Consider the following 288,358-nt stretch of genomic DNA (forward strand, 5'->3'; position numbering starts at 1 on the left):
GTGACATAAGGTGCTTGACGATGGTGACAGGTGTGCGGGATAATCAGCAGCCTGATGACCTAGAGGCCAGAGAGGGAGTACACGTGACAGGGATGAGTTGGACCGTAGAGTGACGGATAAGCAGACAACAAGTGTTCAGAATATGTGGGATCTCCTTCAAGACTGTTGGAAAATCATTCCAGGTGAAGCTGGCTGAGAGAATGCCAAGAGTGTGCAAAGCTGACAAGGCAAAGGGTGGCTACTTTGAAGAATCAAAAAATATATATATTATAATATATATATAAAATATATTTTGATTTGTTCAACACTTTTTTGGTTACTACATGATCCCATATTTGTTATTTCATAGTTGTGATGCCTTCACTGTTATTCTACAATGTAGAAAATAGTACAAATAAAGAAAAACCCTTGAATGAGTATGTGTGTCCTTCTGACTGGTACTGTATATTCCCTGTGAAAGCAAATAACCGATGTTATGTGGATTTGAGCAAACAACAGCTAACAGAACTTAACCCAGCCAAATCAAACTCTGAAATGACTAACTAGCTCCCTTTTTATTTGATTTAGCTGTTTTGCATTGACATTTATATCCATATTAATGCTGCATGATTTTGCCTGATCAGAAAAATGACAAGCTGACCGTTAACACTGCTAACTCTCTATAGCAAGGGGAGATCGAATTCGTATTTTGCAACATTGTTGCCGAGGTCAGAGTGGCAAACAGCAAGGTTCATAAAAATCTTAGCTGTTGCAAACTAAATGCTAGCTAGATGCAAGAGGAAAGAATGTGTTTAATAAAAGAATACACTCTTAGATTAACAAAGGGGTTATTTATAAACGTATTAATAAGGTAAGCAAAGTTGATTATTTAAATCAAATATATGGAGGCAGTCATATTATAAACTATATGCTGGATAGATAGTGTTATTAGAATATGAGAAACATTTGTAAGCTAGCTAGCTAGACAGGACTACTTTAACCACACATTTCTTTCAGAGTTTCTCTCGCAACCCCATTTTCAATGTAATATGATGAGTGCGGATGTCAGTAGTGATGCGTGGGTAAAAATCACTGGGGAAGCCAAGCCCCACCCCCGCCAAAAAAAAGCCATATTACAACCTGTGTTGTGATGATTGCGTTGTTTGCTCTATAACCTGTTCGTTCATATGCCTTGCGACTGTGATATAGCCTGTCGGCCTAAACGCAGAGACAATAAGATTCACAGTGGCAGAATAAATTCAACCACACCTTTGTTTCATCACAAAACTGGAGAGCAACCTCTGTCTGGTGAAGTCCACAAAGCATATTGCATCTTATAAACAGTTACATGACCTACAGCAACATTTACGGACCATTCAACTACTGATTTAGAACCACAGAGAGTTACCGCAAATCGCAAAGAAAACAGGAGTTGCCTCCACTATTCCAGCGCCATTTCAACATCATCAAATCACCTCTGCTTAGTCTAATACAGTGACAACTAAAAGATACCAAAAACAATTTAGTCCAATCAATGTAAGCTAAATACTATGTGGCTGTTCATGGTTCGGATTTTTGTTTGTGCAAGTAGAAAAACATGTTGACTCACCCTACTAAACTAAACGCCAATGCCGCTATCCTCTCTATCATGTTGACGAAACGTCTATCATTCCGTCATAGTACATGCTTCAATTTTTTGTTGTCCTAGGCTACCTGGCTAAAATGCTTGCTTGCTAGCCAAACTACCAATAATGGATAACTTTAGCTAGTTAACATTAGCCTTCTACAGCTAGCTACCTCTCAAGCTAGGGGCACAACAAAAGGGCCAATTTAAGCAAGCTAGCTAGACAACAGGACAATGAGATGCAACAATTCAATTTGTTTTATGTTTAATGAGGTATGCTCTCAATGGGATTTGATAGGAATGCAAGCTGGCTTCCCATAGCATTTTTTGGAAGGGGAGGGCCAGTTTAGCTCAAAGCTGATTGGCTAATTTTGTAAACTTTGTTTTATCAAGGGAGGCCAAATGCTCACTGGCTTTCAATGCTACGGGCAGCAACAATGTCATACTCGTTTGGACCAGACAGCATCAGATAGATGGCCTACACGTCCAGAGACAGAGGGGCGTTGTTTCGCTCGCTTGGGTGTTTTCTCATGTGAGATACAGTCTGCCTCTTGCGAATTGAAGGGAAATGATGACACAGAGAGACGAAAGATTCATTATTTCGTTTTTTTTATTAGTAGTTTTTTGGGGGAAACCATGAATACACCCCACTGGTGCATGTCAGTCTGTCTGTTAGAATTCATACTACAAGATTGACGGGGCACAGCGGATCTTTTGGTCGGCAGAGTTATGAAATGAAACCAACTCCAGGCGCTACAAACAGCATTTCACGCAGCCAAGGATGAAACGGTTGTGTCCGTGTTGTAGCCTTGGAACTTCCACCGAATGGAACTTTTCAACGGTCTTCGTGCAACACGGTGCATTCAACCCGCAATATGACTTAAACGGTGTACAGGTAGACATTACTCTGGGTTAACATTTTAACCAATAATACGCGGTGATTTATATTGATCGACCTAAACTGGCGTGATGGGTGTTAGTGGACTCTGACATTATGGAAGCGCAACACTTGGAGACTTTTGGAAGCGACAGCGGGAGCCAGTCCTCTTCAGGCTCCGAAACCTTGTCAGAGGGAGAAGGTATAGATATCTGTTTAGAAGAAGTGCACCAATATTACGAGTATTTCAACAACCAACACACTTCAGACTTCGTCACTCTAAACGCAGAAGGGAAGGAAGAAAAGAGTGTGGCAGACGAGGCGGTGGAACCGGGGAATAAAGAACGGGAAGGAGGCGACGATAAAATGGTAATTTACCCATTAAACGTTAGTAATAATGTCTTTGGGTGGAGTGGCTTGAATGGCAGGTGCGTGCGCGCGCCCTCGCAAAGGTGACAACCATCATGCCCTGTTGCGTATGTGTGCGCACTGCTTGTGAGAAATAAGAAATTGTTACTTTATTTCAGCTAAAGTATTATTCAGAGTATAATATTTTATCTGAATAAAAACGTATTAGCTTTTTGTGAGGGCAAGTCTCTAGCCTGTTGCTCGAGTCCTATGTGATAACATAGGCTTCATGTCATTTTTTATTAACACACTTCGAGGCATGCCTATTGAATTGATTGATGTATGTGTTTTTGGCTTGACTCAAACTTTGGAAAGATTTGAACATACAGTTGAAGTCGGAAGTTTACATACACTTAGGTTGGAGTCATTATAATTCGTTTTTCAACCACTCCACAAATTTCTTGTTAACAAACTATAGTTTTGGCAAGTCTGTTAAGACATCTACTTTGTGCATGATGCGTAATTTTTCCAACAATTGTTTAGACAGATTATTTCACTCTCTCAATTCCAGTGGGTCAGAAGTTTACATACACTGACTTGACTGTGCATTTTTAAATGGCTTGGAAAATTCCAGAAAATTATGTCATGGTTTAGAATCTTCTGATAGGCTAATTGACATCATTTGAGTCAATTGGAGGTGTACCTGTGGATGTATTTCAAGGCCTACCTTCATACTCAGTTCCTCTTTTCTTGACATCATGGGGGAAAAAATCAGCCAAGACTTCAGAAAACAAATTGTAGACCTCCACAAGTCTGGTTCATCCTTGGAAGCAATTTCCAAATGCCTGAATGTACCACATTCATCTGTACAAACAATAGTATGCAAGTATAAACACCATGGGACCAGGCAGCCATCATACCGCTCAGGAAGGAGACGCGTTCTGTCTCCTAGAGATGAATGTACTTTGGTGCAAATCAATTCCAGAACAGCAAAGGACCTTGTGAAGATGATGGAGGAAACAGGTACAAAGTATCTATAGCCACAGTAAAACGAGTCCCAGAAGCTCGTACTGTACATAACCTGAAAGGCCGCTCAGCAAGGAAGAAGCCACTGCTCAAAAATCGCAATAATAAAAGCCAGACTACGGTTTGCAACTGCACATGGGGACAAAGATTGTACTTTTTGGAGAAATGTCCTCTGGTCTGAGGAAACAAAAATAGAACTGTTTGACCCGCAAAACACCAGTCTCAATGTCAACAGGGAAGAGACTACTCCGGGATGCTGGCCTTCTAGGCAGAGTTGCAAAGAACAAGCCATCTCGCAGACTGGCAAATAAAATATTATAATGGGCAAAACATAGACACTGGACTGAGGAACTTTGCCTAGAAGTCCAGCATCCCAGAGTCGCCTCGTCACTGACTTTGAGACCGGTGTTTTGCGGGTCGTATTTAGTTGAGAACTTGAGGCGTCTTTCTCAAACTACATTTACATTTAAGTCATTTAGCAGACGCTCTTATCCAGAGCGACTTACAAATTGGTGCATTCACCTTATGACATCCAGTGGAACAGTCACTTTACAATAGTGCATCTAAATCTTAAAGGGGGGGGGTGAGAGGGAATACTTATCCTATCCTAGGTATTCCTTAAAGAGGTGGGGTTTCAGGTGTCTCCGGAAGGTGGTGATTGACTCCGCTGTCCTGTCCTGGCGTCGTGAGGGAGTTTGTTCCACCATTGGGGGGCCAGAGCAGCGAACAGTTTTGACTGGGCTGAGCGGGAGCTGTACTTCCTCAGTGGTAGGACTCTGTTGTGCACAGGGGCCTCCCCCTCCTCTTTCTATTCTGGTTAGAGCCAGTTTGCGCTGTTCTGTGAAGGGAGTTGTATACAGCTTTGTACGAGATCTTCAGTTTCTTGGCAACTTTTCACATGGCATAGCCTTCAATCAGGACAACAGTTTTCAGCTATGCTAACATAATTGCAAGAGGGTTTTCTAATGCTCAATTAGCATTTTAAAATAATAAACTTGGATTAGCGAACACAACGTGCCATTGTAACACAGGAGTGATGTTTACTGAGAATGTTCCTCTGGAAACCTATGTAGATATTTCAAAATGTCAGCTGTTTCCAGCTACAATAGTCATTTACAACATTAACAGTGTCTTCACTGTATTTCTGTTCAATTTGATGTTATTTAATGGAGAAAAAAAGTAAATTTCTTTCAAAAACAAGGACATTTCTAAGTGACCCTGAACTTTTGAACTGTGGTGTATGTATCCAGGCTTTGTTGAGAAGACTACTCTTCTGACGTAAAGTCTGGCACACCCAAATACCTCTCTGCCTTTGTCACCACAACCTCAATTTTCTGTTATAAATGCTACAAATCCAATCTTACTGAAACATAGCATTTGTTGAACTATCCCTCTGTACTGGTACTAATCTACTATTCACACCACTCCTCTCAGGATCCTTCCCCCTTGAGCCATCTTCCTCTTTCTTCACTGCCTCAGCTTGCGACAACTTCTGCACTACTCTAACCCTGGAAACCTTAAACTGCCACTCTCGCACTGGACATTTCTGGTCCCCAGCCCCAATTAACACATACCACTACTTTCCCCAATGCTACACATTCCTTTGTCTCATGCACTTCTGCACACTTCTCACACCTAGGAACCTCCCTCCTACACATTGCTGCCGCATGCCCAAACGCACCGGATACCTTCTATATGCTAACGTCACCTTGTCGGGCAAAGACTCAATATCAAAACTCCAAAGGACAGACGACGACTCTTCTGTTTCACGCCACTCTGTCTGCGCCGCGCCATCAGACGAGCGCCACAAACACCGGGTATCTTCCCCTTCAGTTGGTCAAACTTTCACATTTACCTCAGTAATTACTCCTCAATTGCGCCCTATCCTTGGGAGCAAAACAATTCACCCCTCTTGTCCCGGTTTGTTTAACGCGGAGTGCCTGCTCCCTTTGACCAGCAGAAACGCAAACAATTATCACAAGACCACTTCTGGCTACCTTCACCGATTCCGCAGCACCCAACTCTGTTTTCACCCACCCTTATTCCACAAATGGATCAGCCAAAAGGCAAGGGTCCTTTTTTTTCCATCCTGACCCTCTTTGTTAGCCTCAAGCTCTGAGAAATCCACCAAACCTACCAGCTCTGATACTTCGCCCTCATTCACTTCCATTTCTCCTCCTGTCTTCGATCTGGTAAACAGCTCACTCTGCTTACACTTTCTACCATTCTTCTTTAAAAAATAATCTCCCTTTTTCCCCTGACATTTTTAACTGACTCAAGCTCACTCTTTCCCTCTTCGACACCATTTTAACCGGCCGAAGTCTACTGCATGAAAAATGAAGTGCTGCAAATTTGAATTGAACCCTGTGTTCATCAGTCCAGCTGCATCTTAGCAGTACTGTCTGTCTATACTTACCTCATGAAAGCTGTGAACTGGTGGTCCAGCCAGATATGGCTAGTTATGTATGTTTGCCATGTAAGGACAGGTCCTGGACAGGTCCTGGAGGCTACTATGTTGGAAAGAGCCCTTGTAAATTAAACAGTTATTTTTATTTGGAGACTGATGTTTTGATTCCATGAAATATCGGTGAACTTTGTTGCAGTTGCTCACACACAACTCAGAGTTTTGTCCAGAGTAATAAAACGGATGATCCTGTGCCCCAGATTATTTCAGTGTCCTAAAACGTAGTAATACATTTCCAACATCCTGGTGGGGATGATTGACAAAAAGGATGTGGTTTTACCTTTTTGAGTTGTTCCATGTCATTTCAGCAAGCCATGACACCCCACTGTAGTTAGAAACCGGTAACGCTGGCATTCCTGAAACATTATTTTGTTGAAATTACATTTTTATCTCTGGCATTCCTGTTAATTTTAAAACATTATTTTGATATTGAAATTACATTTTTATCTCTCAGGGAACATTTAAACTCAGCTAATTGATTCCAAGATTCCCTGTCTTAGGTCAGTTAGGATCAAAATGTTAATTTTAATGTGTAAGATTCATATAATATTCAATAAATGTACCCAACATGAGATTTTCCTACTAAGGTGTGAGACCTGAGGTATCCCCCCACCAAAAAAAGACACCCATGGAACCCTCGCACCTTTGCCAATCACACCGAACATCCAGTATACGGTATCAGTTCTCTGTTTTTCTGAGATCGGATTATATTTAAACAATATAATGTTTCAGGAAATGCCAATCGTATCGATGTTCTGAAATCGTTTCTGTAGTATCTGAGATGGTGGGTGTTAATCGTCTTTAATGTGCTTTTTGAGGTGGAACAACCCTTTTGGATTTCAATACCAGACTAGAACAGTTTTGTCAACTTGTGGTCCTTCCACAAGCCCAGGTCCCCGGAGTGTTACTTACTCCACCACTATGCCATGTGAAAATGTCCTCCTTTTGAACACTACAACTAAAACATTTCCCAGGTGTTTATACAGTCATGTTTTTTCATGTCTGTGGGCTCTTCAGGAATTCTGGGTTCCTTCTAGATCAGAACAGCTTGTTTGCTGCTCCTCATGCATGGTTTCCTGCATGATGATTCCCCTTGTGTTAGCGAAATGGGATTATATGTTTATTCTTATTTTTTACACCAATCACGTTGTGGTGGATTCTCCTTTTGTGAGTCTAATGAAAGAGAAGTCTATATTTTGGAGAAATTTAAGGCATATATATATATATATTACACACAGTTGAAGTCAGATGTTTAAATACACCTTAGCCAAATACATTTAAACTCAGTTTTTCACAATTCCTGACTGTTACTCCAAGTAAAGATTCCCTGTCTTAGGTCAGTTAGGATCACCACTTTATTTTAAGAATGTGAAATGTCAGAATAATAGTAGTGAATGATTTTATTTCAGCTTTTGTTTTTTCATCACATTCCCAGTGGGTCAGAAGTTTACTTGCACTCAATTAGTATTTGGTAGCATTGCCTTTAAATTGTTTAACTTGAGTCAAACATTGTGGGTAGCCTTCCACAAGCTTCCCACAATAAGTTGGGTGAATTTTGGCCCTTTCCTCCTTACAGAGCTGGTGTAACTGAGTCAGGTTTGTAGGCCTCCTTGCTTGCACACACTTTTTCAGTTCTGCCCACAAATGTTCTATGGGATTGAGGTCAGGGCTTTGTGATAGCCACTCCAATACCTTGACTTTGTTGTCCTTAAGCCATTTTGCCACAACTTTGGAAGTATGCTTGGGGTCATTGTCCATTTGGAAGACCCATTTGCGACCAAGCTTTAACTTCCTGACTGACGTTAAATCAAATTTTATTTGTCACATACACATGGTTAGCAGATGTTAATGCGAATATAGAGAAATGCTTGTGCTTCTACTTCCAACCATGCAGTAATATCTAACAAGTAATCTAACAGTTTCACAACTACCTTATACACACAAGTTTAAAGGAATGATTTAAAAATATGTACATAAAATTATATGGATGAGCGATGGCCGAAAGGCAAGATGCAGTAGATGGTATAGAGTACAGTATATACATATGAGTTGAGTAATGTAGGGTATGTAAACATTACAAAGTGGCATTGTTTAAAGTGGCTAGTGATACATTTATTACATCCAATTGTTTTATTATTGAAGTGGCTAGAGATGAGTCAGTATGTTGGCAGCAGCCACTCAATGTTAGTGGTGGCTGTTTAACAGTCTGATGGCCTTGAGATAGAAGCTGTTTTTCAGTCTCTCAGTCCCAGCTTTGATGCACCTGTACTGACCTCGCCTTCTGGATGATAGCGGGGTGAACAGGCAGTGGCTCGGGTGGTTGATGGCCTTGATGATCTTTTTGTCCTTCCTGTGACGTCGGATGGTGGCCTGCCCTCCAGGACACGGCCGTTTGCCCCCAGTGATGCGTTGTGCAGACCTCCCTACCCCCTGGAGAGCCTTACGGTTGTGGGCGGAGCAGTTGCCGTACCAGGCGGTGATACAGCCCGACAGGATGCTCTCGATTGTGCATCTATTAAAGTTTGAGGTTTTTGGTGACAAGCTGAATTTCTTCAGCCTTCTGAGGTTGAAGAGGCACTGCTGTGCCTTCTTCACCATGCTGTCTGTGTGGGTGGACCATTTCCGTGTACGCCGAGGAACTTAACACCTTCTCCACTGCTGTCCTGTCGATGTGGGTAGAGGGCTGCTCCCTCTGCTGTTTCCTGAAGTCCAAGATCATCTCCTTTGTTTTGTTGACATTGAGTGTGAGGTTATTTATCTGACACCACACTCCGAGGGCCCTCCCCTCCTCCCAGTTGGCCGTCTCGTCGTTGTTGGTAATAAAACATACCATTGTAGTGTCTTCTGTAAACCTGATGATTTGAGTTGGAGGTGTGTATGGCCACGCAGTCATGGGTGAACAGGGAATACAGGAGAGGGCTGAGAACGCACCCTTGTGGAGCCCCAGTGTTGCAGATCAGTGGGGTGGATATGTTGCTTCTACCCTCACCACCTGGGGGTGGCCCGTCAGGAAGTCCAGGACCCAGTTACACAGCGGGGTCGAGACCCAGGGTCTCGAGCTTAATGACGAGTTTGGAGGGTACTATGGTGTTAAATGCTGAGCTGTAGTCGATGAACAGCATTCTTACATAGGTATTCCTTTTGTCCAGATAGGTTAGGGCAGTGTGATTGCGATTGCGTCGTCTGTGGACCTATTGGGGCGGTAAGCAAATTGGAGTGGGTCTAGGGTGTCAGGTATGGTGAAGGTGATCTGGTCCTTGACTAGTCTCTCAAAGCACTTCATGATGACGAAAGTGAGTGCTACGGGGCGATAGTCGTTTAGCTCAGTTAGTTTTCTTGGGAACAGTAACAATGATGGCCCTCTTGAAGCATGTGGGAACAGCAGCCTGAGATAAGGATTGATTATGTCTGAAAAAACACATCAGCCAGCTGGTCTGTGCATGCTCTGAGGACGCGGCTAGGGATGCCGTCTGGGCCGGCAGCCTTGCGAGGATTAGCATGTTTAAATGTTTTACTCATGTTGGCTGCAGTGAAGGAGAGCCCACAGGTTTTGGTAGCGGGCCATGTCGGTGGCACGGTATTGTCCTCAAAGCAAGCAAAGAAGTTTAGTTTGTCTGGGAGCAAGACATTGTGGTCCCCGACGGGGCTGGTTTTCTGTTTGTGGTCCGTGATTGACTGTAGACCCTGCCCACATACCTGTCATGTCTGAGCAGTTGAATTGCGACTCTACTTTGTCTCTATGCTTAGCTTGTTTGATTGCATTGCGGAGGGAATACCTACACTGTTTGTATTCGGTCATGTTTCCGGTCGCCTTGCCCTGATTAAAAGCAGTGGTTTGTGCTTTCAGTTCTGCACGAATGCTGCCATTAATTTACGGTTTCTGGTTGGGGAAGGTTTTAATTGTCGCTGTGGGTACAACATCACCGATGCACTTGCTAATAAACTCGCTCACCGAATCAGCGTATTCTTCAATGTTATTGTCCGACGCTATGCGGAACATATCCCAGTCCACGTGATTGAAGCAATCTTGAAGCGTGAAATCCGTGTGGTCGAACCAGCATTGAACAGACCTGAGCACGGGCGTTTCCTGTTTTAGTTTCTGTTTATCGGCTGGGAGCAACAAAATGGAGTCGTGGTCAGATTTTCCAAAAGTCTCATGGAACGTAGGCTTACATTGAACACCTCACATTGGCTGCTACTGTAGGCTGAATGATAGAACAGCTATTTCTATGTTAAAAATGTTATTGGATACATTTTATCCATTATTTTTGATGGTAGCACCATTATGATCAAATAGCCACAGTAGCATACTTGGCTAATGCTCACTGGAAATTGCACAGAATTTTTTTTTGCGCTCAGCCGACCAAAAATGTGTTCAGTGATGAACAAAAACTATTTTGAGGGAACATTGTCGTAATGAGATCCTCAGGCCCATTGTCGTGCCATTCATCCGGTGCCGTCACCTCCATGTTTCAGCATGATAATGCACGGCTCCATTCTTGCAAGGATCTGTACACAATTTCTGGAAGCCGAACATGTCCCAGTTCTTCTATGGCCTGAGTACTCACCAGACATGTCACCCGTTGAGCATGTTTGGGATGCTCTGGATCGACATGTACGACAGTGTGTTCCAGTTCTCGCCTATGGGGTGGCAGGTAGCCTAGTGGTTAGAGCATTGGGCCATTAACCTGAAAGGTTGCTAGATCGAATCCTGGAGCTGACGAGGTAATATTCTGGTTCTTCCCCTGAACAAAGCAGTTAATCCACTGTTCCTAGGCAGTCATTGTAAGTTTGTTCTGAATTGAATTGCCTAGTTAAATAATATCCATCAACTTGCACTGTCATTAAAGAGGATTGGGTTCACATGTAACAGGCCACGATCAACAGCCTGGTAAACTCTGCGAAGGAGATGTTGCGCTGCATGAGGCCCCTACTTTTAAAAATATTTTTATTTATTTAAAGGTATCTGTGATTAACAGATACACATCTGTATTCCCAGTCATGTGAAATCCCTTAGGCCCTGGAGACCTATATGTAACTCAGTAAAATCTTTGAAATTGTTGCATGTTGCGTTTTATTTTTTGTTCAGTGCATTATCAGAGAGAGTTGGACCATAGAATGCTCTGAAAAATTCAAATCACATTAGGTAAGACTACGTGATGAAATATAGTACAGTAATAGTGTTATTGCGTCTATGGGTAAGACTCGTTGGAGCAGTCGACTCTGGATTGCAAGTGGTTAGTGGTGTTTCTAAAGTCCTTGTTTTGTGTGGGCTCTAGGTGTGTTTTCACCGTCTACTACAGTATAACACAGCAGTGGAATTTTAATCTGCTGCTGGAGTCTACCTGGATTTCGGTGCTTTTGAAGGATTAATGCCTTGTTATGTAACCACAGCTTGTTATTCACCTTCTATATGGAAAATATCTGCTCTAATTTTTTCACCTTGGCTGGGTAAAGAGAATATCAGCTTTTGAAAAATCTGTTCTCTTTCTCTTCATCATGCAGGGGGTGGCGTTGGATGGAAGAATATGATGTATAAAATCAAGATTTTAATGCCAAGATGACTTGTTTTCACCACATCCTATGGTTTCATTAACAGTCCATAATTGTAAATGATCACAACGGAAGTATTGTTTCATACCAAAGAAAGTTAATGATGCTCCTGGGGCAACATATTGGGAAAACAAAAGTGCTATCTGAAGTTGCTGGTAATAGGCTATAGGAGGAGTCAGCAAACATGTTGAATGCCAATTTATCTCAGTTTCTACCGATCTGCGAGCCAGTTATGGTTTTCATATGCACATTTTCGTGGATCAGTTTAATTTATAATCACGTCTTTGTATCTCAATCCTTGTCAAGTGGTTAATCAAAATTCTATCCACATCTAAATAAAAATACAAACCTAAAAGGTTACTTCTATTGCCATTTCCAACTATGTAAAAATAGCCTACCTTAAGCCAACAAATAAAAACATTGCAGCCTGCAGGTAGAAAATATCCTGATTTTTAAAAATGTATATCCTATCAATCACATTGGCTACGTATGGCCTGTCTGTAATGAACTTGAAACATTGTATCAGCTATTAACTTGGGTCTGGCCTGAAGCACTTTGCAACTTTGTATCAAATATTCTGGGCCCTCAGAGTGTTCCACCCAGTAACCTCGGGACAGACACAGCTGTAGGCTATTTGTGCAAGGGATAACAAGTAATCAGGTAATCCTATTTTGTGACGTTTCCTCTGGATCAGAGCTTGACATTTTCCCTTTCACGCCGAGTGGTTATCAAAAAGGAGAGGGCTGGAAAGATTTTTCAAATGCATTGAGGAATTGTCATTTCAATGGATGTAAAAAACAGTCTTTTGTTTGCTTGCTGTTTTGAGGTGAAAACATTTATTTTGAGAGGCTCAACAGCTCATTGGTGGTGGTGCATTAAGCCAATCAGAAATAAAACACTGGACAAAAGTATGAATGCAACATGTGTGTTGAGTTTACATCCCTATTATTGAGCATTTCTACTTTGCCAAGATAATCTATCCATCTGACACGTGTGGTGCATCAAGAAGCTGATTTAAACAGCATGATCGTTACACAGGTGCTTGTGCTGGGGACAATAAAAGGCCACACTAAAATGTGCAGTTGTCGTCACACAACAATACCACAGATGTCTCAAGTTTTGAGTGAGGATGCAATTGGTATGCTGGCTGCAGGAATGTCCACCAGAGCTGTTGGCAGATCATTTAATGTTCGTTTCTCTACCATAAGCCGCCTCACCTTGTTTTAGAGAATTTGGCAGTACGTCCAACCTGCCTCACTTTCCAAATGCATGCATATACATACATACATACATACATACATACATACATACATACATACATACATACATACATACATACATACATACATACATACATACATACATACATACATACATACATACATACATACATACATACATACATACATACATACATACATACATACATACATACATACATACATACATGCATGCAGTGGGGCAAAAAAGTATTTAGTCAGCCATCAATTGTGCAAGTTCTCCCACTTAAAGATATGAGAGTGGCCTGTAATTTTCATCATAGGTACACTTCAACTATGACAGACAAAATGGGAAAAAGAGATCCAGAAAATCACATTGTAGGATTTTTTTATGAATTTGGGGCATTAAGATAAGTTTAATGCTAGCTAGCAACTTACCTTGGCTTACTGCATTCGCGTAACAGGCAGGCTCCTCGTGGAGTGCAATGTAATCAGGTGGTTAGTGTTGGACTACTTAACTGTAAGATTGAGTCTTCGGAGCTGACAAGTTAAAAATCTGTCGTTCTGCCCCTGAACAATGCAGTTAACCCACCGTTCCTAGGCCGTCATTGAAAATAAGAATGTGTTCTTAACTGACTTGCCTAGTTAAATACAGATTAAATAAAGGTGTAAAAAAAAAGAAAAAAAATAAATAAATCGGTGTCCAAAAATACCGATTTCCGATTGTTATGAAAACTGGAAATCGGCCCTAATTAATCGTCCATTCCGATTAATTGGTCGACCTCTAGTACCCATCACTCCTGTGTTCCAATGGCACGTTGTGTTAGCTAATCAAAGTTTATTATTTTATTTTTTCTAATTGATCATTAGAAAACCCTTTTGCAATTATGTTAGCACAGCTGAAAACTGTCATGGTTAAAGAAGCAATGAAATGGGCCACCTTTAGACTAGTTGAGTATCTGGAGCATCAGCATTTGTGGGTTCAATTACAGGCTCAAAATGGCCAGAAACAAATCCCTTTCTTCTGAAACTCATCAGTCTTGTTCTGAGAAATGAAGGATATTCCTTGTGAGAAATTGCCAAGAAACTGAAGATCTCGTACAACGCTGTGTACTACTCCCTTCACAGAACAGCACAAACTTTCTCTAACCAGAATAGAAAGAGGAGTGGGAGGCCCCTGTGCACAACTGAGCAAGAGGACAAGTACATTAGTGTCTAGTTTGAGAAACAGACTCCTCCCAAGTCCTCAACTGGCAACTTCATTAAATAGTACCCGCAAAACACCAGTCTCAACGTCAACAGTGAAGCGGCGACTCTCGGATGCTGGCCTTCTAGGCAGAGTTCCTCTGTCCAGTGTGTGTTCTTTTGCCCATCTTAATTTTGTCTTTTTATTGGCCAGTCTGCCTTAATGTTTGTTTATATTTGTCTCTCCACTTTGCGTGTTAGTGGATGAATATGTCCTCTAATAGATGGTGCTTCTTTCTTCAGCAACCCACCAATATGCTATATCATCTGAGAGGTAGTCGACTGAATGTGTCATGGTCAAAAGCACGGAAACAGAGACTCCAGATATTTCTATGTGAATCAAAAAAATATAGATTTTTAAGTTTTTTTATTTATGAAATGTAAAAAACAAACCTATTTACCCCATTTTCCTATGTCCTATCCAGTCGTCCCATCGCTGCAACTCCCGGACGGACTCAGAAGAGGCGAAGGTCGAGAGCCGTGCGTACTCCGAAACACTACTGCGCCAAGCTGCACTGCTTCTTGACATGATGCCCACTTAACGCCGTACACCTGGTGACCGTGTCAGTGTGCATTGCGCCTGGTCCGCCACAGTAGTCACTAGAGTGCAATGGGACAAGGACAACCTGGACAGCCAAACCCTCCCCTACCCTAGACGACGCTGGGCCAATTGTGCCCCGCCTCATGGGTCTCCCGGTCACGCCCGGCTGCGAAACAGCCTGGGATCGAACCAGGATCTTAGACCGCTGCACAACCCGGGAGGCAATTTGATTTCAAAATTTAACAAATCATGCAGCTCTATGCACAAGGACTACTTTTTTTACTGATTTACTGATGCAAAGTTGGTTGGACGGGACTAAATATGAACCAAATCATTAGATGTCTGTTTCACAAGTTTGGAAATCAAAGTACAGCACAGTAGTGTACAGCAGAGTTCTGTACATTATAGTGTATTCAACTCTAGTGTGCGCTACTGTGAACTGTACTCTCTTTACTGTACTATCCAAGCTTGTGAACCCAACTGTGGTTTGTGACTACTATGATTCTCTACTCTACTTTCCTTTCTTTAACCACCCTTGCAAACCCTGACTGCGAGCCAGGCCAAATCACCCAAAATGGCGATTTGGCCTGGCTCGCAGTTGGCATTCCAATTCATCCCAAAGGTGTTCAATGGTGTTGAGGTCAGGGCTCTGTGCAGGCCAGTCAAGTTATTTCACACCGATCTTGACAAACCAGTTCTGTATAGACCTCGTTTTGTGCTTGGGAGCATTGTCATGCTGAAACTGGAAAGGGCCTTCCCCAAACTGTTGCCACAAAGTTGGAAACACAGACTAGTCTTCTTGGGTATGACATTACAAGCTTGGCTCACCTGTATTTGGGGACAATCTCCCATTCCTCTCTGCAGGTCCTCTCAAGCCCTGCCTGCGTTGGTGCACTGCTATTTTCTCTAAGGGATGTTTGATCGTGTTCAAGTCCGTGCTCTGGCTGGGCCACTCAAGGACATTGAGACTTTTACCAAAGCCACACCTGCGTTGTCTTGGGTGTGTGCTTAGGGTTGTTGTCCTGTTCGAAGGTTAACCTTCACCCCAGTCTGAGGTCCTGAGCGGTCTGGAGCAGGTTTTCATCGAGGATCTATCTGTACTTCTGTCCGTTCATCTTTCCCTCAATCCTGACTAGTCTCCCAGTCCCTGCTGCTGAAAAACATCCCCACAGCATGATGCTGCCACCCATGCTTCACCGTAGGGATGGTGCCAGGTTTCCTCCAGACGTGACGCTTGACATTCAGGTCAAAGAGCTCATTATTGGTTTCATCAGACCAGATAATCTTGTTTCTCATGGTCTTTAGGTGCCTTTTGGCAAACTCCAAGCGGGCTGTCATGTGCCTTTTACTGAGGAGTGGCTTCCGTCTGGCCATTCTACCATAAAGGCCTGATTGGTGGAGTGCGGTAGAGATGGTTGTCATTCTGGAAGGTTCTCCCATCTCCACAGAGGAGCTCTGTCAGAATTAACATCGGGTTCTTGGTCAGATCCCTGGCCAAGGCTCTTCCTAGAGCGGCCAGGAATCATCTAGTTTGCTAATGAGATTGTGCAGCGATCCTGATTGCGAACTAGAGAAGAGAACTAGAGTCATCATATTGACACTTGTTTTTTTAAGCCCTGGATTTCTAACCCCATGATATTATTGATGGATCGGATTTTAATAGCGAACATTTCGATTTGCATAAATAGATAAGGAGACATTGGACAACCTTGTTTACCTCGTTGTGACATTATTTACTATTTTACAATGGTGTAAGGACCTTAAGTAAAAATACTTGAAAGTACTACTTATGCCGTTTTTTGGAGTATCTGTACTTTAATTTACTATTTATATTTTTCTTTTACTTTTTCTCCACTACATTCCTAAAGAAAATGTACTTTTTACTCCATGCATTTCCCCTGACACCCAAAGTACTCGTTACATTTTGAACGTACTTATCAAGAGACAATCCCTGGTCATTTGCTGCCTCTGATCTGACGGACTCTCTAAACACAAATGCTTAGTTTGTAAATTGTGTGTGAGTATTGGCGTGTGCCCCTGACTATCCGTAAATGTAAACTAAGAAAAAAAACATTTGTTCTGTCTGGTTTAAGTATGAAGATTTTGAAATGATTTATACTTAAGTCTATTTTAGCAATTAGATTTACTTTTGATACTTAAGTAGCTTTAAAACACAATACATTTGAACTTTTACTCAAGTAGTATTTTACTGGTTGACTTTTACTTGAGTAATTTTAAGGTATCTTTAATTTTACTCAAGTATGACAATTGGGTACTTTTTCCGCTACTGCTATTTTACATCTGGGGTTATCATACATAACTTTAACCCATTGTACAAGAGATTCACCAAAGTGAACAGAGTCCAGCATTTATATATACATTCACGTTGTACTTTATCAAAGGCCTTTTCCAAATCTGCTATGAAGACCAGGCCTGGTTTCATATAGTTCTATTGTTTCATGTAATTGTGTTATATCATCTCCAGTGTATCGTCCATGTGAGAAACCTGTAATCAGGATGAACTTTTTATGGCTGCAGGGGCAGTATTGAGTAGGTTGGATGAAAGGTGCCCATATCAAACGGCCTGCTCCTCAGTCATAGTTGCTAATATTTGCATATTATTATTAGTATTGCATAGAAAAAACACTGAAGTTTCTACAACTGTTTGAATTATGTCTGTGACTGTAACAGAACTCCTATAGCAGGCAAAAACCTGAGAAATTTCACTTCCTGTTTTCTTTCTGGGGGTGGCATATTTTCAACCAAAGTCTCATTGAAATTACAGCAAGATAAGGATGAGTTCACTTCATACGCCTTCCACTAGATGTCAGCAGTCAATAGAACTTTGTCTGATGACTCTAATGTGAAGGGGGGTCAATTGACACAGGAAATTGTCATCACAGCCATGAGTGGACCATGCTTTCACCAGGCGCATTAACAGGGGAAGGACTTGCGTTCCACTGCTCATCTGAAGTAATTCTAATTCTCTGGTTGGAACGTTAGTCAAGATATATGTAAACAACATTCTAAAGATTGATTCAGTACATCGTTTGACATGTTTCTACTGACTGTTATGGAACTTTTGGACATTTCGTCACGTTATAGTGGACGCGCTTTGACTTTGGAATTGTTTACCAAACGCGCTAACCAAAGTAGCTAATTGGACATAAATAACGGACATTTTCGAACAAATCAAGCATTTATTGTGGACCTGGGATATCTAGGACTGCATTCTGATGAAGTTCATCAAAGGTAAGGAAACATTTATCATGTATTTTCTGGTTTCTGTTGACTCCAACATGGAGGCTAATTTGGCAACTGTTCTGAGTGCCGTCTCAGATTAGTGCATGAGTTGCTTTTTCCGTAAACTTTTTTTAAAATCTGACAGCGGTTGCATTAAGGAGAGGTATATCTACAATTCCATGTGTATATTATCTACATTTATGATGAGTATTTCTGTTGAAACGATGTGGCTGTGCAAAATCACTTGATGTTTTTGGAACTAGTGTATCTAAATAGCCAATGTAAACTTAGATTTTTTTTATATAAATATGAACTTTATCAAAAAAACATGCATGTATTGTGTAACAAGAAGATTTCTGTGGTTTGAATTTGGCGCCCTCTATTTTCACTGGTAGTTGTCATATCGATCCCGATATCGGGATTGCAACCATAACAGGTTAATAAAATCTGGTTAAACCTTTTTCAGTCTTCTTTAATAAGGGTTAAATAAAAAAATACCAAGAATGATAATATAAATTGTAATATTAACATTACTATGAGTGGTAATAGTAATAATAATTATAGCAATCATAATAAATAATAGTAACCCATAGTTGTAATACAGATTATCATACCATTCATAATAGCTAAAAGGATTTGGTGTAGGAAAAAATTGCTATTTCTAACCCATAGTCCCTATCATCATCACTCAATAGCAGTGACTGCACACACCTCTCCCCTCCTGCGCTTATATACACACACACACATATATATCACACACACGAGTAGGCTTGCTATGTGAATGCATTTGGTAGCATTGCCTTAATTGTTTAACTTGGGTCAAATGTTTCAGGTAGCCTTCCACAAGCTTCCCACAATAAGTTGGGGGAATTTTGGCCCATTCCTCCTGTCAGAGCTGGTGTAACTGAGTCAGGTTTTTAGGCCTCCTTTCTCGCTCAGTTCTGCCCACAACTTTTCTATAGGATTGAGGTCAGGGCTTTGTGATGGCCACTCCAATACCTTGACTTTGTTGTCCTTAAGCCATTTTGCCACAACGTTGGAAGTATGCTTGGGGTCATTGTCCATTTGGAAGACCCATTTGCGACCAAGCTTTGCTTCAATATACAGTGGGGCAAAAAAAGTATTTAGTCAGCCACCAATTGTGCAAGTTCTCCCACTTAAAAAGATGAGAGGCCTGTCATTTTCATCATAGGTTGACATCAACTATGACAGACAAAATGAGAAAAAAAATCCAGAAAATCACATTGTAGGATTTTTAATGAATTTATTTGCAAATCTTGGTGGAAAATAAGTATTTGGTCAATAACAAGAGTTTATCTCAATACTTTGTTATATACCCTTTGTTGGCAATGACAGAGGTCAAATGTTTTCTGTAAGTCTTCACAAGGTTTTCACACACATTCCTCCATGCAGATCTCCTCTAGAGCAGTGATGTTTTGGGGCTGTTGCTGGGCAACACAGACTTTCAACTCCCTTCAAAGATTTTCTATGGGGTTGAGATCTGGAGACTGGCTATGTCACTCCAGGACCTTGAAATGCTTCTTACGAAGCCACTCCTTCGTTGCCCGGGCGGTGTGTTTGGAATCATTGTCATGCTGAAAGACCCAGCCACGTTTCATCTTCAATGACCTTGCTGATGGAAGGAGGTTTTCACTCAAAATCTCACGATACATGGCCCCATTCATTCTTTCCTTTACACGGATCAGTCATCCTGGTCCCTTTGCAGAAAAACAGCCCCAAAGCATGATGTTTCCACCCCCATGCTTCACAGTAGGTATGGTGTTCTTTGGATGCAATTCAGCATTCTTTGTCCTCCAACCACGACTAGTTGAGTTTTTACCAAACACTTCTATTCAGGTTTCATCTGACCATATGACATTCTCCCAATCTTCTTCTGGATCATCCAAATGCTCTCTAGCAAACTTCAGACGGGCCTGGACATATACTGGCTTAAGCAGGGGGACACGTCTGGCACTGCAGGATTTGAGTCCCTGGCGGCATAGTGTGTTACTGATGGTAGGCTTTGTTACTTTGGTCCCAGCTCTCTGCAGGTCATTCACTATGACCACCCCCTGTGTGGTTCTGCGATTTTTGCTCACCGTTCTTGTGATCATTTTGACCCCGCAGGGTGATATCTTGCGTAGAGCCTTCCATTTCCTAATAATTGCTCCCACAGTTGATTTCTTCAAACCAAGCTGCTTACCTATTGCAGATTCAGTCTTCCCAGCCTGGTGCAGGTCTACAATTTTGTTTCTGGTGTCCTTTGACAGCTCTTTGGTCTTGGCCATAGTGGAGTTTGGAGTGTGACTGTTTGAGGTTGTGGACAGGTGTCTTTTATACTGATAACAAGTTCAAACAGGTGCCATTAATACAGGTAACGAGTGGAGGACAGAGGAGCCTCTTAAAGATGAAGTTACAGGTCTGTGAAAGCCAGAAATCTTGCTTGTTTGTAGGTGACCAAATACTTATTTTCCACCATAATTTGCAAATATATTCTTTAAAAATCCTACAATGTGATTTTCTGGATTTTTTTTCCCCCTAATTTTGTCTGTCATAACTGAAGTGTACCTATGATGAAAATTACAGGCCTCATATTTTTAAGTGGGAGAACTTGCACAATTGGTGGCTGACTAAATACTTTTTTTGCCCCACTGTATAAAAAAAAAAAACACTCCCTTTTAACTGTGTTAATTAACCTCCAGATGAGCCATACAACTCTCCTTTCGTGGCCTCCAACTGCTCTTAAATGCAAGTAAAACTAAATGCATGCTCTTCAACCGATCGCTACCTGCCCGCCCGTCCAGTATCACCACTCTGGACGGTTCTGACTTAAAATATGTGGACAACTACAAATACCTAGTTGTCTGGTTAGACTGTAAACTCTCCTTCCAGGCTCCCATTAAGCTTCTCCAATTAAAAAATGTAATCTAGTATCATCTTCCCATTTCGCAACAAAGCATCCTTCACTCATGCTGCCCAACATACCCTCTCAAAAGTGACTATCCTACCGATACTTGACTTTGGCGACGTCATTTACAAAATAGTCTCCCAACACTCTACTCAGACTACATCCAATTTGCTATCACAATGCCATCCGTTTTGTCACCAAAGCCCCATATACTACCCACCACTGCTACCTGTATGCTCTCGTTGGCTGGCCCTCGCTTCATTTTTGTCGCCAATCTCACTGGCTCCAGGTTCTCTTAAGTCTTTGTAAGTTAAAGCCTCACCTTATCTCAGCTCACTGGTCACCAAAGCAGCACCCACCCATAGCACGTGCTCCAGCAGGTATATTTCACTGGTCACCCCCAAAGCCAATTCCTCCTTTGGCCGCCTTTCCTTTCTGTTCTTTGCTGCCAATGACAAGAACGAAGTGAAAAATCACCGAAGCTGGAGACTCATATATTCCTCTCTAACTTTTAAGCTCCAGCTGTCAGCAGCTCACAGATCACTGCACCAGTACATAGCCCATCTGTAAATAGCCCATCCAACTACCTCACCCCCATACAGTTATTTATTATTTTGCTCCTTTGCACCCCAGTATCTCTACTTGCACATTCATCTTCTGCACATCTATCACTCCAGTGTTTAATTACTAAATTGTAATTATTTTTGCCAAAATGGCCTATTTATTGCCTTTACCTCTCTAATCTTACCTCATTGGAAACACACTGTATATAATTGTTTTTCTATTGTGTTATTGACTGTATGTTTGTTTATTCCATGTGTCACTCTGTTGTTTGTGTCACACTGCTTTGCTTTATCTTGGCCAGGTCGCAGTTGTAAATGAGAACTTGTTCTCAACTAGCCTACCTGGTTAAATAAAGATGAAATAGAAATAAATAAAATATTTGTTTGAAGTTTGGTCCGATGTCCAGCGGTTTTACTGTTAAGACTGTTTCTGGTAGGTGTTTTCTAAGACTCCTTTTCCGTCTGTTTGACCGGAAATCAGACTGCTTATTCTACATTTCTTAGAAGGATAATGGTGGAAAAATGTATGTATGCCTTAATTTCTCAACAATATAAACTCTTAGCTTTCCTGTGACACCCAAATTAACTACACATGTTGGTGCTCATGAGTCCTTGGAAATGGAAATGACCTCATTCAATCCACCCACTGTCATATAGGCAGACATTTCCATTCTGGCCATATAGGCTACCTCATCTACAGAGTTGTTAACTGAGCTGGCCTCCTCTTCAAGCAGTTCACCAACTTCTAGTCACACGACTTGATCATTGAAAGGAGCTGTGTCTTTCTGCTCTTTGCTGTGGCAACAGAATACTGTTGGTACTGTCCACTGAGTGTGAACGGGGAAGGAGAATCTTGAGGAACGTTGGGTGATGCGTTTCTCCAACAGCGCACTCAGGCACTGACGGAAAGCAATGGCAGGTCAAGGGTCGTACAGATGCCAATCCTTAAGCATGTGTCAAAATCCCACTTTGCTTTTGGAGTTTTGACTTAAATGCTTCTAGGAATACTGACCATGGATAGCAGAAACATCGATTTGAAAATATATAGATATTTTAAAATGTTTTTTGTTTTTGCTACAGGAAGTCAACAAATGAACAATGTTGACTTCCTGTAGCAGCAGTTGACCACTGTTTTGTATCTTTTAAATATGAAACCCCTTGTAAATAACAAGTTTACTCATCCATTTGATTGTCATCATTACTGTACACTTCCATTACCCGTTGACTTTACAATACTTTGTATAGATGTAACTAACTACCTTCTTGGTGTCACCTTAACACAACTGCTGTATGACATTGTTTTTATGACGCGCAGATGGTTAGCGTTACCCTGACTGCTTTCCTTTCTAGATTTGTAGCCGTTTCCTCTTTTAGGCTGATAAACAGACCCAATGGTAGTTTGAGGGTCATCCTGAGCTTGGAAATATTTCACCCTAGACCATAGGTTAGGGTTACTTTGAACCAACTCCCTGTGGTAAATTGGGTCATTCAGGCTGTCCTCCAACAGATTTGTCTGATATTACTAAGACTGACAGGCAGACTTTTAAGTTGTCAACCTGGAGGGGGACTGTTTACCAGTTTTTTTTTTTTTTTGTGTGTTTTTTTTGTTTTTTTTTCCATGTCCCTAAGCTGCTTACAGAGGTCACTACAGTGCTGAGACTGAGTTATAATCGGTCTTTCCTTCTAAATTACACAGCACCCTGTTACATCACTGTCATTCATCTCTGTTGATTTCCCTTGAACACCTACCCCCACAAATAGGCCCAAATCCTGCTGATACTCTTCTCGGTAGGCTGGGACTGAAAATAACTGGGTTGTGTTTATTATGCACCAAACGGAAGAAATCGGACTGAAACGGAGGGACAACCTGGACTTACCCAATAAGCAACAATCCTTTGCTTTGGTTTTAATGCATTGCTTTTAGTGTGGGCTTTAAAATATTGTTGGACTTGTTTTGTCAGAATTGTACCCAAAGGGAGACGAGTAGTGACATGACGGCAATTCACTGTAACCTCACCGTTTTGAAGCCCCTACCTGAATGTCAGAGTAGTACATGTTTGACAGATGAGATTGGTTGGCTGATCCTTGATTGGGTTTACGACTCTTCTCTTGGGTCTGCTTAGTTTAGTGCAACCTGCAAACCCACACACTCTAGACAATTTATTGGATAATGTGTCATTTGTCTTCATAAAGAAGTAAATGAATTCTTCATAGACATGAGTATATGAGGGGTAATTATTTAAAGGGATTTGCATATGGAACTCCTGGCTATCGCCAGTCCTGTTTTTATTGTTATTGAAAGTAGGAGTTCATCCAGTCAAGTCAGACGATGAATGACCTCCCAAATGAGTCCTGTTTGTTTTTGCCTCAATTTGTTTTTTATTGAACTTAGCTGTACTCTGGAGCGGCACTTCTCGAAAATGTCTGGCCCCAGCCCAATCATGACCTCATTTGATTTGACTATGGCTGTTTTTTAAAGTCCATCTGTGTTAAGTCTTATCTGCCTTTTTATCACGACGAGTCTGGTTAATGATCAATAGTACCTTTTTTTTAATAAGGGATGTTTGAATACTCTCACAGTGGTGGGATGGCACCCAAATATGTGAGTTATACATTTTTTCTTCCACACAACAAATGGTCTAGTACCTCGTGTTTTTTACCACTTTGCTGCAGAAGTTAACAGTAGGAATGAACTTGCAGAAAATTAACAAAGCACTTCATAGGCCCACGTCACAATATATACAAATCGACGGAAACATTTTTTTTACTGGTCTTTTCATTGAATCGCGGGACTTTTTCTAAACTTTTCCACCTAGTCAGACTAAACGCATTGAAAGCAGCGAAGGACCAATGTCAAACAAGCCACAGTAAATACACCATCCGTTCAATTCATAACCCACTATTCCTGCCTGCTGCTGATGAAGTAGTGTTGTTTAGTATGGCATAGTGGTGTTGAGTACTTTCAAAAGTACTCAATGGCATAGTGGCGTTGAGTACTTTCAAAAGGACTCAATGGCATAGTGGCGTTGAGTACTTTCAAAAGGCAGACCCTCTAAAAATATGCATTTTTAATAGATTTCACCTGCCTTCTAATTAAACAAATTGACAAAGTCTGTGTTCTAGAATGCTGAAAAATATGGTTCGGTTCAAGAGGGTGCTGTGTGTGAACTTCTTTTTACTCTGTTATTATAATCGATATGAATGATATTTCAACCTAAATACGCTTGTACGCGACAGTGTTCATGTGTTTGGGGGAAATGACAAGCTTGTGACACGTGTCTGATTACTTCACTTTGAGTTTGATTGCATTCTTTTACATTCTCCATGGTAATCACAAAGTAACAAATAATCACACACTGGTTGGAAATTTGGTAAAGTAACGAGTGTGAAATCAGCCATATAACATTGTCAACAGCCTAAGTGCGCACATTTTGATATCTTACTTTACCTTCCTCTGTTGCTCTCTACTTTCTCCGTTTGGCACCCTGGTCAATAAATGGTGTGTCCCCTAGCAAAGTCAACACTACTGTGAAATGTTAAGTATGGCTTAATCTGCCAGAACAGGTTGGCACAGGTGGAATGATTCTGTCTATCTCTCTGTCTAGGTAGTCTGGCATGATCCTGTCTCTCTGTCTAGGCAGTCTGGCATGATCCTGTCTCTCTCTCTGTCTAGGCAGTCTGGCATGATCATGTAATCAAAACAGTGCTAGAAATACACCTCTGCTGTTTTCAATCAAGATCTCAGCGATCACTGCCTCATTGCCTGCATCCGTAATGGTCTGCGGTCAAACAACCACCCCTCATCACTGTCAAAAGCTCCCTAAAACACTTCAGCGAGCAGGCCTTTCTAATCGACCTGGCCCAGGTATCTTGGAAGGTTATTGAACTCATTCCGTCAGTAGAGGATGCCTGGTTATTCTTTAAAAGTGCCTTCCTCACCATCTTAAATAAGCCCCATTCAAAAAAATGTAGAACCAAGAACAGATATAGTCCTTGGTTCTCTCCAGACCTGACTGCCCTTGACCAGCACAAAACATCCTGTGGCGTTCTGCATTAGCATCGAACAGCCCCCGTGATATGCAACTTTTCAGGGAAGTTCGGAAAGCTAAGGCTAGCTTTTTCAAGCAGAAATTTGCATCCTGTAGCACAAACTCCCAAAGGTTCTGGGACACTGTAAAGTCCATGGAGAATAAGAACACCTCCCAACTGCCCACTACACTGAGGCTAGGAAACACTTTTACCACCGATAAATTCATAATTGAGAATTTCAATAAGCATTTTTCTACTGCTGGCCATGCTTTACACCTGGCTACCCCTACCCCGGTCAACAGCCCTGCTGAAAAATATAGATGTTTCTACTGTATTATTGATTGTATGTTTGTTTATTCCATGTGTAACCCTGTGTTGTATGTGTCGAACTGCTTTGCTTTATCTTGGCAAGTTCGCAGTTGCAAATGAGAACTTGTTCTCAACTAGCCTACCTGGTTAAATAAACGTGAAATATATATTTTTTAAAACAGCGCTGTGAAGCAAGTGTTGCTAAGAGCTGCTGGTAAACGCAGTAACGTTTGAATGAATGCTTACGAGCCTGCTGCCACCTACCACTGCTCAGTCAGACTGCTCTATCAAATTTCAAATCATAGACTTTATTATAGTATGATAAACACAGAAATATGAGCCTTTGGTCATTATGGTCAAACTTTCATTTAGAAAACAATCTTTATTCCTCAAATCAAATCAAATTTTATTTGTCACATACACATGGTTAGCAGATGTTAATGAGAGTGTAGCGAAATGCTTGTGCTTCCAGTTCCGACAATGCAGTAATAACCAACGAGTAATCTAGCTAACAATTCCAAAACGACTACCGTATACACACAAGTGTAAGGGGATAAAGAATATGTACATAAAGATATATGAATGAGTGATGGTACAGAGAGGCATAGGCAGGATACAGTAGATGGTATTGAGTACAGTATATACATATGAGATGAGTATGTAAACAAAGTGGCATAGTTAGTGGCTAGTGATACATGTATTACATAAGGATGCAGTAGATGATATAGAGTACAGTATATACGTATACATATGAGATAAATAATGTAGGGTATGTAAACATTATATTAGGTAGCATTGTTTAAAGTGGCTAGTGATATATTTTACATCAATTCCCATTATTAAAGTGGCTGGAGTTGACTCTGTGTGTTGGCAGCAGCCACTCAGTGGTGGCTGTTTAACAGTCTGATGGCCTTGAGATAGAAGCTGTTTTTCAGTCTCTCGGTCCCAGCTTTGATGCACCTGTACTGACCTCGCCTTCTGGATGATAGCGGGGTGAACAGGCAGTGGCTCGGGTGATTGATGTCCTTGATGATCTTTATGGCCTTCCTGTAACATCGGGTGGTGTAGGTGTCCTGGAGGGCAGGTAGTTTGCCCCCGGTGATGAGTTGTGCAGACCTCACTACCCTCTGGAGAGTCTTACGGTTGTGGGCGGAGCAGTTGCCATACCAGGCGGTGATACAGCCCGACAGGATGCTCTCGATTTGTGCATCTGGAGAAGTTTGAGTGCTTTTGGTGACAAGCCAAATTTCTTAAGCCTCCTGAGGTTGAAGTGGCAGTTTGTCTGTGATGTGTACGCCGAGGAACTTAAAATCGATGTGGATAGGGGGGGTGTTCCCTCTGCTGTTTCCTGAAGTCCACAATCATCTCCTTAGTTTTGTTGACATTGAGTGTGAGGTTATTTTCCTGACACCACACTCCGAGGGCCCTCGCCTCCTCCCTGTAGGCCGTCTCGTCGTTGTTGGTAATCAAGCCTACCACTGTTGCGTTGTCCGCAAACTTGATGATTGAGTTGGAGGCGTGCGTGGCCACGCAGTCGTGAGTGAACAGGGAGTACAGGAGAGGGCTCAGAACGCACCCTTGTGGGGCCCCAGTGTTGAGGATCAGCAGGGTGGAGATGTTACCTACCCTCACCACCTTGGGGCGGCCCGTCAGGAAGTCCAGTACCCAGTTGCACAGTGCGGGATCGAGACCCAGGGTCTCGAGCTTGATGACGAGTTTGGAGGGTACTATGGTGTTAAATGCTGAGCTGTAGTCGATGAACAGCATTCTCACATAGGTATTCCTCTTGTCCAGATGGGTTAGGGCAGATTGCAGTTTCCCTAGTTAATATTGCCTGCTGACATGAATTTCTTTTAACTAAATATGCAGGTTTAAAAATATATACTTCTGTGTATTGATTTTAAGACAGGCATTGATGTTTATGATTAGGTACACATTGGCGCAAGGACAGTCGTTTTTCGCGAATACGCACCGCATCAATTATATGCATCACAGGACACTCTAGATAAACTAGTAATATCATCAACCATGTGTAGTAATAACTAGTGATTATGGTTGATTGTTTTTTATAAGATAAGTATAATGTTAGCTAACAACTTACCTTGACTTCTTATGCGCTTTTGTTAAATCATCCCCCGTTTGGCGAAGTAGGCTATATGATTCGATGATAAATGAACAGGCACCACATTGATTATATGCAACATCGGACAAGCTAGTTAACCTAGTAATATCATCAACCATGTGTAGTTAACTAGTGATTATGTGAAGATTGTTTTTTATAAGATAAGTTTAATGCTAGCTAACAACTTACCTTGGCTCCTTGCTGTACTGGCGTAACAGGTGGTCAACGTGCCTCGCAGTTTCCTCATGGAATGCAATGTAATCGGCCATTATCGGCGTTCAAAAATGCCAATTACCCATTATGAAAACTTGAAATCGGCTCTATTTAATTGGCCATGCCGATTTTTAATCGGTCGACCACTAGAATACTTATATACTGTATATACACACACACACACACACACACACACACACACACACACACACACACACACACACACACACACACACACACACACACACACACACACACACACACACACACACACACACACACACACACACACACACACACACACACACACACACACAGTTGAAGTGGAAGTTTACACACACACAGTTGAAGTGGAAGTTTACACACACACAGTTGAAGTGGAAGTTTACACACACACACACACAGTTGAAGTGGAAGTTTACACACACACACACACAGTTGAAGTGGAAGTTTACACACACACACACACAGTTGAAGTGGAAGTTTACACACACACACACACACACAGTTGAAGTGGAAGTTTACACACACACACACACACAGTTGAAGTGGAAGTTTACACACACACACACACACAGTTGAAGTGGAAGTTTACACACACACACACACACACACACACACACAGTTGAAGTGGAAGTTTACACACACACACACACACAGTTGAAGTGGAAGTTTACATACACCGTAGCCAAATACATTTAACTTAGTTTTTCTGAATTCCTGACATTTAATCCTAGTAAAAAATGTATTGTCTTAAATTCAACATTATATTTTAAGAATGTGACATTTCAGAATAATAGTAGAGAATTATTTTAGCTTTTATTGCTTTCATCACATTCCCAGTGGGTTAGAAGTTTACTTACACTCAATTAGTATTTGGTAGCATTGCCTTTAAATCGTTTAACTTGGGTCAAACGTTTTGGGTAGCCTTCCACAAGCTTCTCACAATAAGTTGGGTGAATTTTGGCCCATTCCTTCTGACAGAGCTGGTGTAACTGAATCAGGATTGTAGGCCTCCTTGCTCGCACACACTTTTTCAGTTCTGCCCGCACATTTTCCATGGGATTGAGGTCAGGGCTTTGTGATGGCCACTCCAATACCTTGACTTTGTTGTCCTTAAGCCATTTTGCCACAACCTTGGAAGTATGCTTGGGGTCATTGTCCATTAGGAAAACCCATTTGCGACCAAGCTTTAACTTCCTGACTGATGTCTTGAGATGTTGCTTCAATATATCCACATAATTTTCCTTCCTCATGATGCCATCTATTTTGTGAAGTGCACCAGTCCCCCTGCAGCAAAGCCGCCCCCAACATGATGCTGCCACCCCATGCTTCACGGTTGGGAAGGTGTTCTTCGGCTTGTAAGCCTCTCCCTTTTTCCTCCAAACATAACGATGGTCATTCTGGCCAAACAGTTCAAAATGTGTTTCATCAGACCAGAGGACATTTCTCCAGAAAGTATGACCTTTGTCCCCATGTGCAGTTGCAAACCGTAGTCTGGCCTTTTTATGGTGGTTTTGGAGCAGAGGCTTCTTCCTTGCTGAGCGGCCTTTCAGGTTATGTCGATATGGGACTAATTTTACTGTGGATGTAGATTATTTTGTACCTCTTTCCTCCAGCATCTTCACAAGGTACTTTGCTGTTGTTTTGGGATTGATTTGCACTTTTTACTTGTACAGATGAGCATGGTACCTTCAGGGGCTTGGGAATTGCTCCCAATGATGAACCAGAGTTGTGGAGGTGTAAATTTTGGCTGATTTCTTTTGAATTTCCCATGATATCAAGCAAAGAGGCACCGAGTTTGAAGGTAGGCCTTGAAATACACCCAGAGGTACATCTCCAATTGACTCAAATGATGTCAATTAGCCTATCAGAAGCTTTTAAAGCCATGACATAATTTTCTGGAATTTTCCAAGCTGTTTAAAGGCACAGTCAATTTAGTGTATGTAAACTTCTGACCCACTGAAATTGTGATACAATAAATAATCTGTCTGTAAACCATTGTTGGAAGAAGTACATGTGTCATGCACATAGGACATCTACTAACAGACTTGCCAAAACCATAGTTCAACCTAACTGTATGTCAACTTCTGACTTCAACCGCATGTAACATCTAGCACTCTGAATCAGGTGATTCAATCCCTGGTCCTATCACACTTAGAGTACTGTCCAGTTATATGTTCATCTGCAGCAAAGAAAGATTTTAAAAAGCTCCAAATGGCTCAAAACAGGGCTGCCAGATTACCTCTTCATTGGTCTATCTGAATGAATATTAGTCAAATGCATGAGAATCTCTCATGGCTTCACGTTGAAAACAAATTACTATCTGGTTTTCTGATTTTCTTTAGGAATTATGTATTTTTAAAAATCCCCCCAAAAATCAGTACTTCAGTCTAATTAGTACATACTAGCAACACTCATAACCACCGGACCAGACAGGCAAATTCAAGTCATCGAAAACAACAAGGACAAATCACCTTAAATCTACAGTTTTATATAGAGCTATAGCTGAATCTAACTTTTTACCAATCCATATTTCTCGGGCAAAAAGTAAATCCACCTTCTAGAAAAAAAATGAAAGAACATCTAATGTGTTAGACCATATGACTGAACAGGAAATAGACCGAACATCTAATGTGTTAGACCATATGACTAGACAGGAAATAGACAGAACATCTAATGTGTTAGACCATATGACTAGACAGGAAATAGACAGAACATCTAATGTGGTAGACCATATGACTGAACAGGAAATAGACCGAACATCTAATGTGGTAGACCATATGACTAGACAGGAAATAGACAGAACATCTAATGTGTTAGACCATATGACTAGACAGGAAATAGACAGAACATCTAATGTGGTAGACCATATGACTGAACAGGAAATAGACCGAACATCTAATGTGGTAGACCATATGACTAGACAGGAAATAGACAGAACATCTAATGTGGTAGACCATATGACTGGACAGGAAATAGACAGAACATCTAATGTGGTAGACCATATGACTGGACAGGAAATAGACAGAACATCTAATGTGATAGACCATATGACCGGACAGGAAATAGACAGAACATCTAATGTGGTAGACCATATGACTGGACAGGAAATAGACAGAACATCTAATGTGGTAGACCATATGACTAGACAGGAAATAGACAGAACATCTAATGTGGTAGACCATATGACTGGACAGGAAATAGACAGAACATCTAATGTGGTAATGTGTCATATGACTGAACAGGAAATAGAAAGCATCAACTGAATGTTAAATGTGTTTCCTTTCAATTTAAATACCTCTCTGTATTGTCTACTTGTTGAATGTTTGTCAAGTCTTGGTTGTTTGTAATGTCATGTTAATTGGTGTTGGACCCCAGGAAGATTAGCTAATGTGGATCCTAATAAAAATTACAAAAATGACCTTATCACAACACAACTGATGGGCTCAAATGCATTAAGAAGGAAAGAAATTCCACAAATGTTTTTTTAACAAGACACACCTGTTAATTGAAATGCATTCTAGGTGACTAACTTATGAAGCTGGTTGAGAGAATGCCAAGAGTGTGCAAAGCTGTCATCAAGGCAAATGGTGGCTACTTTGAAGAACCTCAAATATAAAATATATTTTGATTTGTTTAACACTTTTTGGTTACTACATGATTTCTTATGTTATTTCATGTTTTTGATGTCTTCGCTATTCTACAATGTAGAAAATAGTAAAAATAAAGTAAAACCCTTGAATGATTACTTGTGTCCAAACTTTTGACTGATACTGTATATATATATATATATTTGCTACTGCTCGACAAAAAAAAACTTACGCTATTGGGCGACAATCGACCAGTCGACTAATTGGGGTCAGCCCTTATTGATTGATTCACCGCCGTAATGAATGAGATACCAACATGTTTTGCAATTGCATACGTTTTTGGGGAGGGGGAGGTCGAAGGTGATAGGAATTGTCCATAGAACTCCGAGAGAGGATTGTGTCGAGGCACAGATCTGGGGAAGGATACCAAAACATTTCTGCTGCATTGAAGTTCCCCAAGAACACAGTGGCCTCCATTGTTCATAAATAGGAGTTTGGAACCACCGAGACCCTTCCTAGAGCTGGCTGCCCGGCCAATCTGAGCAATCTGGGGAGAAGGCCGTTGACCAGGGAAGTGATCAAGAACCCGATGGTCACTCTGACAGAGTTCCTCTGTGGAGATGGGAGAACATTCCAGAAGGACAACCATCTCTGCAGCACTCCACCAATCAGGCCTTTTATGGTAGAGTGGCCAGATGGAACCCACTCTTCAGTAAAAGGCACATGACCGCTCGCTTGGAGTTTGCTAAAAGGCACCTAAAGGACTCTGACCATGAGAAACCAGATTCTCCGGTCTGATGAAACTAATATTGAGCTCTTTGACCTGAAAGCCCAGCATCACGTCTGGAAGGAACCTGGCACCATCCCTACGGTGAAGCATGGTGGTGGCAGCGTCATGCTGTGAGGATGTTTTTCAGTGGCAGGGACTGGGAGACTAGTCAGGATCGGGGGAAGATGAACAGACAAAGTACAGATAGATCCTTGACGAAAACCTGCTCCAGAGCGCTCAGGATCTCAGATTGGGATGAAGGTTCACCTTCCAACAGGACAACGACCCTAAGCACACAGCCAAGACAACACAGGAGTGGCTTCGGGACAAGTCTCTGAATGTCCTAGAGTGGCCCAGTCAGATCCCGGACTTTGTAAATGTAATATTCTGTTTAAATTAAATTTAAAAAATACATTTACAAAGTCACTCCTGTTTTGCTTTGTCATTATGGAGTATTGTGTAGATTGAGGGGGACGACGACTATTTTAATTTAAGGGGTCTTAATACTTTCCGAATATACTGAAATTAAATTGGATTATTATCACTGACTCACTGGCACTCAACACTAAATACCTTCTCCAAGCTAGCTAACCACTGTAGCTATTATTGACATCACATCTACTCATCAATAGGTTTTACAAGGATGATGCAACATTTTCCAAAGTGTGCAATGCAACACATATTACAGTGTTTGTGTACACAAGGATTTGAAAATGCAGAGTTTTTTTTTTTTTTTTTACAGTGCAGCAACTGTACTCACATTGTACTCGACCTGGGCGGCTATTTGTAATGTTAGTCATCTCTACCATCGTTGTGTCGTTGGATTGTATGCTTGCATGATAATTCAGCACCTTAACTGTACTGTATGGTCTACTGTTTGCTGCTCGCACAAGTGATCTCTAATCAGGCTTGAGTGATACAGAACCATGTAAAAAATGTTCACCAACGTCCGCCTTCAGCCCCACCACCGTACCCCCGTAGCTTCCAAACTACCAAGTTCCTGTGACAAGTTCTTCAATATGAATTGGCCATAACCCACCAGTGTGGTTCTTGATCCACAATTTGGGAGCCATTGACCTAACTTAACCACCATCTGTCCTCCTCTCCTGCAGTTGGATAACATCCTGTACCCTCCGTCCATGCCCTTCCGGAAGTCCACCAACCTGGAGGTCATCCACGGCGTGGGCCTCGCCCTCAAATTCAAGAGACCACTCTGTGAGGACGGCATGAACCTCCGTAGAGGGAGCCTAGGGAGCGCTCTCACAGGTAATAACCACAGGGCCGGGCCCTGCAGGTGCACATGCAGGGTACACACACGCATATGCAGAAACACAATAATATATATATATATATATATATGCATGCACGCACACTAGCGTTCCATGATATACCAAAACCTCTGTACCTACTGACTTAAGAGGTGGCGCAGCGGTTTAAGGCACTGCATCTCAGTGCTAGAGGCATCACTAAAGACCCTACTTACAATCCCAGGCTGTATCACAACTGGCCGTGATCAGGATTCCCATAGGACGGCGCACAATTGGCCCAGCATCGTCCGGGTTAGGGCAGGGTTTGGCCGGGGTAGGCGGACATTGTAAAATAAGACTTGCCTAGTTAAATAAAGGTTAAATAAATAAAACATGTCTGCCTATCAGTGTAGCTGATGTCCCCTTATAGTTTGAGAGCATCTGGCCTGCTCCACTTACTTATTCCCAGCTCTAGCCTGTCCCGAGGAACCACTGCACTCACTGGGAGTCCGGGCTGCATCGCCACTCATGCTGCACAGAAGTTTAACACACTTGAATAATGCAACATGAAATGTTGAATGTGTTAATTACTGTTCGCAAAACCATGTCCATTACAGGCAAGAACACTTTACAATGAAGATACCGGTAGCTTCCAGCTTCCTAGGCTAACTTTCCTTGCTAGCGTACAGCTGAAGCTAACATCAATTCCCTACCCTAGTACCTTGTTTGTGATTAAATGCAAACCTTAATGCAAAAATGTTGCTGATTTCAAAGCGGTTTGTCACAAAATGTCATTCATTCACTTTGTCTCCCAGCCTCCGGTCTCTCTCAATCATTTGCATATGTGCTTTAGCATCGAACTGACTGTTAGTGAATGACTGTTAGTGAATGACTGTTAGTGAATGACGTCATGGATCTTAGACAGTGCACACTTTTCTAAAAGGAACGATTGCTGCTTCTATGCAAATGTTGTTGATCAGTACGATTAAAATGAGTCCCAAATGGTAGGGAAACAGATTGCTTTTCATCTGGTGTCCCATGAAATAACTCAATGTATGCACACAGTTGTATTGAATATGCATTCGCTTCTATTGTGAATAGGCCTAGGCTACATCTTGATTTACCCAGTTTAATAATGTGGTGAGGGGTGACCTGGAGCTGTGCTCCAACCGGGGCACTAATTAGGGATTTACTCTCCTGGCTGGTGTTTGATGAGTGCTGATGAGGAAGCCATCTCCGGATCATCGTTTTCCTTCCTGTCTCTGTGTGTCATCCTGTTTTACCGTCCGACCCTCCAGGCCTTACAGCAAGGCACCGGATGCCACGGGGAGGAGGCGTGTCGTAGAGCAGCGGGGTCATGTTCAGGAGGACACACTGTAGGACAAAAGGGGAAACCACAATCTTTGTTCTCATTAGACAAGTTCAGGTTGTGCCTCTGAGTTTCAAAAAGATGTGAATCGACTTTTCCCTACTAAACAGGATACAGGTAGAAAAGCAGAGGAGTTTTCTTTTACTGAGGTCCTATTTCTTAGTGACGAGGTAGATAACTGTTACAGAGGAAAAGGCATAGATGGAGGAGGGAAAATATTTCCACCTGAAATAATTGGTGACTGTAAGACACACACACACACACACACAAAGTGATGTTCCCTAGGTTTAATAACAGAGAAATTATCTCCCCCCCCCCCCCGTAACCCTACCTGAAGTGAAGTGCTTTTGTGCTGGGAGGTCACCATACATGGAGTTGGATGAGAATCCTCTTCAACATCACATTTCCGTCAGCCTCTTTGAAATGCATGAGGAAAGGCCCATTCGAAAAGCAGGCCGTTTTGGTAATGCAAGGCTCATGCATGTGTAATGTCCCTGTGCATTATGCATGTGTAATAGCCTCTTTCCATGAGTCAGGCAGGCTCTCATACATGTGAGAAGAAATCGGGAGATTGTGGAGATGGGAGATGTTTTTTTCCAGAGATTGGGAAGGCTAAATGGTTGGTTAATGTGTAGGATGATGTGAAGGATGATGCCTTCACACCACGTCACGCGCACACACAAATGCATGCACGCAGACATAGACATGCAGACATGCAGACATGCAGACATGCAGACATGCAGACATGCAGACAGACAGACAGACAGACAGACAGACAGACAGACAGACAGACAGACAGACAGACAGACAGACAGACAGACAGACAGACAGACAGACAGACAGACAGACAGACAGACAGACAGACAGACAGACAGACAGACAGACAGACAGACAGACAGACAGACAGACAGACAGACAGACAGACAGACAGACAGACAGACAGACAGACAGACAGACAGACAGACAGACAGACAGACAGACAGACAGACAGACAGACAGACAGACAGACAGACAGACAGACAGACAGACAGACAGACAGACAGACAGACAGACAGACAGACAGACAGACAGACAGACAGACAGACAGACAGACAGACAGACAGACAGACAGACAGACAGACAGACAGACAGACAGACAGACAGACAGACAGACAGACAGACAGACAGACCATTTTAAATCTCACCATGGTTTTACTTTGTTGGTCTTGACTTGTGTTGAATAGCTTCTCCGTGATGTGTTGGTGCTTGTTTTTTTACATTTCATTTGAACTCGTCTGTTGCTCTCATTTTCCATCGCCACTTCAGGCGCCCATTTAGTTTAGAGTTGTCCTGACAGTGCTGTTGAGTGCAGCCAATTTCAGCAGTGCCAGCGTGGCTGACAGAACCGAATGTTTGCTTCCTCAGCCACATATTGCAAATCCCACATTAGACAAAGGCGCTTCTGTAAGTTGTTGAATTCTAACTTGTCAAAGCATGTGCATCATGTTTGCCAGGCATATCAAATGTGATCAGACTCCCCGTCTCACCCGTCTCATTTTGCATCCTACGCAATGGGACAATCAGGCTTTATAGCTAGTTAGTTGTCTGAGTTGGTGCGATTTGTCCGTGTTCGTGTTGGGCTAAGTCTTTCTAGTGCTGTAGACTAGAGCAGATCAGTGTGAAAGAAGACTATGTTCTCTATCGCTGTCTGTCTGGGTCTAATGGTCAGAGCTGGCAGAACTCTGCTTACTCAGGCTATACGTTGGGCGACATGGAACTTTGTTGAGCATATTTTGATTAGACTTTCGCAGCCACCCATATAGGCTACATTTCGCAGCCACCCATATAGGCTACATTTCGCAGCCACCCATATAGGCTACATTTCGCAGCCACCCATATAGGCTACATTTCGCAGCCACCCATATAGGCTACATTTCGCAGCCACCCATATAGGCTACATTTCGCAGCCACCCATATAGGCTACATTTGCAGCCACCCAGCTACATTTTGCACCCATATAGGCTACATTTTGCAGCCACCCATATAGGCTACATTTTGCAGCTACATTTCGCAGCCACCCATATAGGCTACATTTCGCAGCCACCCATATAGGCTACATTTTTTGCTACATTTTGCAGCCACCCATATAGGCTACATTTTGCAGCCACCCATTAGGCTACATTTTGCAGCCACCCATATAGGCTACATTACATTTCGCAGCCACCCATATAGGCTACATTTCGCAGCCACCCATATAGGCTACATTTCGCAGCCACCCATATAGGCTACATTTCGCAGCCACCCATATAGGCTACATTTCGCAGCCACCCATATAGGCTACATTTCGCAGCCACCCATATAGGCATTTCGCAGCCACCCAGGCTTTTGCAGCCACCCATATAGGCTACATTTTGCAGCCACCCATATAGGCTACATTTTGCAGCCACCCATATAGGCTACATTTTGCAGCCACCCATATAGGCTACATTTTGCAGCCACCCATATAGGCTACATTTTGCAGCCACCCATATAGGCTACATTTTGCAGCCACCCATATAGGCTACATTTCGCAGCCGTTCATGTACAGTGCCTTCAGAAAGTATTCATACCCCTTGACTTATTCCACATTTTGCTGTTGCAGCCTGACTTCAAAATGTATTTGTATTCTCACCCATCTACACACACACACAACTCCATAATGACAGAGTGAAAACATGTTTTTAGAAATGTTAGCAATTCTCTTTTAAATGAAATATGTGTAAGTATTCATGAAGTATGAAATATGAATGAATATGAATTAAATGAAATATGAAGTGTGTAAGTATTCAAATCTCCGAGTCAATACATGTTAGAATCACCTTTTGGCAGCAATTACAGCTGTGAGTCTTTCTGGGTAAGTCTTCAAGAGCATTGCACACCTGGATTGTACAATATTTGCCCATTATTCTTCAAGATCTGTCAAATTAGTTGATCATTGCTAGACAACCATTTTCAAGTCTTGCCATAGATTTTAAGCAGATTTAAGTCAAAACTGTAACTCTGCCACTCTACAACATTCACCATCGTCTTGGTAAGCAACTCCAAGTGTAGATTTGGCCTTGTGTTTTAGGTTAATGTCCTGCTGAAAGGTGAATTAATCTCCCAGTGTCTAATGGAAAGCAGACTGAACCAGGTTTACCTCTAGGATTTGGCCTGTGCGTTTCTTTTTTCATCCTGAAAAACTCACCAGTCCTTAACGATTACAAGCTTACCCATAACATGAAGCATCCAGCACTATGCTTGAACATATGGAGAGTAGTACTCAGTAACATGTTTGGGAAAGCAGACTGAACCAGGAGTACCTCTAGGATTTGGCCTGTGCGTTTCTTTTTTCATCCTGAAAAACTCACCAGTCCTTAACGATTACAAGCTTACCCATAACATGAAGCATCCAGCACTATGCTTGAACATATGGAGAGTAGTACTCAGTAACATGTTTGGGGCAACTCTAATGAAACACTTTGTGTTCAGGACAAAAAGTGAATTGCTTTGCCACATTTTTTTTGCAGCATTACTTTAGTGTGCCTTGTTTTTGAACAAACAGGCTTCCTTATTTTCAGTGTCAATTCCGTTTTTGAATCCATCTTTTATTCTGTACAGGCTTCTGTTTTAGTCACCATTGACCTCATGGTGAAATCCCTGAGCGGTTTCCTTCCTCTCCGGCAACTCTGTTAGAAAGTACGCCTGTATCTTTGTAGTGACTGGGTGTATTGATACACCATCCAAAGTGTAATTACACTGAACAAAAAAATATAAATGCAACATGCAACAATTTCATTGATTTTACTGAGTTAAAGTTCATAAAAGGAAATCAGTCAATTTAAATGAATTCATTAGGCCCTAATTTATGGATTTCACATGACTGGGAATACAGACATGCATCTGTTGGTCACAGATATTTAAAAAAGAAAGTAGGGGCTTGGATCAGAAAACCAGTCAGTATCTTGTGGCCTCATGCAGTGCAGCACATCTCCATCACATAGAGTTGATCAGGCTGTTGATTGTGACCTGTGGAATGTTGTCCCACTCTTTAATGGCTGTGCAAAGTTGCTGGATATTGGCGGGAACTGAATCACCTCCAGCATCATTTTAAAGAATTTGGCAGTGCGTTCAACCGGCCCCATAACTGCAGACCACGTATGGTGTCGTGTGGGCGAGCTGTTTGCTGATGTCAACGTTGAGTGACCCATGGTGGCGGTGGGGTTATGGTATGGGCAGGCATAAGCTACGGACAACGAACACAATTAGCATTTTATCAATGGCAATTTGAATGTACAGCAATACCGTGATGAGATCATGAGGCCCATTGTCGTGCCATTCATCGTACACGTCTAGTGAGTATGCAGGCCATGGATGAACTGGGACATTTTCAGCTTCCTGGAATTGTGTACAGGTCCTTGCGATATGGTGCTTTGCATTATCATGCTGAAACATGAGGTGATGGCGGTGGATGAATGATACGACAATGGGACTCAGGATCTCATCACGGTGTCTCTGTGCATTCAAATTGCCATTGATAAAAGGCAATTGTGTTCATTGTCTGTATTTTATGCCTGCCCATACCATAACCCAAGTGCCACCATGGGGCACTCTGTTCACAACGTGTTGTGACAAAACTGCACATCTTAGAGTGGCCTTTTATTGTCCCCAGCATAAGGTGCACCTGTGTAAACATCATGTTGATTAGCTTCTTGATAAGCCACACCTGTCAGGTGGATGGATTATCTTGGCAAAAGAGAAATGCTCACTAATAGTTTACATCCCTAATTTGAACTCAACATTTGAGAGAAATACATTTTTTTGTGTGTATGGAACATTTCTGGGATCTTTTATTTCAGCTCATGAAACATGGTACCAACACTTTACATGTTGCGTTTTATATTTTAGTTCAGTGTAATAACTTCACCGTGCTCAAAGGGATATTAAAAAAAAATATATATATATATATATATATATATATATATATATATATATATATATATATATATATATATATATATATATATATATATATATATATATATATACTTTTTTACCCATCTAACAATAGGTGCCCTTCCTTGTGAGGCATTGGAAAACCTCCCTGGTCTTTGGTTGGATCTGTGTTAGAAATGCTCTGCTCTGCTGAGGGACCTTATGATTATCTGTATGTGTGGTGTACAGAGATGAGATAATCACGTTAAACACTATTATTGCAACCAAATGAGTCAATGCAATTTGTGACTTATGCAAAAAAAAAAAAAGAATCTTGAACTTGTTTAACAAAGGGGTTGTGAATACCTATCGACTCAAAACATTTCAGCTTTTCATTTGCAATTAATTTGTACTACTTTAGAAAACATAATTCCACATTATGGGGTATTGTGTGCAGGCCAGGGACAAAAAATCTCAATTTAATCCATTTTAAATTCAGGCTGTAACACAATAAAATGTGGAAAAAGTCAAAGGGTGTGAATGTACATTTACAAATCACAAGGTCTCATCGAACTCCAGTCCCTTGAAGGCAACACATGCGGACGTTCTTATTTCATTGTTTAAAATGGAATATCTGAAACAAACGATACACTTGCAGTGAACTACATCATCCCATTCATCCAACAGACTCCCATTCAACAACTACATCATTCCAGTCATCCAACAGACTCCCATTCAACAACTACATCATTCCAGTCATCCAACAGACTCCCATTCAACAACTACATCATCCCAGTCATCCAACAGACTCTCATTCAGCAACTACATCATCCCATTCATCCAACAGACTCTCATTCAACAACTACATCATCCCAGTCATCCAACAGACTCCCATTCAACAACATTTACATTTACATTTACATTTAAGTCATTTAGCAGACGCTCTTATCCAGAGCGACTTACAAATTGGCAGAGCGACGAACTACATCATCCCAGTCATCCAACAGACTCTCATCCAACAACTACATCATTCCAGTCATCCAACAGACTCCCATTCAACAACTACATCATCCCATTCATCCAACAGACTCCCATTCAACAACTACATCATCCCAGTCATCCAACAGACTCCCATTCAACAACTACATCATCCCAGTCATCCAACAGACTCCCATTCAACAACTACATCATCCCAGTCATCCAACAGACTCCCATTCAACAACTACATCATCCCAGTCATCCAACAGACTCCCATTCAACAACTACATCATCCCAGTCATCCAACAGACTCCCATTCAACAACTACATCATCCCAGTCATCCAACAACTACATCATCCCAGTCATCCAACAACTACATCATCCCAGTCATCCAACAGACTCCCATTCAACAACTACATCATCCCAGTCATCCAACAGACTCCCATTCAACAACTACATCATCCCAGTCATCCAACAACTACATCATCCCAGTCATCCAACCGACTCCCATTCAGCAACTACATCATCCCAGTCATCCAACAACTACATCATCCCAGTCATCCAACCGACTCCCATTCAGCAACTACATCATCCCAGTCATCCAACAACTACATCATCCCAGTCACCCAACCGACTCCCATTCAGCAACTACATCATCCCAGTCATCCAACAACTACATCATCCCAGTCACCCAACCGACTCTCATTCAGCAACTACATGCTGACATTCTTGCCCCCTGGCATTTGATTAATCAGCTGTTATTGGTTTACCAGAGTCCACACACCATAGTACCAAGGTCTCAATCAGTCTCTGATCAAAAGGAAAGATCAAGGACCAAAACCAGCTGACACTGCAGCCCCTCAGGACCAGAGTTCTGCTACGAAACACATTAGGTCAAATCGAGGTGAGAGGAATGTCTCTCTTCCTCCGCTCCTCCTTTTCACTCGTCTCCACCAAGGCAGTTAATTCTCTCATATTGACTGTTGACTTGCCGTGCTTCCTTCAACAGGAAATGGAAATATATACACACACATGAAAGTCTAGAGGGGATAAGAGGGATGATGAGAAGAGGGTGACACACGATTTTCAGGAGAATTAAAAAAATATATATTTTTTTTAATGACTGCTAGGAGCCTCAATGTGACACGATAATCCAGACTGCACGCACACACACAACATTATTTGGGCTCTATAGAGTACCACATTATGAGTTATAATACCCATTGGCAACATTTCTTTAAATTTACATTTCTGTGAACTGTCTTGTGCAAGGTTGCATGACAATTTAAAACTGTTTGCAAAGGTGTCAGCTAGCGATGACCACACGAAACCCAGCGCTTATTTTATGTTTCTAAAATTCCCTATGGGGAAAAATAAATGGTGGAAAAAGTATTGGAACCATTTCCCTGTTTGACCTCTGGGTTTTATGGATAATAAAACCTAGAGGGGCTCTAAACTGCATAGCTGATTTCATAATATTTTAGCACCTGTGGACCTACTGCCATCTAGAGACTGAGAGTCAATTCATGCATAATCCAAAAATGTGGTCGGTGGCGCCGGAGGTACTCCGTACCGCATCGCCGTGCTCCTTTCAAATGTTGTAACAATGCAGAGGACTCCCTACAGCTCAGCACTTTATATAATTGGTTGACGGTGGGTGGGGGCGGGAGGTCCTGTATAAACACAAACTGTGACTTCCTTGACAACTTCCTTCGCAACAGCTCTGCGCTGCTTGGCGACGCGCAGGAAGTATGAATGCTCTGACTGATGCAGAGGCCATATCACCGTAAATGCAGCGCGCACCCAAATGCAGCGCGCACCCAATCCGAATGACCATGACCATTTTACTGGGAGACAACTCTTGGGGAAATATTTGCCCTGAAAAATATGTATTTGTTAAGAGCTTGTTAATCTTAGGATCTTAGGATTCAACGTAGGAAACGTCTCATCAACGTGCCCTGTACTGTAGCGTCTCTGGTCTTATAAGTGTATTAACTTTCACTGCTACCTCTTATGTGTGAGCCCATGCCGTCTTAGGGGCTTCAGCTCTGTTTCTCTTAAGGAGAGGAGGAGGACAGGATTAGTTCATTTCTGTGAAGCACTCAATGTCATTTGTTATGGTATGAATTTGCATTGATATCCATTTACCTGTGCAAATGGTGTGAGTAGGCCACCGGTATCCTCACGTCGTGAATGTATCGCTGGTCTTTTTAACACCCAAAATAAAATCAGTCAATTAATCAGTCAATATTTAAAATAAAGATAAAGCACTATGATGAAAATGACAGGCCTCATTTTAAGTGGGAGAACATGCACAATTGGTGGCTGACTAAATACGTCTTTTGCCCCACTGTATATTACTGTACCTGCTCCTATACGCCTGTCTGTAGTTTCACTACTGTTGTCTGTCTTGTACAGGAAATGATCTGCTCTCTATAATGTAACTACCATTGTGTCTTGTCCTATAGGAAAGTACCTGCTGCCCTATGTGTCCCCCCACCAGGCATGGCAGACCCCCTCGGAGAACTCCAACCTGGTGCGGATGCGCTCCACCACCTTGGGGAAGTCAGCCCCCTCTCTCACCTCTAGTCTGGTGAGAAGTACATCCCTGTTAATGACCTCCCATGATTCCACTACCACATTATTTGTACCCCCCTGCTTTGATGTTGAGACCAGGATATTGTTAATCAGATATTTGATTGGCGTATTAATCAGACATTTCCATTTATTATTGCCATATTTAAAGTTTTTTTTTTTTGCATAGCAAGACACTCCTCATGACAGTACAGTGAATACTCAGCAAAGAAACGTCAATCAGTAAAAATGGTAAACAACATTTGTTTGACCTTTATCTCAAAGTCGTAGTGATTAATATTTCGTCAGAGCCGTAACGTTCAGGTCCTTGATTATAAACAAACAATCTATGATGATTTCAGAAAAATAAGATGATTCTGTGATGGGGATCTGTCTGAGATCTTGATTGGAGCAGATATCGTCTAATCCCTCAGTCTGAAATGCCAGTCACCAGTGACTAGTCTCACTTTGACCTTGAGCATCAAAGAGCCTTTAAGTCCGACATCACCCATCTCTCCTGTATTCTTTCAGATGACAAAAGCGATAGCAAGCCCAGATTTCCTTTTGATGGGGAAATGATATCGTCCCATCTCATTTCAAACGAGTGAAACGTAATCGAAAGTTGAAGCAAAGCCAATTATGTCCATCTATGACATCTCATTCCAGTCCAGAGGTTTTATCTTTTTGTGTTTTATTTACCTGGACAAATGAGAAGGTGTGTACTGTCTCTACCTTGCTTTCCAATCAAGGTGCTTAAACAAGGGAGAAAACCAGACATTTGGAAAACTGTTTTCAGTCATTGTGTTTGTATAAAGTACTTTTTTATTTTTTACAAATCCCAAATCTTGTAATCAGATTTGCTGTCATCTGGACGTGGAGATTCAGAGAAGGCTTGATTGAGCGAATCCTATCTAATCTGTGTGGATGTTTCTGTAAGCGAAACAATTCACCGTGCTGCATTACAGACAGCGGAGGCGATGTGAAACGTGCTGAAAATATTTCTCTACACTGGAGGGAGCCACTGTGCTGTTTTGAGTTTGATCCACATTGTCTTACTGTGGACACATTTAGTATTTGTGAATCAGAATCGACGTGCTTCTTCAATCTACAATGTATTGTGGGGGAAAAAAACTAATATAGTATTCTCAATGTATATGAATTGAAAGAGTATTCATACACTATTTGAGCTTTTCACACTCCTATATTTGTATTTATATTCATGATCATACTCACAGGATACCTCTTTATCTTTAGGAGTGACCTTTCTTCCACTGCTGTTTGTCAACATATGATCAGATAAAGTATTTGACACACTAACGACCTTTGTGTCTGGGGCAAGGTAAGGCATGTGCAATGTCCACTAATCAATGACAAAAATGATGATATTGAGTAAAAGTTCAATAGGACTTTACCCAAAGACATTGAATCCATAAGATCAGAGTGAGGTCTCCATTTCAGATGGGAATGTTTGGCTCTCATAATATAGTTTCCCAATCCTGGTTACTGGTGACCATCATCAGTCCATCGGGTGTGTTGGTTCCCATTGTGTCTTGTCCCCCATACAGTCAGGTCCCCAATGTTGTCTGGTCCCCAGAAAAGACTAAATCCCATATTATCAGGGGCTCCCGAGTGGCGCAGTGGTCTAAGGCACTGCATCTCAGTGCTAGAAGCATCAGTACAGACCCTGGTTCGATTCCAGGCTGTATCGCAACCGGCCGTAATTGGGATTCCCATAGGGCGGCAAACTATTTCCCCAGCGTCATCCGGGTTTGGCCGGGGTAGGCTGTCATTGTAAATAAGAATTTGTTCTTAACTGACTTGCCTAGGTAAATAAAGGTTAAATAAATAAAATAAAATATATAAAGTCTAGTTCCAGAAAGTCTGAATCCTGTGTTGTCTGGTCTTCAGAGAGTCCCCATAAGGCCCTCATCCCCTAAGGTGAGTGTGAAGATGTGGGTGGAGAGCCTCTCTGGATGGTGCCACATCTTATTAGCTTCTCCTCAGACCCTGTAAACAGACCCCATATAGCGAGGGCTGATTGAAATTAGTTATTGCAGAGACCAGGGTCAATAAGGCACAAACAGTCATTACACTGGGCCGAGAGAGGCTCCACATTTTCATCTATTGTCTCTCATGGGTTGCACATTTTCTGTGAGTTTGTGCAGGCATGTGAGAGTATATGTGTGTGTTGTCTGATTTGTGTCTAGCTTGGTATCAGTCCCAAGACGGATGGTAACGGTGATCCTTTTTCGGGCTGATGGAAATGCCTCCATGTCTATCTAGCCTCCCTGAAGAAATTCAGTGCTGCTCGCCACCGCTTACGGACAGCCAGGCGTGGACATACGTTGACTCGCTGACACATGACCACATCCGAATAGCATATTTTGGAGCAGATAGTGTTGTATTTTTAACATTTTCAGGGGAACACCATTTATAGAGTTTTGGTACATATTTGGCCTTGGGAAAACAGTATATTGAGAGAGACAAACATAACGGTTGCTAGGCTCAGAATGGTGTGGTTTGTTGCCAGGGACGTTTTCATTGTTTTTGTTTCTTTGCTTGGTCTTTTGTTTGTCAGGGACCATGCACAACTTGTTGCACCAGAGATGGATTTCTTGGGGGGGGCAGATGATTGAGGATCATTGCTACAGGATTCCAGATCACAAAATTGGAAGAGTAGGAAATGTTATTGACCAGGTTCCTTTTGGGGATATAAAATGTGTGCTCAAGGAGTTAACTGGATCAGTAGAGGTAGATTAGAATGTGCGTTCCCAAATGGAAGGCATCTTGAGTTTTGGGGACTTGAATGACAGCTAGGGTTTCACCCAAACTCAACCATCTGGTACGAAAAGTAACTGATGCAGATTGTTCTGCACCGACTGAACACACTAGGTAATTCCTCTCAATTCATTTGGATGAGTTTATGCCATCGTTCCCTCAAGAATGAACCTGAATCATGTGTGTCCCTGTGACAGCAGGATGTATCCGTTAGCTATCACAATCGCTGACACCATGTGACCCGCGGTTGTCTTGCTAGAGTTGAGATGGCTTTGTTCCATCAAATTAAAATGTCACTGCAGCATCGGACTGTCTGGCCCCAGGGACTATTTTGTTGCACAATTTTTATATGTGAAAACACAACATCCTTCTCATAATCATATTCTGTTCTATTGGCAGATCCTGTTAGGGCAGCCCATCTCTGAGCCATATATGATGTATCTAATGTCTATCTTTATAATGTGCTTTGGCCCATGAATCTCGTGCTGAAATATGAATATTTCAGAGGAGAATATAAATGATCAGAATCATTAGAACACACACAAATACCTCTCGAAAGGGTCATCGGAGTTTGAAGTGCTAAGTTCTCATTTGTGAAGTTCAGCAAGGTGTCTGGCAGCATTTCGGTGTCTGAGACAATGTAATGTGAGCAGATTGAGTGACGTCAAAAGCATAACTTATTCGTGTTTTAGGAGGAGGTCGATTTGGTCTGTTTTGATTCAGTTTGGGAGATAATAATAATAATATATGCCATTTAGCAGACGCTTTTATCCAAAGTGACTTACAGTCATGTGTGCATACATTCTACGTATGGGTGGTCCCGGGAATCGAACCCACTACCCTGGCGTTACAAGCGCCATGCTCTACCAACTGAGCTACACAGAACGTGTGATAATGATGACTTGTGCTGTATAATTAACATACATTTTCCCTACTCAGTATGGTTATTGTACAGCAATGATGTTAGAAGGCAAATCCTCATGCTATCCTCTACGTTTTGTATTCAAACATCTGTTTCCCAGTGGGTTCTGGTTGTTATTCATTACAAGGCAGATCTCCTACCAAGAGCTGGATTTTGCATCAATTCTGTAAAATATTCCAGAGTTTACTGTGTAATATGGCAATTAACGCAATAATTTTTATGCATTCTATCCACAGTGGTTCCTTGTTATTCACTAGTTGAATAATCAGTGGTGCGTGGTATTGGCTTTCAGTAGGTTATATTCCTTCTCGATTGTTGTCTGGGGACGTCAGACTGAAAGTGTGTTTTTAGACAGGCAGTCCAGTTCTGATATTCTTTACATTAATTGGTATTTTGACCAATCCCATCAGCTCTTTTTACATCAGATCTTTTGCAGCGCTGATCTAATTGGTCAAAAGACCAATCAGTGACAAATAATATCGGAATTGGGCTGCCTGTCGAAATGCAGCCTAAGTCATGTTCTTAAAGCCACACTAGAATTTTGGCCCCCTACTCTGTCTGGCCCATCCTCATCACCTTCCATCCCCCCCAGTGCCAGCGCAACGACTTATCTCCCTCTATCAACCATGCCATGCTCCCTGCCTTGCAGGTCGGCTGTTATTGCTTTCTCTCTTTTCTCGTCCTTCACGCTTCTCTGTCATGCCCCCCGGGTGTGCGGGTCCCTTTCCCTTTTCGCATGGCACATCTCTTTTGACTATGAGTAGGTTTGACAGTAAATCAATACGTTTGTCCTGGCCTGATTTGTAAGATTGTCATAATCCTGATGTTGTGGCTTTGTGGACTCCAATTCCCCTTCTTTATTGCGGTCGCTGATGTCCTTTGGAGATAGCGTTTCTCTCGTTTCAGCTGCATTGGGTCTGCAGAGGTGATGTCCGTCCTGAGGTTAGACAGATTGGACGACAGGAGAGTCCAAGGTGTGCTTTGCTTAGTGTTTGTGTACATGCTTTCCATTATACCGGTTCCCACTTCAGACACAAACTGTACTTACTTTTAGCCAGACAGCGAGGAATAATGCCAATGTGAAGGAACACTAGCGTGTTTTTATAGTTCCTTTCTTTCCTACAGTAAAAGCACTATGAACCATGTTCATATTCACACAGAGTGCAGCTACCTGTGTGTTTTTGTTGTTGTTGAATGTCCTCCCCTGTCCTTTTAGTCCTATTCTCAAGATCACCTTCCAAGGTCGTATCAAGCCAATGATCTCACATATCCAGTAATCTTAGATACATTACTGTCATGTGACATGTCACTGTGTGTACACACATGCACAGAGGGCGCGGTGTAAATGAACTGTCAGTCTTGATGAAGTGGCTGCAGTTTGCGATATCAGATTCCTGTCAAACTGCAGGGTATGACGTTTCTCTGTTTAGGGACTGTAATATACTATTAAGCCGCAATGTGACATTGTTTCCCTTTTTGTGAAAGAATATGAAATGAAAAGACTGGTATGACAGTCTGTAGGTGACTTCTGGAGGATTCCCTGGCGGACTCAAACTGACAGTCTGTTTCATATGTTGAATGCATTTATCAAAGATCATAACATAAACCTCCTGGTTTCGACTCCTGACACCAACCAATGTACTTTTAGCCAGAAAGCGTAATACAGAACAAGAAGGTTGTCTATGATTTATTTCAACCTTGAGGTGCTTTGTGTGAATATGTTTGTGTACCACATTGTTAAAATTAGAAGACGCGTGTGTATTAAGCTTACACCTTGGCCTTTCAATACTCTAATGAAGGTCAAAAGGCTGAAATGCAAAATAGATGCCGAAATAAACCTGGTAAACATCTCACAGCCCTCACAAAACGAATAGACGCCAAATCAGTTATAATCGTAAAATATAAAAATACAGATGCGCTTGTTAGAAACAACAAGAAGAATAATGACAATTTTAAAAGCTTCGTTAAAAAATCGCTATAAATCCAAATGAAAACAGCAGCATGAAAACAGGAATTAATACTTTTTATACAAATATTATATACATTTCCTAAAGAAAGGGGCACAAGTTTGGAATGTCTTCTCTCCCTCCTCCTATTTACATTGGCAATTGAACCGCTTGCAGAAAGAATTGTAACTCGTGTCATTATTTGCAGATCTCCTGATATACCTGACCAATATTGATGTTTTGTCTTCTTCAGAAGTCTAAAATCTCAGTAAAAAAGAAAAATAACTCATGACATCAATCCTTTTAAGTGTACTACAAAAAAGATCATACTTATGATGCTGAAGTGACAACATAAAAACGACTATATAAAGATAACTATCCGATTACTCAACAGTATGAAAGCAGAACTAATTAAATGGAACAATATTGCCATAAATCCAACAGCTAGAATTAACCTCTTCAGAATGGCATGGCTGCTAAAGTTGTTATACTTATTCTCTGTAATTCCAAATAACCCACGGAGACATTCTTTAAAAGAGTATACTCGGCCCTAAGACTTTATATGGGCAAATAAAAGTCAGAAACCCAATGGGTTGGACAATACTTTTCTTCGACAATCGTCAAAAAAAAACAAGTATACTTTGAAAACTGGAAATCAACCAATCCTCCTCCGTTAACACAATAGGTCAAATGGTTTATCATCTAAATGATGAAAGTGCATTGGCGATGGACAAAATGGTGCTGTTTGAGGCCATGTGACAGAGAATCAAATCAAATTTTATTTGTCACATGTGCTGAATACAACAGGTGTATCCCTTACAATGAAATGATTACTTACAGGTCCTTAATCAACTATGCAGTTTTAAGAAAATCCCCCCCCAAAAAAAAGAATTAAGAGCAGCAGTAAATAACAGTAGTGGGGCTATATACAGTGGGGAGAACAGGTATTTGATACTGCTGATTTTGCAGGTTTTCCTACTTACAAAGCATGTAGAGGTCTGTAATTTTAATCATAGGTACACTTCAACTGTGAGAGACGGTATCTAAAACAAAAATCCAGAAAATCCCAGTGTATGATTTTTAAGTAATTAATTAGCATTTTATTGCATGACAAAAGTATTTGATCACCTACCAACCAGTAAGAATTCCAGCTCTCACAGACCTGTTAGTTTTTCTTTAAGAAACCTTCCTGTTCTCCACTCATTACCTGTATTAACTGCACCTGTTTGAACTCGTTACCTGTATAAAAGACACCTGTCCACACACTCAATCAAACAGACTCCAACCTCTCCACATGGCCAAGACCAGAGAGCTGTGTAAGGACATCGGGGATACAATTGTAGACCTGCACAAGGCTGGGATGGGCAACAGGACAATAGGCAAGCAGCTTGGTGAGAAGGCAACAACTGTTGGCGCAAGTATTAGAAAATGGAAGAAGTTCAAGATGACGGTCAATCACCCTCGGGCTGGGGCTCTATGCAAGATCTCACCTCGTGGGGCATCATGAGGAAGGTGAGGGATCAGCTCAGAACTACACAGCAGGACCTGGTCAATGACCTGAAGAGAGCTGGGACCACAGTCTCAAAGAAAACCATTCGTAACACACTACGCCGTCATGGATTAAAATCCTGCAGCGCACGCAAGGTCCCCCTGCTCAAGCCAGCGCATGTCCAGGCCTGTTTGAAGTTTGCCAATGACCATCTGGATGATCCAAAGGAGGAATGGGAGAAGGTCATGTGGTCTGATGAGACAAAAATAAGAGAATAGCAGCATAGGTGGGTGAAAATAGTCTGGGTAGCCATTTGATTAGCTGTTCAGGAGTCTTGTGCCTTGGGGGTAGAAGCTGTTCAGAAGCTTCTTGGACCGAGACTTTGAGCTCTGGGACCGATTGCCTTGCAGTAGCAGAGGGAACAGGTGCTGATGCTGGAGATGGGGGTGTGAGCATGTGGGTCTGGGCAGGGTTGATGTTTGTGTGATTGTTGTCGGTTGTATGTTTTGTTTCAAAAAAGAAAAAGGCAAATTCAATCGCAACAAACAAGCAATACTTTCAAAGCACAGTGTGGGAGTTTTATTTCATCTTAGCAATTATTTCTTGAACATCTCAGACGCAACTGCAAAGCAACCTCTACTGTAGATGAATGGAAATAGCATTTCCCTTTCTTGCGTCTTTCATATTCAAATCCAATCTAATTGTATTTGTTGCATGCACCGAATACAACAGGCATATAGACCTTACAGTGAAATGCTTACTTTACAAGCCCTTAACCAACAATGCAGTTTGAAGAAAAATAAGAGATGTATTTACTAAATTAACTAAAGTAAAAAAATAAGAGATAATAAAATATTGAGTCTGGGTAAAAGTACCGAGTCAATGTGTGGGAGTATAGGTTAGTTGAGGTAATTGATGTAATATGTACATGTAGGTAGGGGTAAAGTGACTATGCATGAATAAACTGAGTTATGTGGTTTTTTTTCTCCTTTTGTCTTGATCATGTTGAGGGAGAGGTTGTTGTCCTGGCACCACACTTCCAGGTTTTTGACTTCCTCCTTATAAGCTGTCTCATCGTTGTTGATGATCAGGTCTACCGCTGTTGTAAAGGTGTTGAAGTCATGCTTGGCCAAGCAGTCATGAGTGAACAGGGAGTACAGGAGGGGACTAAGCACACACCCCTGAGGGTTCCTAGTTTTGAGCATCAATGTGGCAGATGTGGTGTTGCCTATCCTTACCACCCGTCAGGAAGTAAAGGATCCAGAGGGTCCCCCAGGTGTTGGAGGGATTGTGAGGGATTGGTTCCATTGTGAGGGATTGGTTCCATTGTGAGGGATTGGTGAGGGATTGGTTCCATTGTGAGGGATTGGTTCTTTAAGGTCATAAAGTCTGCTTTTCTTTCCCACTGAGGAATTGACTCCAAAGGACTGGATGTATACACAGATATAATGTCCGGCTAAGCTTTCACTGTAAATGATCTGTATTAGGGTCTCTTCCTCCCACTCTCGCTATCCTCCTCTCTATCTCCACAAGCCATGGCCCTCCTCCTGCCTTAGCTTAGATCTGCAGGCCTCCTCTCGCTGCGATAAACCCAGGCAAGGCAGAGGGGTAACACAGGCCTTGGGTCCCTCAATCAGTTCTCACTGCTGGCTCTAAGGGCGTACTCCCACCAAAACCCCTCTCCTCTCCCCCCTCCACTTTTCTACACGTTCTCGCCACTCGAGGAAATGGGCTTAGCTGCCCACCTGCCAGGAGGAAATGAGATACAGAAACTCCCAAGGACTTCCTGTTGAAGTAAACCTGTGGCCATGGGCCCCTTTCTCCCAGAGCCAGTGGTAGTGGCATCCTCACACAATGCCCGCCATTCTCACTTCCCCCCCATAGGGCTCTACTCTGGCTGATTTATTATATTGGTCCTCTGAATAGCCGGGGAGTTGGTTGTTGTTTCCGCTTTTGCGTTTTTGTCAATTAAGTCATTTCCAGACAATTGCATTTGCATCCACCTTCTGTGGAGGTTTGAACGGTTTAAGAAAGAAAACAAAAACAGGTCTGATTATTCCAGTGCCGGCTGCCATTTTTAATTCTCTGTTCCTCATCAGCGACAGCACAAATGACTGGCCATCCAGCTTCAGTGAAACACTGCTCTGTTCAACAGACTGTCAGAGAAGGGGAAAGTTTACACGGCAGTCACCTGTCTGACCTTTCACACAATTTGTTTTCTCTCTCTCCTCAGCCATAGGTAGCCAACTAGCCGTCACTCATTCATGCTCAATACCAGAAATCATTTCAGCTTGGTTGGAGACTGGGAGAATGTATGGGGTGCTACTTAATATTCACAGAGTAGAGTCACAGCAAATGGAAATGAGGAAGGGGGGGAGAAGAGAGGTGGAGAAGCAAAAACAAAAAAACCCAGGACTGAAACTGACTGTGAAATTGCCGGATGGAATTGGCATGATGGCAATCGTAAACCAACCTATTGATCTAAATGCTAATAATTCAGAGCGGGGCGACTGGTGTTGCGACGGCGGCGAGGTATAGCATTGGAGAAGAGGCTCGATCGGTTACTTGCTGAGTACCTAGGAGTTTATGTAACTTATGACGGAGACCGCCAGGAAAGAGATGACGGAAATGCATGAAATCACTGGAAATTGACAGTGGATATGCACTTACAGAATGTGCTGCTTACAATTGGTTGTAGAGGAGTTGACTGAAGCAGTGGAGTTGTTCTTGATAGCAGCACGGTAATAATCAGCGCTGTTGTTTTGGAGGAAAGCCCCACAATAGCCAACTGCAGTATTATATCACTATGAGGGATGGAGTCCCAGGGCAGCTGTAGCAGCAGTGCCTCACTACTATTATTGTAAATCTCTTTTTTTAAATTAAAAAATTAAATGCATTTTTTACACTCTTGCTCACCCCACCTTCTTGTCCCCTATCTCTCTTCTACACCCCCCTGCCTTTCTCTCGCTCTCTCCCCCATCACCCGATGTCCCCCTCTCTTTCTCTCAATCTCTCTCTCTCTTTTTTTCCTTCCATCTTTTTCTCTATGACCTTCAGACATATTTTGCCCAGGAGAGAGAAACTGGAGGAATAATGACTCATTTAAAAGCCGTTGAACAGTATAGGCCACTTAGCGTATAGTCCTGGCTGCTCTCTGCCGATGGACAGGCGGTCAGGACAGGATGCCAACTGTATTGTTAAGAATAGAGAGGAGGAGAGCAATTCGGGGCAGGATATCCTCTACTTACGTTTCATGGTGACTTAGGGCGCCACAAAAGCGTGGCTGCTCCGCTCAGGTGGAAATGACTGAGGCACAGCTAGGGCACCCAGTTGCCCCTCAGTCCCAATGCTGAATTAGTCCTGCCTCCCTTTGCTCCCTCTGTCTCTCTTCCCTTCTCTCTCCCCCTCCCTCACGCACTGACTCACTCACATTCACACACACACTTATTCATATTCACTCACACTGCTTCTCTGTCTCTCTCACTCACACACACACACACACACACACTGTCCTGAAGTTACAGAGGGGCGAGAAGAGGAACAAGAGGGAGGTGTCAGCTGACTGCCCCCCTCCAATCAGATAAGTTCTGATGTTGGTGTTTAGCAGCTGCTAAGATCAGAGTTGGCGTGAGGGAAGGAGGGAGCAGGAGAGAGAGAGACCGAGAGAGAGAGACTGCTATAGGCAGCTAGTCAGTCAGTACAGCATGGCTATGCGCCGGTAGGGAGGCATCCCAAGCCGGAGCTCTGTAGCATGGACGAGTCCAGCATTCTGAGGAGACGAGGGCTACAGGTAGGGAAATGGAAATGTGTGTGTGTGTGTGTGTGTGTGTGGAGAGGCGGTGCTGTAGTAGTGTTTGTATGTGGGGCAGTGCTCTGACAGGGAATGTTGCTTTTGTACAGCAGAGCACAGTTAGGAGTTTCCTACATTTTGTGTTAGTGATGCATAATTTCGGGCAGTAGTTTTGAAAGTAGTGCTCAACAACTGAAACCGGTCTCTGAAAATTGTGCACAATTCTGTACTACTTTATCCATTTCACATGATACGTTACGTCCTGAAAATAAAAGATGTGTGTGTGTGTGTTTGTGTGTGTGTGTGTATATATATTGTAATTTGTGCGATGTGTTAGGAATTCCAATCCGTACAATATCTTACGAATTTGTAAGTGCTTAAGATCCCGGAAGGCACTTGGCAGTACGGGGTGTTTGTGTGGGGTGCGTCTCTCTCTCTCTGTGGGAGCTGCTTACCTATTCACAGAGCTGTGTTTGTGGTCTTGTGTTGTCTGAAGATGTTTCTGTTCTTAGGTAAATGTTCTACAGCGGAACATTGATTTGCGTCATGATTGACTACGTCATTGTACCACAGCATATCCACTCTTCCAGTTGATGTATTCTCAAACTTCTGCCTTGATTAGTCCATGTCTCTGCACACATTGCAAGAACAATGGACAGAAACAAATGTGAATTCTTCCGAATCATTTTGATTTCTCTATTGCCTTAGGTTTGATGTCTGCTGCAGGACATTAGTGGTGTAACCTGCCTGGGCTGCTGAGGCTGTATTTTTCTACCTTTTCAACCCATAATGAAAAGAATCATGAACATCAAATATAAATCTTGTATGGCATAAAATATTATTTTAGTTGGTATACATTTGTGTATGTGTTAACTTAAATGCCTGATATGAAATTCACAATTGAATACATGATTGTGGTGAATTTCCTACATGGAAATGCTTTCCTTCTAGATCAATATATATATATTTTTAAATGTGACAATTACTAGAAGAAATACACAATATTTGTATATACATTTTCAGGTATGAGTTTCCATGGTTAAGGCTGGGCAGCACCTCCTACTGGATTGCTCTACTTACTTTGGTCTTCCATCCAGGGTTTTAACGTGCGATCATGAGAATGATTGTTGAGAGATCTCCACAAACTAAATAGATTTAGTGGAGATGAGTTGTTCCTCCTCCCCCTCCTGCTCTCCTCCTCCTCTTCCTAATACATGCAACAGCTTGCTATTACTATGATTCCAAGTACTATGAAATTCGTATGTCCCATGTATGTGAGACCATACAATCTAACTTACATGTCTTGTATGCTTTTTTTATGTAATTACATGCAACATTTCTGTTATGTCTAAATGTTACCCACCCAAGTCCGATATTACAAGAATCTTCTCTGAACCTTGTAAGTGTATTTGCTGCCAAATACTTATTTTCCATATGGGGAGGCTGATTGATCTGAAGAGCTGTCGACCAGCCTCTCATTGACTTCTTTATGATAATGGAACTGTTATCGAAGCTTGTGCTTTGCGGACGGACGCCTTGATAAACTATTGGATGTGTGCAGAGTTGCCCTCGTCCAGTGTGTGTACTTTAGGAATGCGTGATTGCACTTATCCCATAACAGAGAGATTTGAATGCGATACGGTCACCTTAAGCAAGCACACATTTTTAAAAATTCAAACTGTAGATTTACCTTGTGTTGAACACAACAGCAATACTCTGTTATCACAGAGCAATACTTGGTGAATAGCTCAGTGATACCAAATGAGAGTTCCAGGGTAAAAGGGGATCCAAAATGACTCTGAACTGTTGACTAGGATGGTAGAACCAGGTTTATTTTTTTTTATATAAACACCAAATTCCCAGTGAGTAATTTTATGTGCCATTTACTTTTTAATTGGTCTGCACTCCACAGATGAATCAAAGCCGTAAAGTAGCTTTTATGCTCCGACATTAATTTCACTGTAACAATTTTTATTTGTGCTCGTTAGAGATTACATTTTCCCCCAGTGCTTTTGTTTGAATTATTTTAAATGATCAATAAAAGCCGTGGACGAAATGTAGATAACCAAATTATTGTTTGCATGTTTCACAATTTTAAATGCGAAGGTGTTTATTCACTTAGGAAAATCTAACTGCTGACATTTCAATCCAATAGTTTAAAAAAAAGTCTTAATGACTTTATATATTTTAGCCATGAAAAGGTAGTGTAATTGCCACGTGCGTTTTATCAGGTGCTCTCAAAGCTGTAATTATCCTCACAGTAGCGCCGCTTATCTCCCGCTTGCGCTTTGTTGCCGCCATTAACTTTAAAGGACACCTCCGTCCTTGTTCATTGTTTCACACGGGCGACATTGCGCCCAGCGCTCTTAAGAGAACCCCGTTAGACGTCAGCCAAACAGAAAGACCTCTGTGGTGGAGGGAGGAAGCTCCATAGAGCACCAGTGTTATGGTTCAAATGGCAACGGGGAAGTTAGTTTGTCAGGCAAATGAATGAGACCGAGACTGGCTCTCTGACTCCGAGCCTTGGAAGCAGGAAGGAATAGGGGGTGACATCATTTCACTGAGACTAGATGACGTTTACATTTTGGTGAATGAGAAGTGCATGGCCTTGTGCTATATAAATGCTGATTTGTGTATATACAGTAAGTGGGGCTTTAAAGTAGAAAGCGATAAGTAAAATAATGCCTCATCTGTGTATACAGTATTGAATATGCCACAGTTAAATGTTGTCTTTATTTTTTTATTTTTTACATGTGTCAATTGACTGGTATGGCAAAGAGTGTGGAATGAATAATTAAGGTGGCTCCGGAAATGATGGTTTTGATTGTCAACGTCTCAACAGGAATCTCCTCCCAATGGTTCAATGTTTCTTCATCCTTCTGAGGATAAGAAAACGCACACCTGATTGAGTGAACTGCGGGTTGGTGGAACGCACACGTTAGACCACACTCCCTTCTTCAGATGAGAAATAAGTCACCAATGTTTAGCCACCGTCATTGTTACCCCCCTTTTGAGTTATGTAAATGTTTAAGGACTGCACATGGTATGTAAAGTAGTGTAACTTCCTCTCTGCATTTGTCTATTTCTGTCCTTGGACCTGCCCCAACAAACAGACACATCCGCAACATTGTTCACTTGGTGTAAACCCTACTGTCAGTGAGACTTACAAAGTGTGTACTTATTTTTTAAATTTTTAATTTGACCTTTATTTAACTAGGCAAGTCAGTTAAGAGCAAATTCTTATTTTCAATGACGGCCTAGGAACAGTGGGTTAACTGCCTGTTCAGGGGCAGAACGACAGATTTGTACCTTGTCAGCTCGGGGATATGAACTTGCAACCTTTCGGTTACTAGTCCAACGCTCCAACCACTAAGCTACCCTGCCGCCCCGCCCCTTATGCCCTGCTGTCTGTGAGAAGCTACACTTTTAACACTTATTTATGATGGATATCATGATTGTCAAATATTTACACTTGAAGACATGTTTTCTTGTCTACATTATTGATCAGGTGTCTTGGAGTAGCGCGTGTGTGAAGAAATGACCTGTAAGGAGCAGAACACTTGAATGACAAGCACACATTCATCCAGCCTATCAATGCCCTGTATACATAGTAACTCCCTGTTGAGTTTGCTCGTCTAGTGTGAGGCTGTGACATTGAGGCATTGCCACAAGTGTCATAATGCTAAACTCGGTCTGCAACGGCACGTGTTCTTGAGAGAATGTGATCAATTTATTCCATTGAAGTCTGAATAACTGCAGTTTTCAAGGTCAAGGCTATTGTCTCGCACAGAGCGCTGGCGATTAAAAGCTATTGGCATGTAATACTCAAAGTCCTAAGTCTACAATAATTGTTAGCAATTTCAGAGCAATTTTATAGAGCATAGCGAGAGAAAAAAATTGTCAAAGTGCCCTCAATTTCAGAATAGACTCAAATACCCGCGTGCCAAGAAAAGTATTAGGCTAGTTTGAATGTATACAGTAAAAAAAAGGCTTTAAGAATATATATTTCTGGACTTTTTGGTTATGGGAAATTGTGAGGAATGCCACCCTACATTTCAGTCAAAGTTTCCCTCACTAAATCTCCCAGTGAATGTGCTACATACATTGTCCACAGAAGGTGGCCATATTGATATAGTACAGAGGGCTAAGACAAAGGTTTTCCTCTGTCGCTGGTCTCTCTCGCTCTTTGCTCTTAAGCTGCTCTGTGGTAAAAAGTGAATAATAAAAACAGTAGCACCTTGTTGCATATGTAAACCATTTGTTGGCGAGTTCTCGACTGTAATTGAAATAAATAGGCAGTTGAGTTGTTGTGTATTGGCTTTATAATTACATCCATAGGACCAGGCATGGTGTGAGTCTCTAGAGGTTTTCCCTGCATTTGTATCTTTCATTTAGCTCTGTTTTCACATGTATGCTTAATAAGAACGAATGGGGACCGGGCATTTCTGATGAGATGTTCTCTCATGTAATTGCTTTTTAGATTGAAGATCATCATTTATTTGCTTGCTACCCGAATGCATTACGTTGTTTATTAGGATTTCACAGTGAAGCTGTGAAACCTATTTTTATTCTGTGTATTTTTATTATAATTCTTTCTTTGACATGGTCAAATAACTCAATCATAGATTGGTATCTTTTTTGGAAAAACTTCTTCTCTTGAACTATAAGTCCAAATAACACCATTCGGGTGTGTAGGTACATCTTTTAACCAATTCCTTGGCTTTTCTCAAACTATGTTAAGAGATGGCTGGGTTATTGATAATTCAGATTTGACTTGTCAATTTAAATTCTTTGTAAATGCACTCCACGATGGCCTATCAACTTGACACTTTTTGGGGTCATCGAAGTCATTACCACGATGAAGCATGATAAGTTTTGCATTGATATCTTACAAAATAAGAAAACTATCAACAATTCACTTTTTCACTTAACGCTAATGCATAAAATTTGCAACAAAATATTTTCTCATGGACAAAAAGTCCGATTCGCTCCAAATTTGGTATTTGCACTCATCATTGGGGGAAAAAGTCTGTTGTTCAGTGTTTTTTCCCAGGTAAGGGGGCAGTAGCTCTTCGGCTACATCAGATTCACAACTGTCAGTGTCCATGCTAGCTGGGCTAACAACCTGTCAGTGTCCATGCTAGCTGGGCTAACAACCTGTCAGTGTCCATGCTAGCTGGGCTAACAACAAATGTAGAATTACTGATGCTAGCATTGGATGTGCTCGTGGAAGCAGAACCACTTGTCGTCGACAGGGTTTGCAATCCTAACTCAAAATGTCGGATAAAACATATACTGTATAGTATTTGTTCATCAACATCTTTATGCTTTTGTTAATAAAATAATGATAGACTTTTCAAAATGCAGATTTATTTCAACTGCTGTACATCTCAGCTACATTTTAGTTGCACTTCCATGACCATGGGTAAAACCTTGCTGAGATGACAGAGTTATTTGTTGCGTCGTTGTATCGTCAGTTTCTCAAGCCAAAACGTCTTGATGACCTCCACCAGATCATCTTTGCTTGTAGGCTTGGCAGAGGGACGGATGACTGTTTTCAGTTGACAAGTTAGATCGGGTTTAAATCAGGAGACATGCATGTAGAGATGAAAAAAAACTAAACATTTTTTGATATACTGTAGGCCTACTGTAGGCGAGGTGAGTCTCACTAGTGCTGAGTGTTGTGCTGTTGAAAGTGTTGTAGGTCTAGTTACTCTGCTGGCGTCTTGACCCAGTTTATGCCCTCATTCGCAATGCAAACCCGGGCGGCAGTGTGTTTTGGGTTTGGAGAAGAAAATAATCCCCTAACAGCAAACATTCGGTAAAATAATCGTACTCTTCACCCCGCCCCAAACGCCCCCTTATTAACACAGTTACCATTTCAAAAATCATCTGTTTATCTAAAAAAATGTTTTTACATTTGTGACCAAAGGGAACAGACAGAATGGACATAGTTTTCAGCAAGCCAGCTTCTTTCTATGGTGCTACCCATTCCAGGGACTGTAACCACAGGAGGACTTGAAAATGAGCCGAAGGTGAGAGGATCACTAAAAAAATGCATTTTCGTTTTTCTTGAAATAGTACATTTCTAAAAATCTATCCCATGTAGTCTGTTCAAACAAAACAAGGTTTTAAAGTACAGCCAATATGTTAGCCGACATGTTGCGATTTATTCATCTTTTCACCCCTGTTTTTTTCTCCCCAATTTCATGGTATCCAATTGGTAGTTAGTCTTGTCTCATCACTGCACCTACCGTACGGACTCGGGAGAGGCGAAGGTCGAGAGCAGTGCGTCCTCCGAAACCCAACCAAGCTGATCACTGCTTCTTGACACAATGCCAACTTAACCCGGAAGCCAGCCGCACTAATGTCAGAGGAAACACTGTACACCTGGCGACCGTGTCAGCGTCCACTTCGGCCAGCCCGCCACAGGAGTCACTAGTGCGCGATGGGACAAGGACATCCCTGCCGGCCAACATCTCCCCTAACCCAGACGACGCTTGGCCAATTGTGCGCCGCCCCATGGATCTCCCGGTCGCAGCCGGCTGCGACAGAGCCTGGACTCGAACCCAGAGTCTCTAGTGACACAGCTAGCACTGCAATGCAGTGCCTTTGACCACTGCACCACTCAGGAAGCCCAGTTCATTCATTGTTTAATGACTTGCTTCATTAAATAATGAAAAATATTCAAGACTCCCTTTTGTTGGTTTGTTTTATAACCAAAATGCTTGACTGTATTAAAAGACATGGATGACGTTGCGAATAGATAAGTTACGCAGAAACAGCTACAGTGAACAGGACTTTCGTAGGCCAACCGCTCCATGTCATTTCAATAACTTAGCTTCTCAAAGATGCCCTCTGGTTGTCAAACTAGCAGTAACTAGCATTAATGGCAACAATGGCTGACAACAATGGCTAACAACAATGGCTAAAATGTGTTTGCCTTGGGCTTGCCTCGCACTTTACTGTACAGGAGTAGCCGGAATATTCCGACCTGTGTCTTCATTAGTAAGTACATCTGAAGAAGCCTACAGGTCGGAACGCACTGATGCCATCATCAGGGAAACGCGGAGCCGGTGTGGAATATGGCTTGAAAACGTACCTCATTCAAGGGATGCAAGATGTTGCTGTACTCTGAATTATCCCAACTGACAAATCGAGAAAATTGAAATTCAGCTAGTTTTTAAAAATTAAACAGCCTTTTTCGTCCTCTTGCTAGGCATGTAAAACGTTGTGTTGCGTAACAAAGGAACCTGATTGGATCACTATCCTGTTGTTCATTGTGATGTGCCATCCCAAAATGGCTGCTCTGGCTTTTGCTACCTAGCATGAGGACGAAAAATCCGTATTCCGCACCGGCTCCACGTTTCCCTGATGAGGGCATCAGTGCGTTCTGACCCGTTGGGTTCTTCAGATGTACTTACCGCGGAATAAAACCGGGTCGGAATATTCTGCCAATGGACAGGCGACACCTACAGCACAAGCAGCCCCATCTCCACTACATAAAGCTTTCTCTGGGTAGCGCTGAGTTGGTCTGATCATGTGACCTGCCAAGAGCTGAAGCTATGTTTACCCTGACGTCATCTCAGCACAGCTGTTCGAGCCATCTAGCCAACCTAGCTATCTAACAGCTAGACTAGCCATTTTAACAGCAATCGTAATGTTTAATTCACATACTGTGTCTATCAGCCAGCCACCTTATTGTTGTATGTCCATTTTTTTTTTGGCCAGCCACAAACATATGTTCCATAAAAAAATGTCCAGCTGCCTCAGTCTGTGCATCCTGTTAGGGATGGGCATGAGTACTCCAACGGACATCAAAGCTAGATCTTCAATCAGAGATGTGAAAACATTTCCAACACAGTAAAACTATTTGGTGGAATGTGCTTTGTGGCTGCCCGAACGGGCAAGTGACATTTTGTCTTGAAGACAAAGCATCGGACAGTTCTTCTCCCTATATTCCCTTTCCCCTCCAGATCTCATTACCTCAATTGTGTTAACGACCGCTCCCGACACACACCGGTGCTATGTGCACACAAGATCCCGTTAGGGCTACAATAATAAATTGCTATAAAAATTTAACTAAATGTTAGGGATACACAAGCTACATTCCTTGCCAAATGATGACCGTTTTACCAGTAATTCAAAATTGACTGGTTGATTTGAAGTAGGAAAAATGTGTTTTAACAACGAGCTGCAGTTTTGTAGTAATTGCGTCCCATCTATATTCCACTTAATCATATTTTTGAAAGCTGCTAGTGCCATTGAGAATTGGCTATAAGCCCCCTAAACATACAGGTTCAACACCAAAAATACACAAGAACATGCGTTTGATTCAGACAGAGCATATTTTCATCCGAATCATTAAGCATAGGCCTCACCAAACTGATGCCATGGCTGTAATTAATAACCATGCAGTTTTCAATGCGGAATTTTGATTCCATTTGACTGTATATAAAAGACATTTTGGTTTGTAACCCGAAAATGTTTTCTTTCAACTCTCCAAATTGATCCCCGTTTCAAATGATCATGACCTGTTGTAAGGCAGGTCCTCACCCAGACATCACCGGCAACAACGTCGTCTATAGGCACAATTTGCCTTTGGAAAGTTTTCAGACCCCTTGACTTTTTCCACATTTTGTTAGGTTAGTCTTATTCTAGAATGAATAATAAAAAATTAAATGTCCTCATCAATCTACACACAATAGCCCATAATGACAAAGCAACAGTTTTTAGACATTTTTGTTTGTTGAAAAAACACAACTCACATTTACATATCTATTCAGACCCTTTACTCAGTACTTTGTTGAAGCACCTTTGGCAGCGACTACAGCGTTGAGTCTCCTTGGGTTGGATGCTACCAGCTTGGCACTCCTGTGTTTGGGGAGTTTCTCCTATTCTTCTCTGCAGATCCTCTCATGCTCTGTCAGGTTGTATGGGGAGCGTCGCTGTGCAGCTATTTTCAGGTCTCTCCAGAGATGTTTGATTGGGTTCACGTCCTGGCTTTGGCTGGGCAACTCAAGGACATTCAGAGACTTGTCCCAAAGCCCCTCTTGTGTTGTTTTGCCTGTGTGCTTAGGGTTGTTGTTCTGTTGGAAGGGGAACCTTTGCCCCAGTCTGAGTTCTTGAGCACTCTGGAACAGGTTTTCATCAAGGATCACTCTGACTAGTCTCTGAATCCCTGACGCTGAAAAACATCCCCACTGCATGATGCTGCCACCACCACCATGCTTCACCGTAGGGATGGTGCCTGATTTCCTCCAGACGTGACACTTGGCATTCAGGCCAAAGAGTTCAATCTTGGTTTCATCAGACCAGATAATCTTGTTTCTCATGGTCTGAGAGTCTTTAGGTGCCTTTTTGGCAAACTGCAAAAGGGCTGTCATGTGTCTTACTGAGGAGTGGCTTCCGTCTGGCAACTCTACCACAAAGTCCTAATTGGTGGAGTGCTGTAGAGATGGTTGTCCTTCTGGAAGGTTCCTCCATCTTTTTTTTAAAGACATCACAGAGTAAGAGCTCAATACCCCTGCTCAGTTGACTCAAGCACCATGCCTGTTCCTACAACTGTAATTCTAAAGCCAATACACAACTCAACTGCTCAACAACTCAACTAAATCTATTTATTTGGACCCCCACTTTTGCAGAAGCAGCAGCCACTGTGCCTGGGTCCACAAAACATGACAAGTAACAAAACTCCGATAGACAAGGACAGTCACATTTAAAAAATACCATATACAATCAGTACAACAACAAAGACATATGTGAGTGTCTATGTTTGTGTCCCACCGCAGTCCTAGCAAATGGTCACTTTTTATGGACAATGTATGTACTGCATTTGCTATCGGATTTGGTTACAGGGAAACACTGACTGAAATACAGGGTGGCTTTTTTTTTTCTTCAAAACCTCAGTCCACATAGACATATTCCTCATCCTTTCCCATAACCTAAAAGTCCAGAAATGTATTCTTACAGCCTTTCCTACTGTATAAATTCAAACGTACCTGCATACCATGAATAGTTTTAGGTATTTGAGTCTATTTTTAATCTGAGGTCACATTGAGACTTTCGCTTTTTACTATGCTCCGAAATGGCTAACAATTACTGTCGACTTGGGCTTTAAGGAGTATTCCATCCCAATTGCTCTTAGTCGCCTGCGCTCTGCGAGACTATTGCTCTTAGTCGCCTGCGCTCTGTGCGAGACTAATGCTCTTAGTCGCCTGCGCTCTGTGCGAGACAATTGCTCTTAGTCGCCTGCGCTATGTGCGAGATAATTGCTCTTAGTCGCCTGCGCTCTTTGCCAGACAATTGCTCTTAGTCGCCTGCGCTCTGTGCCAGACAATTGCTCTTAGTCGCCTGCGCTCTGTGCCAGACAATTGCTCTTAATCGCCTGTGCTCTGTGCCAGACAATTGCTCTTAGTCGCCTGCGCTCTGTGCCAGACAATTGCTCTTAGTCGCCTGCGCTCTGTGCCAGACAATTGCTCTTAGCCGCCTGCGCTCTGTGCCAGACAATTGCTCTTAGCCGCCTGCGCTCTGTGCCAGACAATTGCTCTTAGCCGCCTGCGCTCTGTGCCAGACAATTGCTCTTAGTCGCCTGCGCTCTGTGCCAGACAATTGCTCTTAGTCGCCTGCGCTCTGTGCGAGACAATTGCTCTTAGTCGCCTGCGCTCTGTGCGAGACAATTGCTCTTAGTCGCCTGCGCTCTGTGCGAGACAATTGCTCTTAGTCGCCTGCGCTCTTTGCCAGACAATTGCTCTTAGCCGCCTGCGCTCTGTGCCAGACAATTGCTCTTAGCCGCCTGCGCTCTGTGCCAGACAATTGCTCTTAGCCGCCTGCGCTCTGTGCCAGACAATTGCTCTTAGTCGCCTGCGCTCTGTGCCAGACAATTGCTCTTTGTCGCCTGCGCTCTGTGCAAGACAATTGCTCTTAGTCGCCTGCGCTCTGTGCGAGACAATTGCTCTTAGTCGCCTGCGCTCTGTGCGAGACAATTGCTCTTAGTCGCCTGCGCTCTGTGCGAGACAATTGCCTTGTGACCAACTTACGGTATGTGGAAATGTCACAGCCTCACACGAGACCAGGTAACTCGATAGGCAGTTATTATGTATAAATGACATTGATAGCATTGATGCCATTGCATGTGCATCCATTCGTCATGGTCGTCTTGCCATTGTATGTGCATCGTCTTGCATGTGCATCCATTCGTCATGGTCGTCTTGCCATTGTATGTGCATCGTCTTGCATGTGCATCCATTCGTCTTGGTCTTCTTGCCAGTGTAAATTACGCACACTCTCATTGTGTACTCCAAGTATCCCAGAGTAGATTGGATTTGGTGGGCTGATATAAGGTACATACCATTTTGAGATTAGAATTAGAGTAGATCAATACAATGTCCCACCCTGTTCTTCATTCACAATTGGTGATAACATATTTATGCATAGTTCGCTTCCCCTCGTTCATCAACTCACCCGTTCTCCCCCATCATACTTTACTTCATGTATTTCATCTGTTGTTATATGTACGAAATAAGTTTCGGTATAGTTTCACTTCCTTTTCGAGGCAATTATCAGGGTGATTATCAACTGGGTACGACTATCAGGAGTAGGAGGGGCAATGGGGGAAAACCATTACAAAAATGGCATGCCCTCCTAAAACTGGTCCTAACTCCAGCTCTGTTTGTGATATTAAGATTCTAACAAAGACGGTGTGTTATATATATTTAAGTAGGAAAAGTCAAGGACAGAGGGGAAATTACTTAAAAAATGGCAGAGTAATCTTTGGACTCATGAGCAGTCCAAATGTCTGCTTTAGTAGTTCTAATGTAAAGACTTCTGCCCAGTCCAAAAACACTAGTAGTGTCCTCAGCCTCACTTAAAGGAAAGCAACTGGACTGTCTCCCCTGAGAGCCTCTGACATCCAGTAACTTCCTCAAGTCATTTCTAAAGGAACCCGTTAGACCCAGGCCTTGTCCATTACTGTCTCTATCATTGTCTTGCTTAAGTTGCTTAGGTTGTCCTTTGAGTGGAGCAGAGGACAAACACTGGTGTTTTTGGACTTTTTCAAGTTCCTCTCCTTAGTTTGAGCACATCGGGTGAAATGTATGTTATTATTAAAGCCACACCTCCATAGGGTGAAAAGTATGTTATTATTAAAGCCACACCTCCATAGGGTGAAAAGTATGTTATTATTAAAGCCACACCTCCATAGGGTGAAAAGTATGTTATTATTAAAGCCACACCTCCATAGGGTGAAAAGGTAGACTGAGATCTATTCCTGTCCTGAGAACTGAAACCTAATCACACTGACAGACCACATCCCCCTTATCAGGTTGAAGTGCTGAGATATCAACAACCAGATTAGTGAAATATCCCAGAGTAATTGTAAGATTTGCCATCAAGATCGTCTCTCTCTCTCTCTCCATAATTAATACCTGTTTATTAGTTCATGGGCTACTCGTGGATTAGCTGGTGATGGATGTCTGATAGTTGATTGAAGCTCCTCACTTCTCAGGCCTTGTGTGGTGTTTTATTGTCTCGGAAGGCCTGAGGGAAATAATGATATACAGTGCATTTGAAAAGTATTCAGACCCCTTGACTTTTTCCACATTTTGTTACATTACAGCTTTGTTCTAAAATGGATTTAGTACAAATGTTTACTCGTCATTCTACACACAATACCCCATAATGACAAAGTGAAAACAGGTTTTTTGAAATGTGCAAATGTATACAAAAATAAACGGATACCTTACATAACCATTCAGACCCTTTGCTATGAGATTCGAAATCCTTTGCATCCTGTTTCACTTGATGTTTCTACAACTTCATTGAAATCCACCTGTGGTAAATTCCATTGATTTGGAAATGATCACACCTGTCTATATAAGGTCCCACAGTTGACAGTGCATGTCAGAGCAAAAACCAAGCCGATGGAGTTGTCTGTAGTACTCCGAGACGGGATTGTGTCGAGGCACAGATCTGGGGAAGGGTACCAAAAAAATGTCTGCAGCATTAAAGGTCCCCAAGAACACAGTGGCCTCCGTCATTCTTAAATAGAAGAAGTTTGGAACCACCAAGACTCTTCCGAGAGCTTGGTAAGGGAGGTGACCAAGAACCCAATGGTCACTCTGACAGAGCTCCAGAGTTCCTCTGTGGAGATGGGAGAACCTTCCAGAAGGACATCATCTCTGCAGCACTCCACCAATCAGGCCTTTATGGTTGAGTGGCTATTCGGAAGCCACTCCCCAGTAAAAGGCACATGACAGGCCACTTAGTTTGCCAAAAGGCACCTAAAGGACTTTCAGACCATGAGAAACAAGATTCTCTGGTCTGAAACCAACATTAAACTCGTCTGGAGGAAACCAGGCACCGCTTATCACCTGGTCAATACCATCCCTCCTGTGAAGCATGGTGGTGGTGGCAGCATCTGTGGGGATGTTTTGCAGGGACAGGGAGACTAGTCCATGTCAAGGGAAAGATGAACGGAGCAAAGTACAGTGAGATTCAACTGGCCAATACCATCCCTCCTGTGAAGCATGGTGGTGGCAGCATCATGCTGTGGGGATGTTTTGCAGGGACAGGGAGACTAGTCCGTGTCGAGGGACAGTACAGTGAGATTTTTGATGAAAACCTGCTCCAGGGCGCTCAAGACCTCTGACTGGGACATAGGTTCACATTTAAACAAGACCATGACCCTAAGTACACAGCCATGACACTGCAGAAGTGGCTCTAATTGTCAAGTCTCTAAATATCCTTGCGTTGCCCCGCCAGAGCCCGGACTTGAATCTCTGGAGAGACTTGAAAATAGCTGTGCAGCGACTCTCCACATCCAACTTGAGTGGATCTGCAGAGAAGAATGGAAGAAACTCCCAAAATACAGGTGTGCCAAGCTTGTAGCGTCATACCCAAGAAGACTCAAGGCTGTAATCGCTGCCAAAGGAGCTTCAACAAAGTACTTTATTATGACACTTTAAACATATTAGAAGTCATAAAAAATATAAATATTCCTTACCTTATATTCCTTACTCATTATTCCTTCATCTAAGTGTGAGAGAGAGAATCTTTAAAATTGGGAGCCCATCTCTCATCTCACTCAGATCAATGAGCAATTTCTGATACTGTATGAAAACATTATTAATATTTTTTTTTAAAGGAATTAAACGTCACATTTTCCTTTTGAACATGATGGCTTTATTCTTGTCTGGAAATATTAGACGCTGGAATCACCAGTGTTTTACTCCCAGTGTTTACTCATCCCAACCAAAGAGAGCCCTGACAGGCTGTCTGGGAGCCCACCCATCAATCAAACGTCAGGTTATGTTCGACATCCACACAGAAAGCCTTTGAATCGTTCTATATTTTTTCAGGTCATGAATTATGTGTGGGTGGATGTAACTGCATTGCTCATTGAGTAATTGTGGGACTGACAGCCGAAGAGTGGGGGAAAAAAAAATAAAAATCCCTTTCTAAAACAGAGAAATGTATCCAAACTCTACAGTACCCCAGGGAACTCATGCAGATCGCTTTGATGTCAGCTTTCTCGTCTGCACCCCCAAAATGTCCCGTTTTCAATCCCCCCCCCCCAAAAAAAAACAAGGCTCTGGATTGTTTTTCCTCCTTTTTTAATTTTATGTGATATTCTTTTAGAGTAGTGATCTTTTAGTGTTGTGCTGTGATTATCTCAGTTTTGATGTGAAATACTTGGCACACTAATACAGTTTGAGAGGCATGCAGGCTGTCATAGCGTAGTTAGTATGTTTGGATTGACAACACGTTACTGCCTCCGTCTCTCAAGAATCTAGTATTTGAGACACATCTCCTTGTGTAATTGGTTTAAATAATGCAAAAACACAGTGCTGGAGAAGAAAGTAAAAGTGCAATATGTTCCATGTAAAAAAGCTAACGTTTAAGTTTCTTGCTCAGAACATGAGAACATATGAAAACTGGTTGTTCCTTTTTACATGAGTCTTCAATATTCCCAGGTAAGAAGTGTCAGGTTGTAGTTATCATTGGACTATTTCTCTCTATACCATTTGTATTACATATACCTTTGACTATTGGATGTTCTTATAGGCACTATAGTATTGCCAGCCTAATCTCGGGAGTTGATTGGCTTGAAGTCATAAACAGTGCTGTGCTTCAAGCATTGCTAAGAGCTGCTGGCAAATACAAGAACGTGTTGTCTTAATGAATGCTTACGAGCCTGCTGCTGCCTACCATCGCTCAGTCGGACTGCTTTATCAAATATCAAATCAGACTTAATTATAATATAATAAACACACGGAAATACGAGCCTTAGGTCATTTAATATGGTCAAATCCAGAAACTATCATTTCGAAAACAAAACGTTTATTCTTTCAGTGAAATACGGAACCGTTCAGTATTTTATCGAAAGGGTGGTAACCCTAAGTGTAAATATTGCTGTTACATTGCACAACCTTCAATGTTATGTCATAATCATGTAAAATTCTGGCAAATTAATTAGTCTTTGTTATGAAGAAATGCAGTCTTCACACAGTTCACAACAAGCCAGGCGGCCCAAACTGCTGCATATACCCTACCCTGACTGCTTGCAGTGAGCACAAGAGAAGGGACACAATTTCCCTAGTTAATATTGCCTGCTAACATTAATTTATTTTAACTAAATATGCACGTTTATAAAATATATACTTGTGTATTCATTTTAAGAAAACCATTGATGTTTATGGTTAGGTACATTGGTGCAACGATTGTGCTTTTTTCGCAAATGAGCTTTTGTTAAATCATCACCCATTTGGCAGCCACAAGGTCTTTTTCATGCTACACTCGTGTAACGCGTGGTCAGCCTGCCATGCAGTCTCCTCGTGGATTGCAATGTAATCGGCCGTAATCGGCGTCCAAAAAGGCTGATTACCGATTGTTATGAAAACTTGAAATCGGCAGGTAGCCTAGTGGTTAGAGCGTTGGGCCAGTAACCGAAAGGTTGCTAGATTGAATCCCCGAGCTGACAAGGTAAACATCTGTTGTTCTGCCCCTGAACAAGGCAGTTAACCCACTGTTCCTAGACCAGTTAACCCACTGTTCCTAGACCAGTTAACCCACTGTTCCTAGACCAGTTAACCCACTGTTCCTAGACCAGTTAACCCACTGTTCCTAGACCAGTTAACCCACTGTTTCTAGACCAGTTAACTCACTGTTCCTAGACCAGTTAACCCACTGTTCCTAGACCAGTTAACCCACTGTTCCTAGGCCGCCATTGTAAATAAGAAGTTGTTCTTAACTGACTTGCCTAGTAAAATAAAATAAATGAATTAATGAATTAATTATTGTAACGTCGTATCTCCACCCCAGTTATACAATCCTACTATCTGTGTTTAATGCTGCGTTCAAAACCAAATGAGAAGGTGGTATTTACCACATACGACTGGGAAAAATCCACTTGAACCCCCCTACAACTTGCAATTACTTGTAGAAAACCTGTCTATTATTCCTGAGCTCTGAATTGTCATAGTCTGACCTCTGATGTCAACTACAAAGGAAATGACCTTGATAACAGTATTTTCGGCAGTTAAATGTAACAGCAAAACATTATTTATAAAAAACAATCTGGTTTTTGAACAGTAATTTTTTGACAAGCATGATAGCTGTACTTTTAGTTTTATGGTTGACACAGCTTGTTGGCCAATTGTCAATGCGTTCAAAGCACATGAGTGCATCCAACTGGTATTTACGACTTCACAACTGGTCATTTCCACCTTCCCACTTTGTTATGAATGCAGCATAAGGAACTGAGGTTTTCCCCTCTTAGTATCCTGCAATTCAGCAGTTTACCGTGGCCAAGCACTTTTGAGCTTGAGAAAACCGAAATCAAAGGGAATTATTAATAAAGCATCACAAGGTCTTTAAAGAGGCACCGCCTGCTTTGATGTCACGTCTCGCATTTGAAGAGGTTCCCGCCAGCGGTCATCCCGTGACATTGGGCCCTGTGGAGTGGAGTAGTCATCTGCGTTACCATCAATTGTCAACCGCATTTCTATTCTCCTATCTACTGTCATATCCAGGCATGACTGGAGGGAGAATGGATTTTTCTATACAGCACTCGGATGTACTTTCATGAGATCGTTCTGTGGCACGGTTCTGACAGTTTTAGGAGGGAGTTCGTTGATAAAAAAGCTTTTGTCTACTCAGTGCCTCCGGTCTCTCTGAAGTCTTCTGTCAATACCAACTAGCCTCATACATCAGATCATCCTCCTATACTCCACCTTTTGGCAACCACTTTTTGCACTAACTGCTAAGGTCTGAGGACTGTCAGTCAAACATGAACTCCTCGGTTTTCCATTTTACTGTGACTAGAATGGCTGTATCATATTTTAGCATCATTAATTTCACTGTGTGGCAGCTGAAAATGGCAATATGAACACAAATGAACATGTATGTCATCGAAACGCTTCTCTTTCTTGAGCTAGAAGCAGTTTTATGTTGAGAATAAAGTTATGAACATGACATTCTGAAGAAGCACCCCTTAACGTGGTACAGTGAAGTCAATGGGGAACTGTCAAGGCCTTTTACGCCTTGACAGGAAGGATAAAATAATTGTTGAAAATATATTTTTCAATTTCATCTTTTCAATAATATTTCAATTATATTCTGATTTATATTCTTCTATTGAATGACATTCTTATTTCATATCTTCAGTTTGTGTTGGAAAGGGTTCAAACTGAAAAAATATCCAATCATGATTTTTTTCTTTGAACTGCAATTTTTAAAGGAACTGGTTGACTTTGTCTTTTAGTTAGAGAGGTATTTTTGATTTGTCTGGTTAGGCCCTCAGAAGTGTGATAGAAGGCATCTGCCATTCTGTATTAGATTGAGTTTTGTAGAGACAGTGGAATCAACCAATCACATTTTGTGAAGAAGATGTTTATGCTAATTTGTTGGCTTCGCCCTTTTCAAGATTAACTTTCAACAAGAAGTTCAGTTTTAAGTTTCAGCACCCTGCTCCAGCTCTTGTGGTTCTGCATCCAGCTCCACCACATCCTGTTCCAGGATCGACCACCATGCCCGCTTCCAGTAGCACCCTACTTCCCTCCGGGTCTCCCCATTCCAGGAGAACACCACTTCCCTCCGGGTCTCCCCATTCCAGGAGAACACCACTTCCCTCCGGGTCTCCCCATTCCAGGAGAACACCACTTCCCTCCGGGTCTCCCCATTCCAGGAGAACACCACTTCCCTCCGGGTCTCCCCATTCCAGGAGAACACCACTTCCCTCCGGGTCTCCCCATTCCAGGAGAACACCTCCGGGTCTCCCCATTCAGGAGAACACCACTTCCCTCCGGGTCTCCCCATTCCAGGAGAACACCACTTCCCTCCGGGTCTCCCCATTCCGGGGAGAACACCACTTCCCTCCGGGTCTCCCCATTCCGGGAGAACACCACTTCCCTCCGGGTCTCCCCATTCCGGGAGAACACCACTTCCCTCCGGGTCTCCCCATTCCGGGAGAACACCACTTCCCTCCGGGTCTCCCCATTCCGGGAGAACACCACTTCCCTCCGGGTCTCCCCATTCCAGGAGAACACCACTTCCCTCCGGGTCTCCCCATTCCAGGAGAACACCACTTCCCTCCGGGTCTCCCCATTCCAGGAGAACACCACTTCCCTCCGGGTCTCCCCATTCCAGGAGAACACCACTTCCCGGGTCCCCCCCGGGTCTCTCCCCATTCCAGGAGAACACCACTTCCCTCCGGGTCTCCCCATTCCAGGAGAACACCACTTCCCTCCGGGTCTCCCCATTCCAGGAGAACACCACTTCCCTCCGGGTCTCCCCATTCCAGGAGAACACCACTTCCCTCCGGGTCTCCCCATTCCAGGAGAACACCACTTCCCTCCCCCGGGTCTCCCCATTCCAGGAGAACACCACTTCCCTCCGGGTCTCCCCAGGAGAACACCACTTCCCTCCGGGTCTCCCCATTCCAGAGACACACCACTTCCCTCCGGGTCTCCCCATTCCAGGAGAACACCACTTCCCTCCGGGTCTCCCCATTCCAGGAGAACACCACTTCCCTCCGGGTCTCCCCTCCCCACTTTCCGGGTCTCCCCATTCCAGGAGAACACCACTCCCTCGGGTCTCCCCATTCCAGGAGAACACCACTTCCCTCCGGGTCTCCCCATCCCTCCGGGTCCCCCATTCCAGGAGAACACCACTTCCCTCCGGGTCCCCCATTCCAGGAGAACACCACTTCCCTCCGGGTCTCCCCATTCCAGGAGAACACCACTTCCCTCCGGGTCTCCCCATTCCAGGAGAACACCACTTCCCTCCGGGTCTCCCCATTCCAGGAGAACACCACTTCCCTCCGGGTCTCCCCATTCCAGGAGAACACCACTTCCCTCCGGGTCTCCCCATTCCCACCACTTCCCTCCGGGTCTCCCCATTCCAGGAGAACACCACTTCCCTCCGGGTCTCCCCATTCCAGGAGAACACCACTTCCCTCCGGGTCTCCCCATTCCAGGAGAACACCACTTCCCTCCCTCCAGGGTCCCTCCGGGTCCCCATTCCAGGAGAACACCACTTCCCTCCGGGTCTCCCCATTCAGGAGAACACCACTTCCCTCCGGGTCTCCCCATTCCAGGAGAACACCACTTCCCTCCGGGTCTCCCCATTCCGGGAGAACACCACTTCCCTCCGGGTCTCCCCATTCCGGGAGAACACCACTTCCCTCCGGGTCTCCCCATTCCAGGAGAACACCACTTCCCTCCGGGTCTCCCCATTCCAGGAGAACACCACTTCCCTCCGGGTCTCCCCATTCCAGGAGAACACCACTTCCCTCCGGGTCTCCCCATTCCAGGAGAACACCACTTCCCTCAGAGTTTAGGCGTGCCATAGCCCAATCCAGCTGCACTTTACCCTGCTTCTGGACCCGATTGCACCCTGTCCTGCACCTGAACCGCTGATTGCCTTATCATATGGCATCCCAAAGCCATCATTGCTCCATTTCGAGAACAGCAAAGAGTGAATTTTCCATCCTCAAAATGGCCCTGGACAACTTGATGAACAGTCACAGACACCTGAATGAGAAAGTATTATGTGCTTCCTGGACACCTGAAACTTCCAAGTGCATTCCAGCTCGCTAAGGCCTACATGCATGACCTCAGACTTTATGCTGCTGCCTTAAAAGCCCTGCAGGATAAGTACAGTCAGCCCCGCCAACTTGTCCATTGTGAGCTAGCCACCATTCTAAACTCCCCTGCATCTTGCCACAGCCTGTGCAACATCTCAACCTCACTACTGAGTCTGAGACACTCAACACTGTTTGTCAAAATGTTGTACAACTTCAATGTGCCTCAGTTACCTGTTGATGTTCCACCTCTGTCCGAACCCTCCAAGAAATATCGGACACATCAGACATTCACCGCCAACAACTTATGCCTTTTACCCCAACAGCCAGTATGTACAGGCCCGTCAGGTGGACCCATCGCAGTCCTTACAATAATTTGCTGTTCCCTTCAAGGCCCCACTACTGTCTTGCCTAATCCCGAGCGCTTCAGAAATGTAGAATTTCTCCAACAATCGTTCCTCCAACAATCAGAAGATCAGTAGCCAACAATCCTGGCAACCGCGAACTGTAAAAATAATGACTTTGTAGGACCTGTGTCCGTTCTTTCCAGTCCTCAGCACCCAGACATCAGCAGGCTTGCCACATGGAAAGTCCTTGTGCTGCTCTCTACACGTGGTGGCTGATTGTCCAGTTCACCCAGCAACGCGGTCCTCATTTTAGACAATGGTGGGAAGGTGACGCATCCCTACCCTGGAGCTGATGAATTAAAATGGAGTGTCATTTCTACTTTAAAGTTATTTTCAGTTGGAGATTACATTAAGTACCGAAGAGACACTTTGATACCACATCTTCAGTTGATGCAAATGAAAAATTGTCCGCACTACAGATGGCTAGGGGTCTGCTAATAGAGGACTAGTGAAGGTCCAGTACACTACTTTTGTGAAAACAATTTCCTTTTCAATGTATTTTATTTTGTATTCAGATTTTTTTATTTTTTTTATTCAGGTTTTTCAGTGGGTGCTACAGCACCCTCAGAACCCCTGCTTCCGACGGCTATGCTTGTGGGGTATGTATGGGTGTCTGAGCTGAATGCGATCTGATTATGCAGACAATCTGGAATTTTCATCATAGTAATATTTATCATAAAAACTAGATGAGAAGCAGTCTCGTCAACCCTCAACAAGGAAAGACCGGCATGCATGTTGTTGATGTTAGTTCTGTTCAGGGCAAGGGTGCTGCTCTGTTTTGAGCCAGTTGCAGCTTTGTTACTGCACTTGACCATATTACTGGACAGTAATCAAGATGGGACAAGACCAGAGCATTAACACAGAGCATCTTTTTATAACAGACATACCCCTCCCAATCTTCACAACTTTGTCAATATGACTTGTCCATGATCATTTACCATCTGTTATACCTAGGAGTTTAGCTTCCTCAACTCACTAAATGGTCTCAACCTTTATACACAACTCCAGGTCTTAGAGGATGTTTAGCTTCCTCAACTTACTAAATGTACCCAAACAATTCTACTTTTAAAAATCCACCTTTCCAGAAACAAGTCTCTCACCGTTGCCGCTTGCTATAGTCAACCCTGCCCCCAGCTGTGCCCTGTACACCATATGTGAACTGAGTGCCCCCCATCTATCTTCAGAGCTCGTGCTGTTAGGTGACCTAAACTGGGACTTGCTTAACACCCCGGCCATCATACAATTTAAGCTTAATGACCTCAATCTCACACAAATTATCAATGAACCCACCAGGTACAACCCCAAACCAGTAAACATTGTCACCCTCATAGATATCATCTTAACCAACTTGCCCTCCAAATACACCTCTGCTGTTTTCAACCAGGATCTCAGGATCACTGCCTCATTGCTTGCATCTGTAATGGGTCCATGGTCAAACGACCACCCCTCATCACTGTTAAACGCTCCCTAAAACACTTCAGCGAGCAGGCCTTTCTAATCGACCTGGCCTGTAAGTAGAGGATGCCTGGTAATTCTTTAAAAGTGCCTTCCTCACCATCTTAAATAAGCATGCCCCTTTCCAAAAATTTAGAACCAGGAACAGATAAGGCCCTTGGTTCTCTCCAGACCTGACTACCCTTGACCAGCACAAAACATCCTGTGGCCTTCAGCATTAGCATTGAATAGCCTCCGTGATATGCAACTTTTCAGGGAAGTTAGGAACAAATATACACAGGCAGTTAGGAAAGCAAATGCTAGCTTTTTCAAGCAGAGATTTGCATCCTGTAGCACAAACTCCCAAAAGTTCTGGGACACTAAAGTCCATGGAGAACAAGAACACCTCCTCCCAGCTGCCCACTGCACTGAGGCTCAGAAACATTGTCACCACTGATAAATCCACTAAATTTGAGAATTTCAATAAGTATTTTTCTACGGTTGGTCATGCTTTCAACCTGGCTACCCCTACCCCAGTCAGCCCTGCACTCCGCACAGCAACTCGCCCAAGCCTCCCCATTTCTCATTCACCCACATCCTGAAAGAGCTGCAAAATAGACAATCTGGACCCTCTCTTTCTAAAATTATCTGCTGAAATTGTTGCAACCCCTATCACTAGCCTGTTCAACCTCTTTCGTATCGTCTGAGATTACCAAAGATTGGAAAGCTGCCGCGGTCATCCTCTTCAAAGGGGGAGACACTCTAGACTCAAACTGCTGCAGACCTATATCTGTATCTATCCTGCCCTGCCTTTCTAAGGTCTTCGAAAGCCAAGTTAACAAACAGATCACAGGCCATTTCGAATTCCACCGTACCTTCTCCGCTATGCAATCTGGTTTCAGAGCTGGTCATGGGTGTACCTCAGCCACGCTCAACGTCCTAAATGATATCATAACCGCCATCGATACGAGACATTACTCTGCAGCCGTATTCATCGACCTGGCCAAGGCTTTCGACTCTGTCAATCACCACATTCTTATCGGCAGACTCGGCAGCCTTGGTTTCTCAAATGATTGCCTCACTTGGTTCACTAAGTACTTCTCTGATAGAGTTCAGTTTGTCAAATTGGAGGGCCTGTTGTCCAGACCTTTGGCAGTCTATGGGGGTGTCACAGGGGTCAATTCTTGGGCTGACTCTTCTGTTTTCATCAAAGATGTCATTCTTGCTGCTGGTGATTCTGATCCACCTCTACACAGACTACACAATTCTGTATACTTCTGGCCCTTTGGACACTGTGCTAACTAACCTCCAGATGAGCTTTAATACCATAACTCTCCTGTGGCCTCCAACTGCTCTTAAATGCAAGTAAAACTAAATGCATGCTCTTAAACCAATCACTGCCCGCACCGGTCCGCCCGTCCAGCACTACTCTGGACAACTACAAATACCTAGGTGTCTGGTTAGACTGTAAACTTCCAGACTCACATTAAGCATCGCCAATCCAAAATTAAATCTAGAATCGGCTTCCTATTTCGCAACAAAGCATCTTTCATTCATGCTGTCAAACATACCCTCGTAAACTGATCATCCTACCAATCCTCGATTTCGGCGATGTCATTTATAAAATAGCCTCCAACACTCTACTCAACAACTTGGATGCAGTCTATCACAGTGCCATCCGTTTTGTGACCAAAGCTACCCACCACTGCGACCTGTATTTTGGCTGGCCATCACTTCATACTCGTGGCCAAACCCACTGGCTCCAGGTCATCTACAAGCCTCTGCTAGGTAAAGCCCCGCCGTATCTCAGCTCACTGGTCACCATAGCAGCACCCACTCGTAGCACGCGCTCCAGCAGGTATATTTCACTGGTCACCCCCAAAGCCAATTCCTCCTTTGACCGCCTTTAACTTCTTGCGTCGAGCCAACCCGGATTCGGGATCATGACTACAGCCTCAAGCCCATTACCATAACGCAACGGTAACTATTCATGAAAATCGCAAATGAAATGAAATCAATATGCTAGCTCTCATGCTTAGCCTTTTGTTAACAACACTGTCATCTCAGATTTTCAAGAATATGCTTTTCTGCCATAGCAAAACTAGCATTGAGCATTTAGCGTTAGCATTTAGCGTTAGCATCACCAGGCAACATTTTCACAAAAACCAGCAAAAACAATCAATAAATCATTTACCTTTGAAGAACTTCAGATGTTTTCAATGAGGAGACTCTTAGTTAGATAGCAAATGTTCAGTTTTCCTGAAAGATTATTTGTGCAGGAGAAATCGGTCTGTTTTCTGCGTCATGTTTGGCTACCAAAAAGAAAATGAAAATTCAGTTATAAAAACGCCAAACTTTTTCCAAAATAACTCCATAATATCGACTGAAACATGGCAAACGTTGTTTAGAATCGATCCTCAAGGTGTTTTTCTACAAGCTCGTTCACAGCATATTCAGTCATATAAGGAGACGTTCGTAAAACACAGCGTCAAAAATCCTGTTCATTTCCTGTTTGAAGTTTCATCTTGGTTTCGCCTGTAAGATCAGTTCTGGGGTACTCACAGATATCTTTGCAGTTTTGAAAGCGTCAGTGTTTTCTTTCCAACGCTGGCAATTATATGCATAGTCGAGCATCTTTTCGTGACAAAATATTGCACTTAAAACGGGCATATTTTTTTTTATCCAATAATGACATAGCGCCCCCATAGGTTGAAGAGGTTAATTCCAGTTCTCTGATGCCAATGACTGGAACGAACTGCGAAAATCTCAAGCTGGAGACTCATATCTCCCTCACTAGCTTTAAGCACCAGCGGTCAGAGCAGCTCACAGATCACTGCACCTGTACATAGCCGATGTGTAAACAGCCCATCCAACAACTACCTCATCCCCATATTGTATTTATTTATTTATTTATCTTGCTCCTTTGCACCCCAGAATCTCTACTTGCACATTCATCTTCTGCACATCAATCCCTCCAGTGTTTAATTGCTATATTGTAATTACTTTGCAACCATGGCCTATTTATTGCCTTAACTCCCTTATCTTACCTCATTTGCATTCACAATATATAGACTTTTTGTTTTCATTTTTTCTCCTGTATTATTGACCGTATGTTTTATTCTATGTGTAACTCTGTTGTTGTATGTGTCGAACTACTTTGCTTTATCTTGGCCAGGTCGCAATTGCAAATGAGAACTTGTTCTCAACTAGCCTACCTGGTTAATTATAATAAATGTAGTAACCAAAAAAGCGCTTTCTAGCAATATAATTGTTGTTTCTGAATCCTTATCTGAGTGGAGAAGTGCAACTGAAGCGCAAAATTTGTCTGTCAAGCATATATTACAATAAGAAGCATTTTGGATCTGCGTTTTATATTTTTTTCCTCTGTGAATAATATAGAATTCTGCGTTAACGTGACCCCTAAGTTTAACTTGATAGTTAACCACGTAAGTGGCTGAATTAGTAAGGTGCAGGGTCATCATATTGCGTTAGCTTCCTGCCATGTTTGAAAATTCAAAGCCATTTTGGTGAGTTATTTGTACAGCTGCAACATTGATTTTCTTGCCTTTTTTCTCTTCTCCGTTCTCGGCCCGTCTTTTCCTCCACCTTCTCTGAGTAGAGCAGACAGGCCCGTTGCCCGAGCGACTCCAGACTCCACACAGACACAGCGTGTACACATGCTGCTTCAGAGCCAGTACTGTTCTTCCTTTAGACCAGCAGGCGTCAACTTATTTTATTTGCACAATGTCACATTAGCTTGTAAATGTCCAAACTCACCAAAAAGGACCATTGGTAGCTACTACCTGTACAGTAGATGTGTAGCTTTATGCACTGGATTGCGTGTCTTTACAATTTGTTTATTTTCGTTGGTGCTCATTACCATATTTAGCTGGCAGCCTCCATGGAAATATGCTGTTACTTGTGCAAATGTTGCTAGCATTCTGGTAATAGTTGCCAATGGGATTTTCTTTTGTCGCCCCCTTGTGTACTAAGCCGGTAATTCCATAATTTGCGGAATGAGAGACGGTATGATGACATGAACATCTGGATACTACCCTTCTTGAAAGTCCAATATCTTAAACTGCTGACATGCAAAATATTTTGGGACTGTTTATTTTATTTTTTATTAAGTTTTATTTATTCAGGGTAGCCCAATTGAGACTGGCGTATCATTCCCAATGGTACCCTGAGTACAAACATTTTGTCACAATAGGTAGAACAATTTGTAGAACAATCAGTTTAAATAACCACAAGGCACAACCTCAACACCACAATATCAACAAATTAACTAAAAGAATCAATCGAAACAAGTGCAAATCTCAATTATTTAATTCGACACCAGAGCCCTAAACTACCATAGCGGCTCCAGGAAATCAAGATGCAAGGAATTTTGTAGGTTATTCCAACGACTAAAACTAAAGAATGATTTACCTAAATTGTTCGAGACCAAGAGTTAACCAATACTGTGAGCAGGTTGGGTAGCTTATTCTTTTGTACTTTAGCAACAAATTTATGTTAGTTGGAAGCTTGTGTAGTGTAGGGCTTTGTAAACGAAAAGGGAGTAATGAATTGGTCTATGGGGCTTTGATGAGGACAGGATGTAGTGGTGAATATTAAAACTGTCTCCAGTGATAAAACGAATGGCGTTGTGGCAGACTGCATCAAAGGTTTAAGAGTAGTGGCTGCTGCAATCTTGTGAATGGTGTGACCATAGTCATGAACTGGCAGGAAAGTTGATTACACAAACTGCGTTCTGCTATCTAGGGTGTGGCCAGATCTATTTCTAAAAAAGAAGCCCACTTTAAATTGTAACTTTTTTAAAGTAACTCATCCATATGTTTGAAAACAATTAAGTCTTTGTCAATCCAAATGCACATATATTTGTAGGCAGGAACCTGATCAATGGGAGAACAATCGATTGGATAAATATATAGGCTCTCTGAAACATTTTTGCGAGAACTACAGACCAACATATATTTAGTCTTGCCCACATTAAGGACGTGTTTTAAACCAACCAGGGCTTTCTGTAATGTTGACAAGGTCAGGTTGCAACTCCAACATAGCCTGGTCAACAGTTGGGGGAAATGGCATACATACACTAAATGGCGTGTATTAAGGTGTCCGCATAAAAGGTATGTTTGACTTGCAGGTGTCCACATCTCATTCCAAAATCATGGGCATTGATATGGAGTTGGTCTCCCCTTTGCTTCTATAACAGCCTCCACTGTTCTGGGAAGGCTTTCCACTAGATGTTGTAAAATTGCTGTGGGGACTTGTTTCCATATAGCCACGAGCATTAGTGAGGTTTGGCATTGATGTTTGGCGATTAGGCCTGGCTCGCAGTCGCCGTTCCAATTCATCCCAAATGTGGTCGATGGAGATGAGGTCAGGTCCCGGACAGTGATGTTCTTCCACACTGATCTCGAAAAACCATTTCTGTATGGACCTCGCTTTGTTCACAAGGGCATTGTCATGCCGAAACTGGAAAGGGCCTTCCCCAAACTGTTGCCACAAAGTTATAAACAGAGAATTGTCTAGAATGTCAATGTATGCTGTAGCGTTAATATTTCCCTTCACTGAAACTAAGCAGCCTACACCGAACCATGAAAAACAGCCCCAGAGAATTATTCCTCCTCCACTAAACTTTACAGTTGGCACTATGCATTAGAGCAGGTAGCGTTCTCCCATCAGACTGCCAGCTGGTGACTCCAGAGAATGTGTTTCCACTGCTCCAGAGGTCCAATGATGGCGAGCTTTACATCACTCCAGCCACCCCTTTTCTTCCCAATTCCGATCTTGTCTCCTCACTGCAACTCCCCAATGGGCTCAGGAGGCCAAATCACGCGTCTTAACACCCGCCCGGGCGGGTTAAGCCGGAAGCCAAACCGCACGGTTGTGACAGACGAAAAGCCGATCCACTGACAACCAGCCCGCTGCCGCCCGACCCGCCATAAGGAATCGCTAGAGCGCGATCAGCCAAATAAAGCACCCCAGTGCCTTAGTCCGCGGCGCCGCTCGGGAGGCCCCTCGCCAAACAGTTCTTGTGCTGACATTGCTTCCAGAGGCAGTTTGCAACTCGGTAGTGAGGTGCAACCAAGGACAGATGATTTTCATGCGCTTCAGCACTTCGGCAGTCCAGTTCTGTGAGCATGTATGGTCTACCACTTCGCGGCTCAACCTTTGTTGCTCCTAGGCGTTTCCGTTTCCACTTACAGTTGACTGGAGCAGCTGAAGCAGGGCAGAAATTTGACAAATTTACTTATTGGAAAGTTGGCATCCAATGACAGTGCCACGTTGAAAGTAATTTGAGCTCTTCAGTACGGGCCATTCTACTGTCAATGTTTGTTTATGCAGATTGCATGGCTGTGTGCTCGATTTCTACACACCTGTCAACAACGGGTGTGGTTGAAATAGCCAAATCAACTCATTTAAAGGGATGTGGTGTTAGTGTCGTCAACACAGAGATTAATATTACAAGTTAACAGACCAATATTATTTACATAAATAGTAAAGGGAACAGGTCTCATTATCGACTTTTTGTAATGTCCAGGAAACTAGATTTAACACAGTCAGATCCCACATTCAGTCCTGTCTGACAGAACATTTTCAAACCACTTGCAAGAAGCCTGATCCAGGCCTATTTCAGTCAACAACAAAAAATCATCGTCAATCTACACACAATACTCCATAATGACAGAGCAAAAACAGGTTTTTATAAATTGTTGTAAATGTATGTATGTAAACCCCCCCAAAAACGTTTACTTTATTTACATAAGTATTCAGAGCCTTGGCTCGAAGACTCGAAACTGAGCTCAGGTGCATCCTGTTTCCATTGATGTTTCTGTAACTTGATTGGAGTCCACCTGTGGTAAATTCAATTGATTTGACATGATTTGGAAAGACCTGTCTATATAAGGTTCAACAGTTGACGGTGCATGTCAGAGCAAAAACCAATCCATGAGGTGGAAGCAATTTTCTCCATAGCACTCCGAGACAGGATTGTGTCGAGGCACAGATCTGGGGAAGGGTCACCAAAACATTTCTGCAGCATTGAATGTCCCCAAGAACACAGTGGCCTCCATCATTCTTAAATGGAAGAAGTTAGGAACCACCAAGACTCTTCCTAGAGCTGGCCGCCCGGCCAAACTGAGCAATTGGGGGAGAAGGGCCTTGGACAGGGAGGTGACCAAGAACCCAATGGTCACACTGACAGAGCGCCAGAGTTCCTCTGTGGAGATGGGAGAACCTTCCAGAAGGACAACTATCTCTGCAGCACTCCACCAATCAGGCCTTTATGGTAGAGTGGCCTGACGGAACCCACTCCTCAGTAAAATGCACACGACAGCCCGCTTGGAGTTTGCCAAAAGGCACCTAAGAAACAAGATTCTCTGGTCTGATGAAACCAAAGTTTAACTCTTTGGCCTGAATGCCATGTGTCACAGGACAAGTCTCTGAATGTCCTTGAGTGGCCTAGACAGAGCCTGGAATTGAACCTGATCTACCATCTCTGGAGAGACCCGAAAATAGCTGTGTGGCGATGCTCCCCATCCAACCAGACCGAGCTTGAGAGGATCTGCAGAGAAGAATGGGAGAAACTCCCCAAATACCCAAGAAGAATTGAGGCTGTAGTCGCTGCCAATGGTGCTTCAACAAAGTGCTGAGAAAAGGGTCTGAATACTATTTCAGTTTATTATTAATACATTTGTAAACATTTCAAATAATTCTATATATTTTTGGGGTTGTTGTGTGTAGATTGATGTGGGGGGGGGACACTAATCTATTTATGAATACGGCTGTAACCTAACAAAATGTGGAAATCACAGAATAATTCTCCGTAATCTAGAATTTTTCAAATACCTGAGTGATTGGATGTAGAATCATTCCGTCTGACCTTAACACAAGGAACATTTATTCCCTGTAATTTCTCCACCAATTCATGCGTAAACCAAAGATTACATAAGTCTTTTAGCCTTAGCTTTTGGTACACTTGTATCAACAGTGGACTAATTCATGTGTAACATTGAGGGTTCACTTTGAATGATGGTCACTGTTGCCGTCTAGCATTTTCCGATAAAGTATGCCTTCTCTATGGAGAATATTGACCGTTTATTTGTACTAATTTATGCTCAACTTTGAGGGTTCACTTTGAATGTCGTCCACTGCAATTGTCTAGTATCAAATAAAGTTTTTATTTCCTATGTCTGACTGCTGTTCAGTGTGGTGGTCTGGGAGTTCAGAGGCATGACAAACTCAGACGAGGAGTGCCGTCTCGGGCGCATTGTCTCCTCTCTCAAACCAGCCACTTTCATCCACCACCACCACTCTCCGTTTGTACTCATGAGTACAATGTCACAGTGGTTCCATGCACTTTGATGTGTCTCCACACCATATGGGGAAGACTAGCTCACTGGGTTGTGTATAGGGTTTCTCACACAGTAGAAGTGTATGTCAGTGGATCAACTTCTTACCCACTGTGAGAGATATAGTCATGACCAATGTTCCCTACATTTTTTGGGGGCACTAAGCAAATTTTAGGTCTGCTGAGCACGAACTTGAACGTTGTGTAAATTCTGTGCAAATTCCAGCATTTGTTTACTGTGAACCACTGATGCAGTACAGTTTTATGTGGCCAAGTAGACTACTGTGGCTATTTGATCATAATGTAGACTTACCAGAGTGGCCTACCATCAAAATAATGGAAAAAATGCATCCCATAACATTTTAACATGGAAATAGCTGTTCTATCATTCAGCCTACAGTAGCAACCAATGTGAGGTGTTCAATGTAAGCCTACATTCTGAGACTTTTGAAAACAACGTGCAGGGCTTGACATTAACCTTTTTTATCCACTCGTCCTTCAGACAAGGAGGTGACTGAAAATGTGTTGTTTGGTACATGAAAACCACTTTACAACATGAAATGCATTATTTTTCCCATACCATTTATTACAAATAATCAGACAAATGATGCTACCCTCTGCCTATTGGCTACTCTCAAAATACATCACTTTTAAACTGTAAAAAAATGTTTTTACTTGACTCTCTTTTCAAGAATGTCTATAAATGTACACATTGTGTGCTCTTGTTGGAAGCAATCCCTCCCCCATTGCTGACTACAAATGATCTATAACTGGGCTAATAACTCACTAACTAGCAAAGGATATGAACCAAATGTGCACACGTGGCTACATGCAGCTCACGCTTTGATCTCAAAACAAGCGCATCTACTCTCCACCACAGCTGTAAACACAATCCGGTTCAAAGTCAATTTTACAGATCCATGTATGGCAATGGTCAATTCGCATATAGGCCTACTGCAGTTCTGATTGGTTATGCCGCATCGTCTGTGTAGCGAACGGGCTGAGTCGTGCACAATAAAATCCTATTCCGATGCTTTCTGCCGACAACAAAATATCTTGAATAGTTCATTTTGTTTCAGTATGTTTCATTGAAAGTGGCTAATATTGCTTTGATTTGATCTCAATTGTCACAGTAAAGGGAAACGTTAATAGTGTTAACTCAACTTTGTAGAATTTGTGGGCAAGCTATTTCTTCTCTGCCGGCAGTCATGACTCATGACACATGTTTTAATCTTTAAAGTAAATCGCCACAGGTTTTACCAGGATTTTTTGTTGCTGTGTGTGCCATTGAACCAGCTAGACCAGACAGTAGGCACCTACAATGATTTGTTATGCTGTCATTGGTTAGAATTCACAGTAGCTTCACATATTCCCTTATGGTACTTAGCATGAACCACAGTCACGTTAGCCTATGAAATGCTGGCTTGGATCCACAGGAGCCATCAAGCTCTAATTGATGGCCACGGGGAGAGGGACTTAGTTAATTAGCTTAGTTAATTTTCTACTGACTAGACCCTTTAAACACCTCCCTCTTTAAACTCTCTGCTGTCTCGTTTCTAAGACAATCGGACCTCACCCTTACTGTACTGTTTTGTGTATTTGTTCAACCATAGTTAATTTGGGCATCTTGACTATGGCAGTTTAGTGCAATGACATACTGGTGAAAGGATTAGGAACAAAACGCGTTACAAATGGAATTGTGTGGGTTTGTAGTCCTGTCATCTCCGTGTGTGGTTGTGGGATTCTTGTTGCTCCACGGAATCTGAATGCAATTTAATGGAAAATTCCAATCGAGTTGACACCACGTAAGTGCATTTGAGATGTGTTCAAACGTGCAAAAGTCCTTTTATGTTCACCTCAGTGCAGTTCCACAGTCCCAGTTCAAATATATTCTGTTCACTTGCTCTGTGTAACTGCAGGCTGTGGTTTGGTCAGTACATACATTCACAGCAGCAGTCCCCAGACAGAAAGTGCATGTATACATCAGAAAATGACAGTACTACCTTATTGTAAATGCTCCCCTCTACTGGTATATTAATACCATTACATTTCTCATGAGTGCAGACTGCAGAGCTACTGTGGATGTGCATTATTGGAAAATCTCTTATTTTATTCACTTTTGATGCATTTTCAACACGTGTTGTACACAATAGAGGCCTGCTTTTTAAAGGTGCATTATTTCATCTGTGTATAATGAACACATTACTTTTATGATATACTGACTTGAATCTGTATTGGGAATAGAGCTACTCTGTCCAATATATGATATCTATGAATTCAACAGCCTGTAATTAAACATATTGAGATCCATTACAGTTGATGGAATAAAAACGAGCAGGAAAACCATCTACGCAAATGCTTGTGACATTTTTCACGTTCATTTACGGGTACAGTAAATACAGAGCTGGTACGGTTCAAGGTGCCTAATCCACTCCCCTGGGCAATCAATGAAAGCATTGTTGATGTTTTCCCCCCACTGCAGGGACTGCTGCAGTACAGCACAACCTCCGGGGGAGCGTACTGTAGCTTGTTTTCCTGAGAAAAGCTTTATGATTGTAATGGTCGAGCAATAGACATGATTCCTCTTCCAGGGCTCAAAACGGTGACCAAAACAGTTTCAGTACAACAAAATATTAGTTGCTAGAGTGCCAGTGTATAATTAAAAACGTTTTTTTTTTTACCTGGTCACGTGTTTTTACATTTTTTTAAATCGACATTTATTCAAACAGCAATGAGCAGGCAGACCAGGTATTCAAAAAGGTTGGTCCGAAGTCTTGGTTGAATCTTTGCTATACGCAATTCAGTCATCATGAGCTGTTTAAACGATTGTTTCTGAAGGCTTTCCCCAAAATTTCCCCTTGCAATTAAATGTTGACTCCAAAGTAGGCCTACCTGGTAGAATGATTTCATGATGATTTGTGTAGCGGGGCATTTGTTTTAGCAAACTCTGTCGTCACATGTATTCTACATTGTACAAAAACATCACTACTAGGAAAACTCCGAAACTGAGATAAAACCTGTAAAACTGAATTTACCAAATATGAAATTGATTTCACCCTACAACTGTAGTGACTGTTCAAAATCGCAAAAAAATAACACCCTTTTTGAGATTGTGCCACGGTTATATTTTTAAATATTTTTAAATATAACCAATAGGAACTAGGGCTGGAAATGTCCAGGTACCTCACGATACTATCACAATACTTAAGTGAAGATACGATATGTATTGTGATTCTTAAGATTCTATATGTAATGCGATTTGATACTGTGATTTTATTGCAATTCGAAGTTCCAAACATATATTGCTCACCATGTCTGCTGCAGAGAGACGAGATGATGCCATGAGAGAACGAGTTTTGAACCGTCATGGGGGGGGAAGTGCTGAAAACAAATTCTCAATTTAAAAAGATGGAGAACAAGCTTTGTTTTGATGCAGGTACAGCAAACAAGCGCAGAAATAGTATTGCGCTTCTGTCAACTATACGATATGATATATTGTCAGAAATAATATCTCGACATGTAATCAATGTTTCCCCCACATCACTATTATAAAGATAGCATTTAAATGGTGTGTGCATCTGCTTTCCCTGGCCAGTTTTTATTTGGGCTAGTTGTCAGAGTCGTGTGTGTATAGGTGGCAGGGAAGTTAGGCGCAGGAGAATCAAACAGTGTAATGGAGTTATTTAATAACAATGAATGAAATATACAACAGGTAATGAATTCGATTGAAACCAGGTGTGTAGGAAGACAAGACGAAACCAATGTAAAATGAAAAAATGGATCAATGATGGCTAGAAGACCGGTGACGTCGACCGCCGAGCACCGCCCGAACAAGGAGATACTTTGACTTCGGCAGAAGTCGTGACACTAGTACCTTTCAGTGTGCCGCTGGCAAATTTACCTGAATGTCAAGGGCATGCTAATTTAAAAGATTGCTATTCATTATTAGCCTGGCTCTGTATGGAATGCAGATACATTATAGGACACAGGTCAGGTCATTGTCACCGCGCAGCTGTGAAGAGTTGGTGCGACCAAATCATGTGTTGCTGCAATCAACTCATGAAGTTGGTCGCACAAGTGGAAAAAGTTAGTCTAGCGCCTTGTCTTTTGAGGCACAATTATTCTGTGATTTACATATGGCCTTTGAGAGTGTGAATTGCGTGCTCTTTGAATTGTTTCATTATTAACTGTGTGACTCGGTGCTTTTGGTCTTGAGGTACTCGAACTGGGTCAGCCAAGAAAGTGAAGTCATGTTTTGGGAGTGGGGGGGGGGGGGGGCGTGCGTGCGATCATGCAAGTGAGTGCGCAAGTCATCTCTTATTTATTTGTTATTTAATTGACAATGACAAATAATGCACATCCATTTAAGTGGCAAGGATACAGCAGCTATGTAGCTAATTAAAACAAAGGTCATCCATTATCCCACGACAGGCTAGTCAGACAGTCAGCACTGTCTGATGAATATCAATATATGACCTGATTTTAACATCCATTTAACTTTTTTAATGTGTTTTCTTCAGGTTTTATATCATGCTGTTTAACAACGATTCTGTGTCACTGTGTAAACATTTGATTTATCAATCTTTTTCTTATTTCTTTTTCTTTTTAGAAGGAGCTGAGTCTTCCAAGAAGAGGAAGTTTGTGAGTAAATCTGTTTCTTATATTAAACATCCACGACCACATATTGTGCCTCCACAGATGCATGATGTGTTTGTGTAGCTCTTGCAGGCTACTTACTGTCGTTGTGTTATACTTAGAGCTAAACAAAGGAGTTGTGTACTTTCAACAGTGGCTGACGGATCAAGGAGTGCATGTCGCCATCTTTTGAGTCCATAGTTCCATTTTTCGTTCTCATGCTATCCTATTTGCTGATTCTCTGAAGAAATTAGAAGATATCAGCCAAGAAGCTGTAAATTCATTTGAAAATAGTCTCAATTAGAAGCAAACCATTTTGTTTTGAATTTAAATAGCTGCCTCAGCTAACGTCATTGGGCACTTGAGAGAATAAAAACACATTTTAAGGGTCAATGTTTCTAACAAACCAGTGAAAAATGGGTATCGGTATTAGTGTCTGTAATATCTATACTACCCTCCATTGCCTAGTGGATTGATACAAATAAAATAAGACACATGCTTCAGAAATCATCTGAGGAAACGGATACTTTACTATAGGATACTATACTATAGGATACTTTACTATAGGATACTATACTATAGGATACTATACTATAGGATACTATACTATAGGATACTATACTATAGGATACTATACTATAGGATACTATACTATAGGATACTATACTATAGGATACTATACTATAGGATTTATAGACACTATACTATAGGATTTATAGACACTAGGTTTATAGACACTATAGGTTTATAGACACTATAGGTTTATAGACACTATAGGTTTATAGACACTATAGGTTTATAGACGCTATAGGTTTATAGACGCTATAGGTTTATAGACGCTATAGGGTTTGTAGACGCTATAGGTTTGTAGACGCTATAGGGTTTGTAGACGCTATAGGGTTTGTAGACGCTATAGGGTTTGTAGACGCTATAGGGTTTGTAGACGCTATAGGTGTATATATACTATACTATAGGATTAAACGACTAGGTTTATAGACACTATGGTTATGCCACTTTGTTTACATACTCATCTCATATGTATATACTGTACTCGATACCATCTACTGTATCTTGCCTATGCTGCTCTATACCATCACTCATTCATATATCCTTATGTACATATTCTTTATCCCCTTACACTGTGTATAAGACAGTAGTTTTGGAATTGTTAGTTAGATTACTTGTTGGTTATTACTGCATTGTCGGAACTAGAAGCACAAGCATTTCGCTACACTCGCATTAACATCTGCTAACCATGTGTATGTGACAAATACAATTAGATTTGATTTGATTTATAGGTGTAACGGTTTTCTTCTGGTGAAAGAGAGGCGGACCAAACTGCAGCGTGGTTAGTTTTGTACATCTTTAATAAAGATGAAAATAGAACAATCTACAAAACAAGAAATGTGAAAAAAACGAAACAGTCCTATCTGGTGCCACAAACACAAAGACAGGAACAATCACCCACAAGAGACCTAAAGAATATGGCTGCCTAAATATGGTTCCCAATCAGAGACAACGATAAACACCTGCCTCTGATTGAGAACCACTCTAGGCAACCATAGACTTACCTAGAGTACTACTCTAACCACAATCCCATAACTACAAAAAAAACAGACAAAACAAACCACATAAATCCCCATGTCACACCCTGGCCTAACCAAAATAATAACGAAAACACAGAATACTAAGGCCAGGGCGTGACGGTACCCCCCCACACAAAGGAGCGGACTCCCGGCCGCTACCTAAATCCATAGGGGAGGGTCTGGGTGGGCGTCTGTCCACGGTGGCGGCTCTGGCGCTGGACGTGGACCCCATTCCAACATAGTCTCTGTCCACCTCCTTCGCGTCCCTTGATTGGCGACCCTCTCCGCCGACCCAGGCCTACTAACCCCAACAAAGGGCCAACCTGGACTGAGGGGTGCCTCACGACTGAGGGGAAGCTCGGGACTGAGGGGAAGCTCGGGACTGAGGGGAAGCTCGGGACTGAGGGGAAGCTCGGGACTGAGGGGAAGCTCGGGACTGAGGGAAGCTCGGGACTGGGACTGAGGGGAAGCTCGGGACTGAGGGGAAGCTCGGGACTGAGGGGAAGCTCGGGACTGAGGGGAAGCTCGGGACTGAGGGGAAGCTCGGGACTGAGGGGAAGCTCGGGACTGAGGGGAAGCTCGGGCAGGTTGATGGATCCGGCGGATCCTGGCTGGCTGGCGGTTCCGGCGGATCCTGGCTGGCTGGCGGTTCCGGCGGATCCTGGCTGGCTGGCGGTTCCGGCGGATCCTGGCTGGCTGGCGGTTCCGGCGGATCCTGGCTGGCTGGCGGTTCCGGCGGATCCTGGCTGGCTGGCTGGCGGTTCCGGCGGATCCTGGCTGGCTGGCTGGCGGTTCCGGCGGATCCTGGCTGGCTGGCTGGCGGTTCCGGCGGATCCTGGCTGGCTGGCTGGCGGCGCTGGCGGCTCATTGCAGACTGGCGGCTCTGGCGGCTCCTTGCAGACTGGCGGCTCCTTGCAGACTGGCGGCCCTGGCGGCGCTGGGCAGACGGTCGGCTCAGGCGGCGCTGGGCAGACGGGCGGCTCAGGCGGCGCTGGGCAGACGGGCGGCTCAGGCGGCGCTGGGCAGACGGGCGGCTCAGGCGGCGCTGGGCAGACGGGCGGCTCAGGCGGCGCTGGGCAGACGGGCGGCTCAGGCGGCGCTGGGCAGACGGGCGGCTCAGGCGGCGCTGGGCAGACGGGCGGCTCAGGCGGCGCTGGGCAGACGGGCGGCTCCGGCGGCGCTGGGCAGACGGGGCTCAGGCGCGCTCAGGCGGCGCTGGGCAGACGGGCGGCTCAGGCGGCGCTGGGCAGACGGGCGGCGCTGGGCCGGGCGGGCGCTGGGCAGACGCTGGGGCGGGCTCAGGCGGCGCTGGGCGACGCTGGACTGAGGGGCTCCGGCGCCGCTGGACTGAGGGGCTCCGGCGCCGCTGGACTGAGGGGCTCCGGCGCCTCTGGACTGAGGGGCTCCGGCGCCTCTGGACTGAGGGGCTCCGGCGCCTCTGGACTGAGGGGCTCCGGCGCCTCTGGACTGAGGGGCGGAAACTCTGGTAGCGCCGGACAGGCGGGAGCACCTGTGTTGATGGGACGGAGAGACAGCCTGATGCGGGGTGCCGGCACTGGTGGTACCGAGCTGGGTACACGCACCTCAGGGCGAATGCCTTGCTTACTACGCCAAATCAACTGCTCTCTTTCTTCACACTCCCCCAATTCTATTAACACCTCCTCGAGTGTCTCCTCATCTCCCATCCGTTCACTCTCCTCCATTCTGTCCAATAACTCCTCGACCCTCTCAGACTCAGCCCTCAGCTTCGCCGATAGCTCCGATAACATCCATTTATAGACACTATAGGTTTATAGACACTATACTATAGGATTTATAGATACTATACTATAGGATTTATAGACACTATAGGTTTATAGATACTATAGGATTTATAGTCACTATAGGTTTATAGATACTATACTATAGGATGTATAGACACTATAGGATTTATAGTCACTATAGATTTATAGATACTATACTATAGGATTTATAGTCACTATAGGTTTATAGATACTATACTATAGGATTTATAGTCACTATAGGTTTATAGATACTATAGGATTTATAGTCACTATAGGTTTATAGATACTATAGGATTTATAGTCACTATAGATTTATAGATACTATACTATAGGATGTATAGACACTATAGATTTATAGATACTATAGGATTTATAGTCACTGTAGATTTATAGATACTATAGGATTTATAGTCACTGTAGGTTTATAGATACTATACTATAGGATGTATAGACACTATAGGTTTATAGATACTATAGGATTTATAGTCACTATAGGTTTATAGATACTATACTATAGGATGTATAGACACTATAGGTTTTTTGATGGTATACTATAGGATTTATAGACACTATTTGTTTATTGATACTATACTATAGGATGTATAGACACTAGGTTTATAGACACTATAGGATGTATAGACACTATAGGTTTATAGATAGTATAGGGTTATGATCACCAGGGTTTATGGTGTCTGTTGTGGGAATGCATGTGCCTTGGATGGCACATGTTTAATGAATTACTTAAAAGACTCACCTTATGCTTGAGTGGCAGGTTGCCAGCTTTAAACACTGCTGTTTACCACCCGGTATATGGAGTAGGATGAACCTGCCCCTTAGAGGCTGACCTTCAGATCAGTTTTGTGTTTCCTCCCTCAAATGTTAAGGTCAGGAGTTATGCAGTATAAACTCATCCTAGATCTGTGCCTGAGTGCAACGTGTACCTGGAAACTGTCCCTGAAAGGGATCCAGATTGGATTAAGTCAGTTGCCACGTCTGTCTGCAGGCTAGGGCAAAGTAACAGCAGGAGCACTAGGATTATAGTTGAATGGCGTCAACTCTATTTGCACCAACAGTACCTTTTAAGGCAGCCACACCGCTCTGATTCAGAGGGAGGACACATTTAAATGCGGAGGACACATTTCAGTTGAAGACGTTCGGTTGTACAACTGACTAAGTATCCCCCTTTCCCTCATCTGTTTATGAATGCAGGGAAATCCTCAATATAAAGTGTGGTGTGAAAACACAAAAGGAATCACCCAGCTATTTGTTTCATGTGAGAATGTCATGGTCCAACATGTTTGGTCCTCTTCAGCTTTGGACATCAATCTCCTGTGTATTTCATGCCTATTCTGATGGGATTTGACTCTGACACCATGCTGCTCTACCTGCCAGTGCAGCAGAAGTGAGCCACAAAGATGGTCACCCACTAATACAGCCTTTCCCAAACTAGGGGTCGTGACCCCATATGGGGTCGCCTGATTTGAAAATGGGGTTGCGAGAGAAACTATGAAAAGAAATATATAAATATAAATATATATATACAAATACAAATTGTGCTTGGTTCATAGAACCGGGTTCCGTCGGTAACCTCCAGTAGCCACTAGATGAGGATGTAAAAAAACAGCGGTGTGTGGCTCGATCTTTTTTGAACGGTTTAAGTTACAAAATATTATGACTCTATCACTCAAAGTTAAGGCTCTCAGGAACACGTGTTTGTCTTCTGTTTCCCTCTACAAGGCCCAAAAGTCTCCTTAGAACTGAGTGGTCAAGACCAGGCACTAAATCAGACAGGGGGGAGAAGAACATCATCAAAAGTAAACATTGGCCGTTGATTACGTACCTTTTTTTACGGGGGGATTTGCACATTTAAAAAGATCTCTAGAGTAAACGGGTTTACGGGCCCAAAAAGTTTAGGAACCCCTACACTAATAGATGGGTGCATGGCTGGGGACCACCTTTGAAGGTGAACTAGATGCACAGCCACAATAAACAAATAAAAAGACTATCGTTAAAATGTGCTTTTTTTAGTCATCGTTTAAGGTTCGGGTTAGGCATAAGGTTAGCAGTGTGGTTAGGGTTAGGCATAAGGTTAGCAGTGTGGTTAGGGTTAGGCATAAGGTTAGCAGTGTGGTTAGGGTTAGGCATAAGGTTAGCAGTGGGGTTAGGGTTAGGGGGTTAGGGTTAGGCATAAGGTTAGCAGTGTGGGGTTAGGCATAAGGTTAGCAGTGTGGTTAGGGTTAGGCATAAGGTTAGCAGTGGGGTTAGGCATAAGGTTAGCAGTGGGGTTAGGCATAAGGTTAGCAGTGGGGTTAGGCATAAGGTTAGCAGTGTGGTTAGGGTTAGGCATAAGGTTAGCAGTGTGGTTAGGGTTAGGCATAAGGTTAGCAGTGTGGTTAGGGTTAGGCATAAGGTTAGCAGTGGGGTTAGGGTTAGGCATAAGGTTAGCAGTGGGGTTAGGGTTAGACATAAGGTTAGCAGTGGGGTTAGGGTTAGCAGTGTGGTTAGGGTTAGGCATAAGGTTAGCAGTGGGGTTAGGGTTAGGCATAAGGTTAGCAGTGGGGTTAGGGTTAGCAGTGTGGTTAGGGTTAGGCATAAGGTTAGCAGTGTGGTTAGGGTTAGGCATAAGGTTAGCAGTGTGGTTAGGGTTAGGCATAAGGTTAGCAGTGGGGTTAGGGTTAGGCATAAGGTTAGCAGTGGGGTTAGGCATAAGGTTAGCAGTGTGGTTAGGCATAAGGTTAGCAGTGTGGTTAGGGTTAGGCATAAGGTTAGCAGTGTGGTTAGGTTAGCAGTGGGGTTAGCAGTGTGGTTAGGGTTTAGGGCAGGTTAAGGTTAGCATAAGGTTAGCAGTGGGGTTAGGGTTAGGCATAAGGTTAGCAGTGGGGTTAGGGTTAGGGTTAGGCATAAGGTTAGCAGTGGGGTTAGGGTTAGCAGTGTGGTTAGGGTTAGGCATAAGGTTAGCAGTGGGGTTAGGGTTAGGCATAAGGTTAGCAGTGGGGTTAGGGTTAGGCATAAGGTTAGCAGTGTGGTTAGGGTTAGGCAGGTTAAGTGTGGTTAGGGTTAGGCATAAGGTTAGCAGTGGGGTTAGGGTTAGGCATAAGGTTAGCAGTGTGGTTAGGGTTAGGCATAAGGTTAGCAGTGTGGTTAGGGTTAGGCATAAGGTTAGCAGTGGGGTTAGGGTTAGGCATAAGGTTAGCAGTGGGGTTAGGGTTAGCAGTGTGGTTAGGGTTAGGCATAAGGTTAGCAGTGTGGTTAGGGTTAGGCATAAGGTTAGCAGTGTGGTTAGGGTTAGGCATAAGGTTAGCAGTGGGGTTAGGGTTAGGCATAAGGTTAGCAGTGTGGTTAGGGTTAGGCATAAGGTTAGCAGTGGGGTTAGGCATAAGGTTAGCAGTGTGGTTAGGGTTAGGCATAAGGTTAGCAGTGTGGTTAGGGTTAGGCATAAGGTTAGCAGTGGGGTTAGGCATAAGGTTAGCAGTGTGGTTAGGGTTAGGCATAAGGTTAGCAGTGGGGTTAGGCATAAGGTTAGCAGTGTGGTTAGGGTTAGGCATAGCAGTGTGGTTAGGGTTAGGGTTAGCAGTGTGGTTAGGGTTAGGCATAAGGTTAGTGGGGTTAGGGTTAGGCATAAGGTTAGCAGTGTTAGGGTTAGGGTTAGGCATAAGGTTAGCAGTGGGGTTAGGGTTAGGCATAAGGTTAGCAGTGGGGGGGTTAGGGGTTAGCAGTGTGGTTAGGGTTAGGCATAAGGTTAGCAGTTAGGCATAAGGTTAGGGGTTAGGGTTAGGCATAAGGTTAGCAGTGGGGTTAGGGTTAGGCAGCAGTGGGGTTAGGGTTAGGCATAAGGTTAGCAGTGGGGTTAGGGTTAGGCATAAGGTTAGCAGTGGGGTTAGGGTTAGCAGTGTGGTTAGGGTTAGGCATAAGGTTAGCAGTGGGGTTAGGGTTAGGCATAAGGTTAGCAGTGGGTTAGGGTTAGGTGGGTTAGGGTTAGGCATAAGGTTAGCAGTGTGGTTAGGGTTAGGCATAATAAGGTTAGGGCAGTGGGGTTGGGGTTAGGGTTAGGCATAAGGTTAGCAGTGTGGTTAGGGTTAGGCATAAGGTTAGCAGTGGGTTAGGGTTAGGCATAAGGTTAGCAGTGTGGTTAGGGTTAGGCATAAGGTTAGCAGTGGGGTTAGGCATAAGGTTAGGCAGTAAGGTTAGCAGGTTGGGGTTAGGGTTAGGCATAAGGTTAGCAGTGGGGTTAGGGTTAGGCATAAGGTTAGCAGTGTGGTTAGGGTTAGGGGTTAGCAGTGGGTTAGGGTTAGGCATAAGGTTAGCAGTGGGGTTAGGGTTAGCAGTGTGGTTAGGGTTAGGCATAAGGTTAGCAGTGGGGTTAGGGTTAGGCATAAGGTTAGCAGTGGGGTTAGGGTTAGGCATAAGGTTAGCAGTGTGGTTAGGGTTAGGCATAAGGTTAGCAGTGGGGTTAGGGTTAGGCATAAGGTTAGCAGTGGGGTTAGGGTTAGGCAGTTGGGGTTAGGGTTAGGCATAAGGTTAGCAGGTTAGGCATAAGTGGGGTTAGGGTTAGGCATAAGGTTAGCAGTGGGGTTGGGGTAAGGTTAGCAGGGTTAGGCATAAGGTTAGCAGTGGGGTTAGGGTTAGGCATAAGGTTAGCAGTGTGGTTAGGGTTAGGCATAAGGTTAGCAGTGGGGTTAGGGTTAGGCATAAGGTTAGCAGTGGGGTTAGGCTCAATATTTTTAAGAAGAGAAATTGAAGGTTTATGAGAAATATGTCATAAACCCTCTGGCATCAATGGTGATGGCATCGTTGGGGTCACATATTGCCCTCTTTTTCCTGAATGTTGTTTTGAAGAATATGTCAGTGTTCATCTATTTATGGAACAGATGACATTTGTTGGGTAATAAAATGTAGGTCCTGAAAAAGATGGTCTTGTTGACATTCCCAAACAAAGCTCTGATTTAAATCTACAGCTTTTACAATGAAAAGGGAATCAGGGCAGTTCAAGACAATTTGTTGTGTGTACACTCAAAATAGATCAGAGGTTTGATTTCCAGTCATCTACGCTAAGTGTTTATTGTCTTCTATTCATAGGGCGACCTTAATAACTTACAGGCTTGTGCGTGGTACAATTAAATAACTAGAAATAGATCACACGCAAGTGTTGGAAATTGAGACAGTCGGCACATCTCAATGATCCTAATGTATATGCTGTGCAATTGGAGCACTAGCCACACTCACAACGCTTACTTGCTGTGGTGGTTTAGATTTCTAGGGTTGAATCCTAACAGGGACATTAATGTAATCACCTTTTCTTTGTGATGTGCTAGGATTTCAAGTTGAGTTTAAGCCCACAGAGAGTAGTGAGCTGTATAATTTGATGGCCACTGGCCGTGGTTTGCTTTTGGGTCTAGAGTTTTGGGAAACACTTCAACTGTGTCATTTGACAACTGGCGACTTCACAATCGCATGGGTGCTTAGGGCCAACTAAAGCCCCCTCTAGCCTCCTCTCCCATTCTTTGTGTTCATAGGCAGCCATTTCCTGTGTTTGTTCTGTACCGCAAATACAGGCCAGCTGCACCTATTTGCAAAAGGTACAATGGAGAGAAAGTAGGGTACAGCAACACAGAGAATCTGACAAGGGAGATCATTTTCACTGTACTCTTTCTGAGTTGGTTGCACATGAGAGATTGTAATTGGAATAATGCCTTATTGATGCATATCTCCGGCATTGTCAAATAATATTTCAATAAGTCTCGTTGGGCAGCGTGTTGGTGATTTATGACATGTCCGATATAACAAGCCCACCATATGTATGATTAATATCTATCTCTCTAGTCGTCGGTTGTGTTGACGGTGTATCTGCGGGGGCCAGAACACAGCCTAGAATGAACACCCAACAAAAAGTGAATAAACTCAGCAGGACAGTCAGATGACGTTTTGACAATAGCAAAGACTAATAATGTTCATTAAAGTTTGACTAAAGAAAAAAAATCTTAGTCAGATTGGGTATTCAAGGTTTCTCGAAAAAAAACAAGGTTTCTTAATAATGTGTTTGGATATGTCCAAGGGTGCTTATATATACACCTTACAGTGGGTGAGACACACTAATGGCACCAATTTAATTGTAAAGAGGTATCCTTGGGCATGGAAGAGATTTGATTCTTACTATAATAGAGCCAGATATTGTTCCTATGATCTAAGGTGGAGGGAACCACAAAGCTAAATGTATTTTGTCATTTTTACCCCCCCCCCCTTCATTGTGACTCCTTTACTTTTCCACGTTCATCGACTGTCATCCACACTGTCGATTACTTTCAAAAGAAGCTAAACTCTGAATGAACCAGATTGAGTGAGTGTTGCCGGTTGCCCTTGTGGAGTCACAATGACTCCTTATAAATGATTAGAGCTCAGAGCTGCTGCTGGTACACTAGATATAGTACTAGTCAGTTTGGACATCTTCTCATTACAGGGTTTTTCTTTATTTTTACTATTTTCAAACATTTTAGAACTATGAAATAACACATATGGAATCATGTAGTAACCAAAAAAGTGTAAAACAAACCCAAATATATTTTATATTTGAGTTTCTTCAAAGCAGCCACCCTTTGCCTTGATGACAGCTTTGCACACTCTTGGCATTCTCTGTTCCAGCTTCATGAGGTAGTCACCTGGAATGCATTTCAATTAACAGGTGTGCCTTGTTAATTTGTGGAATTTCGTTTATCTGGAAATGCATATCAACCAATCAGTTGTGTTGTGACAAGGTAGGGGTGGTATACAGAAGACAGCCCTATTTGGTACAAGACCAAGTCCATATTATGGCAAGAACAGCTCAAATAAGCACAGAGAAACGACAGTCCATTACTTTAAGACATGAAGGTCAGTCAATCTAGAAAAGTTCAACTTTGAAAGTCTCTTCAAGTGCAGTTGCAAAAACTCTCAAGCGCTATGATGAAACTGTCTCTCATGAGGACCGCCACTGGAAAGAAAGACCCAGAGCTACCTCTGCTGCAGAGGATAAGTTCATTAGCGTTAACTGCACCTCAGATTACAGCCCGAATAAATGCTTCTGAGTTCAAGTAACAGACACATCTCAACATCAACTGTTTAGGGGAGACTACGTGAATCAGGTTTTCATGGTCGAATTGCTTCAAAGAAACCACTACTAAATGATGCCAATAAGAAGAAGAGAATTGCTTGGGCCAAGAAACACGAGTAATGGACATTAGACCAGTGGAAATCTGTCCTTTGGTCTGATGAGATTTTTGAGATGCAGAGTAGGTGAACGCATGTGTGGTTCTCGCCGTGAAGCATGGAGGAGGTGGTGTGATGGTGTGGGGGTGCCTTGCTGGTGACACTGTCAGTGATTTATTTTGAATTCAAGACACACTTAACCAGCATAGCTACCACAGCATTCTGCAGCAATACGCCATCCCATCTGGTTTGCGCTTAGTGAGACTATCATTTGTTTTTCAACAGAACAATGATCCAAAACACACCTCCAGGCTGTGTAAGGGCTATTTGGCCAAGAAGGAGAGTGGTGGCATGCTGCATCTGATGACCAAATTGAGATGGTTTGGATTGAGTTGGACTGCAGAGTGAAGGAAAAGCAGCCATCAAGGGATTAGCTTATGTGGGAATTCCTTCAACACTGTTGGAAAAGCATTCCAGGAGAAGCTGGTATAGAGAATGCCAAGAGTGTGCAAACTGTCATCAAGGCAAAGGTGGCAACTTTGAACAATATAAAATATAAAATGTATTTTGATTTGTTTAACACTATTTTTGGATACGACATGAGCCCATATGTGTTATTTCATAGTTTTGATGTCTTCACTATTATTATACAATGTAGAAAATAGTAAAAATAAAGAAAAACACTTGAATGAGTAGGTGTCAACTTTTTACTGGTACTGTACAAACAAATTATGTGGACACCCCTTCAAATTACTGGATTTGTTGCTGATAGGTGTATAAAATTGAGCATACAGCCATGCAATCTCCATAGACAAACACCATCAGTAAAATTACCTTACTGAAGAGCTCGTACTTTCACCGTGGCACCGTCAGAGGAAGCAACGTACAATAACTGTTCGTCGGGAGCTTCGTGGAATGGGTTTCCATGGCCGAGCAGCCGCACACTCACCGTGCACAATGCCAAGCATCGGCTGTAGTGATGAAAAGCTTACCGCGATTGGACTCTGGAGCATTGGAAACGCGTTCTCTGATGAATCACGCTTCACCATCTGGCAGTCTGACTAACGAATCTGGGTTTGGCGGATACCCGGAGAATGCTACCTGCCCGAATGCGTAGTGCAAACTATAACATTTGGAAGAGGAGGAATAAAGGTCTGGGGCTGTTTTTCATGGCTCGGTCTAGGCCCCTTAGTTCCATTGAAGGGAAATCTTAACGCTACAGCATTGACATTCTAGACAATTCTTTGCTTCCAACTTTGTGGCAACAGTTTCATCCTGTTTCAGCATGACAATGCCCTGAGCACAAAGCGAGGTCCATACATAAATGGTTGTAGAGATTGGTGGGGAAGAACTTGACAGGCCTGCACAGAGCCCTGACCTCAACCACCGCTAACACCCCCACTAATGCTATTGTGGCTGAATGGAAGCAAGTCCCCGCAGCAATGTACCAACATCTAGAGTATGGATCCCAGAAGAGTGGGGACCAACTCAATATTAACGTCCATGATTTTGGAATGAGATGTTTGACTTGCAGGTGTCCACTTACTTTTGGTCATATAGTGTATGAGGCCTGCATTGCCTGTGTTCTGCAAAAGTAGAGGTACATAACTAGTTCTTCTTATCACACCCCAGTTAATCTACTGCCTGTTCGCCTGCCTGTGCTACTGGTTGAGCTGATGCTGATGCAATGCTCTCTGTCATCTGCAGTAGTGCTGAGTTCCGAGAACCTGGCTCCCGGTAATAAACCATTGATAGGTTGCAGTAGTGCTGAGTTCCGAGAACCTGGCTCCCGGTAATAAACCATTGATAGGTTGCAGTAGTGCTGAGTTCCGAGAACCTGGCTCCCGGTAATAAACCATTGATAGGTTGCAGTAGTGCTGAGTTCCGAGAACCTGGCTCCCGGTAATAAACCATTGATGGGTTGCAGTAGTGCTGAGTTCCGAGAACCTGGCTCCCGGTAATAAACCATTGATAGGTTGCAGTAGTGCTGAGTTCCGAGAACCTGGCTCCCGGTAATAAACCATTGATAGGTTGCAGTAGTGCGGCATTAGTGCATCTTCTGTCTGGTGCGCTGTGCACTCTGTGATCGGCTGTTTGGAAGTAGTCCTGGAAACGGTTGACTGTACTGTTGGCCGGCGCTTTCTCTCCGACTTTCTCATCGTTCTATAAAAATGTGCTTCCAGAGAAAAGTTTTGGACTACAGACCTCTTGAAGGCACAGCTTGTAGCCAATAATCACAACAGGAAGTGTGTTTTGATGTGACTGATATTCTCTCCCTGGGTGTTTTCGGAATGATCCTCCAGTATATCATCATCATGACAGACTATCAATAATGTAGTTATTGATTCAGTATATGTTACATACAGTACATCATGATTGTTTCACAGTACATATTGTACAACAGTAAGTAGCGTATGATACACGTCAGGGTTTGTGTTATCGGTGAATAAGCACTTGCCCCAGGGGTGTACTAAAACACTGCAGGGGTGAAGGGAGGGAGGGGGATCATTCTGTTTATTACCTCTCTGAGGTATGCACTTTGACTCCCCGAAAATGACTGCTTCTCATCCATTGCTTTATTCTGAATATCTATTGGAAATAAACCGTTTGAAATGACTTACGTCGGGTGCACAGTTTCTAGTATGACATCACTCTGAGTGCATTTAATGTGGTGGTTTTGAATGGAGGAGATATGTAAATGAATGCAGCCCTGCAGTGACATTGTGTGCTGAGAGGGCACCCTGTGGTGTCAGGATCAGTCATGATGACGTGATGGAAAGGATAGACGGCATAGAGGATGAATATATTCCGAGTTTTGCTGTTGCTGTAGTGAATCACCAGTCAGTGGAGGAGGGGACTCCAATGAGCGAGCCCGAGTGTGTGTGTGTGTGTGTGTTTGCCAAGTGGAGGGGGGAGTGTGTGTGTGTGTGTGAGGGGAGGGGGAAAAGGGGGTATTGTCCTGCCTCTGTACCCTCCTTCCCTCTCTCCCACCTCAGGCTGGCGATCTCCTCTGACAGCCTCAAGGTGTGAACGTGGTGGAAGGACCTGAAACAAGCTGCGTGTTGTCGTTGCCCCTTTTCTTTCCCCTCCCCCCTCTTTTTGTCAGAGGAGAGAGTTAGACTAGCCCCATTCCTCTATGGTGGTGGCTGGCTCTGACTCTTTGTCGGCTCAGTGTAGGGAATAAGGGGGGGTGGCTATGTGGCTGAGCGGTGTGAATATAGCATGTGCACCATAGAGCAAGCGAGCACAGTTCAGCCATGAAAGCCCAGCGGGAGAGGCTGAGGATTCCGGGACTGACGTTGGAGTGAGTATTTTCCTTATCTTCTTCTTGGGGTTGGTGACCGCACCACTGCTCCACACTGCAGCAGCAGACGGCGTCGTTGGTCTCTGCCGTTGCACCTCCTGTTTTCCTTTTTCTCTCCAGCTAGTAGCATTGTGGAGCGTTTAGCATCATGCAGCATTGCCACATACAGCAGCAGCAGCACTGTAGCAGTGTACACACGGTAGGATGTGTCACGTAAAATCCTCTGTAGTGATAGTGACGGGGACAGTGTGCGTGTGTGTGTGTTGCTGTGTGTGTCAAGCAGAGGACTGCCACACAACCTCTGTGTGGTTGCGATGAAACCCACTGACACACCCACACACATGGACACACAATACAGTGATGATTAAATGTCAGGTTTTTGTGACGCATGATCAATAAGTTGATGGGCAGTGGAGTGGCCTCGTACCCAAGGCCTTGTTTTTATTGTTGGATAACAGATCCCGCCTGCTACCAGTGACAGGAATCTGCTGGGCCTGAGACCCAAACAGCAACCACTCCGCCATGGCCCTGTTGTGTTCCTGTTGCACGTCACACAGATCTGTTCTTTGTGTAATGACTTGCGAAGGCGGTCGATTGGGTTCTCTCGGGTCACCAAGGCACATGTTTGTTTGCGTCCTCCGAGACTTCTGCTGGCGCGATGTTTAGGTATTGCTAACTCGGCATATACGTAGCCTACGCATCTCATTTAGATCCAGTTCAGTGTCGTCACTGACCGGAAGGTCAATTCTGCAGCTCTATGGAAGGTCTAGTGTTTAATCGTGGACTATTGAGATGCACTGTGCTGTTATTTGCTAATACATTTTGATTGTGTCTACGAAGTGCCATGATAGCAGGAAAAAGTCTGTTTTTTTTCTAGTTGAATTACACAAAGTAAACAGGCAGTGGTTTGGAGGGCTGAAAGACGTCCTTCACATCTTAAGAAGCTTTCTTTCCAGTGAAGTTACTTTAGAGGTTTTTTCTGTTTTCTCATAGCCTTGGGTAATCCTTCAGATTTCAGGTAGGATTTATGTTGCACTGTGCGCCTGTTTCAGGTTTCACTCTCCACCTGTGTGTGTGTGTGTGTGTGTGTGTGTGTGTGTGTGCATAGTATGGATGCTTTTTATGATAATCGCTTAAGCCTAGCAAGCCTCAAGCACCAAACAAAGTCTCTAATCCTCAAAGATGCTAAACCTGTGTTGCGTGAACAGACAAGTGCCTTGGTAACCTATTTCCAAAACACAATTTAGTTTCATTTCAAAGCTGTGCTGCTGCTGCTGCTCTGTGGTTAATGTATGTGAGCTAGCTAGCAGGACAGGGTACGTGACTGCATACATTAGCTCAAATCACTTGACAGGGCTTCTAAGTGAAAGTAGCCATTGTCCGTCCTGTGCAAACGTAGCGTGCTAAAAGAATCGCCATTTACAAAACTTACTTTTTAACTTCCAGCCTCACTCCCCGAAGCTTGAGCCCGACACCCACAAGTCCTTGCAGCCCTCTCAGCCCGTTGCACGCATTTCATTTTTGGAGGTAAGCGTCACGAGCTTCTTTGACCATCATGTTAATTTTGTATTTGTGGGTTGAGGGAAATCCATGCTGGACTGTGAAAAGGTGTGAGTCGATAGTCCTTGCGATCAGTAGTTTGTCATAACAGAGAGGTGTGTTTTTTTTTCTCTCTCTCTGAAATCGGTCTCCTTTGGTGCAGTTTTGATGGAAGAGGATAGAGTGCTTATATAATGGTCTTAGTGTCTCCTTCACCTTACTCCTTTTCTATAGTCTGGTTTTGAGGCTTCTCTTTCAAGTGCAAAGAAGGATTTGTGGCATTTTGTGGGGAATGGTCAGAATCCCCATGCTTGATTGATTTATTAGAAAATGCATTTGAAAGAAAAGGGTCATACAGTGATTTTAGGTCACACTGTTGCATACCTTTTTTTCCATTGCTGTTGTTTGCTCTTGTTTTAGATGTCAACATATATGACCTTCCAACCATCCAAGTAAGTTAAGTCCTTTCGACATTGGAGCCAACTGAAACCTTAGATCAACACACACCCACCCTTTCCCCAAAATGAGGTCCGCTACCGCCCGTGTTGGCCAACAGCAAAATGGATTTAGATGGAACCTGTATCTGGTCAAATGGGCCTTTGCGTCTTGCTACTGTGGCTGAGGCATGTCAAGACTGTATCATCTGGAGGAGTGACGGAGGGGGCGGGGTGGTATGGCTGTCTCCCTGAGTGTTTCCTTCACTTCTCTCTCTCCTCGCTCTCCCTAAATCCTCTCCTCTCTGCGTAGCACACTAATGATGTCGGAGATAGCAGGTCACACTGTCCTCTTCCCTGTCTCTTGATGGTGTCGCATGGCGAGCCGCCGTGAATCAGCCTTTTGTTCCTGGAGTAGGTTCATCTGGTTTCGCATATTCAACTGGGTCATTGAGCTCGAACCCTACTTTTGTTGTATTAGCCATTTTGGCTCATTAATGTTTACATGACCCCTAGTTTTCTTCCCTCCTACAACTTTGGTTGTAATGAGAAGGACATAACAAAAGGATAAAGAGTTCATCCTTTCTGGAAAACATGCTGTTTTTCTTGTGTGATTGATAGGCTACAGATGACTTGAATTAGTCAAGTTCATGAGAGCACGGTAGAGGCAGTATCCATTCTAAATTCTGGAAATGACTCATATTTATATATTTATTCACGTGTGTGCATCAGTTTCATGCCCATGTTTTATTGATAACAGCCTTTGTAGTATAAATTATGTCGTGGTTACTATTTTGTGATGTTTGGAGTGGACTCTATTACTATTACTAGGGGTCTATTACTATTACTTTTACGGACGTTAATATTCTTCATATAGTATGCTATACTTTTTTATAAATCCATTGGCGATGCATGTGTTGACGCCAGATACGTTTTCAACTGTGAATGTACGAACGGCATGAAAGACTGAGTTGTCTATCAATAAGTAGCAGAATGCCCCCCCTCGCATCACCTCTGACCACACATTGTGCTGCTAGCTACTCTCTTACAGCTCCATTGAGAAGAGCAGTAGCTTAACATTGAAGTTATTCACTTCCACAAAGATTGCAACATTTATGCCGTACAGTAGTAGCATACTGTTCATAGTTGAAACTAGGAAATATCTTAATTGAGAATTTTGTAGGAAAGTGGCTAATCTCCAAAAACATCACATCTTTGATGCTACTCTTTCCGCCTATCTGCATTTTGTAAAATGTTGGCATATATTTGTTTATATGAAATGTCACTCTGTAGTTGATGACCTGAACTGTAATGTGTATTTGAATTATGCCTTGTGTCGTCTGCTGGTTACTGTTAGTGTCACACTGTGAGTAACCAATGGGAAGGTCTTCACACTGACTAGTGAACCCCTCAGACAATGAGCATGCTTGTCAGAGCTATTTTAGCGTTAGCTGCTACTGCTAGCTAGTTTTTTTCCAGTTTGATTTTGTACATTTATTCTACAATATTGCCCTGTTAGAATTTGTTTTTTACTAGCTACAACAAGTTTACAACCATTTTGGTTGTCAGGTCATGTCTACCCGTTAAGAAACAAAAGGCAAATCACAGTTGCTATAGTAGCTTGCTAATGCTAACCAGTCAATGAGAAAAGGATATAATTACTCGCTAGGCTAACCAGCAAGGGCAGACTGGGTATCCATCAGCTAATCCAGCTTCAGAATAAAGCCTTTGATGTCAAGTATCTGGTGTCAGTCAGAATTCCCCCATGTGTAATATCAGCCATCAGGACAATGATGTTTCACAGTGATTCCAGAGAACATGGTGAACTTTAATCAGGATTAATGAATTAGGGTAGATTACTCGACTCGGCTAATTGCTGTGCTGCACAGAATGTATAATTTCCCCCCAAATATTTGAAACCCATTACTGTAAGTTATGGGCAAGAGAATTAGCACATCAAACCAGAACACTTCCCTTCCTTTTAGTCTAATGTACTGACACCATGTTTCTATTATGTGCATATTCAAATATATTTAATTGAGTCCAAGTTTTGTAGTAAACTGTAGTTTGAGGTAAACACCAATCAGAATGTAGCCGCTTTCCCATATAGTTCATTTATCATTCAAATATATTTATTCACATTTTAATAACATTGTGTATATTATATTGTCTGTCGGACTGCAGAAACCTCAATGTTTAAAAAAAAATCTATAAACCACCAGCTTTAAAGTGCACCTCTACAGACATCATTTAAATACGCTTCCAATAAAGTTTAACCTCAAATTGATCTTCTGACGAGTCTGCACATCTCCATCTAATAACGGAATCAGTTTACCATTAATGGTGGTTGTGCCTTTTGAAATCACCCTCTTTTATCTGGAGCACAGAAGCAGAGCAGGGCCATAATTAGTGCTGGGCTGGGCCTGTCACATCACTCTACCGGGACACAGAGCTCTGAGGGGGGGGGCTGGGCCTGTCACATCACTCTACCGGGACACAGAGCTCTGAGGGGGGCTGGGCCTGTCACATCACTCTACCGGGACACAGAGCTCTGAGGGGGGCTGGGCCTGTCACATCACTCTACCGGGACACAGAGCTCTGAGGGGGGCTGGGCCTGTCACATCACTCTACCGGGACACAGAGCTCTGAGCTGGGCCTGTCACATCACTCTACCGGGACACAGAGCTCTGAGGGGGGCTGGGCCTGTCACATCACTCTACCGGGACACAGAGCTCTGAGGGGGGGGCTGGGCCTGTCACATCACTCTACCGGGACACAGGGCTCTGGGGGGGGGGCTGGGCCTGTCACATCACTCTACCGGGACACAGAGCTCTGAGGGGGGGGCTGGGCCTGTCACATCACTCTACCGGGACACAGGGCTCTGAGGGGGGGGGGCTGGGCCTGTCACATCACTCTACCGGGACACAGAGCTCTGAGGGGGGGGCTGGGCCTGTCACATCACTCTACCGGGACACAGAGCTCTGAGGGGGGCTGGGCCTGTCACATCACTCTACCGGGACACAGGGCTCTGAGGGGGGGGGCTGGGAGGCCTGCATGACTACCTGACGTCAGAATCACTGCTTCACATTTGAAAAAGGTGTTCTATCACAGGTCCTGACGAGGGACCCTGGGGTTTTACAATATAATAATAATAATATATGCCATTTAGCAGACGCTTTTATCCAAAGCGACTTACAGTCATGTGTGCATATATTCTACGTATGGGTGGCCCCGGGGATCGAACCCACTACCCTGGCGTTACAAGCGCCATGCTCTACCAACTGAGCTACAGATATTTTACAGCGCATGTGACCTTGTTATCAGCAATGCTTATGACTATTGGCTAGAGCTCTCTGAAAGCACATGGTCTGACCAGAGCGCAGAGTTTTTCTTGGTCAGGTAATTTGATTGAACCTGATTGTATGATCAAAAAATATATATTTTTGTGTTCATTACAGGGACTTGCTACAGTATCTATAGATAGGGCCAGGAGTACTTCCTGGCCAGGTCACGTGGTTCTAGGAAAAACTGTCTGGACGTTGGACTTGGGAGTTTGGAGCACTGCATCAGTTGTCAATCAATGCCTGTGTCCTGTGATTGGATCCCATTCTGTGTCCCTGACTGGGTGTCAATGGGTGTCTCTATTTCCCCTCAGGGAGTGTTATGTATCTCCCGAGGCTCTTCAGGTGGAGCATACACAATGTAACATGAACCTGGCTGACATCACTGTCGACTGCCGCCATGCTATCTGCTGTGGAGTGTGTGACTGCATGCCTCTCCTCCTACCCAACTGCCTGCCTAGCCGCCCTTCTCACAAACAAACGTGCAAGCTGATCTCAGCCAACCGCCAAGAGTGTGTGTATGTGTGCGAGTCTGTGTGAGTGCTTGCGCGTGTGTGTTTGCGCGCCCGTGTCTGTGTGTACGCGCATGTGTGTCTCATCTGACCCACTTGTTTACATATAGTCCCCTGTATGTGGCCTGTTATCTTCCTTTAAGATAGTCCAGTGGGCATGAGACAATGGGATCAAAGGGTGGCAGGAGTTAAGATGAGATTGTCTGTCATGAAGTGAGTCAGACTCTGTCTCACTGCCTGCTTTAAGAACAAACTGTAGGAAGGATGAACTATGGAAGGGAGGGGGGGGAGCCTGGCTGCCTTTAATAGAGGACAACCGTGGAAAAGCACAGCGTTTCCATTTCAAACAGGACCTGCTTAAGATCGGCCCATGAGGCATTTTGGAGGGGAGCCAGATTGCGAAAGCTGTGAATGTACCGCAATGTCCGCTGGTGATGCAGCACTGCTCTGACTCACCCCGCGCTTGGGACGCGGAGTGGTAGATGCCGCCTGTTACATGATATGGAGCATGTTGAGCTGGTAGGGAGAGAGAGAGAGCGAGAGAGAGGGGGGTGAGTGACTGTATGGGATCTGGAAACAAACGCACAGAGAAAGGAAGAGCAAAAGTCAGCTTCTATAAGGTGTTATATCCCGGTCGTAGAGGCTTATAAGCTGACCTGAATCAAACCGTGTTCCCTGGAGTACTTTTTTGTTTTTTTGGAACTGCACTTAAAGGACGCTGCAGTGTCCACTCTGCCAGTGTGTGTGTGTATGCCGCAGCTGGCTGCAGATGTGTCCGAGCAGCAGAGTAAGTTTGGAGCCTTGGAGGAGGATGGGGGCTGTTCAAGTGTTGGCGCTTGTCGCCGGGACCGTTGTTGTAGGGGACGGGTCGCCCCCCATGTTCATGACACCCGGCGCTTCTCATCGCCGGGTCTTTTGAGACCCCCAGTCCACGTCTCGCTTCCTGGAAGGGGCTGGCATGACTTTGGCACAATGTCGGACTCCAGTCTGTGGACGGTTCTCTCCAATTTTACCGTGCCACACTTTCTCAGCAGGCTCAGACGATCCAAAAGGTAACCTTGATGACAAACGGTGTGTTTTGTTCAGTGAGTGTAGGTTTGGTTCTTCTATCGGTCATATGTAGGCTACTTGGGACTTTGTAGCCAGAGTTGTGCGAAGAATTCAGAGATGAGTAGAAGAGCAAGCCTTTTCTACTACCTTTTGATTTGGACAGACCAGTGAGTGACCAGTAGCGAATGTGTTGTTGCCTTGTCTGGGTCATCTGAGATGTTTTATGCTGACGTTGACCCGGGACAATAAGTTGGGTGTTACTGCCTACGTATTGTGTGTGATTGAGCCTTGTGGCACTGTAACGCCAGTTGAGTGTTTGATTGCTTTCAAGGCAGTATCTCGTGGGCCATGCACTCTATCAAGGACTATGAGTAACCTGTCTCCTTAAGGTGGAACAGGGGAGTGTTGACTTTTAGGAATATGACGTGAAATGTGATATCTGGTACCTCTCATCTGTTACCTCATCAGAACAGAAGCCACAAACTTTTCCCATGAATACTGTAGGTGTGTCTTAAAGGTTATGGGTGGAGTTTGAGCTTCATACAATGACCTTTCACTGAACATCCTTCTCTCTGTAGCACTGCATCGTTCAGAGGTTTGTAAGTTACATCGCGCTCTTCCTCACATAATACGACTTTCAGGAGGGACTGGACCAAGTGCATGTGAGGAAGAGCGCGATGTAACTTACAAACCTCTGGACGATGCAGTGCTCCACGGGTTGACCTATTTTGTACCAAAGAACGGCTTCATATCAGATGATGTCCTCACTACTCTGCATATTCAGGACATGCTGTACTGCACTCTGTAATCTATTCCATTCATCAGAAAATCACCAGGGGGCTTTTTTCAGTATAAAGACATAGATTTATAGGAGTAACTGAAACAAATTGAGATAAGAGGCTGTTTAGTTTATTAGGATCCCCATTAGCTACCCCCCCCCCCTTAAGATTTAGATGCACTATTGTAAAGTGACTGTTCCACTGGATGTCATAAGGTGAATGCACCAATTTGTAAGTCGCTCTGGATAAGAGCGTCTGCTAAATGACTTAAATGTATGTAAATGTACTGCACATACAGCAGCTACTCTTCCTGGGTTCCACATAATATATATAATATATGCCATTTAGCAGACGCTTTTATCCAAAGCGACTTACAGTCATGTGTGCATACATTCTACGTATGGGTGGTCCCGGGGATCGAACCCACTACCCTGGCGTTACAAGCGCCATGCTCTACCAACTGAGCTACAGAAGGACCACACATAAAACGTAGAAATACATGACAAAATTCAGAACAGTTGTAGACAAGAACAACATAAGGTATTACGTTGAATTCAATATACAAGATAAAATAAGAGGTGTATATACTCAACAAAAATGTAAATGCAATTTAATTTTTAATTTTACTTGAGTTACAATTCATATACGGATATTATTCAATTCAAATGAATTAGTTAGGCCGTAATCTGTGGATTTGACATGACTGGGAATACAGATATGCATCTGTTGGTCACAGATACTTTTAAAATAAGGTAGGGGCGTGTATCAGAAAACCAGTCAGTATCTGGTGTGACCACCATTTTCCACAGGCAGCGCGACACATCTCCTTCGCATAGTGTTGATTGTGGCCATGCGACCAACACTTCACATGTTGTTCAGTGTATATTGGAAAGACACCAAGAGACAACTAAAATTCTATTTACATTCTATTCATACAGTATTATCTGTACATATTTGCATTCTTATATACAGTACAGTTAAATTAGATCTTTAGAGGACAGGTGCTGTGATACAAGATGTCTTTATCTGGGGTTTTTTAAGCCAAACGTGCTTTTTGCCTAAGTAAGCTGGCAGAGCATTCCACGATGACATGGCTCTATACATAACTGAGCGACGAGTTTAATCTGTTTTTGGTTTGGGTACCGTGAAGGTACCCATAGTGGAATGTCGGGTGGGGTATGTATGCCTGTTTGAAGGGAACGCAACTAGATTGTACACGCGGTTAGGCATTTTTTAACAGAAATGTTTCTTAAAAAGAGAAGTAGTACATTTCTCCTCAACCATGAATGTTGTTAATGTTTGTTCTGTGCAGTTAATGGCAAGGTGTGCTGCTTTGTTTTGAGCCAGCTGCAGCAGGTCTTTCGTTGCTGCACCTGAAGTGGATTGGAGCCAAAATGGGCAGGGTCAAAGTTAACTGAACTAGAGGGATTGCTGTGAGTGAATAGGCATGTTAATATCAGTAGTAAGTGATTTGATTATGTGGGGAGCCGAGCTTTCTCGGTTGGGATCTGATGGGAGGGATGCTGTCCCATGTAAGGAGACCACAGAACAGTGCACAGAACTACTGTATGGTCATGTCCTGAACTGGGATGACCTAGAATGGGTTTATTCCCAGTTGTGTGTAATACGAAAAGAAGTGTACCATATAGAAATGATTGTTCTCGAACTCCATGTTATTATGAAAAAAAAAAAAATCTGTTTTTGTTATACTTTTATCTGTGATTGAACCATTGAGACATCTGAAGTGCCGTGCTGGGTATTTGTGTTGTGGCGTTATCCACTCTTTCTAATACAGAAATGTGATTCTTTCTTTTTACTTTTTGGGTTTTGTTTTGTATTGCTAGGTTGTTACTGCACTGTTGGAGCTAGAAACGCAAGCATTTAGCTAGGTGTTACTGCACTGTTGGAGCTAGAAACACAAGCATTTAGCTAGGTGTTACTGCACTGTTGGAGCTAGAAACACAAGCATTTAGCTAGGTGTTACTGCACTGTTGGAGCTAGAAACACAAGCCTTTAGCTAGGTGTTACTGCACTGTTGGAGCTAGAAACAAGCATTTAGCTAGGTGTTACTGCACTGTTGGAGCTAGAAACACAAGCATTTAGCTAGGTGTTACTGCACTGTTGGACCTAGAAACACAAGCATTTAGCTAGGTATTACTGCACTGTTGGAGCTAGAAACACAAGCATTTCCACTAGATATTACTGCACTGTTGGAGCTAGAAACACAAGCATTTAGCTAGGTGTTACTGCACTGTTGGAGCTAGAAACACAAGCATTTCCACTAGATATTACTGCACTGTTGGAGCTAGAAACACAAGCATTTAGCTAGGTATTACTGCACTGTTGGAGCTAGAAACACAAGCATTTAGCTAGGTATTACTGCACTGTTGGAGCTAGAAACACAAGCCTTTCCACTAGATATTACTGCACTGTTGGAGCTAGAAACACAAGCATTTCGCTGCACCTGCCATAACATCTTAAAAATCTGTGTACGCGACCAATAAACTTTGATTTGATGAGCATTTCTAAAGTAGGAACTTTGAGGTGAACAGGACATGCAATATGGGAATATATTTGTTAAGTAATAAATCTTAAATTTCAACAAACATTTCTGTAAAAGCAGTATTCCCAATGACCAAATTGTGGTAACGCACAGGAACTCAAGTTCTTTTGTTCTTCCGATCAGGATGAATACCTCACCATCAAATGCCAACCGCATTACCCCCCAAGATGATAATTTTATTCGATTTATACGGCTCTCAACTACACTAGACTTTGTGCAAACTGGAAACCTCATATATTGAGGCCGCATTTAATGTAGCTTAGAAATGTATTGAAGGAAGTCTGAGGAAAACGCTACCGAAGTCCTATCAACACATCTCCTATGCTACTCGCGCATCGAGCACTCGTGATCATTACTTCTCCCCCTTCCGGGGAGCCTACAAGGTCCTCCTTTGCCCTCAGATCTCCTCCCATTTTGCGCCTCCCCTCCTATAGGCAGAAAGTTAAACAGGAAGTACCTGTGGTAAAGTCTGTTCAACGTTAGTCTGACCAATCGGAATCTATACTTCAAGATTGTTTTGTTCATGCGGAATGGGAAATTTTCCGGGTTGACTCTGAAAATAGAATCGATGTGTACACTAACTCGGTGACTGAGTTCATCAGGAAGTGTATAGAGGATGTTGTTCGATTCCCGGGACCACCCATACATAGAATGTATGCACACATGACTGTAAGTCGCTTTGGATAAAAGCGTCTGCTAAATGGCATATATTATTATTATTATTATTATTCTCACTGTGACTATTAGAACTAATCCAAACCAAATATGGATAGATGGCATATGCCAAACTGAAAGCACTAACCACCACATTTAATCACGGCAAGGTGACTGGGAACATGGATGTGTACAACTGACCAGCTACAGTATTCCCTCTAAGGCAATCAGAAGCAAAATGACAGTACAGGGATAAAGTGCAATTCAATGGCTCAGACACAAGACGTCTCCACAATTCATTATTTCACTGTTAATATTACAGAACCTTTGTTTTTTTAAATTCACAACTTAGTGTGTCCATTTAAATCTGAAAATTTAAAGGGCTTTGACAAAATTGACACCCTCGACTTAATATTTGGTAGCTTCCTTTAGACATCGATGTGCTTCCTGCACCTCTGTACTGGCAGTTTGGCCCACTCCTGGTTTGCTGTGCAAACTGCTTCCATCCTTCTTACAAGTTGTCAATGGGATTTCGATCTGGACTCATTGCTGGCCACTTAAGAATAGTCCAGCGTTTTTTCTTGAACCATTGCTGGTTGTTTTTTGAAGTGTGTTTAGGGGTCATTGTCCTCCTGGAAGACCCATGACCTTCGACAGAGACTCAACTTTATGACACTGGGTCTGACATTGCGCTCCAAAATGGCTTGGTATTTTCCTGATTTCGTAAGGCCATGCACACGTTCAAGTTCCAGTGCCAGAGGCAGCAAAGCAACCCCTAAACATCACTGAACTGCCTCCATGTTTGACTGTAGGGAAGTTATTTTCTTTGAAGGACACATTTTGTTTTTACGTTTAAAAAAAAGATTTTAAAATTCTACACAGTTTTCTGGAGGAAATAGTGTGTTTGAAAAAAGTGCAAGGGACTCCTTATTAAGGGAAAGCCAAACCCTGAGCCGCCAACGTGGGCCACTGCCGTTCACGAGGACTGTGAACTCTCGTTCTCCGTGGCCAACGTGAGTAAGACGATTAAGCGTATTAACCCTTGCAAGGCTGCCGGCCCAGACGGCATCCCAAGCCACATCCACAGAGCATGTGCAGACCAGCTGGCTGGCTGGAATGTTAATGGACATATTCAATCACTCCCAGTCTGTTGCTTCAAGATGTCCACCATTGTTCCTGTACCCAAGAAAGTGAAGGTAACTGAACTAAATGTCTATTCATCAGGAAGTGCTTTGAGATGCTAGTTAAGGATCATATCACCTCCTTGCCCAACACCCTAGACCCACTAAAATTTGCATATCGCCCCAACAGATCCACGGATGACTAAACCGCCATCGCACTGCACACTGCCCTATCCCATCTGGACAAGAGGAATACCAATGTAAGAATGCTGTTCTTCGACTACAGCTCATCCTTCAACAACATAATGCCCTCCAAGCTCATCACTAAGCTTGGGGCCCTGGGTCTGAACCCCGCCCTGTGCAACTGGGCCCTGGACTTCCTGACAGGCGATCCCAGGTGGTGAAAATAGGCAACAACACTTCTGCCATGCTGATCCTCAACACAGGGGCCCCAGAAGGGTGCATGCTCAGCCCCTTCTTGTACTCCCCTTTCACCCATGACTGCATGGCCATGCACGGCTCCAACTCAATCATCAAGTTTGCTGATTGCCATCAACGACGAGACAGCTTACAGGTAGGAGGTAAGAGCCCTGGCAGACTGGTGCCTACCTCTCCCTCAATGTCAACAAAATGAATGAGCTGTTCATGGACTTCAGGAGACACCAGAGAGGGCACACCCCCACCCATATTGACGGGAGCGTAGTGGAAGCTTTTCACCATCTCCGTCACTGATAAGCTGAAATGGTCCATTCACACAGACAGTGTGGTGAAGAAGGCGCAACAGCACCTGTTCAACCTCAGGAGGCTGAAAATATCTTGGCCCCTAAGACCCTCACAAACATCTAAATATGCACCATTGAGGGAGTCCTGTCAGGCTGTATCACCACCTGGTACGGAAATTGCAACGTCCTCAGGGCTCTCCAGAGGGTGGTGCGGTCAGCACAATGCATCACCGGGGCACACTGCCTGTTTCCCAGGACATCTACAGTACCTGGTGTCACAGGATGGCCAAGAAGATCATCAAGTACCTCAGCCACCCGAGGCCTGTTCACCCCGCTAACATCTAGAAGGTGGACAAAGTGCATGTGCGTCAAAGCTGTGACCGAGAGACTGAAAACTGCTTCTATCTCCAGGCCATCGGACTGTTAAATGCCCGGTACTCTTCCCTGCACCTTAGGGACTGTTGCCTTCAGAAAGTATGGACTTTTTGAACATTTTGTTGTGTTACAGCCAGAAACTATTAACTTATTTTTTTTTGTATCACTGGCCTACACACAATACCCCATAATGTGAAAGTGAAATTATGTTTTTAGAAATTGTTACAAATTAATAAAAAAATGTAAGGCTGAAATCCCTTGAGTCAATAAGTATTAAACTCCTTTGTTATGGCCTAAATAAATTCAGGGGTAAATATTTGCTTAACAATTCGCATAATAAGTTGTATGGACTCGCTCTGTGAGTGATAGTAACACAATAATAGTGTTTCAAATTATTTTTGAATGACTAGCTCATCTCTGTACCCAACACAGAATTATCAGTAAGGTGCCTCAGTCGACCAGTGACTTTAGATTCAATCAGAAAGACCAGGGAGGTTTTCCAATGCCTCACAAAGAAGGGCACCTATTGGTGGAGAAAAAAGCATAATAAAGCTAATGTTGAATATCCCTTTGATCATGTTGAAGTTACTATTTATACTTTGGATGGTGTATCAATAGACCCAGTCACTACAAACATACAGGCGTCTTTCCTAACTTAGTTCCAGGAGAGAAAGGAAACCACTCAGGGATTTCACCATGAGGCCAAAGGTGACTATAAATTACAGAGTTTAATGGCTGTGATAAGATAAAACTGAGGATGAATCAACAACATTGTAGTTGCTCCACAATTCTAACCAAATTGAGAGTGAAAAGAAGGAAGCCTGTACAGAACATGCATCTTGTTTACAATAAGGCTCTAAAGTAAATGTAAAAAATACGCCAAAGAAATTATCATTATGTCCTGAATACGAAGTCTTATGTTTGGGGCAAATCCACACAACACATTACTGAGTACCACTATTCATACTTTCAATCATGGTGGTGGCTGCATCAAGTTATGAGTATGATTGTCATCGGCAAGGACTATGGAGTTTTTATTTATTTAGGTTTTTAGGATAAAAAGAAGCTGTATATAACTACTGTAAGCACAGGAAAAATCCTAGAGGACAACCTGGTTGTCTGCTTTCCAACAGACACTGGGAGACACATTCACCTTTCAGCAGGGCAATAACCTTAATCACAAGGCCAAATATACACTGGAATTACCAAAGTGACATTGAATGTTTCTGAGTGGCCTAGTTACAGTTTTGACTTAAATCGGCTTGGAAAATCTATGGCAAAACTTGAAAATGTCTGTTTAGCAATGATCAACAACCAACTTTTAAGTAAGCATTTCACGGTAAGGTTGTATTTGGCACATGTGACAAATTCGATTTTGAACTTAAAAGAGCTTGAAGAATTTTTTAAAGAATGTGCAAATATTGTACAATCCAGGTGTGCAAAGCTCTTTGAGACTTACCCAGAAAGACTCATAGCTGTATTCGCTGCCAAAGGGGATCCTAACATGTATTGCCACAGGGGGTTAAATACTTATGTGATCAAGATATAGTAGTGTTTTCTTTTTTTGCATAAATGTTTTACAAATGTTTTCATTTCTATTCCACTTTGGCATTACTGAATATTTTGTGTTGATTGTTGACAAAAATTCCAATTAAATCCATTCTAATCCCACCTTGAAAAAGTCCAGGGTTGGGAATACTTTCTGAAGGAACGGTACATCATCACTGAACAATGGTCACTTTTTAATAATGTTTACATACTATTTTACCCTCTTCATATGCACACTACAAGAGCAAAAGTAAGTGGACACCAGCTCGTAGAACATCTCATTCCAAAATCATGGGTATTAATATGGAGTTGGTCCCCCTCTTTGCTGCTATAATAGCCTCCACTCTTCTGGGAAGGCTTTCCACTGAATGTTGGAACATTGCTGCGGGAACTTGCTTCCATTCAGTTACAAGCGCATTAGTGAGGTTGGGCACAGATGTTGGGCGATTAGACCTGGTTCGCGTTCCAATTTATCCCAAAGGTGTTTGATGGAGTTGAGGTCAGGGCTCTGTGCAGGCTAGTCAAGTGCAGGCTCGACAAACTATTTCTGTATGGACCTTGCTTTGTGCATATGTGCATTGTCATGCTGAAACAGGAAAGGGCCTTCACCCCCCAAACCGTTGTCACAAAGTTGGAAGCACAGAATCATCTAGAATGTCATTGTATGCTGTAGTGTTTAGTGAGATTTTCACCACTTAAACCGATACTCGGCATTGCACATGGTGATCTAAGGCTTGTGTGCGACTGCTTGGCCATGGAAACCCATTTAATGAAGCTCCCAACGAATTGTTCTTGTGCTGATGTTCCAGAGGCAGTTGGGAATTCGGTAGTGAGTGTTGACCGCGCTTCAGCACTCAGCGGTCCCGTTCTGTGAGCTTGTGTGGCCTACCACTTTGTTGCTCCTAGACGTTTCCACTTCACAATAACAGCATGTATAGTTGACCGGCGCAGCTCTAGGATAGCATACATTTGACTTGTTGGAAAGGTGGCATCCTATGGCGGTGCAACATTCAAAGTCGGAGCTTTTCTGTAAGGCCATTCTACTGCCAATGTTTGTCTATGGAGATCGCATAGCTGTGTGCTCGATTTTTATATACCTGTCGGAAACGAGTGTGGCTGAAATGGCCAAATCCACTATTCTGAGAGGTGTCCACATACTTTTGTGTATATATAGTGTATATACCTTATTCTAGTTAAGGCTGATCCTATATAACTACTGCTATACACACACACCATTTCTATACTGTCTGCCTCACACCATTCTTTTCCTTGCATCCCCAAAAACGTTATGAAATTAATTAAGAAATAACAGAATGAGCAATGTCATAAATATATATGACATTGCTCATTCTGAAATAGGTTGTGAGCTTATATCACGGGAATTAGAGATAATAGAAGAAATAAAAGAATGAGCCATGTCTGATATATGACATGGCTCATTCTGTTATTTCTTAATGAATTTCTAAACATTTTTGGGGATGTGTGTATTGTTAGGTATCTCTGTCGGTTTCCCTCCTTCTTTCAGTGTTGTGCCAGTCTGTTGTATATTGGGCTGATGTCAGCTCACCTGACAAGGAAGCAAAGCTCGAAGAAGTAAAAAAAAAATGAGATGAATCATGACTTCGTGTTGTTGACAAGGGGTCAAGATAAGGCTTTGGATATTCTCGGATTGGAAAGCAAAACAGTGTTCTAAACTAAGGAAATGAATTTTAAAGCCTTGCTGAACTAGAAGCTAGTGAATGCAGGAAATTCATGTAATAGAGTGTACGAACAGCACAACAACTTTCAAGACAAATGCAGAGCGATTTCCACACAATTTGTCTCTCGGCAGTGTTCCTTTGTTGCCTCTCTCAAAGAAGACTAAATGTGTGATTTTTTTTTTATTATTATAGAAAATCATACACTGAAGTTGAGGAACAATAGAAAGTAATTCTACTTTGAAAGTTGATAAACTTGAGAAAATGGTCCTTGATTGTTTTGGTACATGTACTGGAGAGCTCTTCTTTGTCTACACCCACTCAGCATCGTTCACACTCTTAAACCTTAGCCCCAAGCATCGCTTTAAGGATTCACATGTGCTAAACAGAGTGAGTAGTGTAGTACACAACCAAAGATTCAAGACTAAAAGTAGTAGCCTACAGTAAGGTAAAACTTCAGGTAAAAATACACTATCTAGTCCTTGGCCTACAGTGGATCCTCCTTTAGAAGTTGCGAGCTTATGCCACGGGAATTAGAGGTAATGTGGTTTAGTATGGTACCCCGCGTCACCACTTCATTGCTCCAGACCAGTGCAAGGGGGAGTTAGATCACTGATTATGCTTTGGGTCCTACTGTGTCTCTGACAATGAATTGGCGACATAAGCCTAAATAGAAACCGATAATTGTTCATGACCTCTGTATTACTTACTAAAACTGTTACAGTAAGGTTATTATTATTATTTATTTTTTGCTCTTACTGTAGTACTTTAGGCCTCTCCCGACCGGTCACGTTGTACAGTGTCTGAGTGGTGCAACGGTGTTGCTACAGATGCTGGTTCAATACCGTGCCTCCCTCGACTGGGAGACCCATGACTAGGTTTTTGGTTGTTCTCCCTCTAAAAACAGAAATAGATCATTCTAAATAACAAACTGGCTTTATTTACAAATTAGTCACAATGTCTCACCCCATGTTCAATAATGGCCTTTTTCTCACTCATTTTACATTATTTGAAAACAAAAATATTACTAATAATGGCGCTGGCTAGGGAAACATTCCTGCTGTTCTGTTCTTAGTGCCAGTCTGCACGTTCAAACTAAATGCCAATGTTTATTTAGTTATGGATCCATAACGAATTACTATGGGAATAAATATCACTGAATTACAGAAATGTAATTATTGGGGGAGAGTCATGTCATATTTTTCTATATAGTGTATGCGATATGAGTCTCACTAGTGTTGAGTAATGTGCTGCTAAAAGTGGTGTAGGACTTATTTATTTAAAGAGCATATTGTAGTTAGAAGCAATAGTTTTAGGCTTTTGCTTCAAATTCTATTTTAGCACCATTTTGTGCTGCTCTGAGACGGGCATGGGGACTGGTCTTGATAAATCAATGATATTTTAAATTTGACTGAATCTCTGTTTGGGTATTGGTTAGACTATAATTAGAAAATGAGGCTGCAGAAATGTTATGCTCTTAGTGTAACCTTTATTTAACTACACAAGTCAGTGAAGAAGAAATTTGTATTTACAATGACAGCCTACTCTTTAATCCCCATCATGGAGTTGAACCCCGGTCTGGTCTCCCACGTGCCCTGCCCGCAAGACATGGGGATTCTTTAGCTAAATAGCCCAGTACTGTACTGCTGACCGTCACGTTGTACAGTGCCATATTTTCCATTCCATTCTAACGCAAACCCAGAGGGTTTTTCATTTTTCTTGGAATAGAAACACCATAATATTAATCTAATTAATTAAGCAAGTATCAATCAAATGTTTGGACACCTACTCATTCCAGGGTTTTTCTTCATTTTCTACATTGTAGAATAATAGTGAAGACATCACAACTATGAAATAACATATGGAATCAGTTAAGAACAAATTCTTATTTACAAGGACAGCCTACTCCTTCCTTGAACCCCAGTCTCCCGCGTCTCCCGCGTGTCCACATTCTCTAGTACAGCCATTATTGAAGGTACTTGAGGTCACCGAGAAAGTCTAGAAATGGCCTGCTCTCCCTTAGGTAAGGAATTAGGCACTTTCTCATGTTTACTACAATATGTATTTTAGGCTATGTTTACTTGTCAGACTGCACAGTAGCCTAATAAACAAATGCAGGTGGCTTATATCTTCAAAATGCTTTATTATCCAAATGTAAAAGCATATACCGTACATCTTCATCAGCATCTTTATGCTTTCAGTATTAAAATGATAACTTTCAAAATGCAGATGTTGATTTAGTTATGCATCCATAAAAAATCATTATGGGAATAATTATCACTGAATTGCAGAAATATTGGAACAAAGTTGTCTAATGAAGGCAAACAGTTTCTTACTGGAAAATACTCTTTCAAACGCATGGTCACGTTGTACAGCGTCATTAAGGCTATTAGCGGGGCTATATTTTGGCCTTTATTCAGATTACAATTGTTAACTGTTATTTTTAAAACAATCATCTCAAATATCGTCATATATAGTCTTCCCGCTGTGGACGTCTATTTCAGCAACGTTTCACGCTGCTCTGAGACAAGCATGGAGAAACGACAATGTTCAATTATATTCCATGATATTCTTAAAATATATGTTGACTGAATATAAGCAAGTGATGTCTGCTAAATAATCAAGTTAGGTTTCTCCAGAAATAAATAATTTGGTTCACAAAATGTTTCGTGTTAGGCTATAAAAACTGATTTTATCAAACAAAAGATCATTCATTGTGTAACAATGAGCATTGGGATTGCAAACTGACGAAGATCGTCAAAGGTAACCTATTTATTTTAATGCAGTTTGTGATTATGTTATGCCTGTGCTGGTTGAAATTGTTTTTTTTTTATGGGGCTCTATACTCAGATAATCGCATCGTATTCTTTCGCTGTAAATCCTTTTTTAAATCTAACAAAGCAGTTGGATTAGCAAGATTCTAGGCTTTCGATACATGTGAGACACTTGTATTTTCATGAATGTTTAATATGACTATTTATGTAGCGATCACCGTATGTTGTGGAATTTCAGCCCGCTACCGGGTTCCGTGCTCAGAGGTTAATGCAACCGCTGTGCCAGATTTTAAAAAACTTTTCTTTAATAACTTTATCATCAAATGACACTCATAGGACTTCATGTTACACAATACATGTATGTTTTGTTCGATAAAGTTCATATTTATATACAAAAATCTGAGTTTACATTGGCGTGTTATGTTTAGTAGTTTCAAAACATCCAGTGATTTTGCAGAGAGCCACATCAATTTACAAGAAATACTCATAATAAATATTGATAAAAGATACAACTATCATGCGTAGAATTATAGATACACTTCTCCTTAATGCAACCGCTGTGTCAGATTTTTTTAAAAACTTTACGGAAAAAGCACACCATGCAATAATCTGAGTACAGCGCTCAGACAACAAAACAAGCCATACAGATATCCGCCATGTTGGAGTCAACAGAAATCATAAATAGCGTTATAGATATTCACTTACCTTTGATGATCTTCATTAGAATGCACTCCCAGGAATCCCAGTTCCACAATAAATGTTTGATTTGTTCGATAAAGTACATTTATGTCCAAATACCTCCTTTTTGTTCGCGCGTTTAGCCCAGTAATCCAAATGCTCAATGTGCGATCACGTAGTTCAGACAAAGTCAAAAGTTATATTACAGTTCGTAGAAACATGTCAAATGATGTATAGAATCAATCTTTAGGATGTTTTTTTTATCATAAAGCTTCAATAATGTTTCAACTGGAGAATTCCTTTTGTCTTCAGAAATGCAATGGAACTCAAGCTAACTCATGTGAACGCGCGTGGTCAACTCATGCCACTCTGCAAGACCACCAACTCATTCAGCTCCCATTCCCCCCTCCTTCACAGTAGAAGCATCAAACAAGGTTCTAAAGACTGAGTTTATTTTATTTTTACAGGGACAGTGCACATTAATCAACGTTTTAGCCAGCCGGCTAATTTTCAATCGCAGTCCCTGGGCAGGTTATTAAAAACAATTACAATATAGACAATCATTGAGCAGTGAGCACATGCAGCGCAACATAGGACAAGCAAGACATAGCACACAGACAGAGCAACATAGAACAAAAAGTAGCAAGACAAAATTCATAAAAGCAACAGAGTGTTTCCACACCTCACAAGCTACAGACAGCTGACAACATGGAAAGAGGCAACACACAGCTAGGGATTATGTTCACAAATCTGATTGACGTTTAGCCATGTCTTCATGCATTTTGTGAACGTGTGATATGTGGTGCAGTTGTGTGTTTGATGGCAGTGTATTCCAGACATGGGAAGCTCTCACAGAGAAAGTGGATTTACTAAAGGTGCTTTTCCTTAAGGGAACTATACCGTCACCTCTCATGGCAGACCGAGTGGATCTGCTGCCATATGTTTGGGTTTTCTGTTTAACAAAAGTACTGAGTGAAGGGGGAGGAGCCAGGCCATTTATAGGATCTTGAATACAAGACATGCGTCGGTGTTTTGCACAAGATTTTCCCAACTCAGGAGCTCATGCTTTCTGAGGATGTAACAGTGATGATGGCTATTGGGCTTCCTATCAAGCACTTCGCAAGCCTGTTTGTAGACAGACTGAATAGGTTTTAATGTTGTACAGCAAGCTTGGGCCCAACTAGTTGACATCTAGTGGAAGCCTTAGGAAGTGCAATTTGACCCCATAGACACTGTATATTTGATAGGCAAAGAGTAGAAAATCTACAAACCTTAGATTTCCTACTTCCTGGTTGGATTTCTCCTCAGGTTTTTGCCTGCCATATGAGTTCTGTTTTACTCACAGACATCATTCAAACAGTTTTAGAAACGTCAGTGTTTTCTATCCAAATATACTAATAATATGCATATATTAGCAACTGGGCCTGGGTAGCAGGCAGTTTACTCTGGGCACCTTATTCATCCAAGCTACTCAATACTGCCCCCAGCCATAAGAAGTTAAAATGCCTTTCCTTTTGAAGTAGTGACGGCGACATACGCCTTGCTTTCTGAAACGGGTCACATGTTGTCACAGCACCTAAACCTGGCATTACCTTTTTCACACAAAAACCCCCGCTAAGTTCCATTGCGTAAGAGACCGATGGCTGGCTAGCTAGCGAAGTGCCGAATTCACATGGAGAACAACAGCGCCAGTGAATGAGTCTACGACGGACCGGTTTTGCATATCACTGAGACTTGAGCTGTTCCAGGAATCTCATACATCTGCAGCACACAGCTTACAGTCAGCACTGGCATATCACTGAGACTTGAGCTGTTCCAGGAATCTCATACATCTGCAGCACACAGCTTACAGTCAGCACTGGCATATCACTGAGACTTGAGCTGTTCCAGGAATCTCATACATCTGCAGCACACAGCTTACAGTCAGCACTGGCATATCACTGAGTCTTGAGCTGTTCCAGGACTCTCATACATCTGCAGCACACAGCTTACAGTCAGCACTGGCATATCACTGAGACTTGAGCTGTTCCAGGAATCTCATACATCTGCAGCACACAGCTTACAGTCAGCACTGGCATATCACTGAGACTTGAGCTGTTCCAAGAATCTCATACATCTGCAGCATGCAGAACACAGCATACAGTCAGCACTGGCCTACTTTCTCTGTATCATCTTTGCCCAGGGCTCCTTTATCCCCAGTTTGAAGCATCATTAGACAACCACGTTTCTTACTTATCTCTCCCCCTTTCAAATCTGTCATTCTGAGCTGTATACCATGTCAAAGGAAAATAACACTAATGAAGGCTGTCATTCTAAAATGGGTGTTGACTTTCAACATTAGAGAAGCCTTTGTCAATGTCCATTTGTACTCCAAGAGTGGCACAATATCCCTAATATAGCCTAGCCTGTACTGTGTAGGGGCAAAGCATACCACCATCTGACATAATACAATACGGTAGCTAGAATCATGTTGCCGTTGCCTGGCCCTGTCACTGCCTCTCCAGTTAAAGACTGTTGCTTTGTGGGGGTAAACTTTCTCTATGAGAATGGGGACACAGAGTGGGGGACTTTCGGGAGTAGATTGAGCAGATGTTCAATCAATACTTTAGGGGTGTGTGTGTGTGCAGTGTACTTTAGGGGTGTGTGTGTGCAGATGGGCTGTTGTGGGTGTGCCCAATGGGCAGAAGTGTGGCACTCTCTTGGTGTAAATAGACTGGGTTAAACCTGATCCTCGTTGAATGAGCACATGGGAACCGGATATTATTCAGTTGGCTATCCTGATGAATGTTTCATGGCTGGGAGCCACATCCTGGGTCTTATTGATATGGCACCAAATGGAAGAACGTACCCGAAATAGGGAGGACTTACTTGAATTTGTCCAATAAGAAACACTTGTTTTTGTTTTCTGTTGAAAAACGTTTAATAAATACGACCCTGATGACAGCAGTTCTCTGTCCCCACCTGATGACAGCAGTTCTCTGTCCCCACTTGATGACAGCAGTTCTGTCCCCACCTGATGACAGCAGTTCTCTGTCCCCACCTGATGACAGCAGTTCTCTGTCCCCACCTGATGACAGCAGTTCTCTGTCCCCACCTGATGACAGCAGTTCTCTGTCCCCACCTGATGACAGCAGTTCTCTGTCCCCACCTGATGACAGCGGTTCTCTGTCCCCACCTGATGACAGCGGTTCTCTGTCCCCACCTGATGACAGCGGTTCTCTGTCCCCACCTGATGACAGCGGTTCTCTGTCCCCACCTGATGACAGCAGTTCTCTGTCCCCACCTGATGACAGCAGTTCTCTGTCCCCACCAAGAAAGAGCCAAGATAGGCCTTGGGTTTAGTTTTCTTCTGATGGTTCTTTGGTTTTGGTCTAGGCTCTCCTGATTGACATTTCACAATGGCCCGGTCCACATGACTGACCAGGAGTTTCCATAGGTGAAAATCCCTTAATGAGTTAAAAAAATTTTTTTACCTTTATTTAACTAGGCAAGTCAGTTAGGAACAAATTCTTATTTTCAATGACGGCCTAGGAACAGCAGGTTAACTGCCTGTTCAGGGGCAGAACGACAGATTTGTACCTTGTCAGCTCGGGGGTTTGAACTTGCAACCTTCCGGTTACTAGTCCACCGCTCTAACCACTAAGCTACCCCGCCGCCCCAACATAAGGGTAATGCCAACCAATTTCACTGTTTTATCCGTAGACATAATGTGACGTCATATTTTGATCTTCTCTCTCAAACCCTTATTAATGCTCTACCACTTGGTAAGTCTGAACAAGGATAATGTGTTTATTATTATTATCATGGCTTGTAAGACTTGTCATAAGCATGTATGACCCTCTTATAATGTCTAATCTAAACGGTGCTGACTTAATGACAACTGTTTGTCCACCTCAAGTCATATCTTGTGAGGCAGCGCTTTTTTCGTAATTCCTATTCATTCCAGAGTTGAAGACAGCTGTGTAAGACGGAACCCTATCATTATTGTTATTCATCAGCCAGCCTCCATTGCACATGAACACACACTTAAAGATAAATTGGCTTGTTCGTTAGAAAACGTTCTCTCTATCCTCTATGACCATGTCACACTGTTGGCTCTGTGAAAGCAATCCCATTATTTTGCCGTGTCTCTGAAATCCTATTGTCCTTTGGTATAATCAGACAAAAAGCATGTGGTATTATGGGGGCCTGTGTCCAAGCCAAACAAACAGCATACTCCTGTGGATGATGTATTGGAAGTGAGTTTAGTGAGTTCTCTAAGCCCACAAATAAATGTAGGATTCTGCTGATTTATAACGTGGCTATTGATTCACTTAAATGCAAATTCCACCAAAAGCGTCCCTATGATAACATGGAAGGAGATGCAATGGTTCCTTCATGTGCAAGGAGCTAGGATATTCACAAATTCAAACAAACTATAGTTGACTTACTCACATTGGCACCTCTGTAACAGCTTTTGAGATGTATTCTGAACAAAAATATGAACGCAACCGGCCAAAATGTCAAATATTTTACTGAGTTACAGTTCATATAAGGAAATCAGTCAATTGAAATGAATTAATTAGGCATTATTCTATGGATTTCACATGACTGGGCAGGGGCACAGCTATGGGTGGGCCTAGGAGGGCATGGGCCCACCCGCCTGGGAGACTGGCCCACCCGCCTGGGAGACTGGCCCACCCGCCTGGGAGACTGGCCCACCCGCCTGGGAGACTGGCCCACCCGCCTGGGAGACTGGCCCACCCAATGCAGAATGAGTTTTTCCCCACAAAAGGGTTTTATTACAGACATAAATACTCCTCAGTTTCATTAGGTGGTTGGTCTCAGACGAAGATTCCGGATGTGGATGTCCTAGGCTGTCATGATTCAATGAAAATCATTCTTTCATAGGTATTCTTTTTGTCCAGATGGGATAGGGCCGTGTAATGGCGATTGCATCATCTCTGGACCTGTATGGTTGGTGTGCAAACTGAAATGGGTCTAGGGTGTAGGGCCTCCCGGGTGGCGCAGTGGTCTAGGGCACTGCATCGCAGCGCTAGCTCTGCCACGAGTGTCTGGGTTCGTGCCCAGGCTCTGTCGGCCGTGACAGGGAGGTCCATGGGGCGATGCACAATTGGCCTAGCGTTGTCCGGGTTATGGAGGGTTTGGCCAGTAGGGATATCCTTGTCTCATCGCGCACCAGCGACACCTGTGGCGGGCCGGGCGCAGTGCACGCTAACCAAGGTTGCCAGGTGCACGGTGTTTCCTCCGGCAAATTGGTGCGGCTGGCTCCCGGGTTGGATGCGCGCTGTGTTAAGAAGCAGTGCGGCTTGGTTGGGTTGTGTTTCAGAGGAGCATGGCTTTCGACCTTCGTCTGTCCCGAGCCCATACGGGAGTTGTAGCGATGAGACAAGATAGTAATTACTAACAATTCGATACCACGAAATGTGGGAGATAAATGGGTAGAATTTATAAAATGAAAAGCAAAGAAATGGGTCTAGGGTGGCCAGTAAGGTGACTGTGATATGGTCCTTGCTTAGCCTCTCAAAGCAGATCATTTAGTTCAGTTATCTTTGCCTACTTAGGTACAGGAACAATGGTAGCCATATTGAAGCATGTGGAAATATGGCTGAATTTAAACAATGTAGTTATTCCCTCACCTAGTCTATCGGAGTGCAAGATTGAGATTGATTGATTCTACAAAGCCTTCTCAGATCTATGTGAAGTGCCAAGGGTAGATTTGGAATTGAGCCATTATGTTGAAAACCCTACAGCAGAAAAATGACTAGTGTTCAGAGGAGAAGGGGTGAATGCCTGAAGCACACCTAATGCAATCCTCTCACATGGCAGTGACTCCTCACTGAGAGAGCATTAAGATCGGAGCACCCCTTGGTGCAATGTCAACTGTAGCAGCTGCCTCGCCACAGACCTGACAGACAGCCAGGGTGCGTGTGTGTCACACACCTAGTATACTCCTGTATATGCTCGTCTGTGGAATGACACTGTTCTCTAGCCATGATGCGGCACACTACTGCGCCGTACTCTCACTCGCTCTCTATCAAAGCCTCAGCTCCTATCCTAAAACACTGAAATGGACAAGATGTCTAGTTATATTCGCACTGTATGAAATGTGCTTCAATGTCAGCTTAATTCTCTGTGAAACGACATGGCTCTCTGCTGAGCTGGAGGTTGCGCAATGTCATTGAGGTCTGACCTTGCAGTGGATTTGCCCCATGTTTTAAGGAATGGGGGTATTTTCTCATGCTATGTCATCTGGGAAAGCTATATACTGCAGCGCGATGTGGGTATTGATGTCTGTAGTGAAAATACACTGAGTATACAAAACATTAAGAACACCTGCTCTTTCCATGACATCGACTGACCAGATGAATATAATTGTATTTGTCACTTGCACCAAATACAACAGGTGAAACACAGTGACATGCTTACTTACAAGCCCTTAACCAACAATACAATAATTAAAGAGCAGCAGTAAATAACAGTAGCGGGGCTATATACAAGGGGTACCGGTTCAGAGTCCATGTGCAGGGGCACCGGTGTCCAGGTAATTGAGCTGAAAGCTTTGCTTGATCTCTTATTGATGTCACTTGTTAAATCCACTTCAATCAGTGTAGACGAAGGGGAGGAGACGGGGCTAACGAAGGATTTTTAAGCCTTGAGACATGCGTTGTGTATGTGTAATTCTTCAACATCTTGCTAGCTAGCAACGATAGCGAAGCCAGCTGCAGTCACATATTGGTGAATGGAAATGGGGCTTCAGTCAGCTGATGGTTAGAGTTTTTATGGTTATGACGGTTATTTTATTTTCATGCCTTTAACCGTCAGTTACACAGGTATACGGTAATTGTGCCGGCCCTGACTAGCCCTATATTTTGTGTGTTCAATGAATATGCAAATTGACTTTCCCCAATAGAATCATCACTTACCTCTTTCTACATGAAAGTCACTGTTAACTGAATTTGCTCACTACCAGCTGTGCAGTATTTTTAGCTTCCTCCGGGTGTAGAATCAGGTCTGCAGTGTGTAATAATCCACAGACAAGGCCCATCTTCGACTAACCAGAGGCACTAATGAGGACTTTTTTTCATGATGAATCCGTTACTCATGTTGCTGAGACTGCCTGGTCATATAGTGCTCGGGGGGTTATAATGATGTTTAATGGATCCTGCTGGTTGGGGCCTGCTAGGACAGGATTGGCCTATAGGAGATATCTGGTTGGTCACATTGGCTTATAGGAGAGACACGGGCTGAGTTTAGACAGGCAGCCCAATTATGATAATTTTTTTCACTAATTGGTATTTTGATCAGCATTGAAAAATATCTGATGTGACAAGATCTGATGTGATTGGTCAAAATACCAATTAGTGTAAAAATATCAGAATTGGACTGCGTGCGTAAACGCAGCCATGGTGGGTCACATTGGCCTAGAGGAGATTATTTGGTGGTACCTTCTGTGGCAGATTGGCCTATAGGGGAATATCTGGTTGGTCACATTGACCTATAGGAGAGATCTGGGCCTCTAGAATTGGGTTATGTGGACTTGCAAAGCTCGAGGTAGAAGTTCCCCACAGATGTAGGGTCACCTTATTCTGCTCCAGCCCTAGCCTTCCCTTAGGGGGAAAATGGCATCTAGGGCCACTTCATCATACTCCAAGTGCTAACCTATATCAATCTAACAACGAGGGAAAAAGTGTTGAAGAGTTTCCATGTCTTTAATGTTTGTCTTTTATAGTGTGTACTGAAAGTCATTTTTGTGGATGAGAGTGATGTATTGGTGCAGTGAAATGTCAAGTGCATCTTAAGTAGCTACGATTACATCTGGCATGTTTACTTAGACAATAAAACACTCTGACTCACTGGCTGACAATGAGGCTTTGTTGCCTCTTTCTCATCAGTTTAGCTGTCTAACCTCTTACTGTCTGTTTTCATAGCTGCAGGACGAGCAACAGAAAAAGCCTGATAGGAAGTGGTCAGTCTTCGGCGCTTCCGCGACCTCACTCCCCCCTCTCATCGCATACAGGTAAGGGTTGTCTGTGTGTGAATAATTGTTGTACTGTACAAGTACAGGCATCTGTATTGATGGGTGTGTGTGAAGTGTCCGATTGAGTAAAAGACCGAATGAATGTTGTGCTTGCAAAGAGGCTTTGGTTGGCCAGAGTGTTCTACCCCTGAATGAAGGCCATTGTCTGTGGGTAAATGCAGAAGCAGTCTGGAAACGGCACTCTTCAGGAGTGCAATCTGTTTCTGATTCATTAGCCACCCGCAAGATCCTCCTCTGTCTCGCTCTCTCTGTAGACCACAACACACTGTCTGAAATGTTAGCAACCTGTCTTCTACAACAAAAGTGACAAACTAGCTGTTTCTGCAAGAAATCTTTTCCAATTATTTTTTTATTGAAACTGATTTTCAAATGGGATCTGAAAAGAATGTAAGACGATGCGAAATACAGCACATCTCTCTGATGGTACAACTATTTTAGTAAAGTTTTGGTTGTAGCCTGGTGTCCAGACACAAGTGAGTCTAGGCTACTTTGGTCCAAACTGTAAACTGAAGGCAGTCTTAACTGCATTATTTCAGAATCATACTGTGAAAAATAACAAATCAGCACATTATAGTTGGGTTGCACATAAGACAATAGGCAAAAGCAGGCTTGAGTAAACGATAGGCTTTTCGTGGTACAGCCAAAGATAAGTCTCTGATGCCAATGGTTAAAAAGGGTGAGTGCTCTGTGCTATCGGAGCGCTGGCATTTGAACCAGCAGGGATTGTGATTGTAATGGATCAAGAAGTGGCAGGCCTCACGAAGGAAATGCACAGGGAGGAGAGGGTGGATTTAATCTATTCCAGCCTGGGTGTTTGATTTCCTGACAGGCCAAACACTGATAACGGCCCTCTGTTTGCGTAGTCAGACATTCTTGCCTTGCTAGAGAACTCATTCCTTAAGATGAACTATGTGAGACGTAGTGACGGTAATGACACGGCTGAACTATGGGAGAATTTCACTGGCTGGCACAAACGTATTGCAGGTACATGTACATTTGGTAAGAGAGTGTGTGCCTACAGTACCCATTTTACTTTGACATGTTGTTAACTGCTCTTTTCTTCAGTAAAATAAACTCAGCAAAGAAAGAAACGTCCTCTCACTGTTAACTGCGTTTATTTTCAAAACTTAACGTGTAAATATTTGTATGAACATAACAAGATTCAACAACTGAGACATAAACTGAACAGGTTCCACAGACATGTGACTAACATAAATTGAATGTGTCCCTGAACTAAGGGTGGGGGGGGGTTCAAAATCAAAAGTAACAGTCAGTATCTGGTGTGGCCACCAGCTGTATTAAGTACTGCAGTGCATCTTCTCCTCATGGACTGCACCAGATTTGCCAGTTCTTGCTGTGAGATGTTACCCCACTTTTCCACCAAGGCACTTGCAAGTTCCCGGACATTTCTGGGGGGAATGGCCCTAGCCCTCACCCTCCGATCCAACAGGTCCCGGACTAGTGGTTGACCGATTATGATTTTTCAACTCCAATACCGATTATTGGAGGACCAAAAAAGCCAATGCCGATTAATCGGCCAATGAAAAAATAAATTATAATAATAATCATTTAAATATATATATATATATATTTGTAATAATGACAATTACAACAATACTGAATGAACAGTTATTTTAACTTAATATAATAAAAATCAATTTAGCCTCAAATAATGAAACATGTTCAATTTGGTTTAAATAATGCAAAAGCAAAGTGTTGGAGAAGAAAGTAAAAGTGCAATAGTTGCCATGTAAAAAAGCTAACGTTTGAGTTCCTTGCTCAGAACATGAGAACATATGAAAGTTGGTGGTTCCTTTTAAAATGAGGCTTCAATATTCCAAGGTAAGAGGTTTTAGGTTGTAGTTAATATAGTATTTATAGGACTATTTCTCTCTATACCATTTGTATTTCATATACCTTTGACTATTGGATGTTCTTATTGGCACTATAGTATTGCCAGAGTAACAGTATAGCTTCCGTCCCTCTCCTCGCCCCTACCTGGGCTCAAACCAGGAACACATCGACAACAGCCACACTCAAAGCAGCGTTACACATCGCTCCACAAATACTTGCAGACTAATGGGAATAACTACTCCAAGTCTTAGAGCGAGTGATGTTTGAAACTCTATTAGCCAACACCCAGCTAACTAGCTAGCCATTTCACATCGTTACACCAGCCATTAGGCTGATAGGCTTGAAGTCATAAACAGCGCTGTGCTTTTGAAGAGCTGCAGGCAAAATGCCCGAAAGTGCTGTTTGAATGAATGCTTACGGGCCAGACTGCTCTATCAAATCATAGACTTAATTATAACATAATAACACACAGAAATACGAGTTTGGGTTGGTCGAATCTATGGTCGAATCCGGAAACTATCATTTAGAAAACAAAACGTTTTATTTCAGTGAAATACGGAACCGTTCGGTATTTTAACTAACGGGTGGCATCCCTAAGTCTAAATATTCTTGTTACATTGCACAACCTTCAATATGATGTCATAATTACATAAAATTCTGGCAAATTAGTTCGCAATGAGCCAGGCTGCCCAAACTGTTGCATATACCCTGACTCTGCGTGCAATGAACGCAAGAGAAATGACACAATTTCACCTGGTTAATATTGCCTGCTAACCTGGATTTCTTTTAGCTAAATATGCAGGTTTAAAAAATATATGCTTCTGTGTATTGATTTTAAGAAAGGCATTGGTGTTTATGGTTAGGTACAGTTGTCCAACTACTTTTTCGCAAATGTGCTTTTATTAAATCATCCCCCAGCGTTGCATCGATTATATGCAACGCAGGACACGCTAGATAAACGAGTAAAATCATCAACCATGTGTAGTTATAACTAGTGATTATGATTAATTGATTGTTTTTTATAAGATAAGCTTAATGCTAGCTAGCAACTTACCTTGGCTTCTACTGCATTTGCGTAACAGGCAGGCTCCTCATGGAGTGCAATGAGAGGCAGGTGGTTAGAGCGTTGGACTAGTTAACTGTAATGTTGCAAGATTGGATCCCCCGAGCTGACAATGTGAAAATTTGTCGTTCTGCCCCTGAACAAGGCAGTTAACCCACCGTTTCTAGGCCGTCATTGAAAATAGGAATGTGTTCTTAACTGACTTGCCTAGTTAAATAAAGGTATCGGCAAAATCGACGCCCCAAAATACCGATTTCCGATTGTTATGAAAACTTGAAATCGACCCTAATTAATCGGCCATTCCGATTAATTCGGTCGACCTCTATCCCTGACGTGCTCAATGGAATTGAGATCCGGGCTCTTCCCTTTCATTCCTGTCAGGAAATCACAAGCAGTATGGCTGTTGGCATCGTCATGCTGGAAGGTCATGTCCGGATGAGCCTGCAGGAAGGGAGGAAGATGTCTTCCCTGTAACGCACAGGGTTGAGATTGCCTGCAATGACAACAAGCCCAGTCCGATGATGCTGTGACACACCGCCCCAGACCATGACAGACCCTCCACCTCCAAATCGATCCTCAGAGTACAGGCCTCGGTGTAACGCTCATTCCTTCAACCATAAAATATGAATCTGACCATCACCCCTGGTGAGACAAAACCGCAACTCGTCAGTGAAGAGCACTTTTTGCCAGTCCTGTCTGGTCCAGCAACGTTTGGTTTGTGCCCATAGGCAACGTTGTTGCCAGTGATGTCTGCCTTACAACAGGCCTACAAGCCCTCAGTCCAGCCTCTCTCAGCCTATGGCGGACAGTCTGAGCACTGATGGAGGGATTGTATGTTCCTGGTGCCACTCGGGCAGTTGTTGTTGCCATCCTGTACCTGTCCCCAGGTGTGATGTTCGGATGTACTGATCCTGTGCAGGTGTTGTTACTCGTGGTCTACCACTGCGAGGATGATCAGCTATCCATCCTGTCTCCCTGTAGCGCTGTCTTAGGCGTCTGAGTGCGGACATTGCAATTTATTGCCCTGGCTACATCTGCAGTCCTCATGCCTCCTTGCAGCATGCCTAAGGCATGTTCACCCAGATGAGCAGGGACCCTGGGCATCTTTCTTTTGGTGTTTTTCCAGAGTCAGTAGAAAGGCCTATTAAGTGTCCTAGGTTTTCATAACTGTGACCTTAATTGCCTACCATCTGTAAGCTGTCAGTCTCTAAAAGACCATTCCTCAGGTGTATGTTCATTAATTGTTTATGGTTCATTGAACAAGCATGCGAAACCGTGTTTAAACCCTTTACAATGAAGATCTGTGAAGTTATTTGGGTTTTTGCGAATTATCTTTGAAAGACAGGGCCCTGAAAAGGGGACATTTCTTTTTTTTGCTGAGTTTAGCTACTAAGAATTCTGGATCGTTAGTGAACTCTTTTTACGTATGAATCATAAACAGTATTTGGCTTAGATTAAGTCTGCTCCGCGTACTCTATTACGACTGCTACTGTTTAAATAAGCAAATCCCGGTACCTTTTCTCGAAACACATCAAATTCATCTGTATTATCCTGCGTCGACGTGGCTGTTAGAATTCGATTATACAGGATTAATCTCAAATAATGGCCTTGACCTCCATCTGGACTGGGTTACGTGTTCCTTTCCCTCAGGTGTATTCTGTCCCATTCCGGTGATTATTTATTAACACTCATCAGCTGTGATTAATTTACACCACAATTAAACAGGTGCCATTCATCACCATCTCACTAGCCTCGCTCTGTTCCCCAGTACCACCATTGCTACCCCAGTACCGCAAAGCCCGTTCGCTATCGTCAGACTCGTCGCAGGGGTTGGACATCTTTGGCCTGAGTTAATGAGCTGTTTATTAACTGTCCCCCCTTCGGCTACTGAGTTCATTATGTCTAATTAACGTTGAACCGATGGTTGGTTCTTCACCTTATCGGTGAGTGAACACAAAGCCTAATTGTAGGCCCCGCTGTTTGATGTGTCGAGTAGCCTGAGGCAGTAGCCACAAAACTGTAGGGCTGTGGGTAATAAGTGCACGCTGTCCATATGGATGGTGGGTTGGAGAGAGAGAGGGATAGAGGAATAATTTGAAGGGCCGCCCTGCTAGAGGACGCTTCAGGCTCCACTATGGGACATTAAGGTCTGGAATGAAACCCCAAGACCTCGAATATTCGCGTCTGTTGGCTAAGGGCTATAACCATCACCTTATGGATGGCAGAAAATGTGCATTTTCTAGCCAGATGTCTTCACCCAGACTGCCTTTGTTTCTGCCATTTCATTTACATAGCTATTTAGAATACGGTATTAGCCTATAGACAACTCTTACAGTAGATTGTATTGTCCCTGTACATACGTAGCCCACAGGTCTTTATTCCACATTCAATCCATACATTTTTAATAATTAGTTTTAATCAGCATGCTAGTGCTAGGCAGGTAGTGTACCTTTCATGTATTTCTAGAGTACAGTACCTGTCATGCATTTGTGGTGCCTTACAACTAGCACATTTGTAAAGCAAATCAGAAGTCCATTCTTCCCCGAGCTCCTTGAGCTGAAAGTACTGTGCGCCTCTTAGCTTTCAGATGTTTGATATTCAGCTGTTTTGTGTGTGCTGCTTTTACAACACACGAGAACCAGCTGCCATTTAAATAAATTGTCTTTGTCTGTTGAGATATTCCTTAGTCAACAAAGACTTTTTATTTATTTTTTAAAGATGGGTAATTTCACACTTCTTTTTGCTTTTTGACTGACACCTGAGGGGGGTAAAAAATAATAAATTATTCATTGGTTGGGACAATTGCACATAAAACGTTATATTGACATTTTAAAGAATTAAACATTTTTTTTGTGTGTGAGACATTTCTTGTGTGTCTCCCGATGATTCGAAGGCGATGTAGATTGTTAATATTATGTAGTTACTGATTCAAGCAGAGCAGTCCCATTTGAGAGGCTTTCAGTCTTCCTAGATTACGCTCCATCAGATAAGAGACAAGGAAACACAATCAAATCTAAAATGCGGTATAAAGTACAATAAATAGCTAAGAGTAAATTGAATTTATCTATGCTGGTTTATTAGACTTTCTATGGTTTTTCATATCCATGAATCAATGTGACAGTGCTTAGACCAACTCTCAATTTGGTGTGGGTTTGATTCTATGCTCTATTATTTTTAACTTCATTAATTTCAAATGCTTTTATTTCAGGTTTATGAAATGTTTTTCTAATTATTTTTTTTACTTCTAATCTTCCCTAATTATTTTTTTTACTTCTAATCTTCCCTTGTTTGTCTGCTTTTCCTCTGAACAACAGGAACGAGTCCTCTAGACAGTCCCAGAAACTTCTCTCCTAGTGCCTCAGCCCACTTCTCCTTTGCACGAAGGTAATAAGGAAATGCATGTTCTATTAGTACCTCTGCTCAACTATCATGCTTGCAGGAATAAGATGTTTTTTTTTGTTTCGTTTAACAATTTCCTGAAAGTAATTCATACTTCAACTCGGTCATAATTTTGCTTTCTCTTGGTAATTATCTGACAGACATCATAACAAATGTGGGATACAAAGGAAATACGAATCTTGATAGATTTATATATATATATATTTTTTACAATAAAACCAAATTCTGGTGCTATTATAGTCTGATGCAGACAGTTAACGGTTCTTTTGAGAAGCGAAGGCAGGATCTCACTGTCTTCTGACTGGCTCTTTATACAGATCTATAAATCACAGGTTCAAGGGTTCAGTCTTTCACAAATAGCCTGAAAGGTATTTTTGTTCTACCCACAACACATTCTATTTGAATAGAGTTTTCTTTAATGTTATGATTCACAGACCAGGCAGGTAACATCATGTTAGGCCACTGTTTGCTTTTCCCAACAATGCAGAGAGAAATAAAATAGAGGAATAATAGAAAAGTAATAACAAGTAATAATAAATACACAACGAGTAACGATAACTTGGCTATATACACGGGGTACCAGTACCGAGTCCATATGCGCATATACGAGGTAGTTTTGGTATACTGTATACAGTGCCTTCGGAAAAGTATTCAGACCACTTGACTTTTTAAACATTTTGTAACGTTACAGCCTTATTATAAAATTGATAGAAAATAATAATAAAATAAAGTTTTACTCATAAAATCTACACACAATACCCCATTATGACAAACTGAAATAGTTTTTTAGACATTTTTTGCAAATTTATTACAAATAAATAACAGAAATACCTAAATTATTCTGACCCTTTGCCATGAGACGAAAAATTGACATCGGGTGCATCTTGTTTCTATTTATCATCCTTGGGATGTCTCTATAACTTGATTGGAGTCCACCTGAGGTAAATTCAATTGATTGGACATGATTTGGAACGACACACACCTGTCTATATAAGCGTCGAACTGTCGACACTCTGTCGGAGCAAAAACCCATCCCTGAGGTCAAAGGAATTGTCCATAGTAAAGGGTCTGAATACTTATGTAAATGTAATATTTCTGTTTTTTTTTTTTTATACATTTGCAGAAATATCTAAAACTGTTTTTGCTTTGACATTATGGGGTGTTGTGTGTAGATTAATGAAGGGGGGGGTTAGAATATGGCTGTAACATAACGAACTACAAAAATCTCTGAAACTGGAAACACTCATCTCCCTCACTAGCTTTAAGCACCAGCTGTCAGAGCAGCTCACAGATTACTGCACCTGTACATAGCCCACCTATAATTTAGCCCAAACAACTACTATCTTTCCCTACTGTATTTATTTATTTATTTATTTTGTTCCTTTGCACCCCATTATTTTTATTTCTACTTTGCACATTCTTCCACTGAAAATCTACCATTCCAGTGTTTTACTTGCTATATTGTATTTACTTTGCCACCATGTCCTTTTACCTCCCTTCTCACCTCATTTGTTCACATCGTATATAGACTTGTTTCTACTGTGTTATTGACTGTATGTTTGTTTGACTCCATGTGTAACTCTGTGTTCTTTTATGTGTCGAACTGCTTTGCTTTATCTTGGCCAGGTCGCAATTGTAAATGGGAACTTGTTCTCAACTTGCCTACCTGGTTAAATAAAGGTGTTCTCAACTTGCCTACCTGGTTAAATAAAGGTGTTCTCAACTTGCCTACCTGGTTAAATAAAGGTGTTCTCAACTTGCCTACCTGGTTAAATAAAGGTGTTCTCAACTTGCCTGGTTAAATAAAGGTGTTCTCAACTTGCCTGGTTAAATAAAGGTGTTCTCAACTGGCCTACCTGGTGAAATAAAGGTGTTCTCAACTTGCCTACCTGGTGAAATAAAGGTGTTCTCAACTGGCCTACCTGGTGAAATAAAGGTGTTCTCAACTGGCCTACCTGGTGAAATAAAGGTGTTCTCAACTTGCCTACCTGGTTAAATAAAGGTGTTCTCAACTCGCCTGGTTAAATAAAGGTGTTCTCAACTAGCTTCTTGTTTTGAACATCATTCAGCGGTATTGTAATATATTGTTCATAACTACAGTTCTCATTCCTGATTAGTAATGGATGGGTTCAATGTTAATGGTGCCGTCTGCCTCTTTCTTTCTCTGTCTGTCTGTCTGTCTGTGTGTTTGAGTAGGACTGATGGACGACGCTGGTCTTTGGCATCTCTGCCCTCCTCTGGCTATGGCACCAATACACCCAGCTCCACTGTCTCTGTACGTACCATACCTTACCACTCACTTTGCTACAATGACTTAAGAATCAACTCAATGAGTTATTACATGTGTGAGCTAGATTCTTTTTAAAGCAATGCCTAAAAGGCTGTGAAACCTAAACCCCTTCACATACAGTATACCGATGGAAAACCGTTTGCCCCCAAGAAATACAGATACCAAAACACTGGAAATGTAAGAACTCATTTGAATCACGATGTTTCAATGTGAAATGATCATTTGATAGACTGCCTCTAGTCTGTTCTTCAGTGACCGGTGCTGTACTGTAGGCTATTGGAAGTCAAATGAGGGGCGAACAGATACTCCTGCTAGTGTCTCCCAGGTTGACATACCACCAGAAATGTGTTTAGGGCCAGCAGGTTTTTTTTTAGGGAGTAAACATGGCCCTGACACAAAGCCAACAGCTCTGCCCCACACATAAACAAAGACACACGCGGCAACGTGTCCGTGGCCACGCACTCTTGCACACACATACAGAGACACACGCACTCTTGCACACACATACAGAGACACGCACTCTTGCACACACATACAGAGACACACGCACATAACCACCCACACCTCTGATCTGTTTACTGACAAAGTCAAATCACACAGGCAGGAAATGGCCAACTCTGACACCTATGCGTCACACTCACACGCAGGATTGACCACACACACACACAAGCCCAGTAAGCACGTCTCCACACACAAAGTAATGGGTTGTTTGTTTACAGCCAAGTTTTATGAGGACATTCATTTAGAGTCGATAAATACTTGATGTTTTGTCGGAGGCTGGTGAGGATTACTGTTAGAGAATTTACTATGGAGAAGGAGTAAGACTGGCAACTGTGTTTGTCCAGGCTATGTTTACACATCTGGTTGCTACGGGTCTTTGCAGCTCACTTGAAGACGAATCCTTTTTGGATTTTATTTCAGAACAATGTGTTGAGAATAAAAGGGAAAGTTCACAGTAATTTGTTAGCTTTCATGTACCGTCACAGCCATTTCAGCACCCATATGTTTCAATCCATAGTTTTGGAGACACTGTAAAAGGGAATAGGTGCCGTAATGAACGTGCCCAATCAAATGAACACGGCAGTCACAAAAAGCACACACTCTCCTGATAACTGCCATTCTCTCGTGCAACGACGTCAATCAAAGCGTTAGCCTCTCGTTCTTCTTTTTATCTTTTCTCGTTCAATGTATATTCATTTCATTTCCAGTCGTCCTGTTCATCACAGGAGAAGCTGCACCAGCTGCCCTTCCAGCCCACGCCGGACGAGCTGCACTTCCTCTCCAAGCACTTCTGCACGGAGAGCATCGCTGGGGATGACCAACGGAGGGGGACCACGCCCATGCGACCCCGCTCGCGCAGTCTCAGGTACGTACGAAGGCCGGGCAAGGTCACACACCTTTATAGATGCCGGGGATAACGGTCGCTGAATAGTATCCTCCGTTTATATACTTTTATGTGAGAGTTGATTCAAACTATACCAATGTATTTGTGCTGTAAGATACGTGTTGTAATATAATTACTGATCATTCCTTTGTATTTCTATGTATTTGCAGCCCTGGAAGATCCCCTTCCTGTTGTGATCATGAGATTATTATGATGAACCATGTCTACAAGGAACGCTTTCCAAAGGTGAGGAGCCAACTGAGTTAGATCTATAATGTCGTATTGCCTTCTAGCTAGAATCCTTAATTGAAACAATAACAAATTGAACCCCCCCCCCCCGCCTGTTTCGCTAAAAACGCTAAGGGGTGGGGCTGAAGAAATGTAACCTCTCCCAAATTCATAGACAGAGCTATGAATGCAGGTACTGACCTTCCATAATATCTAATGTATAGTTTTATCCATGTTTTGAGGCTATACAGTGTTTGTTTACATTCATTTAACTTGTTTACCTTGTTTTCAATCTTATATTTGGGGTATTTGAGGCATTTATAAGTTATATTATTCAAGAATCGATGGGTATATATATCATTAATTTATAAGTCCAAAAATGGATGTAACATCTAAGGATTCCAGCATTAACAATGGTTATTTGTTATCAAAACAAATGCTAATGTCTTAACAGTTGGACTTTTTCACCTTTGAACCTTGTCACCCTCTCTCAACACATTCTCTCCTTCTAACCCTTTCCACCCCTCTGTCTCTCCAGGCCACGGCCCAGATGGAGGAGAGGATTCAGGAGATCATCAGGACCAGCTCCCCGGAGAGCGTGCTGCCGCTGGCGGACGGTGTGCTGGGGTTCGCCCACCACCAGATCATCGAGCTGGTCCGCGACTGCCTGGAGAAGAGCCGCCTGGGCCACGTCACGTCACGCTACTTTTGTGAGCTCACCGACAAGCTGGAGAGGCTCTTCCAGGAGGTGGGTGACATTTTCGGTACATCTCAATAGTGTAATATTAATGAATGTAATGAAAAAGGGGTTTTCTTTCCTTGTGTCCTCTACTCTACAAAATCTGGAATAATGAAGGAAAGGAGATGAGGAAAGTGTAAAGGGTAGTATAGAGTGTGGTGCCACCTGCCATCACTGGTTAACTTTAGCAGCCATCAACCTTTTACCGTAGTAATAAGTACACTGTAAGTACAATGTCGGTGCACATTAACTGCACAGGACTTTGAAACTATCAAACCGATTCTTTCACCAAAATAATTTGGTTTACAGTGCTCCCTTACCTCTGTTATTCAAAGTCATTTTCGTCGCACAATTTCTAATCTGTAACTACTAATAACTTGTTTATAGATGTTCTGTATTTCTCAATGTCCTCTCCCCTCATGCATGCTTCCTATTATACTCCCTCCCTTTCACTTAATGGTGCTTACAGTCCCGAGCACTGAGCAGCTCACAGGTCCGTGTGAAATGTTGAACGAGTGTGTTCTGTGCTCTGTATCTATAGTCCACGTCCCGGTCGGAGAGCCAGGAGGTGAACTTCATCAAAGAGCTGGTGAAGAAGATCCTCATCGTCATCGCCAGGCCGGCGCGCCTCCTGGAATGCCTGGTATGTCTCGCCTGATTGTCGCTAGTTAGCTACCAAGCACATGGCCATGACTTCAGACATTGCACAAATTAAACGGCAACTAGGGACAGAAGTTTTTCCTGACCATGTGGTGTGACTAGTTAAACCACTGAGTCCTAATACTAAGTACAAGTTCTATCTGGTTGTGACAAGCCATATAGATGCAATCCATCCTCCTCTTGCTCCTGCTAGTCCTCATTGTCACAATAACATCACCATCAACCCAGAGAAAAGCCAACAGCACACAGACGATGCCCATTGGAACTTAAAACTAAGAGTTCCAGAAGTGAAACCCGTGTCCCCGTGTTGTCCTCTCCTCAGGAGTTTGATCCAGAGGAGTTCTACCATCTGTTGGAAGCTGCCGAGGGTCACGCCAAAGAGGGCCAGGGCATCAAGACTGACATCCCCCGCTACATCATCAGCCAGCTGGGTCTCACACGGGACCCCCTGGAAGGTACGTCAAGTTTGACTTTTGACCTTTTAGGGAGTAGGTAGACCGTCCCTAAACCAGGACTCTCCAACCCTGTTCCTGGAGAACTACCATCCTGTAGGTTTTAACTCCAACCCTGTTCCTGGAGAACTACCATCCTGTAGGTTTTAACTCCAACCCTGTTCCTGGAGAACTACCTTCCTGTAGGTTTAAACTCCAACCCTGTTCCTAGAGAACTACCTTCCTGTAGGTTTTAACTCCAACCCTGTTCCTGGAGAACTATCGTCCTGTAGGTTTTAACTCGAGTCGGAGTTAAAAACCGACAGGATGGTAGTTCTCCAGGAACAGGGTTGGAGTTAAAACCTACAGGACGGTAGTTCTCCAGGAACAGGGTTGGAGTTAAAACCTACAGGAAGGTAGTTCTCCAGGAACAGGGTTGGAGTTAAAACCTACAGGATGGTAGTTCTCCAGGAACAGGGTTGGAGTTAAAACCTACAGGACGGTAGTTCTCCAGGAACAGGGTTGGAGTTAAAACCTACAGGACGGTAGTTCTCCAGGAACAGGGTTGGAGTTAAAACCTACAGGATGGTAGTTCTCCAGGAACAGGGTTGGAGAGCCCTGGCCGAAACCAAAGTTAGTGGAGGTGCAGCCGCACATCACACGGTCAGAAATGAAAAGAGTGCTTTCTGATGAAGGCTGCAAGGGCTGTTAACTCATTCCAGTAGTGGGCTGCATTGATAAAGGAAGTAATCAAGATGTACATTCCAATTCTTCACCCTTTTCCGGAAGTGTACCCCCTCGTGGATTTCAAAGGAAATGGAGTGAGAAATATGGTGGCAACTCCCTCCAGCCATGCTTGCACCAATCCAATGATTTTTAAATGCATGAGGGGGATTGAACGAGTGCAATCTTCTGGAGAAAGGTAGAGAATCGTAACGCAGCCATTGTATTGTGGATCATCCAATCACTTGCCATGCTTTGTGTTCTCGAAGTCCCAGCTACGTTGATGACCTGATGAAGGTGTGATAAATATAATTCTATGATAAGAATATGATCCTGACACAGAATCTAGTTAACCCCAACCAGCTTCATCAGAACACTAAAGCCTACATTTTGAGAAAAATAATTTCCCATTTTTATTAACTTGCACGTTCTGTTCCTCGTAAAACTCCCTCTGTAATGTACTGTGATAATGTACTACGATAAATAAACAATAAAACTTGTATGTTGTGGCTATTGGGGTCTAAACGTTTTGGAAGCACTGCTGGAGCTGAACATCTTATCCGTTTTTAGAGAAGAATGACTTGTATTACTGCAGTATAACTACTACAAAAGAACTAGTTCTAGAAGTACTAGCTACCATTTCAGTATCCACAGTGACCAAAATATTGCATCAGCATTACAGTAAATATTTTTTTGCAAAGCTAATATAACCTGTCAGGCTAGTATTAAACACCAATGAAGAAGGTCTAAGACAAAGGTGATGTAGAGTATCATGTGTCCTGTACTAAACAGACTGCCATCCTAATGGCTCTCTCTCTCTCTCTCGCTCTCTCTCTCTCTCTCTCTCTCTCTCTCTCTCTCTCTCAATTTAAATTAAACCCCAACGTTCATTCTGACTAATTAGAAACGAATGGTCTCCCTATAGAGCTGAAACAGTTCTACACACAGACTGGCTCACTAACCTCCGTCCTCATTTGCCAATGTCTCTCCACTCATTTCCCCTGGGCTTATTCCGTGTGTTTTCCTTGTCCAGTAGCCTGGAGTGCTGGAAGCAGCCTTCTAGGCAGGGACAGATGTTAAGTGGCATTGGAAATGGGTTTAGGGTCTCTGTGGGGACGACGGAACGACCCCCCCCCCCCCCCCCCTCCGAGTCGCTACCTCCTGCTGTTCATACATCACTGATGGGATGCACACACACGTGCATGTATATAAACGCTACACATGCAAGACGCGCGCACACACACACGCAACACACGAACATCCACTTGAGTGTTCTGGAGTTGTGGTTTTCTTAATGGATGTCTGACATGTGTTGCTGCCACTTCTGGTTTCCACCTCATTTCCTCTCATTTGGGATTTCTCAGACTCAGCTTATTAGGTGGACAAAGTCAACAGATTGCTCTTTCTTAACTGCCAAAAAAAAAAAAGTGTGTTAATGTGCAGTAATGTCAACTCCCTATAGGCTTTGACTAAATGTTGAGAATAAAATGCTGTTCTTTCTCTCTCTCTCTCTCCTACAGAAATTGCTCAGATGACCAGTTATGACAGTGGGATAGCGGAAACACCAGAGACTGATGACTCTGTGAGTATTCGCTATATTTTATTCAGGTTTTTAATGACCGGTTTGATGTATTTCAGTAGAATAACGTTTCTCTACTCTCGTCCTCCCAGTCCCAGAGTCTGAGCGCGGCCCTACGATCCCGGCGAAAGCCCTGCGAGGTGGACTTTGAGATGACCAAACTCCTCAGCAACGGAGCCTACGGGTGAGAGAGACTTCTCTGGTGTTCGTCAGGACGGTTACATGATGGAATCCAAAACCTGTTTCAGTTGTCATTTAGGATTTGAATTGGATATGTAATTTGGATTTACTCACAGTTCGTACTCATATTTTCAACCTTCAATTCATGGCCCTGTCCCTTTTCTGTTCCTAAACCTCAAATAAGTATATATACCGCAGCACTTACATCATGTGTTCCCTCTCCTACAGAGCTATGAATGTGTGGTTTCAAGCCACCTTTATCACGTTTATGGCTAACCGTGTCCTTCTCTGTCTGACAGAGTAATGTATGGTTGATTTAACTTAGCCTTTGCTATGTGTCCAACATATTGACTCCTCTCTCTCTCTCTCTCTCTCTCTCTGACAGGGCTGTGTATCTGGTGCGCCATAAGGAGACCAAGCAGCGTTTTGCCATGAAGAAGATCAACAAACAGAACCTGATGCTGAGGAACCAGATCCAGCAGGCCTTCGTGGAGAGAGACATCCTGACCTTCGCTGAGAACCCCTTCGTGGTCTCCATGTACTGCTCCTTCCAGACGCGCCGGCACCTGTGCATGGTCATGGAGTATGTGGAAGGTAGCTAGCCTTTTCTTATTTTTAACGGACCCAAATCGGTGGAAGACAGAATGCTGACACCCGGGGGGATAAACTGCTGTAGAAATACTGGTTCATGTTAATGTCCATTCCTATTTTTCTTACCAAATGCACTTTTTAGGTTGGGATTAATCATTCATAATTTTACAACTGCTGAATGGACTTCATTGTAGTATATTTCAATGTCAGAATTAACTCAATAAACCGAGTATCTGTCTCTGTGTGCCATTAGGAGGTGACTGTGCCAACCTGCTGAAGAACATGGGCCCCCTGCCTGTGGACATGGCCAGGATGTACTTTGCTGAAACGGTGCTGGCTCTAGAGTACCTCCACAACTATGGCATCGTCCACAGGGATCTCAAACCAGACAAGTCAGTCTCTAATATCTCTATAGTAAGATCAGATAATGTCACTGAGAAGGTAGATAGATATAGCCTGGTCTCAGATCTGTTAGTGCTGACTGGTGGTTTTTATTTATTTATTAGTCTTTTTTTAATGAATCATTTCTTTCCAACATGTCACACTAGCCAAGCAACCACAAATAAAACACATGTAAACACACATTGTTCTCTCTCCTCCTATTTTTTAAATTTAAATTTAAAGAACAAGAAATAAATAGGTAATTAATATTATGAAATGCTAAAGTTAGTCATAATAAAGTTGCCAGCAATTTTTCATTATGTACATTATTTGTATAAATGTACTGTACATATTATTGATTGGTATATTGGTTTTGTATACATCATTTTGTATCAATACCCATGATTATTATTGACAAATTATAAATCAAATCTTCCCCCATTTTTCATTCACACCAAGACAACTTCAAACTTGGCCCATTTGTTTTGAAATTGCCAGTCGCTTGAGTGATGTTATTGTGCCAATTGAGTGAGATTTTGTAGTTGTACAGTCACATGTACAGGGTTGCAGATGTAACTGCAGGGTCTGGTATGTTTCCTGAGCTCCAACAATGCCGGACGCTATCTTCTGCCATTGGCATCCATGTTATGGTCTTCTCTCACTCTCTCCCTTCCCCAGTCTGCTGGTGACCTCCATGGGCCACATCAAGTTGACAGACTTTGGGCTGTCCAAGGTGGGCCTGATGAACATGACCACTAACCTGTACGAGGGACACATAGAGAAGGACGCCCGGGAGTTCTCTGATAAGCAGGTACATTGTGTGGAGATGAATGACATTCTAAGCCAATCTTTCTTGCTCATTTATTTATTTTGGTAATGAAAACAAGAAAGCAGAGAGAACATGACAACTATGGTATTCAGTCTGAACACTGTTCGAAGTGTTCAGAAGTTGGATACCAACAGCTTTCAGGTTATTATTTTTCCAATGTGACAATGTCCAGCCTCAACCTTTCACCAAAACATACTACTATTATAATGTGCCTACTATACCTGTTGCCTTCTGTCTGTGTCTGCAGGTGTGTGGGACCCCAGAGTACATTGCTCCAGAGGTGATCCTGAGACAGGGCTATGGGAAGCCTGTGGACTGGTGGGCTATGGGCATCATCCTCTATGAGTTTCTGGTCGGCTGCGTACCCTTCTTTGGAGACACACCAGAAGAACTGTTTGGGCAGGTCATCAGCGGTCAGTCTTAACTCTCTTCTCTCCTTGTGATTTGACTAATGGGGCGAATCCTAAGTTCCAATGAAGTCGAATTTGCACTTAACGTTGACAGCAATGCATAACTAAGTAGGACAAACATATGCAGGCCTTAATGGTAATATCTAATTATTCAGTATGGAATTAGATGGTGCCAATCTTTCCAATTCATTTGGGATTAAGGCATGTAATGCACAAAACAGATGGTGTGTGGATTCAGCTTGACATGAGACATACATTTTTTTTTCAAGTTTTTGATAACTTTATGATAGTTTACAGAGAACCCAAGTGTTCCCTCTATCCTATGTTAATGAATGTGCTGCCACGACAGATTTGTTGTGCTCTCCATCATGGCAGGCCAGAGGGACGCAGTGTTAATTAAAGGGCTCTGAACACGCTGAGCTGAATGCCACGCTGCTCAGGCCTGAGGGCCACCATGCATATTCATGCTTCACTCCCAAATTTGATGAAAATGGGAGCAAAATGGCGCCAAAGAGAAATCCGTGGAATGGCGCAGTCTATACTGGTGTATGCTGCTATTTTTCAACTTTTGCGAACAGGCTACACTTGTCGAACACACATGAACACACAGACAGATATTTTAATCACATACAGTACCTTCAGAAATTAGTCATACCCCTTGACTTATTTCACATTTTATTGTGTTACAGTCTGAATTCAAAATTGATTCAATTGCTTGTTTTTTACACACAGTACCCCATAATGACAAAGTGAGATGTTTTTAGACATTTTTGCTAAATTATTGAAAATTAAAAATATTTCATTTAAATAAGTATTCCCACCCTTTTGCTATGACACTCTACATTGAGCTCAGGTGCATCCAATTTCCTCTGATCATCCTTGAGACGCCACTACAACTTGATTAGAGTCCACCTGTGGCCAATTAATTTTTTTTGGACATGGTTTAGAAAGAAACACACCTGTGTAAATAATGTCCCACAGTTGACAGTGCATGTAAAAGCAGAAACTATACTATGAAGTCCAAGGAACTGTCCAAAATAAAATTGTGATGAGGCATATATCCAGTGGTGGGAGAAGTACTCAATTGTCATACTGGAGTAAAAGTAAAGATACCTTAATCGACAATGACTCAAGTAAAAGGGAAAGTCACCCAGTAAAATACTACTAGAGTAAAAGTCCAAAAGTAAGTAAATATACTTAAGTATCAAAAGTAAATGGAATTGCTAAAATGTACTTAAGTATCAAAAGTCAAAATATTTCAAATTCCTTATATTAAGCAAACCAGATGGCACAATTTTATTTTTTCTCTTTTTATTGACTGATATTCAGGGGCGCACACCAACACTCTGACATAATTTACAAACAAAGCATTTGTGTTTAGTTATTCCTCCAGATCAGAGGCAGTAGGGATGACCAGGGATGTTCTCTGTTTAGTGAGTCCTCCAGATCAGAGGCAGTAGGGATGACCAGGGATGTTCTCTGTTTAGTGAGTCCTCCAGATCAGAGGCAGTAGGGATGACCAGGGATGTTCTCTGTTTAGTGAGTCCTCCAGATCAGAGGCAGGAGGGATGACCAGGGATGTTCTCTGTTTAGTGAGTCCTCCAGATCAGAGGCAGGAGGGATGACCAGGGATGTTCTCTGTTTAGTGAGTCCTCCAGATCAGAGGCAGGAGGGATGACCAGGGATGTTCTCTGTTTAGTGAGTCTTCCAGATCAGAGGCAGGAGGGATGACCAGGGATGTTCTCTGTTTAGTGAGTCTGCCAGATCAGAGACAGGAGGGATGACCAGGGATGTTCTCTGTTTAGTGAGTCTGCCAGATCAGAGACAGGAGGGATGACCAGGGATGTTCTCTGTTTAGTGAGTCTGCCAGATCAGAGACAGGAGGGATGACCAGGGATGTTCTCTGTTTAGTGAGTCCTCCAGATCAGAGGCAGTAGGGATGACCAGGGATGTTCTCTGTTTAGTGAGTCCTCCAGATCAGAGGCAGGAGGGATGACCAGGGATGTTCTCACTCACTCTTGAAGTGTGTGAATTCAACCATTTTCCTGTCAAATTGTAACACGTACTTTTCGATGTCAGGGAAAATGTATGGAGTATAAAGTACATTATTTTCTTTAGGAATGTAGTTGGCAAAAATATAAAAAGTAAAGTACAGATACCCCCAAAAAAAACTACTTAAGTACAGTAGTACTTTAAAGTATTTTTACTTAAGTACTTTACACCACTGCATATATCTGGGGAAGGGTATACAACCATTTCTAGAGTGTTGAAAGTTTCCAAGACCACAGTGGTCATTGGGAAATGGAAAAGATATGGAACTACCCAGACTCTACCCCGATCCTGACCAAACGGGCAAGAAGGACCTTGGTCAGGGCGGTGACCAAGAACCCAATGACCAATCTGACAGAGCTACAGAGTTCATTGGCTGAGATGGGAGAACCTGCCAGAAGGACAACAGTCTCTACAGCACTTCACCAATCTGGGCGTTATGGGAGAGTGGCCAGACGGAAGTCACTCCTGAGAAAAAGGGCACATGACACTCCTGGAGTTTGCAAAAAGGAACTTGAGAGACTGAGAGCATAAGGCAAATGATTTTGTGGTCTGATGAGACAAAAATGTAACTCTTTGGCCTGAATGCAAAGCCCTGTCTAGAGAAAACCAGGTACAGCTCATCACCTGTCTAACACCATCCCTAAGATGAAGCATGGTGGTGGCAGCATCATGCTATGAGGATGGGATGTTTTTCAGCGGCAAGGACTGGGAGACTGGTAAAGATAGAGGAAACAATCAATGGGGTCAAATAGAGCAAAATCCTGCTTCAGAGTGCAAACAACCTTCGACTGGGGCAAAGACTTACGTTTCTACAGGACAATGACCCCAACCACACACCCAAAGCAGCGCTGGAATGGCTTCAGAACATACATGTGAGATGGTCTCTGACCATTTGACTCACTCTAGCAGAACTTGTTAGGCTTTTATACGTTAGATAGAGCGTTGGTGACTGCAAATGTGCTGTTGGCAAAAATTTACTGACGTTTTTATGCCAACGATTAGTGACACAGGCCCTATTCAATGGGTGTTGACCGTTCGTAAATTATTCTGCGATTACCAGCTACGTCTATCGACAGTTGTTGCAGTGACATTATGAACATTATATTGAAATAGTTACTTGCATAATGTAATCTTTTGTTTAGACTTGTAGCTAGCTAGCTAGCTAGCAAGCTAAACAATTAACCATAATCCCATTTAATAACGTTACTACCCTGCATGAATCTGCAGGTAGATAACCAACCAGGTTCAATTTGAGCCAGCTAACATTAGGCTATAACTAGCAATGCAAATGGCTCAGAGATTTGAATAATATTACTACACAGATCATACACGTAACATTAGCTAACTAGCCAGCCAGCTAACGTTAGCTAACTAGCTAACAGTAGGCTTTAACTTGAAATGATAACGACTTTTCTGACAAAATGAGAAATATCATATCTGAAAATATAGCTAGCTAGACTATCTTACCCGTTAACGTGGATGGACGCTTGTCCCTCTCTCTCACGGATGCCATGGTTACCATTAGTTTGAAGACATAATCCAGAGTCGGGTGTTTTATACAACAGTTCTCTTTTTGCAATCAAACGGCAGAATTATCTCCATCACCTTAGCGATCATACTCTAATTCCACTGCCTTCAAAACTCTGGTTCTCCAGAAAATGGAGAGCGACATTGTATGCAGTGTTAGCAGATTAGAAAGCCTACACATACTGACCAGCTCATGTTATAGACAGCAGCGAGCTACATGGCAGATCAATTCCAACTCATGTCGCTGCATATCGAACCTACTCATTATCTCAGCCAATCATGGCTGGCGGGATGGTTGTTGTCTTTTTCTGTGGCTAAACCAATTTGATTCATATTTACAGATGGCATACAAGTTTATTATTAAGGCGCATGAAGTTCACATGTTCCAGAAGGCATTTCTGCCTAAAAAACGCATTTTGATAATAAAAATACATTTAAAAATGGCGCGACATACGCCCACTTTCCTGAAACGAGTCACGTGGATAAATCGAAGGGTATGAATACTTTCTGAAGGCATTGTAATTATTTAAAAAATTCAGACCTGGATAATACATATTATTCCAGTACTGGAGAACAGACAATCATGAATTTCATCTCATCCTTGAGGGTGTGAATATCGCCAATTTCCAAATTCAATGGTGTGAATAACAATATGCCCTTTTGTCTGAGGAAACTCTCAATGACATGCATTAATCAGATTGACTGTGGGACTGTTAAATGTGGATAACTGCTAACTCCGTATGTGTTGTCTATGGGATAGTGCTAATGGCTAGCTAACTCGGTGTGTGTTTCTATGGGATATTGCTAAGTACTAACTGAGTGTGTTGTCGTTTCCAAGATGTGATCAACTGGCCGGAAGGAGAAGATGCTCCCCCTGCCGACTCCCAGGAGCTGATCACCCTGCTACTCAGACAGAACCCTCTGGAGAGGATGGGAACAGGTAGTTGTGCCACATACAAATACCTTTTTCACTCTACCAAACCAAGCTGTACTAGGCTTGGCCTGGTTTCACATCCACCAAGCAGATTACGGTTAGAGTCGGCCCCATATTTATGTGAGTCAGGCAAAAGATTGGATTTATTGGGGCTACGTTTAATTTGTTGAAACTCAGCACAGGGTACTGGAAATGAAATGTTTTCTATTATTAGAGGTTGAAGGTGTTCAAAGACATACTAACAGTTATGACCTACCAGGGAGCGTCCTCTCGCCTCAGTTAAAACTGTCCAGGTACAGACAGTGGTTATTGTCATAACTCTCTTGGTGCCTTCTCAGCACAGCCCGTTATTTAAAGATACAAGGCTGGACAAATGGGATCAACCAAATGGGCGGAAGAGTTTATCACAAAACCCCGCTGCTTCACCTTTTCCTTTCCCCAATTACAATAATTCCTCCCGGGCCACCTCGAATGTCGACCCGGGCAAGGTCACGCATCCTCAGCGTCTGCGAATCATAAACATTGTCCCTGACCTGAGATGAAGCCACGGGCTCCCCACCGTGTCTTAAATGGCACCCTATTTGCTATATAGGGCTCTGGTCAAAAGTAGTGCACCGTGAAGGGAATAGGGTGCCATTTGGGACGCCGCGTCTTTGTCTCCTGCACAGCAGGCTATACAGGACTGTATTCATCAGATCCAGAGGTTGGGGTCAAGCTATTCACCGGCGGCACTCCGTCTCTTCCTCAAAGGTCACTGGCAGGAAATTGCGCTGCATAATTGATGGCTGGTGATGTCACTTTTGGGTGCTGGCCAGTAAAAAAAGAGGATGAAATGTTAGCGTCTGCATTTCCTTTTGTGTTGGGGCAGTGGCACCGCTGTTCAATGTCAACTTTTGTCTTGAATGGATCAGAAGTGTTAAGATATGTGTCCATCTCTGTCCATCTCTGTGAGTCTGTTTGTGTATGCAGAGGTGGAAAAAGTACCCCATTTGCCATACTTGAGTAAAAGTAAAGATACCTTAATAGAAAATGACTCAAGTGAGAGTCACTTAGTAAAATACTACAAACCAGATGGCACCATTTTCTTGTTTTTTTGTGTTGTACGGAAACCCAGGGGCTCCAACACTTAGACATCATGTGTGTGTTTAGTGAAACCGCCAGATCAAAGGCAGTAGCGATGCCATGGATCTTCTCTTGATAAGCGTGTGAATTGAACACTTTTCCGGTTCTGCTCAACATTCAAAATATAACAAATACTTGTGGGTGTCAGGGAAAATGGATGGAGTAAAAAGATAATTATTTTCTTTAGGAATGTAGTTGAGTAAAAGTAGAAATTGTCTGAAAAAGACATAGTAAAGTACAGATACAACAAAAAACTACTTAAGTCGTACTTCAAAGTATTTTTATTAAGTACTTTACACCACTGTGTGTGTGTGCGTACAGTGCATTCATAAAGTATTCAGACCCCTTGACTTTTTCCACATTTTGTTACGTTTACAACCTTATTCTAAAATGGATTTAAAACATTCCCCCCCCTCATCAATACGCCATAATGACAAAGCTAAAAACAAAAAAACATAGCACATTTACATAAGTATTCAGACCCTTTACTCAGTACTTTGTTGAAGCACCTTTTGCAGCGATTGCAGCCTCGAGCCTTCTTGTGTGTGACGCTGCAAGCTTGGCACACCTTCTCTGCAGATTCTCTCAAGCTCTGTCAGGTTATATGTGTCTGTTCATAATGTGTCTGTGCATCCTTCCTTAGGCGGTGCGTATGAGGTGAAGCACCACCAGTTCTTCCACACTCTGGACTGGGACAGTCTGCTGAGACAGAAGGCTGAGTTCATCCCTCAGCTGGAGTCAGAGGACGACACCAGCTACTTCGACAGTGAGTCTAGTCTACTTCCTGTTCTTAAAGTACAGTAATCTATACTATAGAATACAGCTACTTCGACAGTGAGTCTAGTCTACTTCCTGTTCTTAAAGTACAGTAATCTATACTATAGAATACAGCTACTTCGACAGTGAGTCTAGTCTACTTCCTGCTCTTAAAAAATACAGTAATCTATACTATGGAATACAGCTACTTCGACAGTGAGTCTAGTCTACTTCCTGCTCTTAAAAAATACAATAATCTATACTATAGAATACAGCTACTTCGACAGTGAGTCTAGTCTACTTCCTGTTCTTAAAGTACAGTAATCTATACTATAGAATACAGCTACTTTGACAGTGAGTCTAGTCTACTTCTTGTTCTTAAAAAATACAGTAATCTATACTATAGAATACAGCTACTTCGAAATGTAAAGTTTTTTTCCCCCCACAGCTCGATCAGATAGGTACCATCACCTGGAGACGGAGGAGGAGGAGGATACGAATGATGAAGACTTCAATGTGGAGCTACGACAGTTCTCCTCCTGCTCTCACAGGTTCTCCAAGGTGTGTTCTCTTTCTTTCTCTCGCTCTCTTGCTGTTTCTCTCACTCTCTCGGTAAGTCACAAAAGCGATCACTCAAGGCGTCACTGCTCGCACACTTCCATATCACTCCGTATGCTGGAAAGCCAATTGTGTATCAACATAAACAGGAAAGGATGGTAGCTCAAACCAACATCTGGAATGCTTTCAGTGTTAACTCAACATGTAAGATTTCATATGGAACAGACTTGGTTTGGTCCATAAGACATGCTATGCATCTTTACCCCAACCCCCTACATCATGCAATGTAAGTCTCAGCTTTGCATAAATGTTCTGCTGCAAATCAGATCTATTTTGGGAGAACGTAGAACACAATGCCAACACGTGCGCGTTGTTATGCTGCATTGCAGTATGCTCTGCCTCTGGAAACAATGTGCCTTCGAAGGCAGGAGGAATAGTTTTTGTTCCGTGATCCACCACGAACCACCAGTTTATAGTGCACAGCCTAGCAGTCTAAGCATTGGCTGCTACCGCTATTTTGGAATCACTGCCTGTTTTCTATTGTATCAAGGTCTGTCCCAACTTTTTCATACTATGAATGGATATATTTATGAGTGATGTCTTTAGGTGTACAGTAGTTGTTTTTCCTCTATGAGGACAGTCTGTAAGGTCTCTGTCTGTGTGTCTGTCTCTCGGTCTGTGTGGTGTGTAGGTGTACAGCAGTTTGGACCTGTCCCGTGGCCAGCTGGAGGAGAAGGGCGAGACGGAGGAGAAGAAGAGTGAGAGCTCTCTGACTGTGAACTCTCTGAGCTGGACACCGGAGTTCACTGAAATGTACGCTTCACAATATCCCTTCTGTTACACTCAAACTCTGATTAATGACCATCTATTGTTCTCACACATCTTTTGGTTCACTATTCATTCAGTTCTCATCACCATTACACTTGCAATGCATAACCCAATTAGTCAGTACAACAATTATAATACAGTAAACTAGTATGTTTTGAATGTTTCTTTTCTGAGGGTGGTTGATATTTACCTATTTCCATTCTCTCCCCTCAGGCACTCCCTGTCCCGATCCTCGGACACAGAGAGCACTAGCATGGGCCTTCGCCCCCCCGGCCTCCTCCCCAAGTTTGCCATCTCGGCAGAGGACGGAGATGAGGAGTCCCTGGTCCTGAGGGACCCCAGCAAGGGGCCCTTCTCCGTCGGAGAGGACGAGGCTGACGCAACCACCCCCGGGAGCACGCACAGCGGGGCTACTCTCTCTGGTATGGAGGCCTGGGCCTAGAGCACTGGTTAGAGCTGGTAGAAGATGTAGGGATAATGCTAGATATGGGCATCGTGTTGGGTGTTTAAGACTGTGGGTTCAACTGGTAGTGATAGTTATGATATGGTTCAAGGTTTTTAATGTGCTCGATTGTAACAAAAACATGTATGGAACATTTTTGGCATAATTGTATCCTGTTCTTCTTTGGTCTGTAGGTAGTTTCTCAGAGCACCTGGACCCGCTTCCTTCCAGGGATGAGGGCATAGACAGCCCTGACTCCTCCTCCAAGACTCCCATGGACCTGGCAGGGCAGCATGGCGGCCTGCAGCCCGATGGACACGGGGATAAGCATGGTGGTGTTGCCAAAGTTTCCAAGTCTGTCTCAGCTAGTGCCCTCTCCCTCATGATCCCTGGAGGTGAGAGGGGACACACACACACACACACACACACACACACACACACACACACACACACACACACACACACACACACACACACACACACACACACACACACACACACACACACACACACACACACACAACCCCTGTGATCTCTAGCATTTCGATTTAGAGGAGGTTAGAGGACAGGATGAGGAGTAAGCGTGAGCACGTAATTAGAATTAGAGCGATGGATTTCGAGAGAGGAGTGTGAAAGAGATGAAAGATGCCGAGATGAAAGATCTGTGTGAAATTGGCACAGCTCCTGCTGGGATGAGGCTCCAGTTTATGGAGTTGGCTGTGTGCGCAGTAGCCCAGAAGAGGAGCCACTAACTCGGTGGTGAGCTGAGAGGCCCTTCCACTGTTGGGAGGAGAGTAAATCCCTAAGGGCTCACTCCCAGCAGGGACACAGTAATTCATGGCTCCCAGGCTTTATAGGAACAGCTGGGTACTGAGGGGATTGCCAGTGGAAAACAGGTCAATAGAAATGACAGTAGCGGTCCTTGTCTGTGTGTCTGTGTTTTTACCTTTAAATGAACCTCCACTGGGTTTTTTGGTTTGAAGAATTTTTAGAATTCAAATTGACGGTGTGCTATTAAAAAAAAACTTTATGGCAACACTTATTTCTCTTTCACACTATCTGGCAGATTCCCAGATTAGTCTCTTGATTGTATCACAATGGCCACATTATTTCCCTTAGTAAAATGCCTTTCGTTAATGTGTGTCTCATATTGGTACAGATATCATTAGAAATGTCTTTCTCATTCTTCTTAAATGCTTTGTGATATTTACAGCCATTTTTAATCATTCAAAATAATGACATTTATTTGTCTGCCTTATTGTTCCAGATATCTTCGGGGAATCCCCTCTGGCCAGCCCCATATCCCCCTACTCCCTCTCCTCGGACCCATCTTCTCGTGACTCCTCCCCCAGCCGAGACTCCTCCCTCTGCGTCATCTGCCCTCGGCAGCCAATCATCATCCACAGCTCGGGGAAGAAGTTTGGTTTCACGCTGCGGGCCATCCCGGTGTACGCCTGCGACCGCGACGTCTACACTGTCTACCACACGGTCTTAGTAAGAACAGCGTTGTTTCACCATGTTGGGACAAACACAGTCAAATAGCTAATGAAGTGCCGGTAATACAGCACATTTCTGATGGTCACTTCCATCCGTGTCATTGGATATTGAATAATACGTTAAGTGGCTGTATTCAATTAAACCTGTACCGTGGGAAACAATGTTTTGTTTTTGTACTGCAATGTGATCTCATTATTGAGTGTGATAGATACAAGTAGCTAACTGTGTTTCTATGTGTTTAGAATGTGGAGGACCCGGGTCCGGCCCTGAAGGCGGGGCTGAAAGCTGGTGACCTCATCACTCATGTGAATGGAGAGCCGGTCCACGGCCTGGTCCACACTGAGGTGGTGGAACTGCTGCTCAAGGTCAGAGAACCATTGGATATAAAGCTTTCATCAGATGTACTGTAACTGCTAGTAGCAATTGTCCACAAAGGGGAGCGACGTAATCGTATAAGCATAAGGTATATTTGAAAGGTATTTCTATGATAGAGCGCACTGTTTATCTACCAGTAATTTCATTTACAGTCGTCCAGCCAACTATTTTGTTTCCAACCCTGTTTCTAACTTAACACTCTCACAATGGAGCTCATTCATTTTGGGCCAGTTTATCTCATGTGTCCGTGTATCTGCTTCCTTTCCAGAGTGGCAGTAAGGTGGCCATCTCCACCACACCGTTTGAGAACACCTCCATCAAAACGGGGCCTGCCAGGAGGAACAGCTGCAGGAGCAAGATGATCCGACGCACCAAGAAGCCCAAGAAGGAGAAGACGCAAGAAAGGCACGAATTTCATGTTTGGCTTTGTTGTTTTCTATATGAGAAACCATTTCATTATTAGATATGAACCAATGAACTAGGTCTCTATACAGTGTGCTCTGTAGAGGTCACTAGTGAGCTTGTACAGGAAGTCTTTTCAGGTTTTGTCATATAACAGTATAACCACGGGGTGTAGCTGTGGCTCCTTGCAACAGTGCTCAAATTCCCCCCTGTCACTACTCGACAACGACAACTCTCATCACCACTGTCGGTCAAGTTTTACATTCCAAAAGATCTCACTGTGGCTTTCATTGTTGATTGAATGAATGGTTTTATTGGTTACTCAAGAACATAAACATTGTTATACCACCGTTTAAGAACAATGATCATCAACACAGCAAAAAATAAATAAACGTCCTCTCACTGTCAACTGCATATAATTTTCCGTAAACTTAACATGTGTAAATATTTGTATGAACATAACAAGATTCAACAACTGAGACATAAACTGATCAAGTTCCACAGACATGTGATTAACATAAATGGAATAATGTGTCCCTGAACAAAGGGGGGGGGGGGTCAAAATCAAAAGTTACAGTCAGTATCTGGTGTGGACAGCAGCTGCATTAAGTATTGCAGTGCATCTCCTCCTCATGGACTGCACCAGATTTGCCGGTTCTTGCTGTGAGATGTTACCCCACTCTTCCACCAAGGCACCTGCAAGTTCCTGGACATTTCTGGGGGGAATGTCCCTCACTCAATGGGATTGAGATCTGGGCTCCCCTTAGTTCAGTGACACATTAGGGACTAAGATTTCTGTTAGTCACATGTCTGTGGATCTTGTTCAGTTTATGTCTCAGTTGTTGAATCTTGTTATGTTCATACAAATATTTACGTTTATGTTAAGTTTGCGGAAAATAAATGCATTTGACAGTGAGAGGACTGTTTTTAAGTTTTTAAAGTTATAACACATTTTTAAGGATAGTTTTGTTAGATTAGACGCTCTCTAGAGTCTAGACCACAAATACATTCTAGTGAGTTTCTGGGCCTCATGCTGGTAGACTGACGTCGTCTTCTCTCCTCTCTCTCCAGGCGGCGGTCTGTGTTCAGGCGTTTTGCCATGCAGCCCTCCCCTCTGCTGCAGACCAGCCGTAGTTTCTCCTCTCTCAACCGCTCCCTGTCCTCCGGGGAGAGTCTCCCAGGGTCTCCTACCCACAGCCTGTCCCCCCGCTCCCCCACCGCAGCCTTCCGACCCACCCCCGACTTCAACCAGTCAGGTGAGATAGACTGTAAATCGCTCACATTCGATGGAATAAATTAAATGTACACAATAAAATACATTTTAGAATTGAGCAGTGTTTATCAGTGAAACAATCAATATTTCTTAAATGAAGGTGTACAATATTTACCACTATAGAAGATTATTAGTTGAATAACATCCTTCCCTCTGTGTTTCCAGGTGGCAACTCCTCTCAGAGTAGCTCCCCGAGCTCCAGTGCTCCAAACTCCCCCGCAGGCTCCGGCCACATTCGTCCCAGCACCCTCCACGGCCTGGGCCCCAAACTGACGGGTCAGAGGCTCCGACAGGGCCGTCGCAAGTCCGCCGGCAGCATTCCCCTCTCTCCGCTGGCCCGCACCCCATCTCCGACCCCCCAGCCCACCTCCCCGCAGCGCTCACCGTCTCCCTTACTCAGCCATGGGACCATGGGGATCTCCAAGACCACCCATGCCTTCCCAGTCAAGATGCACTCTCCTCCCACCATTGTCCGCCACATGGTACGGCCCAAGAGTGCGGAGCCGCCCCGCTCGCCGCTCCTCCAGCGGGTGCAGTCGGAGGAGAAGCTGTCACCCTCCTACACGGGTGACAAGAAGCACCTGTGTTCCAGGAAGCACAGCCTGGAGGTGACCCAGGAAGAGGCCCTGGGAGAGGAGGTGCGTCCTGGGGACATGGACCACCACACCCTGCAGCGTGTGGAGGAGACGCCCAGCGAGCCTCCGGCCATCACCCGGGTCCGGCCGGCTGAGCAGGGCTGCCTCAAGAGGCCCGTTGGCCGCAAGATGGGTCGGCAGGAGTCTATGGAAGAGCTGGACAAGGAGAAACTGAAAGCCAAGGGGGTGATGAAGAAACAGGACTGGTCAGAGAGGCGAGAATCCCTGCAGAAGCAGGACGCTCTACAGGAGTCTGATACATCTGGTGCTGAAGGAGGAAGATGTCAGGGCAGAAGCCAAGGCTCAGATACAGTCTCACTGGAAGGCAAAGCTGCCAGCTTCACCCTAAAAGATGTTCTGTATAAGAAGCTGAACACGCGTGCCGGTGAGGGCACCCCCGAACCACTAGGGGGCAATAGCGCTGACTCGTCTCTGTGCTCTATCCATCCTGACTGGAGCCCCCAGAAGCCTGAGTGGCAGCTGTCACGGCAGAGCAAAGAGGGCGGTAAGCCAGACAGGCTTGATTTCAAGGCCCCCAACATGGAATTTGCCCGAAAGAGGCTGTCGTTCGAGGAGCGAGAAGACGGCGGCATGTGTCGGCTCTCTCCCGGCATTCATGAGAGCCTCCATTTTAGCTCCATACGTTCCAAGAGTCTGCAACTGGACTCAGCGCTGGCTCTAGACCACATCAAAAGTACAATGAGCAGCGTCCACACCAGCCCTGAGGGCCTGAACCCCAAGATGTTCTCTGGGAGGGGGGAGGGAAGCGCCGTGGAGAAACTCCAGCTCATCTCCTCCAATGAAGGCTCCCTCAGGAAGACCTCCTCGGAATACAAGCTGGAGGGGCGTCTGGTCTCCTCCCTCAAACCCCTGGAGGGCACCCTGGACATTGGCCTTCTTTCCGGGCCAAGGGTGTCTAAAACAGACACCTGCCTCTCCAAGTTGGCCGACAGCGATGCCGGCTCAATAGGGATACCCACATGGCTGCAAAGCCCTGTTGAGCGGCAGGTGTTGATTCCCCTGCTCAAACCCTCTGACAAGCAGAAAAGCCCGCCCACCAGTATACTAAGCCCTGCAGCTGTTGTGGCCCTCAGCAGCCCAGTTCCCGCCAAAGAGGCTAGTATTTCCAACACTGGGTTTAAATGCAGTAGCAGTGGTGAGATGCCACACGACAGACCTAGTCACAGTGAACCCCCTATGGCTTCCTCCATGGCAGAGGTCTCCGACTTTGGTGGGAAACAAGAGAGCAGGTCCAGTATGATAGCTCACGATCATAGGACATCCCGCCACAGCGCCCACTTTTCCCACTGCGGGAAGACGCCCTCCATACGGGAGGTCAGCAACGAAGACCAGGAGGAGGAGGTTGAGCCACCTCGAGAGACTTCAGCTCCTGCACAGCAAAACAACATTGACATCTCCAAGACATCCGATACAGTTGTCGCCGCAAAGCCAGGGAATCCCAGGAAGACTGCACCATCTGTCCCTGCCCCAAAAGTGGAGGTTCATACAACTGCCCCTCATGTAGCTGTACCAGTGAAGCAAAGTTCAGATTGTCAGTCAGGGCCCAGTTACCTGCAGAGCAATGAGAAACAAAGACCAGCTGAGAATACAGGTAGCATCACTACATTTGTACAATATATTTTAGAACAGACTCCATACCTGTCAAAACAGCAGATGTTATCCAGCAGTCCCTCGACAGGGACCACAAAGCAATCGTCCATCCCTGCTCCAATACCTAGTCTTGGAGATAAGAACCGAACAAGTGGTCAAGTTTCTCAAAAACAGCATGGCACGGAGAAAACCCAGAATCCGGACACGGTTCAAAGAAACAGGCCTGTTCCAAACACTGCCAATGAACCGGCCAGTGTGTCTACTGTTGAGGAGCTCCACACTGCAAACGCAGGAAGAGATAAAATGACCCAAGTCAGAGAGACAAGTCCTAAAGTGGATGTAGAATGTGTTTTGTCTAACGAAATGTTGTACAATGCAACTGATAAAACAGAAGCAACACAAAAGTGTGATCAAAGAAAATATGCTTGTACCCTTAGCAGTCAGGTAGCAAATAGTAGTGTCGTGAAGCAAAGTAGAGAAGATCCCACCTCACCAAAGATGAAGGGTAGCAATGCAAAGACTGGAGAGCGAGAGCAGCTATCTTTAACAAATCGACCTGCTGAAAAGACTTGGGTCAAAGGATCTCTTGAGGCAGAAATACTCATCACTAAAAAGCAAACTGATGTAAATATCAAAGAGACGAGTCCTGTGCGGACAGTGAAACAGTCCCCACCAAGTCCCGCTTCAACAAAACAAACGATCTTCAATCCCAAAACTAAGCCAAGATCTGACTCACCGCTTCCTTCACAAACTTTTGGGAAGACAGAGGAGGAGAGGGGGAGGTATGAAGCGAAAACACCAGCCACAGCCCCAGTCGTCAAAGTGAGCCTGGAATCAAAACCGCAAGAGTCGTCTCAGAAAACCTCGGTCTCAATGGTCAAAGAAATCCCAGACTCAAAACGGAAAGATCCCGTACTCAAAACCTCAGTCCAAAGCCATGTCAAAGAAAGTTCAGTCTCCAAACTAAAGGAATCTTTGTCCCAAATTCCTGCCCTAACTCCAGTTGTCAGACAAAACTCTGACCCAAAAAAGAAACAGAAAGAACCAGAACCCCACACCTTTGCCCCAACCCCAGCCCAAGTCATCAAAGATAACCTGGACTCAAAACAGAAATCAGCCCCTCCGAAAACCTCGATCTCAACCTCAATCAACTCAAAACACAAGGAAATCACTACTTCAACAGTTGTCAGACAAATCATAGATTCAAAACATAAATCACCCCCTCACAAAACTCTTTCCCCAAACGCAACCACTGTCATGAAAGAGCCAGCCCATATCTTTGCTGCAACCCGACAAGCCCAGAAAGAGCCTCCGACCTGGTCCAGTGCTCCCTCCCAATCCGCCCCTTTACCAGTGGCGCCAGCCCCAGCAGTGAGAAGAGAAGCACAACCACCCAAAGGTGGAACTCTCTCAAGCAGGGCCAACGGCAGCACCGGACAGGAGGCTGTGGTCCAGACCTCTAGGGAGGACCAGGGGAAGCCGAGGGAAGAGGCCCCTAGGTCAGAAGGCCTTAGGTTGGACTCTTATAGGGGCCTGGGTGGCGTGGATGCCACAGGGCCAGCAGCCACCACCCCCAGCAACAGCACCCCCCAGGCCAAACTCAGCACAGCTGAACCCAGGGTCACGAACTCTGACAAGCAGGTAACCTCCAGCCGAAAAGAACAGGCTGACAAGAAGAAAGGGGAATCTGCTCAAGAGGTAGCGTCTGCACAGAAAAACACCAAGAGAGAGACTTCAAGAGTGGCTGCTGTGGTGAAAGAAGCCACAGGTTCAGACAAAGACTTGGCCCGACACAAGCAATTGAAGGATTTGCCACGTGGCCCCGCAAACAGGAAGTAAATGCTGGATTTTAAAAAAATACGACGGCAGCCACCTTTGCTTTTGCGATATGAAATAAAACATTTTTGTTTTTGTTAGTAGTGTCATCATGCCTTTATTTTTTTTGAGAACCGGGGAAGCTGTTACTTCAGTGTTTATATTGCGTGAGAGAGACAGATTTTTGTGTGTTATCCTGAGTGTGTGTGGTGGTGATTGTGAATGCTTGGTCGATACAATAACTGTAATGTTTTTGGACTGAATGTAGACTGATTTGCTGCTCATTTGTGGTTCTCTGCTGTGTGTAACAAAGGTGTCAAATTTGTATCTGGTGATTGATCGGGGGCTTTATTTTTAATTGACAGCAGAGTGCAATGTGCAATCAATATGGCAGGGGCAGGTTGAATTGAATTCGCACTGGGTTTAGAGCACCTGACATTAAAGGTAGCAGACTTACGATGCGTGTAGACTGAACTATGTCCATTTCACTCCCACTCAAAAGAGTTATGTGAGCTGAAAACACAGTAGCCATGGCACATCATCCAGTCAACCGTTTAAGCGTTGTGATATTGACACAGATCATTCACTCACACTCGTTATACCGAAGTCAAATATCACCAAGTTTGTTTAGATACTTTATCTTATGTGGCTTTTTCTTTATTTTGTATTACCAAGAAGTGAAGTTAGCTTTTTTTTTTTTTGGTTTTGGGTTAGCGGTGCACAGAAGAAACACACTATTTTCTGTACTTCTTACCTATAACTATTTAATATGGAATCATCTTACGGTTCTGGAATCATATTTAGTGGATGAGGCCTTAGGGTTATGGGGAATAAAAGAAACGTGCTGTTCTTAGCAGGTTATGTTGTAATTCACATTCCTTTCACATCTCTACATTTCTTAACCTTTGATTTTTATGCAATATCTTGAAAGTAATTATGTCAACACTAACTGTACAAATGGGGATACATGGGCTTAAGTAAATATAAGCGTTTGTTTTATATGTATATATTTTGAAATGTCATGTTTGTATACTCAGTTGATGTCATTTCAGAATCATGTTCTGCTTGATAATTCTGTGGTCTAGAATAAGCTAACATAATGTCTATCTATACCTATCCAAAATACATCCTCTCTAACATGGTCGTTTTAACAGTTCCGATATGTTCTGAATTTTACTTGAATAGAAATAAAGCATAAATGGGCAATTGTGCTTTTCCTCAAAAATGTAGAGTTGAAAATAAACAAATAAAATAACTGAAAGAGGCAAGTGGTTCCCAAGAATGTGTTCAATCTCGATTTTGCCATAATGTATGAAGAATTGTTAATACACTGGAATATTTCACTGAGCCCAATCAATACATTTGAATATTTCACTGAGAAAATATGTATGTTATTATGGCAATGTGTAGAATGCAAGCTCAATGAGTTGATGGAATGAACCAACGATTCTAAGTATGTTTGCCTGTGGAAGAGATTTGTGAAAGTCCGTTTTTAAGGAGTAAATCTGCATCTTATTTGGGTGTTGTTTTCCAGTTCTGTTTATATTTGTGCGATAGATGTTCATGCGATGGGAAATGCATTTTTGGGTATTGGAAATGAAAAAAGGGCTCAAATTCAAGTAAACGTCTCGAAAATATATTGGGAACGTCAGGGTTGCAAGAGATTAGATTTCAGATCATCTTCTGAAGTTGTGTTCCATTGTTCGTAGTGTTTTGTTGTTGTCATTTTCATTCAACTCCTGTTTTTTCTCTTCTTTTTTCCATAAGCAGTCGCCTACATTTATGTGCCAGATGAAAACAATATCCAGTTAAATGTCTAGCTAACAATAGGCTTGAAATGACTGATTTTGTAAGAACAAAATGCACCAGTATGCACCAGTATACAAATCTTATATACATAAGTCATTATATTCTAGACAGCTGATGTTTAGGTGGCTTTGTGTATCAAAAAACAGTGGACTTTTACATTGTAGGCATATCCTGTAGTTTAGCCGCCAGGCCTTTTGATTGCGTACCCTAAATATCCAACACAAAGTAGATTTTCAAAATATGCTATACAATATTTACTCTAATGTAGGCTATGTCATTACAATAGACAATCTATTTTATCTTAGGGAGGCAAACAAAAACTAAACGGGACGCTATATATTTACATAAATGGTAACCTGTACCCACGAATGCACATTGTAGAAAATAACGAATGAGATTGATTGTAAAGATTTTTTTTTTTAAATAAGAATCTGAAGTTTTACTTTTCTCATTTAGTTATTGTAAATGTATTGTCAAACATTTTGGGGGGGGGGAAGAAAAAAAGTCACCTTAATATTAGACACCTTAGCCCTTCCTTCTAGTTGTACAAGTTAGTAGAAAGAACGATTGAGATGAGAATGTTGTTCGCTATCAAACAGGCTCTTCCCACTGGGCAAAAGCGGGTTGAGTCAACCATTTCAACCAAAAAGATTCAATGGGATGACGTTGAATGAACGTGAAAAACTGATTGGATTTAAAGAAAGTCATCAATGTACGGGAATTTCATTTTTTTATTTTTTATTTTTTTGCACCTAACTTTAACCAAAATTTAATGACACGGTGACATTTTTTGTTCATTTGGCGTTGAATTCACATTAGATGACATCTCAACCAAATGTGAAATCAAAACAAGACGTTGTGCCCAGTGGGTGGATACAGATGGAAAATAATCAGAAAACACTTTCTTTTAATGATGGAGTGTCTATTCGTCCCCAAGCCTTTATCTGATTGATGTTTAAATCCTTTAAAAATAGCACATTCGGTGTTTGTTTACAAATACTTCATGGATGTATATTTTGTATATTGTGTTAATGATTTGCCAAGTCGATACGCTACGTCACAGCAAACATGTCCGTGTCGGTAGTGTCTGTGACTTCCTCACCTATACAGCCACCCTGTTGTGTTAGACTGTCTATCTGTGTGGTGGTCAATGTCTCTGTTTCAACATCCGTCGGGTCCCACATTTGTCCTGCTTGTTTTTGGAGTTTCCTTTATGTGTGAAACTAGTATTAGATGAACTTGCTTACTATGGTTTGTCTTTTAGGATTTGTACAATACAGATGTTTGAGTTTTTGTATTTTGCCCAAGGAAATCTATGGATGTCATAGATGTATATTAAAACAGATCTTTATACTTCTAAAGTTGCATAACACTGAAAATAAAAAAGGCATGGTAAAAGTCTGTTTCTCTTCTTTATTGAGATCATGACATGATCACGAAAAATCTGAATATGCATTATTATTTGTGTCATTGTGATATAAAGATTATGAGGAGATCTACTAAAACGGCATGCCCGGCCTTGTATTTATCCTTGGTATGTTCAGTTCTAATGGATATGGTAGAACTACCCTGATTGTTTTAGTCAATGAACTAAACTTAGTTCTGACCCACTTACTTATATAATCCCTTTAAGATGCACAAACTCTCATCTGCAGCTGTTGATATGCAACAGCTTACTTTTGTGTTAAGTTAAGTTGAGGGTTGGGCGATGGTTAGTGGATAGTTAGCTGAACAGTTTGTTGATAGCAAGTTGACCATGATTCTATACCATCTGCAGGGGATTCCAAATAAAGTGTTACCCTTCAAAGCATTTCATATCCTCTATTTCTTTCTTAGTTTTATTTATTTTGCAGTTGTTAAAATTTCCATTGACGTAACATGAAATGTCCAAATTGGAACATGCCAGCAAATGCACATCTGATAACCTTTCCTTTGAACCAACACGTCCTATCTATGTAGATCACTTTATTGGTATTGCTTTGAATCCAACCAATTAATGTTGGAACAGTTACATGCCAAAGGGTTGTCACTCAGGTCAATTTTGTTATTTTCTCTTTTGACAGAGTCTACTTAAACTATTTCTATCTGATTAATGGGCAAATTGAGCAGGACATTATTCAGTGAGTTGAATGGATTCGTATTGGCAACAACTAGTTTATTACAACTAAGATCGGCATACGTCAGGTTGTAGGTAGTGAAATGCGTTCTTCTCAAGAGGTGGGAAAAAAATCCCCATCAAAATCCTAAAGTTAAATTCAGAGATCAGTTTTTTTTTGCTGCGCGTCAATCCACCTCATCCGCCTATGTCACAATTCCGCATCTGCTTTGGAAAGTGGCAGAACTACAGTGTTTGTCAAACCAGCAGAAATCCCCGGGAAAAACTTATTCTCATGAAAACGTCTGAACAGTTTGGCCTACTAGCTAATATGACCACTCTGTCTGAAGGTAACCTTTACATATGAATGGAAGAATGGAGGTAGTTATGTGCCAACAAAAATAAGAGGTTAAATGTGTCAAAAATATTTGAGTTTAGATGGTCAGGGAGGTGACCAAGAACCCGATGGTCACACGGAAGCCCCTCTTCAGTAAAAGGCACATTTACATGGTCAGGGAGGTGACCAAGAACCTGATGGTCACACGGAAGCCCCTCCTCAGTAAAAGGCACATTTACATGGTCAGGGAGGTGACCGAGAACCCGATGGTCACACGGAAGCCCCTCCTCAGTAAAAGGCACATTTACATGGTCAGGGAGGTGACCGAGAACCCGATGGTCACACGGAAGCCCCTCCTCAGTAAAAGGCACATTTACATGGTCAGGGAGGTGACCGAGAACCCGATGGTCACACGGAAGCCCCTCCTCAGTAAAAGGCACATTTACATGGTCAGGGAGGTGACCAAGAACCCGATGGTCACACGGAAGCCCCTCCTCAGTAAAAGGCACATTTACATGGTCAGGGAGGTGACCAAGAACCGGATGGTCACACGGAAGCCCCTCCTCAGTAAAAGGCACATTTACATGGTCAGGGAGGTGACCAAGAACCCGATGGTCACACGGAAGCCCCTGCTCAGTAAAAGGCACATTTACATGGTCAGGGAGGTGACCAAGAACCCGATGGTCACACGGAAGCCCCTCCTCAGTAAAAGGCACATTTACATGGTCAGGGAGGTGACCAAGAACCCGATGGTCACACGGAAGCCCCTGCTCAGTAAAAGGCACATTTACATGGTCAGGGAGGTGACCAAGAACCCGATGGTCACACGGAAGCCCCTGCTCAGTAAAAGGCACATTTACATGGTCAGGGAGGTGACCAAGAACCCGATGGTCACACGGAAGCCCCTGCTCAGTAAAAGGCACATTTACATGGTCAGGGAGGCGACAAAGAACCCGATGGTCACACGGAAGCCCCTCCTCAGTAAAAGGCACATGACAGCATGCTTTGGAGTTTGCCAAAAAGGCACCTAAAGGACTCTCGGACCATGAGAAACAAGATTCTCAAGACAGCTTCTACCCCTGGAGCCATAAGACTCCTGAACAGCTAATCAAATGGCTACCCAGACTATTTGCCCCCTCCCCCCCCAATTTAAATGTTTTCTAAACTGTTTAAAGGCACAGTCAATTTAGTAAACTTCTGACCCACTGGAATTGGTAAGTTGGTGGTTGAAGATTTCCCTCTAGTGGTGTGGGGGCTGTGCTTTGGCAAAGTGGGTGGGGTTATATCCTTCCTGTTTGGCCCTGTCCGGGGGTGTCCTCGGATGGGGCCACAGTGTCTCCTGACCCCTCCTGTCTCAGCCTCCAGTATTTATGCTGCAGTAGTTTATGTGTCGGGGGGCTAGGGTCAGTTTGTTTATCTGGAGTACTTCTCCTGTCCTATTCAGGTGTCCTGTGTGAATCTAAGTGTGCGTTCTCTAATTCTCTCCTTCTCTCTTTCTTTCTCTCTCTCGGAGGACCTGAGCCCTAGGACCATGCCCCAGGACTACCTGACATGATGACTCCTTGCTGTCCCCAGTCCACCTGGCCATGCTGCTGCTCCAGTTTCAACTGGCCTGGGCCCTAGGACCATGTCCCAGGACTACCTGACATGAGGACTCCTTGCTGTCCCCAGTCCACCTGGCCATGCTCCTGCTCCAGTTTCAACTGTTCTGCCTTACTATTATTCAACCATGCTGGTCATTTATGAACATTTGAACATCTTGGCCACGTTCTGTTATAATCTCCACCCGGCACAGCCAGAAGAGGACTGGCCACCCCACATATGCTCTCTCTAATTCTCTCTTTCTTTCTCTCTCTCGGAGGACCTGAGCCCTAGGACCGTGCCCCAGGACTACCTGACATGATGGCTCCTTGCTGTCCCCAGTCCACCTGACTGTGCTGCTGCTCCAGTTTCAACTGTTCTGCCTTATTATTATTTGACCATGCTGGTCATTTATGAACATTTGAACATCTTGGTCATGTTCTGTTATAATCTCTACCCGGCACAGCCAGAAGAGGACTGGCCACCCCACATAGCCCGGTTCCTCTCTAGGTTTCTTCCTAGGTTTTGGCCTTTCTAGGGAGTTTTTCCTAGCCACCGTGCTTTTACACCTGCATTGTTTGCTGTTTGGGGTTTTAGGCTGGGTTTCTGTACAGCACTTTGAGATATCAGCTGATGTACGAAGGGCTATATAAATAAATTTGATTTGATTTGATTTGAATTGTAATCTGTCTGTAAACAATTGTTGGAAAAATTACTTGTAACCGACTTGCCAAAACTATAGTTTGTTAACAAGAAATTTGTGGAGTGGTTGGAAAAACGAGTTTTAATGACTCCAACCTAAGCGTAAGTAAACTTCCGACTTCAACTGTATTGAAGCAACATCTCAAGACATCAGTCAGGAAGTTAGAGCTTGGTCGCAAATGGGTCTTCCAAATGGACAATGACCCCAAGCATACTTCCAAAGTTGTGGCAAAATGGCTTAAGGACAACAAAGTCAAGGTATTGGAGTGGCCATCACAAAGCCCTGACCTCAATCCCAAAGGAAATGTGTGGGCAGAACTGAAAAGGCGTGTGCGAGCAAGGAGGCCTACAAACCTGACTAAGTTACACCAGCTCTGTCAGGAGGAATGGGCAAAAAATCACCCAACTTATTGCGGGATGCTTGTGGAAGGCTGCCCGAAACGTTTGAACCAAGTTAAACAAGGTATATGTCTATGGCTGACACTCTCAGCCATAGACATATAAACACCTAGACTTACAAAATATGCTAGACATACAAAACCCCCCTAGACAATACAAGAACTAAACAAACCACCCTCGTCACACCCTGACCTAACCAAAATAATAAAGAAAACAAAGATAAGTTCAGGGAGTGACAGTACCCCCCCCCCCCCCCCCCAAAATGTGCGGACTCCCGGCCGCAAACCTAAACCTATATGGGAGGGTCTGGGTGGGCATCTATCTTCGGTGGCGGCTCTGGTTCTGGACGCCACCCCCCCTTCTTTACACTGATCCCTCCGCCCTTGTAGCACTGACCCGTGGATCATCGCTGGAGGCTCTGGACTGCTGATCCTCGCAGTAGGCCCCGGGCTGGGGACCCTCACTGCGTGGATCATCGCCGGCGGTTCTGAACTGGGGACCGTCGCTGGCGACCCAGGACTGGGGACCATCGCTGGAGACCCCGGGCTGAGGACCGTCGCTGGAGACCCCGGGCTGGGGACCGTCGCTGGAGACCCCGGACTGGGGACCGTCGCTGGAGGCCCTGGACTGGGGATGGTCGCTGGAGGCCCTGGACTGGGGATCATCGCTGGAGGCTCCGGACTGTGGCCCGTTGTTGGAGGTTCCTGACTGTGGCCCGTCAAACTATACAAAACAACAAAACAAACTGTGAAGCTAATATGGCTAGTGCAGACAGGCAACTAAACATAGAATAAGAACCCACAAACTACCCAAGGAATATGGCTACCTAAATATGGTCCCCAATCAGAGACAACGATAAACAGCTGCCTCTGGTTGAGAACCAATCTAGGCAACCATAGACATATAAACACAGAGACATACAAAAACCCCTAGACATACAAAACCCCTAGACAGCTCGCATCCGCTACAAGACCATGGTGCTTGCCTACGGAGCTGTGAGGGGAACGGCACCTCAGTACCTCTAGGCTCTGATCAGGCCCTACACCCAAACAAGGGCACTGCGTTCATCCACCTCTGGCCTGCTCGCCTCCCTACCACTGAGGAAGTACAGCTCCCGCTCAGCCCAGTCAAAACTGTTCGCTGCCCTGGCCCCCCAATGGTGGAACAAACTCCCTCACGACGCCAGGACAGCGGAGTCAATCACCACCTTCCGGAGACACCTGAAACCCCACCTCTTTAAGGAATACCTAGGATAGGTTAAGTAATCCCTCTCACCCCACCCCCCTAAGTTTTAGATGCACTATTGTTAAGTGACTGTCCCACTGGATGTCATAAGGTGAATGCACCAATTTGTAAGTCGCTCTGGATAAGAGCGTCTGCTAAATGACTTAAATGTAAATGTAAATGTAACAATTCAAAAACTAAACAAACCACCCTCGTCACATCCTGACCTAACCAAAATAACAAAGAAAACAAAGATAACTAAGGTCAGGGCATGACAGAGAGAGGCTGGACTGAGGACTTGTGGGCAGACATCACTGGCAACAACGTTGCCTATGGGCACAAACCCACCGTCGCTGGACCAGACAGGACTGGCAAAAAGAGGAATGTCAGTGTTCTGCCATGGCCAGCGAAGAGCCCGGATCTCAATCGCATTGAGCACGTCTGAGACCTGTTGGATCGGAGGGTGAGGGCTAGGGCCGTTCACCCCAGAAATGTCTGGGAACTTGCAGGTGCCTTGGTGGAGGAGTGGGGTAACATCTCACAGCAAGAACTGGCAAATCTGGTGCAGTCCATGAGGAGGAGATGTACTGCAGTACTAAATGCAGCTGGTGGCCACAACAGATAGTGGCTGTTACTTTTGATTTTGACCACACCCTTAGTTCAGGGACACATTATTCCATTTCTGTTAGTCACATGTCTGTGGAACTTGTTCAGTTTATGTCTCAGACCGATCTCTACAAACTATTTCTGCATGGACCCCACTTTGTGCACGGAGGCTCTGTCATGCTGAAACAGGAAAGGGCCTTCCATAAACTGTTGCCTCAAAGTGTAAGCACAGAATTGTCTAGAATGTGATGGTATGCTGTAGCGTTAAGATTCCCCTTCACTGGAACTAAGGCCGAACCATGAAAAACAGCCCCAGACCATTATTCCCCCTCCAGCAAACTTTACAGTTGGCACTATGCATTGGGGCAGGTAGCGTTTTCCTGGCATCCGCCAAACCCAGATGGTGAAGCATGATTCATCACTCCAGAGAATGTGTTTCCACTGCTCCAGAGTCAAATGGCAGCGAACTTTACACTACTCCAGCCAACACTTCGCATTGTGCATAGTTATCTTAGGCTTGTGCACTGCTGCTTGGCTATGGAAACCAATTTCATGAAGCTCCCGACAAACAGACATTGCAGGCAGTTTGGAACTCAGTAGTGAGTGTTGCAACCGAGGACAGACGATTTTTACGAGCTAAGCGCTTCAGCACTCAGCAGTCCCGTTCTGTGAGCTTGTTTGGCCTACCACTTTATGGATGAGCCGTTGTTGCTCTTAGACGTTTCCACTTCACATTAACAGCACTTACAGTAGACCGGAGCAGCTCTAGAAGGGCAGACATTTTATGAACTGACTTGTTGGAAAGGTGGCATCCTATGACGGTGCCACGTTGAAAGTCACTGAGCTCTTCAGTTAGGCCATTCTACTGATAATGTTTGTCTATGGAGATTGCATGGCAGCGTGCTTGATTTTTTTTTTTTACACATGTCAGCAATGGGTGTGGAGTTGAATAGCTGAATCCACTAATTTGATTGGATGTCCACATACTTTTGTATATATAGTGTAGCTTGTCCAAAAAAGTGGCACAACTTACCCTGGGTATGGGGTAGGTTGAGCGGCAGGACACGGAACGTTAAGCCGACAACACATTTCTGTACTGAATGAAATATTAACTCTACCTTTTATTTCCCAAACACAATTCAATACAATCACAATTGCTTTTTTGTCTATTAATCATTTTTAACATCTTTTAACACTAGCTTAACACCTAAACAACATTTTTAAAACAATTTTAACATAGGCCAGGCCCGGTTGTTACTTCATATCCCAGCGATAATGCCTTACAGTAAGGCTGGGAAGAAAACACTTCAATTTGCTCAACTTGCCATTGGATCAACCATTGTCTCAACGTACCCAAAGGAAAACATTTTGACTATATTAGCCCACACAGCTACAAGGATGCACTTTCACGCTAAGTTCAGGACCTTATATTAAAGCTGTATAGAACAATCTTACATTTATCTACTTCATAGACAATAAATCAATTTGACTTGGTGAAAATATTTTTTGGGGACCTAACTTGCGTTGCAGTTTTTTATTCCTTCACAGACCTCGATGAAGTGATGACCTCTTCCTTAATATTTGGTCAAATTCTACATTTTTTGTATGCTTTCTTGGAAACAAGGGTGGCTCAACTTACGCCACTCTCCCCTACGACTAACTCAACTTGAAACTTGAACAATGCAGACAACAACCTTACAAATTACACAGACATAGGCATATAGCCTTGTAAAGGGAAGCTGTAAGTGCACGACTGTGGTGGGATTACAATTCCAGTGATGTCTCCATTGTCTGGGACAAAAGCCCTGGTTTTTCCTCAAGACTCGGTCTGTCTGTGTATCCTGTCACTCCGAGGGATATGATCTGTGTATGTGCCCAGAGCATTCAGCACGCAGTGCAACTGGAACTCAGCCCGCACCAAGGGATTGGGAAGAACAAATCCTTTGAGTTTGTGTCATCTCTCACTAACAATGGGTGCTCTGTCACACGTGAGGACAAGTGACAGTTGATGAGAGTCGCCCATGTGTTTTAATGGCTCTGCCATTAGGGATGGACACCAGATATACTGTATCTGAAAGATACTGTAAGATAGGGTTCCTAGCTGTTTTAAACTGAGAAAACAGAGAGACCGATAGTACAAGCCTACATTCAGTCATACTGTGTCTATTCATTTCATGCTTGCATACTTACTGTATATATCAGTTTACATATGACATTTCATTCCAAAATGCTATATCTCCATTTTTAGAAGTGTTGGTATGTTAGCTTTTATTTTTTAAATAAACTATGAAAGAGATTGGCGGGTTTATTCACTATCTAATCATGGCATTCAATGACAGACATGTATTTGTTTAAAATCTATCACTTGAAGTTTGCATTTCAGAGAGACAATCGTGTTTTTTGGCAATACGCTTCCATATATATATATATATATATATATATATATATATATATATATATGTATATATATATATATGTATATATATATACACACTTCTCAAAAAAATAAAGGGAACACTTAAACAACACAATGTAACTCCAAGTCAATCACACTTCTGTGAAATCAAACTGTCCACTTAGGAAGCAACACTGATTGACAATAAATGTCACATGCTGTTGTGCAAATGGAATAGACAACAGGTGGAAATTATAGGCAATGAGCAAGACACTCCCAATAAAGGAGTGGTTCTGCAGGTGGTGACCACAGACCACTTCTCAGTTCCTATGCTTCCTGGCTAATGTTTTGGTCACTTTTGAATGCTGGCGGCGCTTTCACTCTAGTGGTAGCATGAGACGGAGTCTACAACCCACACAAGTGGCTCAGGTAGTGCAGCTCATCCAGGATGGCACATCAATGCGAGCTGTGGCAAGAAGGTTTGCTGTGTCTGTCAGCGTAGTGTCCAGAGCATGGAGGCGCTACCAGGAGACAGGCCAGTACATCAGGAGACGTGGAGGAGGCCGTAGGAGGGCAACAATGCAGCAGCAGGACCGCTACCTTCGCCTTTGTGCAAGGAGGTGCACTGCCAGAGCCCTGGAAAATGACCTCCAACAGGCCACAAATGTGCATGTGTCTGCTCAAATGGTCAGAAACAGACTCCATGAGGGTGGTATGAGGGCCCGACGTCCACAGGTGGGGGTTGTGCTTACAGCCCAACACCGTGCCGGACGTTTGGCATTTGCCAGAGAACACCAAGATTGGTAAATTCGCCACTGGCACCCTGTGCTCTTCACAGGTGAAAGCAGGTTCACACTGAGCACATGTGACAGACGTGACAGTCTGAAGACGCCGTGGAGAACGTTCTGCTGCCTGCAACATCCTCCAGCATGACCGGTTTGGCGGTGGGTCAGTCATGGTGAGGGGTGGCATTTCTTTGGGGGGCTGCACAGCCCACCATGTGCTCGCCAGAGGTAGCCTGACTGCCATTAGGTACTCTGATGAGATCATCAGACCCCTTGTGAGACCATATGCTGGTGCGGTTGGCCCTGGGTTCCTCCTAATGCAAGACAATGCTAGACCTCATGTGGCTGGAGTGTGTCAGCAGTTCCTGCAAGAGGAAGGCATTGATGCTATGGACTGGACCGCCCGTTCCCCAGACCTGAATCCAATTGAGCACATCTGGGACATCATGTCTCGCTCCATCCACCAACGGCACGTTGCACCACAGACTGTCCAGGAGTTGGCGGATGCTTTAGTCCAGGTCTGGGAGGAGATCCCTCAGGAGACCATCCGCCACCTCATCAGGAGCATGCCCAGGCATTGTAGGGAGGTCATACAGGCACGTGGAGGCCACACACACTACTGAGCCTAATTTTGACTTGTTTTAAGGACATTACATCAAAGTTGGATCAGCCTGTAGTGTGGTTTTCCACTTTAATTTTGAGTGTGACTCCAAATCCAGACCTCCATGGGTTGATAAATGTGATTTCCATTGATAATTTGTGATTTTGTTGTCAGCACATTCAACTATGTAAAGAAAAAAAAGTGTTTCAAAAGAATGTTTCATTCATTCAGATCTAGGATGTGTTATTTTAGTGTTCCATTTATTGTTTTGAGCAGTGTATATATGTATATATATGTATATATGCCTCCCTCTCAGAGAAATAAGTATTACTGACACTTTTTAACCATCACATGTAACAAACAACTACAACTTTAAAAGAACTGTACAAATGATACATTTGGGACATCTATATATATATATATATATAAAGTATTCAATACAGCAACATGAGATCTGTACGTATAACATTGTCATTTAGAAGATGCAACTTACAGTAAGTACATTTATCTTAAAGATACAGTAGCTAGGTGAAACCATCACATATTGCAGTCAAATATACAAGGATATGAACATTCCTATCGAGCTAAACAATAGATATATAGTTTTTAGCAACAACGAAAACATTTTCTGATGAAAAAAACTCAAAATGTGTAAACTGGTGAATATAGTGATTTGGAAATACACTTTTTATACATACAAGTAATTTAGGTCCGATAGGGGAGAGGAGTTGTGTCATAAGCTTCAACCAGACCACATTGTTCTGGTCAGTTGTAAATTAATATGCAATCACTAACACATGCACCTTGTGCAACTTATTTATCATTTAAATGTCCCTGTAGAAGAAAGCAAGAGAATTTGAATAATTTAGTCCCTCTATACAATGAAATAGGCAGAAATGAGACATTATGATGAAAAAAAGAAAAGGCCAATCTGTATCGTAATCTGTTTTTATGTGATTTACTCAACTGTATGTTTTGTATTCTTTATACGTCTAGTAAAATATGTCTATTTTTATCTGACTTCAGTTAGCCTACCTGTGAGTTGACAGAGCCATAGTTAGTTTGAAACCAAAATGGCTGCCATCCCATCTGCAGACCACAGAGGACAGACTTGCTCTTCCACATAAGTATCTCACTTTGCAATAGGTCAACATATCTACATAATAAATTCATGTTTTGGTCAGGCATAACTACAGCCCTTAGTTTAGCATTGTCTTTAATGTGTCATAAGATTTGATAATAATGTTGGATATTTGATATGAATCATGTGCAGTGTGGATATATGCATCCTTGAACAACTACGATGTAGATTTGCATTTAAATGAATGGGCATCTGTTACGTAACAACTCTAGCCAATTGAGAGAATTGCTGATTACAACATCTTTAGGTGTGATGGACTGAAAAGGGATTAAGAGTGGCTATATGTGAAATTGACTCTTGAGGCATCATGCTCTATAAGTGTCACTATTCCCAAAAGTTTGAGTTTTTGCAAATATATATTAAAAAAACACAAATAGCTTATTTACAGGGTATCCAGACCCTTTGCTATGAGACTCTCAGCTGCATCCTGTTTGCAATGATTATTCTATATGACAAAAAAAGATTACCCGGTCTGATGAAAGCACGATGAAGTATGGTTGTGGCAGCATCATGCTTTGGGGATGTTTTTCAGTAGCAGCGACTGGGAGACTAGTTAGGATCAAGGGAAAGATGAACGGAGCAAAGTAAAGAGCAATTCTTAATGAAAACCTGCTCCAGAGTGCTCAAGACCTCCGACTGGGATGAAGGTTCACCTTCCAACAGGACAACAAACCCTAAACACACAGCCAAGACAATGCAGGAGTGGCTTAGGGACAAGTCTCTGAATGTCCTTGAGTGTCCCAGTCAAGGGGTCTGAATACTTTTCCGAAGGCACCGTATCTCATTTACATAAGTATTCTCACCCGTGAGTCAATACATGTTAGAGTCTTTCTGGATTTGACTGTATTTGCACATTATTTACTTTTTTAATCTACAAACTCTCTCAAGTTGGTGGTTGATCATTGCTAGACAGCCATTTTCAAGTCTTGCCATAGATTTCAAGACGATTTCATTCAAGACTGTAACTAGGCCCCTCAGGAACATAAAATATAATCTTGGTAAGCAACTTCAGTGTACATTTGGCCATTTCGCTGGTCTTTGTGGTTTAACCTGTGTTTGAAATTCACTGCTCGACTGAGGGACCTTTACAGATAATTGTATGTGTGGGGTAACAGAGATGAGGTAGTCTTTCATAGATTATTTTAAACACTATTATTGCACACAGAGTGAGTCCATGCAACTTCTTATGTGACTTATTAAGTACATTTTTACTCCTGAATTTATTTAGGCTTTCCACAACAAAAAGATTGAATGAAAAGATTTCAGCTTTTTTTAGTTCATTTGTAAATATTTCGAAAAACATGATTCCACTTTGACATTATGGTATATTGTGTAACAGTAACACATCTCAATTTAATATATTTTAAATGCAGGCTATAAAACAACAAAATGTGGAAAAAGTCAAGAGGTGTGAATACTTTCTGAAGGCACTGTATGTCCAGCAGCAAGGCTTGATCCACAGCACTTGTCACGACTTCTACCGAAGTTAGCTCCTCTCCCTCCTCTCCCCGATGGTAGCTCCTCTCCCTCCTCTCCCCGAAGGTAGCTCCTCTCCCTCCTCTCCCCGAAGGTAGCTCCTCTCCCTCCTCTCCCCGAAGGTAGCTCCTCTCCCTCCTCTCCCCGAAGGTAGCTCCTCTCCCTCCTCTCCCCGAAGGTAGCTCCTCTCCCTCCTCTCCCCGAAGGTAGCTCCTCTCCCTCCTCTCCCCGAAGGTAGCTCCTCTCCCTCCTCTCCCCGAAGGTAGCTCCTCTCCCTCCTCTCCCCGAAGGTAGCTCCTCTCCCTCCTCTCCCCGAAGGTAGCTCCTCTCCCTCCTCTCCCCGAAGGTAGCTCCTCTCCCTCCTCTCCCCGAAGGTAGCTCGGCGATCTGCTAGCCATCACCGATCCCTTTTTCCTTTTCTGTTTCTTTTCTCTTTGGTTCTTTTTTACACTTGGTGTCATTTGCGTTCATTTCTGTGTGTATAATTGTAACCTGTTGCCTGCCTAAGTTTGTGCGGGATTAGTCTTTTATTGGGATGTGCTCGGTTAGATTATACCATTATTTGTTTTCACGGATTCTGAAGTGTATGAGTGTCGGAACTTTGTTTGTTCCTCTGTGCGCTTGTACGGGTTCTCTGTTGTCAAGGGTACTGTACCTTTTCGATTGTGCCATTCCAGTGTTGGTGGACTGTGTTATTAAAACACGCTTCTCAGACATTCCTGCTCTCCTGCACCTGACTCCTACACCTAGACGCACATTATCACAGCACTAGGCCTTGTTATAATACTGCCATCTCTTTGTGCAGCAGAATTAGGCCCAGTATGGGAACGCATTACGCCCACTCCTGATGACATACAAACACTATAAAATCCTGTGACCTTTGCCTCCATTCATTAACCCTTGCTGCATCATCTGTGCGATTACAGTACAGTCATAATCAGGCAGATGTAGCCTACTGGCACCCGCCCACACTGAGTCATTACCAAGCAACAAAAAAAAAAGAAGCCAGACAGGAACAGAAAATAAATCCTCTTTAGGATAGAACAGAAATGGGATCTGATGAAATAAGGCAGAAAAAACTATATATATTTGGTGTGGGTATTGAGGACAGTCAGCCTGCCAGCCAGCTGGGCCGACCAGCCACGGTACAACAACTGTCACGGCAGTGGGGATGTCGGGCGATGGTGGGGAATTCAAAGGTCTCCCATGGCAGGGTTTAGCACAAAGCACAGACAGCAGGGCTGTTCTGACCTACATCGCTCAATTAAACATCAATGGATGCTGGCCGCTGTACGTGGAATAGCCAGGCCCTAATCTCCCCCAATTGTAAATAATCTTCACAGCCCCTCTGACTAAAACAGTGAAAGATGGGTAAGGAGGTGGGAAGAGGGCCTGGTGTATGAGAATACTAAAGGTTGTTTCTCTTTCTTTTCCTTTTACAGAAAACACAAATATAAAGTGTTGTTTCTTGTTAGCCAACAAGCAAGGCAGCAGCATGACATAAGAGCTGTTCCACAATTTACACAAAAAGCAAGTCTGCTCTACTCCTCCACATCTCATCCTCCCATTTAATCCTTCTATCAATACCACACGTTATACTGTACAGGCAGTTTTAGATTAAACCCCCATCCCTCCCATCCCCGCACTCCGCTCCACAGCTGCCATCTTTCATTACTGTGAATCTGCAAACCATACCATGGCTGGGAGCCTCTCTCTCTCTCACACACACACACACTTCTTATAAGGTGCTATCTCACCCTGTCCATAACCCTGACCCCAACATTACTGCTGTAATTTTACTTCAAAATGAAATCAGTTATGAATAATGCATTGATGGGTTCATAAAACAAGGGGAACAAGTCTGAGCGTGGAGACGGAGGGCGATAGGTTACGGATGGTGTGGGAGTGTCTGGAAGGTGAATCATGGACAGTATCTTGATAAGACGTCTCGTTGATGTCACTCAACCCCGCACGGCTAGCGTGACGGCAGGCGGTGGAGGGAACAGGCGTGATGTACTGAGGCTGGTTTATGTCATCTATTTTACAAAAGAGGTAGATCAATTCTAACCATGTGACCCACAGTGCGACTCGTTATCAGTGAAGTGTAGAAAATGTGCATGCATGCACGCACGCACGCACACACACACACACACACACACACACACACACACACACACACACACACACACACACACACACACACACACACACACACACACACACACACACACACGCACGCACGCACGCACGCACGCACGCACGCGCACACACACATACACACAAACTCTTATTATTAACAATATCCCACAAAGGTCAAATAAATAAAAGGTTCTGAGCACTGTAACCTCTTTATTTACAGTTTTTCCCAATTGTTAACACACATTTGCTGAAACTACATCTCAGGTACTCAAACCTCCAAACACAAAACAGTTAGCCAATTTTACCCAAACCCCACAGACACCTTGCAAAATGAAACACAGTAATCAGAATGTCTCCCTGCTCAAAATGAAACTCTGCATACAAATGAGACACACACACACACATCAAATGAATCCAACTTAGTGACAACCGAGATCACACTGACATATTCAAAACACGTCTATCAGAACCTATTTCAGTGTAAAGACTAAGATTTTGTTGTTATATTGTTTGTGTGTACTCAAACCAGAAAGGAATGCTACATTTTCTGTTTTATATTTCAACATGACTCAATACATGTAAATCAGCACATACAGTAAAAATTCAAACATACAGTAAATATATTTTGCATATGCAAAGGAAGAAACATGTTCCTATTTGAACTACTGTACTGTGTGTTGGATCAATTGTCCGGAATAAATAAAGAAACGGTCAAATCTAAATCGTAAGTCAAGAAACAAATACTCCATTGAGAAAACCAAATAAGTCATGTCTGTTGTTTTGGTCCGGCCACAGATTTTCATCAACATCACACTCAATATTCTCCTTGGCCAGAGAGCGGGGAAATATCTTCTGGCATGACGCATCCACTCCTGACAGGACTCTGCTGGAATGTCACCACAGGCCTCCTCCATTGCCCTGGAGAAGGGCCATACATTCATGGGGTTTGCGATCATACACCTTCCACCGCCATGCTGAAAACAACTCCTCACTGGGGTTGAGAAATGGGGAATATGGTGGGAGATAGAGAATTGTAAGCCTGGGATGGTCATGGAACGAGAGCAGCCCGATGGAAACACACGTTGTCCCAAAGTAGAACATACATTTGTTACTCAGGATCCCCTGGCCCTCTCTGCTCTGGCTGAAAAAGATTGTCATGTGAGATGTTCAGGAAATGAAGGAGATGGGCAGTGTTGTATGGTCCAAGGCTGCTGTATAGTAAAGTTCACTGGAATCATCAATGAGTCTCCGATGTTTCAAGAGTGTAAAACCAGTACATTACTTGCACATATTCAATCCTTCACTCTTTTGGGAATTCCTTTCAAATGGGACTCGGTAGATTTGCTTTCATCCGGAGATGGTGTTTCTTAAGGATGCGGGCTGTGGTTGATAAGCTCACTCAGATGTTATGGAAGATGGCAGGGTTTTTAATAATCTGTTGTTGGATTTCCTGCACTCTTAAGGAATTATATTCAACTACCATTTGCACAATGGCAGCCTGCTGTTTGTCTGTAAATAGATGCTTTCTACCACCAAATGGTGGTCATCTTTCAGTTCTACAAAAACAAAATAGCATACAGTACAGTAATACTTTATACAAGATAAACATGTTAGAAAGTTGTATAGCTCCCAATTTCATACATACAGTAATACATGAAACGGTTTCTTTGTTTCCCATTACATTATGTATTGGAATCTACAGTCTTTACTGTGCTTTATGTTGTACTACTGTCAAGTAGTGAAAGTAGTAGATAAGTCCAGTGTCTGCTGTACATACCTATTCTCATTTTGGAAAGTCCGGATGATGGATGCTGCGGTGAAGCAGCTCAGATTGGGCTACACTCTCTGCCCAGCCTCTCTCAATGTAAAACCACGGTTGACCACATGGTCCACCACAGTCGCCTAAATTTCCTCAGATCTTCTTGTTCTTCCTCCTCCTCTCTCTGCCAAGTTTGCTTCCATTGTTCTCCAAACACAGGAGTCACTTGTTGACTCCATACCAAAGGTCTGATTGCAGAGTGAACATTTACACAGTCAGTGTTTGCAGATGTGGAGAGTGAAATTGATCAACTGGTAATTGAGCTGAGCTTGCTGAACCGTGTTGCTCTTCATTTGCACACAATAGATTTTAGTTGTGCCGAAGGTAGAGAATTGTGTGTTGTGTTTTGCCAAATGATTGTTATAGAATTGCAAATTTAGTGTAAAGCAAAACATGTGCCAGTGGTATTGCAGATTTGGTGTCTGGTTCTGCTAAATGAGTCACAGGTTTGGGTCATTGTGCCTCATGGACCAATTTTAGTGTGTTAAACTGTAATAATATTAAAATATGTGATTTCTTGGGGTCCAGTTGAGTTTGAGACATTTGAGAAACTATAACAAAGTATGTGTTTAACCAAGTACTATTTATATATTATGTTTTCTACATGTCTACATGCAACACTGTAAATAGTATGTGTTTAACCAAGCACTATTTAAATATTATGTTTTCTACATGTCTACATGCAACACTGTAAATAGTATGTGTTTAACCAAGCACTATTTATATATTATGTTTTCTACATGTCTTCATGCAACACTGTAAATAGTATGGTTGCATTTAAATACTGCTCGATGTGTTTAACCAAGCACTATTGAAATATTATATTTTCTACATGTCTACATGCAACACTGTAAATAGTATGTGTTTAACCAAGCACTATTTATATATTATGTTTTCTACATGTCTTCATGCAACACTGTAAATAGTATGTGTTTAACCAAGCACTATTGAAATATTATATTTTCTACATGTCTACATGCAACACTGTAAATAGCCCTTTGTGGATCATAAAGATGTGAACATCACCATGTCAATGTTTACAATCTTAATTAATGATAATAAAACCATCAAAAGGCAGAAGTGGTTAAAGATGCATTAAATAAATACTGCTCGACTGCCTAGGCATTAGATAGAAAGAGACGGTCTGGCCGGTCTGGCCGTTTACATTAAATAAGGAAAAACAGTGTAGTATTATAGGAGTAAGCTTACTCTGTAAAATAAATAGTTTTATAAATAAACGACGATGTTAGAAAATGTTTTAGAGAAGAGTCTCTCAGCGAGACAGGCGTGTCCTACATTGCAGTTTGTGTGTGTTGTAAGTGTGAGATTGTGTGGTATGTGTGTGCGTGTGTGTGTGTGAGCGTGTATGCGTGTGTGTGTGTGTGTGTGTGTGTGTATGTGTGAGCCTGTATGCGTGTGTGTGTGTGCGCGAGCGTGTGTGTGTGTGTGTGTGTGTGTGTGTGTGTGTGTGTGTGTGTGTGTGTGTGTGTGTGTGTGTGTGTGTGTGTGTGTGTGTGTGTGTGTGTGTGTGTGTGTGTGTGTGTGCGTGCGTGTTGAAGAATTTCCTACTGCGACATAACTGCTCAAGATGCTCACACAGCAATGGCAGAGTCCAGAGGTTGGAGTTTACAATACATCCATTAGCTCTACAGTGTTTGTAGTGTTTGCTTAGGAATGTTGTACTGGCAGTCCTTGTGCTCTGTACTTTCCCTTCCCAGTAAAACTGAAAAGAATAATTATGTTGAGGTCCGCCATATTGTTGTCTCAAACGAATTGATTCATGAATCATTTGAAAAGCTTATTTCCAAAACACTATATCCGGCAATTTTTCCACATTTGTGCTTTTTTTCCCCATCAGAAACGATTGCTTATGGGTAACATGTGTATGTCAAATATTGCTGTTCTCAGACTTGTTATTCATAGATTTTCAGATCTGTATGAAAATGAGTTTTTTTGCTAAATGTTTATCTGGAATGGAATGTTAGTATCCTGTATATTTGATTATGACATGTGGTTGTCTAACCTAGCTATCTTAAGATGAATGCACTGACTGTAAGTCACTCTGGATGAGAGCATTTGATACATTTCTAAAATGCCAAAACAATGAAATAACACATATGGAATCATGTAGTAACCAAAAAAGTGTTAAACAACTCAAAATATATTTTATATTTGAGATTCTTCAAAGTAGCCACCCATTGCCTTGATGTCAGCTTTGCACAGTCTACATTGTAATAATAGTGAAGACATCAAATCTATAAAATTACACATATGGAATCACGTAGTAACCCCAAAAAGTGTTAAACAAATCAAAATATATTTTATATTTGAGATTCGTCATAGTAGCCACCCTTCGCACAGCCACGAACTGCCCAGTGACACGAGCATACCAGAAGAGCTAAATTACTTCTATGCTCACTTCGAGGTAAGTAACCCTGAAGCATGCATGAGAGCATCAGCTGTTCCGGACGACTGTATGATCACACCCTCCGTAGCCGATATGAGTAAGACCTTTAAACAGGTCAACATTCACAAGGCCGCGGGGCCAGACGGATTACCAGGGCGTGTATTCCGAGCATGCGCTGACCAACTGGAAAGTGTCTTCACTGACATTTTCAACCTGTCCCTGAGTCTGTAATACCAACATGTTTCAAGTAGACCACCATAGTCCCTGTGCCCACGAACACTGTAACCGCACCCAGGTGGTAAGGGTAACAACACATCTGCCATGCTGATCCTCAACACGTGGGCCCCTCAGGGTTGCATGCTCAGTCCCCTCCTGTAACTCCCTGTTCACTCATGACTGCACGGCCAGGCACGAATCCAGCACACGAATCCGATGACAAAACAGTGGTAGACCTGATCACCGACAACGATGAGACAGCATATAGGGAGGAGGTCAGAGACCTGGCCGTGTGGTGCCAAGATAACAAGCTCTCCCTCAACATGATCAAAACAAAGGAGATGATTGTGGACTACAGGAAAAGGAGGACTGAGCATGCCCCATTCTTATCGATGGGGCTGTGATGGAACAGGTTGAGAGCTTCAAGTATCTTGGTGTCCACATCACCAACAAACTAACATGGTCCATGTTACATCAGTGCCTGCTACACCCACTACTGCTCATCCTGTGTCTCCCTAACCTAACCTCCCTAGCCGCCACCCAGTGCTCTCTCCCTTTTCATCTTTGTGTGTGTGTGTGTGTGTGTGTGTGTGTGTGTGTGTGTGTGTGTGTGTGTGTGTGTGTGTGTGTGTGTGTGTGTGTGTGTGTGTGTGTGTGTGTGTGTGTGTGTGTGTGTGTGTGTGTGTGTGTGTGTGTGTGTGTGTGTGTGTGTGTGTGTGTGTGTGTGTGTGTGTGTGTGTGTGTGTGTGTGTGTGTGTGTGTGTGTGTGTGTGTGTGTGTGTGTGTGTGTGTGTGTGGGCGGAGACATGCTGGAGGCAGAGCAGATCCTCACCACCTGTTCCATAATCAAGACCTCTACAGATATTCAGCCCTGTCACTTCCACACTGCCAGATTGTCATTCTGCATTTTTTCAACCATTAGTTCCTGCTTAGATCCTGTTTTCGTGTAATGCCTGTTTTCCCTTGCCTGATGCTGTTTTCCTCTCCGCTACAGTTCTGCACGCTCTGACTCTGGTCCCTGTCTCCAGTCCCACGTCTCGTCAGTCCTGCTACTCTGTCCTGGACCCCCGCTCCACTGCTTCCTTGGATTCCTCTCCGGACCTGCTTACCCAGTCCCAACTCCCATCGCTCCAGCCTCATCTTCCGCACCTGGCTTCCTGCAACCTGCCCGAGCTTCCCCTGGCCTGCACCCCATCTTCCCCTTGTGTTTCAATAAATACCTTGGTTACCTCATCCGTCTCCTCACCTGAGTCTGCTCTTGGGTTCACCTGCTCCGCTCTGCGTGACAGTCCAAACACATAAGACAGTCATGAAGAGGGCATGACAAAAACCTCTGGAGACTGAAAAGATTTGGCATGGGTTCTCAGATTCTCAACAGGTTCTACAGCTGCACCATCGAGAGCATCCTGACTGGTTGCATCACTGCCTGGTATGGCAACTACTCAGCCTCCAGGACCTCTATACCAGGCGGTATCAGAGGAAGGCCCTGAAAATTGTCAAAGACTCCAGCCACCCTAGTCATAGACTGTTCTCTCTGCTACCGCAAGGCAAGCAGCACCGGAGCGCCAAGTCTTGGTCCAAGAGGCTTCTATAAACAGCTTCTACCCCCAAGCCATAAGACTCCTGAACACCTAATCAAATGGCTTCCCAGACTATTTGCATTGCCCCCCCCCCTTTACATCGCTTCTGCTCTCTGTTGTTATCATCTATGCATAGTCACTTTAAAAACTCTACCTTCATGTACATATTACCTTAACTACCCGGTGCCCCCGCAGATTGACTCTGTACCGTTACCCGTTTGTATATAGTCTCGCTATTGTTATTTTACTGCGGCTCTTTAATTACTTGTTATTTTTATTTCTTATTCTTGTCCGTATTTTTTAAAACTGCATTGTTGGTTATGAGTTCGTAAGTAATTTCACTGTAAGGTGAAACATGTTGTATTCGGCGCATGTGAATTTGAGATGTGATATTTCTTTCTTTTTTTATACATTTGCAGAAATTTCCAAAAACACGTTTTTGCTTTGTGGAGTATTATGGGGGTATTGTGGAGTATTCTGGGGGTATTGTGGAATATTCTGGGGGTATTGTGGAATATTATGGGGGTATTGTGGAGTATTATGTGGGTATTGTGGAGTATTCTGGGGGTAATGTGGAGTATTATGGGGTATTGTGGAGTATTATGGGGGTATTGTGGAGTATTATGTGGGTATTGTGGAGTATTATGGGGTTTTGTGGAGTATTATGGGGGTATTGTGGAGTATTATGGGGTATTGTGGAGTATTATGGGGGTATTGTGGAGTATTCTGGGGGTATTGTGGAGTATTCTGGGGGTATTGTGGAGTATTCTGGGGGTATTTGTGGAGTATTCTGGGGGTATTGTGGAGTATTATGGGGGTATTGTGGAGTATTATGGGGGTATTGTGGAGTATTATGGGGGTATTGTGGAGTATTATGGGGGTATTGTGGAGTATTATGGGGGTATTGTGGAGTATTATGGGGGTATTGTGGAGTATTATGGGGGTATTGTGGAGTATTATGGGGGTATTGTGGAGTATTATGGGGGTATTGTGTGTAGATTGATGAGCGGGGAAAAAAACTATCTATTCAATGTTAGGATAAGGCGTTAATGTAACAAAGTCTATACATGCTGATATAGAGATTATATTGGGATTTCTGAGACTCAAAATCAATTCCTTTGTGTTCCAACCCAATTCCATCCCCGGTCTTTACATAGGCTATAGGACATAAAAGGGTAGGATATTTCTAAGAATTCATTCTTTTGAAACAATTCTTCAAATTATTTTTGGCTTACAGTAGCCTATTTCTACATTGTTCAGATTTTTTTGTTGTCAAACTGGTGAAGACAAGTACTAATGCAATGTCACCAGATGTAGTGTCACGTGTAGTTTCAAAATTACACTACATAACATTGCAACATAACCAGTGACAACATGGTGTCACTTGAATGGTCATGTTAAAAAAAAGTACACCAATGGAAATAGACGTGGTTAGCTTTAATCTCATGGTTTGGCCAAATCATCCGAGAGTGATTCACTTTACCTCATTGACGAGGTCCATGTTGCACCATCATCATCATGTCTCAGGGAAAGAGTGGGGGAGATCAACCATCACATGAATATCTGTGTCATGGACCAACATAAGCCGGGTTATGAGCTCAAACTACTCAACACATGACCCAATAGTCTTTATGATATCATTTTGTTTTGTTACTGGCTTTGCGATTGACTGTTCCATTACTCATTACACTAATAACAAACCTATTAGCCCATCTAATCAAACAGATGTTCATGTAGCGCAGGCTATGTGATTGACTCTTTGCTTTAAAATGATCTGGAGCTATGAGATTGTCAGTGGTGGGACTTTCCCTAGTTGCCTTACACGAGAAGACATCTGAGGCACCACACTTCCTTTGAAATGTGAATCAGAGGGGTTCTTGATGTGGGGGCCCTGCTTTCGCTATCGAGCAACTAGGTCATGCGACATCTTCAGAAGCTGATGTTATGGAAAGGGATGGCTGATGGTGGAAGATGTATGAGTTTATCCCGGGGTCTGGGGTCAGGTTGCGTAGATATGAGAGAGGTGGAATGTATCCTTTCAAACCATGGCGTCAGGGACCCATAGAATACGTTAGTAGCAAAACATTTGCTGTCTTGTCTTACCATCAGGTGAATGATACAGACAAGGAGAATTAATCAACATTTTTAAATGAATCCATTTGGTGGATAGTTTTTCATTATTTGTACCTCCCCACATTATAATCTTACATAGTCTATTAGCTAAAAAGTAAACTTCAAACACATTTTTTGCTAAGAGCAGCAGTTTAGCTGGTAAAACAAAATGTTAGCCATGTGTTTGCAAAAATGTATGTCCTGTGCAAGTAAGTTTACTAGCAGGGCCTCCCGAGTGAGTGGCGCAGCCGTCTAAGGCACTGCAGTGCTTGAGGCATCACTACAGATCCGTGTTCGATCCCAGGCTGTGTCACAGCCGTCCGGAACCGGGTAACCCATGAGGCGACGCACAATTGGCCCAGCGTCATTAGGGAATGGTTTTTGCCGGCCGGGATGTCCTTGTCCCATCGCTCTCTAGTGACTCCTCGCGGGCCGGGCACATTTGTATGGTATTCCTCTGACACATTGGTGCAGCTGGCTTCTGGGTTGAAAAAGTAGTGTGTCTTTCACACCCTGATCTGTTTCACCAGTCTTGTGCTTGTCTCCACCCCCCCATCAGGTGTTCTCCATTATCCCCTGTGTATTTATACTTGCGTTTTCTGCTTGTCTGTTTGTCTTGTTTTGTCATGTCTTACCAGCGTGTTTCCCATTTCTCCTCTTCTCAAGTTTTTGTTTTCTAGTTCTGGCCAGTCCTGACCCTGAGCCTGCATGCCCCGTTGTTATATTAAATATTCGGAGAATCAAACTATCCGCATCCTGTGTCTGCATCTGGGTCATATCCTGAGCCTTGATAATACGAACTGGTCATGACTGACCCAGCAGACTCGGACCAGCTACGTAAAACTGTCTCCTCCCAAGGAGCCACCATTGGAAGACACAAGGAGCTTCTTCAAAACCTTATGAAAGGACTCCAGACCTTGGCGGGATGCCAGGATCATGCTTTCAATGCATTGTTGGAGCAATTCCGCAGATTATCTACCTGGCAGCAAGCCACTACAGTAACCCCCCAGACTCTCAGCAACCTAGCTAACAAAGGTTCTTCTCCCCAGTCTACCCCTTCTTCCCTAGAACCATGCTTACCTCCTCCGGAGCACTACGCTGGAGATCCAGGAACCTGCCGGGCTTTTCTCTCTCAGTGATGCCTCATCTCCGAGGTGCAGCTCTCTTCGTTTCCCTCAGATCGCTCAAGGATGGCGTACCTGATGTCCGGGAGGGCACTCACCTGGGCTACGGTGGTGTGGGAGCAAAAATCCACCGTTTGCCTCAGTCTGGAGGAGTTTGTGGTGGATGTTAGAAAGGTGTTTGAGTCTCCGTTGTCCAGGAGAGAGGCTGCTCTGAAGCTACTCAAGATCCCCGTAATGTTGCAGACTATGCAGTGGATTTTCGCACTTTGGCCGCTGAGTGCCTTGAACCCGGAGTCTCTGTTCGATGTTCCTTCATGGATTATCAGAGGTGGTTAAATATGAGCTCGTAGCACGGGAGCTTCCCATGGACCTCGACTCTCTCATAACATTGACCACACTGATCGACAGGCATCTGCGAGAACATAGGAGCGATGGGAGTTCTGTTCCCGGTCACACTCGCTCGTCCACGGCTCCCACCTTGGCTCAGAGGAATCCCGGAAGTCCCTGGCGTCTACAACACCGGGAGAATCCGATGTCACCCAACTTCCCTCGGGAATCCCTGAGGGCTGTCAACTCGCCTTCTCCGGAGCCCATGCAACTGGACAGGGCTAGATTGTCTCCTGCTGAACGCTTATGCCGACTGAGCACCATGTGCTGTATGTATTGTGGAACTACAGGACCAGGACATTACATATCTACCTGTCCATTAAAAGACCAGACTCATCAGTAGGTCCGAGTACGCTGGTGAGCCGTATGGGGAGTTTCCAATCCTCCATTACTCATACCCCTCTCCATGCCATCCTGTTGTGGGGTGACCAGTCCAAATCTCTCCGGGTGCTCATTGACTCTGGGACCAACGAGAGCTTTATGGACGCTTCCCTGCTGTCGGAGCTGGGAATCTCCACACAACCCCTCTCCATTCCCATGGACGTCAGAGCGCTGGATGGGTGCTCTATTGGCAGAGTCACCAACAATAAGGTCACTATTAACCCAAGAATGTCAAGTAATCACAGTCGATGCAGTTCCTGCTCATGTATCTGTGGTTTTGGGGTTTTCATGGCTTCAGAGGTACAATCCCCTGATTCTATCCTGGGTTGGAGCCCATTCTGCCACGTGCATTGTCTGAAGTCGGTGCAACCTACCCCAGGACATATTTCTATGGGATTGGGAGAAGCCTCGGATCTCCACCATTCCCACGGAGTAACAGGACTTCTCTCCCTTCGCATTGACCATAAGACTGCGCTATTGACCTTCTCCCGGGACCTACACCACCTTGGGGGTGTCTTTATCCCCTATCGGATCCAGAGACCAAGACTATGGAAAGGCACATTGAGGACTCTCTTGTCGCAGGGAGTATTTGCCCATCTGCCTCCTCCGCCGGCGCTGGGTTCTTCTTTGTGGAGAAGAAGGACAAAACGGTAAAAAAAAACGTTACCCTATACCACATCTCCTTGGCTTTCGAGCATCTCCAGGGGGTGACGATCTTCTCGAAGTTGGACCAAGGCCCCTGGTCAACGATGTGCTCTGTGATATGTTGAATCGGTTCGGGTTTGTCTACCTTGACGACCTCCTTGTTTCTTCTGGTTCAGCTCAAGAGCATGTCCTCAATGTCCGACAGGTCCTTCAGCGTCTCCTGGAGAACCAGCTGTTTGTTCAAGCGGAGAAATGTGAGTTCCATCGCTCCACCATCTCCTTCCAAGGATACGTCATCGCTGCAGGAAATATTCCGATGAATTCTGAGAAGGCTGAGCGGTGGTGGATTGGCCTCCAACAAGAAGTCAGCATAATCTCTGCCCAGATGTTTGTCCACCTCTGTCGCTGTACCTGGAAGAGAGCCCACTCTTCTTAAGACCACCTCCAGGTATCGCGACAGGCAGAACACCACCGGACCCCTGCTCCCCACTATCGTCTCGGACAGAGGGTATGGCTTCCACTCAGGATCTGCCCCTCTGGGTGGAATCCTGCAAAATAAATAAAAGCGTCTGCTAAATGTCTGATAAAAGCGTCTGCTAAATGGCATATATATATATATATATATAACTTTCCCCCCATTTTATTGGCCCTTTCCCCATCTCTAAAATCCTCAGCCCCACTGCTGTTTGCTTTCTGTTGCCGCGTATACATCCTGCTTTTCATTTGCCTACGATTAAACCTATGTCTCACACATCTGTCTCACAGCCCTTTGTCTCCTCATTGTTTATTCTGTTGTTGCTTGCGATATTCAGAAACACGTTGAAAAAAAATATCCTTTTTAAAAAATTTTACAAATATTTCTATTTCCACAGACCCCCTGCAGAACCACTGGTTGAATACCCGTTTCAAAGCATGCATGCATAGTAATGACATTGGTATGTGAGATACAATGCCGTAATGAATTATATGGCATGACCCAGTGAAATATTAATACTATATATCAATAATTTGCTCCTAATGTTCCCAGTATGATTTCTTGGAATGTGGACACAATTTATACGATGGAGACTTAATAGGCTAGACCAGGACAACTTCAGTCAATTTTATTTAAACAATATTTAAACAATATCAATGTTTAATAATATGAAACAATGTTTGAATGTCAAAAATAGGGGTTACATACCAGATTTTCAGCACTGCTGATACATTTCCCATTGACAATGTGTACATGATCAACAACTATGACCGGCTCAATTTACAGCAGATTTTTTGTAACTTGCGAATTAAACTTGTGAGAATATTCATAAAGGGATGTTGGGGGTTTGAGTTTAATCAACTGCAGGGTATGTTGTGTGTTGAGGATACAATGGCATCCACAATACCAGATCACCCATGAGCTTAAGCTATCTTTAGGCATAAAACCAAGTGTGCACAGAGGGGAGGAGTTGGTAAACATTACATCTAACCACTGGACCAGAGTCAGATATATTTGATCCTCTTAATGGTTAAGGTTAGGATTTAGAGTTGGAGAATCTGTGGTTATATGCAACTACTGTACATTACCAGCATAAAGAGAGTGTAATGACAACATTGGGGCCAATGCACTGAAGCGGAGCTAGAGTCTAACAAGTCAGTTATTATACAGCCAATACATGAGCTGGGATTCTTCACTCCCCTTCGGGAAATGTTGTATGGCAAAGTTCAAAAGGACATGGGTGTTTATAGTGGCACCCGAGCAGTATCACCAAACGGAAGAAAACATACTGATACAGGGAGGGACATGTTGAAACATTTTGCTGTAATGAACACAACCCATTTCTCACTGTGTTTCAGGTACCCATAAAACCAAACCCATGCTCCAACCACACAGAGAAACAACGTCAGTCTTTTTCCTACCCTCCAGGCCTCAACATAAAAATAATAAATCCCCATTTATCTTAGCCTTGGAAGCCATACAATAACCCCGGGATGACTCGCCACATCCTGGAAAAGAAAGGGGGAATTTGAAGAAATTGTGTTACAAGAATTTGGCTGAAAACGGTAGGCACAGCCTGGCTGACCTTCTGTTAACATTTCATCAGACTTCAATGAGGCCCACAGGGGCACTGTGAGCACAGTTTTAAAAGGCAGGCACATCAGAGCAAGTGCTTTCAGAGGATTTGGATAAAACATAAAGGGAGAAAATTGACATGTTGGCATTCAGGGCTGGGAACAAGCAAAGTACATACTGTGTGTTACTTAACAGAGCAATGAGCTTACTTAAATAAATGTTAATACATTCAATGTTAATTTGAACCAAATTACTAATGATCTATGCATTTATCCCCATGACGTGCATCATTATGAGTCCCCACGACCGAGAACACAGAAAATAATACGACAAATTAAGCTAGAAATGCTGTCCATGTAATACCTAACCAAATACCAAATGGCACACGTACAGTGTTGCACATAGGAGCTCAGGCTATCCAAAGCTGTGCAAAGCCGCGATGGATGGATGGACTTGTAAAAGCCTTCTGGAATGTGCTCTAACTCTCCGTGGGAGCTGTTCGGGGTGTTTGAGAGGCTCTGCTGACTGAACCTGGCTCTCCCACCGAGAGAGGCCTTTATAGCGATTGGAAAGGTACAATGACTGGCTTTCCTCCCCATTGTTTTCAACCACCAACTCATTTCGTCTCTCTTTAAGAGGGCTTTCATTTCCTGAACTGGCAAAGGTCAATTTTAGATCCAAAGTATACAGTGCAGTAGTATGTTTCCTTTCTGGTGTTGCACCTGATATGCTGCTTCCTTGTTTCCTTTCTGGTGTTACACCTGATATGCTGCTTCCTTGTTTCCTTTCTGGTGTTACACCTGATATGCTGCTTCCTTGTTTCCTTTCTGGTGTTACACCTGATATGCTGCTTCCTTGTTTCCTTTCTGGTGTTACACCTGATATGCTGCTTCCTTGTTTCCTTTCTGGTGTTACACCTGATATGCTGCTTCCTTGTTTCCTTTCTGGTGTTACACCTGATATGCTGCTTCCTTGTTTCCTTTCTGGTGTTACACCTGATATGCTGTTTCCTTTCTGGTGTTACACCTGATTGTTTCCTTGTTTTTCTGGTGTTACACCTGATATGCTGCTTCCTTGTTTCCTTTCTGGTGTTACACCTGATATGCTGCTTCCTTGTTTCCTTTCTGGTGTTGCACCTGATATGCTGCTTCCTTGTTTCCTTTCTGGTGTTACACCTGATTTGCTTCCTTTCTGGTGTTACACCTGATATGCTGCTTCCTTGTTTCCTTTCTGGTGTTACACCTGATATGCTTCCTTGTTTCCTTTCTGGTGTTGCACCTGATTGTTTCCCTTTCTGGTGTTACACCTGATATGCTGCTTCCTTGTTTCCTTTCTGGTGTTACACCTGATATGCTGCTTCCTTGTTTCCTTTCTGGTGTTACACCTGATATGCTGCTTCCTTGTTTCCTTTCTGGTGTTGCACCTGATATGCTGCTTCCTTGTTTCCTTTCTGGTGTTACACCTGATATGCTGCTTCCTTTCTATTCACCACTGATGGATAAAATGACTGTGTAGGTTTCCTCACTATTGCCTTGACACACAACCCACTGTGCATAAACTGATTGAATCAGCGTTGTTTCAGCATAATTTGTCAATGTATTGTGATGTTAAATCCATGTGAAAGATACATTTGATTTGTAAAGGTGAAATTTCATCAAATCAAATCAAATGTATTTATATAGCCCTTCTTCCATCAGCTGATATCTCAAAGTGCTGTACAGAAACCCAGCCTAAAATCCCAAACAGCAAGCAATGCAGGTGTAGAAGCATGGTGGCTAGGAAAAACTCCCTAATAATAATCAGTGGTTTCTCTCTCTTCTCTTGAGAGAGAGAAATAAAGAAAGAAAAAGAGAAAGAGAGAAAAAGAGAGAAAGAGAGAGAGAATTAGAGACATACTTAAATTCACTCAGGACACCGGATAAGGCAGGAGAGAATTGGGATGAAAGAAATAAAAGTTCAAATAAATCATTCCCTCTACTATTATTCTGATATTTCACATTCTTAAAATAAAGTGGTGATCCTAACCTACCTAAGACAGAGAATTTCTACTAGGATTAAATGTCAGGAATTGTGGAAAAACTAAGTTTAAATGTATTTGGCTAATGTGTATGTAAACTTCCGACTTCAACTGTATCTTCTGCTTAGATAGTTCCATCTGTGCCACTGACTTAGTGTGGCTTTGACTTAGTGTGGCTTTGACTTAGTGTGGCTTTGACTTAGTGTGGCTTTGACTTAGTGTGGCTTTGACTTAGTGTGGCTTTGACTTAGTGTGGCTTTGACTTAGTGTGGCTTTGACTTAGTGTGGCTTTGACTTAGTGTGGCTTTGACTTAGTGTGGCTTTGACTTAGTGTGGCTTTCATTCCAGTCCTATTATTTAACTTTAGATTTTTCTTTGAGATGGAAACGTGAATCCAACATATCAAATACTGGAATTAGAGTCAAACTAAGTCAGTGGCACACAACTATCCAAGCAGAAGGTAAATCTCCTTCAAATGTTGTATTTGGTTTAGTTGACAACTAATCTAGAAGAAAAAGAAGCACACACCTATTTAGGCGAGGTGTTGGCTAGCGGAGTAGAAAACTTGAAAATAAAATAATTTAATGCAAAAATGTAATTACCATCGTTTCGACAGCCAAGCTGTCTTCATCAGGGTACCATTACATCTTTGCATCTGAGCTCCTTGAGTGTGCGGCTCTCTTTTATTTTTTACTTGACAACTAAACAGAAATCAATATCACTTTTAAAATACAAAAAACCTTGCCTATTAACTTGTCGACAATTAACAAATTATATGTTTGATTCATATAATTCATATGTCTCTCCAACTCAAACAAAAATATAAGTTAAAGAATGGGATTAAACCATTGGCTAACATGGAACTATCCAAGATACAACCACAGATACATACAGTATCTCCTTTAAATGTTTATATTTGTGTTGTCAACCAAACACAATTCATTATTACTTTTGTAATAAAGTAAAAAGCCTTAAGTTAAAGGAAAATACCATTCAAAACTATCTTTTGGTATTTGTTTCATTAGTCCACTGTTGATTAGGTTCCAATTGAGTTTTTTTGCCTGGTCACAGACAGCTGATGTGTTGTGAATTGAAGTCCACAAGTGAAGGGAAAAGGTGAGAGGAGGAGAACACGTACATGCGAGAAGAAATACATCCATTTGTATGTGGCTGCTATGAAAGTGAACTGTGTTTACTGATTCTGTTGAAAAATGTTTCTTAAACGAATGCAAACAGAACGAAACGGGGATAAACACCTGAATTTGTCCAATAGGAACTCTCGTTTGTAACTGTTGGACTAATGCCTGCACCCTAGATCAGCTACATGCAGGCAAGAGTGTGCAAGGTATTCATGAGTTACTGTCTGTCACCTCAACATTGTCTCTCGACCTGTGTGCACCTACGTTGTAAAATTTCATTCATAGGCTAGGTTGTAGCAACCTCATAATGGGTATAGGGAAAATGTGAGTATCATGTAGTAGCCTAAACCTATTGATGTTCCGTTGAACTGCATGAATGGAATATGAATCACAGAAATCCAATATGCTGTAATATAAATAAGGTCATGCTCATAAAAAATATTATAGTCCTCCCTCATCTTAAACGGTACCGACCGTCACTGGTCTCAACCCAATATTACCTAATTATCCATGTTGCAGTGGCGTGGTGTGCCCAGTATGTCCTTGCAGATCAGTATTGTATGCCCGTGAAGGTGGAAGTGGATCAAATGAGAGGGCAAAGAGGGAGTGGGGGAAAGGGGACATGCTAATGTTATAAGAGTATTGGGCCTACTGTTGCCCTCTGTCTGTGAACTGGTGGGAGTGAGTAGGGAAGGAGAATGAACCGAGGGAGGCGGGGGGAGAAAATCCCTATTTCAGACCTGGGGTCAAGGCTGGGAATCAGAAGAGTTACACGGCCCTGGTGTGGTCCCACACAGGCTCGCATTAGCTGCCTGTCTGAGAGGGATTTAAGCCTGGAGCTTAGTACAGATCAGACAGCCATTTCCTCACCTCTGGGGCTGCTGGCATGCCTGCTTGGGATTTCAGGGCTCCGCCTCCACTGTTGGAGTGTGCAGCATTAGGGTCAGCTTGAAAAAGGGGCTGCATTATTACCTGAATGAGACACCACCAGAATAATATGAGTATGTGTATTATAGGGCATGGCATGTCTAACAGCTGGGTTGGAAAGGGATATCGGAGACAAGACGCACGCATACAGTACTAAGAAACCATGTCTGGCATGCAATATAAGTGTATGTCACAAAAAGCCCCGCGTTATATCTACTGAGAGCACTGCCTGTTGATGTATCTGTCCTATATCTTAAAATCTGTCAGCAGGCTGCATTGCAGTAAACTGATCGTGGAAATCATACTGTAGCCATAGATTTTTGTTGTTGTTGCACAATGCTCGGAATATGAGAAGGTCAGAAGAACTGTCTCTGTGCCAGTGAACGTTCCCATTATTTTTAGGAGCACCAACAATCGCACCTGTTTACTTCCTATTCACTGTTCACCGAACTACTGTCGATGTGACGATAGTAACAGTTAGCCTTTTTGAGCCTATAGCACTTATCCAACGTGCAGGCCTACATACACGGCCTCTGTTATTTATGACTGCATAGTTCAATAAAAACAGATGCTCAAATCTCAGTTTAGGTTCAGGCAGGGTATGATAAATCAAAAAATATATTCAACATTTCAGGATGAGGTCAGCTGTTCAGAGACTTGTGGGGCCCTCAAATAAAACCATCTATTTATGGTCTCGTCCTTCCACCATGTAGGACATAATAACTGGGTGGATGTGGCCCAAACTTGCTGAAATCCTACTTCCTTTAACAGTTCATAACCACTTGGTCTTTCCCTTTATTCATTCACTCCATATCCCTACGTCAGGGGAAAAGTAGGGCTCAAAGCTGTGTTATGCAAACACATTCCCAACATGCACTGCCCACCCACAGCTGGTTGGTCGGGGCTGGGCTTGCATAAGAGTCCCCGGTCAGGGCCGGGCACTGCATGTCATCTGGCCGCGCCGCAACGATCTGTGCCAATCCGCTTCTTCCTCTCCGCTCAAGCCTCTCATTTACTCGCTGACAGAAATCCCCTGGCACCCACACTACGGAGAATGGATTAGTATAGGATGCAGCAGGATTGAGGTTGTCCCAAATTGCTGAAAAAATGGACGAGTTGGGTTGAGTTCATGAAATGTGTTGAGAGTGGATATGTCACGGTGGATATGTGCAGATAATCAAGTGGGATAGTAAATCCATGTAAAACCGTTTGGCCTCCTCACTTTTTTATTCTTTGTGGTTTTTTGGGGGGGGGGGGGGGGGATTATCTTTATCGAATGGGATGTCGAGAAGCGAGGTTGACATTAATGCCTGCGGGTTAGAATGTCAGATTGTGAGAGAGATAGTCAGACCAAAGAACATGTATTTCTCAATACCACTACTTCTCGGCTCTATACTCCCAGCTCCAAGTTATCACTCTCTCAATCTGAAAGACAAATAAGTCCTGGTACAAAGCTGCCGTAGTATCCACCTTCATGGCCAACGACAACTTGATGTGGACCTTGAAATCGAAAAGAAAACGGACATGAACACTGTAAAGAGGTGCTGCAGTTCAAGGCCGACCTGTGTATACATGTTCCTCCGTCTGTCTTCTTTTATACAGACTTGGCTGTTATCCTGGAGCCCCAAGGAACCGCTGTCTGGTCTGCTCCCTTTGATGCCGAGGGCAGGACCATAATTGACGTGCCATCTAGTAAGCAACGTGGCAGAGGGCCCACTTTCTAGACCGCCTCCCCCACACTCTACATGCTGTTAGTCAGATCTGGGTTAAAATAGTATATGTTTTCTTAGAAATACATTGAGCATTTGATTGAGCGTGTCTGAAGTAATGTAGGTGTGGTTTGTACTTTTGGGATCATTATATTGGGCTCATTGCACCAGGCAAGCTCAATCAAGCTCAGCTAAAGTATTTGAAAGAAAGCGAATAGTATTTGAACCCGGGTATGCATACAGTAGACGCTGTTATGCAGAAATGTGCATGACAACCCATAGAACTGGGGATAACGATGTTAACATCAACCAAGTGTTGCATCGTTGCATTCCTCACTCATGTTGTTTTGCAAGAGAACTAGCTACCCCTTGCATTGGTCAGGGTTATATTCTAAATTTCATGTAGAATAAAAAAATATTGATCCAACAATTTCACCGCAGACAAATTATGACTTTGCCCTGTGTAATGTATATTCTTCCACATCATGTATTGAGAGTCTAGCCGTTTCAATGGAAGTTCTAATCCATCACCATAATGAACACATAGAAGGGCCATCAGTCTCTCTGTCTACAAATACTTTAATAGATATTGTCCTTGATTTGACAGTGCATTACCATAAATCAATCAATGGTTGATTGCCTGTAATATCATGACAGGATGCGGAAAGAGGGAAAGAAGTGTTTCAGCAGCAGTTAGTGTACTGTATGTATGTAATGTACTGTATGTATGTAATGGTATGTGTGCCTTCAGATTTGTCTGAAAATGACAGATTATGAGATGTAAGGATTCAGATTGGGGCATTATTAAGATTAGGTTAACATACATAATATGCTTAAGCCTTAACCACTTATTGGGAAGACTTATCTGGACTAAAGCCTCCAGTGACAGTCTATACGAGAATCTTAATACACAGGAATATACAGTATGTCTTTCACTGAAATATAGTAGGCATGTGCAGCCGTCTTCATCGACCTGGTCAAGGCTTTCGACTCTGTCAATCACCATATTCTTATCGGCAGACTCAGTAGCCTCAGTTATTTCTAATGACTGCCTTGCCTGGTTCACCAACTACTTTGCAGAGTTCAGTGTATCAAATCGGAGGGCATGTTGTCCGGTCCTCTGGCAGTCTCTATGGGGGTGCCACAGGTTTCAATTCTCGGGCCGACTCTTTTCTCTGTATATATCAATGATGTTACTCTTGCTGCGGGCGATTCCCTGATCCAACTCTACGCAGACGACACCATTCTGTATACTTCTGGCCCTTCCTTGGACACTGTGCTATCTAACCTCCAAACGAGCTTCAATGCCATACAACACTCCTTCCGTGGCCTCCAACTGCTCTTAAACGCTAGTAAAACCAAATGCATGCTTTTTTTTGCCCTGTTCAAAATGCCTTAGCAAGCCCTTATGTTCCACCCTCCACACATACGGTGACCATATCAGGCTTAAATGGTGACTCTAGAGACAAAACCTCTCTCATTGTCACTCAATGCCTAGGTTTATCTCCTACCATACCCTTGTCTGTACGTTATGCCTTGAATCTATTCTTCCACGCCTAGAAACCTGCTCCTTTAACTCTCTGTTCCGAACCCACTAGACTACCAGTTCTTATAGCCTTTAGCCGTACTCTTATTCTACTCCTCCTCTGTTCCTCTGGTGATGTAGAGGTTAACCCAGGCCCTGCAGACCCCAGCGTCACTCCCATTCCCCAGGCATTTAATTTGTTGACTTCTGTAACCGTAAAAGCATTGGTTTCATGCATGTTAACATTAGAAGCCTCCTCCCTAAGCTTGTTTTATTCACTGCTTTAGCACACTCCGCCAACCCGGATGTCCTAGCCGTGTCTGAATCCTGGCTTAGGAAGGCCACCAAAAATCCGTTTCCATCTCTAACTATAACATTTTCCGACAAGATAGAACTGCCAAAGTGGTTGGAGTTGCAATCTACTGCAGAGCTAGCCTGCACAGTTCTGTCATACTATCCAGGTCTGTGCCCAAACAATTCGAGCTTCTACTTTTAAAAATCCACCTTTCCAGAAACAAGTCTCTCACCTTTGCCGCTTGTTATAGACCCCCCCTCAGCCCCCAGCTGTGCCCTGGACACCATATGTGAATTGGTCGCCCCCCCATCGATCTTCAGAGTTCGTACTATTAGGTGACCTAAACTGGGACATGCTTAACACCCTGGCTGTCCTACAATCTAAGCTAGATGCCCTCAATCTCACACAAATTATCAAGGAACCTACCAGGTACAACCCTAAATCTGTAACCATGGGCACCCTCTTATATATCATCCTGACCAACTTGCCCTCTAAATACACCTCTGCTGTCTTCAACCAGGATCTCAGCGATCACTGCCTCATTGACTGTGTGCAGTAATGGGTCCGCGGTCAAACGAACACCTCTCATCACTGTTTTTACAGATCTGTGCAAGATCTTTTGCACCACGACAATGTTGCCCATAATAGTATGGATTGCTGATTATGTGTACACAACCGTTGTTGAGGACATCTGCAGTTCAGTGGGACAGGTTGTTGAAAGGACAAGTAGATGCACTTCAAGCCAATGTTCTTTTGGCCTCTCACAATCCCATCCAGACAGATTTGGCCAGGCCATAAGAAGTATTTAATGTGTTGGAAAAGCTTATAGGTCATCCTAGACAGTAACAGTTCAGCCACAGTTCAACCCACTAGCCACTCAATCCGTCTCTGTCTACCTGCCAGTCCATTTGTCAGAGCAACACGTTTTTTTTTGCTGAGCTCACATTAACCCTTAATTCTATATGTTGTGTCAAGCTGTCCTCTAAATCCTCTTGGTTTACATCTCACAGAAACCAAATCTCAATCTGCAGGTTCTGTTTTTTTATGTGTAGGTTTTGATGGCATATACATCATAAAACACTAGAAAAGTACATTTCCTAGAGAAAATGTGTGTACTTGTTGGCTGGTCTTGTAGTATGTATGGTTGGTGCCTGAACCTGTGCAAGTTGTTTTGGTGTCTTTAGCTTGAATAGTTCAAGAGTTACTATTTCTGTTGGGGGGTTATTTTATGCTATTTTATACAAATGTAGTTCAAACAAGTTTAAATATTTGTAACTGAAAAGGTTAAAGAGCAGTAGCATTGGTAAGGTTTACCACTGTGGTCTGATGGGTTTTTTCTAAAGTCAAATAAATCCAGTTCATTGAAGTTAGGTTAGCCTGAATGTTTTAAAGTTGGTCTCGTAGATTAAATGGTCAAGGAGCAGGACCATTTTGGATAACTACCATTCTTATTCAAACCCATGTTATTATATGCAAATGTTTCATGCTTATGGTTAAAAGGGTTCCCGAGTGGCACAGCGGTCTAAGGCACTGCATCTCAGTGCTAGAGGTGTCACTACAGACACATGGATACAAGGAACATGGTCTACTGTATTTTCAAATCATTATTATAGTACTCCATTTTTTTTACACTACTTACCTAACCTTCGTTAGATATTTTATATCAGGCAGTGTTGAGCAGTAGTATTGTGCACCTAACGAACTAACTCCCTGAGAATGCGAAAGGAGCGTTAATTTCCTCTGATCACCGGAGGCAAGGTGGAGGTGCTGAACTAGCCCTGGCATGATTATGAGGAAAGGTGATTCCTTAACTAGTACAGGCAGGCACTGATTAGTGGGTAGGGAACTTAGTTCAGTAAGTGGGGTTAAGTGCTCCGTTTTATAATTGGAATACAGTGGAATAACCTCTCTTGGTCTGTCAGGTTCCTGGCTCCCACATCCTGCACTGTCGATGCAGGGACACGTGGCCTACAGCTGTGGATTTCATCATGCAAGGTAGGATACGGTGCCTCGTTCATTGCGTGAGTCTTTCAAGCCCTATTGTCAAATGAAGCCTGCTGCCTGCAGATTAAGGGTTGGTAAAGCCTGTGGATCATTTGCCCTGTCAAATTTAGCGGTGCTTCGAATTCAAAGTCATTTAACGTTGAAGAAATTCATGTTAATTATGTATCCGGAGAATTGGAAGTTGGGTTGGATTTGACTGTGCTCTCTTGCAGGGACTTGGGTGAGCTGAGGGATGTGAACCACTTGACAATGGGGGATGATGAAATAATGGAGATTTGAGGTAGAGCATATTGTAATATTTGTAATAAATGTGCAAAAATGTCAAAAAACTTGTTTATGCTTTGTCATTATGGGGTATTGTGTGTAGATTGAGGGGAAAAGGTGAAGGTGTCTGAATACTTTCCAAATGCACTGTATGTCCCAGGTGCACGTAGAATTATTATTTTCACCTGACAAACAAAAATCAGTATTCTGTCAAAACACAATAGTTTGGGTATCAGTGGGTGACATTTTTGCGGGGCGAAAGAGCACAGATCTGTGCAAAATCTTTTGCACCACGACAATGTTGCCCATAATAGTATGGATTGCTGATTATGTGTACACAACCGTTGTTGAGGACATCTGCAGTTCAGTGGGACAGGTTGTTGAAAGGACAAGTAGATGCACTTCAAGCCAATGTTCTTTTGGCCTCTCACAATCCCATCCAGACAGATTTGGCCAGGCCATAAGAAGTATTTAATGTGTTGGAAAAGCTTATAGGTCATCCTAGACAGTAACAGTTCAGCCACAGTTCAACCCACTAGCCACTCAATCCGTCTCTGTCTACCTGCCAGTCCATTTGTCAGAGCAACACGTTTTTTTTTGCTGAGCTCACATTAACCCTTAATTCTATATGTTGTGTCAAGCTGTCCTCTAAATCCTCTTGGTTTACATCTCACAGAAACCAAATCTCAATCTGCAGTTTCTGTTTTTTTATGTGTAGGTTTTGATGGCATATACATCATAAAACACTAGAAAAGTACATTTCCTAGAGAAAATGTGTGTACTTGTTGGCTGGTCTTGTAGTATGTATGGTTGGTGTGGTAGCCTGAACCTGTGCAAGTTGTTTTGGTGTCTTTAGCTTGAATAGTTCAAGAGTTCCTATTTCTGTTGGGGGGTTATTTTATGCTATTTTATACAAATGTAGTTCAAACAAGTTGAAATATTTGTAACTGAAAAGGTTAAAGAGCAGTAGCATTGGTAAGGTTTACCACTGTGTTCTGGTGTGTTTTTTCTAAAGTCAAATAAATCCAGTTCATTGAAGTTAGGTTAGCCTGAATGTTTTAAAGTTGGTCTCGTAGATTAAATGGTCAAGGAGCAGGACCATTTTGGATAGCTACCATTCTTATTCAAACCCATGTTATTTTATGCAAATGTTTCATGCTTATAGTTAAAAGGGTTCCCGAGTGGCACAGCTAGAGGTGTCACTACAGACACCCTGGTTTGAATCCATAGACTGTATCACAACCGGCCGTGATTGGGAGTCCCATAGGGCGGCACACAATTGGCCCAGCGTCGTTCGGGTTTAGCCGGTGTAGGCCGTCATTGTAAATAAATAAACATTTCTGAAACTGACTTGCCTAGTGAAATAAAGGTTCAATAAAAACAATTAACAGCTGGGTCAGTCTGCACATTTCAACGTTTGGAATTGATAGCTCGATATTTTACTTTATACTTTATATTAACAGTCCTCCTTGTAGCCTGTTACAAAAGCTTCTGAAGCAAAACAACTTGATGCTTCATAAAACATTGCTTCCTTGTCTTTTGTTCAATATGTGTCAAAGTTGCCATGCCTATCATGTATTGACGATGGAATGTATTTGTTTGGTTATGGCTCAAAGGCAGCAGCTAGTTGATGGGATGGTTGGAACATCAGGGCAGCTGTTTGAGCCTCTATTGACGAACATCATGTGTTGCAGTTGGTGTTCTGTATTGAATGCGAATATGATTATACGTAACGAATTGGACAGTGAAATGACTTTGGTTGGTTGGTTAAACACCCATCTGTCATAGACGGAGGTTTCTCTCCATGTTGGCGAACCCACTGGGACTCAACATCTGTTTTTGCTGTCGACTGACTATGTTACTCCTCTGTACCACAGATGCCATTATACTTCCCATTTTGACTTTTTTTTTTCTCTGAACATGTTCCTTGCGCAGCTCGGCTTTAATGAGAACACACGACAGGGTCTCAAATAGACTTTACATCCTCAAATGGCCCATCCCTGTTACAGCTCTTGAACATAGCACGCGATTCTAACATTTCATTGCAAATACACAGTGGAATTTTTGTCCAATATTCTCACGCAGATACATAACCTTTGATTTCCGTGTGATCAGTTCATTTAATCTAAAACAGGCACAGTCTTGATCTGCCTTGTTATTGTTTTGAGGCCTAACTGAAAACATGTGTCTGTTGTCTTGTGGGCATGTTGTGTATTGTACGAGTGAGTCAAGGTTGCTGGCTCAGTGTGTGGGTGGTATGACTTTGCTTTAGATGCACGGCAGCCATCGACAGTGATGGTGTAATACAGGCATGCACCAATTACCAGTGAGCTATAGCGCACTAATCTACAGCTTTATCTGGTCAATAACGATGCAAGCTGCCACATTATATCTGTTCCAAGAGCAAGCACATCCTCACACACACACACACACACACACACACACACACACACACACACACACACACACACACACACACACACACACACACACACACACACACACACACACACACACACACACACACACACATATACACATACATATATATATATATATATATACAGTGCCTTGCAAAAGTATTCACCCCCTTGGTGTTTTTCCTATTTTTTTGCATTACAACCTGTAATTTCAATGGATTTGATTTCGATTTCATGTGATGGACATACACAAAATAGTCCAAATAGGTGAAGTGAAATTTAAAAAATAACTTGCTTCAAAAAATTCTAAATGGAAAAGGGGTGTGTGCATATGTATTCACCCACTTTGCTATGAAGCACCTAAATAAGATCTGGTGCAATCAATTACCTTCAGAAGTCCCATAATTAACTAAATAAAGTCCACCTGTGTGTAATCTAAGTGTCACATGATCTGTCACATGATCTTAGTATATATACACTTGTTCTGAAAGGTCCCAGAGTCTGCAACACCACTAAGCAAGGGGCGCCGCCAAGCAAGTGGCACTATGAAGACCAAGGAGCTCTCCAAACAGGTCAGGGACAAAGCTGTGGAGAAGTACAGATCAGAGTTGGGTTGTAAAAAAATATCCAAAACATTGAACATCCCACAGAGCACCATTAAAAGAATATGGCACCACAGCAAACCTGCCAAGAGAAAGCCGCCCACCAAATCTTACAGACCACGCAAGGAGGGCATTAATCAGAGATGCAACAAAGAGACCAAAGATAACCCTGAAGGAGCTGCATAGCTCCACAGCGGAGATTGGAGTATCTGTCCATAGGACCACTTCAGGCATACACTCCACAGAGCTGGGCTTTACGGAAGAGTGGCCAGAAAAAAGCAATTGCTTAAAGAAATAAAATAAGCAAATACGTTTTGTGTTCGCCAAAAGGCATGTGGGAGACTCCCTAAACATATATAGAGGGTACTCTGTTCAGATGAGACAAAAATTCAGCTTTTTGGCCATCAAGGAAAATGTCTGGCACAAACCCAACACCTCTCATCACTCCGAGAACAACATCCCCACAGCATGATGCTGCCACCACCATACTTCACTGTGATGTTTTACATTGGAAGGGACTGGGAAACTGGTCAGAATAGAAGGAATGGTGCTAAATACAGGGAAATTCTTGAGGGAAACTTGTTTCAGTCTTCTAGAGATTTGAGACTGGGACGGAGGTTCACCTTCCAGCAGGACAATGACCCTAAGCATACTGCTAAAGCAACACTTAAAAATGTAAATGTCTTGGAATGGCCTACTCAAAGCGCAGACCTCAATCCAATTGAGAACCTCTGGATTGACTTAAAGATTTCTGTACACCAGTAGGAACCCATCCAACTTGAAACAGCTGGAGCAGATTTGCCTTGAAGAATGGGCAAAAAATCCAGTAGCTAGATGTGCCAAGCTTATAGAGACAAACCCCAATGGACTTGGAGCTGTAATTGCTGCAAAAGGTAACTCTACAAAGCATTGACTTTTTTTCAGCAAAAAAATAAACGTCCTCTCACTGTCAACTGCGTTTATTTTCAGCAAACTTAACATGTGTAAATATCTGTATGAACATGACAAGATTCAACAACTGTGCCAGTTCTTGCTGTGAGATGTTACCCCACTCTTCCACCAAGGCACCTGCAAGTTCCCGGAAATGTCTGGTGGGAATGGTCCTAGCCCTCACCCTCCGATCCTAGCCTTACAACAGGACTACAAGCCCTTAGTCCAGCCTCTCCCAGCCTATTGCGGACAGTCTGATCACTGATGGAGGGATTGTGCGTTCCTGGTGTAACTTGGGCAGTTGTTGTTGCCATCCTGTACCTGTCCCGCAGGTGTGATGTTCGGATGTACCGATCCTGTGCAAGTTTTGTTACACGTGCTCTGCCAATGTGAGGACGATCAGCTGTCCATCCTGCTTCCCTGTTGCGATGTCTTAGGTGTCTCACAGTACGGACATTGCAATGTATTGCCACATCTGCAGTCCTCATGCCCCTTGCAGCATGCCAAAGGCACATTCACGCAGATGAGCAGGGACCCTGGCCATCTTTGTTTTGGTGTTTTTCAGAGTCAGTAGAAAGGCCTCTTTAGTGTCCTTCATTTTCATAACTGTGACCTTAATTGCCTACCGTCTGTAAGCTGTTAGTGTCTTAACGACCATTCCACAGGTGCATGTTCATTAATTGTTTATGGTTCATTGAACAGGCATGGGAAACAGTGTTTATATCCTTTACAATGAAGATCTGTGAAGTTATTCGGATTTTTGCGAATTATATAAGGAGAGGCAGGTAGTCTAGGTTAGAGCACTGGCCAGTAACCAAAAAGTCACTAGCTTGACGTCCCGAGCCGACAAGGTGAAAAGTCTTTCGATGAGCCCTTGAGAAAGGCACTTATCCCTAATTGCTCAAGGGTCGTCGTTGATAATGGCTGGCCGTGACCCCTCTCACCAAGGATTACTCAGGGGGAGTTGGGATATGCAAAAAACACATTTTCATTTCATACATGCGTATAATACACAGTTGTACATAAAACAGGACAAATAGCACCCACCAAATAATTATTATAAGGCTCTGGAAGAGACCCTTCCTCTCTACTATGTGAGACATGCGCAGACAGAGATCCACGTGAATTCAGCCACATGATAAGTACATCACAGGGGGCCAACTCAGTCATCTGCATAAATAAAATACATGCTATATTTATGAAAACCACTGCAGATATGAAGCATCCACAGTTAGTGGCAGAGTTATTAATTGCATCTATATCTTAGGTGCTATTTACAGCAGTCGACCCACATTCAAAATGGAATGTCTTTCAGCATGGACATCACAAATAAATCATCAGGAACCGGTAAAACACTATAGTCCACATTGATGTGCATATCTACAAACCAGAGGTCATTTGGGATTAGACTGGATAGGGGCTCAGCAGCGATATCATGGGAGCAAATGCTTGACTGCATCTGATTGAAGTTTCTTTAAAGTAAGTGACTTGCCTTTGTAGCGTGCGGACCTACGGCCCTACGAGCATGGTGATTGCTTGTAAATCATAAATAGAAAGCAGTCCCCCCAGTTCCTCTTGACAGTGAGTAATTAAATCTTCACAGAATTGAAGGCAGCTACAGAGGAGGGTAATAAATATAGCGAGGATGCAGAACTCTGCGTAACCCTGGCCACCGTCATAGGTCCCCCTTCCACAGCTTTATTGAATTAACCAATTACTGGTTGACCTGTACATGACCTAACAGTTGTAAAAAAGCCTGGATCTTCATTTACAGCCTGCCAGATTATCCTGCGTTGCTATGCAACGGGCAAGAAGTCACATTCATTGATTGGCCATGGTATTGGTAAACATTAAGTGTGACATACAGTGTGGATATGCAAACTACATGCACCATCAAACGGGATTATTGAATTGTTCATCAGTGTTTGTTAAAGGCTAGATATTATGTTTATTAGAGCATTGGGCCAGTAACCGAAATTGATGGGAATTTGTCATCATACACTGAATAAAAATATAAGCGCAACATGTAAAGTGTTGGTCCCATGTTTCATGAGCTAAAATAAAAGATCAGAGAAATGTTCCAGCTTAGTTCTCTCAAATTTTGTGCACAAATTTGTTTAAATCCCTATTAGTGAGCATGTATCCATAACCAAGATAATCCATCCACCTGACAGATCAATAACCTGATAAAACAGCATGATCATTACACAGGTGCACCTTGTGCAGGGAACAACAACAGGCCACTCTAAAATGTGAAGTTTTGTCACACAACACAGATGCCACAGATGTCTCAAGTTTTGAGGGAGCAATTGGCATGCTGGCTGCAGGAATATCCACCAGATCTGTTGCCAGAGAATTTAATGTTCAGTATATGTTACCCCTTTATTTCTTAGTGCAGCTTTTCCCAAACTCGGTCCTGGCGAGCCCAAGGGGTGCACGTTTAGTTTTTTCCCCCAACACTACACAGCTGATTCAAATAATCAAAGCTTGATGATGAGCTGATTATTTGAATCAGCTGTGTAGTGGTAGGGCAAAAACCAAAACATGCACCCCTTGGAGTCCCCAGGACTGAGTTGGAAATGCTGTCTTAATGTATTTACTTGAAAAAAAGGCAAATTATGAATGCCTTTGTAACAGCTCCAAATAGATGTCCACTACAAGAAATGTTTACCGGTACCCCATCTTTATAGAAACCAATCAGAAAAAAATACATATTTCTTCAAGGTTTAACAGCAGGAGCAGTTCCCCCGAGCACCATCCGGGGTATGTGTCTTAGATAGCGCTGAGCAATTAGTGCTTTTTGAGGTAATGTTTTGAGGAAGCGTGCTATTGGCATGCTGACTGCAGTAATGTCCACCAGAGTTGTTGCCAGAGAATTGGATGTTAATTTCTCTGCCATTAACTGCCTCCAACGTCGTTTTAGAGAATTTGGCAGTATGTCACAAAAGCAGATCACGCATATGGCGTCTTGTGGGTGAGCGGTTTGCTGATGTCAACGTTGTGTACAGAGTGCCCCATGGTGGAGGTGGGGTTATGGTATGGGCATACTTAAGCTACGGACAACGAACACAATTGCATTTTATTGATGACAATTTGAATGCACAAAAATACCGTGACTAGATCCTGAGGCCCATTGAGGCCCATTTATTTTAGGTATCTGGGACCAACAGATGCATATCAGTATTCCCAGTTATTTGAAATCCATAGATTTGGGCCTGATGAATTTATTTCAATTGACTGGATTTCCTCATTTGAACTGTAACTCGGTAAAATCAATGAAATCGTTGCATGGTGCATTTCTATATTTTTGTTCAGTATAAATTGGTTGTTTTGCGGTCAGTTACTTGGCTTTGGTACTATCAGTACTGGCAGACCAGCTTTTTCAAAGCCTGCTCTGTATTACAATGTTAATACTCATTTGATTTATGAATTTGCCAATGCATATGGAAACATCAGCACTCGGAAGCTTGTTTTTGTTGAGTTGACGTGCGCATTAAGATTCGTACTTTCACTGTGCTATTATCATTATTGATCTGTTGTCAATGTGCTCTGTATCAAAATCAGTATCCAAACTGCGTATACAATTCTATGAATATCGTTCTATGTGGAGCAGCACCAGTACTCTAAATACAGTATTTACCAGGTGTATGTACTGCTTTTGGAATTGACTCCAGTCTCCATTTACAAGTAACTGCAAAAATAAAGGAAACACCTACATAAAGTGTCTTAATAGGGTGTTGGGCCACCAAGAGCCACCAAGAGCCGCCAAGAGCCGCCAAGAGCCACCAAGAGCCGCCAAGAGCCACCAAGAGCCGCCAAAGCCGCCTTGGCATAGATTCTACAAGTGTCTGAAGGGATGCGACACCATTCTTCCGTGTGAATATTCCGTTGTTGATGGTGGTGGAAAACGCTGACTCAGGCACGGCTCCAGAATCTCCCATGAGTGATCAATTGGGTTGAGATAGTGCAACTGAAACACACACACACACCCCGTTTAAACCCCCTATGCGCCTTTGAGACCCCTCTTTCAAAGTTACTGAGATATCTATTTCTAGCCATGGTGGCCAAAATAATGGGCAAATGGAATTGTTTTTATATTACCTTAAGCATGATGGGAAGTTTTTTATTGATTTAATTAATTTATTGCTTAATTAACTCAGGAACCACACCTGTGTGGAAGTACCTGCTTTCAATATATTTTGTATCTCTCGATTACTCAAGTGTTTCCTTTACTTTGGCAGTTCGCTGTATATACAGTGCATTAGGAAAGTACTCAGACCCTTTACTCAGTACTTTGTTGAAGCACCTTTGAGAGCGATTACAGCCTCGAGTCTTCTTGGATATGACGCTTCAAGCTTGCCAAGTCTGTATTTCGCTCTGTCAGGTTGAATGGGGAGTGTTGCTGTTGAGTGTCGATCGGGTTCAAGTCCGGGCTCTGGCTGGGCCACTCAAGGACATTCAGAGACTTGTCACGAAGTTGTCTTGGCTGTGTGCTTAGTGTCATTGTACTGTTGGAAGGTGAACCTTCACCCCAGCGTTCTGGAGCAGGTATATATCAGGGATCTATCCATACTTTGCTCCGTTCATCTGTGCCTTGATCCTGACTGGTCTCCCAGTCCCTGCCGCTGAAAAACATCCCCACAGCTCGATGGTGTCACCACCATGCTTCACTGTAGGGATGGTGCCAGTTTTCCTCCAGACAATAGAGAAACTTGCTTCTCATGGTCTGAGTCTCTAGGTGTCTTTTGGCAAGCTCCAAGTGGGCTGTCATGTGCCTTTTACTAAGGAGTGGCTCCTGGCTGTCCCCTCTACCATAAAGGCCTGTTTGGTGGAGTGCTGCAGAGATGGTTGTCCTTCTGGAAGGTTCTCCCATCGCCACAGAGGAACTCTAGAGCTCTGTCAGAGTGACCATCAGGTTCTTGGTCACCTCCCTGACCAAAACCCCTTCTCGCCCGATCAGTTTGGCAGGGCGGCCTGCTCTAGGAAGAGACTTGGTGGTTCCAAACTTCTCCCATTCAAGAATGATTGAGGCCACTGTGTTATTGGGAACTTCAATGCTGCAGAAGTTTTTCGGTACCCTTCCCCAGATCTGTGTCTACACACAACTGTCTCTGAGCTCTGCGGACAATTCCTTCGACCTCATGGCTTGGTTTTTGCTCTGACATGCACTGTTAACGGTGGGACCTTTTATAGACAGGTGTGTGGTTTCCAAATCATGCCCAATCATTTGTTTTTTCTACAGGTGGACTCCAATCAAGCTCTAGAAACATCGCAGGGATGATCAATGGAAACAGGATGAACCTGAGCTCAATGTCGAGTCTCATAGCAAAGGGTTTGAATAATTATGTAAATAAGTATTTAATTTTGTATTATCGTTATAGGGCATTGTGTGTAGATTGCTGAGGATTTTTATTTTATTTAATCCATTTTAGAATAAGGCTGTAACATAACAAAATGTGGAAAAAGTCAAGGGGTCTGAATACTTTCCGAAGGCACCGTATACTGTATCAATAATTTCAGCATTTTCTGTGACTAGTGGAATGGAATATGTTTATGTTCTTGGTATTTCTAAACATGTAATACATTGCAACATACAGTATAAAGTCTATACAGAACCATTTTTTGGGGGTTTAGAACTATTTAAAAGTCTGGATATGCTAATCTGCCATATCCAGGAAGCATGATCGGATCGGTGACAGCACTTCCCTGCAATATAAACATGGCCTAAGCTATACTGTCATTCCCTGTGTTTATGAAGAATGATAACACTATCTAATATTCACCTCACACACGCGCACACACACACAGACACACTTAATTTAATAAAGGCCGTGCTGAGGTAAACAAAAGGGAAACATGTTTGCTTTCAAAGTAGTAGTTGCTTCTGCTTGGTATGACTAGACGTTTTGGTGTTGAGACCACAAGCTCTTTCTTGAGAAACGACTGCCTTAATACTTCTTTCGATTTTTGAATTGGGGAAGGTAGGCTGCCACTAAACTAACAGCAGTCCAACACTTAAAATTTAAGTAATAATCCAAAATATATCAAACATCATTAACTAGGGTCCAAGTTAAAATCAGAAACTGTTGGCGAGCAACACAACAGTAAAAAACGTTTTGAATTTGATTATGGGGTGGTACACTTCTACTCATCCAGTTCAATCAAGAAACAATAAGGACAGCAAGATGGCCTATAGTAAGCAGGGTGATAAGAAAAATGTGCTTTATTTGGAAACATGAAGAGAAATACTGAATGCCTCTTGTAATAGTGCAGATTATTATAAACTGGGGCACTGCAGAAAATACTAATAATTATACTAAATAATAATTGGTGTCTTGGGGATCTGTGTCTTAGCGATCTAGTTAAAGGCACAAATGAAACAATGGTTATGCCAACAGATGGTGTGAAAAGAAATGACCCACTAATATTCGTCATGCCACCAAGCCCAACCTTTATTAGAAACATAATAAGGTGTCAGGTTACCAGCTTTGCGTTCTTAGTTTCGTTGGTTTGAAGCTAGCCGACTTCACGCATGGTGGTGACTTTGAAGAGGTGACATTGCGGTTACCTCCGGATTAGTTAAGCCCCATCTGTAAACCTAACATAGACCTCAACTCTCTGACCCCTGACTAATACTGTACTAAACTTGGCTCAACTGTCTAATGACGAGGTAGATTTTCTAAGTAGCTTTGCTTACATTGTAGGCAAATATATTTTGACACGCCCAGGCTTTTCAGCTCAACAAATCATTCAATCAAAGTAACCATGCAGGCTGTTGTGTTGAAAGATGGTGACGGCTCAGACATTGCATGTTCAAAGATGTATCGGGTCATTAACATGAGGTAGAGTCCATAAATTGCATATATATTTATTATCGGTAATACAAGACGTAAGAACTGATGTGAACTACTTCCTGTGAGAATAAGCCAGTGAGTTGGCAGAGCACCTTACTGGGTAAGAAGTAACAGTTTGCCACACTCAGGCATCAATCTGAAATGAAAGTTTAGGCACGCAGTTGGGATGAACTTTTGCCCCCTTTAAATCACTACTCCACCTCTTGATGCATTACATATAAGCAAAACGACTTTCCAGTGCCAATTGCAAAGCGTGAGTGAATCATTAGAAAAACACAGACACTGCTTACTTAGCATCAATCCACGCCTAGACAAATGTCCTCTTTGATTCTGCCGAGTGTCAGCGAACACCTTGCGAGTCGAAGGACGTTCCGAGTCAGAGCTGCCAAGGATTAGCAGGATTAGCATAATCTCTTGAGCACCCAGGTACTTTCGAAGGGTTAATACCAGGCAACGGAGACTTATTGCCGCTGTCTATTTCAGTGAGAGGAAAAAGGCCTGACCCCTGCGTGAACCTGCCATGCTGTGATAGCCATCAGCACGGGTGACCAAACACAAAGCAAACGTGTTATAAAAAACGCCATCTGTTCCTCTTCATACTATCTTCTATCCAGCAGCACCGGTCCATCCGTGTCCAAAACATGATACCTATTACTTGCTCTGCGTGCTTCTGACCATGCAAGACTTTGTGGTATGTAGAAGTGGAATGGAGTGTGTTATACTGTACATGTTACATGCAATGCCTGCTGTTTTGCAGTGTCGGTGCTTGATGTTGGTGAACAATGTGAGAGACTTCTTTCCCACTGATATGAAAGGAATGCACTCTGGAGGGATTGTACTGTGATATTCTTTTATGCTCTTTCTATATTAAGTCACCGTGATGTTTAGTTATTTTCTCTGCAGTCTGAAGAAACATGAGGTTGCCCTTTTTACAGCACCATTGAAGTCTTGTGATACCTGTGGTCTTTCTTGGTTATGTTGGAAATATGACAGTCGAAGTAAGACGTGTGATGTAAGCATTCAGATACACGACATAACCAAAGTACGTGGACACCTGCTCATCTGCATTAATATGGAGTCGGTCACCCCTTTGCTGCTATAACAGTCTCCACTCTTCTGGGAAGGCTTTCCACTAGATGTTGGAATATTTCTGCATATTTATACGCACTACGCGTTTCAGCACTCGGTGGTCCCGTTCTGTGCGTTTGTGTGGCCTACCACTTCGGGGCTGAGTGGTTGTTGCTCCGAGATGTTTCCACTTCCGGGGAAAATGTTGTCCTTGGGGAGCGGGGCTTAACAAAGGGTCAATTCTAAGAATAATTGGATCATGTTTCATTGCTTACTTACGGGTCCTTTTCAAACAACGCAGAAAAAGATAAAATAGAAATAGTGACACAAGGATCAAATGTGTAGTGAATAACGAATAACAATAATGAGTAAAAGTAGCAGAGAGAATAGACTATGGCTTGAGTGGCTGGAGTCTTGGACAATTTTTTGGGAGCCGTCCTCTGACACCGCCTGGTGTAGAGTTCCAGGGTGGCAGCGAGCTCAGCCCCAGTGATGTACTGCGCCAAACTCACTACCCTCTGTAGCACCTTGTGGTCAGGTGCCTTGCAGTTGTCATACTAAGCAGTGATGTAGCCAGTCAAGATGCTCTCAATGGTGCAGCTGTATAACGTTTTGGGGATCCATGCCAAATCTTTCCTGAAGGGGAATAGGCTCTGACGTATCCTCTTCACAACTGTGTTGGTGTGTGTATGGACCATGTTAATTCATTAGTGATGTGGATACCGAGGAACTTGAAGCTCCTGACCCGTTCCACTACAGCCCCAGCAAGGTATGTGTTGTTAATTACCCTCACCGCCTGGGGGTGGCCCGTCAGGAAGTCCAGGATCCAGTTGCAGATGGAGGTGTTCAATCCCACAGTCCTGAGTTTGGTGATGAGTTTGGAGGGGACCATGGTGTTGAAAGCTGAGCTGTAGTCAATGAACAACATTCTAACGTGCAGTAGATATTCCTTTTGACCATTTGGCTGAGGGCAGTGTATAGTGCAATAGAGATTCTGTCATCTGTGGATCTGGGACAGTATGCAAATTGGAGTGGGTCCACCAGCGACCTCTGTGGTGGGCCGGGGGCGGTGCGCACTAACCAAGGTTGCCAGGTGCACGGTGTTTCCTCCGACACATTGGTGCGACTGGCTTCCGGGTTGGATGGCGCTGTGTTAAGAAGCAGTGCGGCTTGGTTGGGTTGTGTATCGGAGGACGAATGACTTTCAACCTTCGTCTCTCCCGAGCCCGTACGGAAGTTGTACTGATGAGACAAGATAGTAGCTACTAAACAATTGGATACCACGAAATTGGGGAGAAAAAAATGGGTAAAAAAATAAATAAAATAAAAAATAAAAAATAAAATAAAAACAAGGAACAGGTGAAACCAATTAGACCCAACAAAACGAAAAGGGGAAAAGGGATCGGTAGCAGCTAGTAAAAATAATGAAAAACCCTTGAATAAGTAGGTGTGTTCAAACTTTTGACTGGTACTGTAGATGTGAGGGCTACTGGGCAATAGTCATTTAAGCAGCTTACCTATGCGTTGTTGGGCACGAGGACTATGGTGGTCTGCTTGAAACAAATTGGTATTACAGACTGCGTCAGAGAGACATTGACAATGTCAGGGAAGCTGATTAGGCTCTGAGTATGCATCCTGGTATCCTGCGGCCTTGTGAATGTTAACCTGTTCAAAGGTCTTACATTGGCTATGGAGAGTGAGATCACACAGTCATCCAGAACAGCTGGTGCTTTCACGCATGGTTTAGTGTTGCTTGCCAAAGTAAGCATAATAGGCATTTAGCTTGTGTGGTAGGCTCACGTCGCTGGGCAGCTCATGGCTGGGTTTCACTTTGTAATCCGTGATAGTTTCCAAGCCCTGCTATATCCATTGTGCTACAGAGGAGGTACAGCTGATGTTGACAGATGATATCTGTCGTTGCAAAATGTAGCAAACGTGTATAACTCATTGCATCTCCATTCACATGAAATATGATTGTTCAGTTGTTTCTCTGAAATATCTTCCAGACAAATTCCAATTTCCATGGGATCCTTATAAACAGAGAATGTGTTATTCTTATTCACCAATTTATAGATAAACTTCAAATATTAAAACATATAAATGTATTGTATTAGTTTGAGGACATTTTGATACAGTTACAGCTATTTGGCCACAGTATCTTCCAACTCTACAATGTTGCTATTGCTGGTTGATGCCTCTGATTCATAGCTTCGTGTCTTGTGCTTTCTCCTTTTGATTAATGGATAAGAGCGTCTGCTAAATGACTTAAATGTAAATGTAAATGAACTGCAGCCTGCTTGCCAAGCACCCAGAAGAGGAAAGTCTCTTTGCTATCCCTGAAGTTTGTGTGACGTTTTTCACATTTCCAAAGTGGTAATTTAAAATGTTTTAGACCTCCACAGAGGTCTAATGTTGAGATGAGTCCACGCTCCACCGCCCATTCCATCTGCTGTGTAGATCCTGTGACCACAAATGAATGGGAGAGATAGGCACCGTCTAATATGAGTAAATTGTACGCTGTCAATCTTTCCCATTCATTTGGGATTGAGTTATAGAGCTGGATCTATACAACAGATGGCATGGGACATGGACTTATCTCAACATTAGACCACTTTGGAGGTCTGAAAATGTTTGACAAACATAATGGGAATGCACAAATGTATGTTCAACATTCACAATTTACAGCAACATTAGTGCAGTCGCAATCCCCCCTTCAAACAACCCACCCACACACACCCACTGACTAATAATTTCTCTAACACAGATAGAGTATTTGCACTCAATATCATAGGGACGTTGACGGATGGAATCTGAACCTCCAGAGAAACAAACTGTGGGAGTAATCTTACACAGAGCGTAAGCCAGTAGAAATGAGAGGGTGAGGAAAGCAGAGCACGACTCTACCAAGCTGATTATTGCCCCCAAGCCTATAATCAGGGAACATCTGCAGCTTCACGCATCTGTCGCCACTGGCGTCCTGCAAGTGAGAAAGCTGCCAACGCAGGTTTGGACTATTTTCCCCAGGCAATAGCTCAGAGGAATTACCTCAATCAAAGCTCGCACAATATGCATTTATGTGACCCGGCCGGGCGTTGAATATCCCACAGAGCTAAAGCCTAGCCATTTAGGTCTCTTACTCTGCACGTGAGTGTGGTTCACCGAACCATACCAATTCACATGCCACAGTGTGATGAACTGAAAGCATTTGTCTTCACATTTGTTCGAGGCAGAATTCAAGTATTGTGAATGCATTATATGCGTTTATACATTTTCATAGGCTTTTCATGTAACAAGTGTAAATTTATAATGATCATAATATTAGGTAATTATAATGCACTATGAAGCAATAGAAGGAATGGATTATATTTTCATTCATAATGCAATATACACACATATGGTTCCAAGACAGTGCTGCCACAATGTCTACCAAATATTATTATATATTATATTACCAAATAATCGTTTTGAGTTCAAATGCAAGTGGATGACTGAAAAGATTCAGAAAACACCATTTCTCCCACAAATTCCAGTGAAACTATAGTATTTGTTAACCTGCTCACTGCAATTGACACATAATCTACAGTGCAGTGACATGCCCGCTGTCCCGTGATAGCAGGGCTCACCTGGTGCCTGACAATTCACTGCTACGACATTAGTCTAGTTTTTTATTACTATGGGTGTGTCTAAAAGGGCCACATGCATGTTGTCTGGGCAAACAAATATTTAATAATACTGCATGTTTGTATGACTAAACCCCATCCATATTATATGAAACTCCAATCTACTCTGTTTGTGACGTATCCTTTTACATTTACATTTACATTTAAGTCATTTAGCAGACGCTCTTATCCAGAGCGACTTACAAATTGGTGCATTCACCTTATGACATCCAGTGGAACAGTCACTTTACAATAGTGCATCTTTTTCCTCCAAGAGTATTATTCTAAACAAAACAAAAAGATTATGATTCATAAAGGATGGTTGTGTATACAGAAGAACGATTTGGAGGACTTCCGGAGGTCAATTCCTTGTCTCTTGAGTAATCTAAGGGTTTATTTGATCGTATATAGTTAAATCTAAGTAACAAAATCCTTGAGAAATGGCTCCATAATATAGACTTTGACATCATTAAGCACTGATAAGACTGTCAGTTCCATCCGGGATCCTTGGGACTTCCCTACCCTGAACCCTAACCCTTACCATTACCCTAAACTTGACCTTAACCTTTTTAAATTTAAACTTCAATGAGGTAGTGACATCCCGAGGGACTTCCCTACCCTAAACCCTAACCCTTACCCTTACCCTAAGCCTTACCTTAACCTTTTTAAATTTAAACTTCAATGAGGTAGTGACATCCCGAGGATTCCGCATAGCACAGATCCTGATAAAATGCTGATTTCAGGATTTCTTTGCATAAAACCCAATTTAATTTAAATGGCCTTAGACTTTTATTATAGACACTTGTCCTCTTTGACCGTTTAAGCCTGTGGCTCAGATGAAACTACCCAGGCATTACATATATCTCCTTTAACTGTTGATATTTGTTTCCATTGTCAACCAAACACAATTCAATATTACTTTTGTAATACAGTAAACAAGTTATCTTACAAACTAATGTAACAGTTTTATTCAACCAGAAAATGAGTAATACATGTAGCTTAAGAAACAAGGTTCATAAAATGAATAACTTGCTAGTAACAGATGACATACATATTCTGACTATCTCTGAAACTCACTTAGACAATACATTTGATACAGTGGTAGCAATATATGGTTATAACATTTACAGAAAATACAGAAATGCCTGTGGTGGAGGTGTTGCTGTTTATATTCAGAACCACATTCCTGTAAAGATAAGAGAGGATCTCATGTTAAATACTGTTTAAGTAATATGGCTACAGGGTCATCTACCTCCCCTAAACCCCATTGTTGTGGGAAGTTGCTATAGACCATTAGTGCTAACAGACAGTATCTGGATAACGTGTGAAATGCTTGATAATGTATGTGATATCAACAGAGGTAAATTTTCTGGGAGACATTAAATATTGACTGGCTTTCATCATGCTGCCCACTCAAGAAAAAGCTTCAAACTGTAACCAGTGCCTGCAACTTGGTTCAGGCTATCAGTCAACCTACCAGGGTAGTTACAAACAGCACAGGAATTAAATCATGAACGTGTATTGATCACATCTTTACTAATGCTGCAGAAATGTGCTTGAAAGCGGTATCCGTATCCATCAGATGTAGTTATCACAATAAAGTAGCCATATGAGGTCCTGCAAGAAGTTTTGTAGTGATTTGTATGTTGTTGATGTAAAAAAAAATTGTAAGACTTCAGTGTCGCTATAGACATTATGGATCATAGTCTGCTGCTGGAAAAACTGGTGTTCTTTAGTGGAAGACTCTCCAACATAATCCAGGTAGAATCAGGAATTTCCCAGGGCAGCTGTTTAGGTCCTTTACTTTTTTCAATCTTTACTAATGACACGCCAGTGGCTTTGAGTAAAGCCAGTATGTCTATGTATGCGGATGACTCAACACTATACACGTCAGCTACTACAGCAACTGAAATGACTGCAACACTTAACAAAGAGCTGCAGTTAGTTTCAGAATTTGTGGCAAGGAATACATTTGTCCTAAATATGTCAAAAACTAAAAGCATTGTATTTGGGACAAGTCATTCACTAAATCCTAAACCTCAACTAAATCTTGTAATAAATGATGTGGAAATTGAGCAAGTTGAGGAGACTAAAAACTGCTTGGAGTAACCCTGGATTGGAAACTGTCATGGTCAAAACATGTTGATACAACAATAGCTAAGATGGGGAGAAGTCTGTCCATAATAAAGTGTTACTCTACCTTCTTAACAGAACTATCAACAAGGCAGGTCCTACAGGCTCTAGTTTCTACCTTCTTAACAGAACTATCAACAAGGCAGGTCCTACAGGCTGTAGTTTCTACCTTCTTAACAGAACTATCAACAAGGCAGGTCCTACAGGCTGTAGTTTCTACCTTCTTAACAGAACTATCAACAAGGCAGGTCCTACAGGCTGTAGTTTCTACCTTCTTAACAGAACTATCAACAAGGCAAGTCCTACAGGCTCTAGTTTCTACCTTCTTAACAGAACTATCAACAAGGCAGGTCCTACAGGCTCTAGTTTCTACCTTCTTAACAGAACTATCAACAAGGCAGGTCCTACAGGCTCTAGTTTCTACCTTCTTAACAGAACTATCAACAAGGAAGGTCCTACAGGCTCTAGTTTCTACCTTCTTAACAGAACTATCAACAAGGCAGGTCCTACAGGCTCTAGTTTCTACCTTCTTCACAGAACTATCAACAAGGCAGGTCCTACAGGCTCTAGTTTTGTCACACCTGGACTACTGTTCATTCGTGTGGTCAGGTGCCACAAAGCGGTACTTAGGAAAATTGCAATTGGCTCAGAACAGGGCAGCACTGCTGGCCCTTGGATGTACACAGATAGGAAACATTAAGCATGTCAGTCTCTCCTGGCTCAAAGTGGAGGAGAGGAACTTCATCACTACTTCATCACTACAATAAAATGTTATTGGTTACATACACATATTTAGCAGATGTTATTGTGGGCGTAGCGAAATGCTTGTAAAAAACAAAATACTGCAAAGTTGCTTAGGAGCTAGAAGCAGAGCTGCCATATCTGTCGCCGCCATCTTTCCCTGTCCCCAAGCCCAGCCCATTTGTGAGAGGTATTGGCCCGTTGAAAGCACCAAGCTTTCTATTTAAAGGACAAGCACACAGCTCATACACCCATGCATACCCCACAAGACTTGCCACCAGAGGTCTCTTCACAGTCCCCAAGCCCAGAACAGACTATGGGAGGCGTACAGTACTACATAGAGCCATGACTACATGGCACCCTACATCAGGTAACTGATGGAAGTAGTAGAATCAGATTTTTTTTAAACGATACAAATTCACTTTTACGGAACAGCGGGGACTGTGAAGCAACACAAACATAGGCACAGACACATGATAACATACACACACATGATAACATACACACACATACACGTGGATTTTGTGTTATAGATATGTGGTAGTGGAGTCTGGGCCTGAGGGCACACACTTAGTGGGTTGTGAAATCTGTTATGAATGCATTGTAATGTTTATAAAATTTTATAACTACCTTAATTTTCGCAGACCACCGGGGATCCATAATAAATACAAACACACCCATGGCCACATTTAGAGGTTACTGTAACTATAAATGTTTTCTTATGTAATCATAGAGGTTTATGTTCAAGATAGCATGCAAATGTCGCAGGTCTGTGTAGATCTTAACAATTGCTATAATAATCTGTGCAGAATCTCAAACAGCATTGATCACTTACACTAGGTACTTGTATTGTAATGTTGTATAAATACAAAATATCTGACATTGCTATGCTTTTAAATGGTTGAAAGCGCAGTGATAACACATTTAGATGACAACTTAACCCAAAAAAATCTGAACTAGTTTTTCCATTGGAGTTTGGTTGTGCTTTAGCTGATTGAAGCCTAGTGATAACACATTGGGAATTCAACTAACTTCTGTCTTTTTGAGTGGGTGAATAAAGGTTGAAATCTCATTGATCAACGTCAAAATCAAAAATCAAAATCAAATTTCAATGTTGAAGTTAGGTGGGTGCCCTGTGGGATGTGTTTCTCGGATGACAATGTTTATTATGCGAACAGTACAATCGCTTGAGATTGATAATGAAACTAAAGACACTTTGCATGATCTTAATGTGAACACAGCTGTAAAACTGCAGACCAAATTGTCATAAATGACTGATAATTTAGTATTATCAAGATGTAGCTATATTTGGATTTTGTGGCTAGCATTCGATGCCCAAAGGAGACAAGGTTTGGCAGCTGACACATCACAAAGAATCATAAGTATTGTGTGACACGCTGATGAACATGCATTTGAAATGTAATTACATTTTCAACATCAAACCAATCGTATTTTCCAAGTTCCTCCTGAAAATTGAAATGACATCATATCCCCCGTCACCTCAGCCTTCAATATCAACAAACAGAGTCACCAACCAAGCCTCTGTGGCCTTGCTAGTCGCCTAGGAAACTGGAGAACACTTTCTGTGAGTTGAATGACTAAACAATACTTCCTGTCCATTGAGCTTCATGTAACTAAATTTCACTGCAACTGTTTGCATTGTAAACAAGAACAGACTGGACTTGCTGTTAGTTTTAGGATCCACATTTCGCTGTTGGACGATCAAAGTCGAGAGATGAGAAGACATTTGGCAGTGCGTTGTCCGCTAATGATCTACAACTGCATTCTTGCAGTCAGAGTTATTTGGCCAGTATATAAAAAGAGAGGGACCAGCAAAATTATATACTGCATGTGCCAAGTATGTAATAAAGCAGACGACTGTTCTAGTAGGGCTGGAGCCGAGAGTTAATTTGGACCCTCAGAATTTAGTGGGCTTCAACAGAAGTGCCTGAATTACTCTGCGTCCATATCAGTTGTGGGCAGAGGTAAGAGGTTTGCTGGCCAACTTTTGCATGCCTGAGTGAGTGACTGAATACTGAAGGCCCTTGAGGGGTGGGGGGGAGTACAGTGATTGATGTCTCAGGAGCTGGCTAGAGAATGTTCCTTGGTTCACTAAGACGAGTGCTGAGCGAATAACTGAAATGTTGGTTATTTTCTGGATTTTAAACAACTAATTTACCAGTATCGGTTCAACAATTTGAATTTCATTTCCTTGTTTTTTTTTTACTTTGAGCTCAATGCGCACATTTCATCGTTTCTCTAGAGATAAATCAGATCAGACTGAACTATGCTATGCACTAGGGAGTTATAGTTTCCAACAGGACAAAATTCTAGCTACATAGTTTAGTGCGGAAAACATGGTAGTTAACGATCATGACCATAATCCATTACCGCCAGTCTGTGTGTTTCTTTTAGGCTGCTACTTTGGGTTAGTGTAGGGTAGACACGTCATCGAGAGGGATAGAAAGCTGAAGAAAGCTGAAGTTTACATACACTTAGGTTGGAGTCATTAAAGCTTGTTTTTCAACCACTCCACCAATTTCTTGTTAACAAACTATAGTTTTGGCTAGTCGGTTAGGACATCTACTTTGTGCATGAAACAAGTAATTTTTCCATCAATTGTTCACAGACAGATTATTTCACTTGTAATTGATTGTATCACAATTCCAGTGTGTCATGTTTTGTCTTATATCATCTTGTCATTTTGCTTTTCCTTCTGTTCGTTTTCCCCCTGCTGGTCTTTTTAGGTTCGTTCCCATTTTTCTCTCTCCCTTCCTCTCTCTCTTCTCTCTATCGTTCCGTTCCTGCTCCCAGCTGTTCCTATTCCCCTAATCAATCATTTAGTCTTCCCACACCTGTTCCTTATCTTTTCCCCTGATTAGAGTCCCTATTTCTTCCCTTGTTTTCCGTTCCTGTCCTGTCGGATCCTTGCCTATTGTTCACCGTGCTGTGTCTATGTATTGCCCTGTCGTGTCGTGTTTCCCTCAGATGCTGCGTGGTGAGCAGGTGTCTGAGTCTGCTACGTTCAAGTGCCTTCCCGAGGCAACCTGCAGTTCTTGATCAAGTCTCCAGTCGGTTCTCGTCATTACGAGTGGAAATTGTTTTATTTGATTGTATTTTTACTTTACTGGATTAAAGACTCTGTTTTCGCCAAGTCGCTTTTGGGTCCTCATTCACCTGCATAACAGAAGGATCCGACCAAGAATGGACCCAGCGACTATGGATTCTCTCTACTCTACTCTCGAGTTCCAGGGAGCGATGCTCGGCAGACACGAGCAGGAATTGTCTGCTGCTCGGCATGCCGTTGAAACCCTGGCCGCTCAGGTCTCCGACCTCTCAGGACAGTATCAGAGTCTTCGTCTCGTGTCACCAGCTACTTCCGGTTCTTCCGAGCCTCCGGAACCTAGGGTTAATAACCCACCATGTTATTCTGGGCAGCCCACTGAGTGCCGCTCCTTTCTCACCCAGTGTGATATCGTGTTCTCTCTCCAACCCAACACATACTCAAGAGAGAGAGCTCGGATTGCCTACGTCATATCACTCCTTACTGGTCGGGCTCGGCAGTGGGGCACAGCTATCTGGGAGGCAAGCGCTGAGTGTACTAACAATTATCTGAACTTTAAAGAGGAGATGATAAGGGTTTTTGATCGCTCAGTTTTTGGGAAAGAAGCTTCCTGGTCCCTGTCTTCCCTATGTCAAGGTAATCGATCCATAACGGATTACTCTATAGAGTTTCGCACTCTTGCTGCCTCCAGTAACTGGAACGAGCAGGCGTTGCTCGCTCGTTTTCTGGAGGGACTCCACGCTAAGGTTAAGGATGAGATTCTCTCTCGGGAGGTTCCATCCAGCGTGGATTCTTTGATTGAACTCGCTATTCGCATTGAACGACGGGTAGATCTTCGTCACCGAGCTCATAGAAGAGAGCTCGCGTTTACTGTGTCTCCCCTCTCTCCGACACTACCGTCTTTCCCCACTGACTCAGGTGTTGAGCCCATGCAGCTGGGGGTATTCGCATCTCGACTAAGGAGAGGGAACGGAGAATCACCAACCGCCTCTGTCTCTATTGCGGTTCCGCTGGTCATTTTGTCATTTCATGTCCAGTTAAAGGCCAGAGCTCATCAGTAAGCGGAGGGCGACTGATAAGCGCTACTAGACGGTCCTCTCCGTCAAGTACATGTACTACCTTACCGGTCCATCTACGCTGGACCGGATCGGCAGCTTCCTGCAGTGCATTAATAGACTCTGGGGCAGAGGGCTGTTTTATGGACGAAGCCTGGGCGCGGAACATGACATTCCTCTCAGACAGTTAGGGAGCCCACGGTCATGTTTGCCTTGGATGGTAGTCCTCTCCCCAGTATATTATATGAAACACTACCTTTAACCCTCACTGTATCTGGTAACCATAGTGAGACCATTTCTTTTTTCTTTTTTGTTCACCTTTTACACCTGTTGTTTTGGGTCATCCCTGGCTAGTGTGTCATAATCCTTCTTTTGATTGGTCTAGTAATTCTATCCTTTCCTGGAACGTTTCTTGTCATGTGAAGTGTTTAATGTCTGCTATTTCTCCTGTTTGTTCTGTCCCCTCTTCTCAGGAGGAACCTGGTGATTTGACAGGAGTGCCGGAGGAATATCATGGTCTGCGCACGGTCTTCAGTCGGTCCAGAACCAACTCCCTTCCTCCTCACCGGTCGTATGATTGTTGTTCTGATCTCTTTAAGAAGCGTTTTGCATCCGCTCCTATCCTTGTTGCACCTGACGTCACTAAACAGTTTATTGTTGAGGTTGACGCGTCAGGGGTGGGCGTGGGAGCCATTCTGTCCCAGCGCTCCGATACTGACGATGGGGTCCACCCTTGTGCGTATTTTCTCATCGCCTGTCACCGTCGGAACGTAACTATGATGTGGCTAACCGCGAACTGCTCGCCATCCGTTTAGCCCTAGGCAAGTGGCGACAGTGGTTGGAGGGCGACCGTTCCTTTTGTCGTTTGGACTGACCAAAGGAACCTTGAGTACATCCGTTATGCCAAACGACTGAATGCGCGTCATGCTCGTTGGGCGTTGTTTTTCGCTCGTTTCGAGTTCGTTATTTCTTATTGCCCGGGTACTAAGAACACCAAGCCTCATGCTTTATCCCGTCTCTTTAGTTCTTCTGTGGCTTCTACCGATCCCGAGGGGATCCTTCCTGTTGGGCGTGTTGTCGGGTTGACTGTCTGGGAATTGAGAGACAGGTTAAGCAAGCACTCACGCACACTGCGTCGCCGCGCGCTTGTCATAGTAACCTTCTTTTCGTTCCTGTTTCTACTCGTCTGGCTGTTCTTCAGTGGGCTCACTCTGCCAAGTTAGCTGGCCATCCCGGCGTTCGGGGTACGCTTGCTTCTATTCGCCAGCGGTTTTGGTGGCCTACTCAGGAGCGTGACACGCGCCGTTTCGTGGCTGCGTGTTCAGACTGCGCGCAGAAGTCTGGTAATTTTTTTTCTTCTTCTTCTCCTGGTCTTGCTGGGTCTCAGTCTGTTCCCTGCCATCGCATCTCTCCTGTTCTTGTTCCTGCCCTTGCTGTGTCTCAGTCTGTCCCTAGTTCTCATTTTTTTTTTTTTAGAGTAGTACCCTAGTTTCCCTTTTTATCGTTTTTCGTTACGGTCCTGAGGAGAGGAGTTGGGTTCTTTCTCGGGACGTGCTGGACCGTTTGATCTATGATTTCCTCCGTTGCCGCCAGTGTTCCTCCTCGAGAGCGCCAGGAGGCGCTCGGTGAGTGGGGGGGTACTGTCATGTTTTGTCTTATATCATCTTGTCATTTTGCTTTTCCTTCTGTTCGTTTTCCCCCTGCTGGTCTTTTTAGGTTCGTTCCCATTTTTCTCTCTCCCTTCCTCTCTCTCTTCTCTCTATCGTTCCGTTCCTGCTCCCAGCTGTTCCTATTCCCCTAATCAATCATTTAGTCTTCCCACACCTGTTCCTTATCTTTTCCCCTGATTAGAGTCCCTATTTCTTCCCTTGTTTTCCGTTCCTGTCCTGTCGGATCCTTGCCTATTGTTCACCGTGCTGTGTCTATGTATTGCCCTGTCGTGTCGTGTTTCCCTCAGATGCTGCGTGGTGAGCAGGTGTCTGAGTCTGCTACGTTCAAGTGCCTTCCCGAGGCAACCTGCAGTTCTTGATCAAGTCTCCAGTCGGTTCTCGTCATTACGAGTGGAAATTGTTTTATTTGATTGTATTTTTACTTTACTGGATTAAAGACTCTGTTTTCGCCAAGTCGCTTTTGGGTCCTCATTCACCTGCATAACACAGTGGGTCAAAAGTTTACATACACTAAGTTGACTGTGCCCTTAAACAGCTGGCATGGCTTTAGAAGCTTCTGATAGGCTAACTGACATAATTTGAGTCAATTGGAGAGGTATCTGTGGATGTATTTCAAGGCCTAACTTCAAACTCAGTGCTTCTTTGCTTGACATCATGGGAAAATCAAAATAAATCAACCAAGACCTCAGAAAATATATTGTAGACCTCCACAAGTCTGGTTCATCCTTGGGAGCAATTTCCAAATGCCTGAAAGTACCATGTTCATCTGTACAAACAATAGTACACAAGTATAAACAACATGGGACCAGGCAGCCATCATACCGCCTAGAGCTGAACGTACTTTGGTGTGAAAAGTGCAGATCAATTACAGGGCAACAGCAAAGGACCTTGTGAAGTTGCTGGAGGAAACGGGTACAAAAGTATCTATATCCACAGTAAAATGTGTCCTATATTGACATAACCTGAATGTCCGCTCAGCAAAGAAGAAGCCACTGCTCCAAAACCGCCATAAAAATTGCCAGACCACGGTGCACATTATTATTGGGACAAAGATCATACTTTTTGGGGAAATGTCCTCTGGTCTGATGAAACAAAAAATATAACTGTTTGGCCATAATGACCATCGTTATGTTTGGAGGAAAAAGTGGGAGGCTTGCAAGCCGAAGAACACCATCCCAACCGTGAAGCAAGGGGGTGGCAGCATCATGTTGTGGGGGTGTTTGCTGTAGGAGGGACTGGTGCACTTCACAAAATTGATGGCATTATGAGGGTGGGAAAATATGTGGATATGTTGAAGCAACATCTCAAGACATCAGTCACTAAGTTAAAGCTTGGTCGCAAATGGGTCTTCCAAATGGACAATGACACCAAGCATACTTCCAAAGATGTGGCAAAATGGCTTAAGGACAACAAAGTCAAGGTATTGGAGAGGCCATCACAAAGCCCTCAAAACTAGAACATTTGTGGGCAGAACTGAAAAGGCGTGTGCGAGCAATGAGGCCTACATACCTGACTCAGTTACACCAGCTCTGTCAGGAAGAATGGGCCAAAATTCACCCAACTTATTGTGAGAAGCTTGTGGAAGGCTTCCCAAAACGTTTGACCCAAGTTAAACAGTTTAAAGGCATTGCTATCAAATTCTAATTGAGTGTATGTAAACCTCTGACCCACTGGGAATGGTAATTCTCTCTACTATTATTCACATTTTTTTAATAAAGTGGTGATCCTAGCTGACCTAAGACGGGGAATGTTTACTAGGATTAAATGTCAGGAATTGTGAAAAACTGAGTTTAAATGTATTTGGCTAAGGTGTATGTAAACCGACTTCAACTGTCTGTAAGTATTCAGACCCTTTGCTATGAGATTCGAAATTGAACTCAGGCATCCTGTTTCCATTGATCATCCTTGAGATTTTTCTACAACCTGATTGGAGTCCACCTGTGGTAAATGCAATTGATTGGACATGATTTGGAAAGGCACACACCTGTCTATATAATTTCCCACAGTTGACAGTGCATGTCAGAGCAAAAACCAACCCACGAGGTGTAAACTTGAAATATAATTATCCATGTTACTGAGGGAAAATGCAGAGAGTTTACATTCTGTCAGAACATGTTATTGTTAGACATTAGGTATCCAATGGAAAGGAGAAGGGCCACAGTCTGGTTTCTACACCAGAAATGCATGTTTATCTATAGGAGGAATGTATACGGTGGGGTCAATTTAAGGTTAGATTTGAGCCAGGGGCTATGGAATGTTACTGAGTAAGGGAAAGGCAATTACATGGTTGCGGTCACTGATAAGGGTGGATAGCTGTGGATTAGTGAGGATTGGGGGCCGAGGTCAGGGCACATTAGGGAAAAGGAACCGTTTTTATTATTATTACCACTTCAAACATTTCCATCATTCTGCGTATCCAGTTTTACAACCCCCCCCAAAAAAATCACGCATCTTCCTGCCTAGCAATAAATCCGTCATGTTTAGAGGGAAGGAGGAGACTTCACCTAAATTGGGGTGTATATACTTGTGCTGGTGGAAACATGTCTTTGTCTTTTATGCAGCTGTGTGACCCAGTGGGTGAATAAACTTGGTTTGAGCTTGACTAGAGTTTTTTTTTTACTCTGTTTATTTAGAACCTAACAGTTGGCGCTGCGAGCAGGGTTCACCGCGATTTACATTCGAACTACAGAGTCTGAATCAGTGAAACAGAAGCCGGCACCAGAAACAAGGTAGGCACAGTTCCTACACCTGCTAGCACTCATTCTGTCATCTTGGGGAGATGAGAATCGTAGGCTGAACAATCATAGGATATGGACCTAAAAAAGAGTTTATTTAGTAGGCCCACTGTAAATACTACCGGTAAGACTAGGGACTGTGGGCACTGCGTGCCTAGGAGGGTTTAGCCCCGTAATAGGTTAGACTGGAGCACTGTGGGCATAGCGTGTTCAGGGGGGTTTAGCCCCCTAATAGGTTAGACTGGACCACTGTGACCACAGTGTGTTCAGGGGGGTTTAGCCCCCTAATAGGTTAGACTGGACCACTGTGACCACAGCGTGTCCAGGAGGGTTTAGCCCCCTAATAGGTTAGACTGGACCACTGTGACCACAGCGTGTTCAGGAGGGTTTAGGCCCCTAATAGGTTAGACTGGACCACTGTGACCACAGCGTGTTCAGGAGGGTTTAGCCCCCTAATAGGTTAGACTGGACCACTGTGACCACAGCATGTTCAGGGGGGTTTAGCCCCCTAATAGGTTAGACTGGACCACTGTGACCACAGCATGTTCAGGGGGGTTTAGCCCCCTAATAGGTTAGACTGGAGCACTGTGGGCACTGCGTGTTCAGGAGGGTTTAGGCCCCTAATAGGTTAGACTGGACCACTGTGACCACAGCGTGTTCTGGAGGGTTTAGCCCCCTAATAGGTTAGACTGGAGCACTGTGACCACAGCGTGTTCAGGGGGGTTTAGCCCCCTAATATGTTAGACTGGACCACTGTGACCACAGCATGTTCAGGGGGGTTTAGCCCCCTAATAGGTTAGACTGGAGCACTGTGGGCACTGCGTGTTCAGGAGGGTTTAGTCCCCTAATAGGTTAGACTGGACCACTGTGACCACAGCGTGTTCAGGAGGGTTTAGCCCCCTAATAGGTTAGACTGGAGCACTGTGGGCATAACGTGTTCAGGAGGGTTTAGTCCCCTAATAGGTTAGACTGGAGCACTGTGACCACAGCGTGTTCAGGGGGGTTTAGCCCCCTAATAGGTTAGACTGGACCACTGTGACCACAGCGTGTTCAGGAGGGTTTAGCCCCCTAATAGGTTAGACTGGAGCACTGTGGGCACTGCGTGTTCAGGAGGGTTTAGGCCCCTAATAGGTTAGACTGGACCACTGTGACCACAGCGTGTTCAGGAGGGTTTAGCCCCCTAATAGGTTAGACTGGACCACTGTGGGCATAGCGTGTTCAGGAGGGTTTAGGCCCCTAATATGTTAGACTGGGGAACTGCGGATACAGCGTGTTCAAGGGGAGAGCCACATTCATGGTTAGAAAAGCAAGAAAATATTTGACAGTTGTTTGAACATGATTTTTGTGTATTAGCAGTAGCAAGAAAGAGAGAGTTTGGTTTTAGCCTGATTGGTGAGGGGAACCGTGACAGATTATGTAGAAATAGGAAGACAACTGTGGATCATTTTGGTAATGTGTGTTGTCAACAACAGTTATATTTGAGGCGTAACACTGGAATAAGACATTAGGTCACCTGCAACAAGTTGGCAGACGCTTTAGTTTTGGTTCTAATATAAGGAATCAAGTCCCGTGACCAAATTATTAGGCACCTATACCTTAACTACTCTCCGGGAAGTGGGTATCATTATCTGAAAAATAGTTACAATTGGCGTGTATTGGAGCCGTGGGGGAGGATATCTAAACCCCTAGAAACCGTCCCGAGAAGCGTGGAATAATAGCTATTGAAGTAGCGACCGATGGCTACGATTCTCCTTTAAAAGTGGAGTCAGAAGAAGGAACGTTTAATAAAGCCATGGACGCGCTAAACCAAGCTGTCACGTGTGTTCCATCTCCGGCCTCTAGGTCACCAGGTTACTGATTATTGAGCACACCTGTCACCATCGTCACGCACGTCAGCACCTAATGACACTCACCTGGACTCCATCACCTCCTTGATTACCTGCCCTATTTATGTCACTCCCTTTGGTTTTTTCCCCAGGCGTTATGGTTTCTGTTGGTTTCATGTCTGTGTGCTGTTAGTGGTTCTTGCGTTTGTATTATGTTCCTTTTCTTTATTAAATAGTCACTCCCTGTACTTGCTTCCCAACTCTCAGCGCACATCGTTACACAAGCGCACAAGCAATCTACCAATTCGGCTCGAATATTTTTATTTTGGGGGGGAGAAACTGGATAAAATTGGCCAGCATTTCCCTACTGAGGGAAAATTCAAAAATGCTGTTGTGGTAGGCACAATGACATACAAACATTTTCATGTCAGCGTTTTATCAACAGAAGAGTATAATAGATAAAGCTCAAATGAAAGATATGCAGGGTCATCTTGTCCAGGCGACTGACAAGTATGAGGCAACTAAAACACAATGTGTAATAGCAGATGGACTGACTCATGAACTAGAGGAAAAGAACACGGCTGTCCTCCAGCAGTATCAGAACTCCTGTAGGGGGGTATATAGTCTCCCCACCGTTCACCACGGGATATCATGTATCCCAGCCTTAACAGGTCATGTCTCCGCTATATCCCTCTCACATAGAGGAAAAAGAGCGTTACAGGTTGAGAGAGGCAGTAGAAGAATGTATCACCAGTCCAGACATAGTAGTCCCAGACTGGATCATAGATTGGAAACCATAGAGAGGTGCGCCTGGTTCTTACTCATGCAGTTGCAATGACAAATAAATAATCATAACATTTAAAACTATATAAAAAAAAATATACAAAAAAAGAAGTATCATAAAGAAGTAACAAAGACAAATACTGAAGAAACAAATGTGTTCATTTGGCACTCGAGTATTAATACATTACCCATCCCCCAACACTGTCAACCAGGAGTCAAGACTACATTACCCATCCCCCAAAACTGTCAACCAAGAGTCAAGACTACATTACCCATCCCCCAACACTGTCAACCAAGAGTCAAGACTACATTACCCATCCCCCAACACTGTCAACCAAGAGTCAAGACTACATTACCCATCCCCCAACACTGTCAACCAAGAGTCAAGACTACATTACCCATCCCCCAACACTGTCAACCAAGAGTCAAGACTACATTACCCATCCCCCAACACTGTCAACCAAGAGTCAAGACTACATTACCCATCCCCCAACACTGTCAACCAAGAGTCAAGACTACATTACCCATCCCCCAACACTGTCAACCAAGAGTCAAGACTACATTACCCATCCCCCAACACTGTCAACCAAGAGTCAAGACTACATTACCCATCCCCCAACACTGTCAACCAAGAGTCAAGACTACATTACCCATCCCCCAACACTGTCAACCAAGAGTCAAGACTACATTACCCATCCCCCAACACTGTCAACCAAGAGTCAAGACTACATGTACCCATCCCCCAACACTGTCAACCAAGAGTCCATTACCCATCCCCCAACACTGTCAACCAAGAGTCAAGACTACATTACCCATCCCCCAACACTGTCAACCAAGAGTCAAGACTACATTACCCATCCCCCAACACTGTCAACCAAGAGTCAAGACTACATTACCCATCCCCCAACACTGTCAACCAAGAGTCAAGACTACATTACCCATCCCCCAACAAAGTCAACCAAGAGTCAAGACTACATTACCCATCCCCCAACACTGTCAACCAAGAGTCAAGACTACATTACCCATCCCCCAACACTGTCAACCAAGAGTCAAGACGACATTACCCATCCCCCAACACTGTCAACCAAGAGTCAAGACTACATTACCCATCCCCCAACACTGTCAACCAAGAGTCAAGACTACATTACCCATCCCCCAACACTGTCAACCAAGAGTCAAGACTACATTACCCATCCCCCAACACTGTCAACCAAGAGTCAAGACTACATTACCCATCCCCCAACAAAGTCAACCAAGAGTCAAGACTACATTACCCATCCCCCAACACTGTCAACCAAGAGTCAAGACTACATTACCCATCCCCCAACACTGTCAACCAAGAGTCAAGACGACATTACCCATCCCCCAACACTGTCAACCAAGAGTCAAGACTACATTACCCATCCCCCAACACTGTCAACCAAGAGTCAAGACTAAACACACCTTGGTGGTGTGCAGACTGGTTTTATATTATTCTTAACGATTTTGCACAAACCAGAAAGAAATGCAACAATATGTCTGTGAAACTAAATATCAACAGTATTTGTTTCAACCTACCCTCGCCCTCTTCCCCATCTCGTACTTCTAAGTGGGAGACCTTCCCAGGCAGTAGCCTGCCTAGCTCAAACTAGAATCAGGGCACCCACCCCGACAAGGTTAATTGACCCACAGTCTCACACGGTGACATGATATCATTGTCGTGACATGATATCATTGTCGTGACATGATATCATTGTCGTGACATGATATCATTGTCGTGACGTGCAAATGAGCGATAGAAAACCGATTGCGCAAATGTCACCATTCCAAACAAAATTGTGCGGGTGCCCCGTGCCGCCCCTGGCAAGATGCTTCCCCGGGCGGCTGCCCATGTCACCTATACCTAAATCCTCCACTGGACCCAGCTATTTCTCAGGAACAAATTGAGATATTTGTGACAGCTATTGTAAATATTTTGTTCCGCCCTGACATTAACAAAATTAGTAAATGCACTCAGGGTCAAAATGAGAGGGTACATGAGTAAGTGAGTACGTTGATAGGATGGAAGACTAATCTGCACTAATCTGGCAATGGCAGATCCTTTTAATGAAAGAGTGCTTCCTGCCATCCAGGACCTCTATACCAGGCGGTGTCAGAGATAGGCCCTAAAAATTGTCAAAGGCACCAGCCACCCTAGTCATAGACTGTTCTCTCTGCCTCCGCACAGCAAGCGGTACTGGAGCGCCGAGTCTAGGTCCAAGAGGCTTCTAAACAGCTTCGATCCCCAAGCCATATGACTCCTGAACATCTAATCAAATGGCCACCCAGACTCTTTGCATTGCCCCCTCCCCCCTCTTTTACACCACTGCTTCTCTCTGTTATCATCTATGCATAGTCGCTTAACCGGTGCACCCGCACAATGACTGTGTACCGGTACCCCCTTTATATAGCCTCGCTATTGTTATTTTACTGCTGCTCTTTGATTATTTGTTACTTGTATTGTATTGTATAACAGACAGGCAGTTGACATGTTACTGATGGTCCATCTGTAAATGCTCTACAAACTATCCCAATAAAGTGTTATCCATTTTCTTCTGGCAGCAGACTGACTCCTCCTGAGATCTCCTCTAGAAGCAATATGGGAAGCATAAAAGTGGTGTCACTGCTGCATTCTGCAGGGCAGCCCTGCAATATCCAGCGTCTATCATTTCATTTCCAGGAGACTGATTAAATGACTTGGAGCCATACCCACACATGTCAATCATACGCCCTGTGGTATAGTGCATTTCAGCCCTAATATTGCGTGTCAAGAGTGCTCAATCCAATTGGTTTATATTATGGTCATGGACACTGTAATGATACCCAAACCTGTCTATCAAGAAGCAGTGATTTATGGGAGCCACGCAATGCTAGGCCTCTATTTCATCACTTGCATCTGTGGTAGAAAAGGTTTTGTGAGTGCATTCTCAGTGTGACAGCAGGGAGTTGGATAGTGGGTTTGAAAGCCCTAAGACAGTGTGAATGAGAACCCAGTTAAATAGGATTTATTTGTATGATACTTGCCTTATATTTTAGTATTTTGGGGGTATTTATTAGGATCCAATTAGCTGCTGCAGAGGCAGCGATTACTCTTTTTGCGGTCCAAACGGGAAACAACACAACAAATCAAATATGTCATTTGCATAAACATACATACATAGCAAAACATTTACATTACAATTTAGCCATTCAGCAGACGCTCCCATCCAGAGTGACCCACAGACCCACAGTGCATTCATCTTAAGAAGCCAGGCCAGGCAACCACATTTGTATCCCAACCACGTATCACATATATAATACAATGCAAAATAAAATACAATATGCATAAACATTTATTTGTGTCTCTTCACTGTCCCCATCGTGCCGTAAGGTGTTCTTTATCTAGTTTTTAAATCTGGTTTTATTACTAGCTTGAGTTACCTGAGGTGGCAGAGGGCTCTATTTAATACTTTGTGTTTCCCAGCCTCTGTTCTGGAGCTGGGGACTGTATCACGCCTGTCATGTGGGGTACTCATGAGTGTGCAAACTGTGTGCCAACTGCTTGAACAGACAGTTCGGTACCTTCAACACCTCACACAAAGACCACTTGGTGATGCAGTCCATTTCTCCTCAACTTTATAGCAGGAGAGATTGACATGCATGTCTCTGACATTTGCCCTCCGTGTACATCTAAGTGGAACATGTGCAGCTCTGTTCTGGACCAACTGTAATTTGGCTATGTCCTTCTTTGCCGCACATGACCACCCAACTGGCCAGGAGTCCAGGTGCGACAAAACTAGGGCCTGAAGTAGGCTAATGTTGCGTTGGCATCACAACAGCATATTATATAGCCACTTTTCTGTAGCTGTACGACGTAAACCACTTTCTCAACTCCAGTCCTCACATACTCCCATGGTTGCACATTTCTGTTCTCGCCCAGCATAAGCACAACAGATTCACTTATCAACTAGACATTGAGTCCTTGATTCGTTGAATCGGTTGCACCGTGAGGACCACAGTTCAGAAACACTATTGTAAACTGAAACCGTATGAGAACAATGTTCTACTGAAGTAGAACAGTAGGCAACCAAACTCAACTGACGTCCTCAGAAGGCCGCAATCTCATTTACATTTGAACTGTATGTTCAATATGTAATCAAATGTATTTTGACATACTGTACGTTCACAGCAGTACAACTTGCCAATGAATTAGCATGACCTGTTTTTATGTGTGGCTCACCATGCAGCCTGTGACTTGGCTGTGTTGATGGTAAATCTGAGGCCTCTCTGTTCCCAGGTTTTTTTTTTTATGAGGCCAGTTGGTCTGCTTCACGCTCACAGCGCATGGCCTCTTAATCATGTAGCCTACGACTGTCTGGCATCCTGGCTGCTATAGCACCATAGCTCTTAGTGGGAATCTCTCTCTCTCTCTCTCCACCTTATACAGTGTTTCAATTCCTCTCACCATCTGCTTTCTTAGGGCCGGGTCAGAAATACATTACTGGAGCTGCCAAGCCTAGTGTTTGCTTTCCTCTGTGGTAAAGATCAGGAAACGAGTGAGAGACGCCTACTGGATTAGACCACTGTGCAAATCTCTACAGGGTCCACGTTGCACTGATGTATATTTTCATTTGATCAAAAAAATACACGCACGAGTTGGAGAAAGGTAGTGTATTATGTTTTGGGGGGGGGGTTTACGTACCTCGCTGTTTGAAAACGTATTGCTTTCCTCAGCCAGGAGTCTTTGAAATGAGCTTCCCTAGCTTAGCTTTCTCTCTTTTGTGCCTCGAGACTGAGAATAAGGAAGGGAAAACCTAGTCATTTGCACAACTGAACGCATTCAACTGAAATGTGCCCCTTCTGCATTCAACCCAACCCCTCTGAATCAGAGAAGTGGGGTGGGGTGGGGTGGGGTGGGGGGTGGGGTGGGGTGGGGTGGTGGTGGGGGGTCGCTACTGCTGCTCAGTGCTCATGAGTAACACGGTTTTCAAAACTGGTTGGAGTTGCAGAAAATTAATGTACCTTACCAGTAGCTAGATTTTCTAGAAAGATTCAAAACATTCTCAACTTGTCTTGCCGTTAGCGATTTCATAATGGGTAATTAGCCTTGTGTGTTACAAAGTCTTTTAAAAATCCTTCTCTCTCTCTCTCTCCAACTCTTTACAACATCACCTCAGGTTATTGCCTGGAGCCACATTTCTTTCAATGTACTGATGATTATATACATTACAAAGCATTTTGAACGCATTGGGTAAGGAGTTTTCCTGACCACGTGACCTGACCAATAAAGAACTCCTTGCCCTATGTATAGAATACATACATTCAATGTTCTTGATGATCTCCCCCTCTACATCTATACCACCACAATGACAGCCTCAACCTACAGTGCCTTTGGAAAGTATTCAGACCCCTCGACGTTTTCCACATTTTGTTACGTTACAGCTTTATTCTAAAAATGTATTAAATCGTTTTTTTTTCGTCATCAATCTACACACAATATCCCATGCTGACAAAGATACATTGTTGCTAATTTATTCAAAATAAAAAACTGAAATATTACATTTACATAAGTATTCAGACCCTTTACTCAGTACTTTGTTGAAGCACCTTTGGCAGCGATGACAGCATGGAGTCTTCTTAGGTATGATGCTACAAGCTTGGCACACCTGTATTTGCAGTTTCTCCCATTCTCCTCTGCAGATCTTCTCAAGCCCTGTCAGGTTGGATGGTGCTGCAATTTTCAGGTCTCTCCAGAGATGTTAAATCGGGTTCAAGTTCGGGCTCTGGCTGGGCCACTATAGGACATTCAGAGACTTGTCCCGAAGCCACTCCTGTGTTGTCTTGGCTGTGTGCTTAGGGTCGTTGTCCTGTTGGAAGGTGAACCTTCACCCCAGTCTGAGGTCCTGAGCGCTCTGGAGTAGGTTTTCATCAAGAATCACTCTGTACTGTCCCTCGATCCTGACAAGTCTCCCAGTCCCTGCCACTGAAAATCATCACCACAGCATGATGCTTTCACCACCATGCTTCATGTGATGGTGCCACGTTTCCTCCAGACGTGACACTTGGTATTCAGGCCAAAGAGTTAAATCTTGGTTTCATCAGACCAGAGAGTCTTGTTTCACATGGTCTGAGTCTTTAAGTGTCTTTTGGCAAACTCCAAGCGGACTGTAATATGCCTTTGGCCTAACAGAATCCACTCCTCGGTAAATCTACCATAAAGGCCTGATTGGTGGAGTGCTGCAGAGAATGGTTGTCCTTCCGGAAGGTTCTCCCATCACCACAGAGGAACTCTAGAGCTCTGTCAGAGTGACCATCAGGTTCTTGGTCACCTCCCTGACCAAGGCTCTTCTCCCCCGATCAGCTCAGTTTGGCCGGGCAGCCATCTCCAGGAATTGTCTTGGTGGTTCCAAACATCCAAACATCCATTTAAGAATGATGAAGTCAGGGCCTCCCAGGTGGCGCAGTGGTTAAGGGTGCTGTACTGCAGCGCCAGCTGTGCCACCAGAGACTCTGGGTTCGCGCCCAGGCTCTGTCGTAACCGGTCGTAACCGGCCGTAACCGGGAGGTCTGTGGGGAGAAGCACAATTGGCCAGGCGTAGTCTGGGTTAGGGAAGGGTTGGCCGGTAGGGATGTCCTTGTCTCAGCGACTCCTGTGGCAGGCCGGGTGCACGGCATTGGTGCGGCTGGCTTCTGGGTTGGATGCGCGCTGTGTTAAGAAGCAGTGTGGCTCGTTTGGGTTGTGTATTGGAGGGACGCATGACTTTCAACCTTCGTCTCTCCCGAGCCTGTACGGGAGTTGTAGCGATGAGACAAGATAGGAGCTACTAAAAAATTGGATACCACGAAATTGGGGAAAAAACAACAACAAGAAACAACAACAAGAATGATGGCGTGTGCCTCGACACAATCCTGTCTCAGAGCTCTACGGACAATCCCTTCGACCTCATGGCTTGGTTTTTGCTCTGACATGCACTGTCAACTGTGGAACCTTTTATATAGACAGGTGTGTGCCTTTCCAAATCATGTCCAATCAATTGAATTTACCACAAGTTGTAGAAACATCAAGGATGATCAATGGAAACAGGATGCACCTGAGCTCAATTTTTCAAATCTCATAGCAAAGGGTCTGAATGCTTATCTAAATAAGGTATTTTAGTTATTTTTTTCTAAAAACCAATTTTCAGGTTGTCATTATCCATTTTAGAATCAGGCTGTAACGTAACGAAATATGGAAATTGCTAAGGGGTCTGAATACTTTTCAAAGGCACTGTATATCACCAATATCAATGGCAACTGGGATTCCAGTGCTTTCTTTCTTTGTATGGGAAGACTCATGACAGTATCTTTATACTGTAATATAATTGTTCCTAGAAACAACATTCCTTGAATCTCTTCATGTAGGAAAGTACGATATGGTATATAACTTTGACATTTGATGTATCTTTTGTTATTGACCACTTTTTGTTTAACACCTGGGATATGTTATAAATAAATACTTACAAAAGCATCACAGGTGTCTGACCTGAAACGGCGCGGATCCACATGATATGTAAATACCGAATTGTTCGGGCGCCAAAATGAGAGATGTACTAGACAGATTTATATCAGTTGTGCGAGTTTCCCCAATATGCAATTAAAGTGAGCTATGGAGCCCTTCAGCCTTCTTCAGGGGAGGCCTCCACCGGTTCATAAAACACTTGATATCGTTCGGCTTTTAACTGGAAGGAAGAGAAAAGACAATGTCTGAAACAGGGCATAAATAACAAGCATAGCATCCATCAGGCAGGTTTGAAAAATAGTCTCTGGTTTCAAGGAGATACTGTATCCCCTCTTTCACCTCGACCCCCTCCCACTCCTCTTCTTTCACCTCGACCCCCTCCCACTCCTCTTCTTTCATCTCAAGTCCCCTCCCACCCCTTTTTTAAAATCTCGATATTATCCTCTATCCCCACAGAGGTAACCAAACACAACACTCCCCCATCTCCAGTGTCAGTTTCCTCACCTGATATTAAAGCTTACAAGAAACCATTCAGATATACACCATGATAAATGAGAGCTCGGCATACAAAAATAACCTGACCTATAACTAGTGTGGGAAGTTTAGTACCGCAATTGTTGTGAGGGGAAACTGAGCAGTGTGCTGGCCTTGCATTGCGGTAATTCCAGCAATGGAAACCAGTAAGAACTATGTGAGGGGTGCCCCCATCCCCCAGGACAAAGGCCAATCACTTTCTGGGACTGTGTGGCAGCCATCTTGTGAGTAGTACAAGGCTGTACTTGACTCCTTCTATAAGTATCACTTCTTCTATAAGTAACATTCTGTGAACTGAAGCACATAGAAAGTATACTAAATGTTGAGGACCCACGAATTTGGACCATTGTGAGATGATTCTTATATCTGTGATTCTTATGTGTGCCAACTGTATTAAATTAGCATCTCCCAGTCAACCTTGCCTAAAACTGTGGGCTACTGCTTTAATATGTTTTTTCAGGTTTTATAAAATCAGTCAATAGTAACAGTATTGTGCTAATACGTAGCCCCATCTGTTACAACTTCTAACAATGGTGAGTGGAGGAGTCAAGAGAGAGCAGGTAATTCAGTCCGTGGATATTTTATTCCATAGACTGTGGAGCCACGACATGCAAAACACCAGGGCGCATGAAACAACCCGTCCCAAAATACAACGGACTAAACTGTCCAGAAACAATATTGATCACACTCATACACCAGATAACAGAAAAAAAGCCCGCACAAATACCCAGCGGGCCTAATGCCCTTAAATAGCCTACAAACAAACACTAACTCAAAACAGGTGTACCCAATTACCCAATAACCAGAAACAAACGGAAAGGGAATCGATGGCAGCTAATAGGCCGGCGACGACGACCACCGAGCTCCACCCGAACATTCGTGACACCATCACGTGATTGTTTTAGTCTGTGGGGTTTAAAATATCTTCTCTCAGTTACTGTATCTCAGTGAATAGGCACCCCAGTTAGTCAGTACAAAATGGGATAGGTAGCATAGGTCAGGACGGGCCCATGTAGTTGGTCAAATATGACAATAATTATGTGTTTCTGTTGCTGTGTTTTGGTATTTGAGTAGGATCCCCATTAGCTGTTGCAAAAGCAGCAGCTACTCTTCCTGGGGTCCAAACAAAACATGAAACATAATACGGAATGATATAATGCAGAACATCAATAGACAAGAACAGCTCAGGGACAGAACAACTACTTTTTTTAAAGGCACACGTAGCCTACATATCAATGCATACACATAAACTATCTAGGTCAAATAGAGGAGAGCCATTGTGCCGGGAGATATTGCTTTATCGTTTTTTTGAAACCAGGTTTGTTGTTTATTTGAGCAATATGAGATGGAAGGAAGTTCCATGCAATAAGGGCTCTATATAAGCTGTACACTTTATTGAATTTGTTCCGGACGTAGGGACTGTTCTGGGCCAGCTGTAGCTTAACTAGGTCTTTCCTTGCAGCCCTGGACCACACGACTGACCGATAATCAAGATTAGACAAAGCTAAAGCCTGCAGAATTTATTTTTGAAGTGTGGTGTCAAAAAAGCAGAGATTATGCATCTGCAGTCTTAAGGTTTTGCTCACCTGAGGTAGAGTATCTAATGGTAAGCTGTAGACTACACAATTTACCAAGAGAGTTACATTTTTGAAGCTGTCTATATATCACCGCAGAACGATGCAGACATCAAAACCTCACTCAATGAGCTGTATACGGCCATAAGTAAACAGGAAAATGCTCATCCAGAGGCGGCACCCCTAGTGGCCGGGGACTTTAATGCAGGGAAACTTAAATCAGTTTTACCTAATTTCTATCAGCATGTTAAATGTGCAACCAGAGGGGAAAAAACTATAGACCTACTTTACTCCACACACAGAGACGCGTACAAAGCTCTCCCTCGCCCTCCATTTGATAAATCTGACCATAATACTAACCTCCTGATTCCTGCTTGCAAGCTCAAACTAAAGCAGGAAGCACCAGTGGCTCGGTCAATAAGAAAGTGGTCAGAGGAAGCAGATGCTAAGCCACAGGACTGTTTTGCTAGCACAGACTGGAATATGTTCCGGGATTCTTCTGATGGCATTGAAGAGTACACCACATAAGTCACTGGCTTCATCGATAAGTGCATCGATGACGTCGTCCCCACAGTGACCGTACATACATACCCCAACCAGAAGCCATGGATTACAAGCAACATCCACACTGATTTAAAGGCTAGAGCTGCCGCTTTCAAGGAGCGGGACTCTAACCCGGAAGCTTATAAGAAATCCCGATATGCCCTTCGACGAACCATCAAACATGCAAAGCGTCACAAGCTGCCCAGTGACACGAACCTACCAGATGATCTAAACTACTTATATGCTCACTTCGAAATAAGTAACACCGAAACATGCATGAGAGCACCAGCTCTCCAGACGACTATGTGATCACACTCTCCGTAGCTGATGTGAGTAAGACCTTTAAACAGGTCAACATTCACAAGGCCGCAGGGCCAGACAGATTACCAGGACGTGTACACAGAGCATGCGCTGACCAACTGGCAAGTGTCTTCACTGACATTTTTAACCTGTCCCTGACCCCGTCTTTAATACCAACATGTTTCAAGCAGACCACCATAGTCCCTGTGCCCAAGAACACTAAGGTAACCTGCCTAAATGACTACCGACCTGTAGCACTCACATCTGTAGCCATGCAGTGTTTTGAAAGGCTGGTCATGGCTCACATCAACAGTATTATTCCAGAAACCCTAGACCAACTCCAATTTGCATTCCGCCCCAACAGATCCACAGATGATAATCTCTATTGCATTCCACGCTGTCCTTTTACACCTGGACAAAAGGAACACCTACATGAGAATGCATTTCATTGATTACAGCTCGGCATTCAACACCATAGTGCCCTCAATGCTCATCACTAAGCTAAGGACTCTGGGACTAAACACTTCCCTCTGCAACTGGATCCTGGACTTCCTGATGGGCCACCCCAGGTGGTAAGGGTAGGGAACAACACATCCACCACGCTGACCCTCAACACGGCGGCCCCTGCATGGCCAGGCACGAATCCAACACCATCATCAAGTTTGCCGATGACAACAGTGGTAGGCCTGATCATCAACAGCGATGAGACAGCCTATAGGGAGGAGGTCAGAGACCTGGTTGTGTGGTGCCAAGACAACAGCCTCTCCTTCAATGTGATCAATGCAAAGGAGATGACTGTGGACTACAGGAAAAGGAGGACCGAGCACGCCCCCATTCTCAACGAAGGGGCTGTAGTGGAACATGTCGAGAGCTTCAAATTCCTTGGTGTCCACATCACCAACAAACTATAATGGTCCAAACACACTAAGACAGCCGTGAAGAGGTTACGACAAAGCCTATTCCCCCTCAGGACACTGAAAAGATTTGGCACGGGTCCTCAGATCTTCAAAAGGTTCTACAGCTGCACCATCGAGAGCTTACTGACTGGTTGCATCACTGCCTGGTATGGCAACTGCTCGGCCTCTGACCACAAGGCACTACAGAGGGTAGTGCGTACAGCCCAGTATATCACTGGGGCCAAGCTTCCTGCCATCCAAAATAAAAATTGTCAGAATCCAGCCACCCTAGTCATAGACTGTTCTCTCTGATATCACATGGCAAGCGGTACCGGAGTGCCAAGTCGAGGTCCAAAAGGCTTCTTAACAGCTTCTACCCCCAATCCATAAGACTCCTGAACAGCTAACCAAAGGGCTACACAGACCCCTCTTAAACTGCTGCTACTCTCTGTTTATAATCTATGCATAGTCACTTTAATTATACCTACATGTACATATTACCTTAAGTACCTTGACTAACCGGTTCCCCAGCACATTGACCGTTTATAGCCTTGCTTGTTATTTTACTGCTGCTATTTAATTATTTGTTACTTTGATTTTCTATTTTTTTTAAAAATGTTTCTTAATTTCTTAAAGCATTGTTGGCAAGGGCTTGCAAGTAAGCATTTCACTGTAAGTTCTACACCTGTTGTATTCAGCGAATGTGACAAATTAAATTTGATTTGATCTCTTTATTACGTCCAGACCTCTCCACATCTTTACAACCATTGAATATACATGTTTAGACCATGACAGTTTACAAGGTAACGGCAAGTAATTTAGTCTCCTCAACTTGTTCAACAGCCACACCATTCATTATTAGATTCATCTTAAGTCTAGAACTTAAGGAACGATTTGTACCAAATACAATGCTCTTTGTTTTAGAGCTGTTCAGGACCAGTTTATTACTGGCCACCCATTCCAAAACAGACTGCAACTCTGTTAACGGTTTCAGTGACTTCATTAGCTGTGGTTGCTGATGCGTATATGGTTGAATCATCAGCATAAATGGACACACATGCTGTTTTTAAAGACAGTGGCAGGTCATTGGTAAAAATAGAAAAGAGTAGAGGGCCTAGAGAGCTGCCCTGCGGTACACCCCACTTTACATGTTTGACATTAGAGAAGCTTCCATTAAAGAAAACTCTTTGAGTTCTATGAGGTAGATAGCTCTGAATCCACGACATGGAGGTGATTGAAAAGCCATAACACATACGTTTTTTTAACGACAGGTTGGGGCGGCAGGTAGCCTAGGGGTTAGAGCGTTGGGCCACTAACCGAAAGGTTGCTAGATTGAATCCCTGAACTGACATGGTAAAAATGTGTCGTTCTGCCCCTGAACAAGGCAGTTAACCCACTGTTATTGTAAATAAGAATTTGTTCTTAACTGACTTGCCTAGTTATTAAATAAAGGTTCAATAACAAATACATTAAAAAATGTCAATAATGTCAAAGGCTGCACTGAAATCTAACAGTACAGCTCCCACAATCTTCTTATTATCAATTTCTTTCAACCAATCATCAGTAATTTGTGTCAGTGCAGTACTTGTTGAGTGCCCTTCCCCATAAGCATGCTGAAAGTATTTTGTTAATTTGTTTACAAAGAAATAGCATTGTACTTGGCCAAACACCATTTTTTTCCAAAAGTTTGCAAAGAGCTGGCAGCAAGCTTATAGGTCTGCTGTTAGAACCAGTAAAGGCCCCTTTACCACTAAAGGGTAGCAAAATTACTTTGGCTTCTCTTGAGGCCTGAGGACTTTTCTCGAGGCTCAGATTAAAAATATGACAGATAGGAGTGGCTATAGAGTCAGATACCATCCTCAGTAGCTTTCCATCTAAGTTGTCAATGCCAGGAGGTTTGTCATTATTGTTCCACCTCTCCAACACTAACTTTGCAAAATGTAAACTTGCAATGCTTTTCTTTCATAGTTTAATTATGCATGAATACAATAGCTCTCTGTTCGTTGTTGACATTTCCTGTCTAAGTTTGCACACTTTGGCAATGAAATAATCATTAAAATAATTGGCAACATCAAATGGTTTTGTGACGTATAAGCCATCTGATTCGGTGAAAGATGGAGTTGAATTTGTCTTTCTGCACATTAGTACTCTAAAGTTTTTTTCCCATCATTCTTTATGTCATATGCAACTTTTCAGGGAAGTCAGGAACCAATACACACAGTCAGTTAGGAAAGCAAAGGCTAGCTTTTTCAAACAGAAATTTGCATCCTGTAGCTCTAACTCCAAAAAGTTTTGGGACACTGTAAAGACCATGGAGAATAAGAGCACCTCCTCCCAGCTGCCCACTGCACTGGGGCTAGGAAACATCCTCGATAATCGATCATTTCAATAAGCATTTCTCTACGGCTCTCCATGCTTTCCTCCTGGCCAGCCCAACCCCGGCCAACAGCTCCGCACCCCCTGCAGCTACTTGCCATGCAGCTACTTGCCCTGCAGCTACTCTTCCAAACCTCCCCAGCTTCTCCTTCACCAAAATCCAGATAGCAGATGTTCTGAAAGAGCTGCAAGACCTGGACCCATACAAATCAGCTGGGCGAGACAATCAGGACCCTCTCTTTCTAAAATTATCTTCCGCCATTGTTGCAACCCCTATTACCAGTCTGTTCAATCTCTCTTTCGTATCGTCTGAGATTCCCCCTCTTCAAAGAGAGTTGAGGCTGGGATGGAGGTTCACCTTCCAGCAGGACAATGACCCTAAGCATACGGCTAAAGCAACACTTAAACATTTAAATGTCTTGGAATGGTCTAGTCAAAGCCCAGACCTCAATCCAATTGAGAATCTGTGGTGTGACTTAAAGATTGCTGTACACCAGCTGAACACATCCAACTTGAAGGAGCTGGAACAGTTTTGCCTTGAAGAATGGGCAAAAATCTCAGTGGCTAGATGTGCCAAGCTTATAGAGACATATCCCAAGAGACTTGCAGCTGTAATTGCTGCAAAAGGTGTCTCTACAAAGTATTAACTTTGGGGGGTGAATAGTTATGCATGCTCAAGTTTTCTGTTTTCTTGTCTTATTTCTTGTTTGTTTCACAAAAAAAACATATTTTGCATCTTCAAAGTGGTAGGCATGCTGTGTAATTCAAATGAGGCAAACCCCCCCCAAAACAATTTAAATTCCAGGTTGTAAGGCAACAAAATAGGAAAAATGCCAAGGGGTGAATACTTTGGCAAGCCACGGTACATTGTTTATATTCAGTCATATTCCTAGACCTATTTCCATGGTTAATTGCGGTGGATCTCTATTTCAGATTTGCACGAATGCTACCATCCATCCACGGTTTCTGGTTAGGGTTTAATAGTCACAGTCGGTACAACTTCTCCAATGCACTTCTTTATAAACGCACTCACCGAGTCAGCGTATAGGTCGATGTTGTTCTCTGAGGCTGACTGGAGCATATTCTAGTCAGCATATTCAAAACAATCTTGAAGCGTGGCTTCCGATTGGTCGGACCAGCGTTTAATGGTTCTCATCACTGATACATCCTGTTTGAGTTTCTGCCTATTAGATGGTAGGAGCAAGATGGCGTCGTGGTCAGATTTGCCCGAAGGGAGGGCAGGGGAGGGCTTTGTATGCATCTGGAAGTTAGAGTAGCAGTGGTCGAGGGTATTGCCCATGTGCGTAGCGCAATCAATATGCTGGTAGAATTTAGGTAGCCTTGTTCTCAAGTTTGCTTTGTTAAAATCCTCTGCTACAATAAATGCAGCCTCAGGATATGTTGTTTCCAGTTTGCATATAGACTAGTGAAGTTTCTTGATGGTCATCTTGTTATCTGCTGGAGGGGGAATGTACACAGCTGTGACTATAACTGACGAGAATTCTCTTGGTAGGTAAAATGGCCAGCATTTGATTGTAAGGAATTCTAGGTTGGATGAGCAGATGGACTTGAGTTTTTGTATGTTGTTATGATTACACCATGAGTCGTTACTCATGAAGCATACACCTCCGCCCTTCCTCTTCCCAGAGAGGTGTTTATCTCTGTACGCTGCATGAAGATGCCTGGTGGCTGAGCCGATTCCGAAAACATATCAGGCGAGAACCATGTTTCTGTGAAATGGAGAATGTAACAATCTCTGATGTCTCTCTGGAAGGCAACTCTTGCCCGAATTTCATCTACCTTGTTGTCAAGAGACTGGACATTGGCTAGTAGTATACTCGGGAGCGGTGGGCGATGTGCACGTCTATAGAGCCTGATCAGGTGTCTGCTTCATCTGCCCCTTCTGCTGTGCCGTTGTTTTAGGTCGACTACTGGAATGAACTCCTTTGTCCTGGTGGTCCTAACAGAGGATTCGCATCTGGAAAGTCGTATTCCTGGTCGTAATGTTGGTAAATTGAAATTATTATATGCAATAGTTCTCCCCGGTTGTATGTAATAAGACTTAAGATTTCCTGGGGTAACAATGTAAGAAATAATACATAAAGCGAGGCGCCCATCTCTGTCGATGCCATCACAGTATAATTTTTTTTTTGTCACACCCTGATTGTCTCCACCCCCCTCCAGGTGTCTCCCATCTTCTCCATTATCCCCTGTGTATTTATACCGTGTTCTCTGTTTGTCTGTTGCCAGTTCATTTTGTTTTGTCAAGCCTAACAGCATATTTACCTCTGCTCCTGTCTCTCGATTTTTCTTGTTTCCTAGTTTTCTTGATGTTGACCATTCTGCCTGCCCTGACCCTGAGCCTGCCCCTGACCCCTGCCTGCCCTGACCCTGAGCCTGACCCTGACCCTGAGCCTGCCTGCCGTCCTGTACCTTTGCCCCACCTATCTGGATTACTGACTTCTGTCTGCCCTGGACCTGCTTTTTGCCTGCACCTGTTCAATTAATAAACTGTTGTTACTTTGACGTTGTCTGCATCTGGGTCTTACCTGAAACGTGATAAGTGTGCAGTAAGTAAGCCAGTCAGATGTGCAGCCAGACTTATTATCCACCCTTTTTGCCCCATCTCTTTCAACCATACAGTTTTTCAATTCCTCGTCAATCCATGGAGCCTTAACAGTTCTAACAGTCAGTTTCTTACAGGTGTATGTTTATCAATAATTCATAAATTCATGCTCCTAATTAGTCACATCAGAACAACAAATATTTGTATGTGCAAAGCTTCTATAATGTTTAATATAGTTATGTTAAAAAAGAAAACGCCATCCAGATGTTTCAGGAACAGGATTCTGAACAGGTTTCACAATGTTTACTGAATCGACCAACAGACTTTCAGGGCAAACATATTTGTTTGTACACAGACTGTTCATTCTCTCTAGTGTACTTACCACTAGTTTCCCTCGGGCAGGTTCACACTATCAAACTCACCTACACAGAGAAGCATTGAACAGATTGTGGTACATAGTATCTTAATCAGTCTATTTCAAATATAAATCAGTTCAAATCATGATCTGCATAACCAAGTGTAAGTGTGAGCCTGCCCAAGTAGTGCCTGCCTTAAGCACACTTAATACACTAAAAGGAATGTGTATGGACAATATCTGTGTATAAACAATGTCTGTTTTCACGTAATGATTTAGGCAGGACACTAGTAAGGGCAAACGGTCAGTGTCTCTGCATAAAGCTCGCTAGAGGGGTTATATGCTGTGGACTGATCCACAGTATCAGTGACACAGAGGCATGAGACTCTACCAGGAAATAAACGTTGCAGCCAGACCTTCTAGCCCTCTGTCTGTAATTCAAATCGTCCGTTTGTTCACCTCCCTGTGTGTTGCTGGCGAATTTAGAACGGAGGTGAGAAATAGCTGGGCTGGATCTTTGGCTCGGGGTCTAGCAGAATAGTGAGTATATGTACTTAGCCTCCCTCCCTACTCTCTGGCTGTGTCTGACAAAGTGACTAGCCGTCAAATCCTTGCTCCTCCATCCTTGTTTCCTGAATTCTTCTCAAAGCACATTGGAGGAGAGGATCCAAGGTCTGTCCCCCGTACCTCCTCCAATGAGCTTTTGCATTGAATTTAGGAAATCGGGGCGGAAACACCGTGTGTCATGTCAGGCCATTCAAGCTAAGCCACTTATTAGCGAGGCAGATCAGGTTAGAGGTAAAGTAGTCTCGTGCTGCCATATCTCCAAAATTACGTTGTTCCCACTCCTCCCTTGGAGTAGGGAAGCCTGGTTCGCAACGAGGCTATAGGCAAGGTTATCTAACATAGCAGGTGTGAAAGAAATGCCTGAGCGGGGTAAAAGAAAACCGGAAGCATCTGGGTTTCCGTCTTTGCCTTCCTCTCTGCTTTTCCCCTAAAACACCAGATGCTTCCATTTCTTTTCGACACCGCTGAGGGTGGAGGTATATACATATGTTTTATATATATATATATATTTGCGTTTTACCTGGCAGCAGCTTTGGGTCTGAGATGTCTGTGAAAAGACTGCTTAGATGTAATTTAAAGATGAAACGGGTGAAACGAGGACAGGCTCTTTGCTCTCAAATGGGATTGAAATGATAATGTACAGGATCAGAGGAGGGAGGTACTGGTGTTTATGTGGACTTTTAAAAGCAAAGGGAGACAACTCTCGGCCTACCGTAACATTTCATATCAAGAACATTGGCTTTACGCAAACTACTGTGTATCAAAACATATGGTACCAGTCAAAAGTTTGGACACACTATTTTCTTAATTCTTATATTGTAGAATAATAGTGAAGACATCAAAACTATGAAAAATCACCTAAGGAGTCATGTAGTAACCAAAAAAGTGTTAAAAAAATCAAAATACCTTTTCTTTGTATAACGATGTAAAGCTAAGAGTCAGGCAGCAATTACAGGGGGTGAGTGTTTTTAATAAATAAACACAACATAAAACAAAACTGTCACGCCTTGGTCATTGTATTTTGTGTTTTTGTTATATTTTGGGTAGGCCAGGGTGTGACATGGGTTTATATGTTGTGTTTTGTATTGGGGTTTTATTAGCATTGGGATTGTGTATGATTAGGGGTGTGTCTAGTTAGGCTTGGCTGCCTGAGGCGATTCTCAATTGGAGTCAGGTGCTTATCGTTGTCTCTGATTGGGAACCGTATTTAGGCAGCCTGAGTTTCGCTTTGTATTTTGTGGGTGTTTGTACCTGTCTCTGTGTAGTAGTCACCAGATAGGCTGTAATTAGTTTCACGTTTCGTTTGTTGTTTTCTTTTTTCAGTTATTTCATGTACCGTTTTCATTCATTAAAGTCATGAGTAACCTACACGCTGCATTTCGGTCTGACTCTCTTCTTACAACAGATGAACGTCGTTACAAAAACAACAAACCCGAACAACGCACAGACTGGAGGGTTAGAGATCATATATACACAGAGAGAGACTGGAGGGCGTGACGAGTGTCGAGTGACGTGGGAGAACATGGAAAGGTTGAAAACAGGGGTTTGATGGCACAAGCAGGGAGCCCAGCCAACAGAGAGTTGCAGTGAGTCCAGACAGGAGAGATGACAAGAGGCTGGAATGGGACCTGACCAGCTTCCTGTGTAAGGAAAGGTCGTACTCTACAGATGTTGTAGAACATGAAACTGCAGGAGCCACACTGGAACAGAAACAATAATGTCTGGGGAAGGAACCAAAGGGTGTGACATATATAGGGAAGGTGATCAGGAAGGTGATGGAGTCTAGTTGAGTCTGATGACACAGAGGTGACAGGTGTGTGCCATAATGAGGCATGCTGGCCTGGTGACCTAGAGGCCGGAGAGGGAGCACACGTGACACTTTGAGATTCTTCAAAGTAGCCACCCTTTGCCTTGATGACATCTTTGCACACTCTTGGCATTCTCTCAACCAACGTCATGAGGTAGTCACCTGGAATGCATTTCAATTAACAGGTGTGTCCTGTTAAAAGTTAATGTGTGGAATTTATTTCCTTCTTAATGCATTTGAGCCAATCAGTTGTGTTGTGACAAGGTAGGGGTGTTATACAGAAGATAGCCCTATTTGGTAAAATACCAAGTCCATATGGCAAGAACAGCTCAAATGAGCAAAGAGAAATCATTACTTTAAGACATGAAGGTCAGTCAATTTGGAAAATGTCAAGAACTTTGAAAGTTTCTTCAAGTGCAGTCACAAAAACCATCAAGCGCTATGATAAAACTGTCTCTCCAGAGGATCGCCACAGGAAAGGAAGACCCAGAGTTACCTCTGCTCCAGAGGATAAGGTCATTAGAGTTAACAGTCTCACAAATTGCAGCCCAAAGAAATGCTTCACAGAGTTCAACAGACATCTCAACATCAACTGTTTTAATTTTTTTATTTCACCTTTATTTAACCAGGTAGGCTGGTTGAGAACAAGTTCTCATTTACAACTGCGACCTGGCCAAGATAAAGCATAGCAGTGTGAACAGACAGCAACACAGAGTTACACATGGAGTAATCAATAAACAAGTCAATAACACAGTAGAAAAAAAAGAAAAAAAGGGAGTCTATATACATTGTGTGCAAAAGGCATGAGGAGGTAGGCGAATAATTCCAATTTTAGCAGATTAACACTGGAGTGATAAATGATCAGATGGTCATGTGCAGGTAGAGATACTGGTGTGCAAAAGTGCAGAAAAGTAAATCAATAAAAACAGTATGGGGATGAGGTAGGTAACAATGGGTGGGCTATTTACCGATGGACTATGTACAGCTGCAGCGATCGGTTAGCTGCTTAGATAGCAGATGTTTAAAGTTGGTGAGGGAGATAAAAGTCTCCAACTTCAGTGATTTTTGCAATTTGTTCCAGTCACAGACAGTAGAGAACTGGAAGGAAAGGCGGCCAAATATGGTGTTGGCTTTAGGGATGATCAGTGAGATACACCTGCTGGAGCGCGTGCTACAGGTGGGTGCTGTCATCGTGACCAGTGAACTGAGATAAGGCAGAGCTTTACCTAGCATGGACTTGTAGATGACCTGGAGCCGACTAGAGCATACAGGTCGCAGTGGTGGGTGGTATAAGGTGCTTTAGTAACAAAGCGGATGGCACTGTGATAACCTGCATCCAGTTTGCTGAGTAGAGTATTGGAAGCCATTTTGTAGATGACATCGCCGAAGTCGAGGATCGGTAGGATAGTCAGTTTTACTAGGGTAAGTTTGGCGCCGTGAGTGAAGGAGGCTTTGTTGCGAAATAGAAAGCCAATTCTAGATTTGATTTTTGGATTGGAGATTTTTGATATGAGTCTGGAAGGAGAGTTTACAGTCTAGCCAGACACCTAGGTACTTATAGATGTCCACATATTCTAGGTCGGAACCATCCAGGGTGGTGATGTTCAGAGGAGACTGTGTAAATCAGGCCTTCATCACCAATCGGTCTGATTGGCCCTCTCTGCTTGACCGTTTAGACTGGGGATGAAACCCGGAAGAGAGACTGACGGACGCACCAATCAACGACAGAACTCCCTCCAAAACTGTGACTGGCCTCTGAAAACTGTGACTGAATACACTCTCTGCCGCCTAGAGAAACTAAGCGCAGTCTCCTAGACGGAGAATGAAGCCATATGTGAGACCATGGTCGGAGAAGGAATGGGATGGCCCGAGACGACTGAATACTTAGTCTGCACTGATTGGTCTTGATGCAAACAAACCACTACTAAAAGACACCAATAAGAAGATGAGGCTTGCTTGGGCCAAGAAACACGAGCAATGGACATTAGACCGGTGGAAATCTCTTTTGGTCGGCTGAGTCCGAATTTGAGATTTTTGTTTCCAACTGTTGTGTCTTTGTGAGACGCAGAGTGGGTAAACAGATGATCTCTGCATGTGTGGTTCCCACCGTGAAGTATTGAGGGGGAGGTGTGATGGTGTTTGGGTGCTTTGCTGGTGACACTGTCGATTTATTTATTTAGAATTCAACACACATTTACATTTACATTTACATTTAAGTCATTTAGCAGACACCTCCAGGCTGACCCAACACACCTCCAGGCTGACCCAACACACCTCCAGGCTGACCCAACACAACTCCAGGCTGACCCAACACACCTCCAGGCTGACCCAACACACGTCCAGGCTGACCCAACACACCTCCAGGCTGACCCAACACACCTCCAGGCTGACCCAACACACCTCCAGGCTGACCGATTTATTTATTTAGAATTCAAGGGCTGACCCACCACCTCCAGGCTGACCCAACACACCTCCAGGCTGACCCAACACACCTCCAGGCTGACCCAACACACCTCCAGGCTGACCCAACACACCTCCAGGCTGACCCAACACACCTCCAGGCTGACCCAACACACCTCCAGGTTGACCCAACACCCTCCAGGCTGACCCAACACACCTCCAGGCTGTGTAAGGATTATTTGACCAAGAAGGAGAGTGATGGAGTGCTGCATCAGACGTCTTGGCCTCCACAATCACCCGACCTCAAACCAATTGAGATAGTTTGGGATGAGTTGGACTACAGACTGAAGGAAAAGCAGCCAACATGTTCTCAGCATATGTGGGAACTCCTTCTAAACTGTTGGAAAAGCATTGCAGGTGAAGCTGGTTGAGAAAATGCCAAGAGTGTGCAAAGCTGTCATCAGGGCAACAGTTGGCTACTTTAAAGAAAATGTAAACATATTTTGATTTGTTTAACACTTTCTTTCTTACTTCATGATTCCGTATGTGTTATTTCATAGTTTTGATGTCTAAAATAAAGAAAAAAATAAAGAAAAATGAGTAGGCGTGAGTAAGCATGTACAAACTTTTGACTAGTACTGTACATTAAATCCTATTTGCACTGTCTTGCATCAGTCTATATTATGCATGTAGATATTGGCACAGAAAACCTCATTCATTTTCAGCTGAAACTGACATTAGGATGAGAAGCCCGAGCGACCATTGCAAGGCAGGCTGCCAATGTTATTTATGACAGCAGTGTGAATTTTTAAGGGAGTCGTGCTAGTCTCCTCTGAAAACTTTACCAGGGTTTTTCTGTACTTACCATTACAGTAAAAAAATAAAATTCAACAAGATGAACAACCCTGCAAGGCAGTCTTAGTGGAGAGCATATTATGCACGTACCGTACACTGGGGTTCATAACCTTTGGTAGACTTTCTTGTTATGTGCCACCCCGACCTAAAACCCTACATTCCTTTTTGCCTTCAGTAACATTTTGTCTTATGTAAACTGAACATATCTGAACTAATTTGAGTGAACCGGATCTACATTTACTATGTTACGTCTAGTCTATGAGACCAGGCTGAGGAAATTCCCCTGGACCCAAAGCTAATAAGTCAGCTGACCTCTACTGACTGGCATTATTTTAAGACTGACACATTTCCCTGGAAGCCAGTGCCGTACCTTAGTTAACAAGCAGCTACTGTAAAGGATTTTCATAGGTCAAAATGAAACAAATTGGTGAATGTCAAGTACGTTTTTGTGTTGGCTATTCCTTACAAGACATGCCGTTTAAATAGACTAGAGTTCCACTCTGCTAAGCCATAGACTACAGAGGCTCTCCGCACAAACAAGGATGATGGGTAGTATCCCTGTACAAGACAATAACTCGGAAGCTTAGCTTCAAGCGATGTATCCCCGACTGTGGTTTTCATAACGGTGTTATTAACATCAACGGGAAAAGCCTGACTTGTAATAAACTGTCCTTCCTTGTCTTTGAGTAATGGACATAGGACTCATAGAGAGAGCAGTAGAGGGGCAGGGCTCTCCAAGTGGGTTGGTCTTCTTGGACTCCAACCAACTCAATTGCCTTGCTGTGAACGATTCTCTTACCTCACAGGAAGCTTTTCAGTCGTGGCAAAAAAATGCCCAACAAGATTCCACTTTGCAAAGCAAGGGTGTATTTACTTGCATCTAAGACACATTTGATTATCCTGTTGTCTAGGTTACACAAAGCACACAATGAGTAGTCTCAGAGTTGCCTGTAATTACAGTTTTGAGAACAGCCTCTCTCCCTCCAAGGCTTTAATGTGCAGAATGAATACACTTAACGAGGGAACCAGCCTTCTGGCTTCCTCTTCTTCACACATGTGGACGGATATCATCAAATATAGTCCATGCTTATAGGCTGTCCTGTACTTAATCATCGTTACAAGTCTTGAACTGCTGAACTCAGATTTATGACCGCAAATGACTTAATCTCTCCGATTATAATTACTAGTCTGTAATTATTTGGTTATTACTCAGCGTGACTGATTTTGTGTTGAGAGATTTGATGAGCGACAATCAGGAGGAGTTACAGAACATACTGGGTCAATATCTCTGTATTTATTATGAGGCCATATGAATGGAGTTACTCAAGTGGAATTTAGCATGTTATCCACATGACATTAAAGTTCACAACAGTTTGAACCTAAACCTCCTCACAGAAATGTGTCTGTCAGAGCATGCACACTGGCTACCTCCCTCTGGGTTTGAATCCATTGCCAGGAGAAGTTCTATGCCTTCTATTTCTATGGACAGGTACATTCCATGCTGTAGGAATGGGCGTGGCCTGACACTCAAATATAATTAAGGCACATGAGCCCTCATCAGAGCCCCTCACATGAGCACAGAGCGAATACCAGACTATCTTATGTAAGTATTGCCAGAAAAAGGCAGATTGTAGGTAAATGCCAGTAAAATACAACACAAAATTTGGAAAATCAGACACAGTCATTGTCATTGTCAAGTTCTTAGTGTTTTGAGACATAGATGGTAGAACAATTTTACATGGATTTATACAAATCCAAGCCTTTTCTCCAAAACTATTGTTGTCGTCCTCTGCATTTCAAATCAGACAGAGTCAAAAAGCCTTCTTCAAGTTCATGGGCAGTAATAGCAGACTGCAGAAAATGCCCATGATCCACCAAAAGGACTGTGCAGTGAGGAGGGGGTCGGTTGGTGGGGGGGGGTATTATAGTGGGTGACATGAAAGAAAGAAGAAGGGGGAGAAGAGAAGTGTGGATGAGTAGCAGAAGAGAAGGAGGAGTGTCTGGGTTGCTTCCATCAGGAATCGTCTCCATGCCTCCATGTCTGGTCTCCTGGAACGGGGTTGGGGAGCTCCAGCACTCCAAATGAGAGAGAGAGAGAGGGCTAAAGCAAAGTTGCAATCTCTCTCTGCTGGAGAAATCACAGGACTGTGCTCATCAGATATAAACATGTCACCATGAAACTAGGTCACCCCCCTCTCCTCTCCACAGATCAACCAGAGGGATCCGAAAATCCAGCGCTGTCGCTAGTTAAGTAGCCAGCTTCACTCCATCGCGACCTTCACCTGTGTACATTGGTGCAGCACCTCCACATCTGACATGGCCCACTTTCGCCCATGCGCTGTTTACATGACATGTCATAGCCTCTTTCTCTGAGAGGCTAGTAAAAGATGGTGGAGGAGGCATACTCAATCTTCTTTTCTCCTCTGTCTTCTCCTCCCCTCACCGCGCCTTCACCGCACACCCCTTTAACAGGCATTCCAGACAAGCCAGTGCTACTGTGGCGTGGAAGGAGAAGAGGGAAGGGGGGGGGCAGAGCGAGGCTGTGATCATTGGAGAGGTCATAGATCTCAGAGGAACTGCCTGGGGAGGGAGAAGCAGTGGCACGCACATGGGCTGGGAAGGAACTCTGCTGAGGCTGGAAACAGCAGAATAAACGCAGGCACTATTTTTAGTAGACTCAAACCAGATATCCAGACTCCAGTAAAAAATGTTTTACATTTGGACCATTACAATCCAACATTTGGATCTTTATACAATAAGTTGATATGAGTGAATCAGTTAGGACTTGGTTATTTAATTATATTCAAGCGTTTTTGGACCCATGTACAGTACCTTTGCCTTTTGTTCACATAATTAGGATTTGCCTTCTATTCATATTTTACTTTGTAGAGTTCGACATTGAAATCCAATCATCCTTGAACTCTGCCTCATGGCTCCAGAGGCATTATATATTTTACACTCCAGTGTTTCGGCAAAATATTTTCTCAGCAACTCCACTCCAATTCATTACTGTAATCCATAAATTATGTTAAAGGTCTTTGTTGGAGAAGCCCCATAAAGCCAAGACAGAAGGTGGAAGTTACAAGCTTGTGAGGGAAGCTGAACATCTGGCATCAAACAAACCTCGAGCTCCTTTTCATCCTCTTGCTTGTTTGAAATGGCTGTTTTCATCATTCCCTTTTTGATAGAAAATATGGAGCTTTATTGCAACATGTTTCAAGAGCTTATTATGTGTGGCAATTGAGAAACACAAACATACACCAACACACACACACACACACAGTAACACGAGTTTTGGTTCAGCAAGGAAGCTGAATCTTTTAATATCAGCAACCACAGACCTCCTTGGACTACAAACGTATTTAGAAAACCAAAGCTCTAGTCCTCACATGGAGAGACTTACTGAACAAAACTGTTTAGCTTTGCACACATTACTTACAATGGTTGACAACAATGTCTATTGCAGGTTTAAAATTCACATTGAACTCTCCTGTATTGCAGAACTGTGGGAAAGAAAAGTATCTAAAGCAACGTTTCCACTGGCACCTAAAATTAGGGAGAATTTCGAGCTGGCTTGAATGAGTAAAATATATCACTAGCCACTTTAAACAATGCTACCTAATATAATGTTTACATACCCTACATTATTAATCTCATATGTATACATATATACTGTACTCTATATCATCTACTGCATCTTTATGTAATACATGTATCACTAGCCACTAACTATGCCACTTTGTTTACATACTCATCTCATATGTATATACTGTACTCGATACCATCTACTGCATCTTGCCTATGCCGCTCTGTACCATCATTCATTCATATATCCTTATGTACATATTCTTTATCCCCTTACACTGTGTATAAGACAGTAGTTTTGTAATTGTTAGTTAGATTACTCGTTGGTTATTACTGCATTGTCGGAACTAGAAGCACAAGCATTTCACTACACCCGCATTAACATCTGCTAACCATGTGTATGTGACAAATAAAATTAGATTTGATTTACCTAACGTTAGCTAGCAAATCAGAGTTGAAACAAGCTAGCTAACGTGAGCTAGCATGGGTTTTAGCTGGCCAGGTCGTATCGAAAGCTACATCATATCAAACCTGTCGTCTGGTTAGCTAGCTCGCTAATATCCAATGTCATCGCGAGCAAGGTAGGACTTTAGCTATCCGGTTATGCTAGCGACAACGCTAACCGTTTAGCTAGCTGAATACAAGGCTGAGTCTGGGATAACGTTAGTTATATCATGGTGAGGCTTGTATGCAATTCTTCAACATCGTTCTAGCTAGCAACATTAGCGAAGCCAGCCGCACTGCCACATATTGGCTACCTAGTAACTTGGCATAATTTCTAAAGGCTGTGGAAAGCGCATGTCGAGCTAGCCCACCAAGGGCTTAAGTATTTGTTATGTGAGCTTTCATTAATTAGAAATGCCAAACAAACACTTACAGTATATGTTGTTTTTATTCATAAGTAGACGTGAGATTGATGTTCTTATGACGTTGATAACGCAGGTTCATTAAGTAAGGCTGGTCTGAATGGATAGCACTTTATTTCTTTCAGTAAGCACAATACAATTCACATAGAAGAGGTAGCAATGTGCATAGTGGGAATGCGCAGTTTATGTTTAGGTGTTTACAAACATGATCAAAGTCAGCAAAACACCATGACTCACCTCTCTGCTATTAGCCACGTGCGGAATATTATTTACCTATTTACCTTATTTGTACATAAAAAAAACACCTTTATTTAATCAGGTAGGCTAGTTGAGAACAAGTTCTCATTTATAACTGCGACCTGGCCAAGATAAAGCAAAGCAGTGCGACAAAAACAACAACACCGAGTTACACGTGGGATAAACAAACATACAGTCAATAAAACAATAGAGAAAATTAGTCTATATACAGTCTGTGCAAATGAGGTAAGATAAGAGAGGTAAGGCAATAAATAGGCCATAGTGGTGAAATAATTACAATTTAGTTGGATGGGCTATTTACATATGGATGGGCTATATACAGATGGGCTATGTACAGGTGCAGTGATCTGTGAGCTGCTCTGACTGCTGGAGCTTAAAGTTAGTGAGGGAGATATGGGTCTCCAGCTTCAGTGATTGTTGCAATTTGTTCCAGTCATAACTGGAAAGAATGGTGGCCAAAGGAGGAATTGGCTTTGGGGGTGACCAGTGAAATATACCTGCTGGAGCGCTTGTACGGGTGGGTGCTGCTATGGTGACCAGTGAGCTGAGATAAGGTGGGGCTTTACCTAGAAAATACTTATAGATGACCTGGAGCCAGTGGGTTTGGCGACGAATATAAAGCGAGGGCCAGCCAACGAGAGCATACAGGTCGCAGAGGTGGGTAGTTGTCACGCCTTGGTCATTGTATTTTGTGTTTTTGTTATATGTTTGGGTAGGCCAGGGTATGACATGGGTTTATATGTTGTATTCGTATTGGGATTGTGTATGATTAGGGGTGTGTCTAGTTAGGCTTGGCTGCCTGGGGCGATTCTCAATCAGAGTCAGGTGCTTGTCGTTGTCTCTGATTGAGAACCGTATTTAGACAGCCTGACTTTCTCGTTGTAATTTGTGGGTGTTTGTTCCTGTCTTAGTGTTGTAGTCACCAGATAGGCTGTAATAGGTTTCACGTTTCGTTTGTTGTTTTCATATACAGTTATTTCATGTACCGCGATTATTTTCATTAAAGTCATGAGTAACCTACACGCTGCATTTCGGTCTGACTCTCTTCATACAACAGACGAACGTCGTTACAGTAGTATATGGGGCTTTGGTGACAAAATGGATGGCACTGTGATAGACTGCATCCAATTTGCTGAGTAGGGTGTTGGAGGCTATTTTGTAAATGACATTGCCACTAAACTACCCTTGGGAGGCAGGGTAGCCTAGTGGTTAGAGCGTTGGACTAGTAACGAAAGGGTTGCCAGTTCAAATCCCAGAGCTGACAAGGTACAAATCTGTCATCTTTCCCCTGAATGGTCAGTTTTACGAAGGCATGTTTGGCAGCATGAGTGAAGGAGGCTTTGTTGCGAAATAGGAAGCTGATTCTTTAATTTTGGATTGGAGATGCTTAATGTGAGTCTGGAAGGAGAGTTTACAGTCTAACCAGACACCTAGGTATTTGTAGTTGTCCAGATATTCTAAGTTAGAACCGTCCAGAGTAGTGATGCTGGCCAGGCGGGCAGGTGCGGGCAGCGATCGGTTTAAGAGCATGCATTTAAGAGCAGTTGGAGGCCACGGAAGGAGAGTTGTATGGCATTGAAGCTCGTCTGGAGGTTAGTTAACACAGTGACCAGCTCGGAAACCAGATTGCATAGCGGAGAAGGTACGGTGGGATTTGAAATGGTCAGTGATCTGTTTGTTAACTTGGCTTTCGAAGATCTTAGAAAGGCAGGGTAGGATAGATATTTGTCTGTAGCAGTTTGGGTCTAGAGTGTCTCCCCCTTTGAAGAGGGGGATGACCGTGGCAGCTTTCCAATCTTTGGGGATCTCAGACGATATGAAAGAGAGGTTGAACAGGCTAGTAATAGGGGTTCCAACAATTTCGGCTGATCATTATATTGCCCGTGAGCCTGGCACAATAAGGCACAATCCTCACAATGCTGTTTAACCTATGGGCACCCTCTTGAAATGATAAACTTCCTCTCTCTCAACCAATGAGCATACATATTGGGATGTATTTATATGCCAAACTTACCCACGTGCTCTTACTTGCGGTGTTACAGCAAAAATTACCGACAACCCTCCACCACCACATAAGGCCGGTCATTGGAAATCCTTACTCCCAGCAGGTGATGAAGGGCAAATGCCCGAAACACATCGGCTCTACTTTTAGAAATAAATACGCTTTTTTATTCAATTCTATTGTTCTCGAATTGTTTCTGAATCTCCTCTCCTGCCATCAAAGCATCTGGCTCTGAGGACCATTCCTCAGAGATGAGGCCATTCCTCAGAGATGAGGACCATTCCTCAGAGATGAGGACCATTCCTCAGAGATGAGGCCATTCCTCAGAGATGAGGCCATTCCTCAGAGATGAGGACCATTCCTCAGAGATGAGGACCATTCCTCAGAGATGAGGCCATTCCTCAGAGATGAGGACCATTCCTCAGAGATGAGGCCATTCCTCAGAGATGAGGACCATTCCTCAGAGATGAGGCCATTCCTCAGAGATGAGGCCATTCCTCAGAGATGAGGCCATTCCTCAGAGATGAGGCCATTCCTCAGAGATTAGGACCATTCCTCAGAGATGAGGCCATTCCTCAGAGATGAGGCCATTCCTCAGAGATGAGGACCGTTCCTCAGAGATGAGGACCATTCCTCAGAGATGAGGCCATTCCTCAGAGAAGAGGCCATTCGTCAGAGATGAGGACCATTCCTCAAACTGTTTGAATAATTGTTCATATTTGCGTGTTGTCTCTGTTGTTCATTCTGCCCTCGATTGAACTGATATTCATGTTTGTCTAACTCAAATTTGAGGCTGCCTGTTGTCAGTCAGGTCACATGCCGTGTCATATTCAACAAAGCAATAGTTAATAATTGTTATGTCTTCATTTGAATGGACCTTCTACTTTGTCACACCCCTGTACTTATAGTCTGCACCGAGGAATTTGAAGAGGATTTTCCAAATTGTTGTACATGAAATTAGACCCATGAAATAACACAGTGGAGAGGAAGGTGGCTCTCCCTCACGCTATGGAATGCTAATACAAAGGCGACACAAATCAAACTTTTAACAACCTTTCAAGGTGACGAGTAACAGTTTATTTATTAAAGCGAATCGATAGTGCATATCTTCGCTATTTTTGGCTATCAGTTATGGAGACCAGCTTTGCTGGGGAGCTCCTCGGGCTAGAGGAGATTAATTGAGACTGGCAGAGAGCTCCAGCCAGTCTGTCTACAGTCAAAGAGCCCTTTCAGGCCAGGAGTGCCTCAATGTATAGCCTTGTATCTATTGTGAGCCTCTTTACAGGCATAGAAGAACTATACTGCTTTTCTTTTGATGATTTTGATATGTGGGGAAGATTCATAGGCATTCTGTCTGTTTGTGGAGCTCTGTTGCGACATGCACGGACTTGCACAGGCTTGTGGCACTACATCTGACATGTTTTATTTTGAACTGTACACCACAGTGTATAAACAAATGCTACTCATAAAGATACTGCACATCAATGTTTTCTGTGGGACTATGTATATTAATGTGTGGTATATAACAAGTGTTTGATTACTGCTTTTTTTGAAACAGGTCTTACTTTAAAGAGATTTTGGTAATATGTTGTATTTTTTAAGTTCCTCTTCAACCTGTGGAGATTACTACAGTGATAACATTGTTTTTTACGTTACTTAGAAATAGCTTTTCAACTGCATGGTGATTAGTGCTTTAGGTTATTACACAAAAACAGTCCCTCACATGTTAATGCAATGTTGTAACTAGTTTTATTGGTGTTACTACATGGCCATAAACAATGTAATGCAAGGTGTTACTGAGATGGTGCATATCAATGGGATCAAGGGTTGGGGTTAATTACACAAATTCAATTATCTCTCCCTGTAAATTCAATTGAATTAAAATCAAATTCCAGGTCAATAATTGAATTCACAGATAACTAAATTCCACTTAATTCCAATGTTAGGTAAATTCCGAGAATTTAATTCCCAATTCAATATTATCCCCAACAATTTCACATATTCAATTAATTTCCGTCAGACTTTGAGGCTAATCATGTCACTGTTCAGAAAGCCTAGCTATACTAGAAATATATAAATACATTCAAATGATTTAAAACAAATCCTGCAGTCATTATTTTTTTTAACTAAGTGCAGTAATTCCATTAACTGGGACAATGTAAAAATTCAATTTCAAAGACAAAATATTTTTAGAATTCCAATTCTAAACAGTCTTATTCCAATTCCATAACTTAAAGTGTTGATATTCGAATTGAATTGAATGTAAATTATTCACTTCATGAGTAAATTCAAGAATTTAATTGGAATTTCACATTTGAATTGACCCCAACTCTGATGGGATCACCTGTAATTCACAACAAAATACTATAATGCTGTGTCGAGGTTCACCATGCAAGTTATATAGTATGTGTGAAAGTAGAAAATCTTAATTATGTAAGTCGCTCTGGATAAGAGCGTCTGCTAAATGACTTAAATGTAAATGTAAATGTCTACTGTTTATATTTTAAACGTCAACTAAATGCACAGCTCAAAAGTGACACTCACTATGACAAACCAGTACAATACCAATAGATGCCCGATTGTGTTTTTACTGTCACAATGCTCTGAAGTGTATCAACCGTGACCTTGAGATTTTCTGACTATAATCTTGGCGACACTGTCCCTTCTGCCACAGTTCAATGAACAACGGCTCCCTCACATGAACAACGGCCAGTTAATCATGGATGCTTTGCCTTAAATGCAAATGTTCATATAGTCAGTAGGGGTGTTGGAGATCATGCAGCAGCAAGGTGAGCCGGTTTATATGTTGGAAAAGGAGATAGAAGTTTCAGTTGTGGAAGGAAACAACAGCATTTGGAGAACTCTTCTCTTTCTCTCCATTTTGGGGTTTTGACATGCATTGGTGAGTGATGCATTCCATGTGCCTTTTGTCAATGTGCATTATAGGATTGGCCGTGTGAACATTCTCAGCTTCTCAGCTCTTTTAAGCTATGCATTTCAACATAAATAAGGCATGCATTTTCTGGGTGAAGCCTGCACATGATCTTTTATTTATTATAATGCACCTGAAGTGAACAAAGGTCTTATTGATCAACTTTTGAGCCAGAGGGAATCTGTCAAATATAATGTGTATACTGTAAGTAACATACAAATATGCATTTAAGCTTACATTCTGCCAACTATGTGATTCCAACCTACTGTATGACAACACCAGACAATATTTTGTTCAAATAAAAAATTTTTTTCCTACAGGGCTGTTAGACGCTCAATTCTTAATTTGTTACCTTGTGTGTTGTGTTTGATTGACATTCAGTAATAACACTTAGACTAATCGTACTCATCAAAATTAGAGTCAAAGTATTGAAAGCAGGTACGTGAGGCGACTTGCGGATCGTGGCAGCATATTTCTGTGGCCTACTTTGAGAGCGTCGTTGAGTACCCTGTGACAGTTGGAGGTCTGAAAGCACTTACTGTACATTTCAATATCCTTCATTACCATACTAAAAAGTGCTGGTATGAAAGTCACCCAGTCTGATGGAGCATTTATGCTATGCCATGGTAATTCACAGGTTCTGGGCCCAACCATGGCAAATCGGACCAAGCTGTGTAAAGTGATGTGAAAAGACATGGTTGACAATGTTGTCAGTGAAATGCATCACAAATATGCCCCTGGGAATGTATCACCGTCCGTTGGCCATGATTATAGAAATGTATATGAGCCAAAAGCAGTTTAGGAACACACAGTAGTTCCTCTCTATGGCTTTAGTCTTGAGCAATCGTGTTACTACATCTGAACCCAATATGATACCCATCTGCCAACAGTAACATAAATGGGAACTGATTTTTACAAGCTTCAAAGATGCCACAAAAAGAGAGTGGGATAGGGCCTGAGTGAAAAGCTATATTGAATGCTCTCCTTAACGACTGTGGTTCTTATACATAGGGCTTCATAAGAATTCCGAAGAGATAAATAGCGTAGCTGCCGAGGAAAAAAATAAACAATGTGAAAGTGTTTGAAAAATGTGCCTGGCTTTTAGTGTGTTTTAATGCTTGCAATATACATATGCAGAAAGGCTCATAGAAGAGAGGGGTAAAGGGATGGGGCAACTGTTGTGGTCTATTATAGTTACTCATATGGGGCAGTGAGGAGTAAACAAAAAGCATCACTTACTTCAAATCCATCCATTCAGTCATCATCAAAGGAACTGCTCCTCGATTGTCACGCCTATAGTCCTATACAGACTGTAGCAACAATCTAATAGGCTGTATATTCTGTCGTGAAAACAAAAAAACAGCATGGCAAACTGCCAGTATTGGAAAGGTGTTCCAAAGTTCAAGTCAATAAAATACATTTCAGAGTTCATACTATTGTCATAAATGTATCATCACTGAAGATACTTTGAAACTTTCACACTTTCGAGATACTGTACCTCTAATTTAATCTATTGGTGGCCATTATTGTCACATCCAGTGCAAATCTGAGAGGCGATGAGAAAAACGGATGGATTTTGTAACACTATTGGCTAAGAGGCAGAGTGTGAGAACGTAGGAGCTAGTCTAAGTCTGGAGACAGTGTTCTGCGGCACTGCAGCGTCCTACATCTGAAATGTGGTTCAGGGATCTGGGGGAGGTCATTGACTTGAAGAGAATGTGTTTAAGAGCTGAAAGACATGCAGCTTTTAATAAAACATGGAGACAAGGAATTTGCTCTCTGGAATACTGGCGGGATGCATTTTGAATTCAGAGACTTACCCACTGGGCACACACTGGATGAATCAATGGTGTTACGTTGAACCAATGTGGAATAGACGTTGAATTGACATCTGTACCCAGTGGATAGAGACTGGAGTTATTCCTTTGTTGATTGACCCGAATTAGAGTGTAAAGCATTTGCTTCACTGAGACGTCTGGAAATGGTTTGAAATGTCTCTTTCCACTGAGTAGGTAGTTAAGAGGAGAGTTGTTGCTCTAAGGAAAAAGTGTCATATTTAGCTTTGAACCAACCAACCAGTTGCAGTGACCACTTTTTCAGTTAGGAGAGAGGTGGAGATGTCATTGTATCAGGGCGCTAATGTTGAGATGATGATATACTGACAGGTTGATATGCTCCATAAAAAGAGAAGTTATAATTACCTGCTAAATACCCTCAGGTTGGGACTTGTACCAAAACAGAACTGTATGGTCAATTTTTCTGTAAACCAAACCTGTCTGTGCTCTCTCTCCACTATAAAAATGCATAGCTAATTGAACATATTACAATTTTCCTCTCTCAAGAAATATGATTACATAAGACGTAACCTTGGCCAATTTGGTGCTTTTATAGATAGTATACAAAGCTGTACAACTTGCACTGTTTGCACAAGGTGGAACGTTTTTATTGTGTTTCTGTCTTAACCCTCAGCCTGTGTTGTCTGTTAGCACACATAACCTCTTTATGTAACGGTCATGTTTCTGTCTTAACCCTCAGCCTGTGTTGTCTGTTACATAACCTCTTTATGTAACAGTCATGTTCCTGTCTTAACCCTCAGCCTGTGTTGTCTGTTAGCACATAATAACCTCTTTATCATGTTCCTGTCTTAACCCTCAGCCTGTGTTGTCTGTTAGCACACATAACCTCTTTATGTAACAGTCATGTTTCTGTCTTAACCCTCAGCCTGTGTTGTCGGTTAGCACACATAACCTCTTTATGTAACAGTCATGTTCCTGTCTTAACCCTCAGCCTGTGTTGTCTGTTAGCACACATAACCTCTTTATGTAACGGTCATGTTTCTGTCTTAACCCTCAGCCTGTGTTGTCTGTTACATAACCTCTTTATGTAACAGTCATGTTTCTGTCTTAACCCTCAGCCTGTGTTGTCTGTTAGCACACATAACCTCTTTATGTAACAGTCATGTTCCTGTCTTAACCCTCAGCCTGTGTTGTCTGTTACATAACCTCTTTATGTAACAGTCATGTTTCTGTCTTAACCCTCAGCCTGTGTTGTCTGTTAGCACACATAACCTCTTTATGTAACAGTCATGTTTCTGTCTTAACCCTCAGCCTGTGTTGTCTGTTAGCACACATAACCTCTTTATGTAACAGTCATGTTTCTGTCTTAACCCTCAGCCTGTGTTGTCTGTTACATAACCTCTTTATGTAACAGTCATGTTTCTGTCTTAACCCTCAGCCTGTGTTGTCTGTTACATAACCTCTTTATGTAACAGTCATGTTCCTGTCTTAACCCTCAGCCTGTGTTGTCTGTTACATAACCTCTTTATGTAACAGTCATGTTTCTGTCTTAACCCTCAGCCTGTGTTGTCTGTTACATAACCTCTTTATGTAACAGTCATGTTCCTGTCTTAACCCTCAGCCTGTGTTGTCTGTTACATAACCTCTTTATGTAACGGTCATGTTTCTGTCTTAACCCTCAGCCTGTGTTGTCTGTTAGCACACATAACCTCTTTATGTAACAGTCATGTTTCTGTCTTAACCCTCAGCCTGTGTTGTCTGTTAGCACACATAACCTCTTTATGTAACAGTCATGTTCCTGTCTTAACCCTCAGCCTGTGTTGTCTGTTACATAACCTCTTTATGTAACAGTCATGTTCCTGTCTTAACCCTCAGCCTGTGTTGTCTGTTACATAACCTCTTTATGTAACAGTCATGTTTCTGTCTTAACCCTCAGCCTGTGTTGTCTGTTACATAACCTCTTTATGTAACAGTCATGTTCCTGTCTTAACCCTCAGCCTGTGTTGTCTGTTACATAACCTCTTTATGTAACAGTCATGTTTCTGTCTTAACCCTCAGCCTGTGTTGTCTGTTACATAACCTCTTTATGTAACAGTCATGTTCCTGTCTTAACCCTCAGCCTGTGTTGTCTGTTACATAACCTCTTTATGTAACAGTCATGTTTCTGTCTTAACCCTCAGCCTGTGTTGTCTGTTACATAACCTCTTTATGTAACGGTCATGTTTCTGTCTTAACCCTCAGCCTGTGTTGTCTGTTACATAACCTCTTTATGTAACAGTCATGTTTCTGTCTTAACCCTCAGCCTGTGTTGTCTGTTAGCACACATAACCTCTTTATGTAACAGTCATGTTTCTGTCTTAACCCTCAGCCTGTGTTGTCTGTTAGCACACATAACCTCTTTATGTAACGGTCATGTTTCTGTCTTAACCCTCAGCCTGTGTTGTCTGTTACATAACCTCTTTATGTAACAGTCATGTTTCTGTCTTAACCCTCAGCCTGTGTTGTCTGTTAGCACACATAACCTCTTTATGTAACAGTCATGTTTCTGTCTTAACCCTCAGCCTGTGTTGTCTGTTAGCACACATAACCTCTTTATGTAACAGTCATGTTCCTGTCTTAACCCTCAGCCTGTGTTGTCTGTTACATAACCTCTTTATGTAACAGTCATGTTCCTGTCGGACAGAAGCCAATGTCAGTGGCGAGTCCATTAAGAACTGAGATGTTCCCCATTTTGTCCACTGTGTCAGGCTCATTGTGAGCATACTGCTTTATGAATGGGCTTCCCTACAGGCCCAAGAAATACCAGCTGGGTTTTGGTCAGCGTTTGGTACACTAACGGAAGGAAGCATTGCTTATAATATATGGTTCAAATTCATTAAAAAAAATACTAAAAACCTGACAACATTTTCACAGTTCAGTATTTAGGGCTGAAATTTCATATTTGTGTAGTTAGGACTTTTTGGACTAAAATGTAATAATTTGTCAGTATCAATACAATAGTAGGCCTCGTACTTTTGAAGGCCCATGGTATTTTCTACAGTCGTTACTTGTGGGGACTGGATACTGTGCTATGTAGCATCTGGTTAAATGTTACAAACTCTGACATTAGGAGATAGTGGCTCTTGGTAGACCCATCTTGAAGATCATCAACCGTCAGTACTACTGAGTGGCGATCACAGGCACATCCTATCTATCTATCTGCTCTAGTAACCAACATCTATAGCAGACATTTCCAGCCTCCTCACACCACTAAACAATAATAACTGTTGACTTTCATAAACTCAGTATTTCCTATTGATGTTTGGTTATGGAACAGTTAATAGAACATACAGTATACACAATAGCCGATGGATAGCCAGCCCAGAGCCGCCATGATCCATTGTTTAATCATGGGTGGGTGAATGTAGGGATTATATGGTCTTGTGGTTCAAATATAATTTTCCATCATCGTCGGCAACAGAACTCCAAGTCCTATCAATGCTTCTCTACTGTACATATTCCCTGTTCATCTCAGAAAGGGGAGGAACTATTCGATTTGGAATGACTGCATGTACGTTGTGTAATCATTTAATTCAATATTTGTATATTTGGATCGTAGAGTTAAAGATGCGTTACTAAAGGTTCTGTATCATTTCAGACAGTGGTTTTGAAAGTATGGGCTCATGAGGCAAAACGGGGGGCCCGAAAATTGTGCACAATTGTCTACAACGTCATCCAGTCGTATGATATGTATGCTACATATGACATATAAATATATATATAATTGCAATTTGTATGATATGCTACAAATTCCAATTCGTACTTCATGTTATGAATTTGTAAGTCCCTGCATACCACTGCTGGCTTGCTTCTGAAGCTAAGCAGGGTTGGTCCTGGTCAGTTCCTGGATGGGAGACCAGATGCTGCTGGAAGTGGTGTTGGAGGGCCTGTAGGAGGCACTCTTTCCTCTGGTCTACACAAATATCCCAATGCCCAAGGGCAGGGGACACTGCCCTGTGTAGGGTGCTGTCTTTCGGATGGGACGTTAAATGGGTGTCCTGACTCTCTGAGGTGATTAAAGATCCCATGGCACTTATTGTAAGAGTAGGGGTGCTAACCCTGCCTAAATTCCCAATCTGGCCCTCAAACCATCACGGTCACCTAATAATCCCCCGTTTACAATTGGCTCATTCATCCCCCCTCCTCTCCCCCGTAACTATTCCTCCTAGTTCTTGCTGCAAATGAGAACGTGTTCTCAATCAACTTACCTGGTAAAATAATGGATAAATAAATTAAATTAAAAAATGGACCCCGATCAATCTCATGAAATAACTAAGAGGAAATTTGAGATGACTTGGATTGCAAATGGCAAAGGCATTGATCAAGAACAATGATTGTTATGGATAAATAAGATACGAGTGAACCTCCAGAGACGATTCCAGTGAAATAGACCAATTCACAACAATCACACACAGTAAGTCAAGAAGGTTTGAACAAGGTTCATACGATAAACCTTTAAAAATATATATTTCATTTCCACAAACCCTGTGCTTTGGGAGAAGATTCAAATGGTGTCCTTAAACCTTCCAAGCATTCCTATTTGCAATTTCAACATAGGCTCCACCATTCCTTGGCTGATATTATGACCAGTCTTGTGTTTACTACGTCTCCTCTTCTTTATGGGCCTATTCTGCTATAGCTGCTTACAGCTCCTTTAGTGCTTCCTGGACAGTAGGCCTATACTTGCCATGGGATTTCTACCAGCCCAGCCCCCCCATAATTAGGCCACCCACATTCATACGCCTGGGAACTTCATATTGGGAAAGAATGGAATTGAAGTAGGGGCTCTGCTGCTTTTCAATGAATGTACCATTGAATACATTTAGGTAGCTAGCACCTTGGAGGTTTCCTTGTTTGCTAATATGATGAACATTGTATCTGAAGGAGAGACTCGCTTTTTCAGTAGCAAGTTGCATTTTATTAGGATACGACACAGGAATTCTCCATTTCTGATGAACAATCTGTGATTAACCTTTGTTAGGCTGCTATATCAATGTTATGAAGTGCATCAATGAATAGGGGAGACAATGTATTCACAATATAGCCTATTCAAATGCTACAGATGTGGATGAATATAATTAAGTGCGTTCCTGTTTATGAAAGGCTCCGTTATGAATCGTGCAGGCAGCAGCCCAGCTCTTTTGATTGAATTTGTGGTCCTTTAGATTTCCATGAAATCGAATCATTCTGATGAATAAAGTGTGACACAATTAAAGTGCATTAAATCCTACATTTTCGAGAACATTCCCTCAAATGCTCCTCATCGTTTGGAGAAAGCAGCAAGAAAAGGGCTCTGGAAAGTCCCCTCTGTTGGTATGTTGTAAACCTAGATGATTCTATGATGCTTTTTTTTTACAATAAATTAAATTAATGATTTCTCTCTAGTTCTCCAGAAGCCTCTCCCATTTCTTGGGAAGATAAAACATGAATGCATGCCCATAAATTAGGATGAGACTACTTAGGTTTAATGAAATTTTGAGCAATTAAATGTGTACTAGGAGGATAAAGTGACCTTTTGAATTGAGCTTAACACATGTATGTATTTCAGTGTAAAGGTATAGGAGACCCCCCCCTCAGAAGAAAATCCTCTTCAAAAAACTAGATGTCACTTCACTTCCCAAAGTTGCTGCCTTCTTGGGACAACCTTGTAAAATATATTTAATCTCAATAGGATTTAGAAAAAGACATAAAAACAAATATGTACAGTATGTGGTAAATAGGATAATCATGTAGCATGTGTTTCACAGCACTGCGCAGAGTTTTGAAACTAAGTTTCCATGGACCTCTTTGGTATTCCTATGCTTCAGCTACAATGGGAGTGGTTTTCATACCGTAATGTAGCTAGTTCTCTTCTGCGGGCTGGGACCAATTAAGTAGCCTCTAGGCAACTTATTTGAAAACAAATGATTATCACTGTAAAATTATTCAAACGCAGAAAGCCAAATCATCTGAAAATAAACATTACCAGGTATTCTCATTCATTATTTGGGTCTATAGTGTCATGGACAGACAATATGACACTAGATAGTAAGAAACGTTAACCTGTTCACATGAAGTTATGTACATCTCTTACGGCGGTTATCCTTGCCTGCAAAGGTGCAATCTCAACCACTCACAGTCCAAGCTCTTTGTATGTTTCCCAGGGGGAGCAGGGAGTCTTTGGTTTGATGATGCAGGTTTTGATTGACGTGCCGGTGTCACGCCAATAGAGTTAGGAATGATGGTGCTTTCAAGACAACTGGGAACTTGGGAAAAAAACAAGGTCAAATCATGAAGTCAGTTATCTTCAGGTCGGAACGTTGCAGCTCTAGAAAGATACCCAAGTTCTCAACATGGAATTCCGAGTTGAATGACTGTTCCAAGAAAAAAAGTATCTGCAAAGGCACTGAAGTCTAAGATTGACTAGCTCAGAGTTCCCAGTGTTTTGAATGCGGCATTAGAATCATTATTGGGGATGAGGAGGACCTCCATGGACCATTTTTGTCCAGAAATCATTTAGACATTCATTGCATTTAATTAAAAAAATATATTTAACTAGGCAAGCCAGTTAAGAAAACATTTATTACTTACTTTTGGTTACTGGCCCAATGCTCTAACTACTAGGCTGCCACCACAATGTTGTAAAGCTGCACTCTGGTAGTCAGGAAGCAAGTTCAGGGAGTGAGTAAATGTAATGAATAAATGAAACACGTAACAAACAGCGCACTGACATGAAACAGGAACAGAAACCATGACAACTGGGAAAAGGGGAGTGACTTATACAGGGCAGGTGATCAAGGAGGTGAAGGAGTCCAGGTGAGTGTCATTATGAGCTAATGCGCGTAACGATGGTGACAGGTGTGCGCCATAAAGAGCAGCCTGGTAACCTAGAGGCCGGAGAGGTAGCACACGTGACAATTGTAGTAACTGCGCTCTCTAGGGTTGCTATTTTCTTGAGTTTTATCGTGTCAATTAATTTGTGACATTCCTGGATTAGTCATTATAAGTAATAAATACGATAGTCAGTCAGTTTAAAAGATGTTAAGGGTACAAGACTGTGTCATAAACATTAAAACAGGTCTGTACCCAAACAATTTGAACTTTTACTTTTAAAAATCCAGCTCTCTAACAACATGTCTCTCACCATTGCCGCCTGCTATAGACCACCCTCTGCCCCAGCTGTGCTCTGGACACCATGTGAACTGATTGCCCCCCCATCTATCTTCAGAGCTCGTGCTGCTAGGCGACCTAAACTGGAACATGCTTAACACCCCAGCCATCCTACAATCTAAACTTGATGCCCTCAATCTCACACAAATTATCAATGAACCTACCAGGTACCTCCCCAAAGCCTTAAACACGGGCACCCTCATAGATATCATCCTAACCCACTTCCCCTCTAAATACACCTATGCTGTCTTCAATCAAGATCTCAGCGATCACTGCCTCATTGCCTGCATCCGAAATGGGTCAGCGGTCAAACAACCTCCACTCATCACTGTCAAACGCTCCCTGAAACACTTCAGCGAGCAGGCCTTGGCAGGCCTTGGTTCTCTCCAGACCTGACTGCCCTTAAACAACACAAAAACATCCTATGGTGTTCTGCATTAGCATCGAACAGCCCCCGTGATATGCAACTTTTCAGGGAAGCTAGAAACCATTATACACAGGCAGTTAGAAAAGCCAAGGCTAGCTTTTTCAAGCAGAAATTTGCTTCCTGCAACACAACCTCAAAAAAGTTTAGGGACTCTGTAAAGTCCATGGAGAATAAGAACACCTCCTCCCAGCTGCCCATTGCACTGAGGATAGGAAACACTGTCACCACCGATAAATAAATCCACTATATTTGAGAATTTCCAAGAAGCATTTTTCTACGGCTGGCGATGCTTTCCACCTGGGTACCCCTACCCCGGTCAGCACTGCACCCCCCACAGCAACTCGCCCAAGCCTTCCCCATTTGTCCTTCTCCCAAATCCAGTCAGCTGATGTTCTGAAAGAGCTGCAAATCAGCAAGGGCTGGACAATCTGGACCCTTTCTTTCTAAAATGATCTGCTGAAATTGTTGCAACCCCTATTACTAGCCTGTTGAACCTCTCTTTCGTGTCGTCTGAGATTCCCAAAGATTGGAAAGCAGCTGCGGTCATCGCCCTCTTCAAAGGGGGGGACACTCTTGACCCAAACTGCTACAGACCTATATCAATCCTACCCTGCCTTTCTAAGGTCTTCGAAAGCCAAGTCAACAAACAGATTACCGACCATTTTGAATCCCACCATACCTTCTCCGCTATGCAATCTGTTTTAAATTCTGGTCATGGGTGCACCTCAGCCACGCTCAAGGTCCTAAACGATATCTTAACCTCATCGATAAGAAACAGGTTGAGGATGCCAGAGTCAGAGTAGTGCAAAAGGCATCATATGCTGAGGCAGTGAAGAAAGTAGAGGAGGATTGGTCAAGGGTGTGGCGTCCTAAGAGGATACCTGTGGGAAGTAGATATGTGCCAGCAGTAAGGGAAAAGCCAAAAAGTGATACAGTATGTTTCAGTAAGGTATGTGAGTGAGCTAGAGCTCCACTAGTCCAGCACCATTTCAACATCATCAAATCCCCTATGCTTACTTGTCAATGTATTATACTAAAAGATTCCCAAAACAATTTAGTCCAATCAACGTAAGCTAAATATCATGTGGCTGTTCATAGTACTGATTTTCTCTCTGTGTGTGTGTGTGTGTGTGTGTGTGTGTGTGTGTGTGTGTGTGTGTGTGTGTGTGTGTGTGTGTGTGTGTGTGTGTGTGTGTGTGTGTGTGTGTGTGTGTGTGTGTGTGTGTGTGTGTGTGTGTAAGCAGAAAAAACATGTTGACTCATCCTACTTGTAGAGAAATGCCAATGCCGTCCTCCTATCTATCATGTTGACGAAATGGTTCACGCGTTTAGATTATGTTGTCCTAGGCAACCTGGCTAAAATGCTTGCTTGATAGCCTAACTTCCTTTCATGGTAAACGATGCACCAGGCCAGCTAGTTAACATTAGCCTACTACATCTAGCTACATATTGAAACTCCATCCTCCCAGGCCAGATGCACAATGTATGAATTTATGGTTTTATCAGAACTGCCGTTGTAATCATTGCCCAGCAAGGAAAATTAAGCGAAACCACATGTCTAAATCTCTATCTCCTTCCATGGCTAATTTTGGAAAGGGACAATTTTAGCTAGCTAGTCACCGGAGGACAACGACACAACGAGATGCAACAATTCAAGTTTTTGTCTGTCAATGACGTTTGGCTTGATGTTATGTGATTGGTGTGAAGCCAAATCCAAACTGGCTTCCCTTGACACTGTTTGGGGGGGGGGAGGGGCTGTTTCACTCACTCTGATGTTTCTCCAGTGAGATTACATTCAGCCTCTTGAGAATTGAAGGAAAACACAGAGACGAAAGATATTATTATTAAGATATTATTTTATATGTATTTTGTATTTATTTTTTGTCCATTTTTTGGGGGAAAGTCTGGTTTCCCTTGGCATCCACGAATACACACCACTGGTTTTAATGAATGTAGCTTAGAAGGGTGTTTTTTCCTTTTCCCAAAGTATAATGGCTTTATACTATAGTCCAGTTGGGGGCGGTAGTGGATATTGGATGCCAAACCGCCGTTAAACTCCACCGAAGAAGAAGAATTTACTCCTCCTACTCGCCACTGACATGCCTCTCGGAAAAGCACACGGAACCTCGCTGAAATTTGTACGTGAACTTGCTCTCGTATATCGATAAGAGTACAAAATCGGAGCTATAGCAAAGAAGATTAAAACCCACCTTTTATGTAATGGATTAATTTTTTTTTTGTCGATTGATCGACAAAACTTTATCGGTACTTCCAGAGGCTTTTGGCTTTGTCTGGCTAACGTAACGAGGTATATATATAATTTGAAAGCAGGATTCATCCTCCTCTCCAGCTGTGTGCTTTAGTATGTTTAGCTAGCTAGCACGTTAGCAATGCATACAGGCTAAATACTGTGCTTTTACCGTCAAGCATTGTGTCCTATCGCTTTTACTCGCAACGAATTGTGTGTATTTAATATTTGACACGGCGTGTAACGTCACGTTGGTTAAAGAAAGTAGCTTGACGTCAGATAGCTAGCAAGTTCAGTTACCGTTAGACCCGTCGGTCGCTCGTCGCCATGCAACACAGCTAGCTAACGGTCGGCAGCAACGAACTGGCTCGTTATTCACGCGAAACGTCGTTACTCGTCAGGTCTTACAACGTTAGACGCAACGTGAACACTTCAGTTTACCTCATGTTGATTTACCAATTAGCCGTCAACATGCCAGGCGTCATTTTGAGCCTTTAAAGCCCATTGTCTGTGGTAAAAATGGGCACTACTTTGGCGTTGGGTAGTTCCAGTAACTAGCTACTACTATGTTGCTCTAGAGAGCAACGATATAACGTTAATTAACTAGATAGTTTATACCAACGCTGCATTTGTATTGCTTATTGTAGCTACATTATGTAAACGTAAACCTTTTTAATTCGTTAGTTTATAACTTATATTTTGGTGCTCATTCAACCACTGTTTGTTTGAATATTGGGTTTATTCAGCGGAACTAATCATATTGGCCCTAGTGAGGAAACCACCATATGACAGCATTGGGTATTGTTGCTGGTTCCTGTCTTGTAAATGTAGCCACCACCACTAATCTGTACTTGATAATAAATTATTGTCTTACGCAACATGTTGCAAATGGCTTCTTCTGCTCTGTATTGCAGGTCAGGGGTACATTCTCAAGGCTACTGCTGCAGGCCATATACTGATGGAAACACACTGCCGGAGGCACCACAGGGGTGCTTTTGAGAATGTCCTAAAGACAAGTTTTTAAAAAACACAATCACCCAGAGAACTATTGAGGACTAGAACGTTCAATACGTGTTGTTTTTCTTTTTTTGGCCCGAAGTGTGTTGGCTCAGTTAATACATTCTCAGAAAAACAAGAAGAGTAACCAATTGGTGGGACCTGCCCGAACAAGTTATTCACACAGTGTTTATTTTCTAAAGAAATAACAGCCCTGTGGAAAATAAGTAATCACGATGGCTGCGGAAGGATATCAGTACAGGGCACTTTACGACTACAAGAAGGAGAGAGAGGAAGACATTAACCTCCATGTGGGGGACATCTTAACAGTGACCAAAGGGGCCCTGGGGGCTCTCGGGTACAGCGACGGCCTGGAGGAAAGGCCCGAGGACATTGGCTGGCTGCCTGGCTTCAATGAAACCACTCAGGAAAAGGGGGACTTCCCTGGGACATATGTGGAGTTCATTGGGAAGAAGAGGATCTCTCCTCCCACTCCCAAGCCGAGACCCCCCAGACCCTTACCCATGGCCCCGGGCTCTTCCAAGGCTGACTCTGGTGATGAACAAGGTGAGTTATTAAGTCTGCCTTCTTCAACCAAAACCCAATACCATGTTTCTGGTACCAGGTATTGGGATGCAGTTGTGTTTGTTTGTACAGTACTAAACAAAACGATGTTCAGTGTAAAAAAAAAACAACAAAGCTATTAAACGATTTCAAACCGCATGGGTATTTAAAAAAAAAATATATATATATATATTTTTACATGACACCCACAGGTTTTGATTGAGTAGGCCCCACGCAGTTAAGCCAAACTTTTCTCCTGCATTAACAGCCAGTTGCTGAAACACAATGACATTCCAAAGACTAATCCACCATTGGTTTGCAGCCAAGCTGCCATGTAAACCCTGCGGTGGTGGAATGGTTCGTCTTTCATACAGACTAATCTCTTGGTAACATGACCAATGAGTTTTTAGATACATCACCCCTTACAAACCCTTTTGTTAGATGTAATCTAAGAGACTTTTTCACCCTCAAAGCAAATCAAGACGGTAGGCTGCTTTGTGAATACCCTTCCCCTAAATTGAGTGTTGAATCAACCCTCAGTGGTATACAGTGCATTAGGAAAGTATTCAGACCCCTGTTGTTATGTTACAGCCTTATTCTAAAACGGATTAAATTGTTCACCCCCCCCTTACACACCATACCCCCATAATGACAAAGAAAAAACAGGTTTTTCAAAATTTTGGCAAAGTTATAAATATATATTTTTTAAATAACATTGTATTTGTCACGTGCCCATACAACAAACAACCTTTTATATAAGTATTCAGACCCTTTACTCAGTACTTGAAGCACCTTTGGCAACGATTACAGCCTTGTCTTCTTGGGTATGACGCTACAAGCTTGGCACACCTGTATTTGGGGGAGTTTCTCCCATTCTTCTCTGCAGATCCTATCAAGCTCTGTCGGATTGGATAGAGAGCGTCGCTGCACAGCTATTTTCAGGTCTCTCCAGAGATTTTTGATTGGGTTCTGGCTCTGGCTGGTCCACTCTCTGACATTCAGAGACTTATCTGAAAGCCACTACTGCATTGTCTTGGCTGTTTGCTTAGTGTCGTTGGAAGGCGAACCTTTGCCCCAGCCTGAGATCCTGAGCGCTCTGTAGTAGTTTTTCATCAAGGATCTCTCTGTACTTTGCTCCATTCATCTTTCCCTCGATCCTGACTAGTCTCCCAGTCCGTGCACTGAAAAAAATCCCCACAGCATGATGCTGCCACCACCATGCTTCACCGTAGGAATGGTGCCAGGTTTCCTCCAGATGTGACACTTGGCATTTTGGCCAAATAGTTCAATCTTGGTTTCATCAGACCAGATAATCATTTTTCTCAAGGTCTGAGAGTCCTTTAGGTGCCTTTTGGCTAAACTCCCAAATGAGCTGTCATGTGCTTTTTTTTACTGAGGAGTGAGTGTCTTCCATCTGGCCACTACCATAAAGGCCTGATTGGCAGAGTGTTGAAGAGATGGGAGAACTTGCAAGAAGGACAACCATCTCCACAGTGGAACTCTAGAGCTCTGTCAGAGTGGCCCCAAAGCTCTTCTCCCCCTATTGCTCAGTTTGACCGGGCGGCCAGCTCTAGGAAGAGTCTTGGTGGTTCCTAACTTATTCCATTTGAGAATTATGGTGGCCAATGTGTTCTCTGACCTTCAATGGTGCAGAAATGTTTTGGTACCTTTCTCCAGATCTGTGCCTCGACACAATCCTGTCTCGGAGCTCAACGTATAATTCCTTCGACCTCATGGCTTGGTTTTTGCTCTGACATGCACTGTCAACTGTGGGACCTTTATATAGACAGGTGTGTGCCTTTCCAAATCATGTCCCATCAATTGAATTTACCACAGGTGGACTCCAATCAAGTTGTAGCAACAACTCAAGAATGGTCAATGGAAACAGGATGCATCTGCACTCAATTTTGAGGTTCATAGCAAATGGTCTGAATAATTATGTAAATAAGGTATTTCTGTTTTATATTTCTTTGTACATTTGCAAACATTTCTAAAAAAACAGATTTCACTTTGTCATTATGGGATATTGTGTAAATTGATGAGGGGGGGGGGAACTATTTATTCATTTTTAGAATAAGGCTGTAATGTAACAAAATATGATAAAAGTCAACTTGTCCTAATACTTTCTGAATGGACTGTATATATATTTTATACCTAAAGGGGTATTATATGTCAAAATCAAATGGCTAAGTGTTCCATGGTATGACCATCTTAAAATAATTCCATGTTAGCTGAGTAGAACCACCCCAACGGCCCAGACTTTTAGAGGTTAAATATCCACCCCAAGTTAAGTCTGATGTCTGCAGAAAGAATGGGGTGTTGGCTATGATAAGACATCTTGAGTTAGAAAAACTGTAACTACATTAAGTGAAGTGGATTATCACCAGGTAACAGAATTATATTAACATCAGTTGTACGTGATCTGTACTATACAGAAATGCAGAACGTCATAGACGTCTATGTTTCACAAGTTCACAAGTTTGGACATCAGAGTACGTGTGACATTTATTATTTATTAATGGCATTTCTTCTCCGCACGAACCCTTTTAAGCGCTCGCTTTTCTGCACAGACCCTTTTAAGTACAACACGCTCTGCTGACACTGTGCTTTCTCAGCAAGCAGCAGAGTAGTGCTGTCTCTCTCGCTACGCTATGCATGCAGCTTTGAGCAGCAATTTTGAAGGAAAAGTTCAAGAAAATTCAACCATAAACATATTCCCAGGCTTTTCTGTAGTAACATCAAACTTAATTAGCATAGAAGTACAGTAGCTAGGTAGTTATGCTAACGTTAGCTATCTAGCTAACCAAACCATGGCTGAATGCCTCTTGATTAAACTCTAATTTCCCTCAATGATTTTAATCAGAACAGGACTTCCATTCCATTTAGCTACTGTTTTTGTTGTAGTACTCAGGTTAAAAGATTTAAGCAACCGATTTCTAGTAGTAGCAGCTTGTCAGTTCATGTTGAAGAACATGGATAAGTAGCCTAGGGGTGAATCCATTTTGAATTCTATCACATTTTTATAGCATTCTGTTTGATTTAAACAACTCTCCTTCCATGTTTGCCCATGGAAGAAGTGGTCAAAGTTATTATTTTGACCAGAATGCCAAAACATTCAGCAGATAAAGGTGCAAAAGAAAATGGACCCATTTTGCATAATCCACCATACATTGAGACATCCATGTTTCCATCACTGGAAAGGATAAATGGTTGAGAGTCATTATATATTCTTTCAATCAGGTGGTTTGTGTTTCCAACGGAAATCTGTTTGGGAATGTTGATTCCGAGGCTATTCCAATCGTTGTAGTAAGCGGACCATGTGCCAATGTTTGCAAGGGAGCCATTGTCTCCACTCTTTCTTTATTTCCAAAGAAATAGGCCTATAGGGTCGAGCAAGTCAGTTGACATTGTTTGCTTTTATTTTTTTGTTTCAGTTACCTCATTTGCCCTTGCAGTTTGGTCCATGTGGTTACTTTGGCCCAGCATCAAACGCTACAAGAGAAAGACGATTTATATGGTGGGACTCTACAATGTCAGCCTTGATAACAAGTGGGAGTGCTCGCAGTAGCCCCACTGAATGCTAACCAGGGCCGGAGGACAATGGTGCTTGGCTCTGGTCCAGCGCCCAGCGCATTGTGTTGCTTCGCAGCACCTGGTACCAGCCCACCAATTGGACCTCTGGAGCACTTCTCTTTGTTACTCCTCTTGGCCTGCATCGAAAAGAGATCAAATTCAATTTCCCTTTGGGCACAAAGTAATGTTTTTGCACCCGTCATTCTACACTACATAACCAGAAGTATGTGGACACCTCTTTGAACATCTCATTCCATAACCATGGGCATTAGTATGGAATTGGTCCTCCCTTTGCTGCTATAACAGCTTCCTCTCTTCTGGGAATGCTTTCATCTAGATGATGAAACTAGAGGTCGACCGATTATGATTTTTTTCAACGCCAATACCGATTATTGGAGGACCCCAAAAAAGCAGATACCAATTAATCAGCCGATTCTTCTTTTAAAAATAAAATGTATTTTATTTATTTGTAATAATGACAATTACAACAATACTGAATAAACACTTATTTTAACTTAATATAATATAATACATCAATAAAAAATCCTTTTAACATGAGACTTATAGGACTATTTCTCTCTACCATTTGTATTTCATATACCTTTGACAATTGGATGTTCTTATAGGCACTATAGTATTTATATAGCTATGTAACAGTATAGCTTCCGTCTACCTGGGCTCGAACCAGGAACACATCGACAACAGCCACACTCGAAGCAGCGCTACCCATCGCTCCACAAAAGCCACGGCCCTTACAGAGCAAGTGGAATAACCACTCCAAGTCTCAGAGCGAGTGTTGTTTGAAACGCTATTAGCACGCACCCCGCTAACTAGCTAGCCATTTCACATCGGTTACACCAGCCTACATTAAGTTACATTAAGCTGGTAGACTTGAAGTCATAAACAGCGCTGTGCTTGCTAAGAGCTGCACTGTCTACCATCGCTCAGTCAGACTGCTCTATCAAATCATAGACTTAATTATAACATAACACACAGAAATACGACCATTTGGTCATTAATATGGTCGAATCCGGAAGCTATCATCTCAAACAATACATTTATTCTTTCAGTGAAATACGGAACAGTTCCGGTATTTTAACTAACGGGTGGCATCCCTAAGTCTAAATATTCTTGTTACATTGCACAACCTTCGATGTTATGACATAATTACGTAAAATTCTGGCAAATTAGTTCGCAATGAGCCAGGCTGCCCAAACTGTTGCATATACTCTGACTCTGCGTGCAATGAATGCAAGAGAAATGCCACAATTTCACCTGGTTAATATTGCCTGATAACCTGGATTTCTTTGAGCTAAATATGCAGCTTTAAAAATATATACTGCTGTGTATTGATTTTAACAAAGGCGTTGGTGTTTATGGTTGGGTACAGTTGTCCAACAATAGTTTTTTTTTTCTCGCAAATGTGCTTTTGTTAAATCCTCCCCCAGCGTTGAATCGATTATATGCAACGCAGGACACACTAGATAAACTAGTAATATCATCAACCATGTGTAGATAACTAGTGATTATGATTGATTTGTTTTTTTATAAGTAAGTTTAATGCTAGCTAGCAACTTACCTTGGCTTCTACTGCATTCACGTAACAGGCAGGCTACTTGTGGAGTGCAATGAGAGGCAGGTGGTTAGAGAGTTGGACTTGTTAAATGTAAGGTTGCAAGATTGGATCCCCAGAGCTGACAAGGTGAAAATCTGTTCTGCCCCTGAACAAGGCAGTTAACCCACTGTTCCTAGGCCGTCATTGACAATAAGAATGTGTTCTTAACTGACTTGCCTAGTTAAATAAAGCTATACATTTTTTTTTTCATCTGCAAAATCAGTGCCCAAAAATACCGATTTCCATTTGTTATGAAAACTTGAAATTGGCCCTAATTAATCGGCCATTCCGATTAATCGGTCGACCACTAGTTGAAACATTGCTGCAGGGACTTGCTTACATTCAGCCATGAGAATTGTTGAGGTTGGTCACTGATGTTGGGAGTTTAGGCCTGGCTCGCAGTCTGCGTTCCAAGTCATCCCAAAGATGGGGTTGAGGTCAGGGCTCTGTGCAGGTCAGTCAAGTTCTTCCATACTAATCTTGACAAACCATTTCTGTATGGACCTCGCTTTGTGCACGGGGGCATTGTCATGCTGAAACAGGAAGGGCTTTCCCTAAACTGTTGCCACAGTTGGAAGCACAGAATCGTCTAGAAATTCACTGTATGCTGTAGCTTTAAGATTTCCCTTCACTGGAACTAAGGGGCTGAGTCTGAACCTGGAAAAACAGCCTGACCATTATTCCTCCTCCACCAAACTTTATAGTGGCACTATGCATTGGGGCAAGAAGCGTTGTCCTGGCATCCGCCAAACCCAGATTTGACGGTTGGACAGCCAGATGGTGAAGTGTGATTCATCACTCCTGAGAACACGTTTCTACTGCTCCAGAATCCAATGGCGGTGAACTTTACACCACTCAGCCGAAGCTTGGCATTGTGCATGGTGATCTTAGGCTTGTGTGCGGCTGCTTGCCCAAAAAATTCTGAAAAACAGGTTTTCTTTTGTCATTATGGTGCGTTGTGTTTAGATTGAGGGGGGGGGGGGGTGTGTGTATTTCATCAATTTTAGAATGAGGTTGTAACGTAACAAAATGTGGAAAGTCAAGTGGCCTGAATACTTCCGAAGGCACTCTATATAGTTTATATTCTGCTGACTAATCTACACGGACATTATATGCCTGTTTAATTCAAATCATAATAATGATATCACACCATTGTCTTGTTCTGTTTTACAGTGATACATAATTTATCTATCGTCGTAAAAAATAACAAGTGTTATAAAACAAACAACCCAGGTTATTTCGGTCAAAACCGACACAATTCTATATGGCCACTTAAGGACGCCGTATCCTATATGCGGGCTCTTTTGTCTTTGGTAGTCCTCTGCTCACCTATAAAACAGGCTCTGGTTGCCAGGTTTCTATTCCTTGTTCTTTGTGGTGTGATTGTGAAATTGTTTAGCTGGGGATAGCAGGGTGAGCGAGGAGCCATATGAAGGGGGCCTGTGTTGAACGGTTGAGTGGCAGCGCTGAGCCCAGAGCGAGTGTGAATGTAGCACTAGGAGAAGAAAGTCTCTGTGACCCAGTTAAGGAAAGGGGTGGAGAGGCAGAGAGCTTGATGCTGGGAGCAAGATGAGGGGCTGGAGGGAAGGGGCTGAAAGCTGTTGGTGAGCTGAGTGATCAGAGCTGAAGGCGGGCTGGGGGCAGAGGAGAGGGGCTTGGGTGCCTGGGTTGGCTAAGGGGGAGAGGTTCTGAGGAGGGCTCTGGGTGGGAGTGAGAGAGTCTTGTTGCTTCAGAGTGTTTGTGATTTATTGCCTGACACTGGGGGATCTGGCAGATCCGCTCTCTCTCCCTTTCCTCCAGTGCTTCAGCTTTCTTCTCTCTCACCCGACTCCTCTTTTTAATGTTTTGATAATTTTCCTGGAGTTGGCCCCGGATGGGGGAGCAAGAGGGCAAGAGGGAGGAGAGTGGAGGCTTGGAAAGAGGCCTGTGCTCTCACTGAGCCACAGGGGTTTACTTCAGAGCAGCAGATGTGGAGAGAGCCTGGGGGGGGGGGGGGGGGCTCTGGACTGGGCTCGGGGAAGCATTCCGGCTCATTCCAGCTCCAAGGCTTTTTAAAACACCAGCATACTGCTGCTCCTTTCCTGGGCCTCTCAACTGAGGCACGTAGCCAGCCAGCAAAGAGGAACTCTGAGCCTAAAAACCACTGAGATGAAGAAAGCGTCACTTTCAGTTCACAACTTCCATTCACTCATTTTGGCTGGAAGGCTCCACCCCTAGTAACACATTTAAATAGTGGTTGATCCTGGTGTTGAGGCCGTTTCTTTTTTTTTTTTAAGCCTCTGAAGGTGTAGCTTTCGTGGCAAAACGGTATGCAACTTTTTTTTTTTTTTTTTTTACCTTTTATTTAACTAGGCAAGTCAGTTAAGAACAAATTCTTATTTAGAATGACGGCCTAGGAACAGTGAGTTTAACCGTCTTGTTCGGGGGCAGGATGACAGATTTTTACCATGTGAGCTCGAGCTTCGATCTAGCAACCGAAAATCTCTGCTACCTGCCTCCCCACCTATACAGACAAACAAAATAAGGTTTTGTTTGTTTTCAAACTATACAAGAGCTTATCATTTAAGCCATGTTGAACATAGTGTTGCACACTCGATTAATGCAACGATTCACAAACGTGCGTACGTTTTGAAAGGCCTTTTAATTGGCTAACAGAACAAAAATGCTGTCACTGGTATTAAGGTAATTCTTGCAGGAACGTGTGGCTTTGGGGAGCCATTGTCTTCACATTGTACCACTCGAGGGGGGGGTGGTGGTATGTGATCTCGATCTGTCTCTGTACACTGCAAAAACATGGATCATGGCGATAGTATGTGTCGTTACACTAGTCTAGTGTAAAAGAGGCCCCAAGGGTTTAGTTCAACGTTTATGATTCACTCTGGCTTTTATCAGCCTCGACAAGAGGCACGTAGGCTACGTGCTCCGTCTTGCTCAAGTCTTCGATGCCGTTCCGCTTCCCCGGCGCTTACCAACATATTGGTTAGTCTTTGGAGACTTCCTCCCTCTCATGCGACTGTAACGTGAAGGGAATGGAGGTAACTGAAATGTTGCTCTGGTCTCGTGTTGGAACGGTAGCATTTTATTTCTAACACCTTTTATGTTGACTTGAAAGTTTATCAGACGTAAAGTCACCTCATCTGTTCTCTTAGCCTTTGTTCTATCAGTGTGCTTCTAGGCACAGACTCGTGCCCCCACCCTTTTCTAAAGCCTACTTCCGGCTTCACATGCATGTAATGGACATTTTTAGGTTGGATTTGCGTTACTTCGTTTTGTGCCAGTAGGCTGTAGGTTACTCCGCTAGCAGCTTGCTAGCTATCTGGTTAAAAACGGCACGCCAGCCAGCCTTGCTCCGATCCGTATATGCTGTCTCTGTAGAGTGTTCTAGACCGATGAAGTGTATAAACCCTGGATGACGGACGGTGGGGGGTGGTGGTATTGAAGCCACCGCATAGCCATCTTGGTACTCATCAATTGTGTAAAAAAATGTACTATTTTGGAAGCTATTGAAACGAATTCGTTGTCTACATTTTCTTTTTGAAAAATGTATTATATTAGACACCTTCATGCCATTTTCCTTGTGTTTTTTTACCAATGTTACTGTCCGCACTACATCAAACAATACTTCAATACATGTAATTCTGCCCTTGCTTGAAACATTTTGAATGTAAATACTGTAGAATTCCATTAAGAGGGACTGCTCTTATTAGGAAGTGCCAATATGGCTGACCAGTGGCTTCAAAACTTCTCAATGGCCAATATGTAGCGTCAGCAGTCCAGAGTTTACATACAGTGCCAGTCAAACGTTTGGACACACCTACTCATTCAAGGAGTTTTCTTTATTTTCTATATTGTAGAATAATAGTGAAGACATCAACTATGAAATAACACACGTGGAATCATGTAGTCACCAAAAAAAAGTTTTAAACAAATCAAAATATATTTCAGATTCTTCAAAGTAGCCACCCTTTGCACACTCTTGGCATTCTCTCAACCAGCTTCATGAGGAATGCTTTTCCAACAGTCTTGTAGGAGTTCCCACATATACTGAGCACTCCCACATATACTGAGCGCTGCTTTTCCTTCACTCTGCGGTCCAACTCATCCCAAACGATCTCAATTGGTTTGAGGTTGGGTGATTGTGGAGGACAGGTCATCTCATGCAGCCCTCCAGCACTCTCCTTCTCGGTCAAATAGCCCTTACACAGCCTGGAGGTGTCGAGTCATTGTCCTGATGAAAAACAAATGATAGTCCCACCAAGCGCAAACCAGATACGATGGCGTATCTCTGCAGAATGTTGTGGTAGCCATGCTGGTTAAGTGTGCCTTGAATTCTAAATAAATCACACAGTGTCACCAGCAAAGCACCACCACCTCCATGCTTCATGGTGGGAACCACACATTCAGAGATCATCCATTCACCGACTCTACGTCTCACAAAGACACGGCGGTTGGGAACCAAAAATCTAAAGTCTTTTTTTTTTTTTTTAAAGGACAGATTTCCACTGGTCTAATGTCCATTGCTCATGTTTCTTGGTCCAAGCAAATCTCCTTCTTATGGGTGCTTTATCACAATCGGTTGGGAGTCCCATCGGGTGGCTCACAATTGGACCAGCATAGTTACGGTTTGGCTGGGATAGGCTGTTATTGTAAAATAAGAATACTTGCCTAGATTTTTTTTTTTAAAGGTAAAATAAAATGAAGGCCTGATTCACGCAGTCTCCTCTGAACAGTTGATGTTGAGGTGTCTGTTACTTGAACTCTGAAGCATTTATTTGAGCTGCAATTTCTGAGGC

General features: G+C 43.0%; 2 protein-coding genes and 1 long non-coding RNA gene across 9 annotated transcripts in view; all 3 read left to right on the top strand.

Annotated features, from left to right (window-relative positions):
• Window positions 1-2,034: 2,034 nt before the first annotated feature.
• On the top strand, window positions 2,035-167,026 carry LOC124006760 (microtubule-associated serine/threonine-protein kinase 3-like). 6 transcript variants are annotated; one of them, XM_046316888.1, is made up of 30 exons: window positions 2,035-2,849; window positions 33,739-33,892; window positions 43,622-43,746; window positions 89,542-89,573; window positions 131,139-131,227; window positions 137,480-137,549; window positions 139,761-139,839; window positions 141,063-141,220; window positions 141,409-141,484; window positions 142,005-142,214; window positions 142,747-142,848; window positions 143,188-143,320; window positions 145,540-145,601; window positions 145,691-145,782; window positions 146,164-146,372; window positions 146,623-146,761; window positions 147,429-147,561; window positions 147,827-147,992; window positions 152,407-152,508; window positions 154,268-154,390; window positions 154,829-154,941; window positions 155,630-155,751; window positions 155,980-156,188; window positions 156,403-156,603; window positions 157,476-157,702; window positions 157,948-158,070; window positions 158,349-158,485; window positions 159,554-159,738; window positions 159,921-163,294; window positions 163,337-167,026. In XM_046316888.1, the coding sequence occupies exons 1-30, from the start codon at window positions 2,598-2,600 to the stop codon at window positions 163,838-163,840; spliced, it is 7,701 nt and encodes a 2,566-aa protein (XP_046172844.1). In that variant the 5' UTR covers window positions 2,035-2,597; the 3' UTR covers window positions 163,841-167,026. The 6 variants fall into 6 exon arrangements, with proteins under 6 accessions (XP_046172844.1, XP_046172842.1, XP_046172843.1 ...); XM_046316886.1 differs by having other exon boundaries at window positions 159,921-167,026; XM_046316887.1 differs by having other exon boundaries at window positions 141,081-141,220; window positions 159,921-167,026.
• Window positions 167,027-199,217: 32,191 nt separating this feature from the next.
• Window positions 199,218-203,723, top strand: LOC124006784. Its single transcript, XR_006833836.1, has 3 exons — window positions 199,218-199,602; window positions 203,362-203,434; window positions 203,656-203,723. It is a non-coding gene; the product is annotated as an uncharacterized LOC124006784 (long non-coding RNA).
• A 72,876-nt stretch (window positions 203,724-276,599) lies between these two features.
• LOC124006681 (phosphatidylinositol 3-kinase regulatory subunit alpha-like) overlaps window positions 276,600-288,358 on the top strand; it is a 79,704-nt gene continuing 67,945 nt past the window's right edge. Inside the window, exons 1-2 of one of the 2 annotated variants that reach the window (XM_046316740.1) lie at window positions 276,600-276,707; window positions 277,732-278,380. In XM_046316740.1, the coding sequence (XP_046172696.1) occupies window positions 278,050-278,380 (331 nt within the window). In that variant the 5' untranslated portion in view covers window positions 276,600-276,707; window positions 277,732-278,049. Of the gene's footprint in view, window positions 276,878-277,731; window positions 278,381-288,358 lie in introns of both variants that reach the window. The other variant, XM_046316739.1, reaches the window with a different exon arrangement.

Source organism: Oncorhynchus gorbuscha, linkage group LG20 (genome assembly GCF_021184085.1).
Source record: "Oncorhynchus gorbuscha isolate QuinsamMale2020 ecotype Even-year linkage group LG20, OgorEven_v1.0, whole genome shotgun sequence".
NCBI classification, from domain to species: domain Eukaryota; kingdom Metazoa; phylum Chordata; class Actinopteri; order Salmoniformes; family Salmonidae; genus Oncorhynchus; species Oncorhynchus gorbuscha.

Bases quoted from the DNA above. Each gene is read 5' to 3' on its own strand.
- LOC124006760 (XM_046316886.1), top strand. From the start codon at position 2,598: ATGGAAGCGCAACACTTGGAGACTTTTGGAAGCGACAGCGGGAGCCAG. The intron at 146,373-146,622 runs GTAGCTAGCCTT...GTGTGCCATTAG, and splicing joins GGTCATGGAGTATGTGGAAG to GAGGTGACTGTGCCAACCTG. The intron at 147,993-152,406 runs GTCAGTCTTAAC...GTCGTTTCCAAG, and splicing joins GTTTGGGCAGGTCATCAGCG to ATGTGATCAACTGGCCGGAA.